The sequence below is a fragment of the Suncus etruscus genome, chromosome 17, assembly GCF_024139225.1.
Source record: "Suncus etruscus isolate mSunEtr1 chromosome 17, mSunEtr1.pri.cur, whole genome shotgun sequence".
Taxonomy (NCBI): domain Eukaryota; kingdom Metazoa; phylum Chordata; class Mammalia; order Eulipotyphla; family Soricidae; genus Suncus; species Suncus etruscus.
Genome location: NC_064864.1, coordinates 20,747,329 through 21,032,952, shown reverse-complemented (window position 1 = coordinate 21,032,952; position 285,624 = coordinate 20,747,329). Strand labels below are relative to the sequence as shown.

The 285,624-nt window shown below is 50.6% G+C and overlaps 5 protein-coding genes and 1 non-coding gene across 10 annotated transcripts; 4 read left to right on the top strand and 2 right to left on the bottom strand.

Moving 5' to 3' along the window:
• Positions 1-29,087: 29,087 nt before the first annotated feature.
• On the top strand, positions 29,088-29,194 carry LOC125995306 (U6 spliceosomal RNA). The gene has a single exon (XR_007490851.1). It is a non-coding gene; the product is annotated as a U6 spliceosomal RNA (small nuclear RNA).
• Positions 29,195-60,926: 31,732 nt separating this feature from the next.
• On the top strand, positions 60,927-65,472 carry SEPTIN5 (septin 5). Its single transcript, XM_049764641.1, has 11 exons — positions 60,927-61,339; positions 61,859-61,955; positions 62,043-62,129; positions 62,270-62,393; positions 62,478-62,612; positions 62,771-62,888; positions 63,017-63,118; positions 63,808-63,904; positions 63,987-64,122; positions 64,238-64,340; positions 64,459-65,472. The coding sequence occupies exons 1-11, from the start codon at positions 61,184-61,186 to the stop codon at positions 64,513-64,515; spliced, it is 1,212 nt and encodes a 403-aa protein (XP_049620598.1). The 5' UTR covers positions 60,927-61,183; the 3' UTR covers positions 64,516-65,472.
• A 118-nt stretch (positions 65,473-65,590) lies between these two features.
• GP1BB (glycoprotein Ib platelet subunit beta) lies at positions 65,591-284,108 on the top strand. Of its 2 annotated transcripts, XR_007490716.1 has the most exons (3): positions 65,591-65,713; positions 65,852-66,514; positions 284,099-284,108. XR_007490716.1 is itself a non-coding variant. In XM_049764662.1 (2 exons), exons 1-2 carry the CDS (start codon positions 65,704-65,706, stop codon positions 66,454-66,456), a joined length of 615 nt encoding a protein of 204 aa, XP_049620619.1. In that variant the 5' UTR covers positions 65,591-65,703; the 3' UTR covers positions 66,457-66,629. The 2 variants fall into 2 exon arrangements, 1 of the variants encoding a protein (XP_049620619.1); XM_049764662.1 differs by lacking the exon at positions 284,099-284,108 and having other exon boundaries at positions 65,852-66,629.
• On the top strand, positions 99,843-107,272 carry TBX1 (T-box transcription factor 1). Of its 2 annotated transcripts, XM_049764630.1 has the most exons (8): positions 99,843-99,876; positions 101,227-101,608; positions 103,580-103,681; positions 104,570-104,741; positions 105,279-105,434; positions 106,010-106,077; positions 106,158-106,258; positions 106,764-107,272. In XM_049764630.1, the coding sequence occupies exons 1-8, from the start codon at positions 99,843-99,845 to the stop codon at positions 107,270-107,272; spliced, it is 1,524 nt and encodes a 507-aa protein (XP_049620587.1). The 2 variants fall into 2 exon arrangements, with proteins under 2 accessions (XP_049620587.1, XP_049620584.1); XM_049764627.1 differs by lacking the exon at positions 99,843-99,876 and having other exon boundaries at positions 101,166-101,608.
• Positions 133,263-203,813, bottom strand: GNB1L (G protein subunit beta 1 like). Of its 2 annotated transcripts, XM_049764653.1 has the most exons (7): positions 203,747-203,813; positions 161,225-161,360; positions 160,791-160,916; positions 156,323-156,485; positions 150,961-151,059; positions 146,473-146,688; positions 133,263-133,798 (listed from the first exon to the last, which is right to left on the bottom strand). In XM_049764653.1, the coding sequence occupies exons 2-7, from the start codon at positions 161,341-161,343 to the stop codon at positions 133,547-133,549; spliced, it is 975 nt and encodes a 324-aa protein (XP_049620610.1). In that variant the 5' UTR covers positions 161,344-161,360; positions 203,747-203,813; the 3' UTR covers positions 133,263-133,546. The 2 variants fall into 2 exon arrangements, with proteins under 2 accessions (XP_049620610.1, XP_049620611.1); XM_049764654.1 differs by lacking the exon at positions 160,791-160,916.
• TXNRD2 (thioredoxin reductase 2) lies at positions 217,250-276,213 on the bottom strand. 2 transcript variants are annotated; one of them, XM_049764640.1, is made up of 18 exons: positions 276,117-276,213; positions 270,791-270,859; positions 260,257-260,313; positions 259,167-259,311; positions 258,652-258,726; positions 256,785-256,863; positions 256,443-256,505; positions 248,071-248,141; positions 238,665-238,684; positions 237,472-237,563; positions 235,044-235,218; positions 226,551-226,687; positions 223,795-223,890; positions 223,545-223,637; positions 221,603-221,674; positions 221,368-221,465; positions 218,574-218,777; positions 217,250-217,490 (listed from the first exon to the last, which is right to left on the bottom strand). In XM_049764640.1, the coding sequence occupies exons 4-17, from the start codon at positions 259,250-259,252 to the stop codon at positions 218,654-218,656; spliced, it is 1,281 nt and encodes a 426-aa protein (XP_049620597.1). In that variant the 5' UTR covers positions 259,253-259,311; positions 260,257-260,313; positions 270,791-270,859; positions 276,117-276,213; the 3' UTR covers positions 217,250-217,490; positions 218,574-218,653. The 2 variants fall into 2 exon arrangements, with proteins under 2 accessions (XP_049620597.1, XP_049620596.1); XM_049764639.1 differs by lacking the exons at positions 256,443-256,505; positions 270,791-270,859; positions 276,117-276,213 and having other exon boundaries at positions 260,257-260,318.
• Positions 284,109-285,624: the final 1,516 nt, after the last annotated feature.

Here is a 285,624-nt window from a genome sequence, read left to right as displayed (position 1 = left end):
CTGAGGGCCGCTAGGTGTGACCTAGAAACCAATCAATCAGTAAAGTTAAAAAAAAGTAATAATAGCTAAGAGAAAGAAATAACACTATGTCCTTCAGTGACATGCATATGAATAAAATTTAACATTTCTAATAATGGAATAATTTTATTTATTTATTTTTTTGGGCCACATCCGTTTGACACTCAGGGGTTACTCCTGGCTATGCACTCAGAAATTGCCCCTGGCTTGTGGGGACCATATGGGACACCGGGGGATCAAACCATGGTCTGTCCTACGCTAGCGCTTGCAGGGCAGACACCTTACGTCTAGCGCCACCTTCCCGGCCCCTAATGGAATAATTTTCTTTATAAAAATGATTTAAGTCCTGGGTCAAAGAGATAGGCAGGTAGGGCCAACCCCAGTTTGATCCCCTGGCACCATATATAGTTCACAAAACACTACCAAGGACCATTGCTAAGCACAGTCAGGCACCACTGGGTGTAACACACACACACACACACACAAAAAAAAAAAACACACACACACAAATATAGAATCAAGTCCTGAATCTAGTCAGGCTACCACATAAATAAAGATTAGAAGCAGGTGGAAGAAACTATAAATAACTATGGATCATGTAAAATAATTGCACTGAATGCATTAAATAGGCGAAGTTATAGAGACAGAGAAGTGGCCTCTGGTTTCTGGAGTCTAGAGCAGGAAAGAAGAGAGAGTCATTGCTGATGGACATGAAACTATGAAGTTGTGATGCAGAATATTCCAGAATTAGTTTATATTGTTGCACAACTCCTCCTTTCCTTCCTTTCCGATGTCTGTTTCCTCATAGGCAAAGTATGAGGCAAGTCTTCTAGTTTAAGTGAAAATATCTTCATAACTTCCCTCTTTTACTATATGCTTGGGGGTAAAAATAAAATCCACAATTTCGTCAGCTTGTTTATATACACACAGGTCATACCCAGTAGGGCTGGGGATCTGGGGTCATTCTGAGTTGGGCTGCAGAACTATGGGCCTGGAGGTTTGATATTCATTCTGGGGATAAGGGGCTCAGACCTCAAACAGATGAGGCACATGCCCTATCATTTGAGCTATGCCTCCAGTCCTTCAGTGTTCATTTTTATTTAGTTAGTTTTAATTTTGTTTTTTAATTTTGGGGTCATATCAGTGATGCCAAAGGGGCACCAGGGATTGAATTCAGGACCATGCACATTCTTTACCACTTAAGTCATCTCCCTGCCCTCAGGATTCACTCCTTTAAAGGACACCATTTCAAATTCCAGTATTTGAAAAGTTTTTTGAGGCAAGATGACAGGTCGACAATATACTTTCTTGGACTATTTTTTTTTTAAAGAAACAATTTTTTGTATTTTAATTAATTTCTTTTAAAGGGGAGTGCACATCTGGCAGTGTTCAGATTATTTTTGACTCTGCACTCAGGAATCACTCTTAGTGGGGTCAGGGGACCATGTAAGATGCCTGAAAAATGAACCCAGGTCATTGGTGAGTAAGACAAGTGCTCCACCCACTGTGCTCTCTCTGGTCCCTCCTCCTCAGATTTTCAACAGTGCGCTAGATGTGAGAGCCTCTAGTACCCGAACAAGACACAGGTGATGGAGCAGCTATGTCCTGCAGGCAGTGGTCTTGGGGTATGATGGGATGGGAGGGAAGTCCAGAGCATAGTTTAACCCGGCATTCTTGGGGTGTTGGTTGGCTGCCCAGACTCAAGAGAAGAGGGAGGCTATTACATAGAACTTTCCTTTGAAGATGGAAAGGCTTGTGTCCAAATAGAGGACTCTGCATGTCATCAGGGGCTCCTCAATGAAGGGTACACACTACAATGGAGAAAGCAGAGAGGTTTCCCACTGGAGAGCAGTGGAGCACTGGGGAGCACAGAACCCTAACTGAGAATGGGGTTCACAGATCCAGTGGGGGCAAAGTGAATATTGAATGGCCTAGAAACTAAGAAGTTAGGGTGCAAAGGAGACATGTTGTGGAGGACAGGTTGCTGAGGATGCCATGGATGATTCTTAGGGCTGCCAGGACTGAGGGTGATAGAAAACCTGAGCTCACAGCAAACCTGTGAGTCTTTGGGCAGGCAGCTGCACTTGGGAAGAATGGGGTGTCCATTCAATTCTACTTATGGTCCTCATAAAGCCAAATTCCTTCTACCATCTGCCATCTCTAAGCTGGGGCCATAGCTAGGACTGTTCAGCAGTGTTGATCCCACATCTAGGTACAGTCTACTGATATCCAAACCAAAAAGGATCTGAACAGAAGACAATGTTTCACTGAAGGCATCTAGAATCTTATAGATACACCCTTAGAAAGATTCAAATTGGAATCAGGGAGATAGTTCATGAGGTAAGGCTCTTGGCTTGTATGTAGCCAATTTTGGTAAGATCCCATGTATCATACATGCTTACCAACCCCTGCCAGGAATAACCCTGAAAATAGAGTTAGGAGTAAACCATGAATACCACTAGATGTGGTATTCAACTACCCCCACATCAGTACCACCACTCAAAGACTTCAAACTGCTAAAGCATCCTGAGAGGGAAAAGAAGAAAATAGAAATATGTTTCCTGACTTAAAACAGTATGACACAGGACTGGAGCGATATCATAGTATGTAAGGCATTTACTTTGTACGCGGCTGACCTGGGTTCAATCCTCAGTATCCCATATGGTTCCCCAAGCCTGCCAGGAGCAATTTCTGAGCATAGAGTCAGGAGTAACCCCTGAGCACTGATGGATGTGACCAAAAAAAAAAAAAAAAGATTACTTAACGGTGTGTTTGAAGGTTGGAGCAATAGCAGTAGGGCATTTGCCTTGCATGCGGCATGCCTTGCATGAGACAAACCAGGGTTCTATCCCAGGCATCCCATATGGTCCCCCAAGTCTGCCAGGAGTGATTTATGATCCCAGAGTAACCCCGGAGTGCTGCCAGGTGTGACCCAAAAACAAACAAACAAAAAAAAGTGTGGCTGTTTTTTTCCCTTGGGGGTAAGGTTTTTTTTTTTTTTTTTAAAGGATGCAAAGGGATGGGGATTTGACTCAATTGGTAGAGCACAGGTCTTGTATGAGGATGGCCTCCCAGTACTACCCGGTGTGACCCCTACAATAGTAAAATAAAAGAAACACGGGGGTTGGGGGAGCTGAGCAATAACATAGCGGTAGGGCATTTGCCTTCCATGCGGCCAACCTGGGATGGACCCAAGTTCAATTCCCAGCATCCCACATTTCCTTCAAGCGTGCTAGGAGTGATTTCTGAGCACAGAGCCAAGAGTAACCCCTGAGCACCACCGAGTGTGACCCAAAACCATAAATAAATAAATAAATAAATAAATAAATAAATAAATAAATAAATGTTTAAAAATAAGAAGAAGCACACAGGACTCCTAAATTCATTGTTTAAAAATAAACATTGTTCTTTTGCGGGGCTACACCTGAGATGTCCAGATGTTACTCCTGGCTTTGCACTCAGGGATCACTCTTAGCAGTGCATGGGATGCCAGAGATGGAACCTAGGTTGCCATGTGCAAGGCTAATGCCAATAACCGACCCTCTATTCTATTGCTTAATGCCCATCCCCTTTCTAACCCTCATTCTTTAACATCCTTTCAAAGGCTTGAATAATTATTATAAGGATGGGGAAAATGCATTTTCCTAAATATTAGAAAGTGGACTGGACTGGGATGTGGCTTGGTGACATAAAAATAAACATTGATGTCAGAGCAACAGTACAGTAGGAAGGGCATTTATTTGCCTTGCATGCGGTTCAATCTCAATATCCCATATTGCCCTCCTAGAACCACCAGGAGTAATTCCTGAGTACAGAGTCAGGAGTAACCCTGGAGCATCATGGATATGACCCCAAAATTAAAAAACAAAATTAAAACTAACTAAATAATGATGCCAGGATACCGAGCACTGCTGACTGGCTGAACTCCAGATGGGAGTGACCTTGTGTGGGTGTGGCCCCATAGAAATAGTAAGTAGGTGCCGGGAAGGTGGCACTAGAGGTAAGGTGTCTGCCTTGCAAGCGCTAGCATAGGACGGACCGCGGTTCGATACCCTGGCGTCCCATATGGTCCCCCCCAAGCCAGGGGCGATTTCTGAGCGCACAGCCAGGAGTAACCCCTGAGCGTCAAATTGGTGTGGCACAAAAAAAAAAAAAGAAGAAAGAAAGAAAGAAAAGAAAAGAAAAGAAAGAAATAGTAAGTTGGGCCCAGAGAGATAGCACAGCGGCGTTTGCCTTGCAAGCAGCCGATCCAGGACCAAAGGTGGTTGGTTCGAATCCCGGTGTCCCAGGAGCTATTTCTGATCAGACAGCCAAGAGTAACCCCTGAGCAACACCGGGTGTGGCCCAAAAACCAAAAAACAAAAAAAAAAAAAAAAAAAAAAAAGAAATAGTAAGTAGATGAGGGGGTGAATCTTTTGTATATAGATTACTATATAAAACATTAAACTGGGCCAGAGAGATAGTACAGAGTTGAGGCAATTCCCAGAACCACATATAGTCCCCTGAGCCTCGCCAGAAGTGATTCCTGAGCACAGCCAGGGGAACATTTTTCCTTGGATTAAAAAAAAAAATTAGGGGCCGGGCGGTGGCGCTAAAGGTAAGGTGCCTGCCTTGCCTGTGCTAACCTTGGATGGACCGCGGTTCGATCCCCCGGCGTCCCATATGGTCCCCCAAACCAGGAGCAACTTCTGAGCACATAGCCAGGAGTAACCCCTGAGCGTTACCGGGTGTGGCCCAAAAACAAACAACAAAAAAAAAAATTTAAGGAGCCAGAGTGATAGCACAGCAGTAGGGTGTTTGCCTTGCATGCGGCCAATCCAGGACAGACCTTGGCTTGATCCCCAGCGTCCCATATGGTCCCCCAAGCCAGGAGCGATTTCTGAATGCATAGCCAGGAAAACCCCTGAGTGTCACAGGGTGTGCCCCCCCAAATTTAATTTAGTCACCATGAAATTACAAAGTTATTTATGATTGGGTTTTGTTGTTGTTGTTGTTGTTGTTGTTGTTTGGGCCATACCCGGTGACACTCAGAGGTTACTCCTGGCTATGGGCTCAGAAATCGCTCTTGGCTTGGGGGACCATATGGGATGCCAGGGGATCTAACCACGGCTCTTCCTAGACTAGATCAGGCAAGGCAGATGCCCTACTGCTTGCACCACTGCTCTGGCCCTATAATTGGATTTTAGGCATAAATGTTTCAATACCAATATTGTCAGCAATGTCCACTTCCCTTCACCAGTGCTTATCCCCATCTCCATCTACTTCCCATCTACCAGTATTTCCTTCTACATGAGGCACTAGATAGATAGATGATAGATAGATAGATAGATAGATAGATAGATAGATAGATAGATAGATAGATAGACAGACAGACAGACAGACAGACAGACGGATAGATGATAGTTTTCACTGTGGTTCACAGCACTGTTGCTAGTAGGGTTCCTTATAACACTTTATCACCTCTCAGCACCATCCCTCTTTCTGGTTGAGTACTTCGCTCCATCATAAACATTATCCCCTTCCTGTCCTCTTACCCCTGCCCCCACAAGTGGCATGTTTCCTACTGAACACCAGTTCTAATGTTCTTTTTTTCCATTGTCTTGGGCCATTCGTTATTCCACCATTATGCTTCTTTATGTCCCACATGTAAGAGATCATTCTATGTTGGTCTCTTTCCCTCGGACTTACTTCGCTCAGGAGGACACTCTCCAGGTCTCTCAATGCAGCAGCAAATTGCATTACTTTATCTTATCTTATGGCCTAGTAATATTCCATGTGCATGTACCATAGTTTCTTTTCCACTCATTTATTCTTGGACACTTGGATTATTTCCACATTTGGGCTATTAAGGCCAGTGCTGCAAGAAACAGATTTATTTTCTCCATTTTGTTTTTGGACTCAAAAGACATATTCCAAGAAGTGGAGTGACTGGGTCAAATGGAGGTTTAATTCTTAGAGTTTTTTTAGGAAAGCTCATATTTTCCCAAAAGGCTGGACCAGTTGACATTCCCACCAGCAGTGAACGAGAGTCCCTTTCTCTCCACATCACACAACACTGGTTGTTCTTGTACTTTGTGATGTGTGCCTTGGTGTCTTGGTGGTGTGAAATGAAAGCTCATTATTGCTTTGATTTGCATCTCCCAGATGATTAGCGATGCAAAGAATTTTTCATGTGCCTTTTGGTCACTTGTATTTATTTGAAGAAGATTCTATTCATCTCTTCTCTCTACTTTTTTAAAAAAAATTTCTATTGAGACCACTGAGAATTACAAGTTCTTCATACTGACATATGGTGACAGTGAAGTAGGACCATTCCACTACCAGTGTTGACCTCCTTCCACCAAAGTTCCCAGTATGCATTCTATATCTTCCCCGTTAGTCCCCTGGCGTACTAGTGTAACAGGTCAATTTCAAGTTTAGATTGTTATAGTTTGGATCTCTTGATTCTACTATCGTTGACTTTGGCTTGGGTATTTAGTTCTGACATTTTTCCACCAATGCATCTGAGACCACTTGGCCCCTAGGCCCCATCCATTTTTTATTTTCTTCTCTCAATTTGTAAAAAGATGCAGAAATATAAAGTAAAAGAAAGTAATTTAAGTCCCAAGGTTCTATTAAAAAAAGGTGAGAGATCCTATTAGAAGATACAAATAAAATTAAAATAATAAATAAAAGGGGGTGGCTGTTTTTTCTTCTCCCATTTTTCAAATAATGTTGCATTTATTTTTGTAAAGTTCTACCAGTGTCTGATATATCTTTGGTATTAACTCCCTTTTATTTTTTGATAATTGGTTGGAATGCCTTGTTCTTTATACATTTTCTTCTATATCCCTTTTGGATTTAGGCCTGATATCAAGATCTTTAACTCATTTTTATTTGACTTCTGTGCATAAAGTTTGAAAGAGATATGAGTTCATTTGTTTTCTTTGTGCATGTAGCTGCCAGTTTTCCAAGCACCATTTGTTGAAAAGGCTTTCTTTGCTCCACTTCATACTTTTTGCTCCTTTGTTAAAGATTAACTGATCATATGCTTGAGGGTCTGAAAACTAGTGAACTTCAAGGAAACATGAAAATTCAAGGGGCCGGGCGGTGGGCGCTGGAGGTAAGGTGCCTGCCTTGCCTGCGCTAGCCTAGGACGGACCGCGGTTCGATCCCCCGGCGTCCCATATGGTCCCCCAAGAAGCCTGGAGCAACTTCTGAGCGCATAGCCAGGAGTAACCCCTGAGCGTCACAGGGTGTGGCCCAAAAACCAAAAAAAAAAAAAAAAAAAAAGAAAAGAAAATTCAAACCAAAAGAGACAGTGTTTGATTCTGCCACTAGAGGGATCATTGGTTGGGGGATTCAGCTGGGAAATAATGGGAACCTTCTTTACCAGGGAGTCCTATTAAGATGTGCCTTTCCAAGGGGAGGGTGCTGATGAGTGAGTGGGAACCATTGGCCTTATTTATAACCTATCAGTGACCTAAACCCCACTTCTAGTAAAAACTTGTAATCTCTTTCTAACCTCCTTTTCTCAAAGTTTTGGCTATGAGTAGGTTTGTGGAATGTATTTGCACCTGGTAGGGCAATGATCACCCATCTTTCTGCTCCCATTTTTTTTTAAATTTTTTTATTTTATTTTATTTATTTATTTATTTTTGGTTTTTGGGCCACACCCAGCAGTGCTCAGGGGTTACTCCTGGCCGTCTGCTCAGAAATAGCTCCTGGCAGGCACGGGGGACCACATGGGACACCGGGATTCAAACCAACCACCTTAGGTCCTGGATCAGCTGCTTGCAAGGCAAATGCTGCTGTGCTATCTCTTCGGGCCCTTTTTTTTTTAATTTTTTATTTTTGATTATGAGAACAATGATGCAAAGAGGAGAGGAGAAGGTAAAGTTACAGTGGAAGGACAATCACCCATAAACAGAGTGCTCAAAAGAAATCCCCTTGCTGATGCCTAAATATTAAACTTACAGTCAAAGAACATTAAGAAAAATAAGGCAGAACCCATGTACACTTACTTTGTCCACAAGTTTCCCGATTGTAGTACATTATAACATTTCTTAGCAGTACACAAAGCAATCTAAAGCCATGAGATTTATGTGACTCCTTAAACATTGAAGGCATAGCATTTTTTTTATATTTTCATGCACATTAGTTTAAGTTAACATCAAAAGTTTAAGGCTTTTTTTAAGGGTTAGAGTCAAAAGAACACAGTAAAAACGGTGTTAGAGTGACAAATATTGTTTGCATAGGCCCACCAAAATATGGGGGACATGAAAAGGAAAAGCCTTGGTCTAAATACAAGGAGACCCTACCCCTGAAGTTTCCTGGCATAAGACCAATTCTAGGCTCCAGGCAGACTAGTTTATTCAATCCAAGTCATTGTCTGTAGTGCCAATATAGTTTTATTTTTCACGCAGTCTCTATTGTTGGCATCAGGTTTCTGTATTAAAGATCCTGGAATCTGCACATCCTACATTGAAGTCAGGCTGGTGTGGAGTATCCTCTAGTTTCACCTCACAATTAAGGGGCAATACAGAAAGCCCTGCCCTGTAAGCAGGTCATTGTTGTTGTTAAGTCTTCTCAGTGTTAAGGAAAATCTCTTTTGAGTAGGTTGATGTCAGAGCAGCAGTAGGGTCTTCCCTGGTAGAGGATTGCCTCCAGGTGATGTTATAGACAACTGTGGATGTTTCGTAGATGTCTTCCCTAGATCGGGGTGGCTGGAGAATGCCCATTCTTCTGAGGCCTGTGCCAGGTCTTTATGTCAATGTTCAGGGTGTAAGGTTCCATTGCACTACAAGATTTGTGTGTTCCCATTTCTATTAGATAAGAATTTATTTGTATGTATAGTATTTTCACATTTTAATGTGCCCATGCAAACAAGAAATAAAGCCACGTGGCATATCAGAGTATATGGGGGCGTAAGAACACATCCAACAATACCCATGACTTGGTTCAAACATAAGCATTAAATTGAAGGATTCTTTCACAAAATTCCCTATTGAACAATTCACAAAGAGAAGAAAAGATTAAAAAAAAAAGGAGGGGGGAATCATCACTGTATAAGAAAATATTCAGCAAGAGTTATAGCCATAAAAAAAGCACACATAAAATGCTGAAAAGACATACGTGTCCTTTTTTATACCTTTTGGAATAGTTGGGGGGGGGGTGTTAAATCCAGGGAACCACTTTGGTCTGTGACTTAGGACTCTACAGTACTTAAGTTAAAAAGGGTAAATGTGGAGTAATGATGATAGGGGGTGAGAGAGTTAAAGAGAAAAATGATTTCTGTAGGTGTGTTCGAAAGAGCAGAGTACAAAATGAACATTCTGCATACATAAAAACATAATTCAATGATAGTGAGAACTATTAATGGATACTGTGCGCCCCCGAGCGGTTTTGAAAATATAGACTGGTAAGAGATCATCAGTGACTGCTTCAAGAACCTGAGAAGTTCAGGAAGTTCAGGGCCCCCACCCAGCTCCTCCCTAAGGAACCGAGTGGGGAATGGGGGAAAGCCTAGGGTACCTTCAAGCTCCGCCAAAGGACCCACCTCGCTGGCTTATCCAGGCTTGTGTCCCAGGAAAGCCCTGGAGATCTGGAGCAAGGCGGTAGAGGAGTGCTGGGGTCACCCAAGTCCCGCACCACCCCCCCAGGCCTGGTTAAGAAGGCCTCCGGCATGGCGGAAGCCTGCTGAACCCCATGCTGCTAGAGACTCCCGACTCCCAGGAAGGAAAGAGTCTGCTCCCATTCTTAGTGGCAAAGGGTGCCACATGGGGGCAGTTTCTGTCCCTGCTGAGGATTGGAGAAGGTCCTGGGCCCAGAGCAAGATGGAGACACAGACTGTAACACATGGGGCCCTGTTAGATGACTGAAAGAAACTGTGTTTCACTTCTCATTTGGTCAGATATGACCAGGGTATTAGGATAATATTTATTTATCTATCTATCATCACACCCATCAGTGCTCAGGGGTTACTGTTGACTCTGTACTCCTGGACCATATGGATGTCGGGGAACAGAACTGGTCGGATAGTGTGCAAGGTAAACACCCTATCCTCTGTACTATTGCTCCAGCCCTATGATAATATTTTAAAAATACTGATCTTTCCTTAAAATATTTGTCAATATTGGAGTGTGTCTGAATCATAATTGGCTGATGCTTTAGAAAGGGAAAGCAATAAAGCAGACATGAAAAATGTGAAAAATTTAAACATCTATTGGATAGGCATAAGTTTCAGGGGCATGACCAAGTTTTCTACTTCTAAAAATTGTCTTCATATCCCATACTCTCACCCCCCCCACACACACACCTCTCAAATAACACCTGGCTGAGTCAAAGTGCACATTCAGTGCGGGCACCCTCTTCTGTGTCTTCTTCCTTCTTCCGGGAAAGCCTGACAAGGTGCAACCACGCCCACAAATGCAATCACCATGTTCCAAGGGGCCAGCTCTATAAACTTCTCAAGCCTAGCTGTGAAAGATTACGGATATACCGGCACACAAAGCAGAAAGCTGGCCATCTCAGGAGGATGGGCCCCAACCCTTCCAAAGCCACTCTTTTTTTTTTTTTGGGCCACACCCTGTGACGCTCAGGGGTTACTCCTGGCTATGTGCTCAGAAGTTGCTCCTGGCTTCTTGGGGGACCATATGGGATGCCGGGGGATCGAAACGCGGTCCGTCCTAGGCTACCTAGGCTAGCGCAGGCAAGGCAGGCACCTTACCTCCAGCGCCACCGCCCGGCCCCCCAAAGCCACTCTTGTTGCCCCCATCACCCAGAATCACAATTTCCCCAATGGCCCTGTCTCATCACTGACACTCTACAATTCCCTGTGGTGACACAGATCTGACCACACTTAATATAGTCTAGTTGTTGGGCTAATAACACCAGGGCTTTTTTCTCCTTCCTTCCTTCCTTCCTTCCTTCCTTCCTTCCTTCCTTCCTTCCTTCCTTCCTTCCTTCCTTCCTTCCTTCCTTCCTTCCTTCCTTCCTTCCTTCCTTCCTTCCTTCCTTCCTTCCTTCCTCCCTCCCTCCCTCCCTCTCTCCCTCTTTTATTTTGGGGGTGCCACACCCGATGACACTCAGGGGTTACTCCTGGCTATGTGCTCAGAAATTACTCCTGGCTTGGAGGACCATATGGATGCTGGGGGAATTGAACCGTGGTCTGTCCTAGGCTAGCTAGCACGGGCAAGGCAGATGCCTTACCCCTTGCACCACTGCTCCAGCCCCCTTTCTTCCTTTTTTTTTTTTAAGAAATGTAGAGATCTTGCTGAAGAGCCAAAGTTATCTAATACCATAACAAACAGCCCTTCAGAAAGACATCACCCAGTAGAATTTTTACTACTCTACAAATGGTGCTCTTCACCCTTTTTCTCCCTGTCTTCCAGTCCAGAAATTTTTTTGTATGTTTTTTGGGGGTCTGGAGGCTATACCTGGTTGGTACTCAGGAGTTACACCTAGTTTTGTGCTCAGGGGTTATTCCTGTTAGTGCTTTCCTGGAGGTCATATGAGAAGCTTGGAATCAAACCTGAGTTGGCCACATGCAAGGCAAATGCCCTTCCTACTATGCTATTGCTCTGGTCCCATAGTCTAGGATTTTTGTATGAGAGATTATAACAGGAAGGGAGAAAGAAGAAAAAAATCACAGTTGCTAACCAGTTGGGAAAAAAACATAGAAGGGTAGGAATGTAAAAGTCTGTGTGTCATATATGTAAAACACCAAATATGTCCTGATATTTATTTTTTTTTTGGTTTTTTGGGTCACACCCGGCGGTGCTCAGGGGTTACTCCTGGCTGTCTGCTCAGAAATAGCTCCTGGCAGGCTCAGGGGACCATATGGGACACCGGGATTCGAACCAACCACCTTTGGTCCTGGATCGGCTGCTTGCAAGGCAAACACCGCTGTGCTATCTCTCCGGGCCCCTGTCCTGATATTTTAAAACCAAATGAGGGACTGAGAGAGAGAGAGAGAGAGAGAGAGAGACAGAGGTTAAGGCACTTGAATTCATGTGCCTGACTAGGATTTGATCCCCAGAACCCTTTGGGAGTTAGCTGATCCCTGAGCACAGAGCCAAGAGTCAGCTCATAGCTGACTCATAGCTGGATGTGGCCCCAAAACAAAAATAAATAAATAAATGTCAAGGTAAGCATGGGAGAAATATCATAGTAAGGCACTTGCATGAACTTGATTCCAGTTCCAACTGGGATCATGTCTCTTATGACCCCGTCCCCCAGTCACCACCAAGAGCATCACCCCAGGCCATAAGCACTGCTCCAGGGTGACCCAGAGACTTTGCAACCCTAAAGAGATCAAGAAGCACCTCAACTTCACATTTTTGTATTTGACTATTTTGGACTTCTGAGCAATGTTTGGTTGAGTCCCCCCCCCAATCTTTGTTAATTAATTCAATAAATAAATTCAAACTACAAAGAAACTGCATATTCAATTTATTTTTGGGCCTGGGGTTCTGGGCTCAGTGGAACAATGCTGCCTTGTAGGTATGAGGTTATAAGTTTGATCCCTACCTCTGCCCCACAAGCCACATGCAGTCCTGACAACAGTGCTATTTGGGATCGCTGGTGCCACAACAAGGAACACAGCCACTCATGAGCACTGCAATTAAAGGCCTGAAATTCCTCTCTTTACTCTCTTCCCTGCAGGGTGGAGGGTGGGAGAAGTGTTTTCAACTTCACTTCCTTGCAAAGATGTTATCCTCTGTGAACAGAAACAAAAGATACTACACTCATTGCTTTAAAAATGAAACAGAAGGGCCCTGAGAGATAGCACAGTGGCGTTTGCTTTGCAAGCAGCTGATCCAGGACCAAAGGTGGTTGGTTCGAATCCCGGTGTCCCATATGGTCCCCCGTGCCTGCCAGGAGCTATTTCTGAGCAGACAGCCAGGAGTAACCCCTGAGCACCGCCGGGGGTGACCCAAAAACCAAAAAGAAAAAGGAAAAGAAACAGAAATGTTTTTGGGGCCACACTCCGCAGTGCCCAATAGTTACTCCTGTCTTTGTGCTCAGAAATTACTTCTGGCAGGCTTATGGGACCAAATGGGATGCTGGGGATTGCACTCAGGTCAGCTGAGTGCAAGGAAAATGCCCTACCTGCTGTGCAATATCTCTGGCCCCAGAAGATTGATCTTTTGAGGATACTAGGGTATTAAGACAAATGTGACCCAAATTACGGTTTTGTCCAAGACTAGCCTGAGTGGGTAACCTGACTGAGGGCATTCACTGTGAGATCATCTATCCTGGCCAAATCTTGTAATCCGATGGGCACTTCTCAGAAGGGGCCTGATGAATGCCAGGGTGGCTGTGTCCCCACTGAAAGCTTGCTGCAGCCTAGGGAACAGGAAGCACCTGTTTGGGTGGGTAAAAATCAAGCAGTACCAGGGCAGCTGAGTCAGTTAATATGTGATTCTGCACAGCTTGAATTGAGGAATATGTTCAGAGTAATATCAGCTGCTGCAGGTCCTGCCCTTCTTCCACCCACCCCTCCCTCCTCTGCCCTCCAGAACTTTCCCTTCCCCTGGCTCCCTCAGATAGGGGCTCCACAGCACACCACAGTTGTTCTAAGGACTGGCTAGGTATTCAGTGGGACCAACTCCCCAAAATGCAAATGGGTCCTGCAGGATCTTGGGTGCCTGGGCCTGGAGCAAGTCTGTGGGAAACGTGCTGCTTCATTTGCTAATTATATGAAGGATCCGGAAACCGCTTGTGATTTTTGTTTTAGTCTCTCTATTTTCCTTTGGGCTTTTAAGTTTCCTACAAAGAGAGTTGATACCAAAAAAGAACAAACGTTGCTTTGAAAAGGAAATGTCTCGGGCGCAAGGAACTCGCATTTATTGCTAGTGGGAATGCGAGGACTCTGGAGAGAGATTGACTGTTTCTAACCAAACTGAGCGCGTTTCTCCCCAGCGGTCACACTCCTTACTAGGATCCCCTTGCCCTTCTCTTGGAGCAACTGGCTTTGGACATACTGCTCCAGTGCATAAAAGAGACCACTTGAAGTTGGGGCTGATTGTCACAAAGGAGAAACAGGAAGGTCCCTGTGTCTTCACTGTTGGCTGTATTGGGAGGGGGCAGTCACTGTCACTGAGGCCACACCCTCAAACCCAGACCCACTTGTGAGGGGTAGAGAGCAGCAGAGTTCAGAGTGCACTGACAGGAACCTGAGTGGTGGAAAAAGCGGTAGGGTGTTTGCCTTGCACGCGCTAACCTAGGATGGACCTTGGTTTAATCCCCAGATCCTATATGGTCCCCCAAGCCAGGAGAGATTTCTGAGCGCATAGCCAGGAGTAACCCCTGAGTGTCACTGGGTGTGGCCCCAAAACAAAACAAAACAAAGCAAAACAAAAAAACAAAAACAGAGTGCATTGACGGGGTGAAGGCAGGAGCTGTGGTCAGCAAGAGGGCAGGGCGGATATGGGGGGACGGTCCTGCACCGAGTCTGCAGCCCCAGACCTGTGGTCTCTATCAGAGGATTGGGCTCAGCACCTACACCAAAGTCCAGTGCTCAGGCCATTCCTGTCACCTGGGACATTCTGCCTCCCTCTGTCACTTGCCTGTAACCACCAGGCCTTGTGCCTCACCTGGATGAGACACCCACTGAGGACCCAGGGACTTGTTCCCTTCTCTAGGGTAGAGCTGAGGAAGCATCATGGGCTCTGGATTCAGACCAGGAAGGTCTCTCCAGCCTGTGAGGGCAGGAGTTTAGGGGCTGTAGGATCCAGGTCTTAGAGACATCCTGAGGTGCCAGGGCAGCCGAGCTGGTGCCCAAGAAGAGGCAGTGCCAGTGCGAAGAAAGCAGCGCTATCTGGGTGCAGAACTCAGCGTGGCGGGGAGGGCAGCTGCACGATCCTGTGCTTAAGTGGAAATCCCTCTCTTTCAGCCTTACATTGTGTGTGACCCGGGGGTGTTTTTCTTGGCTTTGCCCAACAGGATTAGTTACATGCTTTGTAATTTTTGGAATTGAAGGTATTTTTAACAAATACAGCCAGTATCGTGGGAACATCCTGAAGTCGCTGGCGTGTCTGTAGTCTACAGCCAGCGCTGTCCACCCCCTCCACCTTCCTCCCTCAGGAGTCACTCACTAGCTGTGTCTATTTTTGTTCATTTACGCTGCAAACTGAAGCATGGACAGAGTCGAGGAAACCGGCATCTCCCGCCTCCATGAAAAATCTCTTCTTTCTCCAGCACTAAGTCTGGGAAGGCCAAGTAGAAGATAGAGTGAGCAAGACTTGCCAGCTTGTAATGGAACAGGTAGGAGTAGGGGCCACTTGGTCCCTGTCTGTAAACTACCAGCTCAGTCAAGAAGGAGCCCCTGAAGTCCTGCAGTGAGACACTCCAGCAGCCATTGCCTCAGGGAGGCACATTAGCCCTTCCTGCTGCAAAACAAGAGACCAAGCACACTGAGCTTAGGAGACACACATTTCGATGTCAGGCTCCAAGCCTAGCTGGGTCCACTGTTCAGGGTCCCTGAAGAGGCTGCACACAATTCTCTGTGTCTATGGTCTCCACTCCAAACTCACTCCTGAGCTTGCTGTCAGGATCTAGTTCCCATGAGTTCAAGATCTGGGCACACTCAATATCAGCATCTTTTGGGGAGGAGGGTTGGGCCACCACCAGTGATGCTCAGGGGTTACTCCTGGCTATACACTTAGAAATCGCTCCTGGCTTGGGGAACCATATGAGACTCAGGAGGATCGAACCACGGTCCTTCCTAGGTCAGCCATGTACAAGATAAACACCCTAATCACTGTGCCACCGCTCCGGCCCCAATACTTGGCATCTTGATTCATTAAAGTCAAAATAACCCTTCCTCTTGAGATTCAACTATGGAAGACTTTGTTGATCACAATGGTTTCAATAAAATAAAAATAAAAATAACCCTACCCCCCAGGGTGACAGTCCTTTAAAACTGCATTTAGCTGGTTAGAAGGTTTCTCAGGGGTCAGGGGCCACACAGCCGTGCAGCCCATGGGAGGATGCCAAAGGATGTAAATGTGATCAAGCCTGGTGTGTGAGTGGAAAGTGGGACAACCTTAGGTTAACTGAGGTTTATGCTGCGGAGGAGAAGCAGGAGAGAGGCTGCACTCAAGACCCAAGTCTAGCAGCCATTGAACCACTCTCAACTATCTGTCTCCTCCTCTTTCCAATGTGGGTCACAGAAGCCATTTTCAGATGAGATGCAATCAGTGGCAGCGATCTGATAAGGCGCCCCCTCGTGGGAGACACTCATTTAGTCTTCCAATTCACAGCATGGGTGATTTCGCTGGCCCGAAATACTGGATTCCCTGAGAATGTTTGCCTTCTTCCGGAAAAGAAACCAGTCCAGTCCCTGGGGAGGAGGGGATGAGGAGCCAACACCTTGCCTGGACACAGACCCTCTGTGTCAGGGTACAGGGTCACTGCCCTATCTACAGAAGGGACATACCCAGATAAGGGAGAAATACAGCTGTTCTTCCCTTCCTTATTTCTTCCTTCTTTCCAACTTTCCATCCTTCCTTTCCTTCTCTCTATTTCTCTGTGGTTTGGAGGCCACACCCGGCGATGCTCAGGGTTTATTACTAGCTTTGTGATGTACTATCTCTCTGGCCCAAAACATAAACTTTTCCCTAGCTAGAAAAGAAAACACACTTTTCTGAATTCCCTCTCCTTTTTTCCTCTTCATTTTCTTTTTTTTTTTTTTTTTTTTGGTTTTTCGGGCCACACCTGTTTGATGCTCAGGGTTACTCCTGGCTAAGCGCTCAGAAATTGCCCCTGGCTTGGGGGACCATATGGGATGCCAGGGGATCGAACTGCAGTTCTTCCTTGGCTAGCACTTGCAAGGCAGACACCTTACCTCTAGCGCCACCTTGCCATCCCCTTCTCTTCTTTTTTCATGCTTGCTAACTCCAGAGCTCTCAGTTCTCTAGTCTGAGACAGTTTGAGCTTCTTTAGCTCTGCACTGTACCATCAGCTCCAGGAGGCTGGTGAACATGTTTAGGAGAGTCCTGAAAAGAAGCAACTTCCTTTATAGGGAGAGGGATATCACACCCAGCAATGTACAGGGGTTACTCCTGGCTCTACACTCATGAATTATTCCTGGTGGTGCTCAAGGGACCATATGGATGCCAGGGATTGGATTTAGGTCAGCCACATGCAAGGCAAATTCCCTATCTGTTGTACTATCACTTGGGCCCTGGAAGTGACACCTTATGTCTTCCAGAACCACTGTACTGTGACAGGTTGCTGGGGGAGGTGCTCTGTCTAATAGGGATCTTGTTGCCTAGCAGGTGTTCACAGCACACACCTCTGTCTGGCATCTGAGGTCAGCATTTGCCCTCTGTGGACCACTGCTGCATCTGACAACACACCACACACACACACACCCAAGTGTTCTTCCTGCCAGTGTTCCCAGACATTCTTGGGCCTAGCTGGAGAGAAAATACCTAAAACAAGGCTGGAAGTTTCCTGCAATTCACAAAATCTTGGGGAGGAGGATTTCTAGAAAACACCACCCCTAGCTCCTTACACATCTCCCCAGTATTGGCTCCAAATACAGAAACAGTACCACCAGCCCTGTCTCGGACCAGAAAGGCTCTGCCACCAGGGGACAGAGTGGCTGCTAAGGCCAGTCTTCTCCAGGTCTGGACCTATCTAGCCCCTTGATGGACCGGATAGATTCTTCAGACCCTTGGAGTCTCTGAGCAAGGAGACAAGTGGGATCCTGAAGCAGCTCTCCAGAGTCAGACCTAACACACCTCTCATGACCTGCTTCTGGGGAGACAGACAGGGCCATAGATGCACAGTCCCAAGCCCACCCAGACCTTGCAGACTTGGCATGAGGGAGCAGGGGAGGAAAGCAGTTTCTGCTTTGTTTTTTTTGTTTTTGTTTGTTTGTTTGTTTTGGTTTTTGGGTCATACCTGGCAGTGCTCAGGGATTACTCCTGGGTTCACGCTCAGAAATCGCTCCTGGCAGGCTCCGGGGACCATATGGGATGCCGGGATTCGAACCACCGACCTTCTGCATGAAAGGCAAATGCCTTACCTCCATGCTATCTCTCCAGCCCCTCTGCTGGTGTTTTTAATGCAGAGAGTTTGCTTCCCATCGCATGAAGGTGACATATATGCCCCTGTTCCTCCATGAAGTACAACTGCAAACCCTGGACATTACCCTTGGAACAATCTCAAGCAGCCTCTAAAGGTAGACAGGGCAGGAATAGAGTTTTTTTTTTTTTTTTATTTATTTTTTGGATCCTGGGAAGCCTCTGGGTCTACTTAACTGTGTATATATCATCCCTGAAGCCAGGGAACTAGGAACTCAGCAGTGCTCATGAATCTTACAGACCTTTTGCCCCAAGGAATTGTTGCTTTTTCATTTGGTTCAAAAGAAGACCTTGACCACACGATTCCTCTAACATGCTGCAGACGCTAATAGGCCTCTCAACCTTTCTACCAATGGGAGGCCAAAGGGGGCCCAAAACCAGGCTGTGACAAGTCCTGCACAGTTGTCAATGGGAACCACATGGGGTTATCTGAATTAATAACCCCCAACTCCTCCCTGCTGAGTGGTGTCAGAAGAGAAAGTGGGAGCCTCTCCAACCACTGTCATGATGAACTCACCCCATAGGACCAGACCCCGTGATGACACCAACCACCAATGAGACCAACCCCCATGAGACCATGCCCCTTGATGTGACTACCCACCAATGAGACCAATGAGACCATCCTCATGGTGCCAGTAGAAGAAGGTGGGGAGACAAAGACCTTCCCAGAATAAAGGAGTGGCTCCTGCCTTGGGATGACACAGTGGAGACAAAGGCACACTTTGAAAAGAAAATGTGAAGGAAAGGAGCAGGATGAAACTTTCTGAGGGTGAGGATGTGTGATGTGGTGATAGTGACCCCATATGTGTGAACATGTGTCAAAATTTATCAGAGAGGGCCAGAGCCATAGAATAGTGAATAGCGGGGCTGGGTGGTGGCACTAGAGGTAAAGTGCCTGCCTTGCCTGCGCTAGCCTTGGACGAACCGTGGTTCGATTCCCCCGGCATCCCATATGGTCCCCCAAGCCAGGAGCGACTTCTGAGCACATAACCAGGAGTAACCCCTGAGCATCACCGGGTGTGGCCCAAAAACCAAAACAAAACAAAACAAAACAAAAGAATAGTGAATAGGGTCATGGCCAGCCTAGTTAGATTCTCAGCACCCCATAAGGTCCCCTGAATCCATCAGGAGTGATGGATCCCTAAGTACAAAGCCAGGAGTAAACTCTGAGCACCACTGGGTGTGGCCCACAAAAAATCATGAGAAATTTTCTATATTTTTTTAAAATGTGAGGGCTATCTCTCCCTCACAACCCAGAGCTAGCTCACTGGGCTGGAGGCTTGCTTTGTATATAGTAAGCAATGGTTTCCTGCTCCCCATATGGTTCCCTGATCCCTGCCAGGAGAGACTGCACAGAGATAATAGATTTTTTGTTTGTTTTTTTGGGTCACACCCAATGGCACTCAGGGGTTACTCCAGCGTTTAGAATTGTTCCTGGCAGACTCGGGGGACTACATGGGATAGCAGGATCCATCTGTCCTGGATAGGCTACATGCAAGGCAAATGCCCTAATGCTGTGCTATCTCTCTGGTCTCGATAATAGATTTTCTTAAATAAAATAAATTGGGCCTCAAGGACATTGTGAGACTACGAATATCTGGTATTGGTGTCATGAAAGTTTTTAAGTAGAGAAAAAAGAATGAGAAAGGAAAAAAAAGATGGGGCCGGAGAGGTGGCGCTAGAGGTAAGGTGTCTGCCTTGCAAGCGCTAGAGTAGGACGGACTGCGGTTCCATCCCCTGGCATCCCATATGGTCCCCCCAAGCCAGGAGCAATTTCTGAGTGCATAGCCAGGAGTAACCCCTGAGAGTCAAATGGGTGTGGCCTAAAAACAAAACAAAACAAAACAAAACAAAACAAAAAACAAACGAGAGAGAGAGAGAGAGAGAGAGAGAGAGAGAGAGAAAGGAAAAAAAAATGAATGAGGGCAGGATAGATAATGTCCTCAAAGACTTCCTAATTTTGGCAAGGGGCATGAATGTACAGATCAAGAAACTGATCGAGTCCCAAAGAATTCTTTTTCAAGTCACGTCATGGTTCAACATCTAAGTACTAAAGGCCAAATATTAAAAAGATAAAAATCATCTGGAGAAAACTACACCATTCCCATAGTGAGCAACTGAATTATAGCAGTTTCTCATCAGTAATTATGAAAGTGAAAGGGAGAGGTACAGTGTTTCAACAAGAGTTGGAAGAAAAAAATCTGTCAACATACAAGAAGCTTAAGAGGGAGTGAAAATACCTGTCAGGAATGAAAGGAAAATTAACATATTCTTGTATGAAGAAAAACAAGGAGAATGTGTTGCCAAAATAATTGCCCCAAAAGAAGGACATTATCTAAGAAAAGTAACAATAAAAACAGGATCTTTGGGGCCGGAGAGATATCATGGAGGTAAGGTGTTTGCCTTTCATGCAGGAGGTCATCTGTTCGAATCCCAGCGTCCCATATGGTCCTCCATGCCTGCCAGGAGCAATTTCTGAGCGTGGAGCCAGGAATAACTGCCGGGTGTGACCCAAAAACCACAAAAAAAAAAAAAAAAAAAAAAAAAGGATCTTTGGGATATAAGGAAGGATGAAAAAATTCAACAAAATAAAGATGTGTAAACCAGGAACTGGGAGGGAGGCGAAAGGCAAGATGTCTGACATGCAAAAGGAAAAGGAAGGCCCACGTTCAATCCCTGGTAGCACATGGCCACTTAAGTGCCACTGAGTGGTTCCCAGTACCACTGAGAAAGCATACCAGAAAACACATGTGGTTAATTATAATCCTTTCCTCCTTGACTTTTCTAAGTTATTATAAGTTGATGGTCAGAGCAAAATTTATAGCACTGCCTAATATGGTTCTAAATGTAGGCAAGGAAGGGGCCGGAGAGATAGCCTAGAGGTAAGGCATTTGCCTTTCATGCAGAAGGACAGTGGTTCGAATCCTGGCATCCCATATGCCATATCCCGGTGCCTGCCAGGGGCGATTTCTGAGCCTAGAGCCATGAGTAACCCCTGAGTGCTGCCAGGTGTGACCCATAAACCCACACACACACAAAAAAAAAATGTAGGCAAGGAAAGGATTTAAGAAAATGTGCCAGGGGCTGATAGCACAGTGGTAGGGTGTTTGCCTTGCATGTGGCCAAACTGGAATGGACCCAGGTTCAATCTCTGGCATTCCAGATAGTCCCCCCAAGCTTGCCAGGAGTGATTTCTGAGTGCAAAGCCAGGAGTATCCCCTGAGTGTTGCCAGGTGTGACCCAAAATAAACAAAAACAAACAAAAAGAAAATAAAGAAAATGTGCCAGCTGAGGCCTAAGCAATGGTATAGTGGGCAGTGCATTTGCATTGCGCACGGCTCACCCAGGTTTGATCCCCAGCATCCCATATGTTCCCACAAGCATGCCAGGAGCAATTTCTGAGTGCAGAACCAGGAGTAGCCCCTGAGCACTGCTTGATGTGGCCCAAAAACCAAAATAAAAATGTTATTATAAGTGGAGGAGAGGAAAAGGGTATAAAGAGGGGCATTATTTCTGAGTCTGGCATGATAGTACAGTAGATAAGGTGCTTGCCTTACACCCTATATAGTCCCCTGGGGTCTGTCAGGAATGATCCCTGAATGCAGAGGCAGGAGTAAACCCAGAGCACAGCAGGTATGGGCCTCCTCCCCCCCAAAAAAGAGGGATATGATTTCTAAATTTCACTAAATTGATAAATGATAAAATTACTAGACTATAATAACTAATATATAAATGCAAAGTAACACTAAAATAGCTATAGAAGTGGGATCATGCAGCGTTTGCCTTATAGGCAGCCAATCCAGGACCAAAGGTGGTCCCGTGCCTGCCAGGAGCTATTTCTGAGCAGACAACCAGGAGTAGCCCCTGAGCAACGCCGGGTGTGACTCAAAAACAAAAAACAAACAAACAAAAAGAAGTGGGAACATTCTTTAAAAAATACTAAAAATCAATCAAAATGGAATTCTAGAATACTGGGTTTAAACAATCACAAGGTGGCAGGGGCAAAAATGCAGAAACAAAAAACAAAGAGAAGCAGAGAGGACTTTGCACCAGGCCTTGCGAATTTGCCCTTCTCTCCTTCCCAATGTGAGGTCTTTGCCACAATTATGCTCTGCCAGATCTTCAGCCAGGCTGAGAAGCAACTGAGCCTGATGCCCTCTTCATCTCTATTAGAACTGAAGTATTGGGGCAGCATTTTATGTCACCTATGTGGTATTGTTCAGTCCAGATGTCAGTTGAGACAGAAAGAATAACCCAGAGAGACTAGACTGTAAACAATATGCCCAATGTAAGTTACAAAACATTCCTTATAGAAAAATATGAGCATATTCATAAAAAAGGAAAGTTACCAGGTTAGAGACTGACATAATCTGTCAAGAATACAAAACAGTACTCAATATGTACGCATCAAACAACAGAGTTGCAAAATATGTCAAACAAAAAACAAAAGCACCAAATGGAAACTTCGACAGTCCTCTGTCAACACCTGATAGAACTCTACAGGCACTGACAGCTGTGGCTAATTGGCTTTTATTAAATGAATTATCCCAACAATGTCAAAAGATGTTCTTCCCAGAGTTCATGGTAGATACATCCACATAGACCATATTACGAGAGCCATGAAGAAAACCTCCACAACTTACTAAAAGTAAAATCATACAAAAAGAGCAGCTAAATTCTCTCAGGTGAGATCAGACTGCAAAGTTAAAACTCCAGGAGTTTTCTTTTCTTTTCTTTTTAGTGTTTGTTTGGGTCACACCCGGCAGCGCTCAGGGGCTACTCCTGGCTCCACGCTCGGAAATCACTCCTGGCAGGCTGGGAGGGGGGGGGGGCATATGGGATGCCAGGATTCAAACCACCGACCTTCTGCATGCAAGGCAAATGCCCTACCTCCATGCTATCTCTCCCGCCCCTAGGAGTTTTCTTTTAGAAGAGGATAGGGCTGAGTTCCCACCCTACCTGAAAACCCAGCACCCCTTCCCATAGCCGCCATCTGCCTGTAGAAAAAAAAATGGCCCAGCTGCTCCACCAAGCTCCAAAATAATAATAATAATAATAATAATAATAATAATAATAATAATAGCCACCACCTAAATGTCCCAGATAGCCTGGTTCTGGTATCTGGTATCTGGCTGATACCTCTGTGGCATTCTCAGAGAGGGGAGGCAGATTCCTCTTTCCACATGAACCGCAACAGCCTAATACCACACCTGATATCATCCAACAGAAACAACACAGCTCTGAGACTTAACCTTATCAAACTTCCAAACCACCAAATTTGTTGCCTCTCTATAAATTCTGAACCACATGGCTGCAGGCGGCTGCATGATATCTCAATTTTTTATATAGTGTCAACTCAGCATCATGACCTACCATGCTCCGTGAGTTTAAGCAGGAACACAGAAGGCTCCTCTAGCACCAACCACTAAATCCTTAATCGCCAACTTTAGTAACACCATGGAGAGATGTAACAATCATTTCAATTGACCTGTGTTGATCTAAGTTTTGATAGTTGCATTTGCCTTAGTGCTGTAACCAACAACATAAAGTAAACTTGTTTGTGTCTTCAAAGGAGCAGGCTAAGGAGGTGGGTGGGAAATTGGGCCAGTAGTGAAGAGATGGTCACACTGATGATGGGACTGGTGTTTGAACAGTTAATGCTTGAAAGGACTGTATTATGAACAACCTGTTGAATCATAACATTATAATAAAAATTAAGAAAAAAAATAGGGCCCGGAGAGATAGCACAACGGCGTTTGCCTTGCAAGCAGCCGATCCAGGACCAAAGGTGGTTGGTTCAAATCCCGGTGTCCCATATGGTCCCCCGTGCCTGCCAGGAGCTATTTCTGAGCAGACAGCCAGGAGTAACCTCTGAGCAACGCCGGGTGTGGCCCAAAAACCATAAAAAAATAATAATAATACTGGGTTGGAGAGATAGCACAGTGGTAGGGCGCTTGCCTTGTAAGCAGCCAAGCCAGTAAGGACAGTGGTTCGAATCCGGGCATCTGATATGGTCCCCTGAGCCTGCAAGGGGTGATTTCTGAGCACAGAGCCTGGAGCATCTAAATGACCTAAAAACGAAAAAAAAAAAAAAATACTGGATGGGTTCTCTAAATCACAATGGATTTGTGGGGCAAATGGGCCAAACCCAAACATGCTCAGGGAACCATATTCAGTATTGGGAATCCAATGAGAATTAACTGAATGCAAGGCAAGTACCTTAACCACTGGTACTCTTTCCAGTCCCCATAATGATCTTGAACTAGAAATAAATAACAGATAAAAAGAAAATATCTCAACACGTAGAATTGAGATGATACTGATAAATAACCCATGGGGGGGGTGAGAAGCCTCAAGACAAGTTTTTAAATACAATGAACTGGAGATGGGGAGACAGCCCAAAGGATTAGAGATGCTTGTATGTGAGAAACTTCAAGGTTTGAATCCTGGCATCACAGTAGTCCCTGAGCACGGTCAGGTATAGTCCAGATGAGCCCAGCACCTCTGAATCCAAGAGTCCCTTATTACAGACCAAGCATTGAACAATCAGACCTGCATAGCTGGATCAAGGGCAGTCAGAAATGGCTGCCATGTCCCCTGATCACTGCTTGGGGACAAAGCTACCCTAAAGAAAAGTGCATTAGGGGCCGGGCGGTGGCGCTGGAGGTAAGGTGCCTGCCTTACCTGCGCTAGCCTAGGAGACGGACCGCGGTTCGATCCCCCGGCGTCCCATATGGTCCCCCAAGCCAGGAGCGACTTCTGAGTGCATAGCCAGGAGTAACCCCTGCGCGTTACCGGGTGTGGCCCAAAAACCAAAAAAAAAAAAAAAAAAGAAAAGTGCATTAAGGAGCCAGAGTGATGGCACAGTGGGTAGGTCATTTGCCTTACACACAGCTGACCCAGGTTTGATCCCCAACATCCCATATGGTCCCCCAAGCCTGCCAGGAGTAATTTCTGAGTTAAGAGTCAGGAGTAACCCCTGAGCACCACTGGGTGCAGCCCAGAAAAAGAAAAGTACATTGAACCAAATGAAATTAAAATAGTGAAAAAAAATGAAATAGTGCAAGACAAAACTGCTAATAAAGCAAGGTCCTAAGAGAAATTTTAATATATGCTCATAAATGAGAAAAATTCTCAAATCAACCATCAGAGTTCAAATCTTGAGATGCTAGGGATAGGAGAACAAAACAGACTCAATACAAACTGAAGGAAAGAAAATAATGATGTAACACCAAATCCAAAGCCAACTATACAACAGAACTGATACCCAATCTACAACAAGCTACACACAGAAGGGACCACTTATACTAGCAGCCCGGGGGGGGGGGGGGGGGGCCAAAGGAGGGGTGATATGGGATGCATGCTGGGAGCATGGGTGGAGGGAGGACAACATTGGTGGTGGAAATGCCCCTGATTCAATGTCACTATGTACCTAAAATACTATTGTGAATGATTTGTAATCCACTTTGGTCAAAATAAAAATTAATAAAAAAAAAGAAACATTGAGTAGAAATAAAAAAGGATCAGACTTAAACACCAAAGCCAACAGGACAACAGGATCGATAGCCAATCTTCAACAAGCTATACACAGAGGGGACTCCCCATTTACCTTAGCAGTCTGGGTGGGCAAAGGAGGGGGATGCTAGGAACTGGGGTGGAGGGAGGACAATACTGTGGTGGAAATACTCCTGATTCAATGCCACTATGTACCTCAAATATTACTGTGAAAGATTTGTAATTCACGATGGTCACACAAAAAAAAAAAAACCCACGATGGTCACAATAAAAAAAATTTTTTTTAAAAGCCAAAAAAAATAGAGCAAAAATCAATGAAGTTGCAAATAAGATTAAAGTAGAAAACTGATTAAAGCATGCTGTTTCTTTGGAAAGCTGCATAAAATTGGCTAAGTACTAATAACAAGAAAATAAAATTACCAATATCAAAAATGAAATGAAGAATTCTTAAAACAGGGACTCTTGAGGCACCTAAAGTGTATTAGTAGGAAACAGAAAACATATACATATAATTGACAATTTAGCGGAAACTATTCTTTGTAACCATGTCTAATATGAAATAACTTTAAAAAATATTTAGGAAGGGCCCAGAGAGATAGCACAGCGGCATTTGCCTTGCAAGCAGCCGATCCCGGTGTCCCATATGGTCCCCTGTGCCTGCCAGGAGCTATTTCTGAGCAGACAGCCAGGAGTAACCCCTGAGCACCGCCGGGTGTGGCCCAAAAACAAACAAACAAAAAAATATTTAGGAAACTGGATTTATAAGTGAAAACTCACCCTAAAGAAATTTTCAGGCCCAAGTACCGGAGCAATAATCTATTGGGATATGGCTGACCTGAGTTAAATTTCTGGCATCCAATATGATCCCCAAACACTGCCAAAATTAATTCCTGAGTATAAAACCAGGAATAAGTCCTGACCACCACAGGCTTGACCCAAAAAGTAAAAAAGCAAAACAAACAAACAAAAAAAAACCTCTAGGGCCATTCAGTTTCAATGAAGAAACAAACAAAAAAACTTTAAAAAATAAAATGTGATACCACTTGTATACAACTTCTTTTTTTTTTTTTTTTTTTTTTTTTTTTTTTGGTTTTTGGGCCACACCCGGCGGTGCTCAGGGGTTACTCCTGGCTGTCTGCTCAGAAATAGCTCCTGGCAGGCATGGGGGACCATATGGGACACCGGGATTTGAACCAACCACCTTAGGTCCTGGATCAGCTGCTTGCAAGGCAAATGCCGCTGTGCTATCTCTCCGGGCCCTGTACACAACTTTTTACCAAAAATAATAAGGTTACACTTCTCAGTTTACTAGCTAAGAGTACTCTGATATCAAAACCAAACAAAGACAAAAGAGACTCAAATCCTTAGCAAAATAATAAATAGAATCATTACTATCTAAAAATAAGTATGAACCATGGCAAAATGGCATTTATTACTGGATTACCAGACTGGTCCAGCATTCAGAAAGCAAAGTAATCTAATATATTAAGAAACTAAGGGGCTGGAGAGATAGCATGGAGGTAAGGCGTTTGCCTTTCATGCAGAAGGTTGGTGGTTCAAATCCTGGCATCCCATATGGTCCCCTGAGCCTGCCAGGAGCGATTTCTGAGCATAGAGCCAGGAGTAACCCCTGAGCGCGGCTAGGTGTGACCCAAAAACCAAAAAAGAAAAAAAAAACTAAAAAAGGAAAAGAAAAATTTTATAACTCTACCAATTGATTAAAAAAAAAAAAGCATTTAGGGGCCAGAGCAGTGGCACCGAGCGGTAAGGCGTCTGCCTTGCCGGCACTAGCCTAGGATGGACTGCCGTTCTATCCCCCGGCGTCCCATATGGTCCCCCAAGCCAGGAGCAATTTCTGGATTTCTGAGCACATAGCCAGGAGTAACCCCTGAGCATCACCAGGTGTGGTTCAAAAAATAAACAAAAAAACAAAAACAAAAACAAAAACAACATATGTTAATAACAAAATTTCAAATAAAGTAAAAATTGGAAACTTGATTGAGTATATCTACAAACTACATTCAGCTGATATATTTAATGTTTAAAGGATAAATATTGTCACTCATGTTCAGGAACAAAGCAGCAAGAATGTCTCTTCACACCGCCCACATTCACACATTGTACCATAGTCAACTAAAAGTTCTAGCTAGTGTAGTAAGAGATTAAAAGCATAGACAGGAAAGGAAAAAATGAAACTGCCCTTTCTTGCAAACAGCATGGAGATCTTTTTGGGTTTTTTTTTTGTTTATCTTTTTGGCTTTTTTGTTTGTTTGTTTTTGTTTGTTTGGGGGCCACACCTTTCAATGCTCAGGAGTTATGCATGCAAGGCAAACAACTTCCCCATTGTATTATCTTTCTTGCTCACAGTACATTGTTTTGATATTTTTAAGTAGAAATTTTTTAAAATAGTCAAAATACTCTCCTGGAACTAAAAAGTAAATTTGTCAGTCATAACATCCAAAATATGCATTTAAACACATTCAAAAAATAATTGTAGGCCAGAGCAATAGTACAGGGGGTAAAGCATTTGGCTTGCAAATGGATGACCTGGGTTCCATTCCTGACATCCCACATGTGGTTCCCTTGACCACTGCCTGGAATGATTCCTAAGTGCACATTCCTGGGCACAGTCAGTTATGAACCAAAAACAAAAACAAAATTGTATTTCTGTAGTGTAGCAATAAGCACATAGACACAAACCATTTTACGTACAAAACTACTAAAAGTTGCTCAGAGGGGTTGTAGCGATAGTCCAGTGGGCAGGGCACTTGCCTTACATGCAACTGTCCTGGGTTCAATTCCACAACACCCTATATAATACCCTGAGTCCCAGGAGTGACCCCCGAATGCTGAGCCAGAAGTAGTCTCGAACATATTTAGGCTTGTGGCACCATCCCCCCTCAAAAAAAGGTTGTTCAGGGCCAGAGCAATAGCACAGTGCTAAGGCATTCGCCTTGCATGCAGCCAACACAGGACAGATCCTGGTTCAAATCCCAACATCCATATGGTCCCCCGAGCCAAACCTGCCAGGAGTGATTTCTGAGCACAGTGTTAGGAGTAACTCCTGAGCGCTACCAGGTATGGCAAAAAAAAAAAAAAAAAGATTGTTCAGAAGATGAGATACTGATGCTGGCACAATATTGTGAGTAAGGCAGATTTGATCTCAATACCATTTATGGTCCTCAGAACCCTTCAGGAGTAGTCCCTGAGTGAAAAGCCAGGAGTAAGTACTGTTGCGTGTGGCCCCAAAACTAAACATCAAAAAAGAAAATGTAGGGCCCGGAGAGATAGCACAGCGGCGTTTGCCTTGCAAGCAGCCGATCCAGGACTAAAGGTGGTTGGTTCGAATCCCGGTGTCCCATATGGTCCCCCGTGCCTGCCAGGAGCTATTTCTGAGCAGACAGCCAGGAGTAACCCCTGAGCACCACCGGGTGTGGCCCAAAAACCAAAAAAAAAAAAAAAAGAAAAGAAAATGTAGTGCTCACTTCGGCAGCACATATACTAAAATTGGAGCAATACAGAGAAGATTAGCATGGCCCCTGTGTAAGGATGACCCGCAAATTCGTGAAGCGTTCCATTTTTTTGAGAGAAAAGAAAAAAAAAATGTAATACATAGATGTTAAGCTAAAAGTAAAAATGCAGAATTTGGACATAGAAAATAATGCCGGGCCCGGAGAGATAGCACAGCGGCGTTTGCCTTGCAAGCAGCCGATCCAGGACCAAAGGTGATTGGTTCGAATCCCGGTGTCCCATATGGTCCCCCGAGCCTGACAGGAGCTATTTCTGAGCAGACAGCCAGGAGTAACCCCTGGGCACCGCCGGGTGTGGCCCAAAAAAAAAAAAAAAAGAAGAAGAAAAAAAAAAGAAAAGAAAATAATGCCATGCCTGGAGCCAAGGTTGTGGCTCAGGTGGTAAAGCACATGCCTTGCCTGTGTGAGTCCCTGGGTTCAATCCCTGGTACCATGTGTTCCTGCAACACAGCAGGGACAGGCCCTGGTGATCTCAATCCCTAAACATGTAGAAAGTAATCCTGACTCCCCAGACACTGCTAGGTTCAGCAATTGACAAAAAGAAAAGAGGGAAAGGACTGAACAGATGGTGCAAAGGCTACAGGCTAAAGGCCTGACCTAGCATGTATCGCACCCTCTTGACCCTGTTTGAGTCCTGTCATTGCTTCTGGTCCCTAAGCATGCCAGACATGACTTTTCCTGAATACATGACCAGCTGTGGCTCCTGAGCATTGCTAGATGTAGACACTCTCCACTTCCCTAATTTGGGGGGTTGGGTTTTTTTTTGGGGGGGGTCACACCCAGCAGTGCTTAGGGGTTACTCCTGGCTCGACGCTCAGAAATAGCTCCTGGCAGTCTCAGAGGACTCTCTGGCCCTTCACTTCCCTAATTTTTAAGTGGGAAAAAATTTAAATAAACCATGTTGATAGTAGTAAAAGGATTGCGCTATTGATGTACTGAGTAAAAAAAATACAGCCCACTAAATTTACATAATATTTTCACACACCTAACATTGTTGAAATGACAAAATTATAAAAATGGAGAACGAGGGGCCGAAGAGATAGCCTGGAGGTAAAGCATTTGCCTTGCATGCAGAAGGTCGGTGGTTCGAATCCCTATATCCCATATGGTCCCCTGAGCCTGCCAGGAGCAATTTCTGAGCATAGAGCCAGGATTAACCCCCGAGTGTGCTGGGTGTGATGCCCCCAAAAAAATGAAGAACGAGAGGCTGAAGCAATAGCACAGCGGTGGGGCATTTGCCTTTCATGTGGCCAACCTGGAACAGACCCAGGTTTAATTCCCAGCATCCCCGAGGCTGCAAGGAGCAATTTCTGAGAACAGAGTCAGGAGTAACCCCTGAGGATCACCGGGTGTACCCCCCCCTCCAAAAAAAAGAGAACTAATCAGTAGTAGCCAGGAGCAAAAAGGGAAGTGTGCTTGGCGCTGCAAGTGCAACAGTAGAGGTCCTTGTGGAGCCGGAAATGTCCCATGTCCTGACTGTACTTATGTTGAAACTGGGTTGTGAAGGTGTACTTTGATTTTGCAAGATGTCAGCTGGGGCTGTGACTCAGTGGTAGAGCACATACCTTATATGGATGAGGTGCTGGGTTTGATAGAAAAGGAAAGGAAGAAAAGAAATGAAAGAAGAAAGAAAGAAAGAAAGAAAGAAAGAAAGAAAGAAAGAAAGAAAGAAAGAAAGAAAGAAAGAAAGAAAGAAAGAAAGAAAGAAAGAAAGAAAGAAAGAAAGAAAGAAAGAAAGAAAGAAAGAAAGAAAGAAAGAAAGAAAGAAAGAAAGAAAGAAAGAAAGAAAGAAAAAGAAAGAGAAGGAAGGAAGGAAGGAAGAAAGAAAGAAAGAAAGAAAGAAAGAAAGAAAGAAAGAAAGAAAGAAAGAAAGAGAGAGAGAGAGAGAGAGAGAGAGAAAGAAAGAAAGAAAGAAAGAAAGAAAGAAAGAAAGAAAGAAAGAAAGAAAGAAAGAGAGAAAGAAAGAAAGAAAGAAAGAAAGAAAGGAAGAAAGAAAGAAAGAGAAAGAAAGAGAAAAAGAAAGAGAAAAAGAAAGAAAGAGAAAAAGAAGGAAAGAAAAAGAAAAAGAAAGAAAGAAAAGAAAAAGTTTTTAAGTCAGGGCATAGCTCAATGGTTGAGTACATTTCCCACATGTATGGGGCCCTAAGTTTGATTCCTAGCATTATACATAAACACATCATTCTAATTCTCATTTTCTCTCTTCCTTTTTCTCTTTCTTTCTATCACACACACAGAATTTGAAGTACATAGCAGGTAGTAAAATGCAATTTGAATCATGCAAAACAATTGCAAATTATTCAGGCTGTGAAACTGGTGATCACACCACTCTGTCTATCTAGTAATAAACCAGTAATCGGCAGCAAAAAAAAAAAAAAAGAAAGAAGAGAAAAGAAAAGAAATCTAATCTGCATTATCAGGGACCTCATCAGGAGCACCAATGCTGAATCCAGATGTTTTTATATTAATTTTATTTATGTGTTTGCCTTTTGGGCCACACCAGGCAGTGCTCAGGGTTCCTCCTGCTCTATGCTCACTCCTGGTGGGCTCTGGGGACCATCTGGGATTCCAGTGATTGAACCTAGGTTGAACACAGGCAAGGCACATGACCTACCTTCTGTGCTATGGCTCCTGCCCCTGATGTTGTATTTTTACAGCTCTTACACTTTGGGCCAGAATAATAGTACAATGGAGAGTGAATGATAGTACAGTGAAGAGTCAAAAGAAAAGCCAAAAAGAAACCTAACCTCTTATACTTTTAAACCATGCTTTGGGGAATAGCCTTGGTTTTGTATTCCACTTTTCTTGTCCTGCCCCCAACCCAGGACCCCCTCTGGCCTCTGCTCATGACTATTGCTATCTTCCTTCTATGTCCTCACAAAGCTCCCCTGTCCACCCTCGGTCTCTTCACAGGACTGAGCTATGTGTGGCCCCCTGAACCCTGAATATGGATGGGGTGCACAGACTTTTCACAGGGGCTCCTTGCTGGCACCTGAAGCTGGACTAATCTCTCTCGCTGTCACAGGGACAGGTTCTCAAGTCAGGTCCAACTCCCTCCTGGTCACAGTTGCCAAAGAAGGGGATTACAACACCGCGATGCGTGTTTCCACACATCTGGGGAGTGGGGCTGGCACTAAGCCCCAGGAACCTGTTGGGGAGGCTGAGAGCTGTTCCACTGCACCCAGGCTGCAGAGCAACCTCGCCCGTTGCCGCCCATCCACCCAGCATGTGCACAGGAGAGGCACCATCTGAGAGCTGCTTGGGGAGGAGTGCCCTGGCCATAGAGCCCTGACCTTGGGAGCTGTCATTGCGTAGGGCATAGTCCCGCCCTGGGTGTGGGGAGAGGCTGCATAGCACCTGCTTCCGCCTTACACTTCTCTCCCCCTAACCTGGCCCCTTGGCATTAGCTGGCAGCAACCTCCTAGAGTCCTGCAAGGCCACTGAAAACTAGGAATTTGGGTGTGACTGCTGAAATGGCATGAATCCCCCAAAACAAGTAAGACACGGGTCCTGAGTATGCTCAAGCCACTTCCCCCCACCAATCTCATACCAGAAATGCTGTCAAGGCCAGAAGTATCCCCCATCTCAGTCCAGCAAGTACCAGTAGCTTTGGGGGCTGACCCTGCCTCCATGACTATTTCTGGAACATTCTCCTCATATATGCACATGGTAGACAGAACTTCAGTGCTCACAGCACTGCTTGCATACACTTGGTCTCCAGCCCACAGGCAGGTCTGTCTGCTGGCCCTCTGGGACCTGTCCTGGTGGAACTGTACTAGCTGGGGTCTCCCCTACACAGAAGGTCGGTGTAGGCTGACATATGTGCTAGGAGAAGAGTCAGGGGTCACAGTGGCAGGACATAAGGGCAGGTGGGGAGGCGACCCACTGACCCAAGTGCCTTGACAGGGCTGTTGACATTTTGGTGACAAAGAGGGGACGTCTGTCTAGGAAAATGGATTCTCTTTTCACTAATGGCTGTCTGTCCATCTGTCAGATATCCTAAAGTGACATCTGCATTTGAATATTGAATTTTCTTCAGATTCTCTAGCCTCCAAAGGGCGTCATCATCACTTCTTTGGAATTTTTCCGAAATGTAAAAAATAAAAATAGAAGCCGGTAATAAACCTTATTTTTGCTCCTCAGTTACGTAAGAGGCTGCTTTCTTGAGTCTCTGAGATGTGATTTCTGAATAAAAGAAACTGTGTTTTTCCTTTTTTTTCTTTTCTGTTTTCTTGGGCCACACCCAGCAGTGCTCAGGGGCTGCTTCAGGCTCTGTGCTTGGGGCAACTTGTAATGCAAGAGTCATACCCGGCCTGCTATCTGAAAAACGTGTCCATGACACATTTCTATCCCATCTGCACTAACATCCCTGACTTACCCGACATTTTTTTAATGGCCTTTGCACAAACCTTCGCCTTTTCCCGTTTTTCCCATTTCATTCTTGCTACCCAGGGTTCCCCCACTGCTGCAGGTTTCTGGCCCAGCTGGGCTCCTGCCGAGGTTTGGTTTTTGCCCCGGGAGTTGTGCCTGGGTTTGAGCATCCCTGCCGGGAACGCCTGAGTTCTTCCTGCCCTGCCTTTCTGCTCAGAATTCCACAGTCTAAGCAAATATGTTTGGTCTCTTTGGTCTAGCCACTGGGGCTAGGCTGACCACACTGCTGGAGTCCAGAGCAGAGGAAGTAGGAGGCCCGCAGGGGCGGGAATAAACAAAGCGGCCTCCTTCCCCTCAGACTGGCCTGATCTGGGGACTCAGCTGAGAGCCCTGTGCTGCCCTTTTCCTCAAACAAGTAAGACACAGGTCCTGAGGTAAGGGAGGCAAGAGGTCGCGTGGCCTCAGCTGAGCTCTTTGGCTCTTTTCCTCAGCAGGGCCTTCTGCAGCAAGTTATTTTCTAACTTTTTCCAGTAGGTAATAGAATCCTGAAGGTCCAGGATCCAAAACATGAAAGACGCTTCTGTTGAACACCCAGCCTGCTGCTTCTGCACGCCCTTCCCTCAACCTCCCAGGCCCACAGAGAGGCAGCTTCTTGCTCTCCTTCCAGGGTATTTGGTTTTTTGTTTGTTTGTTTCTGTTTTGAGAACACCTCTAGTGGTGCTTAGGACTTTTCGAGCTTTGTGATCAGGGACAAAACAGAGTGTCAGGATTGAACCTAGGTTAGCCTCATGCAAGCCTTACTGGCTGTTATAGCTCTCCAGCCCTGTACCAGAATTCTTTAAGCATGTTCCAGATCCTATATCAATATGTTTTCTTAGTAGAGCATGGTAGCATGCTCTACTCATTAATCTGTGACCTTTTGTGGGTGAAGAGGACTTACCATGGACTTGAGAGGTAGAATAAGGGTTAAGGCATTTGCCTTGCATGCAGCCAACTCAGGTTCAACCCTGACAACAGGAGTAACCTCAAAACCTAAATAAGGGCCCGGAGAGATAGCACAGCGGCGTTTGCCTTGGAAGCAGCCGATCCAGGACCAAAGGTGGTTGGTTCGAATCCCGGTGTCCCATATGGTCCCCCGTGCCTGCCAGGAGCTATTTCTGAGCAGACAGCCAGGAGTAACCCCTGAGCACCGTCGGGTGTGGCCCAAAAACCAAAAAAAAAAAAAACCTAAATAAAATAAAAAGAGCACCTAAGACCAACACTCTGAGCATATTTTTGACATTTTTAAATAAGGGACACCGTATCTTATTTATTTACTTATTTATTTATTTATTTATTGGTCTGTTTGCTTTGGGGCCACATCCAGTGGTGCTCAGGACTTACTCCTGGCTCTGCATTCAGGGATCACTTCTGCAGGATTGTGAGATAATCTGGAGTATAAGGGATAGAATCCTGGTTAGGCCTGTGTAAAGCAAACACTTTACTCGCTGTCCTATCTCTCTAGCCATGAGGGATACAATAATGCATGGAAGAGCTTTAGAACTTAGCCACACGGTCCAACTGAAACTTGATCCCTGTGGATTGCTGTTCATGCATTTTGAATGCTAGGTAAAGTCACATTACAGAAAGTTTGCTATTCCAACCACTTTTACGCGAATGACTCAGTGGCATTCAGTACATGTTTGCATGGTTACACAACCATCACCACCGTCCACCTCCAGAATTCTTCCATCACCCCAAGTGAAATTCAGTTTCGACTAAGTAACTCCCCTTCTTTGAGAGCCATGCTACTTCCTGTCATCATGAATCTGACCACTCAGGAGACTTCATAGAAGTGATTGTGCTTTTGTGACTCACTTATATCATATCATTCTTTCTAAGATTTTCTATTATTATGATTTACCAAGTTGTTCATAATACAGTCATTTCCGGCATTAAATGTTCCAACACCAATCCCACCACCAGCATAACCATACCTTCACCAGTGTCCCTAGTCTCCCATCCACCACCATAGCCTCACTCTATGCAAACACAAACGAATTGACTTCATTTTGCTTGTTACACAAAAATCACCGGAATGATCAAATCTTAGATCAACAGGACAATTTGAAATGCTTGTTGTCTCTCTCCATGATGTTACTAAAGTCAGAGTTTAAGGATTTACTGGGCTGGAGTTGGTGCTAGTGAAACCTTCTGTGCGACTATTTAGGCTCACTGAACTGGGTAGATTACTATGTAACTTTCCCATCAGATTCCTGTGATACTACTGGGCTAACACTACAAGATATTATCTAAAACAAGTTAGGTGGCTTGGAAGTTTGATAAGGTCAAGTTGTGTAGCTGGGGCCTTTGTGTAGGAGGGTGTCGAGGGTGGCATTGAGATGCTGTGGTTCATGCCAAAAAGGGACTCTGCCCACTCTTTTCTGAGAGTATAATAAAGGTATCAGCCCAGACAGATGACCTGGAAAGTAAAAGTAGCCATTATTTTCTTCTGAAACTTGGTGGCAGAGACACCAAGTGTTATTTATCACAGTCTTCATGCTGCAACCTAGGACAAACATACTTTCATCTTTCAGATTGGTTACAACTCCTGCAGTTTTGTTTTGTTTTGTTTTTCTTTTTTTGGTTTTTGGTTTTGGGGCCACACCCGGCAGTGCTCAGGGGTTACTCCTGGCTATCTGCTCAGAAATAGCTCCTGGCAGGCACGAGGGACCATATGGGACACAGGGATTCGAACCAACCACGTTAGGTCCTGAATCGGCTGCTTGCAAGGCAAACACCGCTGTGCTATCTCTCCGGCCCCAGTTTTTTTTGTTTGTTTGTTTGTTTGTTTGTTTTTAACTCAGAGCAGGGGCTGGAGAGATAGCAGAGCAGTAGGGCATTTGCTTTGCATGTGGCTGAACCAGTAGGTACCCAGTTGAATCCCAACATCCCATATGGTCCTCCAGCCTGCCAGGGGCGATTTTTGAGTGCAAAGCCAGGAGAAACCCCTGAGCACTGCTGAGTGTGGCCCCAAAACCAATTAATTAATTAATTAAGAAGAAAACTAAGGGCCTGGAGAGATAGCACAATGGCGTTTGACTTGCAAGCAGCCGATTCAGAACCAAAGGTGGTTGGTTCGAATCCCGGTGTACTATATGGTCCCCCGTGCCTGCCAGGAGCTATTTCTGAGCAGACAGCCAGGAGTCACCCCTGAGCACCGCCGGGTGTGGCCCAAAAACGAAAGAAAGAAAGAAAGAAAGAAAGAAAGAAAGAAAGAAAGAAAGAAAGAAAGAAAGAAAGAAAGAAAGAAAGAAAGAAAGAAAGAAAGAAAGAAAGAAAGAAAGAAAGAAAGAAAGAAAGAAAGAAAGAAAGAAAGAAAGAAAGAAAGAAAGAAAGAAAGAAAGAAAGAAAGAAAGAAAGAAAGAAAGAAAGAAAGAAAGAAAGAAAGAAAGAAAGAAAGAAAGAAAGAAAGAAAGAAGAAAGAAAAAGAAACTAAGAGCATGGCCAGAGATATAGCACAGCACTAGGGCATTTGCCTTGCATGCAGAAGGGTGGTGGTTCGAATCCCCACATCCCATATGGACCCCCGAGCCTGCTGGAGGCAATTTCTGAGTGTAGAGTCAGGAGTAGCCCCTGATCACTGCTGAGTGTGACCCCCCCAAAAAAAAACCTAAGAGCACAGCAGTAGGGAGTTTGCCTTGCATGCAGCTGATCCAGAACAGACAGTGGTTTGAATCCCGGCATCCCGTATGGTCCCCTGTGCCTGCCAGGAGCAATTTCTGAGCACAGAGCCAGGAGTAACCCCTGAGCGCTGCCAGGTGTGACCCAAAAACAAAAACAAAAAAAAAGACTAAGAACACATTCCCTCTCTCTCCTCAATCTGCTCTAATTCCCAGTCAGCACTAAATCTGGCATCCTCACCTCTCTCAGAAGCCCCAAAAGCATCTATTCCCACCTCTGAGCTGCAGGGCATTACCCAGCCTCCTCTCTGCCTTGCTTCCCATAGTTCTGCTCCTTCCTTCCAGGCTGCAGAACATGCTGCCTTTATATGCATAATCCTAGACCATTAGCTCTCTGTACTTACATAACTACCATAACTAAGGTATTCCCTCCAAGGAAGGTGGAAGGCAGAGCTTTCCTTTGAGTGTGCCCCGGATGTACATATTGTGCCTCCATGACTGTGAGAAAATCTCTTTCCATTATTTATTTATTTATTTATTTATTTATTTATTTATTTATTTATTTATTTTGGATTTTGGGCCACACCCAGCGGTGCTCAGGGGTACTCCTGGCTGTCTGCTCAGAAATAGTTCCTGTCTGCTGTACTATCTGGTGACATTTTGTTTTTGTTTTTGTTTTTTTAGGGGGGGGGTCACACCCAGCAGTGCTCAGGGGTTACTCCTGGCTTTACACTCAGAAATCGCTCCTGGCAGGCTCGGGGGACCATATGGGATGCTGGGATTCGAACCACCATCCTTCTGCATGCAAGGCAAACACCCTACCTCCATGCTATCTCTCCGGCCCCTATCTGGTGACATTTTGAAAGTAAAATTGGCAGGGCCTGCTGGCAACTGAAGGAGGAGGAGGAAGAGGAGGAGGAAAGGAGGGAAGGATGGACAGTGTGGTTTGCAGTTTTTTTTTTTTCTTTTGAACCACAAGTGGGAGGTGATGCACATGGGACAGGGAGGTCTAGGTACCCAGTAAGGTGCCCAGGAGACTACCTTGAGCAGCTGTGCAGTGCCAAAGCAGGGGCTAGAATTGTGGTATCAGAACTCTTTCCACCATTACCAGGCCCAGGAGCCTCTTGCCCCAGCATACCTGGTTTGCTTCTTCTGTGGGGAACACTCCACATTGGAGATTAGTCACCTCCCAGGCTGGACAAATCAAAATCAAGACCAAGAGACAGCCAAGGGCAGGGTCTGATGTAGAGGCTCTTTCCCTCCCACCACAGTTTTGCCCTGAATTCTAATCTGTCCTCAAGAAGTTTCAGTGGCAGGAAGGCCAGACTCTACTCTTTGGTGTCACATTCCCATGAAGTCCAGAAAAAGACAAGGAGATGTGCTGAGCTAGTTGCAGAGATGGGACAGAGGCTGGACTTGCTGGTGATTTGGAGTGAGCAGAGAGGGGCTTGCAGAGGGGTTGGGTGCTGCTTGTGGTAGGTAGGGACTTCCGAGGGTGTCAGCAGAGCTGAAGCCTAGGAGGCTGAGAGAAGCAAGGGCTAGGGTTGGGTGTAGGTCAGCAAGAGAAAGGTTGAGCTGGAGAGATAGCACAGCAGTAGGGAGTTTGCCTTGCATGCAGCCAATCTAGGACTGGCGGTGGTTAGATCCCTGGCATCCTGTATGATCCTCTGAGCCTCCCAGAAGCAACTTCTGAGCGCAGAGCCAGGAGTAACCCCTGAGCGCTGCCAGGTGTGACTCCTCTCCCCCCCCCCCAAAAAAAAAAGAAAAAAGAAAAGAAAAGGGAGGAAGATGTACAAGGAGATGTCTGAAGCAGAGGGAGGAAATGGTGCTCCTGGAGTAATTTCCCACCCTTAAGATGGACAATATTGCGGGGAGGACTCTGGCAGAGTAGACAGAGCAGCTGCATGTACATGGACTTGTTGTCCTATAGAGACAAAGACACTCTATAGGCCTAAGGTGTTGAGACCTTCAGAGAATTAGAGAACTGCCCACACTGCCTCCCTGGCCAGCTTGGACAGTGCCAGGTCTGTGCTTGGTGGCTATTGGAGCAGGTGGTGGCCACCATGAAATGTGTGCCCCCCAACACCTCCCCTGGCGTCTGATGAGCCCCCACATGAACCCCAGTCAATTCAAACATGTGACACTGCTTCCTAAATCAGACCATGGACCTGGCTCCGGGTTTTAGCAGCCCTCACCACTCTGCTTTCCTCCCCTCCCCTCTACCCAGCCACCCCACAACTAGGCCCACTATTATCCTCCCTTCTAAAACACTTCAGGCCCAGTCTCAAGCACCCACCAAGTCTCAGAAGTTGGGGTCAATAGGTCCACACAGGAGCTCCACAACCCCATCCTCCCACACACACACACACACCCATTTCCCAGGTCCTGTGTGTTTCTCTTTCACACACTCTTTGGTGCTCAGACCCTTTCACTGCCTATCTCTGTCAGATTCAATTATTTGAGCCTGGACTGCAGCAGACTGTGGACAGACCCCATAGAAAGTCAATCACTTAGGTGGGGGAGCTGGCCAGCCACAACTCCAGTACACCCCCATAGCTGACCAGACACAGCTCAGTGTAGAACATTCAGCTTGCGGAACAGATAGAAGATTTCCTCCCAAAAGGATGAGATTGTACAGGCTTAATTTTTCCAGTGTGACCAATACATGCCTCCATCACAAACATGTTTCTAGAACCCGTATTCTTGTCCTCAAGTTCAGATGAACTTGCACTGTGTCAGGTGCATTGATAGGGAAGAGAAACTTCATGACTTCTGAGGCCGCCCCACAACAATAATACAGTGGTTACTGTGGGTGCTGCTGAGCCCTTGAGCTTAGAATCATGAGGCCACTGGGCTTCCAGGATGACAGGTTAATACCTCTGCAGAGATAATTTCCAGGTTGCACCATCATGGAGACAATGGCTGGACTAATCCACTGAAGAAATAATATGAAGATGTTTTGAACCTTTATGAAAAGGAGAGTGTACAGCCGGCTTCTCTACCTCCAGACATTGTCATACTGAAATTACCACATGAACTACCACAAGGACCCACAGCAGCCATGACAGATGATAAATGTCTAAGTGAACTTTTTAGTCACTCAGCTTTAAATAGTTGTGTAGCACATAATTGTTTCAACAGAGTTCAAAAGAGATCCACAATTTATAGCCAAAATCTTGATATTTCATCATAGGCACCACAGCAATTCAGTGGGGAAAGTTGTTTTTTTTTTCCATCAAAAGGTGGGAGAGGGGTCAGAGAGATAGCACAGTGGTAGGGTTTGCCTTGCACGTGGCCGACCTGGGACAGACATGAGTTCAATTCCCGGTATCCCATATGGTTGGTTCCCCAAGCCTGCCAAGGGCAATTTCTGAGCACAGAGCCAGGAGTAACTGGAGAGCTGCTGGGTGTGGCCCAAAAACAAACAAAAAAAAGTTGTAGAACTACTGGATAAGCTAAAAGAGAAGAGCAAAGGTACTTCAACCTTTACCTATGACTAGGTTTCAAATATAATACAAGATGAATCATAGATCTGAAAACAGGTCTAAAGTTATAAAGCTTCTAGAGGAAACAGCAGAGTATGTTCAGGACTTTTCAGTGAGGGATCAGTTATTTTGGGAGAGGACAAAAAAGCATGAAATATAAAACTAAAAATTGGTAAGTTGGAGGACCAGAGAGATAGTACAGGAAGGAGTTAAGTAAGGCACTTGTCTTGTCTGTTGCTGATCCTGCTTCTATACCCAGAAATGCATGTTCCTCCAAGCACAGCCAGAAGTAATCTCTGAGCACAGAGCCAGGAGCACCACTAAAGGTGGCCCCATTCCTCCCAAAATAAGTTGAAATTGATACGTTAAAATTGATCAGAATGGGGCCCGGAGAGGTAGCACAGCGGTGTTTGCCTTGCAAGCAATGGATCCAGAACCTAAGGTGGTTGGTTCGAATCCCGGTGTCCCATATGGTCCCCCGTGCCTGCCAGGAGCTATTTCTGAGCAGACAGCCAGGAGTAACCCCTGAGCACCACCGGGTGTGACCCAAAAACCAAAAAAAAAAAAAAAAAAAAAAAAAATTGATCAGAATGGTAAGTATCCATTTCTCAAAAGATTCCAGGAAGAAATAAAAAATCATTGCCTGGGCCCGGAGAGATAGCACAGTGGCGTTTGCCTTGCAAGCAGCTGATCCAGGACCAAAGGTGGTTGGTTCGAATCCCGGTGTCCCATATGGTCCCCCGTGCCTGCCAGGAGCTATTTCTGAGCAGACAGCCAGGAGTAACCCCTGAGCACTGCCGGGTGTGGCCCCCCCCCAAAAAAAAAAAAAAAAAAAAAAATCATTGCCTGAGATAAAATTTGCAATGAACATACATACCCAGAATATGTATTAAAACAAAACTCCTGGGGCTGGAGAGATAGCACAGCAGTAAGGCATTTCCCTTAGGCGCAGAAGGACAGCGGTTCAAATCCCGGCATCCCACATGGTCCCCCAAGCCTGCCAGAAGCAATTTCTGAGCATAAAGCCAGGAGGAACCTCTGAGCGTTGCTTGGTGTGACCCAAAAACAAAAACAAAAAAATTAATTAATTAAAAAAAACTTCTGTTCATAATAATATGTTTAAATTTTTTGATGGTGGGGCCAGGCAGTGGCGCTAGAGGAAAGGTGTCTGCCTTGCCTGTGTTAGCCTAGGACAGACCGTGGTTTGATCCCCATATGGTCCCCCAAGCCAGTAGCGACTTCTGAGCGCATAGCCAGGAGTAACCCCTGAGCGTCACCGGGTGTGGCCCAAAAACCAAAATAAATGAATAAATAAATAAAATTTTGATCGACAGAAGATTACCATAAACGTTTACAAAAGATATACAAATGCCCAATAAACAGTGAAGAGATATTCAGTATCATTGTCACCAGGGAAAAACAAATAAAAACTGTCAACACCCATTAGAACAGCTCAAATAAAATATATGATTAATAAATCTTGATGAAAACACAGAACATCTGGAATTTTTCTGCATTCCTAGTGATGGTACAGTCACTATGAGAACAGTTTTTCAATATATTTATTTTGGGGGTAGGGGTAGGGACTTGGGTCACACCTGAACAGACTCCTGGCTCTGTGCTCAGGAGAACCCCTCACAGGTTTCAGGGGATCATATGTCATACAGGAGATTGAACTGGGCCCACAGGAAGTACGTAAGCACCTTAACCTCTGTACTATTGTTTCAGTCCTGGCAAATTACTATGTATTTATACACTAATTGATCCAGATATTCTACTTGTAAATAAGTATCCAAATATTTACACACACAAAGTCATAACTGCCTTATTTGTAATAGCCCAAAACTAAAAATAAACCAAATGTCCATTAAAAGTAAATGGGTAGAGAGGCCAGAGAGATAGCAGAGTGGTAGAATGTTTGCCTTGTACTCAACCAATCTGGGAAGGACCTGTGTTCGATTCCCGGCATCTCATATGGTGCCCCGAGCCTGCCAGGAGTGATTTCTGAGCACAGAGCCAGGAGTAACCCTGACCTGTCAGGTGTGGCCCAAAAAACATAAACAAAAGTAAATGGATAAGTAAATTGTAATATATTTACAGTAAAATGTTATACCTCAATTAAAAAGGAATGAGGTATTGTTCTACCTGACAATGTGGATAAATCTCATATAATTATCTTTGCTAAAGGAGTCAGATTCTAAAAATACTTATGTAATCCCCTTTCTCTGATGTTCTAAATGGGCATGGTGTGTTCATCAGGTACCTGGGGCTGAGGAATTATTGGGATGAATTGGCTGGGAAAAGGCTTGGGAAACTTTATGGAGGAACTAAATGGGATTCTTTACTTTTTAAAGTTAAGATTCTCTGATTTATGGACCGGAGAGGTAGCGTGGAGGTAGGGCGTTTGCCTTGCATGCAGAAGGATGATGGTTCAAATCCCGGCATCCCATATGGTCCCCCGAGCCTGCCAGGAGCGATTTCTTTTCTTTTCTTTTTTTTTTTTTTCCAGGAGCGATTTTTGAGCATAGAGCCAGGAATAGCCCTTGAACGCTGCCGTGTGACACACACACACACACACACACACACACACACACACACACACACACACAAGATTCTTTGATTTACAATACTGTTGATGATGATCTCTCATGTACATAATTATAACAACATACCCATTACCAATACTCTCAAAAACACCTTTCAGGGCTGGAGAGATAGCTCAGCAATAGGATATTTGCCTTGAACTCAGCCCACCCAGGACAGACCTGGGTTTGATTTTCAGTATCTCATTTGGTCCCCCAAATCTGCCAGGAGTAACCCCTGAGCACAGCAGGTGTGGCTCAAAAATCATAAATAAATAAATAAATAAATAAATAAATAAATAAATAAATAAATAGACCTTCCTCAATATGGGCTCTTGATTGAGGTCTGGTTACTTGAATCTACAAGTTTATCAAAATTCACCCCCCAAAATGGCAACAATGAAGAATTTTGACCATGCAACAACCGAAATTTCACTGAAAATAAATTTAGAGAAGCTTCTGAGTTAAATTAGGCTTAAAATATAGTTGCTGCTTTAGGAAAAGAAAAGAAGACTGGGGCCAGAGAGATAGCATGGAGGTAAGGTGTTTGCCTTGCATGCAGAAGGATGGTGGTTCGAATCCTAGCATCCCATATGGTCCCCGAGCCTGTCAGGAACTATTTCTGAGCATAGACCCAGGAGTAACCCCTGAGTGCTGCCGGGTGTGACCCCCCCCCCAAAAAAAAAAGAAAAGAAAAGAAGAGGCTGGAGGCTGGAGTGATAGTACAGCAGGTTAGGGCACTTAACTTGCACACCTCCCACCCAGGTTCAATCTCTAACATCCCATATGTTTCCCTGAGTTTACCAGGACTGATTCTTGAGGACAGAGCTAGAAGTAATCCTTGAGCACTGCTTGGTGTGGCCCTAAGCCCAAAAAATAAGAAGTAAATAAACTGGGGCCGGAGAGATAGCATGGAGGTAAGGCGTTTGCCTCTCATGCAAAAGGTCATCGGTTCGAATCCCGGCGTCCCATATGGTCCCCTGTGCTTGCCAGGAGTGACTTCTGAGCATGGAGCCAGGAGTAACTCCTGAGCACTGCCGGGTGAGACCCAAAAAAAAACCAAAAAAAAAAAGAAGTAAATAAACAAGAAGCAATGTAAAATACCCCAGGCTCAGGCCATCAGCTGTGCAAGCAGGTTCAATCCTGGTGTCCCACAAGCATGAGTGATGCTTCAGCATGCCAGTCGTCCCCACCACCTCACAGCTAGTGTGTGCAAACTCCACAATAAAGGGAAATAAAAGGGCATTGTAGGGGCCAAAGAGATAGCTCAATGTTTGCCTTGCTCTGGGACGAACCTGGGTTCCATCCCCGGTATCCCATATGGTCCCCCGAGCCTGACAGGAGCAATTTCTGAGTGCAGAACCAGGAGTAACACCTGAATATCGCCGAGTGCACACCCCCTAAAGAAAAATAATAAATAAACAAGCAAAAATGGACATTGTAGCATCATACCTAGAGTAGTTCCATTGCTTTATTTGTGGAATCAAGAGTTTAACAGAGGTCTCAAACTCAATTTACCTGGGGGCCGCAGGAGGCAAAGTCGGGGTGATCCTTGAGTGCAAAGTCAGTAGTAAGCCTTGAACATTGGGGGGTGTGACCCAAACAACTAAAACAAAACAAAACAAACAAAAAAAAGATTCCTCTAGGACAGGGCCAAAAAATGTTGTACAGAGGGCCGCAAAGGGCCGCGAGTTTGAGACCCCTGTAAGAAGCATCATTTGTTGCTACTTAGGTGATGGATAATCATTTCCTAACACCCCATGGGGAAAACCTGGGGTGCAAACCTAGGTGAATACTACAGCTACACAGATGTGTGATATCTGGAGAGCAATAATAAGTGAGCACCACAACCAACCCTACTGTGCACCACAGTTAAAAATAAGTGTGCACCCCAACTAAGAATGTGACCCCACCAGCACGTGTACAGACACAGCTCCTAAAGGAGCACAAACCTCGAGATGCCGCTTTCAGGTGTGTGAGCGCCACAATTGATGTGCCCACGATCCCCGGGCATCACGGCTGAAAATATTCAAGCACCACAATTAGGCGTGTGCTTGACAGCACTCCTTCACAGCAAGGAGGGGAAGGGAGTGGGAGTTTAGTTAATAAAAATAAACAGAACTCTGAAAACTCAAGAATGAAAATAAAAGCGTTACTATATGAGTAAAATGGTTGGACCAGAATGGTACTACAGTGGATGGGAGTTTGCTTGTTTTTTGTTTGTTTGTTTTGGTTGTTTGGTTGGGTTTTTTGGTTTGGGCCACACCTGACAGTGCTCAGGGGTTATTCCTGACTCTGCTCAGGAATTAGTCCTGGAGGGAGTTTGCCTTGCAATGGGGCCAACCCAGATTGGATTTTAGGCATCTTTTATGGCTACTAAGCCCACCAGAAGTGATTTCTGAGCAGAGTTAGGAATAATCCCTGAGCACCACCAGGTGTGGCCCAAACCAAAAACAAAACAAAACAAAAAAAACAAGCAATATGGTGGAGGGAGGTCAACACAGGTGGTGGGAATGGCCCTAATTCACTGTCACTATATGCCTGAAATACAACTGTGAAAGACTTGTCAATGACCTCAATATAAAATTTTTTTACAAACACATGAGCAAAAGGTATGAGCAGACATTTTACAGATAATGGCAAATAATAAGTGTTTGAAAAGCACATCATTAGCCATGAGGAAGTGAACATTCGAGCCAATAGCAATCTCTATCCAGCTAGTGGGGAGAGGAAAGTGGGTAAGCCTGAAAGCTAATGAAGATGTGGGAAATGGGCCCAGTCCTTGTAGCTGGTGGGAATATGAAATGGTGTCAACACTACAGAGAACTGATCAGCACTTTCTTAAAAATGCAAACACAACGGGGGCCAGAAGAATATGTGAGTGTAAGATGTTTACCTTGCATTTGACTGACTAGTTTTCTCCCTGACACCTCATGGTCCCCCTCAGTCATGGCCAGGTGGGGCACTCCAGGCCTCAGAGCACAACTTGGTATCTCTGCTGATCTTCTGGCCACACAATTGCCAGGAGGGGACCATGGATCAGCAGCACTGCTTGGGAGCTGCACCCCACCCCACCCAAACAACCAAACAACGATAGCAACAAGTATAAACACACAGCCTTCTGATGGCACAGTCCTTGCACACCCAGAGAAATGAAGTGGCAGAATTACAGAAATGGAAACTGCCAGGGAGTTCAGGAGAGGGTATGACTGGGATATTATGATAGTTTTGCAATCTGTTGTCACTGGGAGAAAGCAAGTGGATGTGAGCTCTTAGCTCTCCATCCAACTTTCATTAAAGATGCTGAGCAGGAACCTGAGAGAGGGCCCAGTAGGCGGAGGCAAGCTTTGCATGCAGGAAGCCTGGGTTAGAACCCTATCATTGTGTGGTCTCCTGAAGTAACCCCTGAGCATAATCCTGGAGCAGACCTAGAGGACTACCAGGTGTGGTTCCAAAAATAAACAAAATACTTATCAGATGTGATTTAGAGGTAGAGCACTTGCCCCACACCACACACACACACACACACACACACACACACACACACACACACACACACACACACACACATACACACCTCAATATGTAGTGGTTTACTTGTTTCTAAAAATGCAGATCAAGGGCCAGAGCGATAATACAGCAAGTCAAGCATTTGCCTTGCACATAGCTGACCCCAGAGTTCTATCTACAGCATCTAGCATGGTCCCCCAAGCACAGCCAAGAGTTACTCCTGAGTGCAGAACCAAGTATAATCCGTGAGCACCACCAGGTATGACCCCAAAAAACAAGCAAAAAAATATGCAGGTCAACCCTGATGACTGACTTAGTCAGAGCCATTAAGGACAGAAAGGGCAGATCTTGAACTGTACCGCTCCAACTGCCCCAGGCCCAGGTGTGTCTTTGGATCCTCCCAGCATGACTCCTATAACCAGTCTGTGCAAAGCTCCTGCACTCTCCAGACAGTCTAACAGGTCTCCACTATGAACTTGCAGCCTCTGGGGTACTAGCAATGTTTTCCTCAGCCTGCCCTTTCTCTGGGGCCTCCTAGAGTGGCCTTGACTCTGCCTCAGGATCAGACCAGTGCTCAATACCCATGATGGGTCAGCAGGCGTGACAGGCTCTGGCATTAGAATGACTGGGAGAAGTCCATAGAGGCCTCATTCATGCTGAGTCTGGCCATTTCTGGTCCCTATCCGCTCCCAGCTCCCAGCCCAGAACTCACCATTTGGTGAGGGTGCTGTCCCCTCCTGCTCTCACCCCTTTGCTTCCTGTTTACCCTTCTCTGCTGGGTTTGCTTTGAATCGAAAGGCCTGGAACAGTGCCCCTGGCCGTCACTCTGGCACCCCGTTACAGCTGTGGTCCTTCTCCATTCTGACTCTCCCTGTGGCACAGTGGCCCGTTCAAGGAGTTCTAAGAGTCCTTAACCACTTCCCTTCTCCAGTGAGGTTCCCATCCTCCACTCTGCTTCTTCCACCGGGCACTCACTGTGGCTATTCTGGAGGTCGGCATTCCTCAGGGTTCCCAGGCTGCTGGGGAACATGGACAGTAATCCCCGTAGGTGCATGTGGCCAAGATTGGAGTGTGGGTGCAGGTAAAAAGTGGGACAGGCTTGTGCTGAGGGATGCCCTGGGCTCTGCTGGCAGAAGGCAGGGTGACTGGGAGTGAAAGAGGGACAAAGTCTATATGACAATGACACTCAACTCTCTAGAGGTGACTAGAAGCCTCAGCTGCATATAGAGAGGCCCACCAGAGGCAGGACATGCCTGGGAGAGCTGGAATGATAGCACAGCAGTAAGACGTTTGCCTTGCATACGGCCAACACAGGATGGACCCTGGTTCGCATACCGGATCCCATATGGTTCCCCGAACCTGCCAGGAGTGGCTTCTGAACGTAGAGCCAGGAGTAACCCCTGAGCACTGCTGGGCATGACCCAAAAACAAACAAACAAACAAACAAACAACAAAAGACATGTCTGGGAGAATCAGGCAGCTGTAACTCCATATTTGTGTCGCTCTACTGGGTAGAAATATCATGTCACCGGAGATATAGCATAGTGGCATTTGCCTTGCAAGCAGCCGACCCAGGGACCTTAGGTGGTTGGTTCGAATCCTGGCATCCCATATGGTTCCCCGTGCCTGCCAGGAGCTATTTCTGAGCAGATAGCCAGGAGTAACCCCTGAGTGCCGCTTGGGTTACCCAAAAACCAAATATATATATAATTTCACTGCCTGCCCCTTTTTTTGGTTTTTGGGCCACACCTGGCCACTCTGAGCTTAGAAATCGCCCCTGGCAGGCTCAGGGGACCATATGGAATGCTGGGAATCAAACCTGGTTCAATCCTGGGTCAGCCACAAACGGTCCCAAAATTTGGTTAACTTTTGTTTGTTTTGGGGCCACATCCTGGGTCACTCAGGTGTTACTCCTGGCTCTGTGCTCAGAAATAGCTCTTGGCAAGCTTGGGGGACCATATGGAATGATGGGATCAAATTTGGTTCTGTTCTGGGTCAGCATATGCAAAGCAAACGCCCTACTACAGTGCTATAGCTCTGGGCCCTAGAGTTTGATGCTTCTAATGCCGTGTTGGGTCCTGTTCTCTGTCCTCCTCTGGCCCTCATTTGGGGGCCCTCTGGGAGTCAGTCTCTCATGAGGGTTGGGACATGCTGGCCCCCCAGAATGATAGAGGGGATAGGGTGCAGCAACAGAGTAGGGTGCCAGGCAGGTGGGAGAGAGTCACCAATGGTGCATGGGCCCCACCATCCACACTCCACCCTCCACCTCCTGTATACACAGGGATGGGACCAGCGCTCAGCTGATCTTCCTGCCAAATGAGGCCATGCACACCTGCCCCTCAGGTGGAGAGGCAGGGCCACCCCAGATGATGCTGGCAGTGCTAGGTAGTTGAGAAGAAAGAGCTGGAACAGGTGGTGGGAAGAGAAAACGAACATGAATCCTACAGAGGTGTCCCCAGACCCAACTCTCAAATACATCCCGGTGTATTTCCTTTATGTGGGCCACATGGACGCTGATTAGAGCCCTATGGGGTATAGTTCATGGCCACCATGATGTCTAGAAGCACTCACTCTTCCACCAAAGCCTTCCAGGCTTAGGAGTTCCTGCCCTTCCCCAAAGGAGAGTGGACCCAGCAGTGGTTCCCATGAGTCTCGGGACCATCCTGGGCTCCCCACTTTAATGGGACGGATCACAGGTCAGGAGCCACAGGTTGGCCAGCCCGGACTGCTCCCCTTGTCTGGCCAGACCCTTAGAACAGCAGGACACTGCTGGGTGTAGCAGGCAGTGGCTCCACAGCTCGCTCCCACGCCCTTCCTGGGTGGTGCTCTCGAGATCTCAGTGCCAGTGCACACAGTGCCCAGGGCAGGGCCCTCGCATGACAGGGCTTTGACTGAGGGGCACTGCCGAAGCCTTTGCTACATCCTGTTTATCGGCGGGCAAGGGGGATTCTGATCCATCTCAGCCCAACATTCCTGTGGCTGGGGCAGGGGGAGCAGCGCTGCAGGGAGGAGGGTCAGGGGAGGAGCGTGAGTCCCTCGTGGCCTGGCCGGCTGCCCCAGGATCTGGGTCATCAGCGCCCCAAACCACCCCGCCTTTCAGAGCAGGGCCCCTGGGGTTGCTGAGCCCGGGTGCCTCTGGGATGCTAACACCATGGCTTCTCAGCTCCGCCTTCGCCTCCTGGAGAACTCAGAACTGCAGAGGCCAGAGTCTCAGAGGCCCCAGGACCCCTGGGGGAGGGTTGTATACAGCCCCTGAGTCAACCTCCAGACCGACTTCCCCTTGGGCAGCCCTAGAGAGAGAGAGAGGAAGGATTAGCCTGTTCTGTTGAGTCATCCTGTATTCCATCCTTCACTTCTCCTTCTGCCTGCCCAGGTCACTCTTCCAGAACCTTCTGGGGCATTGTGTCCTGCTGGAGGTGACCCTCCCCAGCAGATCCTGGCCAGGGAGGTTTTGCCCATCACCACTTGAGGTCCCCAGGTTCCAGGACTGGCTTCCTGCCCTGGAGCACAGGCCTTCTTTGTCCCCCTCCTCCAGCTGGGCAGAGCATGTGGTGGGAGAAGAGAGAGACTCAGCCCCACTTGGGACCCTTCTTCTGTCCCTTTCGACACACAGGCTGCTTTAATGGAGCCCGGACAGGCTCTCCTGGCCAGGGCAGCTGCTTTGGACTCTGCTTTCAATTCACCCATCTCTAGCTGGTAACAAGGACCCTGTGTCCTAAGTGTGTACTCACTGGTTTCTTTTTTTGGGTCACACCCGGCAGTGCTCAGTGGTTCCTCCTGGCTCTATGCTCAGAAATCACTCCTGGCAGGCTCGGGAGGGCCATATGGGATGCCGAAATTTGAACCACCGTTCTTCTGCATGCAAGGCAAATACCTTACCTCCATGCTATCTCTCTGGCCCCGTTCTCACTGGTTTCTAACAGAGAAAGCCAGAAAAGCATTCTCCAGAGCTGTTCGTTGTGTGCACATTTCCCAGGGCCTGGAGAAAGCACTTCATTCCTACCCTCAGCCCTTGATATCACATACTCCACTTGGTTGGACTGTAAGGAGCCAGAGGTGGCTGCCGGCTGCTGGCTGAGGCTCAAGGGTGGGGCAGGGGGCTTGGAAGCCAGACTGCACAGAAGGGCACAGACGAGGTTTTGGGCAGGGCTGGAGACTGCATGGTCTTGCACTTAGGTTTAGCCAGGCTGCGGGCCTGAGAATTCACCTCAGGCCAAGGTGGGGCCTTAGGGGACTGTGGGCACCAGTATGATGGAGTTATGGGGAGACAGTGCTACCCAGCTGAGCTGGGAACAAACAGGTCCTGCCACCACAGCTCTGAGGTCTTAAGGGAGGGTCAGAGTTCAGCTCTCTGGTCTCCCTAGGTCTGTTGGCCCTGTGCCACCATTTCCTGCTCTGCAGCTGGCACGGTGCCCGTCCCCCACAGATGTCTGGGCTGTCCCTGAGGGTGGTGCAGTGAGGGGCTGGCAGAGTGCCGGAGGACCTGCTGCCCTCACCCTGGTGAGCTCACCTGCCTGGTGGATCTGGTGGGAAAGGGAGACTCCCTAGGCCCCTGGCTGCAGCCTTGCTTTGACACTGCCATGAACAGCAGGGATAGTGCAGAGGAGAAAGGGAGAACTGAGGTCCATTCCCTAGAGCCTAAAGCTGATGGTACACCCAGTATTCAAAATGGGAAATGGGGGGCAGAAGCAGCAAGAGGGCAAAACTGAATATGGAAACTGGGGAGGGGTGACCGTAGGGGAGGGAAAGCAGATGGGGCTGAGCCCTAGGTGGGGCTAAGATCTTCTCTGGCAGAATGGCCTTGACCTTGGGCTACTGGCATATGGCTTCACCCAGCAACAGTTCTGCAGAGCCTCCAAGTCCCCCTGGGGCCTGCTGGTTCTTTATGAAGCATAATCTGAACCTGCCTTAGGGTGTCACTTAAATTGGGCTGGTGAGGTGGGGGGTCCTCTGCCACAGTGTTTCCTGGGGGAGGCATTGAGAGCAAAAAGAGGCATTTCAGCATTCCTCATTTTGGGGATATCCAGCTCCAAAAGAAGGTAGGGGGTTTTTTTTGTTGTTGTTGTTCCACACCACTTCCAGATTGTCGGACCCAAGTGATATCACTGTCCTTGGTCTGGGTTCATGGTCCCTGATGCAGGAAATCAGGCAAAATTGTCCTTAGAGGCCAAAGGTGGTTTTATATTTTATTTATTTATTTTGTTGTTGTTGTTGTTGTGTGGGGGTCACACCCAGCAATGCTCAGGATTACTCCTGGCTCTGCACTCAAAAATTGCTCCTGGGGACCACATGAGATGTCAGGATTGAACCCAGGTTAGCCATGTGCAAGGCAAAAGCCCTACCTGCTGTACTATTGCTCCAGCCCCAAGATTATTCTCTTCCCTCACCTCCTTTCCTTTCCTCACCCAGACCTAACTGTTCCAGGCTGGTGCAAGGGCTTCTTGCATCACCCTTCTGCTACGAGGAGCATTCTTTACTTCTCTTAAGGTGGCCTGAACTCAAGGTATCTGTGCAACCTCAGTCAGCCTGACCCGGGAGACTCTTTTCCCCAAGACTCCAATGCACAAGATTCAGTCTCTGCCCTTGACCACATATGAGTGAATTTTCTGAATTATATCACCACTGACTCTTGCTTCCCTTGACATCTATTACTTGAACCAGCAGCCTCCTTCTGAGCCCAGCCCTCGGACTGGCCACAGCTGTGGTCACCCTCTCTCCTGCCCCCAGAGCTCCTTCCTTCTTCCATCACACACCCACAGCTCTGTGCCGAGCAGGAGGAAGGTGAAACAAGGCTCGATGTGGCCACTGGGGAATTCCCCAACTACAACAGTTGTGTTGGGTTGGTGGGTTTTATATACATATAATATTATTCTTTTCGGAAAACTAACTATTTTAGCTCGAGTTGGCGGAACAGATTTTTCAGAGTGTAGTTTATTTTTTTTTTCACTCATTAACTTCTTTCCCTTATGAATGGCAAAAGGGGATTTATTTTTACTTCTCTCCTTAAGCAGCTGGTGATCTCCCTCTCTGCCAATCGCCTGTAAATGCTGGGTGTGTGGGCCATGTGCAGCCCAGGATGATGCTCTGATGGACCCATGCAGTGAATCTGCTATAGTGCTTCAGTGTCTGTTCGTGTGTGAATATGTGTAGTGTGTTATGTGAGCTATATGTGTGTGCTATTCACATGTGTGAAAGTTATGTGTGCATGAGTGTGTGTGCATGGATGAGTGTATTGTGCATGTACATTGCCAGCGCTTAACCTCAGGGCCTCATACATCTTAAGACAGTTGCTCTGCTGCTGATTGTCACCTTGCCTGTCACCTCTTGGATTCTGCCATCCAATGATCTCCTAAAGAGAGAGCTTTGGGGAGGGTCTGTAGTAGGTTTGGGGCCTGTGTCACAGCCATGAATTCAGTCATGGATGACCAAAGCCCCAGGGCAAAGAGCAGACCCTTCCCTGCTGAGAGCGTCTGGTCCCACTCAGGGCTGTCACTGACCCTGAACCAGGCCTAGCTCAGACATGTCCATCAGACCTCTGTGCACAGATCACCCAGGCCTAAAATGCTGGTCTCCAGTCCAGTTACATTCCTGGATGTAATCTTTCGGAGTGAGGTAACCTGTATTTAAAAAAAGAAAGGATTGCATTTAGGCAGTGCCCTTTTATCTCCATCTCCAGAACTGTTGGAAAATCCATGATTCTGAGCCCTTGACCTGGAGTCATTTTCCCTATAGGCCAAGTTAAAACTCTGATCCAGGGCTGCCTAGAGTTTGCTTCCAAGCTGGGCAGTAGGGGCGTTCAGGGGCATGTCTCCCTGGTGAGGGAAACTTCCCCTTTCTCCTCCTCCACAAGCACTGGCCTGTACCAGTCAATCCAACACAATATGCCCAAGTGTCATATCTGCCAAGCTCTGGTTCCCCTTTAGGGTCCCCACTGAGCCATCCTCACCAAAGATAGCTCAGAAGTCTGCCTGGCACCTGGGGTGACCCTTTCCACCCTGTTCCTTTGTCCACAACCCAAATCTCTCAAAGTTCTGAAACAAAAGTTTTCCAAGCTCAGCAGCAAAGCCAGCCCTGGGCAGACACAGTTGATGATTAATTCCAGGTCGTGTGAACAGTCAGTCATGTTTCAGACCAGAACTCTGTCTTTGAGGGTGGGGAGCAGCCCCAGGCTCCAGAGGGAGAAGTGGAGGCCAAGAAGGTCTAAGCTCCAGTAGCACAGGTGTGTGTGTGTGTGTGTGTGTGTGTGTGTGTGTGTGTGTGTGTGTGTGTGTGTATGTGTGGCAGTATTGGGAGTGATGCTCTATCCTGTGCTTAAAGATTACCCTTGGTAGTGCAGGGACTCAAACCCTGGGCCTCCTGTATGTAAAACATGCACTCAGCCTTTTGAGCATTCACTCTCTCTCTCTCTCTCTCTCACCTTCCTACCCCTCTCTCTCTCCCTCTCTTTTGTGACACTCATGACTTTTCTTCTTATTGAGCAAACAGCTCCATGCTTGATGCTGGTACTTGAGGAAGCCCCTATATCCACCCCCACTTCTCAGCCAGCTGAGGAACCAAGGGACACAGGAGGAAAGATGGAAAAGGGGGGACTGTGTTTTGCCAATGAAGGAAACAAGAAACCTTCTGAGGGAGCCCTTGAATGGAGACCCAATTATCACAAGCCCTCCAGTCTCTAAGGGATGAAAGGTTCTAGAACTAGCCCCCTGGAAGCACTCTATGGAGAAGCAGGCTGAGCAAACTGGAAAATGCCAGAGTGCCAAGAACAGGCAGGAGGTATGAACCATGCTCATATGTCTGACATTCAAGGTCTGAGGCTCAGCTTCCCCATCAGTAAAAGGGGTGCATTTCTAATGCCCTGCAGACCTTCCACACAGAAAGCCGGGGTGCTAGGATGGTTTGCAGTGGCTGGGCCCTACCTATCACAGAGGTCAACTGGGTTACTCCCGCCAGGGTCAGGGCAGGAGAGTAGGAATAAGAATTCAGGGGTTGCAAGTGTGTGGCCTTAGAGACACCCCACCCTACCTCCCTCCTGACACCAGACTCTTTGACAGCCAGGAGCAGCCAAGAGCAGGCCAGCACCTCCCAACCATGGATATCAGCCAAAAGGGGGCTAATGGCTTCATTGATTTCACTGTGCTGAAGGGGTGCATGTGGCAGGCAGCAAGACCCCCATGCTTTAACCCCAAGCCACCCCCAAGAGATAGTCACAAATCCAGGAATAGCCCAGATCCCTCCGGACACCAGGCCTTTTGACAGCCAGGAGCAGCCAGGAGCAGGCCAGCACCTCCCAACCGTGGAGATAAAGAGGGGTAACCAGCTTCATTGATTTCACTGTGCTGAAGGAGTGCATGTGGCAGGCAGGGAGACCCCCATAAAGGCCGCCCCAAGAGACAGTCACAAATCCAGGAACAGCCCAGATTCCTCCTGACACCAGGCCTTTGACAGCCAGGAGCAGCCAGGAGAAGCCCAGCACCTCTCAACCGTGGAGCTAAATGGGGGTAACCGGCTTCATTGACTTCAACTGTGCTGAAGGGGTGCATGTGGCAGGCAGGGAGACCCCCATAAAGGCCACCCCAAGAGACAGTCACAAATCTAAGAACAGCCCAGATTCCTCCGGACACCAGGCCTTTGACAGCCAGGAACAGCCAGGAGAAGCCCAGCACCTCTCAACCGTGGAGCTAAATGGGGGTAACCGGCTTCATTGACTTCAACTGTGCTGAAGGGGTGCCTGTGGCAGGCAGGGAGACCCCCATAAAGACCGCCCCAAGAGACAGTCACAAATCCAAGAACAGCCCAGATTGCTCCGGACACCAGGCCTTTGACAGCCAGGAGAAGCCCAGCGCCTCCCAACCGTGGAGCTAAAGGGGGGTAACCGGCTTCATTGACTTCAACTGTGCTGAAGGGGTGCCTGTGGCAGGCAGCGAGACCCCCATAAAGAGACCCCCATAAAGACCACCCCAAGAGACAAGTCTCCAGTCCAGGATCGCCAGTCCAGGAGGGTTGCGCATCGCCTTCCCCACGGGGAGTCGGGGGGTCAGGGTCGGGTGGGCCCGGCCGGCCGGGGCGTCACCCACCCTCCCGCGGGCCGTGGGCGTTGCGGGGGGCTCGCCAGATCCCGCCCCCGCCGGGTCGCGCGTGGGCGCGGCGGGCGCCGATTGGCTGGGGCGCGCGCGGGCAGGGCGGGGCGCGGGCGGCGCGGAGGGGCCGGTCACCCCGCAGCCCGGCCCCGGCTCGGCTCGGCTCGGCTCCCCGCTCGTCGCCGCGTCGCGCCGCGCCCCGCCCGCGCGCCCGCACGTCCCCCGCCGCCGGCCACCATGAGCACAGGCCTGCGCTACAAGAGCAAGCTGGCGACCCCAGGTGAGCCCGGCGCCGCCCGCACCGCGCGCCCACGCGAGCCTTTGTCCCCGCCCGCTCTCACCGTGTCTCTCCGTCTCTCCCCGCCCGCCGGCCCGGCCCGCACTCGGACTCGCACCCGGACCCCGACCCCGACCCCGATCCCCGGCCCGCCGCCGCCCCGCAGAGGACAAGCAGGTAGGTGCGCCCTGGGCCGGCTGTCACCCTTTGTGCGACGCTCGAACCCCGCCCCTCGCCCGCCGGGGTCGGTTCCCTGGGGGGCCTGGGCTGCAGAGGCGCCAGGACGCACGGGAGTGGGGTGCCAGGCACACTGGGGCCAGGCCTGGACCCTCCCAGCAAGCCTGTGCGCCCCCTCTCCCTGGTTGGAAGAGATGGGGGTACCCCCTTCTCTCACTGGTCCAGCATCTATCCATCCATCCATCCATCCGCCTGCGTCTCCAGGCTGACCGGTTCTGCAGGCAGGCTGTGTGTGTGTGTGTGTGTGTGTGTGTGTGTGTGTGTGTGTGTGTGTGTGTGTGTGTGTGTGTGTGTGTGCAAGGCCACTGTCACAGCAGTCACACACACACACACATATATATACACACACATTGTGGTGTCTGTCCCCAAGCCACCTCTCAGGCCCTGAGCAGCCCCACCACCACCACCACCGGGACCCTTCCTCCCGCACCCCGGCATTGCTCCTAGCATCTTAGATCTGCACCCTAGAGGGAGAGGTGAGTCTGTGGCCAGGCCTTATCCCAGATCTCCAGCCTCCCTCCCTGACCTACCAGGCCTGAGTCATCCTACTACTACCCGCCAGGCTCTAGCCTAGGGGCTTCCAAGAGGCCGGTGGTCTACCAGAGGGAAACTGCGGTTCCCCGACCTCCAGGAAGGCAGGATTCCACCAAATGAGGGCTTGGACCCAGCTGAGAGGGAGGATACCCGAGGGGTGTGGAGGTATAGATAGGCTGCAGACTGGGCAGCCCAGCTTTCCTGGCTGGAGTGCAGCTGTGTTTGGGGGGGAGAATGGAAGGGCTCCTCCTCCCCCCCGACTTTGGTACCAGGTGAGTGCTGGGTGGAACCCGAGAGCCCGCCCATAAGGAGCGGCAGGTGGGCCCTGAGCAGCCTGGCAGATGGGATAGGCCTGGGAGTCTTTCTGCTCAATGCCAACCTCCTGTAGATGTCCCATTCCCTCCCTCAAACTCCACCCCCCCCCAGCCCTGGGCAGGGCAAGGCTATGTGGGGAGGGGCCCCCATCTACCTCACCCACCCTACTGCCAAGGAAATCCCCTCGGGCTCCCGAGGGATCCCGGGATGGGAGCTGTCTCCCCACGGGCCAGACAATGCCTGGGTAGCAGACACATATTGTGTGAGGGGAGGGGGCAGCCCTCACAGCTGGCTGCCTTCTCCTGGCTTGCAGGCACTCCCAGCACCAGGCCTGGCAGCTGCCTCCTCACCACCCCTCCTGGCTAGGGGGCTGACCAGACTTCCAGGGCCTCTGGAGCCTGCTTTATGTCCCAGCCCTGTTCTGAGCCAAGGGGTGAGAGCGTGGTGCAGGCAGTCAGGGGTTCACACCAACTTCCTGTGGATCTGGGGGGATCTTGAAGCTCCTGGACCCTTCACTGTTCCCATTACTGGTCCAGCTGCACCTTAGTGCCAAGGAAGTGGGGAGGCGCCCATTCTCCCCACCCACCCCAGTGTCTCTTGGCCACTAACTAACGGGGCTCTGCAGCTCTGGCGGCTCTTCTCAGCTGACGGGGATTCTAAGAATGGAAATGCCTCGAGAGTCTGAGCCATAGACTCCGGAGGAGGTGGGCGCAGCTGTGTGTGGTGCTCAGGAAGCCCAGAGGAGTGTTTGTAGTGCCTCGGAGGCAGGAGGAGAAAAGGAGGTGTGAGGGCCCTTTCTTTGGTGCCCTCCCCCAGGAAATAAATCCACAGGTCCATCCGGGCGTGGTCGGTGGTGGGGCGGAGAGCAGACTAGGGCTGTCCTGGCCGGGCCATCTGAGAGCTGCTAGGCCCACAGGCCACTGGCAACGTATGGAGGTGGAGCCTGGACCAGCTCGCGCTGTCTCCCTACAGATGCCCCAGATAGGAGCTGCTAGTCTGTGTGGGTAGGTGCCAGGCTGAGGGCCCACGTGTGGTGTGAGGAAAGCCCAATGGTGCGGCTGGTAGGCCTGAGCCCAGAGGTTTCAGCGGATCAGCAAGGCAAGAGGTTGGCACTAGCGAGTCTTTTCCAAAGCCAGGGCTAGGGAACAGACTGGAAGAGGGGGGCCCCCCGTGGCTTTCCCTTCCACACTTTCCACTAGCATGAAAGGCTCTCCTGTTCCCAGCTGCAGGCCCACCCTCTGCCCCAGGTTGCCAGCTGTCTCCAGACCCCACAGAAATACCCAAGCCTGAACAGGGGACAGAGGCCCCTCAGGCTTGGGAAGGTAGGGGGAGCGGTTTGGGGTTCTCTTGTTGCTCTGGCACACATCACCTCCGGGGGGGGGGGTGCCTCTCCTCACCTCTTCTGCAACCCTTCTGGGCCGCTGTCCCCACTCTGTGGCAGCTGGCATCTTCAGATTCCGATGAGGACCAGGAGAGTAGGAGACCCTGTGTTGGCTAGAGTGAGGTTAGATTGTGCCCAGTGGATCATCCAAGGCGGGAAGCCTGAGAGTGCCCCCAAGCCCCTCTCTGGACTGCCAGCCTGATTGGAGGGAGCATTGAGGACACATGGGTGGGAACTGAGCTGGCAGAGCTGCGAGCTGGCTACAGTCTCAGAGTTTGGACTGGGATAAGTTAGGGCCCCAATGCTCTAACCGCCCCATGTGCCACACCCCTCCACTTGCAGGCCCATGGGGGTGAAGCCAGCAGATGGATCCCCAAGCCCCAAATATCTGCTCCCCAGATGCCTTCTGCCCTTGCCCTGTTTGTTCCCCATCTTTTTTTTTTTTTTTTAGTTTTTGGGTCACACCCAGCGGTGCTCAGGGGTTACTCCTGGCTGTCTGCTCAGAAATAGCTCCTGGCAGGCACGGGAGACCATATGGGACACCAGGATTCGAACCAACCACCTTTGGTCCTGGATCGGCTGCTTGCAAGGCAAACGCCGCTGTGCCATCTCTCCGGGCCCCTGTTCCCCATCTTTAAGGGGAACACTCTGGTTAAGAATAGCCCCCAGGGGGGTCGGAGCAATAGCACAGCGTAGGGCATTGGCCTTGCGCATTTGTTGCCGACCCCAGGACTGACCGTGGTTCGATCCCCCCCAGTTGCCCTATATGGTCCCAAAACCAGGAGCGAATTCTGAGTAACTAGGAGTAACCCCTGAGTGTCACCAGGTGTGGCCCCCCCCCCCCCAAAAAAAGAATAGCCTCCAGGGACCAGAGCAATAGCACTGTGGGTAAGTCATTGCCTTGCATGCAGCATACCTGGACTCAATCCCTGCATTCCCATATGGTTTCCCAACTCTGCTAGGAGTATTTCTTTTATTTATTTATTTTTTTTGTTTGTTTGTTTGTTTTGGTGCCACACCCAGCGTTGCTCAGGGGTTACTCCTGGCTGTCTGCTCAGAAATAGCTCCTGGCAGGCACGGGGGACCATATGGGACACCGGGATTCGAACCAACCACCTTTGGTCCTGGATCGGCTGCTTGCAAGGCAAACGCCGCTGTGCTATCTCTCCAGGCCCTGCTAGGAGTATTTCTGAACTCAGAGCCAGGAGTAAGCCCTGAGTACTGCTGGGGGTAGCCAAAAACAAACAAAAAGAAAAAAAAAAAAAAGAATAACCCCAGGGACTGGAACCATAGTACAGTAAGTAGGGCCCTTGCCTTGCCTGTGGCAGACCTGGGTTTAATCCCTGACATTCCTTATGACTCCCTGAGCACCACTATGGGAGATTCCTGAATGCAGAGTCAGGAGTAACCCCTGAGCATCACCGGGTATGGCCCAAAATTAAAAAAAAAAAAAAATTCTATTATTAGTGGGGCCGGAGAGATAGCATGGGGTAAAGTATTTGCCTTGTATACAGAAAGATGGTGGTTCAAATCCTGGCATCCATGTGGTCGCCTTCCAGGAGTGGTTTCTGAGCGTAGTAGAGCCAGGAGTGACCCCAAAACAAAACAAAAATAATAATTCTGGGAGGCCAGAGAGATAGCATGGAGGTAGGGGCTGTTTGCCTTACATGCAGAAGGATGGTGGTGGTTCGAATCCTGGCATCCCATGTGGTCCCCCGAGCCTCCTGGGAGCGATTTCTGAGCGTAGAGCCAGGATTAACCCCTGAGCACTGCTGGGTGTGACCCCCCAAAAACATAGAATATAGTAATTCTCCCTACCCCACCCCGAACACACACACACACACACACACACACACACACACACACACACACACGAAGCAGGGGACAGGCTAGGAGCTAAGAGGGGTTGGGAGATGAGTGGGTAGTGCCAATAGGGGGAATTGGGCAGTTGGGGCAAAGAGCCACTGCCAGGAGGTTTGGGGGCCGAGCCTGCCAGGAGAGAAGGGGCGCTGCGTGCCTGTTTCCACGTGGGTGCTGCTCTTGGGTCCCAAGGGCGTCCTCTGGCGCCTCCTGGTGGGCAGCCGAAGCCAGGCCGCACCCCTAAAGGACAGGCCTTGCGGTGCCCAGGGACCCCTAGGGTGCAGAGAGCACGCGTGGGTCTTTTCCATGCACCACCCGGGGCTGTTGAGACTCCCGGGCCACAGTCACGGGCCTGGGTCCGAGAAGGGGACTGCCAGTCTGCGCCACATCCCACCCACGCGCGTTCGCGGCCCGGCCCCCTCGCAGCCGCTTTGCCTGTAGCTCCGCCTGCGGCCCAATTTCCCAGCGACAGTTTCCCAGCGACGGAGCTTTGAGGCGGTCCAGCTCCTCCTCCCCAAGCCGCCAGGGCCTGCTGGGGGGCTGCTGCGATCCAGCAAGCTCCACTAGGTCGGTGCGTGGAGGAGAGCCCGGTGGGGGATGGCTCTCTCGGTCTCCGGGGTCTGCGGCATCTCGGGGGCACCTGTGTCCTCTCCACGGGCCTCGGTTGTCGTGTCTGTCCAGCGGGGGCGAGGAGAGGGGATGCCAGGAGGTGAGAGCGTGTAAGCCCCTGCCGAGGCCTGCCAACACCGCCCTACATGTCAGCCTCCCCTGATCTGGGGCCCATCAGGTCAGTGGCCGCTGGCAGGGCCTTGGGGGTCACCGCTGCCGCGATGGACTCGCTGGCAGCGCCCCGAGACCGCCTGGTGGAGCAGCTGTTGTCCCCACGGACCCAGGCTCAGAGGCGGCTCAAGGTGTGTGCAGGGAACTGGTATGTGGGTCAGCATGTGTGTGTGTGTGGCGTATGTGTGACCTAATGGGGTCAGCCAGGGTTCGGGGCCAGAGTCCACTGGGAATGGACTGCAGACCCCCAGGAAAGCGGGGGAGGCCTGGTGCCTTGGGCTATAAATAGACTTACTGCCTGCAGCAGCCACCTCCGCCTAGCCTGGATGGGGGACAGACCAGATGGGGCCTCCTACCTTCTGATGCTAACACTGGAGAGGGAGAGTATTGAGGCAGGGAGGGGTCTGCAGGGGTCTTGCCCAGGATGACCCTCGGCTTGGTCACCTGAGGAAGCACTGTGCCCATTCCTGATGTCGCTCAGTGTACGGCTCCTGCCAGCTCTCTCTGCCAGGCCCTCACCCAATTCCCACACCCCCAGCCCCCAGCCCTGGGATTCTGCCTGAATCTGGCAGGTGACAAACCTGAGGGCTGCTCTCCTCACACACCAGGAATCTTTGCTGGCCTTTGACCTGTGCCACCTCTTCCCCTAGGATATCGACAAGCAGTACGTGGGCTTTGCCACCCTGCCCAACCAGGTGCATCGGAAGTCTGTGAAGAAGGGCTTCGATTTCACGCTCATGGTAGCTGGTGAGTGGGCCAGGCTCCCAGGAAGGTGAGCAGGCTGGGCTATCATGGGGGCACCTCACCTGACCCCTCCTCTTCATCCCTGAGCAGGTGAGTCGGGCCTGGGGAAGTCCACACTAGTCCACAGCCTCTTTCTGACAGACTTGTACAAGGATCGGAAGCTGCTCAGTGCAGAAGGTGAGTGATCTGGGGGTTCTCAAAAGGCCTAACAGCTGAGGCCCCTGTCCCAAGATCAGGAGGCACGACCCAAACCCCAACCACCGGGATGGAGGTGAAGGTCGGAGAAATCTCTCCAAAAAACTCCCATTCCCACCCAGAACGCATCAGCCAGACTGTGGAAATCCTGAAGCACACTGTGGACATTGAAGAGAAGGGGGTCAAGCTGAAGCTGACCATCGTGGACACCCCAGGCTTCGGGGACGCTGTCAACAACTCCGAGTGGTGAGGAGGACCCGTAGATAGAGGGTAGCCCTGCAGCCTTGGGCCTTGCTCATGTGACCTCTGACCTCTGATATCTGACCTCAGCTGGAAACCCATCACCGACTATGTGGACCAGCAGTTTGAGCAATATTTCCGTGACGAGAGCGGACTCAACCGCAAGAACATCCAGGACAACCGAGTGCATTGCTGCCTGTACTTCATCTCCCCTTTCGGGCATGGGTGCGTGGCAGGCTTTGGAGGCTACCGGAACCTGTCTCCCCAAACCCAGCCAGTGTCTGCATTCCCCAGCCCCTCTGCACCCTCTCCCTCACCATTTCCACCCTTCCCAGCCATCCCACCCCCCCCCACACACACACACACTGCTCTCCTCTCTGCAGGTTGCGGCCCGTGGATGTGGGGTTCATGAAGGCCCTGCACGAGAAAGTCAACATTGTGCCCCTAATAGCCAAAGCCGACTGCCTGGTCCCGGGAGAAATCCGCAAGCTGAAGGAGCGGGTGAGCTTGGAGAAAACCTTGGGAGAGGGGATACTCTTTGATACCCAGAACTCTGGTGTCATGGTCCCAGAATGCCAACCAACCCCTGGGGACCCACCAGCCCTCTCTCTGACCACCCTTCCCTGCAGATCCGGGAGGAGATCGACAAGTTTGGGATCCACGTTTACCAGTTCCCTGAATGCGACTCAGACGAAGATGAAGATTTCAAGCAGCAGGACCGGGAACTGAAGGTGAGCCTTCAAGGAGGCAGCCCAGGTCCCTGCTGGCTGGAGGCCCACCTGTTCTTGGATAATGACCAGGATCCAAGCTGCAGGCTGCTCCCTTCCCTAACCTGGGGGCACCCACAGGGAGTCTCAGGGGCCATCTCCCAGAATTCTGAGCTCTTGGGGCCGGAGTGATAGCAGGGAGGTAGGGTGTTTGCATTGCATGCAGAAGGACGGTGGTTCAAATCCTGGCATCCCATATGGTCCCCGGAGCCTGCAAGGAGCAATTTTTGAGTGTAGAGCCAGGAGGAACCCCTGAGCGCTACCAAGTGTGACCCAAAAACCAAAAGGAAAGAAAAAGAATTCTGAGCTCCTGGTGGTGAGTTTTGGGTGCCCCAGATGCTGATGACTAAGCCCAAGTCAGGGAACAAGTGGTCCTCAGGTTAGATCAGAGCTGAGCTGGGCCTTTGGCACAGTGGGCACACAGTCTGGGCTCTGAAAGGGCAGGAGTAGTGCTGGACAGGCAGGGGAAGCATCTGGGGCACTCTCCTGCGCAGCCAAGGGCATGAGGCAAAGAAGCTACAGGGAGGGCAGGTGCATGCAGACAGTGGGGAGAGATCACTGATGTCTGATGTGGAGCAGAGTAATTGGTCACCAAGTGCCCCTCTCCAACCCCCCCCCACACTCACTGGCCATAAGCACCTGCCCCTTCCCAGGAGAGTGCACCCTTCGCTGTGATTGGAAGCAACACGGTGGTGGAGGCCAAGGGGCAGCGGGTTCGAGGTCGCCTGTACCCCTGGGGGATCGTGGAAGGTGAGTTCAGGCAGGGATTGGGGGCCGGATGGGAAGGGCCCTCCACATCGGCCCACTTGCAATGGCTCCCACCCACCCGCAGTGGAGAACCAGGCGCACTGCGACTTTGTGAAGCTTCGCAACATGCTGATCCGCACGCACATGCATGACCTCAAGGACGTGACCTGCGACGTGCACTACGAGAACTACCGTGCACACTGCATCCAACAGATGACCAGGTGCGTCTGACCCCCATCCTACCCCGAGATGTGGGCGCTCCTGGACAGTGGGGTCCTGGTGGGATGCAGGTCAGCTGCGTCCCTCGGCAGCTTCACCTCTCTCTCGTCCCCACAGCAAACTGACCCAGGACAGCCGCATGGACAGCCCCATCCCCATCCTGCCTTTGCCCACTCCTGATGCTGAGACAGAGAAGCTCATCAGGATGAAGGACGAGGAGGTGAGCACTGCCCTGGGAGCAGAGGCGTGGGGCAAGCCGGGCCAGGGGGGGCAGTCTCCCCTCATCTGGTTCTCACCATGTCCCTCCCTTTCTCTCTTTCCATCCATCCCACCCCCAGCTAAGGCGTATGCAGGAGATGCTGCAGAAGATGAAGCAGCAGATGCAAGACCAGTGACCAGCCCCCCCTTCCTCACAGCCCCATGTGGCCACAAAGAGAACTGCCAGTCTCTGGGCTGGCCCTTCCCACCCCTGAACCCCAACTGGTCTGGCCTCTCCCCTGGACTCATCTGGACCTCCAACCGGCCCGGACATGCCCCTAACCCCGGAGTGGCTCAGATGCGGACTGTTCCCCAACCGAGCGAGAGGCAGGGGCCGTACCCCCCTGCCACCCCTAATTTATTCTCAGCGTCAACCCCTCCCATCAAAGGCATCTGCTTCCAGGGAGTCTAGACCGCAGCCCCCCACCCTGCAACAGGCCCCTCTGGTCTTGGGGAGCAGGAGCTAAAACAGAGCTGAGACCAAACCCTGGGTCTCAGCAGACTGACTCCAGCCTTACTCAGGTGGGCAGGTAAACCAAGGCACAGTGGGGAAGCAGTTCAAGGCTCCCAGGCCCATCCCAGGGACAGAGCCGCAGTGCGGACTCAGGAGCCTCCCACCAACACACACAGCATATGCTGGGACCTCACTGTGCCAAGAGGGCCCAGTTCCCCCCCCACACACACACACCCACTCACCTATTCACCGGCCCCTTGGTGGGCACGGTGCTAAGTCGGCCTGGGCAGCTGAAGCCATTAGGATCCTTTCAGACCTAAGAAGGTGGGGAGGGCAGCTGGCAGGAGCTCCAGGATTGCCGTGCTGGATCACCCATGCCCCTGACCTTGGAGCTGTGGCTGGTGGGTGATATCCACTGCCCCTGCACCCCTATACCCCTTCTGTGCTGGTGCTGAAGGTCCCTCCTTCCCAGCAGCACCTTTGCCGGTTCCAGAGCCAAAACCACCTCCCTTCATCCTTCCCTTTCACCCCGCATGGTCCCTCCCCCCCCCCAAAAAAAAATCCCTCCTCTCCTGTTTTGTCTCCCATCGTGAATGCCACCTCCTGTCCTGGTGATGGGAGAACAATATTGGTGACCATTGCAGCGGGTGTCTGAGTGATCCGTGGGCCCCCCAGAGGAAGCAGCGGGACGGAAACCCGGGGCGGCAGCAGGCCATGGAGATAGTTCCCTATCTGGGAGAAGCATAGAGGGACCCAGGGGTTATTTCTAGCAAGGAGCCAGCGCTGTGGTCTGCGGTGGGTGGACGGACAGCCTGTCCCCGCCTGTTCCTCCAGCCCGTGCCAGAGCCAGCCAGGTCACCATCCTGTCGCCATGGGCTCGGGTGAGTTCCAGATCCAGCCGGCTTGGGGGGTGGGCTCCATATTGGGGGTATCGAATTTAAAACTTGCAATGTGTTTTTTTGGGGGGGGATAAGGTGAGGGGCAGACCAGCTTGGCTCATAGCCACGGTTCCCTTGCAGGGCCACGCGGGGTACTGAGCCTGCTGCTGCTCCTGCTAGCCCAGCCGGGCTGCCCAACCCTGAACTGCCCCTCTCCATGCCGATGCGCCGGGACGCGCGTGGACTGCGGCCGGCTAGGGCTGACCTGGGCCTCGCTGCCAGCCGCCTTCCCGCTCGACACCACCGAGCTGGTGCTGGCAGGGAACAACCTGACCTCGCTGCCCCCAGGGCTGCTGGACTCGCTGCCCTGGCTCCGCACTGCCCACCTGGGTGCCAACCCCTGGCGCTGCGACTGTCACCTGTTGCCCCTGCGCGCCTGGCTGGCCGGCCGGCCGGAACGCGCGCCCTACCGCGACCTGCGCTGCGCCGATCCCCCAGCGTTGCAGGGCCGCCTGCTGGCCTACCTGGCCGAGGAGGAGCTGCGGGCCGCCTGCACGCTCGGTGCTCTCTGCTGGACCGCGCTGGCGGCGCAGCTCGTGTTGCTAGGCCTCGGGATGCTGCATGCTCTCCTGCTGCTTCTGCTGCTCTGCCGCCTGCGGAGACTGCGGGCCCAGGCCCGAGCCCGGCGTCGCCTTTCGTTCACCCAGCCGCTGGTGGCCGAGCCGGCGGGGGACGGAGGGTCCTGATGCTGCAGAGCACAACACTAGCAGCATGGACCTGCCTGAGAACTCCACCGACTCCCCCCAGGGGCCCACACCCTCCCTGGACCTGGTCCCCGCTATACACCACCATCCCCAGGTCTCCTCTCCACGAACCCCGAGACTGCCCCATTCGCGTGCTCCAGGTTGGCGGGGCCAGACCCCCCTCCGGGTGACCCCCAGGCTATCCCCAGGCTACCCTGCCATCCCAAACCGGTAATTGGGCCAAGGCTTCTCCCATCTGAACTGCTCTTCATCACCTGATTTGGAAATTCCCCCCCCCAAAACAAAGAAGAAAAATTGAAAACAAACAAAAAAAAAATGAGATACGCCCTAAAGGACCCGCTCAAGGGGACACTCACCCAAAACAGCCCCTGCAAACCATTAAATTTACCCTCATTTAGAGCTCTGGTGGGATGGGGACCGCACTGGGGAAGGGGACATAGGACAGGGAGCATTGTGGGGTGGAGAAACTCAGGGGAAGGACATGGGTTGAGGACTCGAGCGCAGGACAAGGGCTCTGTGGGGACAGTGAAGGAACAGAAGTGTGACTGGTGTGTGTGTGTAAGAGCAGGGTTTGAGATTGTTGGAGCAGAAGGTTGGGGGTCTTCAGGGGCTTAAAGTGTGGTAAGATATGCCAATAGGCTGTCTGGGGACCTGGAATGGCTAGGCCAGCATAAGCTTTCGGTATATGGGAGAGGCCCAAGCCAGGCCAGATGGAGATTGTGCCAGTCTCTGAGGGGACAGATGGGCCCTAGGGGGCCTGTAGGCCTGTGAAATTGTATTGTACATCCTGGGTAGTGAGCTGGCACTCACCATGGGCCATCTCAGGTGTCTCCAGTCCCAAGTCTCCCCCAGCCCAGGACAGAGGAACTAAGAGATCCAACATTTGGCCCAGGGAGCCCAGATAAGGAGCTACCACTTCTTCAATATAGGGGTCCTACTTGGGCTGTGACCCCGACCTGGCTGCCCCTGTACTCCAGTCTCTGTGGGTCTTGACTAGCAGCCCGAGGCGGGGGGCCTGGTCACCTGTCACAGGAAGGCCCCTGGCCCCCACTGACCGGGTCGGGGAGGCTGTCGCTGACACTCCCTTTGTCCCGGCCTTTGTAGGACAAGACTGATGGCCCTCCGATGAGGTGATGCTATCTCAGGGCTGCCGCTCAGACGTGAGGCAGGGGCCACCCCTCCTTTGTGGGCAGGTGTGGGGCATCCGGTTCATTGTGGGCTGCAGCCGACTGTCCATCCGGCCTCATCCCCACACTCCAAGCCTCTGGTGACCACTGATAATAGCCATTGTCAGAGCAGCACACACAGAAACTTGTGTCCCTAAACTTGTCCCAGCATGGTGTGTAAGGAGGTGCTCTTACTTCTCAGAGGAAATAAGCATCACACAGAGAGAGGCTCAGTGCTGAACCCCAGAATTCTCTAGGACCCAAGAAGCTCTCCTTTCTCCTTATTGTGTGTGTATGGGGGGAAAATACAGGTACTGAGTAACCCCAAACTAAGAGGAGGAGGCCACCTTTGGGTGGTCATCATAGGGCCCAGGTCACTCACCCACTGACCACAGACTTGAAGACCCAGGCTTAGATCTGGCTGAAAAGGTGAGCTTGGGGGTCACAGGCCAGCACCTCTGAAGGGCCTTGAGTTTCTTTGTGCTGGTTGTAGATGGTGGGGCTAAAGGAAATGCTTCCTAACCCCACACACACTACACACCACCTTTCCTCCTGCCTCTTGCCAGTTATAGGTGATGGAGACTTGCCCAGGTGCACACTTGCCTGGCCCCACTTACATCCTTTAACCAGGTGGCTGGGGACCCCTCCAACCTAAGTCCTGACCTTCAGCTGACCCTCAGCTACTCACCCTCGGGCCTCAGCCTCCAGAGTTTCGGGGAGTGGACGGTCCCAGTTCAGCGCCCCTGAATGCTCCTCTAAGGATAAGGGGTGTGTACACACCTCCCCCAGCTCAGGGCCTGGTCGTCCTCCTCATGGATAACATGCCTGCCCCAGGGCCTGTCCCTACCTCTGTAGGCTCCTATGGAGACTATGTCTTTCCACATGGAAACCCATTAGGGTCCATTCAAAGCTCTTGCCTGCCCCCTCCCCCAAATTCACAGCCCTGGCTGACTTGCACTTCCTTGTCCTATAGCTCAGGGGTACTCTGACCACACCATTGTCGCCAGCTTCCTTGGGCTTCCAGCATCAGGGCCCCATGGCTGAGAATTCCCCTTGAGTGGACCTCACCATGTAGGGAATCCATTTAAACATCCCCTTAGCAGGGGTTCCTGGCTACTAATGAGTCATTGAAACTTTGGGGAGCAGAGGCAGAAGAGAAAAGGAAATAAGAATTCAACAGATTGGGCCGGGCGGTGGCGCTAAAGGTAAGGTGCCTGCCTTGCCTGCGCTAGCCTCGGACGGACCGAGGTTCGATCCCCCGGCGTCCCATATGGTCCCCCAAGCCAGGAGCGACTTCTGAGCGCATAGCCAGGAGTAACCCCTGAGCATTACCGGGTGTGGCCCAAAAACCAAAAAAAAAAAAAAAAAAAAAAGAATTCAACAGATTGAGCCCAGAGGCCAGATGGCAGCCCCAGGGCAACCCATGGCCGGGAAGTCCTGCAGGAAGCATTAATGCCACCAACTTAGTGGCACGGTGCTGCGGACTCCACATGGGGTCTGGTCCTCAGGGCGCACAGAGACCCAGGGGACACTAGAGGGCGCTCAAGGCCCACGAGAAAAATTGCCTAGAAGGACATGGGTGGCAGAGGAGGGTTGCTGGGGTGCTGATGATAAGGGCCCTCCAAAAAACAGGCCCCGGAGAGTGCGGGTTTACCTGGGCTGGGAGAAAGGGTGGGCAGGTTGCGACCCTCCACTTCAAGCCTACAGAATGGAGGATCCAGTGGCTGATGTCTCCATGTCCTCCTCACTGCTAGTTGACAGCCCATCACCTAACCTAGATAAGGGACCTCTTCCTGCTGGGAGAGTCAGTCCAGGTGCACCCCGCCTGCTCCGGAAATACGTATTGAACCCCGGCTGTGTGCTGCAGGGGTGAGGTGGGAGGGAACCCCTGTCAGTGGAAAGGAGTCCCCCTGCAGCCCTCCCAACCAACCTGGAGATGTGGGGTCCTCCATGGGGCTGAGCCTCTGGGCAGCCCTGACCTTCTGGAGGCGGAGACTTGAGTGGGGCCCTCGGACCCATCCAGGGAAGGCCTGGGGGTGGAGGGGCTGAGGCCCTGGCCACGTTTAAGGGGGTGGGCACACTGCTGCCCAGACAGAGCAACAACACTGGGGTGGTGGCGGGGCCCTGGGGGCCCATAGCTCACTGCAGCGTCTGCGCCCACCCCCGGTGTTTCCGATGGAAGACAGGCAGCGGGTGATAAATCACCGGGCACCCCCACCCACCCTGCGGCATGGGGAAGGGGGGGCCCCTTGGCAGAGCCGAATTTCAGACAGGCCTAAGAGGGACCTCGCTAGCGGGGGGGCTGGACGGCTGAGCCCCCATCAAGGTCCCTCAGCTCGGGGTGTCTAGCCCCTACCCCCTGGGGAGATCCCTCTCCACCAGCCCCATCTGGAAACCAGCTGAATCACCCCACTCCAGGAGACCCTCAACAGGGAGGGCGGAGGGAGGGAGCAGGACCTCCAGCCATAGCTGGGGACCATAAATCAGCAGGGGGCTCTCCCCTTGCTCTCTCTCAAGCTAAGGGGGGGTCTTTGGGGGTCACTGAGCCTGGCCCTAGAGGTATCCCTCCCTCATTTAGCAGCCACTGGGGGGTGCTCCTGGCCCCACCTCTCTCTTCCCTGCAGAAGTGGTCAGGACTATCTACACTCCTGCTGTCTACACTAGAGGCACCGGCTCTGTACCCACCTGAGGAATGTGGCCTCCTGTCGTCTTCCCCAAGAGGGTTCATGCTTTGGGTGCTCCCCAAAGCAACCTCTGCAGTCCCCTCTGTTTCTAGAAAAAGGGTCTCCCTCTTTCCCTCCCTCTTGTCACCACCCCTGCCCCTGAGTGCTACGGGCCACCTGCTAGACAAAGGGAGCTGAGTGATGGGACAGGTGGGCCCCTGTCACAGGTGAGAGCACCCCAGGGGTCAGTGTGCTCCCAGGAGCTCCTGAGAGTACTCCCAGACCCTTTGGGGTGTGCTCAGCCAGAGCCCTGCATCCTGGTCCTTCAGCAGGTAGGATCTGTGCTATGGAATAGACTTGGGCTGATGGGTAGGAAAAGTTGCTGTCTCCAGGGAAGTCTCAGGGGTTCCCATTGTCTGGAAGCCTTTCAGGCTCAAGGAGTGGCCCCAAATGTGGATGGCTCACCACCCCAGCCTTGCTGTGGCGCTCTCCCCTGAGGGTGTCAAAAGCTCTGTCTGTGCTTGGTGGGAATAGGACTCTTGGGTGTCCAGGCTAAGGTCCAGTATGTGAGGAGCATAGCCCTGTGTGCAGCCTGGAGGCCTGAAAGGGAATAAGATTCCCAAAAAGGGCTGCAGAGACCAAGCAGCAGGTGGGGTGTTTGCCTGCACACAGCTCTGTGGGCTTCGATCCCTGAGCATCGCCAGGAGGGGTTCCTGAGTGCAGAGCCTGGAATAAGTCCAGAGCACTGCCAGGTGTGGACCTAAAACAAAACAAAGATCCCCAACAGTGCAGTGGGTTTTTATTCCCCCAGTTTGCATATACTAAAGGCTGGGGTGTAGGGCTGAGGGCTTCAGGACCCTGGGAGCCCAATTTATTTCTTTTCTTTTTGGGCCACACCCGGTGATGTTCAGGGGTTACTCCTGGCTGTGCACTCAGAAATTGCTCCTGGCTTGGGGGACCATATGGGACGCCAGGGGATCAAACCATGGTCCCTCCTAGGTTAGCGTGTGCAAGGCTAGCAGGTGAGAGCAGTGTGTTTGTGCCGCCATTCCAGCCTCAGGCCCCAATTTCTACCCAGCAGAAGCCTCATCACTCCTCCTACTCCTCTTGCTGAAGCCCCTGAGAACAAGAGGCTCTGCCTCCCACTGGCCTAAACCTTGAAGATCTGGGTTCTGGATATCTGGAACCCCTTCCAGACCCTCATGTGGTGGGGTAGGGAGGCCCACCTTAATGGGGCACAGCTACCCCCCACCAGATATTCAGGGGCTGCTTTTGGCCTCTGTTCAGACCCTGTGTTCCCTAAGAGTTAGGGACACCCCATAAGTGAAGCAGGTGGGGTACTTCACTTGCTTTGCTCAATGGAGTTTTCTAAGATGGGGGTACAGATCCCCAGAAAAATTGGAGCTCCTGGCAGCAGATACTCTTGCCACAGCTGGGGACAGGAGTCCAGGAGGTGCTTGCTGGGTGCAGGGTGGTTCTCGGTTAGTGCTGGTTGATCTGGGCCTGGCTCTGGAGGTTCTCACACTGAGGAGGACTACAGGGGTGCCTATGGGGGGACTGAAGTTAAGAGAGGGTATCTTCTGGGCATGCTGTGGTGATTCCCTGGGCTCTGCTGACTGTATATGCTCTAAGTGTTCGCAGTCAGCCTAGGAGGTGCGGGGGAGATTTATGGGTTGTGATGCCCTGTGCACCTTTCATTCAGGCTCTCCCCTCGTGAGCAGGAGGCCCTGTGAGATTACTGGGGTGACCCATCCACTGATGGATAGGAGACCCTCAATTTTCTTTAAATGAGAGGCTTTTGGGGAGGCAAGGCTCTCACTAAATGCCTCCCCTAGGTACCCCTTGCTCTGGAGGACTTTGAGTATTTCATGAGTCTCTTTGTAGGTCCTTATTCTGCAAGTCTTGTCTCTGTGGGGTCTCTGGTGTGGGGATCCCAGGTTGGGGTGGGGTGTCTCTATTCCAAGTAGCTGGACTATGAGTCCTTCATTGTGTGGGGGCACCTAGTCATAGGTGCAGGAGTCCTGTCCCCCTCATCTGGGGGCCACTATGATTCCCTGCACATCCATCTGCACCTTCTCCATGGCCTGGATTCCACCACCCCAGAATCCTCCCAGGGGCCTCATGCTGCTCCAGGTCACCTATGGGGTTCTGGAAGCACAGGTTGACCTCAGTACCCCTGCACCCTAATTCCCATGCTGCTGCTCCCCTGTGAACACATGGATCCATTGGGTCATTTCAGGAGTGTCCTCTCAGTGCTCACCCAGGGCTGCTGGATCTGCCCCAGCAGGTAACTGGGGTGTTTCCAGTCCGACCCCCAGGGTCCTGGTGGGCAAGATGAGCCAGAGGCGGTGCTGGTGGGTCCACCAGTGTGGACTCTGCTCCCTCTGCTGCTGCTGCAGAGTTGCCACAGGCCTGAGACCACAGCATCACCCACAGTCCAGCCAAAAGCAGTCTGGGCGCCACCTGCTTGGTTCCCCCCACTCCCTGACCCCACATGCCAGCCTGTGTTCTTCAGGGCAATCCTTTGCCCCGCTCCTGTGCAGCGACTCTAGGTCCTTCTCATCATGACTTTTTGTTTTTTTTTTTTTTATGGTTTTTGGGCTACACCCGGCGGTGCTCAGGGGTGACTCCTGGCTGTCTGCTCAGAAATAGCTCCTGGCAGGCACGGGGGACCATATGGGACACCAGGATTCGAACCAACCACCTTAGGTCCTGGGTCAGCTGCTTGCAAGGCAAACGCCACTGTGCTATCTCTCCAGGCCCTATGTTTTTTTGTTTGTTTTTTGGGCCACACCCGACTGTGCTCAGGGGTTACTCCTGGCTGTCTGCTCAGAAATAGCTCCTGACAGGCCCGGGGGACCATATGGGACACCGGGATTCGAACCAACCACCTTTGGTCCTGGATCGGCTGCTTGCAAGGCAAACACCACTGTGCTATCTCTCTGGGCCCTCTCATCATGACTTTCCTCAAGGAGTGTCTGAGGATAGAAGAGCCTGCACACACACTCACACACATATCACACACACTCACACACACCATACAACATGACACAAATACACACACTCACATCCGCTCATACACAGAGGCCTATATAAACAACCACGCGCGCAGCACACAGCATGTACACACCCATACTCCATGCCCCGTGTGAATAAATCCATGTGTACATAGCATGCATAAAGGCTTCATAAAGACTCACACCAATGTGTGCATCAATAAATTGCGTGCATAACAGGTGTACTCATGTTGCAACATTCATTTTTTTTTTTTTTTTGTTTTGGGGCCATAAGAGTTTCCTTTTGGATCTGCGCTCAGGGATCACCCCTGGGGTTTAGGAACCCTATAGGGTGTGAGGGATGAATCCAAGCCAGCCTTGTTCAAGTCACCTTCCCTGTCACCCCTCCAGCCCCCTCTCCACTTCCTCTGTGACTGAGTGACACCCATTGGGACGGGTCCCACAGCACGTTCCTTATAGAGAAACAGCCCTCTCTACAGTTCCTCATCCATGCTTTGGTGGTAAGTGCCTTGAGTATCCCGAAGCCTGCTTTGCCACCTCTCACCAGAAAAACACGTGGAGTGTGTGGGAGCATAGGAGGTGGACAGCCCCATCCCCGCGTGAGCTGGTCCGAGTCCCATGTGCACGTGTCTTGCTGGCCCACGGTGCCCCTGGGTGCCCAGGCAGCCGCCTGTCCCCACCCACCGAGCCAAGTGTACACAGAGGTTTGTTTTCTCTGCCTTGTGGGCCAGGGGTGTGCTCGTAAATCGTGCAGCCGATGACACATTTATCCTGCGGGCGGCTGGCGGTGTGAATTTATGGCTGCCCCTCCCTCCTAGCGGAGGCAGGACGAGGGACTGGATACCCTTCACACAGGCACCTACAGGCCACTCAGCTGGTGGGCTGCAAAGGGGCACTGGGCCAGAGACAGGCCTGGAGTGGCTCAGGACCTCTCCCAACCTTCCCTTGCTCAGAGAGCTACCAAGGCAAGGTCCTGGGGCAAATGGGATGGAGGTTGAAGCCTAGCTGCCTTTTCTAAAGAGTGCTGGGTGTAGAGACTTCCTGCCGGCCTGAGGTATGGTGGTCAACCACAGGCTGACCTGCCAACCTCATCACTGCAGGTTGGCACTGGTCACTGCATTTTGTTTTTCCTATCTATGAAATGGGCCAACAGAGCAACTGTGCCGGAAACAGTGGGACTGAGAGACTGCGTCCCTTCCCCTCAACAGCTACTAGGTCTTTTAGGGGTTGTCATCTTTGTAGGGAGGATGATCAGGAAGGGGGCTGCACACGGGGCAGGCAGGAGGGGTGGTGGTCAGTGCTCAGAGAGCCCCTCAGCACACCCACCTACCTCTGCTTGTAAAGATGGGAACATGGAGGGACAGTTCCAAGGTTACACGGGCCAAAAGCAGAACATCTCAGATGTCACTGCTGCTCCCCTGCGCTCTGTGGGACTCCCCAACTCAGCCCACTCCCCAGACAGTCTCCATACTGCAGTCTGTGAGAGGCAGGCTGGCCACTGAGATGCACGAACCACAGCTGGGAATGGGAACCAGTGGGGGTGGGGGGAACAGGCTACCTCTCCTCTGTCCATCAGTCTGTCCGCCTGTGTGCAGGGTCAGGCCTCTAGGGGACCCGCAGTCGGCTCTCATGCTCCCCCCCTCTGGGCCTCACCCCCCGGGCCCGCCTGTCAGGATGAGCGATAGCTGCGCCCCTCCCGGGCCTCGGCCCCAGGCCTGGTTCCCGCTCATTAGCTGCTGACATGTTTGCTTTCCCGCCCGGGGCTGCCCACCCGTCACAGGCCATTTCTCCTGGCGGCCCCTACTCCCGAGAGCCTGTCCAGGGGTCCAGGGTGCAGGGCAGGACCTGTGTTGGACTCCCGGAGCGAGGAGGAGAGGGTCCTGGAGGCTGGTCCCACATCACGAGAGCAGGCCCTGTGACTCTGAGCTCAGCCAAGTATTCTGACCCTCAGGGGACAGGAAGTGGGTCCCACAATTGCCCAGGCCCACCAGTAGCACGACATTCTCTCACTGCTCCCTAGTCTGTCCATCTCTCTGGGTCTCCATGCAAGTCCCACTGGGAAATCGTCCCCCTCTACACAGGCCCTGAGCACCAATGCTCAGCGTGGGTCTGTGTGAACCTCAAAGGATGAGGACCAGGAGGCCAGGAAAAGACTTGAAACACCCACTTTACACACAGGCAGGCCCTGTTTGATTCCTGGTACCATGAGGTTCCCCACCCCCAGCACCAGAGTGACCCCCCTGAGCACTAAACCAGGAGTAGCCCCTGAGCACTTCTGGGTGTGGCCCAAAAACCAAAAGCTAAACATCAGAGGATGGGGCCAGGAAGGTGGCCCAGAAGGGTGAGCACATGCTCTACTCCTCAGTCTGACACGGTCCCTCCCCACAAAGATCTGAGATGTCAGGCAGAGATAGGGGTGCTTCTTGAGTCTTCACCCCAGTTCCAAAGGGGTCCAAGCAAGAAGGCTGCAAGCTGGACAGCAGGAGGGGATGACATTGGCTTAGCCCTGGGGCAACCCTGGGGGGGGGATGTCTGGGGCATGAAGCCCTCCTCTCTTGGGCTAGCCTGCCAGGCCCCCACCTCTCCTGCCCCCCCCCAGCCCCGTGTGGCCACAGCTGGGCGGCATCAGGACCCGCAGGCCAGTGGCAGCCAGTCCTTCACTTAAAAATGTGTTTGTGATTTTGGCGTCGGGTAGATAACGGTGACGAATGGCCACCCGCCCCACGGGGCCCCTGGCCCATCTGGTTTGACTTTGGTCTGTCATAAGGTGCCCTTGGGCCCCCACCCCTGCCCTCAGGCAGTCCCATCAGAGGGATGCTGGGGGCCACATACCCACACCCCCAAAAACCTCTGCCCACTCGGGAGCCCTCTCCTGCTGGCCGCAGCCCCCTTAATCCAGCCCTGCCCTGTGGGCGGGATCCCGCAGTCCCTGCTAGCCTGCAGTACAGAGGATTGTGGGGAGAATGGCAGAGGGCTGCAGAGAAGGCAAGCGGGGTAGAGTCCGGTCCAGCGGTGCATGTGGTCATTGTCAGGAGGAATTTCTGACAAGGCTCCCAACCCTCGGAGCCATGTGGCCCCATATCATCGATTATCCGGAGAGAGAGCAGCTTCCGGGTCCAGCCCCTAGCTGGCTCGGGGAAGTGAGGTCAAGCCCTAACCCCCTGGGCCCCAGACTTCCCCCCCCCCCGTGCACTCTTCAGGGCAGGGGCAAGGAATGGGTGCTCCTTCAGATGTGGGGACCCCTGCCTCCTGTGCCCCTGGGTCTCCCACAGCCCCTCAGGAAGCACTCTGCAGGTCAGCTTCAGGCTAACAACAGCCGGGGCAGTAAAGAGTATGTGAGCCCCTGGGGGCTGCTGGGGTTCATGTAGGACCCACCCAGTCCTACCTTGTCCAAGTCACTACAGGGCCAGACCCCCCTCAGGGAGGAGATAGAGAGATGCAGGACTGGGGATCCCTCACCTTACTCAGGGACTGGGGAGACATTCAGGACCCAGATGTGGCTACAAACCCTGTAAGCCAGAATCACAAAGCTGGGGTGCAGGTCAACCTAGAGAAGTCACTGAACTACTGCTCCCCCTGTACCCTGGGGGCTGCCTGCTCCCCGCCCAAGTGGGGACAGCTGAAGAGCGGAGGAGGGAACCCTGACCTCTTGCCCCCCGCAAGGCAGGAAAATCCCTCTCCCTCAGTATCACATTGTTGAGAATTAAGTTTGTTGAAATAAAAATTGGTCTTGGTATTAACTCAGCATCAAGCATTTTCTCCGGGATCCTGAGGGGCCGCATAGGGGTCAGACACCCATTCCCAGAGCCGGCCGTCAGCTCAGTTCTCAGGGTGCCAATGACCTCAAACCCTGTTCCCCCAGCTGCACCTCTCAAGGATGCAGCACCCTCTTCTTCAAGCCCGAGGCCTCTCAGTTACTATTGACTCTGGCCATGGCTATTCTGGATCTTCGGGGTCCGCTCCTGGTCCTTCCCTCTGCCTGCAGTCATTGCTCAGAACTGCCATAAGCCCTTCGTACTCAGCCCCAGCTTTGCTCTGGGCAGGCCTCGGTATCCTCACTTCGGAACTGGCAGGACTGGAGCATGGATCTGTGCCTAAGAACCCCCATTTGACCAGTGTTGCCCACATGTGTTGAGCATGGACCCTGGGCACTGCCATGTTCCTCCCCCCACATGGCCATAGACAGCACAGTACGGCCTGGCATAAGTGACACTGAGGATCCTAAGGAGCACTACACTGTCCACAGTTTACCCCACAGTCCAGCGTCACAGTAGCCCCAGTCACGGCATGGCAGTAACAGCCACAAAGGTGAAGGTGAACATGGCCAGAAAAGCATAAAGTAGGGGCCAGAGCGATAGCACAGAGGTAGGACATTTGCCTTGCAAGTGGCCAACCCCAAACAGACCCAGGTTCAATCCCCAGCATCCCATATGCTCCACCGAGCCTACCAGGAGCAATTTCTGAGTGCAGGACCAGAAATAACTTGTGAAAGAAGCCAGGTATGACCCAAGTCTCCCCTCAAAAAGAAAAGCATTAAGTAGGATTTGTACCAGTGGAAGGGGAAACCCTGGAACCCCAGGACAGCAGGTGGTTAGACACCCAGAGGCACTGAGCAGGTACAGTGAGAGACTTTTCCTTCTGGGAGCCAGCACTCCCATGGGACTTATTTGGAAAGTCTATACTCCCCCCCCCCCATAAACACACTACAGGAATGGTACCAACCTCAGGTGGCCCCTAGGGCAAACAGGCCTTTCCTGGCCTTCTTTAGGGCACCCCAGAGACTGGTACCACTCCTGGAGTGTGGGTATCCCTGTGGGGAGCCAGGGGGAGGGATCAGAGTCTGCCCAGCTGGTGGTCCCCTCACAGCCTGTCTGACCGCATCCCCAGCAGCGCATTTGGGGGGGGGCGAGGTGCAGCCTGGGAACGGGCTGGGCTGGGGGCCTGGGAACGAAGGCGGTGGCCCCCAGGAGGACTCTCGAGTGGGACCAGCTGTTGCTGCCCGGCTCCAATTCCCGCCGCGCCCGAGGCCGGTGGTCTGCCTGGGAGAGAGTGGGCGGGCCGGTCTTGCCTTCCTCTGGGCAGGTCCCCAGGGCAGCAGGTGGTGGAGGGGCCACCTTCAAGCTGAGCGGTAGAACCAGCATCTCAGAGGGTGCCCCTGCTCCCACCAAACAGGGTCCCAAATCTGTCTTGAGCACTGGGACCTCCCACTTGACTCTTGGGCCAATCACCTGCAGTGGTCCCCCAGGGTTCCCCAAGACTCCTCTCCAGGAGCCTGGCACCAGCTGGCACCCTGGAAGGAGCCTCTCCTCAAGATAACCTGGAAACTCCATCTCACCTTGGATACCCCAAGTTCTGTCAAGTTGCTCAAATATTCCACCAGGCATGAAAATAGTGTCATCTCTTCAAGAATCCTCCCTTCGGAGGGCACAGCAGGGAAGGCACTTGTCTTGCACAGGCCAGCCGAGTTCAATTCCTGCCATAATGCCACATATGGTGCCCTGAATCCCAACTGGAGTGATTCCTGAGCACTGAATCAGAAACAAATTGTGACTCAGTGATACACCCCTAAGTGTAGCCCAGATCCCCAGAGGAAGAAACTTTCCCAATGACATGTATCTCTCCTAGCACTGGCTACTGGCAGAGGGCTGGAGGACATGGTGGTGGATGTCCAATGCTGTGTTCCCATCTGAACTGTGGGACCTTGTGAAAGCATCTACTTGTCCTCTGGAGTCTTTTTTTTTTGGGGGGGGGGGAGCACATCCGGCGATGCTCAGTTGTCACTCCTGGCTATGCAATCAGAAATCACTCCTGACTTGGGGGACCATATGGGATGTCAAGGATCAAAGCAAGTCTGTCCTGGGTCAGCCATGGGCAAGGCAAATGCCCTACTGCTGCACCATCACTCCGGCCATCACTATGGCCCCATGTCCTCTGGATTCTTATTGGAGCTGGGGGGACCGGGGTAGAGACTGAGGATGGAGCCCTCAAGGGCTCTGGGGAAGGGGTTTGAGTGGGTGGACTGGGAACTTCCCCAAATGAGAGCGTGGGGTTCTACTGGTTTTTGTAGAGGCTGTGGGCAGAGAAGAGAGTGGAGGGGAATCTTCTTACTGCTGAAATCCCTCCCGCCTGCCCCTCGGCCTCCAGGGAAGCCCTGGGGATACAGGAACCTGATATTTTAAGACTTAAAGCAAATGTTTCTGGAGCCCAAGCTGTGCTGAGGCGCCCGCCCAGGCCTCGTGGGGGCAGGGCCAGCCACTGAGAAGAGGGCCCCCCCCATCCTCCCTGCCCTCTCTGGGCCACAGTTCTGGTGACAGGAGGGGCAATGAAGGGGAACCCACCTGGAGGGCTCAGAGCCTTAGACAGCTTTAGCACTGGAGAGTTGAGGGAGGGGTCCCTGCTCTGTTGGCCCTCTTGTCTCCAGAACCATGTGGGGCCCACAGGGAGCCTGGCTCCCTAGGGCTGACCTTCCCTGACCCTGAAGCCAGGGGAGCCACAGAACTGCTTAGAGCAGGGGTCTCAAATTCGCTGCCCAAGGGCCGCAAATGGCCCTCCGTACAACATTTTGTGGCCCTGCCCTAGAGGAATCTTTCTTGGTTTGGTTTGGTTTTAGTTGTTTGGGTCACACCCCCCAATGTTCAAGGCTTACTACTGACTTTGCACTCAAGGATCACCCCGACTTTGCCTTCTGCGGCCCCCAGGTAAATTGAGTTTGAGACCCCTGGCTTAGAGCATGTCCACAGGCTGCTTTTGACCTGCTGGCAGCTCTAAACTAAGAACTTTGCAGCTTCTGGTTCAACAAGAAGTTGGGGATCTGGGCCGGAGAGATAGCACAGTGGCATTTGCCTTGCAAGCAGCTGTCCCAGGACCAAAGGTGGTTGGTTCAAATCCCGGCGTCCCATATGGTCCCCCGTGCCTGCCAGGAGCTATTTCTGAGCAGATAGCCAGGAGTAACCCCTGAGCATCGCCGGGTGTGGCCCAAAAACCAAAAAAAAAAAAAAAAGAGAAGTTGGGGATCTATTGGTCATGTCTGCCTGGGTGCTGGTGTAGGTGTAAGGATTCATAATAATGGAATAAAAAACTTGCATGCTGGGCCAGAGCGATAGCGCAGTGTTAGAGCGTTTGCCTTGCATGCGACTGACCCAGGACAGACCTTGATTCGATCCTTGGTGTCCCATATGGTCCCCCGAGCCAGGAGCGATTTCTGAGCACATAGCCAGGAGTAACCCCTGAGCATCACTGGGTGTGACCCAAAAACCAAAAAACAAAAACAAAAACAAAAAAAAAACTTGCATGATGGGACAGGAGACAGTACAGAGGTTAAGGTGTTTGCCATGTATACGGTTGACCCAAGGTTAATCACCAGCACCACATAGTCTTCTGAGCTCTGCAAGGAGTGATCACTGAGTATAGAGTGAGTCAGTAGTAATCCCTGAGCATCGCTGGGTGGGTCCAACCAACCCACATGACAAAGTTTCTTTACTTCCACATCAGAATGAACGCCAGCTGTCTGGACAATAAGCTTGGAGGCTCCGCTCAGGCAGAGCAGAGCTGGCTGTAGATCCTGCTGGAGGAACTCCACAGAGCCTCCTCCATGCTTCTGGGAGCGTCCAGGGTCTGGAGGCTGGAGTTCCACAAATGGATGAAGGTGAAGAGGTAGAGGCAGAAGGGAGAGAGACAGAGATGTGGGCAGGGAATGAGTGGGCTTAGGGCCTAACCTTTAAGCAATAATTGTGGCCCAGGTAAGAATGTGGGGGGTCAGCAGGAATAGGACTTCTAGGGATTCTTTTAGGCATTCCTTGCCAGCGGGGCTCCCAATTTCAAAGCTTCTGTCATGGGACTCCCAGTCTCAGCCAGAGAGACCTGCACCCCCACCTCCAAGTCAGAGAACCTGTCAGAGCCAAGAACCTCCTCAGGAGGGGGCATTGACTAATTTAAAGGTGGGGAAACTGAGGCACAAGGCATGTGCATCTGTCCTTACACCTTGGATCAGGCGTCACATGGAGTTATCAAATCGGCAAGGGGCCTTCCTGCCTGGTCCTGGGAGGGACATGGGGTCCACTGAGTGGAGAGAAGCAGCAGGCACCAGGGGCCAGAAGCTGGAAGGGAGGAAGGCTAACATTAAGATGTGTAGGGCCCGGAGAGATAGCACAGCGGTGTTTGCCTTGCAAGCAGCCTATCCAGGACCAAAGGTGGTTGGTTCGAACCCCGGTGTCCCATACGGTCCCCCGTGCCTGCCAGGAGCTATTTCTGAGCAGACAGCCAGGAGTAACCCCTGAGCACTGCCGGGTGTGGCGCAAAAACCAAAAAAAAAAAAAAAAAAAAAAAAGAATTGTATAGGTGGGAGCTATCCCAGGTCCCCCTCACTGTGCCTTCTGCGCTATCCAGGACTCACCAAGGAAGGTCAGGGGCCAAGAACCACAATATGTGGATAGGCAGCAAGTGAGGTCTATATGAGCTGTACCCTGGGTCCCTCAGGACCTGCCACCCAGCCAGAGGGTGGAGGCACATACACTCAAGACAAGCCTCCTCCCCATGCTCAGGTGGGACCCCACAAGGGAGGGTGCAGTTCAGCCACTTTCTGCAGTGGAGAGGAGGCATGGGCAGGGCAAGGGCAGCAAAGTGGGGCCCAAGGATTATGCTGCACACAAAACTGCCCCCTGCCCAGGCCACACTATTGCCCCACAGGGCTCTGGCCTCTTCCAGCCTCCCTGTCCCTGTTCCCAGGCCGCTGGCCTGTGTGAGCACTGAGGCTGCAAACCAGAAAAACGAGACCAAGAGCAAACAAGTGCTAAAGCCTCTAACCATCCAGCATCCAACAGGTCCTGAAGGCCACACAGAGAAGTCATGAGCAGAGCATGTGCCATGCTCTCCTGCCAGTGCTCAGCCTCTCCCAGGGCAGCCCCCTACCTGCCCGCTGCAGAGGGGAGGCAGGATTGACAGAGACTAATCAGACTGAGTGTCCTCAGGGCCAGAGCAGTAGCGCAATTGGTAGAGCATTTGCCTTGCACGAGCTAACCTAGGATGGACTGCGGTTAGATCTCCCGGCATCCCATATGGTCCCCCAAGCCAGGAGTGATTTCTGAACACAGAGCCAGGAGTAACCCCTGAGTGTCACCGGGTGTGGCCCAAAAATCAAAGAAAAAGAAATAAAAGAGGGGCCGGAAAGATAGCATGGAAGTAGGGCATTTGCCTTACATGCAGAAGGACGGTGGTTCGAATCCCGGCATCCCATATGGTCCCCTGAGCCTGCCAGGAGTGATTTCTGAGCATGGAGCCAGGAGTAACTCCTGAGCACTGCCGGGTGTGACCCAAAAACCAAAATAAATAAATAAATAAAAGTAATAAATAGTAAATAAATAAAAAAGAAATAAAAGAAAAAAAAAAGGAAATCAGACATGATTTGACCCATGATTCCCTGAGCCTGGGAGTCCCTGAGCCCAGCCTCTGGGATGGACAGGTGTCACTGGGTATGTCCCCAGCGCTCGTAAACATGATTCATAATCAACAAATGCTTCAGCCCCCATTTTCCCATAAGCCAGGCCTCCCATCCACCTGAGGGCCAAACCAAACCACTAGGCCCCTGTGATGCATCCAACAAACGGGTCTCTCTCACCCCAGCACCTGCCAATCCTGCCCCAGGGCCCTTGCACATGGCTAATCAAATCAGAGAGAAACTATGGGATTAGAGTCAATTATAGAACATAGTGGGAATCAAGGGAGGCTCCATCTCCCAGTTGCTTGACCCTTTTCAAGCTGTAAACTTGCAGTTTGGTAATCCCCACGCCATAGAATCTACACTCTACAAATTGTGACATGCTTGTGTTGTGTGGATAGGATGGACTGTGAAGACCAAGAACTCTCTGAATGCAGGGGCTAGAGGGGGGCCAGAAGTGCAGCTCTGAGAGACAGGCCAGAGCAGGACCCAGAGCCCAGGAATCAGCAGAAGGACTGGGTGGAGAATGGGAATCCAAGACCTAATGCATCCACTTATCTCCTCAGAGAACCTGACCCCTGTCCTGTGGGACTCAAGGGAACCTCACTGAGATGTTAAGCCAGGCAACTTGAAGTCAGAACAGTGGCAAGGTTCTTAGGGGACTCAGCAGACACTAGAGGGGCTGAAGAACACCGTAGGAGTCTTAGACAAGGGATGACAGCTCAGTCGGGGCCGGTGTGTCACCCTGTGTGGGCTACAGGATCAGGCTAAGGAGAGGACCTGAGGGCTGAGGGATAGGCAAAGGGCTCCATCACTACTAGTGCCAATTGGATTCCTGGGGCCTGACCACAGCCTCACTTGTGGACCAGCAGGGTCTAGGGCTGCCCTGAGTGGGCCAGGCTAGGCCAGACCGTCAGCTGTCCTGCAAGGACACACGCTGGGCCGCACCCTTGGCCTACACCATTGGACATTCACATGACCCCGCCTGGCCGCCCGCCCGCCCGGCCGGCCAGCACCCCTGCCAGTCACGCTGCCCTCCCTCCCAGTGGCACCTGCCGGCAGCTGACAGAGCTCTCTATTCCCGGGTCGGCTCCAGCTATATTTAGGCCCCAGAGGGGGGGAGTGCTGTGGAGCTGCTGACCCCCACCCCGGCTGAAGCAGGGGCAGTTGGGGTTGGGTTCCAGGTTCCACCCTTCAGCCACACACCCAGGCTCTGGCCCCGGGCACCAGGGGTCAGATCGTCTGGCCATTGGGAGGATGAGGCAGCAGGAGGGGTTCAGAGCTTCTTCCTCCCTGAGATCATCCCCAGGGGCATGGGGAGCCCCAGAGCCTTCCTGCCTGCCAGACTAGAGTCCTCTTCCCTCCTGCAGCCTGGCAGGATGTTCCCTGGGAGGAAACAGCCCCATGGAGGTCACCCTATTCCTGCTGGAGTGCAGGGTCACTTCCTGCCCCAACGTAGGTCTTAGTTCTTCCTCCCTGTTCTACCAACCCACACCAAACTCAGATTTCCTGCCCCCCAGTAATGGCTGAAGGCAGGGCATCTAGTCCTCACCCAGTCCAGCACTGTACCCCACAATCTCCAGCTCCGAGACCCTACTTGGAGCCCCTGAGTTCTTCTTTGGGACCCCTCATCTCGCACCACCTCCTGCCTCTGCCCTCGCCCCATCCCATGCTCTCCGCTGTGTATCTCTCAGGCTCTCTGAGTTCCTCCCACCACCCACAGGGGTGACCTTGATTCTGGACCCCAAGTGGCAAAGGTCACAACTGTTCCACAGGCAGCGCCCACTCCAGGGGCAAATGCTTGCCCGAACCTCCTCACCTGGTTCCTCCACACCCCATTCAGTGAGACTTCCTGTTCCCCCACCCACCCCCAAGTCAGGACAGCCCCCCCATTGCCCTCCATCCCAGGAAGCACATAGCAGGAGGTTGGTGGGGTGATGAGACTAGCTAGGTTGGAAGAGTTGAGGGCAGGCGGGGGGTGTCTGGAGGGAAGTGGGCGGCTCCAGCCCAGCCCGTTCAGAGGTTCAGGAAGTGGGGGTCTCAGGAGCTTCCTCTTGATCAGACATGTTCTAGGGGGCTGGGCAACTGGGGGGTCAGAGGCCTGGTCACAGCTGCCCCTTCCTCTCTGCCGGTCACCAGCTGGGTGGCCTTGTCTGCTGCACACCACAGGCTCATCCCCCGAGAGTTCCATGGGGCTCACAGGTGGCCAGAGTCCAGCCACAGATCTTGGAACTGGTCAGGGCTAGAGGCCTGTCACCTGGACTCAGCCTCAGACAGGCGTGGCAGGGTTCAGGCATACGTATCTGAGGCCCATGTATCTTACTGTGGATACCCCACCAACTTATGACTTGTTCTTGTATATTAGCAGGGGCTGGTCCCAGACCCCCAGGAAAGGCCGAAGCAATCTGACATGGGGAAAAGGACCCTCAAGTCTTCTTGGGAAGCAAAAAAGAGATTCAGATGTTCATATCTGAGGCCCTGGGCCAAAGCCCTGGGCATCACTGGCCTGTCCCAACCCCTCCTGCTATGCACCTCAGCTCAGGATCTAAGCTTTGGCACTCCTCGTCCACCAGGGCTCAAGCACTTACTGGGTCCCCCAAGACCATGTGCTCACCTGCAGTGCTGGAGAAGAAGCTCCCCCACTCAAATGCAGAACTAAGACAAGACTCCTAACTCCACTGATCATACCAGCACCTCCAAACCAAGTCATGATGACTTACTGCCCACCCTCAGGATCTGGGCCTAGACTCTCATCTCCACCGAACCCACAGGGATCCCAACTCAGGGATCTGATGGCCCAGGTCTGTGTGAGACTTGGGCTCAGAGGGTCTGGGGTTAGAGCAGTGTGTGCGGCTGCTGCAGAGGTTGGGCCGTGTCTGAAGCATACATGATGGGCGGTCGTCCATCAGCGCGTCCAGCCCCTCTGACGATCCATCACCAGCCGCGGCCGCAGGAGCAGAGGCCTGTTTGTTTTGCCAGCTCCATGTCACTCCCTGGGGCGGGGGCCAGAGGAAATGGCCATTTTCTGCCTGGGCGGGCGGGCCACAGAGGTGTTCGAGTGGCGGGGGCCAGGCGGGCGGAATGGGGTATGATGGGACTTCAGACTAGGCCAGCTCATGTCCCAGCCTTGCCTTGCTTCAGGCCTTCAACTCCACCTTGTTACTGGGGTAAGTGGCCTGGGGGGTTCCTGCAGTCTCCATAACCATCGGATCTGTCTGGGTCTGCCCCTTGTGACAGGTCAAGGTGGACTCAGGTGTCTGCTGTCACCAGGTCCGGGATTTCCATGTCAGAAACCCAAGGTGCTTGATGATGGTGCCCACGCTAGCTTCCAACAGTGGCTCTGAAGCTAGATCTAGAATCACTGGGGAATGGGGGTGAAATGGACTTCCCCACGTCTGGGTGCCTGCGTGATGACCAGGATATGTTCAGGCTCAGGAACCAGGTCCATAGTGCAGTGATTAATAAATTTACTTTCCTTGAATCCTGCCCACTCTTGTTTGAACCCCTAGCGCCATGTATGGACCATGTTTGATCCCCCAAGTCCCACGTGAGTACAGAGGCAGGAATAATCCCTGAGAGCCACCAGAAGCTCCTCTAAAATAAAACAAAAATGGTTGGTTCAAGGATGTGATTCAATTAGTAGAATAATTGGTAAAATATTTGACTTGGTATACAGAGGACCCTGCCCTCCTCACAAGTGTCTCATGCACCGCCCTGTCCCTGCATTGCTAGGAGTAACCTTGGTCTTCATAGCACCTCCCAATATGCCCCCAACAACAGAAGAAAAAAATAAGGCTGGGGCCAGAGAAATAGAACAGGTTTTAAGTGCTTGCTTTGCACATAGTCAATCATAGTTTAATCCACAGCATCATATAAGGTCTCCTTAGAATCATTAGGAGTGATCCCTGGGCACAAAGCCAGAAGTAAACCCTGAGCACAGCCAGGGGTGTAGCCCCAAAACAAGAAAGAATGAGAGAAAAAGGAAGCAAAGAGAAAACAAATTAATGAATGAGAGAAATAGAAATAAAAAGAAAGAATGAGGGCCCGGAGAGATAGCACAGCGGTGTTTGCCTTACAAGCAGCCGATCCAGGACCTAAGGTGGTTGGTTCGAATCCCGGTGTCCCATATGGTCCCCTGTGCCTGTCAGGAGCTATTTCTGAGCAGACAGCCAGGAGTAAGCCCTGAGCACAGCTGGGTGTGGCCCAAAAACCAAAAAAGAAAGAAAGAAAGAAAGAAAGAAAGAAAGAAAGAAAGAAAGAAAGAAAGAAAGAAAGAAAGAAAGAAAGAAAGAAAGAAAGAAAGAAAGAAAGAGAAAGGAGGGAGGGAGGGATGGGGAGAGAAAGAAAGAAAGAAAGAAAGAAAGAAAGAAAGAAAGAAGGAAGGAAGGAAGGAAGGAAGGAAGGAAGGAAGGAAGGAAGGAAGGAAGGAAGGAAGGAAGGAAGGAAGGAAGGAAGGAAGGAAGAAAGAAAGAAAGAAAGAAAGAAAGAAAGAAAGAAAGAAAGAAAGAAAGAAAGAAAGAAAGAAAGAAAGAAAGAAAGAAAGAAAGAAAGAAAGAAAGAAAGAAAGAAAGAAAGAAAGAAAGAGAAAGGACAAGAGACAGGGAGAATGAGAAAAAGAGAAATAAGAGAAAGGAAGAAAAAGAAAGTCTGAAGAGGCCATCGAGGTGGCGCTAGAGGTAAGGTGTCTGCCTTGCAAGTGCTAGCCAAGGAAGGACCGTGGATCACGGTTCAATCCCCCGGCGTTTCATATGGTCCCCCCAAGCCAGGGGCAATTTCTGAGCGCTTAACCAGGAGTAACCCCTGAGCATCAAACAGGTGTGGCCGAAAAAAAAAAAGTCTGAGGCAATAGTACAGTGGGTAGGGTGTTTGCTTGTATGTGGTCAACCCAGGTTTGATCCCAGACATCCTATGGTCCCCCTGAGCCCACCAGAAGTGACCCCTGAATGCAGGGCCAGAAGTAAACTCTGAGCAGTGCTGGGGGTGGCTCAAAAAGCATGAGAGAGCCCAGAGAGATAGCATAGTGGCGTTTGCCTTGCAAGCAGCCGATCCAGGACCAAAGGTGGTTGGTTCAAATCCCAGTGTCCCATATGGTCCCCCGTGCCTGCCAGGAGCTATTTCTGAGCAGACAGCCAGGAGTAACCGCTGAGCACCGCCGGTTGTGGCCCAAAAAACAAACAAACAAAAAAAAAAAGCATGAGAGATAAGGAAAAGAAAGAAAGAAACAAAAAAGAAAAGGGAAGGAAGGGAGGAGGGAGAAGAGAAAGAAAAGAAAAAGAAAGGAGGGGTTGGATGGATAGGGGTTGGATGGATAGCACAGAGGTAGGGTATTTGCCTTGCATGAGGCCAACAAAAGATGAACCCCGGTTTGATTTCCAGCATCCCATGTGGTCCTCTATATCTGCCAGGAGTGATTTCTAAGTGCAGGGTCAGTAGTAATCTCTAAGAGCCGCTGGGTGTGACCCCCCCACCCATAAAAAAAAGAGAGAAAGATAGGAAGGAGGAAAAATAGGAAAGGAAGGAGAGGGAGAAAAGAAGGAAGGAAGGAAGGAAAGAAGGAAGGAAGAAAGAAAAGAAAGAAAGAAAGAAAGAAAGAAAGAAAGAAAGAAAGAAAGAAAGAAAGAAAGAAAGAAAGAAAGAAAGAAAGAAAGAAAGAAAGAAAGAAAGAAAGAAAGAAAGAAAGAAAGAAAGAAAGAAAGAAAGAAAGAAAGAAAGAAGGAAGGAAGGAAGGAAGAAAGAAAGAAAGAAAGAAAGAAAGAAAGAAAGAAAGAAAGAAAGAAAGAAAGAAAGAAAGAAAGAAAGAAAGAAAGAAAGAAAGAAAGAAAGAAAGAAAGAAAGAAAAAGAAAGAAAGAAAGAAAGAAAGAAAGAAAGAAAGAAAGAAAGAAAGAAAGAAAGAAAGAAAGAAAGAAAGAAAGAAAGAAAGAAAGAAAGAAAGAAAGAAAGAAAGAAAGAAAGAAAGAAAGAAAGAAAGAAAGAAAGAAAAGAGCTGGGGGGGGGGGGAAGAAAGACAAGAGCTGGAGAAATAGTGCAGAGGTTAATGTGCTTGCCTTGCACATAATCCAGTTCAAATTCCTGGTACCATATATGGTCCCCAGCACTGCCAGGTGTTACTCCTGAGCACAGAGCTAGGAATAGCCCCTGAGCACCACCTCCTGAGAAAAAGAAGAAAAGGTTTTCAAGCCTCTAGATCAGAGCTAGGGACAGACACTTGGGCCACATGAAGAGAGACAACCCACAAACGCAGGAGGTGGCTGGCTGGAGCAAGAAAAACAGGTGAGAGCTAAGACAGCATCCAACTTCTGGAAAAACAGAGGCTTCCGTGGGCAAGAGACCCGTGAATGACACGGGGGGGGGGGGCGGGTAGGGGGTGGCACATGTCCAGCGATCATCGCTTGCTTCTTACCCGGGCATCTGCAGACATCGTCACCTCTGTCTTCTCAGACTGAGGCAAAACTAAAAAGTGCTGGATGCAAGGTCCAGCAGAGTTCAATCCTCAGCACTCCATATGGTCCCTTCAACCCTATATGATCCCCAAGAGTGACCTCTGAGTTTGCAGAACCAGGAATAAGCCCTGAATACTGTCAGGTATGGCCCCAAAGCAAAAGACATGAGTCAGGGGCCAGAGAGATAGCATGGAGGTAGGGCATTTGAAAAACGGTGGTTTGGATCCCAGCATCCCATATGATCCCCCGAGCCTGCCAGGAGCGATTTCTGAGCGTAGAGCCAGGAGTAACCACTGAGTGCTGCCGGGTGTGACCCAAAAACCAAGAAGAAAAAAACATGAGTCAGTAAAGTTAGATCCTAACTACTACAAACTAATTGACCCTTAGCCTATATTGGATGTGCAGTAGGGAAGGGTATGCGAGGAAGCTTCTCTGGGCAAATGTGGGGACTCTCCCCAGACTCAGTCCTAAAGGGGCTCTAAAGGGGTCAGTCACATGTCCCCTTCTCCCTGTTCCCAGAGTAGCTGATTCTGGTGTCCCTGCTCTGAACCAACTCAAAAAGGGTGTCTTGGGCCGGAGAGATAGCATGGAGGTAGGGTGTTTGCCTTGCATGCAGAAGGACTGTGGTTCAAACCCCGGCATCCCATATGGTCCCCCGAGCCTGCCAGGAGCGATTTCTGAGCCTAGAGCCAGGAGGAACCCCTGAGCACTGCCGGGTGTGACCCAAAAACCAAAAAAAAAAAAATTAGAGGTATTTCACTCATGTGCCCCTCCCATGTGCCACTCAGACCCTGCCTCAATGCCCACTGCCACTCTGCACATGTTGGCGAGTGCTCTTCATCTTTCCTCCCAGCTTTTCCAGCGCACAGAAGGACCTAAGTGCCCCCTGCCTAGCAGGCCAGGTAGCAAGCAGGACCCATGCAATGGAGGACAGGACAGGGCAAAATCAGTACGGCAGCCTGACACAGGTTATGGGGGCAAAGTAGGCAAAAGGTCTCCCACATAGCGAGGGAACCTCGGATTCACCAGGCTGCCCAAGGAAGCCTGGGTGCCCCCTCTAGGCTAGCTCTGCTGAGGAGTGGCCTGGGTTCCTGCAGTGGGCACCTCAGACACCACATGGGCTTGGCCATCCCCAGCCAAGCCTGAGACAGCCTGGCGCCTGCCCACACCCCGCCTAGCATGAGCAGCTCTGGTACACGAGCCTCCAGCACGCACCCTGATGAGGGGGCCCGGTTGGCTCCGGGGCACCCGTGGAAACTCACATCCGTTTGTCTGTCCATCCGGCACAGCTGGTGCCAAGTACCCACTTAGCAGGATGGGGCAGCTGGCGTCTCAGTGCCGGCCACTCCCTCTCCAGGCCCACTGCCTGGCGGCTCAAGCCAACTGTACCCACACCCTTGTCGCAACCTCAGTTTCCCCATCTTTGAGAGGACCCTCTGGGCAGAGACCACTATTTGGGTCTCCTAGACTCCTTCTGACCTAGACCCTTCCTCTGTACCTTGGCCTATGTCAGACTTGGGGGTACTAAAGCTCCTCTCGCCTCTCCCTGCCCCCATCACATTACCTCAGAAATGCTGACAACTTAGCAGGTTAATGGGGGCCCAAACAGAACTTCGGTGCAGGCAGAACAGACCTGTCAGGGCCCCTTCCCACCCCCACAGGGGTCCCAGATAGCCCCTCTCCTCAAGGAAGGCAGCCAAGATGGGGTGTCCTGGATCCGCAGCCCAGGGACTCTTCTCCATGCTGGAGAGTGGGCCCAATGGCGGGGCTCGCCTCGGGAGTGGGGTACAGGCTATCAGGCCTCCCCTCCTCGCAGCTGTCCAGGCCCCCCTCCCCCGCCCGCCCCCAGGACTCCTATTTCACTGAGGAGATTAAGACCACCTGGCGAGAACCCCCTCCAGTCTGCCCCCCACCAGCCCCATGGGCCTAGGCCGGGAGGTGCCTCTCTCCCACCACCCCCAAGTTCCCTCTGGATGCTGCAGCACCTCAGAAGGTTTCTGAGTCACCCCTCACCTCTCTCCTGATGCCTCCCCTCCTCTTACCCTCGCACCTCCTGCTCTACCTCAACAGGGTACCGTCCCCACTTTAGCTCCATCGGGTCTGGCCCATGGGCCCAGCCACCTTTTCCTCCTCCTGCCTTCCTGGCGCAAGTGAGTCTCCGTGGGAACTGGGGTCAGCCTGAGCTTGGGCCACCCCTCCCACTGGCGTCCAAGCACTGTGGGTCGGGGGGCTCCCCCGCGGCCCCCATCCAGCCTGCCGCAGGCTCAGACAGACAGGCAGGAATCTGAGCTCTGAAAACCGCAACTCAGAGATCCTCTGTTTGTTTGCTTTTGAGAAATTCCAACCTGGTTCAGCAGAGCCTCAGAGGAGGGAAGGGGTTTGTCTGGCTGAGTGGGGTGGGGCCGTGTTCGTGGGCATGGGGAGGCAGAGGCTGAGGGGGCACCTGGGCCACAGGGGAAAGCCCGCTGAAGGTACCTGAGGGGGCAGACAAGCGTCCCAGGAAGGGTAGCCTGGAGGCCTCACAGTAGCACGGAGAAAGCAGCTGCCCTGCCCACAGTCCTGGGGTACCAGCTGGGGTTGGGGTGAGCCATGAAGGACAAGGCAGCAGCAAGGTGCCGTGACCTGAATTGCTACTGGGACTCAGGTGCTCTTTGGGACCCGCTATGTGGCCGCCAGCATCTCCCCTATTTCTCAGACAAGAACACTGAATCTGGGCCAGAGCAAAAGCACAGAAGGTCGGGCGTTTGCCTTGCATGCAACCAACCCTGGACAGACCCTGGTTTGATTCCAGCATCCCATATGGTCCCCTGAGCCTGCCAGGAGCAATTTCTGAGTGCAGAGCCAGGAGTAACCCTTGAGCACCGTTGATGTGGCCCAAAAACAAAAACAAAAATAATTTAATGCAGGTGTGGTCCAAAAACAAAAACAAAACAAAACAAAAAAAAAAGAAATCTGAGTCTGATGAAGTCAAGTGTGTCCCCAGTTTCTATCTGAGAAGCTCACCTGCCTACCTCCAGACAGCAGACTGGAGTATCTGACTGCTTCCACTGGCAAGAGTGGATTCTTATTTTTTGCGGGGGGGGGGGGGGGGGAGCTCACACCTGGTGGCGCTCAGGGGTCCCTCCTGGCTCTGCAGTCAGAAATCACTGGGGACCATATGGGATGCCGGGATTCTAACCACCGTCACGCCTAGATCAGCTGCTTGCAAAGCAAAAATCCTACCACTGTGCTATCTCTCTGGCCCTGGGACCAAGATTCTTCCTGGAGGGTTCTATGGACTCTTTCTTCCTCCTGACTTCTCCACAGCTGCTCTGAGAGGGTCCAGCTTAGACTCCCACCTACCTACAGGGGTGCTGACCTTTAGAGGATCCCCCAGGTCAGACAGTGACTATCAAGCCATTCTCCCTTCACATAGCAGCATCCGCACCATCTGCCCAGGGCTGGACAGACCAATGTGCAGAGTCTAAACAACTTCGACCAATGTGGCCCTGAGCTCAGTCCGATCCCTTTTACTGAAGCCTTATTTCCACACGGACTCTCTCCCCATAGTCACGCTGCTTGCTGCAATCACAATGGACAGCCGGAATTCCACACTGCCAACGAAGCCCTTCATGACAGCCCCAAGTCTGATATATTTGAATATTTTAAATGCCCGAAGAAGGAGCTGGAGAGAATGCAGAGGGAAAGGAAATTTCCTTGCACACAGCTGACCTGGATTCAGTCCTAGGCACCACATATGGTCCCCTGAACAATGCCAGAGTGACCTCTGAGTACAGCCAGGAGTAAGACTTTACTTAGTACAGCTAGCAGTAGCACCCAAACAGATGAGACGAAGCAATAGTACAGAACTTTTCTTGCACATGGCTGACCCAGGTTCAATTCCCAGTACTTCGTATGGTCCCCTGAGCCTGCCAGGAGTGACACAGAGCCAGGAGTAATCCCTTAGCGCTGCTAGATGTGGTCCCAAAGCAAAACAAAATAAAATGTCTGAAGCAAAGGCCAGATAGATAGTTCAGAGGTTAAGGTGCTTTCTTTGCATGCCTGGACTAAGCTTCAAATCCCCAGCATTGCAAATGGCTCCCTGAGGGGCCGGAGAGATAGCACAGTGGTAAGGCATTTGCCTTGCATGCAGAAGGACGGTGGTTCGAATTCCAGCATCCCATATGGTCCCCCGAGTCTGCAGGGGTCAATTTCTGAGCATAGAGCCAGGAATAGCTCCTGAGTGCTGCCGGGTGTGACCCAAAAACCAAAAACCAACCAACCAAACAAACAAACAAATGGTTCTCTGAGCACTGCCAGGGGCCACTCATGAGCACAGATCCAGGAAGAGGCCCTGAGCACCATGGATGCACCCCCACCACTGTCAACTAAAACTGCACAAATACCCTTAAAGATTGAAATGATCATTGGGCCTCACCCTGTAGAGCTGCAAAGATGCTGATGCCAGTAGTTTAGACTTCTTGGTTTGAGCAGTGCTGGGAATCAAACCAGGCATGTGCTTTCCCACTGAACCACATCCCTACCCTGAGCTGTCATTCTTCTTGGCCTCTGGCCCTGGTATCTGACTTCTCAGGGTTCTGAGTGAAGAGTGACTCTGGCTGATTCACCCCAGCGTTCCCATTGGCTGAGCTTTAATGGGTCTCTTTCATCTCCAACTTCCAGGACCCCCATCCTGACCAATCATCCTTCCTAACTTGGGGCAGGCAAGCGATGTCCCAACCCCGAGTGCAGGAAGCAGGAGGTTGTTCCTTCATCTCACAGAGACTGAGGAGCCCTTTGGGGTATTAAGTCTGCTGGGGTGATGGACTTGCCTCCATGTTCACTGTGAAAGACATGCCTGCACACGCGTGGTGTCCTGTGGTATAAGACATGCCTACACATGAGTATTGTCCTGTGTGTGATCGACACATGCTGACAATTGGGCCCACACATGTGTCATGTGAGCCCTGGGTTTGTAGAATGTGATTGCTTACAGCATCCTGCCCATTCGCACACCCTCACATGTTCATGTGCTCATGGGTGAGTGTGGGCTGCCAGAACCGCCACCCTCAGGCTCATGTTTATGAATGGGTATGTGATGGTGTGGGGTGCCTAACCAGTCAGGGGTGCTAGTAGGGAATCAGGGTCCCCAGATGGCTAGAGGAACCCGAGGACAGAGTCTGCACGTTCATTGCTCACCCTCAGCATATCCCTGATCTTTGGAAACATGCCCCTCTCCCTGGGAAGAGTGGGTGTCGCTGGTTTATTCAGCGACGTCTCCACTTTGGCAGAGATCAGCCTCTCCGCAGACCTGAACCCAGGTGACTCTGGGTACAATCCTTGCAGCCCCTGCAGCCCGTGGACTGGGGCTAGTGTGTCCAGTAGGTGGACAGGCCCATGGCAGGCAGCACACCATGGGGTTCTTCCTCCCACCAAGTGGGCAGCTAAACCAACAGGCCCAGAAACCCGAGATGGACTGGGCCTGGCTGTCCATCAGTCTATCTGTTTGTTTGTTTGTTCTGGATCTGTGGGAACTTCCAGCCTGCAGGGGGCCCTGATGCCCCATGGGGGAATCAGGGGTGCTATCCCCAGGCCAAGCTGACAGCCCCATCCGGCCTGGCTGCCCCCTCTCACCGGCTCCCCCCATCTGTCCTCCTGGGCACAGGGCCCAGAAGACAGCACCCACCATGAGGGGGTACAGAGAAGCCCCAGCAGCCTAGAGGCTGCAGCGCAGCTGTGCGCGGCTGTGTGTGTGCACCAGGCTGTGGCCTCCAGCTCGCTCTCAGGGGGTCTGGTGTCACAGGGGGTGCACTCCTCTCTCAGTCTTGCTTCTCTTCTCCCCCCCCACCTCAGGGTCTCAGCCCCTCGGGACCGCTATGCTCCTTCCCTCCCTCCAGGCAGTAAGTTTGACGGGACCCTGAGATGTGTCAAGGCCCCTGCTCCTCCCTGCTGGAAGCAGAGGGAATTGGGATTCCTGCAGAGCTTCAGGTGCTGCCTCTGGAGGGGTGAGGAGGGACCCCCCACCCACCCCCCGCTGACCAGTACCCCCCAGCTCTAAACTATCCCTAGCTCCTGGATCCTTGCCAAGCTCCCCATCATTCCCATCCCAACCTCAGCTTCCCCAACCAGGACTCCTGTCTGCTGTGTGCTTCACCTCACATACCTCAGGGGTTAGCCTGGACGTTTGAAAAAAAGGCTGTGGTGGAGGATGTGGGGAAGTTCTCTCAGGAATGTAGAGAGGACAGGCTGGAAGCAATAGGGACCCCAAAAGAGCCTTTACTCTGTGGCATGTAGAGCCCCCACCCATGGGAGAGTAGTTGTGGCTCCTTTCCCCACCAAGATCAGTGTCAGCAAGGGGCCTGGTGCCCAATCCTTTCCTGCCTTCCTCCCCAGTCACAAGCCCCCAAGGAATGTACAGCCCTCCCTTGCCTGGAGATAGCTGATCCACTAGGTCCGAAGACAGTGCTAGCCTGGGAGAGCAAGGGATCCAAAGCATAGACCCTACAGAGCCCCCCCCCCCCACACACACACACATCCCCGGGCACTCTCTCTGCTCCTCTCCTCCAGAGCCTGTGCCTGAGGATTCATGTAGACAGTGCCCCCTCCAGTCACGGAGTCAAGGTGCTCCCTTCTGCCTCTGGAGCTGCCCACCCACAGCATTCAAGACCCCCACCACACACACACACACACACACACACACACACACACACACACACACACACACACACACACACACACAATTTAGGTGTCTTCACATTGAAGCAACTTCACTGGAAGGACAAGGTGGAGTCACCGCACCAGACAGGTGAGCAAAGGGAATGGAAGACCCCTCACAGCTCCCACAAAAAGTCGGTCCCCTTCAACCGCCCCTGTGGAGGCCCCAGAAGAAGGGCTCTTCCCGCTTGATCTGGATCGATAGTAGTGCAGAGTCACTGCAAAAAAGGACCCGCCTTAACTACTCCTAGATGGGGAAGATTCCCGGAGGAGGGAGACTCCGGGACTCGTGTCCAGGAACCACTTCGTGCCTCATCAGTCCAGAAACAAACCCTGCCTCCCTGTCTCCATTTGAGTCCTAGTTCAACCTAGTTCAGCCCCCACCGTAGCTCTGGTCCCCGGGAAGGTGGTCGGGCGGTTCCCAGTGCACCCAGATCTCATGCACCTTCTGCGGATCCTCATTGTCCTGTTTGCGCACGGGCTACTGATGGCCGAGAACCTCGCTGGGGACAGCGGCCAGCACCTCGATGCGAAGAATACTCGGTGCAATACTCGGGGTTGGTTTAGCGGGAGTGCCCGCCAGAGCGAAGCAAGAAAATACCAATTGTCCTCGGGGCGCCAGCCAGCCAGAGCCCGAAAGTGGACTCGGAGCTCTAGGCTCCAAGGCGTGGAAGGTGCGTTTAGGATGGACGGAGGTTTTGAGGCCCGGGTATCCCAATCAAAGAACCCGGGGAGGCCTGTCTCGGGTGGAGTCATCCCCAGGCAGATGTGCTTCGGGGAGGCGGAGCGGAGGTGGCCAGGACTCCAGGGGCCGCCTCCTCCCCAGTGCGTCTGGAGAGACCGCTTCGGGCCCGCGTCGGGGGCATGGCGAGTGCGGGAAGCGGTGCTAGGGCGCACGCAGCAAGGTTTGGCCGCTCGCTGTCCCCCTCCATCTCCGGCGCTCGGCCCCACCCCTACGGACGGCAATGACCTCGGCTTGTGGGGGGGCCTGTGAAATAGTCGCATGCAATCGCCTGCCCACAGCCAGTTCGCTCGGGAAGATGCGGTTCGGGGCTGCGCTCCGCGTGCCAAGCGGCGGGGCAGAGCGCGCAGGCGGCACCGTCCTGCGCCCGCCGCGCTGCGTCGGACCCGGAGCCCGAGCGGCTCCCCGGCCCCAACCGAGCCCAGCCGGGCCTCCTACCTCGTCCTGGAGGCGCGGCCGGCAGGGGGAGCGAGGCGGAAAGGAGCCCGTTCGGTCCAGGTGAGGGAGGAAGCCTTTCCGCGCGCGAGCTGTGGTGCGCGCGAGCTGGCCGGCCGGGACTTCGGGTGCGGGACCTCCCCGGCGCGCTCCTGGGGGGCTGCGGCGAGGCCCTCCGGAGTTTTGCGGGAGTTCGACCCGGTGGGAGGCGGCGATGGCGCGCGGCTGCGGGTCCCCCTTCACTCCAAGACTCCCACGAGGCCGGGGCGGTGAGTTGCATGCAGGTCAGGGCGGGGGTCTTCGATGGATTGCCACGGTAAGTACAGACAGCCGACCTTGGAGGAGCCTGTTGGACCGCCGAGGTGGCTTCCCTAAGATCTGGAGAAGCGCTCAGGGTCTGCCTACCCGGGGAGGTCAGCTTTTCTTTGCCTTGCAAAAAAAAAAAAAAAAAAAGCCCACCATCCTACACCCAATATCCACGCAGGTCCCAGCCCAGGCGTGAAGGGGTTAATTAAGGAGGGGCTGGACACTCTCTGCACCCTCCTCTACCTCCTCCCACACCCCAAGTCTGACCTAAGGACTGAGGTCCTGGACACTGACCGCTGACTGGAGTGTCCAGGAAACCTCGCTGCACTTTCACTTCTCTCGGGACACCCACGCACCCTGGAGACCAGGGTCTGGTTATCCTCTTCAACCCTCAACGGGGCTACACAAAGCTGAAAGGACTCCTTTCAGGTTCACTAGAACCCCATAAGCTGGGGGCAGAGTGAATCCCAGATGAAGAGAGGTCAGCGGTAGTTAGAGCCTCACCCACCTGTCCTCACAGGGTCCTCTACCTCACCTGCAAGATTTCTTCCCGTTTTCCTTAAGGGCAGCCCTCCAGCACTGGCATCTCTCTCTCTGCCTTCTCTCCCCTCACTTTCACCCCCTCTTCACCGGGACACTTCATCAGCTAAAGAGAGCTCCTCTGGGCCCGTGGAGGTGGGAACCATCTCATTTTGGGTAAAAGGACCAGGCCCTCAGTCTGCAGTTATCTGCCTCCCATTCTTGGCCCTGTCCCTGAGTCCCAGTGTCTCTGCTACTCTCCCAGTCCGCAATGACCGCTTAGAACCAAGAGGACATGCTCTTGGGACAGTGGCCCTTTCCAGAGCTTTAGCCACTGGGGCAGGGAGCTCAAAGTCCATTAGGTGATGCACAATGCACCCCACATTGCCATCGAGCCCCCAGTGCTCACCTGCCCCTGCTGTAAAGCACTATTTGGCACTTACCTGGACCCAGGCCCAGGCCCCAGCCTGCTCCACCAGCCTGGACACCCCTTGCCCCAGTTCGTGGGCCCTTTCCTCCTTCCAGCCAGCACTCTTGAAATATGAAGTGTTGGAATTTTGGACACCCTGGGAAAGGCTGCCCCTCTCTGATTCCATCCCAGGCAAGCTCAGGTTAGTATGCTGTCTTTGGGGAAAAGGCCTCAGAAAACCAAATTCTAGTTCTGGTGCTCTACCGAGGATTTCTTCACTGGAAGGCCATGGATACCCTGCACTGGTCAGAAGACGGCCCAGAGGCAGTAGGGAGGGAACGATGTGAGTGTCCAGGTCTTTGGATCCAAGATACCTGGGCCTAGAGGTCTGCAGGCCTTCGGCAGGCCTTGCCTCGCTCCGTAGGACTTGGTATGGCACCGAAGCAGCTGTATCTTCCCAGGCTGGCAGGCAGGCTGGCCGAGTGTGGGTCTCGAGAGGCAGCACTGCCTTCCAGGCCACCAAGGCCTGAACTCCTCCGATGTGTCCTGGGTTCCCTCGGCCACTTGAAGCCCCGCCCCCGGCCCTCCCAGCGCCAGGCCGGTGAGCGGAGAGGTCGGAGGAACGGGCACTGCCCACCCTCCGGATGTATAAGCGTCCTGGTCAGAGGCGGGCTGTGCGCGCCCCGGTGCGCGTGACGCTCTGGGCTCTGGGCTGGACAGCCAGGGCGGTGTCCCTGTGCTTGGGGTCCCTGGCCACCACGGCGAACGAACTAGCCCAAAGGGTAGTTCCATCCAGCTGCACCAAGAAACAGAAGACAACTCGGCCCTGGAGTTGGCCATCTATGCCAACCGGTGCTGGCTACTGAACTGCCCTCTCCTTACCCAGGTGCAGGGGCAGCTGGGGAAGAGGCAGCGGTGGGAGGGCAGGGACAGGGCTGGGCCCAGGCCACTCGGCAGTGCTCTCTTGGTGCCCGACTGCCTGGGGTGGGCCGGGCGCTCTGGTATGGCTGCAGCCTCTCGCCTCTCTTGGGTTATTGGAGCCCATGGCAGCTTCGCTGGACAGAGGGAACCCTGGCCTCAGCCCGAGGAGAGAATGTTCCAGGGCCGCGGGTTACAGAGGTCTCTGAGAGCACAGGCAGGGGATAGGAGCTTGGAAAAGTAGGAGGGTCTGAGAGCACGCAGGGTGCGGGTGCGCACCAACCTTTGGGGACCCGCTGTTGCCCCTTGGGGTCTGGAGTAGGGGGCCCGCTGTGACGCCATCATCCCTCCCGGCCTGGGGCTGGCGGGACTGTGAGTGGCACCGCAGGCCCCCGCCCCCGGTCCCGTGGGCTGGGCTGGCCCCGGTGAAGCTGGGTGCACGCAGTCGGAGGCGGCGCCGGCCAGGCCGCCCGGCGCCTATGGACGCGCGCAGCCCGCTGTCTCCTCGGGCCAGCGCGTTCAGCATCGCCTCTCTGGTTGCAGCCAGAGCGGAAAGCACCACTCGCCTGGGCCCCGGGTCCTCCGACCCGGCGAAGCTTCGCGGGCTGCCGGGATCCCCGGCCGGGATGCACTTCAGCACTGTCACCAGGGACATGGAAGGTGAGTTTCCCACACCACAGCTCCAGGGGCCTGCCTGGCTTCAGGGGCCCCAGGGTTGGCAGAGCTGGGGTGCCGAGGAGAGTATTGGGAGTGTCTTTGGAGGTGCGCTGCAGGCATCTATCTGCTTGGAGGATGGGGCCCCAAAGCTGCCAAGGCTCAGAGGCTGGAGAGACCCCACGGATCTGGAGACCAGCGCCCCATCAGAGCTAGGGGGAGCGGGAAGGACAGGGGAGGAGCGGCGGGGAAGGTGCGCAGAGGCGGCTCAGAGCTCCAGGGATGGAAGGGAAGCAGATAAGAGAATCCGGGAACCCAAGAAAAGGAATGAGAGAAAAAGCAGCGAAGAATAGGACTGGGGGGAAAGAAAATAGGCAATAAAGAAAAAAATAAAATAAAAGGAAGAAAACCTGCAAGGAAGGTAGGAGAAGGAGAGAAAGGAGGAAAGAAGAAAGCAGAAACACTGAAGCCAGAAAGTTTAGATTTTTTTTTTAAAGAAAAGTTAGACTTCGGGGTTTTGTTCTATTTTGTTTTTGTTTTGTTTTGTTTTGTTTTTCTTTAATGCGAGGGGCCAAATACTAGAATCACCGAAGAGGGGGGGGACAACGGAAAAATAGGAAGTGAGAAAGGCAGAGGGGAGGAAGAATGACAGCGAAGGAAAATAAAGTGGCAGGCAGGCAGGCAGGCAGGCAAGGAGAGGGACCTTGGGGGTGGAGTGGGGAAGGAGAGAAAGAGGAGTAAAGAGAGAGAGAGAGAGAGAGAGAGAGAGAGAGAGAGAGAGAGAGAGAGAGAGAGAGAGAGAGAGAGAGAGAGAGAGAGAGAGAGAGAGAGAGAGAGAGAGAGAGAGAGAGAGAGAGAGAGAGAGGTTAGGAGGGAAAATTAAAATGAGGAAGACAAAGGTAAAGAAACAAAAAAGAAATACTAAATGGGAAACCGAGAGCCAGAGAGAGACGGAGGAACGCCAACGCGGGCGGGCGGGCGGGCGGGCAGGCGGGCAGCAGAGCGAGCGAGCGCGCGCGCGAGGGGCGCACTGGGGAGCCGGTCCGGGCGGTCGGGGGGCCCCGGGCCGGCGATCGGGGGGCCGGGCGGGGGAGGGGAGAGTGGGAGGGGAGGGAGGCCATTGTCTGGGCTCGGGGGGGCGGGGGTGCACGGGGCGGGGCGGGGCGGGACGCCTCCTCGGGGCCGGCCCCGCTCGGTGTGGGGCGGCCCGGGGCGCAGCGCGGCGCGCCACGGCCCGCCACTCGGCCCGCGGCGCGGCGCGGGGCAGCGCTCACCTCCGTCGGCCCGCGCGGGTCATGATCTCCGCCGTGTCGAGCCCGTGGCTCACGCAGCTCTCGCATTTCTGCGACGTCGCAGCCTTCACGGCCAGCAGCCTGAGCAGCCTGGGGGCCGCGGGGGGCTTCCCGGGCGCCGCGTCCCCGGGCGCCGCCGACCCGTTCGGGACGCGCGAAGCCCCGCGCTACGACCCGTGCGCCGCAGCCACCGCAGCCGCTCCGGGCGGACCCCCGGGGCCCGCGGGCCCACCGTCGCACGCCTACCCGTTCGTGCCGGCCGCGGGGGCCGCCAGCAGCGCCGCCAACGAGCCCGAGGGCCCCGGGGCTAGTTGCGCGGCCGCCGCCAAGGCGCCGGTGAAGAAGAACGCCAAGGTGGCCAGCGTGAGCGTGCAGCTGGAGATGAAGGCGCTCTGGGACGAGTTCAACCAGCTGGGCACCGAGATGATCGTCACCAAGGCCGGCAGGTCAGGGCGCTCCCCTTCCCTCCAGGACCCTCCCCGAGTGGTCCCCGAAAGGCGAGGCTCGGTAACGGGGAGCCACGCGCGCGCTCGGCCCGGCCCGGCCACCTGCGGGCTCCCCCGGCGTGGCCGCACGGAGCCTTCGCTCTCTGGAGTCCCGGCTCCAGCGACAACAGCCGCCGCTCTGCTCTGCTCTGCTCTGCTCTGCGCGCTCAGCCGGGCGGGCACGGCCTGGCAAGGGTAGGAGAGAGACAGCCGGGCGCTCCAGAAGCCGGGGCTGCTCGACCCGCCGCCCCCCAGGACGCTTCTCCAGCCTGGAAGTCAGCCAGGGCACCCGTTCCGAGCTCACCACCCCTCTTTTGCCGCCTGTCTGCCTCGGACGGACGGGCCTGGCTAACCTCAGTGGCTCCCACCTCCAAGGAATTCATCCCCCCTCCCGGGGCTCCCGCTTCTTCTTCTTACTAGCCGAGCTAGAGATAGATAGGGCTGACTGACAATGGTTTGGAAACTGGTGGGCGAAAAGAAAAAGCTGACAAACACTCAGCTCTGTTTGGTGGAGGCTGCTCCCGACTTTGCTCAGGCCTACTTTCTGGGTGATTGTGGGCGCTGGCCACGCTCCCCCCCTCCTGTCGCCTTCCAACCGGCTTGTATTTGTTTTAAGGACTTAGGGAGAAAGGGAACAAGTTTTGCGATGCAGTCGGTTTGACCAGCAGACAAAGGCAGTGCCGGGTTGTGTCTAATGTACACACAGAGACAGTGTCCGCACCAGCCCAGGGGAGCTTGGGCCTGTTTGCAGAACCTTCCCCGTGCATGCTTTCTTTCTGTTTTCCTGCTGGGCCGTCCTCCCCAGGGAGCCAAGGCCTATGACGCTCCAGCACCTTTTCTATGGGCTCTTTGGTTCCTCCAGCACAGGGGACTGGCTAAGGACTGCCTTGGGCTTCCTGCAGACCTGACCAGCAATGGCTCTAGCAAGCAGCTAAGCTTCTTCCAAGAGCAGGCATTCTGCAGCAGCCTCCCACCAGAGTCAGTGGACACACCGGGGGCACTGGCAGGAGGCCTGTCCGATTGCGATTGCGGGCTCTGTGTCATGTCCCCCCCCCCAGCTTCCCAGAGAGTTCTCAGTGGGAAGACCAGGTGTGAGTGAGCTTTGTACAGCAGCCCCCGGGACGGGACAGGGCTTGTCTAGGACCCCCACTGCCCATCCAGAGTCTAGGACTGTCCTTTCAGGAGCCCTGATGGGTCACCAAAAAGGGTCCAGGGGAGGGGAGATTTAGGGAACCAGGAAAGCATTAGCCAACTCCTCAGGAGGATCAATGTCTTGCGCGGTTGCGGGCGCGGAGGGTGACAACGTGAACCCTGAAAATGGGGATGGAGGTCAGTCTGAGGAGCTAACAGAGTCGGAGCTGTGCACCCTCTGGGCTTGCCCCACAGAAGGGATTGGGGAGCAGCCGCTCCCCTGGAGGAAAAGGCGGCTGGTGCTTCTGGGAATCGCCCAGACCACCCCAGTTTCACTTTGTTCGAGCCGGGGAGCTGCTCCCATCTAGCTGAAGAGGGAGGCCCAGAAACTCTGGCTGGCCAGTCTTGGAAGTCCTGTTGTGCCCACCAGCTGAGGTCAGCTCCCCACCGGAGCTCAGGCATGGCCCTCCCCTCTGAACCGAACAGCTAGGCCTGCGCTCCGCAGGCCGAGGTGACAAGTGATAGGCCGAGCTTTGTTTGAGTGCGGAGACACTGTTAGCCGGTTTTCTTAGCTGGTTTTCTGTGCAAGCCTGTTTTAGTAAAGGGGTCAGGGCCGTCTTGCAGCGCTGCTTGCCTGCGGCTGGGCTGGTCAGGTGAGAGCCCCCTAAACGCGGGCAAGTGGCAATGGGGGAGAGGGAGGGGCAAAGGGAAAGTCCGAAAAAGGGGCTGCCAATGCCCAGGGCTGGTCAAGGGCTGCTGACCTTCCCTACCTAAGGTGACCCCAGGCTCTGCCACCCCCAGACGTATGTTCCCCACGTTCCAAGTGAAGCTCTTCGGCATGGACCCCATGGCCGATTACATGCTCCTCATGGATTTTGTGCCTGTGGATGACAAGCGCTATCGGTGAGTGAGTGTCCAGGCTCAGGGAGCAGGCCTGGGAGGTGCCCCAGATGCATAAATCCAGCTGGGTGGTGGGTGGTCTGAGAACAGCCCCTGGCACTAGTGACCAGGCAGTTTCAGGCACCTGCACCACCTGCTCCTTCCTCATCCGGGCAGCTTCCACATTCCCACCGTGACCCCTTGGGTTCTCAAGAACTTAGGTTACTTGGGTTGGTTAAACTTATCTCAACGTAAGCCCCAGACAGCTCCCATGCTTCCTGTCAAGCTCAAGCTGTTAGCCCCCCACCCTCCACTCACAGCTCCCTTTCCCAACCATGCATGTGGACACCTTTTTCCCTTCCCCCCCATCCCATGGGAATGCTGGGCCCCTGGAGCCAGGCAGGAAAGGTGGGGTGGCCTGGAGAGATTATGCAGGGCGGGCCTCAGTTGCCTGCACAATTAATAGCAATTAATAAAGACAATGTGGACCGCCCTGCACCCCAGGCGGCCTGTGGGGACACTCTGGGTCCTGGATGTAGAGTCCCAAATGCGGGCTCCCGAATGCAAGGTCCTGAATGCAGGCTCGGAAGCAACGAAACATTAAACATCGGCAGCATAGAGACCCGCCAATCCTACCAACCCGCATGCATCGAAACGCACATGCCCTGCTGCCCATCTTCTTCCTTTCCCTTACTCTCAGCAGGCTTCTTATGTCTCTGGATGGGGGAGTTTCCTGTTTCCTCCAGCCCCCTCCCCAGAAAAGCTCCCTGCCCTGTGGTCGCTGAGGGCTTGATGTCACAGCAGGGAAATCTGGCTGAGGCATTTCTGGGGGTTCACTTAGCAAAATCCTCTTGGTTTACCCCAATCTGGCCTGCTGACCTGACTCGCCTGTTTCTGGTATTGCTGCCCTAGATACGCTTTCCACAGCTCCTCCTGGCTGGTGGCTGGTAAGGCTGACCCTGCCACACCCGGCCGGGTACACTATCACCCCGACTCACCCGCCAAGGGGGCCCAGTGGATGAAGCAGATTGTGTCTTTCGACAAGCTCAAGCTGACTAACAATCTGCTGGACGACAATGGCCATGTGAGCACCCTCATGCCTGAGACCCCTCCCCACCACCAGGGCCTGTGATGATCAGGGCCCAGGGCAGAGTCTGCAGTGTGGAAGAGAGTAGAGTAAAGCTGTTAAGTGCATCCCCTGATCTGGTGGACCTGGGGAATGGGAATAAAGCCACCTCCTTTCCTTGTCCTGCTCCCCAACTTTCATCGTTGGTTTCTTAATAGAAAATGATGGGGCCCTGTGTGGGAGAGGAGCTGGTGGCTTCTAGAATCCACTGAAAACTGCATGTTCCCTCCAGTCCCCCTATCCCACCCTTCTCAGGAATATTCGAAGGCCTAAGGAACAGAATCTGAAGACCAGCATTTGACAATGATTTTACAGCATCTCTCCTGTTAAATCCCTGTCAATTGTGCCACTACTGGGGTCTTGTGGCCCGTTTCATTAGGAAGGTGGTAGGGATGGTGGCAGAGATTTTGCCCAAATCCTCTGGGAAGTTCACTGCTCTCCCTATTTCTATCTGAGGGCCTCCCTCTGCCCTGACCTTGCTACCTGTTCTTCCAGATCATTCTCAACTCCATGCACAGATACCAGCCTCGGTTCCACGTCGTCTACGTGGACCCTCGCAAAGACAGCGAGAAATATGCAGAGGAGAACTTCAAAACCTTCGTATTCGAAGAGACGAGATTTACCGCTGTCACCGCCTACCAGAACCACCGGGTAAGGCTCGGTGGGTCCAGTCTTGGAAGGGGGAGCCATTTTCAGTAGTTGGGGAGGGGGGTGGGGGGCAGGAACTTTGGCCCAGAGCAAGCAGCGGTGTCCCTGAGGAACACGTCCCACATGGAGTCCCAGAGCCTGGCAGTCCCCTCCCCAGGCTGCAGGACCGCAGCCTTCTATCAGCTTGACCTCACGGACAGCAACTGTCACTTCGGGCTCAAAGTTTGTTTTCCAAACCATTCCGGAAACTTCCCCACCGGGCAGGAGTGAGGCGAGGTCTGCCGGATTCCTGGAGTGACCCACCAGCTTGTCCCCGGATTGGGGGGGGGGGAAGTATACGGAGATGACCACGTCGGATCCAGGACAGGGGTGCAGGGGTCGCTTGGAGGAAAAGAGGGGCTCTCTGTTGAGAACAGACGCTCCCCAAGAACACCCTGCCGCTGGTCAGGGCAGAAGCAAGACTTCGGGGAGGGAGCGGGCAATGTAGACTGGGTCTATTCCTTGAAGATCGGAGGAGCCTTTCCGGACTGAGTGGGGGGTTCGTTCTGTTCGTTCACTCCCCTCTTTCCCCCCCGCAGATCACGCAGCTCAAGATCGCCAGCAACCCTTTCGCCAAAGGCTTCCGAGACTGCGACCCGGAGGACTGGTAAGTGACCTGATGATCGGGCCTTTCGATTCCTCGAATTTGTGCGCCCCTGACCCTCCTCGCCCGCTTGCTACCCGCAGGCCCCGAAATCACCGGCCCGGGGCGCTGCCCCTCATGAGCGCCTTCGCGCGCTCGCGCAACCCCGTGGCCTCCCCGACGCAGCCCAACGGAGCGGACAAAGGTAAGTTAGGACTCGGGTCGGGTGGCCGGCCGTGGGATCGGGGCTGCGCTCCCGCGCGCAATGCGCTGCGCGGAACAGCGCTCCTCCCCGGCCCCCGGCCCCCGGGCCGCGCCCCGCCTCGCCTCGCCTCGCCTCTCCTGCACCCCTGGGGCGCTCGCAGCTCTGCGCGCCGGTTGCACAACGGCCACGGACGGCGGCGGGCAAGCGCGCACTCGCCCGCCCAGCCCGACGGTCGGCTGCACCCCGCCCGCCTGCCCGCCTGCCCGCCTGCCTGGGGTGGGCCCGAGCCGCCGGCTCGCAGGTTCGCAGCACAAAGACTAGGAGCCCCCCAAGGCCTCCCCAAGGCCTCCCCAAGGCCTCTCCAAGGCCTCTCCAAGGCCTCTCCAAGGCGCGCCTCCTCTGTACAGCGCTCCAAGCGTCCACCCTGTGGCCGTTGCGCCCAGGGGCTGCGCTCCTTCTCCAGGCCCGGCTCTCTCTCTTTCTCTCTCTTCCCCTGTCCCCGCAGATGCTGCCGAAGCCCGGCGGGAATTCGAGCGCGACGCCCCGGGAGGAGGCCCGGCCTTGCTGGGGGACCCGCCGCACCACCCACCGCAGCTGCTGGCCCGCGTGCTGAGCCCCGCGCTGCCCGGAGCGCCCGGCGCCGGCGGCGGTCTGGTCCCGCTACCCGGCGCGGCTGTGGCTGCTGCAGGCCGGCCCAGTCCCCCGCACCCCGAATTGCGCCTGGAGGCACCTGGCGCGTCTGAGCCGCTGCATCACCATCCCTACAAGTACCCGGCCACCGCCTACGACCACTACCTCGGGGCCAAGAGCCGGCCGGCTCCCTATCCGCTGCCCGGCCTGCGTGGCCACGGCTACCACCCGCACGCCCATGCCCATCCGCATCACCATCACCACCCGGCCGTGAGTCCCGCAGCCGCGGCCGCTGCTGCCGCCGCTGCAGCCGCAGCTGCCGCCAACATGTACTCGTCGGCCGGAGCTCCACCGCCGGGCACCTACGACTACTGCCCGAGATAATGCGGGCCGGGCCGGGCCGCGCCTGGCCAGCCCGCCTGCCCACCCGTGCGCCCCAAGGGCCTTCTGAGAACAGAACCCCCACACCCACCCACCCACCCGGCCCCCTGGCTCTCTGCTGGCCCCCCAGCAAAGCAAAGCCATTGAGGGCCACCACCTTCCAGCCCCCAGGGCTGTCACCGGTTCCTGGCCCCACTCCCCTCGTTCCACGAGCCCCCGCGGGTCCCCTTCACCCCGTCCCCCCAAAAAATATCCCCCCCCCCGATTGCCACCGGGGATCCGCGGCCCGGCCCTGCAGTGCCAAAGCGCCGGTCAACGGCGGAAGGAAGTGATATTTATTGTTTTTCCGTGAGACCGTGTTGTCGCCCCTTCCCCTTCCTCGTCCCCTCTCCTCCCTGGCCCGGCCTGCCGGCTGTTGCAGTGTAAAAGACGACACACACACCCCCTCCCCACCCACCCAGAGCCTCCGGTCTGCAGGCGGTGTAGATAAACGTGTAGATAATGTTTGTAGATACTTGTAGATAACCGCGCCGGCGTCCACGATAAACGGTTTCGCCTCTTTTGGAAGCTGCCTGCGTGTCCGTTTTGTGTGTATGTGTGTGTGTGCGTGTGTGTGTGTGTGTGTAGGGGGAGGAGGAGCGAACTGAATGGACTTAGGTGATTCGGGGTTTCTGCCTGCGTGTCCGTTTTAAGTATGTGAGTGTGTGTGTGTGTGTGTGTGTGTGTGTGTGTGTGTGTGTGTAGGGGGAGGAGGAGCGAACTGGATGGACTTAGGTGGATTTGGGGTCTCCAGGCTCTAAATTCCACACACAGATGGGGTCCTGGGGGTGGGGAGAGGCATCCTCTGCTCTGGGCCCCGCACTGGCAGGACCTTCCTCTGGTCCCGCCCTATCCAGGTCATCTCCCTCCCCCACTTTCCTCTGGCCTGGCTGTGGGGATGGACCCCCATAATCTGCAGGCTACCACACTCGGTCCTGCCCAGGTGCTCATCCACGTCCTTTGTCGATCTATTTATTTATTTATTTATTTGTTTGTTTTTGGGGTCACACCCGGCGGCGCTCAGAGGTTACTCCTGGCTTTGCACTCAGAAATCGCTCCTGGCAGGCTTGGGGGACCATATGGGATGCCGGGATTCAGAACCACCATCCATCCTGGATCAACTGCTTGCATATCAAACGCCCCTACCGCTGTGCTATTTCTCCGGCCCCATCATCCCGGTCCTTTATTTAACATCCCTCTGATAGGGCTGGGTCGTGCTTCCTGCGGACCCAGAATACTGCTCAGCCTTGTTGGGAAGCGCAGAAAGACAAAAACAGGCAGCTATGCTCTTCTAGCATTTCCCCTGCCACCCCCCACCCGCCCAGGCCTGCCTTTCCCCCTGTTTATTGACTTTATTCGATGTGAGTGTCCCCCTGGATGACCTGGATGGGGGGCACAATGACAGTGGGTTATGAGTCATCTTGAAACCTGTGTGGGAAGCATTTTTTCCCAGGCCAGGTGGTGAGGGACCTCTCCCCATTAACTCAACACCAGAGATGGGGCCAGAGGAACTCTTTGATCCCTCCCTTCCTGAGCCCAGGCAGGAAGGGCTGACAGACGCCAACGCCAAGGCTGCAGGCTCGGGGAGCAGGACTGCAGGGCTGCCGGGAAGTGGGAAGTGCGAGGAGCAGAGGATCTGTCCCCCTTCCATGCTGGTCCCAGGGTGTTGGGGATTTTCACTGCCAAGTGGTGGTGGCAGCCTGAGTGTCACCTAACCAGAGGCTCACCCAAGCATTTCCCCTTCTGCCCTGAACTGGGTGCTTGTTTCCTTGATGGGTTAACCCTGGTGGCAAGCAGTGACCAAGGACTTAGACAACAGGATGACAGGATGATGGGCACTGTTCCTGAGATGGGTCTAGATGGATGGAGAGGCCCCAGGTGCACAGGGATGAGCCTTGGAGCCTAAGCACCCCAAAGCCAAAAGGGGTACCTTGTGCTAGGGTGTGAAGACAGCAGATTGCATGAACTCTGCATTGAGGACCCATCCTTTGGCCATCCCAGAATACTATGCACCTCTTCCACAGACCCTGACTTCTGTAGGGGAGTCACATATGTGGGGTTCACTCTTGGTCTGGCAGCCTGTCTCAGCTTTGCATCCTGGATACACCTTTAACTCCCTTTGTCCCAGGTGGCCTGCAGGAGTGACAAACTATCTACAATCTCCCTGTAGGCACTGTGTAGGTCCACTTTGGGGGGGGGTGTAATTCTGAGCCTCCCTCCAGTGGAACAGACACTGAGCAAGCACCCAACTCCCACATCATGGGGCAGGTGGGGAGCATGGGGGAGCACCACAGATGGAGAAACCTGTTTGGGTTCTGTCCACATCTTTTTTTTTTTTTTTTTTTTTGTGAGGGGACACCTGGCGGTGTTCAGGAGTTACTCCTGGCTCTGTGCTCAGAAATCGCTCCTGGCAGGCTCAAAGGACCATATGGATCAAACCCGGATCTGTCCCGGGTTGGCTGTGTGCAAGGCAAATGCCCTGCCGCTGTGCTATAGCTCCAGCCCCTCAGCCTACATCTTTTTGTTTTCTTTTTTTTTTTTTGGTTTTTGGGCCACACCTGGCGTTGCTCAGGGGTTACTCCTGGCTCTCTGCTCAGAAATAGCTCCTGGCAGGCACAGGGGACCATATGGGACACCGGGATTCGAACCAACCACCTTTGGTCCTGGATCGGCTGCTTGCAAGGCAAACGCCGCTGTGCTATCTCTCCGGGCCCTCAGCCTACATCTTTTTTTTTTTTTTTTTTTTTTGGGTCACACCTGGCAGCGCTCAGGGGTTACTCCTGGCTGTATGTATGCTCAGAAATTGCTCCTGGCGGGCTCAGGCGACCATATGGGACGCCAGGATTCGAACTACCGACCTCCTGCATGGGAAGCAAACTTCTTACCTCCATGCTATCTCTCCGGCCCCCAGCCTACATCTTAAGTGAGGACAAGTGCTTCCAAACTGAAGGAGGTGCTAGTGTCTGCAGGCGGGGGTACGCAGGTCACCTGACTTTTGATGTGTGACTCCTCAGCCTTTTCCAGCAACCTTCACCCATTGGAGGGGTGCTGAAATGCTACTGGATATGGAGATGGCACTTGACCAGGCAACTGCTATTTTGATGCACTAAAATGGAACAAGAATCAGTGCTGTCTCTCACTGGCTGCATTCTGTGTGCTGGATGGCCCCAAAGCACGGGGCTTCTTCCCTTGGCACACTACATGGGTTTACCCTACTAAGAGTTTGCAAACAGGAAGCAGCTGTTCTCGCCCTCCTCTTACTGACCAGGGAGGGGCACTCAGTTATTTTCTGATGGACACTATGATGCCCAGCGCCTCCTCTGGGGGCAGCTGCTGTGGGCAGGGCAGGCCAGGCATCACTGCTCCTGCTTTGATTCTGGTCATGGTGTAGGGCACAGGGAAGGTCTGAGGTTACCCAGCTTCTGCAGTGGAGAGAAGCAAGGTCTGCCTTTCTGAAAGCCACCAGAGTGATCTCCCTCCTTGCCACGCCAGTGCACAGAACATGCAGCGGGGCTGCTGCCTAGGCAGGCTGTCATTCCATTCCTGGGGTGTAGACACTTCTCCACTTCCTGATGACATGGATGCTTCCTTTGGACATTGTCTTTCTTCCCCGCCAGTTTCTCTGGGCAAATCTGGGAGGTGTCTGCCCTGTCCTCTCAGCCTGGGGGCAGTACAGCCCTACTCAGCTTGTTTACTCTAGGGCTCCTTCCTCTGACTGTGGGCATCCCCAGCTGCTGTCCTTGGTCCAGCAATTGGCCCAGAGGCCTGTTTCTACTCCTCTTGCTGACTCCAAGTACCCAGCTGCCAGGACAAGAGCTCTGAGGGAGGAGGAGTGGCCCAAGACTTTTCAGTTCTCAAGGCCCTTCTTGCATCAGTGGTGTGTGAAACAAGTAAACTCTGAGGTGGGTGGCAACTGTCTACTCTCCACTTGATTTCCTTGGGTCCCATGAAAGGGATCTTGGGAATCCGAGTACCAGGTAGATAACCCTTTTTGCAGAACCACTCTGATTTCCCCAGGGGTACCCCACTTTGCAAGGCCCATTATGTTTCTGAAAGTACGTGTCACAAATATCAAGGCCTCACCTGCAATTGCCCAGGTCAGGGTGAGGATTTGCCTTGAAAGCAAGAAGCCCAAGTTTTACCCTAGCACCACGTATTCTAGTAGCACCTCCAGGAGTGAGCCCTGAGCAGAGAGCTGGAGAAAGCCCTGAGCACCATCTAGTATGGCCATATATTCCCCACCCAAGAAAAGGAAAGAAAGAAAAAAGTTCAGGACAGAGGAGCTCGAAGGACAGCACAGAACATAATTCTATTTGGCATTAGGATTGTTGGCTTAGGTGGGACACCCCAAAGGGTGTGCAGGATCAGTGCCTCGTATACCCTTCTTTTTTTTTTGTTTGTTTTTGTTTTTGGGCCACACCCGGCGGTGCTCAGGGGTTACTCCTAGCTGTCTGCTCAGAAATAGCTCCTGGCAGGCACGGGGGACCATATGGGACACCGAGATTCGAACTAACCATCTTTGGTCCTAGATCGGCTGTTTGCAAGGCAAATGCCGCTGTGCTATCTCTCCGGGCCCTCTCGTATACCCTTCTGAGGACAGAGTAAAGCACCTGGAAATAGCATGCTGGATAGCATGGGGTGCAGGCCTCTGAAGAAAGGCAGTCAGTCACAGGCTGAATGAGGGGTGCCTGCTTGATCTTTCTTTTAGATTTCTAAATATTCCTTTATTTAAAGCAAAGTTGTCCATAGCACAATTGTTTTTTTTTTCCTGCTCTTACAAATACTTTAATTCATGATTGAATTTTAGTCATACAATGTACAACACCCTTCACCTGTGTGCATTTTCTGCCACCAATGTCCCCAGTTACCCTCCCTCCCCTCTCCCTGCCCTCTTGCCTGCATAATTCTGTTGCATATTTCTTCTTTTTCTGTTTTTCTCTTCTTTTGTCTTTTAGACACAGTGGTTTGCGATCTTGTTACTAAAAAAGGTACCATGCAAGTCACACTATCTCCTTTCAGCATCCAGTTCTTGTCCAGAGTGATTATTTGCAACTATTATGGTCATAGTGGTTCTTTCTCTGCCCTAACTGCACTCCCCAATATTTGTGGCAAGCTTTCTGCCATGGGCTGGTACTCTTGGCCTTTGTCTCTATTGTCTCTGAATATTATTACCATACTATCTTTTTTTAAAATATCTGTTTGGTTCTAGTTTAAGCTTGGTATGTATGGGGTTCTCTGATGGTTGTAAGGTTCCTGCTCTCCCCTTTCCCTGAGGATGGGGAGTACATGGAACCCCCTAATGATTGGCTGAATGTGTAGCACTAATATTCTGGTCAGTGATGAATTCTGCCGGCCATACCTGCAAGGATCCGTAGATGGAGGATGAGTCTGAGGTACTTCCTTTTTGTGGGATTGGGAAATTAGGGCTACACCTGGCTATGTTCAGGGCTTACCCCTGGCTCTGTGCTCAGGGATCACTCCTGGAGGCACTCAGGGGGATCATATGTGGTGCAGGGGATTAAATCTGGGTTGACTGATGCAAGTTAAATGCCGTAACTGTTGTATTATCTCTGGCCTAACATTGTTGATGTAATGGCGGTTGGACTTGGAAACGCCCTTTGGGTAACCCCCACTGTAATGACAGTTTAACCTGAGCACACCAATTGGACACTCCCCCTTCTCATGCTGGGTAGAAAAGGGAAAAACTTGAACTATTTGGGGGTAGAGGGGCAGGATAGTGACCAGGCAGTGCCTACTGGTCCATGGAATCCCAGAGAAAAAGCATTGGAGAGATGTTGCCTGCTTTGCATCTATCTCTCTACCTTTCTTTCCTTTTTTTGTTTTTGTTTTTGTTTGTTTGTTTGTTTTGGGGTCATACCCGGTGACATTTAGAGGTTACTCCTGGCTGTGTGCTCAGAAATCGCTCCTGGCTTGGGTAACCATATGGGACGCTGGGGGATCAAACCACGGTCCGTCCTAGGTCAGCTGCGTGCAAGACAAACGTCCTACTGCTGCGCTACACTCCAGCCCCTCTACCTTTCTTTCTTGAACCTGGGCCTCCCCAACCACCTCTGGCCAGAGAATTTTCATTCATTTCTTCCTTTCTCTCAGAAACCCCAGGGTGGAAGGCAGTGGCAGGCCTGAGATTCCAGGAGGAATAAAAGTATATTTGGTTTCACTTTTCTCCTCTCTCTCTCTCTCTCTCTCTCTCTCTCTCTCTCTCTCTCTCTCTCTCTCTCTCTCTCTCTCTCTCTCTCTCTCTCTCTCTCTCTCTCTCTCTCTCCACACACACACACACACACACACACACACACAGTCCTGGTCTCTACAAATTGGCATCCTTGGGTGGGCACAAGGCCCCATCTGTGAGCCTTGCAGCACCAGGCCCTGGCAGCCTTGGGCCTCTGCAGTCTTATAGCAGCCAAGCAGCAGGCAAACTTGCAGCTTATTGTAGTAACCTGCAAAAGCCCGTCAATCTTGCAGCTTACAGCAGTAATTTTTTACAAGTTTCTACAAAATAACATAAAAGAGGTGATCTCTGGGGTGGCAAGAGGTGAGCACAAGGGGGCCACAGGGAATATGAGGGAGAGCATGCCCCTATCCTAACAGGTAGCTACCTCAGTTTCCTTTGGAGCTGGGCAGCAAAGCACTCTGGGAACAACTGAGTAAGTTGTGGGGGTCCAGCCTCCCTCTCCTACGTGGGCTCCAGAAAGACTAGGAGAGACAGGTCCTGGATGGGGAGGAGCTGGCCACCGACTTAGGCTCTCTGAGCGGCACAGATGTCCCTCCTAACTTGCCTCTCCTTCGTAGTGCCCTCCGTGTCCTGACCCGGAGCGGGCATTGGGGACCACAGTCAGGAGAGGATGGGCTGTTTCCTGCTCTACCTCACACGTTTTCTGTATTTAAGAAAAACACAAGTTGTGCCTTTGATTCAATTCCCTTTCCTGCTTGTCGAGCTACTTCAAACCAGATGGTTCACGAGACGCCATCTCTGGAGTCTCGGGTCTCTACTTAAGCACTGCCAGGTCTGCGTGTGGGGGATAGCAGGCGCAAAAGTATTTGGTTAAAAGCGGCCATGTGTGAGTGTCTGTGTGTGAGCTTAGGTTTTCACAGCAGTAATTAAATTATCTTAATTATAAAGAAGACTGGCATAGACATCCTTCCTTTACCTATCAGCTTCCCACGCGGAGTAAGAACTTAATCTCTTCCTTCCAACAGCTGCCACCACCATCTTCTCAGCTTCTCACACACAGCCTGTTGCTCCAGTACTCATCTCAACATCAACCCTACGGGCCTGTAGTGGACCCGAAAGCCTTTCCCAGGTGACTTGAGCAGGGGCACGACAGCTTGTCATGCTAGGAATTGGGAACTTGGTCATTTTCTCTGCCACAGTTTTGTATGTTTCTGGGTGAAGCCCAGCAAACTCCCCTGGAATACAGAAGCACCCCTGCCAGTCCTTGGGAGACATTCACACATCTGGTCTGGGGGTTCAGGTCTCCAGTGCCTAAGCCTAGTCCTCCAGGGTGTGCCACAAACACTCCAGGATATTTTATTCCTTCCCTCAAACTTGCCTTCCTTTACTTTCTCCCCTCATCTAACCCCATCCTTGGGCTCAATATATGTTTTCTTGAGCCACATGATTTTTTTTTTTTTTTTTGGTTTTTCAGGCCACACCTGTTTGATGCTCAGGGGTTACTCCTGGCTAAGTACTCAGAAATTGCCCCTGGCTTGGGGGGACCATATGGGACGCCGGGGGATCGAACCGCGGTCCTTCCTTGGCTAGCGCTTGCAAGGCAGACACCTAACCTCTAGCACCACCTCGCCAGCCCCAATACATGTTTTCTAAGTCTTTCCCATCATGATCTTTTGTTTTGTTTTATTGTTTTTTGGGCCACACCCAGAAGTACTCAGGAACGGTTACTCCTGACTCTGCGCTCAGAAATCGCTCCTGGCTTGGGGATGCCAGGGATCAAACTCTCATCCGTCCTGGTTCAACCACATCCAAGGCAAATGTCCTACCACTGTGCTACCACTCTGAGCCCCAGCAGGACCTTTTAAGCATCCTTCAAGACAGTAAAAGGCATGGTAACCATGCCAGGACAGACAGAGGCCTTGCTACAGCCCCTCACCAACACACACTTTTGGCCCTTTCTTCCAGGTAGTGCAGGCCCCTCCTCACTGGACCCCCACCCAAGTCTTCCTTTGTGGTGAGGTCTAGCCTGGGAGACTAGTCCTAGGCTGGCACACAGGTCTCCCTGTGCCCCCAGGCTTTTCCACCTCCTCTGAAGTCTGCATAGGGGCCCACAGGAAGCCCCTTGCCTCGCTGTGCTGTGTGCGTGGGCTACTGTCATTGTTCCTCTGAAAAGTTGCCCGCCTCTTCCCTGCCAGCGTGATGGTGGGAATTTGGCACCATATGAGGGCGGCTGTCGGGTTGCAGCAAAATCCGGAAGCAACCACTTCCATGCCAGCCAGCACCGCTGATAACACTGTGAAGAACCATGGGCCCCCTAAAGGGGCAACTGGCCAGATGGCGATGCTGGGGCACTGTCTTCATCTGGGGGATCTGCAGGGTACAGGGTACCAGTCATGCTCAGTTTTGACATCTCAGGGAGCTGGCCACTGGAGCCACCGCAGCTGAGTGAGGGGTGGCATTAACACACACGGCACTGCACAAGTCACCCACAGATCTGCAAGAGTGTAGAGATGCGGGGCCAGAGCGGTGGCACAAGCGATAGGGCATTTGCCTTGCATGCACTGACCTAGGATGGACCGCGGTTCGATCCCCCGGCATCCCATTTGGCCCCCAAGTCAAGATTGATTTCTGAGCGCATAGCCAGGAGTAACCCCTGAGCATCACGTGGTGTGGCCCAAAAAGCAAAACAAAAAAAGAGAGAATGTGGAGATGGCTAAATGAGTGATGAAGTGAGTGGTGACTGGAAAGAGGCCTTGGGCCTAGTCCTACTATTGTCATCTCTACTAGGCTCCAGGATGGGACAGTGGAGCATCCCTCTGTAAGGCTGCTCTAAGCTCGCCCCCAATGATGGGTCCCTCTAACCCAGTGAGTGGTCTCAGGTGGTTCATCTTGACTCAGAGTATCTGTTGCTCTTGTTGTGAAGCTCACCACAAAGAGTGGTGAGTGGAGTTAGAGAGATGACTACACTATCATGACAATGTTAATGAGTGAGAGAAGTAGAATGCCTGTCTCGAATACAGGCAGGGGGTGGGGAAGGAGGGAGATGAGGAACATTGGTGGTGGGAAGGTTGTACAGGTGAAGGGGGATGTTCTTTTTATGACTGAAACCCAATGACAATTATGTAGTATGTAATCATGGTGCTTAAAGATAGAAGAACAAGAGTACTTGGTGAGTCGGGTGGGAGGGCCCAGGACTGGCCAGCATCCCCTACAGGGCTGCAGGAGCTATAGGAGGTCCCACCCACTGAGCTAACCAGACCACCTCAGTCTCCTCCATCCACACTACCATTTCCTTCCACCATCTGCTCCTGGGGCCAAGTCTAGCACTGCAGTTCTGGCCCTCTGAAAGGTGGGCTCCAGGCTCATGGGCATCTTGGCATGGTCCTCACCAAGAAGGAGACTAGTTTCAGGGGCCTGGGGAACTTCCTACTTCATGCCTACCCAGACCTCCTGCATCAAGTATCTGAGTTCCCTCTGCTCTTCAGTATTTGCATGTCTGTATCTTATCCCTAGTGAGAATGTAATCTCTCAGAAGATGGTGATCCAGGGCCCAGAGAGATAGCACAGCGGCGTTTGCCTTGCAAGCAGCCGATCCAGGACCAAAGGTGGTTGGTTCGAATCCCGGTGTCCCATATGGTCCCCCGTGCCTGCCAGGAGCTATTTCTGAGCAGACAGCCAGGAGTAACCCCTGAGCACTGTTGGGTGTGGCCCCCCCCCAAAAAAAAGAAGATGGTGATCCTGCCATGCACAGAGCTAAAGAGCAGGCACTCCTACATTGAACTTGAATTAAGCTGGGCTGGAGAGATAGTTCAGTGATATGGCACTTGCCTTGCATGCAGTCACACCAGATTTGTTCCTTGGCACTGCATATGGTCCCCTGAACATGGTCAGCAGTGACCTCCGAGCACAGAGGCCTCAAGATTAGCCCCTGAACACACTGTTGGACATTGTGAATTCTTTCCTCCTCTCAGAAAAAATGGCAAAGAGACAAGAATGGCTATTGTCCAAAGTGTTGGTGCAGATTGGGGAAACCAAAAGACTCGAGTATTGCTGATGAGAATGGACAAGGATTTGGAAAACTGTTACTGACATCCCTCAAAAACGAAAACATCAGCAGGAATTTGAAGGAGGCCATAATTTCTTCTTCTTCTTCTTCTTCTTCTTCTTTTTTTTTTTTTTTTGGTTTTTGGGTCACACCCGGCAGTGCTCAGGGGTTACTCCTGGCAGGCTTGGGGGACCATGTGTGATGCCAGGATTCGAACCACTGTCCTTCTGCGTCTAAGGCAAACGCCTTACCGCTGTGCTATCTCTCCGGTCCCAGAAGGCCATAATTTCAGCCAGAAGGGCATTTGCCTTTCACATAGCCAAACTGGGTTCGATCCCTGGTATCCCATATCCCCTGTGCCCACTATAAATGATTCCCTGAGCAGAGAGGCAAGAATAAACCCTGAGGACTAATAGTGGTAGGGTATTTACCTTGCACATGCTGATCCAGGATGGGGCCTGGTTCAATTCCCGGTATCTCATATGGTCCCCCAAGCCTGTCAAGAGCAATTTCTGAGCACAGAGCCAGGAGTAACCCCTGAACGCCGCCGATGTGGCCCAAAAACAAGGAAGGAAGGAAGGAAGGAAGGAAGGAAGGAAGGAAGGAAGGAAGGAAGGAAGGAAGGAAGGAAGGAAGGAAGGAAGGAAGGAAGGAAGGAAGGAAGGAAGGAAGGAAGGAAGGAAAGAAGGAAGGAAGGAAGGAAGAAAGGAAGGAAGGAAGGAAGGAAGGAAGGAAAGAAGAAAGGAAGGAAGGAAGGAAGGAAGGAAGGAAGGAAGGAAGGAAGGAAGGAAGGAAGGAAGGAAGGAAGGAAGGAAGGAAGGAAGGAAGGAAAGAAGGAAGGAAGGAGAATAAGCCCTGAGCAATGCCTGGTGTGGCTCCAAAACCAAGGAAAAAAGAGAGAAGTTATCATTGAGATAGCCCCAAAGTCCAGAGTATATGCTCCACGTACGGAAGCCCCAAGTTTTATCCCTGAGTGTGGGTCTGAGGCCCCCTCACACTGCCAGGGTGGCACTGGTGATGCCCAGAACTACTGATTCTAAGCATTACAGTGTTTCTGAGCCCAACCACCTAACAGGTCCCCCAGGTAGGCCCAGTATAGCTGAGTATATATATATATATATGTATATATATATATATATATATATATATATATATATATATATATATATATATATATATATATAGCAGGGCTGGTGAGTCTCACTCCCCCGTAAAAAAATAAAGACACTGGCATTGGAATTAAGTGGAGGCAGACATATCCACAGACGAGCACAGGGACTGGATGCCTTTATTAATCCTGTGACAGATGAAAGTGTGGAGATGGCAACTAGTGGCCACAGTGCAGCCCTGGAATGGTGTTAATAGGAGGAAATAGTCTCATCATGTCAGAGTCTTGGAACGAGAATAAACAAGGGCTGTGTTCAGAGAAATCAATTGTTTCCACATGTCCCCTCTCCGCAGCTTCTTCCCTAGGATGTAAAAATTGGATTGTGTACATTTGTTGTGGTTTGCAGGGGCCACAGCGGTGCTGTTGAGGGACCTTGACTACAGCTGTTGGTGTTTTAGGAGCCACAAAGCACTGGGGAGGAATCCAGAGCTAAACACTTGCGAAGCACGAGCTCAACCACCGAGCCACATCCTTGGCTCTTGAGTAAATATTTTTGTTTGTTTTGGGGCTACACCTGATGGTACTCAGGGCTTACTCCTGGCTCTGCATTCAGAAATTACTCCTGGCAGGCTCAGAAGACCACATGAAATGCCAGGAATCAAATCCAGGTAAGCTGTGTGCCCTACCCACTCTGCTATTGCTATAGCTCCCGAGTAAATTTTCTTACTGAACTTTTTTGTTAAATAAACTTCTGTAAGTGTAAGGACAAAAACAAAACAAACAGACATACCTGTGATGTAAGCAATTCTACTTCTACACACACACACACACACACACACACACACACACACACACACACACACACACACACATTCATTTCCAAAAGAATGAAAGCAAAAACTCTCTTGTTCCCCCATGTTCATAACTTCATTGTTCACAATAGCCAAAGGGCAGAGGCAACTCAAGTATCCGCTAGATAAGTGAATGTCCTCAGGTTCAGAAAGAAATTCTGGGGGTCAGAGAGATAGCACAGTGCTTAAAGTACCAGGAATTTTAACTGGGTTATGTGCAAGGCAAGCACATTAACCTCTGCACTATTTCTCCAGCTCTTGTCTTTCTTTTTTTCCCAGCTCCTTCCTTCCTTCCTTCCTTCCTTCCTTCCTTCCTTCCTTCCTTCCTTCCTTCCTTCCTTCCTTCCTCCCTCCCTCCCTCCCTCCCTCCCTCCCTCCCTCCTTCCCTTCCCTTCCCTTCCCTTCCCTTCCCTTCCCTTCCCTTCCCTTCCCTTCCCTTCCCTTCCCTTCCCTTCCCTTCCCTTCCCTTCCCTTCCCTTCCCTTCCCTTCCCTTCCCTTCCCTTCCCTTCCCTTCCCTTCCCTTCCCTTCCCTTCCCTTCCCTTCCCTTTTGGTTTTTAGGTCACACTCACCAGCTCTCAGGGGTTACTCCTGGCTCTGTCCTCAAGATCACTCCTGGCAGGCTCAGGGGACCATATGGGATGCGGGAATTCAAACTACCATCCGTCCTGGATCAGCCATGTGCAAGGTAAACACTCTACCGCTATGCTATCTCTCTGGCCCATTTCTGTTTTATTCCAGTTCACAGAAGAGAAAAAAATTGAGAGCGAGAGGGAGGGAGGGAGAAAGAGAGGGAGGGAGGGAGGGAGGGGAGGGAGGGAGGGAGGAAGGAAGACATCATGTTAAGTTAAATAAGTTGGTCATGTGCGACTAGAGTGATAGTACAGCAGGCAGAATGATTGCCTCGCATGTGGCTGAGCCACGTTTGATCCTGGCAACCCATATGATCCACTGAGCACCATCAGGAGTGATTCCTGATTGCAGGAATCACTCCTGAGCACCACCAAAATAATCTAAAACCAAGAAAACAAAACTGACCAGAAAAAAAAAAAAGCTGGTCACAAAAATGCAAGTTTCTGAGTCCATTTACTTGAGATGCCTGAAATAGTCAGACTTATAGAGAGGGAAGTAGAATGGCAGGGACTGGGAAAGCTTTTAAGATATTTAAGATGCTTTCAGTGTGGGAAGATGGATAACTCTGGGTATATTTACGCTGCAGTGAGGGGCCATATTTTGCGCCATGAGCCTCAATAGTAAGCTGATGTATCTCCCCTCCACCCCCGTGCTTAGATAACCAGTTGGTCCAAACAAGGGGTGTGGTCTACCATAGTATAGTATTTGGACAAGAATTTCAGAGTATAAAGTGACCCCACCCTGCTCACACCTGAGTAACAATGTCCTTCTGCCATTGCCCCTAGATCCCACTGATGGTATTTCTTGGGGAGAGAGGCCACACCAGGTGGTACTTAGGGGTTACTTCTAGCTCTGCACTCAGAAAGCACTCCTGGTGATGATTCGGGAGCCAATATGGGATGCTTGGCTGTGTTCAATGCACCATACCTGCTATGCTCTTCAGTCCCACTTTTTTCTTTTTCTTTTTTTTTTGGGGGGGTGGTCACACCCGGCAGTGCTTAGGGGTCACTCCTGGCTCTACGCTCAGAAATCCTCCTGGCAGGCATGGGGGACCATATGAGATGCCGGGATTCGAACCACCGTCCTTCTCCATGTAAGGCAAACGCCTTACCTCCATGCTATCTCGACGGCCCCCCACTTTTTTCTTTTGAATAAATATTTTGGGAATTTTTTGGTGTTGTTGCTTGTTTGTTTTGGGGGAATACCTGGTGATACTCAGGGGTTACTCCTGGCTCTTTGCCCAGGAATTACTCTTGGCAGTACTCAGGGGACTACATGTGATAATGCTAAGGGACCCAACTGTGCTGGCCTTGTACAAGGCAAGTGCCCTACCTTGCCTTACTGTACTATTGCTCCCCCCGCTTTTTTTTTTTTTTTTGGTTTTTGGGTCACACCCAGCAGCACTCAGGGGCTACTATTGGCTCTACACTCAGAAATTGCCCCCGGCAGGCTCAGGGTACCATATGGGATACTGGGATTCAAACTACCATCCTTTTGCATTCAAGGCAAATGCCTTACCGCCATGCTATCTCTCCATACCCCTGACCCCATTTTTTGAAAATAATTTTTATTGTGATCAACGTGAATTACAAGTCTTTCACAGTAATATTTAAAGTGCATAGTGACACTGAATCAGGTTCATTTCCACCACCAGGTTGTTCTCCTTCCACCCCTGTTCCCAGCATGTGTCCCATATCTCCCTCCTTTACCTCCCAAACTGCTAGTATAACTGGTCCCCTTTGTGTATAGCTTGTTGAAGATTGGTTATCGATTCTGTTGTCATTGACTTTGGGTTTGGTGTTTAAGTCTGATCTTTTTCTTTTTTTTTGGTGTTTGGGCCACACCCGGCGATGCTCAGGGGTTACTCCTGGCTGTCTGCTCAGAAATAGCTCCTGGCAGGCATGGGGGACCATATGGGACACCGGGATTCGAACCAACCACCTTTGGTCCTGGATCGGCTGCTTGCAGGGCAAACGCCACTGTGCTATCTCTCTGGGCCTAGTCTGATCATTTTTTATTTCTACTAAATGTTCATATGACTGTTTGATTCTGGTACCATCCATTTTCCCCCCTCAATTTATGAGGTGGAACGATGATTCAATTTATGTGGTTCTGTTTGAAAAAAAAAGAAAAGAAGAAAATGAAAAAAAAAATAACAAAAAAATATAAAAAACAAAATTGTTTTTGTTTTTAAACCCTGCCTGGCAGTGGTGCCAGGGATGGAACAAGAGCCAAATGCATGCTTTGCTGCTGTTATCACTCTGCTGCAAGCTTTCTCCATGGGAAAAGACCTCTCCCTCTGCTTTCACTATATACCCTTGAGTATATTAAATCAATATTTTTATATATTTTTATGGTTAAGTTACTCCCCCCCTCTTATTTTTTTTTTTTGTTACTGAGTCACACCCAGCAGTGCTCAGGGGTTACTCCTGGTTTTGCACTCAGAAATCACTCTTGGGAGGCTCAGGGAACCATATCGGATGCCAGGGATCGAACCCAGATAGGCTATGTGCAAGGCAAGCATCCTACCCACTGTGCTATCACACTAGCCCAGGGGTCTCAAATTCGCGGCCATTTGCGGCCCTCCGCACAACATTTTGTGGCCCACGGCTGGTCTTCAAATATTGCAGTATTCGCTTACCGAATAATCGCAATAAAAATCACATTAGTAAGAAAAATATCGCATTAAACATTCGCATACCCCAAGCACTTCCGTTTGGGGTATGCAAATGTTTAATGCGATTTTTGCGATTTTTTTCTTACTAATGCAATTTTCTATTGCAAATATTTGGTAAGCAAATAATTGTGAATACTTTGTGCCTAGCGCAGATGTCATTTCCACTGCTCCTGCCCACTGTCCCTTGCATTATCGGAGGCCTAAGGAAGAGAAGGGAGAGGATTTTATTACAGAATTAAGATTTTGTCATATCTTCATCATGACTTCATCAAAGCCTGCAGTGAAGAGAAAGATTGATGACAAGCACAGACAATTTCAGGAAAAGTGGGAGACGCAGTATTTTTTTGTTGAGCACAGGGGCATCCCCACATGCCTTATTTGCTCAGAGAAAGTTGCAGTGCACAAGGAATACAACTTGAAATGCCATTATTCAACTAAACATGCTGAGGAATGTGCAAAATATTAAGGAAACGAGAGAGCCAAGCGGGTTGCCAGTCTTAAAGCATGTCTAATGAGGCAACAAGATTTCTTCAAGAAAGTAACCAAAGAGAATGTTGCATCAGTCAAAGTTAGTTACATGGTTAGTGAGATGATTGCTAAGGCAGGGAAACCATTCACAGAAGGAGAGTTTGTTAAAAAAAAAATGCATGTTACAGGCTGCAAGTATTATCTGTCCAGAAAAGAAAGGTCAGTTGAGCAAAATCAGCCTTCCTGCCAACACCGTGGCAGAGCGCATTTCTGACATGTCAAGTGACATTTATCATCAACTGTGTGAGAAAGCCAAATGTTTTGATGCATACTCAGTTGCTCTTGACGAGGGCACAGATATAACAGACACTGTGCAGCTCACAATTTATGTCCATGGTGTTGATTGCAATTTTGAATTGACAGAGGAACTGCTCACAATAATTCCAATGCATGGCCAGACCACCGCTAATGAGATATTTTGGCATCTGTGTGATGCCATTGAGAATGCAGGTTTGCCATGGTAGAGGTTTGTTGGAATAATAACCGATGGAGCGCCATTGATGACAGGGAGGAAAAATGGACTGGTGGCACTTGTTCAAAAAAAAACTTGAAGAGGAGGGTGTAGAGAAGGCCACTGCTCTTCACTGCATTATCCATCAGCAGGCCCTTTGCAGTAAATGCCTGCCGTGTGACAATGTGATGTCTGTTGTTGTGAAATGCATCAACCACATCAGATCCAGGGGCTTAAAGCACAGGAGGTTCCGTGCTTTTTTTTAGAGGAAATGGAGTCAGAATATGGAGATGTGCTCTATTTCTCCGAGAAACGTTGGCTCAGCAGGGGAAATGTCCTGAAAAGATTTTTTGAGTTGAGAGAAGAAGTAAAAGCCTTCATGGAGAAGGATGAGATTGCTGTTTCTCAGTTGAGTGATTACAAATGGCTCATGGACTTAGCTTTTCTTGTTGACATCACACATAAGCTGAATGTACTAAACAAGATGTTACAAGGCCCGGGGCAGCTTATCAGTGCTGCCTATGACAACGTGAGAGCATTCTCCACTAAACTTGTGTTATGGAAATTCCAGCTCTCTCAGACAAACCTTTGCCATTTCCCAGCATGCAAGGAACTTGTGGATGCAGGCATACCATTCAGTGGTGAGAAATATGTTGATGCTATTTGTGTTTTTTTTTTGTTTGTTTTTTTGGCCATACCCATTTGATGCTCAGGGGTTACTCCTGGCTTGGGGGGACCATATGGGATGCCGGGGGATCAAACTGCGGTCCTTCCTTGGCTAGTGCTTGCAAGTCAGACACCTTACCTCTGGCGCCACCTCGCAGGCCCCTGATGCTATTTTTAAGCTAGAGAAGAAATTTGATCACAGATTTGCAGACTTTAAAAAGCACAGAGCCACTTTCCAAATTTTTGTGGACCCCTTTTCCTTTGATGTGCAAGATGCCCCTCCTGTGCTTCAAATGGAGCTCATTGACCTGCAATGCAACTCTGATCTCAAAGCCAAGTTCAGGGAGATTAGTGGAAAAGCAGACATGCAAGGGCAATTTTTGAGAGAACTGCCCCCCCCCCCCAGCTTCCCTGAGCTTTCCTGAATGTTCAAGCACACCACGTGCCTTTTTGGGAGCACATATTTGTGTGAAAAGTTATTGTCCACATTGAACTTCAATAAGTCAAAGTACAGGTCTAGACTTAATGATGATCATCTTCAAGCCATACTGAGGGTCTCAACTGCTTCCTCTCTAAAGCCAAATGTGGCTCAGATTTGTGAGAAGAAGCACTGTCAAGTCTCTGGCAGCAAGGAATAAGCAAAAGATGCCATGTTCAGAAGAACTTCATGATCTTCACTCAATGTTCTATTCATGTTCAGAAGAAATAATTAAAGATGTTAATAATGACGTTTGAAGACTTTTTTTGTGAAATTCCTTATGTGGCCCTGCCTCACCCTGAATTTGCCTCCTGCGGCCCCCAGGTAAATTGAGTTTGAGACCCCTGCTCTAGCCCAAGTCTTCCCAATGTTTAAGTTAAGGTGGCCTAACATGAGTACCAATATTACAGTTTTATGCTCTAATGGTACTACTCATATATCAGCATCAGTGACCCTCCGCCATGTCCCCTGGCCCCTTCCCACCCTGCACTCCCAATAAACTGCACTCTGCTGGCAGCAACCCAGGGTTTGTTCCCGTCAGGCATCGTCTCTTCCCTTGTTTTGTTTCCTTACACCACACTTGGACGAGATCATCCGGTGTTAGTCCTCCTCCTCCTCTGACTCACCTCAGCTGGCACGACACCCTCCTTTTTCTATCCAAGCCGAAGCAAAATGCAAGATTTTATCGGTGTGTCAGAGCTAAGTCATATTCCATTGTGTGTATATACCACAATTTATTTATCCATACACCTGTTTTTTTGGACATTTGAGTTGTTTCTAGAGCTTGGTTATTGTTAATAATGAGTGTTGAGTTGAGCATGGAGGTGTGTGTGTGCCTTTACTATTTTAATTTTTAATTTTTCTTGGTTTTGAGGTCATATCCAGCAGCGTTCAGGGGTTACTCCTGGCTTTGAGCTCAGAAGTCTCTCCTGGCAGGCTCAAGGAACCATATGGGATGCTGGGATTTGAACCGGGGTCTGCCCTGGGTTGGCCGCATGCAAGGTCCCACTATTTTAATTTTTTAAAAATGTCTCCATGAGGCTAGAGTGATAGCACAGTGGTAGGGTGTTTGCCTTGCACACTACTGATCCAGTACAAACTGGGGTTCCATCCCCGGCACCCCAAATGGTCCCCTAAGAACAGAACTAGGAGTAACCCCTGAGCATTGTCAGGTGTGGCCCCAAAATCAAATAAAAAACATGTTTTCCCTTTCTTTTTTGTTGCTGTCGCTGTTAAGGTGATGGGGATACACACAGCCACAGAGGACACTGGGGCTCACCAGATATTGAACAGCAGAAGAGATGGACTCATGCTTGGGCCTATGGAGCAGCACTGGGAATCAAATTCTTTACAGACTACCAACCTTCTACTTCTTTTTTTTTTTTTTTTTTTGGTTTTTGGGCCACACCCGGCATTGCTCAGGGATTACTCCTGGCTGTCTGCTCAGAAATAGCTCCTGGCAGGCACAGGGGACCATATGGGACACTGGGATTTGAACCAACCTTTGGTCCTGGATTGGCTGCTTGCAAGGCAAATGCCGCTGTGCTATCTCTCTGGGCCCCTCCAACCTTCTACTTCTAAAGCAGGGGCTCTGACACTACCCCACCCCATCCCTGAATATCTATTTGATTTCCCTAAAACAACTACAGCTTATGCCCAGGTATCCAAGCCCCTTAAAGTCAGGACTTGAGGTTGAATTCAGGCACTTGCCTTTATATGGCCAACCTGGGCCTGTTCAGCACTACATGGTCCCTTGAGTACTGCTGGATGAGACCCTATAGCTCCACCTGAGTAGCCCGGGTTATACCTGGCACAGTGGGACCTGAACCTGTCTGTATGACCAGTGAATACTCACCACTGAGTCTCTCATTGCAGAGACAGTGTCCCACCTGCTGGTGTGTCCAGGGGTCAGTGCCTATGGTGAAGATGATGTGGGGGAGAGGATGACAGTTGCAATTCTTACAAGCAATGCAGAGCGACAGAGAGATAGGCTTGCTGCAGCCTTGGACAGGCAGAGACAGATGCCCTATGTAAACTCTGCCCTGATCCAACAAGCCTTACTGGCTGAAGAAACTCCCTGGGGGGGGGGGGCGCTCTGTGTCCACTTGATGCCACTAATGGATAAAAATGGTGCTATGGTTCCTGTTACTCCAGAGGCCCCCTAATAGAAGCCTATTCCTCGAGGAAGTGAGTGGCCACTGGAGGAGGGCAGGAGCTGACTGGCCTCTTGGGGACCAGGAGCCCAAGGAGGAGCCTCAGTGGTGGGCTCATTGGCTTCAGCAGGTGGAGTGGAGACAGTGCCCAGACGCTCCAACTTCCTGGCCTGGACATGGAACATGTAGAAGGCCACAGCACATCTGACGTGTGGGCATTTACTAATGCGTGACCAGGGGCTGGAGAGATAGCATGGAGGTAGGGCATTGCCTTGCATGCATAAGGACGATAGTTCGAATCCTGGCATCCCATATGGTCCCCCGTGCCTGCCAGGGGCGATTTCTTCGCAGAACCAGGAGTAACCCCTGAACACTGCCGAATGTGACCCCAAAACAAAACAAAACAAAACAAAACACTAATGCAGTGACCAATAAGTGCAACAGGTCAAACCAAACGATTCTGCAGCTTAGAATCCCACGTAGTTAAAAATAACAGAATGTAAGCCTTGTCTTTTGTTCAGGGGCTACAATGAAATGCTGTAGAATGGAACAGCTCACAAGCAACAGAAACTTGTTTCTCAGTTGTGGAGGTCCAAGATCAAGGCCAAGTGTGTCTGGACAGGCTCAATGCCTGGTTTCCATGTCCTAGAGTAGGAGGGCGCTGATCCCACCCAGGAGGACCACAGCCACATGCCTGGGCATCTCCACAGGCAAATCCTCACATGACTACCACTTGGGGGGCTACATTGCCTTCTTTATTTTGAGGGACATGTGTTCAAACCACTGCGACCTCCAGGCAACCTGAGCTACTTCACTCTTTTTTCTTTCTTTTTTTGCTTCTCTTAAGTTGTGCTCAGAGTTCCTCCTGGCAGTGCTCTCAGAAGACCATATATTGCAGGGATTGAACCTGAGTCTCCTTCATGCAAAAGTGCTCCAGCCTCTTGATACCTTCTTGGTTCCACTCAACTCTCCAAATAATTTTCCTGTATACTTCATGGTAATTCTCTTGTTTGGGGACTAGCAGAATCACCTGATTGTATAGAGGATAGTGACTACCAGCTTGCTGCCGATACATCCTGGCCTCATTCCAACCAATTTCTCACATTTGCCTGTGCTGTGGTCACAGTGTGTCTAGAGTGGGGCCCAAAACTCCCCAGAAGGGTCAGGGAAAAACTCTGTGGCTCCTGAGGTGCCCAGGACAATTGTTGCAGACAGGCAGGGCCAGGTTACTCTCCCAACCTTCCTCTGAGGTTCTGAGAGCCAGGGTGCAGGAGCTGGACATATCCCAGCCTGTAGGAGAGGAAAGGATCTTGTCTGAAGGTTCCAGGCACCAGCTCTTTCCATGCAGCGCCACATGATCATGCCCTGAGGTTGTTACATGGCTTGTTATATGTACTTGTGCTTGTGACATATACATGGCTTGTACTCAGAAGCTTCCTAAGCCAGAGCTTCTGCAGAAGTGAGAATTTATGTCTGTTGGGCATCTTTTGGGGGGTTCAGCTGCACTTTCAGGTATTCCTCACCTCAGGGTCATATGGTGGGCTGCAGGAGGTAGGGGACTGGCCTGGGGCGGGATGCACAGGTGCAGGGCAAGCTCTGCTTCCAGGGCGGCGGTGGTGCCAGCCCGTTCTTAACACGGGGCTTCCCAGGAAGTTCTAGTTAGTTGAGTATCAAGCGTTCCTAAAGAACCCCCTGAAGGAATGTTTTCTCTTTGTGCAAACAGTCCTTTTGTGTTGAGGGTGTTGTGTGGCATCTTGGCAGACACACAGGTGGGAAACACCTGACTGCATATCACTCAGACGGGGAGTGTGAAGACACGCACCGCACGTCAGCACAGCGCCAGGCTGCGCCCTGCACCCACGCCAGCAGCCGCCCACCAGTTCCTGTGGCATTCGGCTGGGCACTGCACCGGCTCGTGGGAAGGCCCCACATCCCTCCCACAGGACCCACCATGTCCAGTTCCGGGACACTGGGTGACTCCATCTTATTCCTTCTAGGGAACTGAGGGGGCACAGGAAAGGTATGGATTCCCCATGGAGGAGGAATGCTTCCCAGAATTTCCCTGCCTGGCCTGTTTGTCTGAGGGGACCTGGTGGCAGTGGGGATGGGCTAGGTGGAGAGGACGGGGCCACAGATGGTGAGTAGCAGGCTCCCCTGTGGCTGGCGGAGTGTTCCACCTTCCCCAGGACTAGGGTCTGGCTGACCGTGTGAGGCCACATCCTTGCCTTGTATTAGAGGTGGCTTTGAGAGAGATCTAGCTCTATCCCGAGACTGTCTAGAACCTACAAAAGGCATGAGAGGCACTACAAAGAACACCTGAGCTGTGGTTGGGAGCTGAGATCTCAGGCTCAACCCTGGATTCTGCCAAACCACCAGAGGGCCTGAGAGGGGCCAGAGCTGACCCCTACCACAGCCAGGGGACCCTGAACAGAGGCCTGGCTGCTGTGCCTGCAGGTCCCAGAAACGTTTTGGCTGAGGGCAGATAGAAAATGCAGCTAGCAGAGCAGAGAACCACACAAGGCATTCTTGGGTTCTGAGTGCCTCAAGCCCCTTAGTGAATGAGAGAAAGCAGCCCCAGGGATGGGCACAAGTCAAGTCTCTCAGTTGGCAGGTCAGATGTTGAGGCCACCAAGAGCCAAGCTTGTCCCTAGGACTCTGGCAGGCTCTGATCCCTGACTCCACAGTTCACAGGAAGGGCTGAAGTGGAGGAACAGTCCCTGAAGCACAAAACTGTGAGGACTGACTGTCACCAAGGATGCCAAAGTGAGAACAGCTTCCAAATGGAACAGCAATGAAGCTTGAGTTCTGGAGAAAGTAGAAGCAAGAGGACTGGAGCCTGAGCTCTGCCTGCGGGAGCCCGATTTGATGGCTAGCACCACACGGTCTCCCTACACAAAATGTGGGTGTGACCCGTCTTTCCGAAAACCAGTCACCTAAGCAGTGAGGAAGGCAATCAGAATCAAGGAGAAAGGCTTGGGGTCTGATCTCTCCATGCCCCTGGATGTCATTAAGAAACATGGTTGGGCAAGTAATAACTGCATTCATGTAGGCAGATAGATGCAGGTATGGGGTAAGAGATGGCTGCACCTCCCTGTCCTTGCTCCCTGGGCTGCCCTGGGACCAGGATACTCAACCACCAAATGTACCCTCCCTGGTGTCTCCAGGTGTGTGCCTGCAGCTGTGCCTCCTGGTTCCCTTCGTGTATGCACTGGGACTGGCCTTACCCAGCCACTCTCCATGTATCTGTGACAGGCAGTGACCAAACTCCCAGACAGTACAGGTTTGCTTTTACATTCTTTATTATTTATTTTTACAATTATTTCAAAAACTGTTTCCTCTTCCCTTCTCTTCTTTGGCATAGCTGGGGTGTCAGGTACACCCTAGTTTTGGTGCCAAGCATCCCTTAGTACTTGTGCATATATTTTCCAGGGCTTGTGCTCTTTGGCTGTGGAGCTTCTGGAGGTTGGACTTCCTTGTGGAGCTCACACACCTTTCTGAGGTGCTTTCCAGGGGTGGAACCCCTGAAGTTGTACTGTGGCTGAAAACTGCTGTGGTGCCAGGGACCATGGACACTGGAAATGCCAGGGCTATATTCGGTGCATGTGGCAGTCCTGTAGGAATGGAGTTAGTGACGTTAGTGCTCCAAGTTCCTGAGCTGCTCTTGGGGACTCTAGAGCAGGTTTACTGGTATGTGACTCCTTTGTGCCCTGCTGAGCTGCTGATGGCTCTGAGAACATGGAGAGTCCTGCTTCCAAGGTGCTCCCACAAACCCTACCAGGGGTCCTCAAACTTTTTAAACAGGGGGCCAGTTCACTGTCCCTCAGACCATTAGAGGGTCTGACTATAGTAAAAACAAAACTTATGAACGAATTCTTATGCACACTACATATATCTTATTTTGCAATGAAGAAACAAAACAGATACAAATACAATATGTGGCCCTCGGGCCATAGTTTGAGGACCACTGCAGGCCCTCAGCAACTCATGTCTGGGTTCCCTAAGCTCTCTGGGGCTGTGGGCCCTTGGCAGCAGTACCCCAACAGTGCCCTCCTCGGGCTCACAGACTCCCTCTGGCACAGCTCCTCCAGATCATAGTCCACTCACTTGTCATCTATCAAAGAACACTGGGGTGCTGCTAATTCAGGGCTACTATGAATAAGGTTGCTGTGAACAAGTGACAGGTAGTTCTGTTCTATCCCCTAAGTTCATGTCAAAATGAGAAGACTCAGGCTGGAGGTAATAGCATCGCAGTAAGGCATTTGCTTTGCATGCAGCTGACCAGGGACAGACCTGGGTTCAATCCCTGGCATCCCATTTGGTCCCCAGAGTCTGCCAGGAGCAATTTCTAGGCGCAGAGCCAGGAGTAACCCCTGAGCACTGCTGGGTGTGGCCCAAATACAAACAAACAAAAAAAAGATGAGAAGACTGGTCTGTGCATTCCTGATGGGTGGCCATGCCTTGTGGAGATGGACAAGCACAGAGCAGGCCCTACAAATTCCCTTGGTAACCCCAAAGTCAGGCTGAGGAGGGTCTCACCTGGGCATATGGCAGGAGTGTCCAGGGTTTCTTAGATGAGAAGCAGCACAGCAGGTTCTGGTTCTGAGCACACCCAGGAGACCCAGAGGGGCTAGCTCTGGGCAGGCTCAGGCACCAATGCTTCTTGTATACTGGAGCTACTAGGGTTTAAGGGAGCTGGCCCTCCCACATGACAACCACAGGCCTCAGAGTACCAAACAGTCCTACAGGTCACAGTGGAGGAGGGTGTCGGGCACACAGCGGAGCTGCCCTGCTCCAGTCCAGATGTTTGTCTGGTGGCCCAGGCCCAGTGAGTCCACCACAGCCAAACCCCTCTGCCCATGTGGAGGAAGTCTGAGCCTTACTTACTAGGGTCCACTGAGGTCCCAGACTCACCCTGCTAATGCAGTTCAATTTAGCCATGAGGCCCTTTGCCCTGCACCCCTTGATCCCCCTGAATGTAGAAGTCTCAGCTCCATGCAGCCAGGCCGGGGACTTTCTGACTTGTAGAAAAGAACATGAGCTTCCCCCCCACCCCCTGCTCCCATGTGCTCCTTGGTGGAAAGAACTGTCCTCAACCCTCCACAGCCCCACATACCACCTTATCCCTCATCCCCACTACCTCTGGTAGTTATGACATTTGACTCTCAACTAGACTATCTGCTTTTGGTGCTTCAACCAGCCAAAACCCAGAGCCTTTCCTCAGTCCCTTTCATTGCCACCATAATTCAGACCCTCCATTCCAGACCAGGGCAGTGATTCAGCCATGCTGGCTCCCACAGTGCTACCCGTACTGCTCACTGCGGCTCAAGGACCCACATGCTTCCTTGGAGCAATGCAGTCTCTGACAGATCAAACTCCAGGGCCGGCCAGGATGCGAGTCTAGTGTTCAGCAGAATAGTTTGAGGGTGGCCCAGGAAAGTCATTCCAGGACCCTTGAGCCTGGCTGGCCGCAGGCAGGGCTCAGGGCTTCCTCTGGCAAAGCAGCTGTCGAGACCCAGAAGCTCAGGCCCTGCCTTTAATGGGGTCTGCCTCCAGCCCTCCCCCAATGTTTAGTCCCCATTCCTTTCCATTGTTGTTCCATTTTGTTTTGGGGCCACACCTAGTGGTGCTCAGGGATCACTCCTGGCGGAGCTCAGAGGACTATAATATGGGGCTCTAGAGATTAAACCTGAGTTGGATACGTGTAAGTCAGATGCCCAACCTGCTATACTACTGTTCTGGCCCCCCATTCTGCCCAGGCTGTGGGTGGGCAATGCACCACAGGAAGACTTGTGTGGGGAGGCTGACCTGGCACATTGCTTCTTACCCAGATGTCACCCTGGCCATTGCCTTGCTGCAGGGCAATGCGTCTTCTTGTTTGCCGGCCTGTGCACACTTGCTCTCTGCCGTCCACAGTGGTGTCCTCTTCCGGCCTCATTTGCTTTATCAGGTCGGGCAATGTGTTTTTCCAGCTACTGGCTTGGTTCTGGGCATGACAATCCCTTTCCTGAGGAGGAACATGTGGTATAGACAAGTGGGGTGGCCAACCTTGGTGCCCCCTGTGAGATGGAGGTCCCTGTCCTACCAAGGAAGACATGGGTATAACTCTTGGCTCTGATTCCAAGGGAGATGCAAAGGAGCTTCCTTAGACAACTCCTAACCTTGAGCCTGTGGGTTTGCAAGTGAAAATTTATTGTACAGAATCTCCAGCCGGGCCCTGCCCTGGGCTGTAAGTACTTGTGTCAGCCCAGCTGCCCTGTAAATTGCCACTGTCTTGCAGCTGTTGCATTTTACAATGAGAAATAGGGTGAGGACCCCAGAGCAGACTTCTGCAAGGGGAAGGCACTGTGGCAAGACTCAGGTACAAAAGGCTTCCTGAGGTGTCACTCCACTCCATCCAGGGTCAGGACAAAGGCAGATGCCCACTGCCCTGCCCTCCATGTCCCTAGGGCCGTCGAGTCACGTGTGTGAGTAGAGCGACCAGATGCTGATGCGCTGGTCCCCAGAGCCCGCAGCCAGCAATCCACTGTCTGAAAAAGCTACACAGTGGACGATTGCACTGTGGAAGGTCAGTACGGCCAATGGCTTCATCGTGCTCCAGCGAAAGATCCGGATGCGATGGTCCCAGCCTGCAGTGGCCAAGATCTTGCGGTCTGGCCGGATCTTGACATCAGCAATGCCCGGGTTGGTGATTTGCTGAGTTCCGCACACCTATGGGCCCAAGAGCACCAGAGAGCACTGTCAGTGGCTCTATGACCTGTTACAGAGGTTCCTGCCATGGGGATAGAAAAGTAATGCAGCGGGGGACACATAATCCTCTGTACCCCTCCCCCAGGGCCCAGGAATATCTGATGAGGTGGAGACCTGGCCTCTGTCCTCAGATGACCCCTCAATTCTGCAAGGACTTTCTGCCCTTCCTCTGAGAGCTACAGGCAGCTCACAGGTCTGCAGGCACCAGGCCTGCTCTCATTCATTACCATCAATCTACAATAAACAACACGGGGCAGTTGGGGCCTGGGTCCCCATCACTACAGAAATAGCATGTGACAGGTGACACTGCAGCCTGATGCAGCATAAAGTCAGCAGCCCTTCCTCCCAGAGAAACTTCACCAGATCCCAATCTCAGGAGTTGGGAAACACAAAACCCCACCTTCAGCAGAACTCAGAGTTAAGGGAAACCTCAGAAGGCGAGGGGAGTGTAGTCGAGGGGTGACAGATAGTGGGAATAAGTGGGCCATGGGTGGGATGGATGTGCAGCAGGAGCTGGACATGCCACAGGTTCTGCCCTGGCTCAGAGAGGGTGTGGGGCACAAGTAGAATGGAAAGAAGAGATCTAGTCTGTTTCCGGGGTCTTCAGGAGCATCCTGTCCTGCAGGAAGCCCCCTACCATGAAGGCAGGGTGACAGCTGTTGAAGTCATGGTGGGGTGCACAAGACTATGTCATGTACTGCGTGGCAGTTGGCATATCTGTCCCCAATGCTAAGGAGAAGCACTTTGCTATCACTGTGATAATCCCAAGCATCCTGTGTCCTACAAGTCACCTTTGTCATTCATCACATAAGCCTGTCTCTCCTAGGTCATGCCCTAATAGGCAGGCGGGGGGCTCAGCTGAAAGTCTTCCTTTATTTTTAATTTTTTTTTAAAAGGGGACATATCCAGTTGTGCTCAGAGATTACTCCTGGATCTGCACTCAGGAATCACTCCTGATGGGTTCAGGGATGGAACTTGGATCAGCAACATACAAGGCAAATACTGTCCCTGCTATACTCTCACTTCACACCCCCCTTTTGGGGGTGCCATTTTTTGTTTGTTTTATGGCTCTGCTCAGGGATCACTACTGGCAGGGCTACGGGAAAACATAGGAAGTGTTGGGGGATCCAACGTGGGTCAGCCACTTGGAAAGTAAGTATCCTACCCACTGTACAATCTCTCCAGTCCCTGAAAATCTTTTTCTATATAAGAGAGCATACAAGGGAAAAGGAGGAGGGAAGCAGGAAAAAAACCCAGACACCAAACAAATGGCAACATTTATCAGAAGCAAACAAAAATCATCACTATACTTTCTTTTTGTCATAAGTGAAACAATTACTTCTATAAAACGGGAAACCATAGCAGCAAAACCAGAGGAAATCAGAATTGGCAGAGTCCAAGGAAGAAGTGGAATAAAAATACCAAAAAAATGGAAAGAATGTCAGAAACAGAAGAGAGCCTCCTGACAAGCACAAGATGGAAGGAGGACTAGTAGTAGACAAAGGAGAGAAATGAAAAGAGGACAGATTGCAATAGACCAAAGAGGAAAGAGAGAAAGAGTGGCCACAGGAAAGAGGACGAGCACTTACTAATTCAGAGAAATCAGCTTTGATTTCTAGAAATGGAGCTATTAGGACCTAAATCCACAAAGACTACTGAATGACAAAGTTAAGAGGAGGCTTGGTAAAGTCTTTTTCTGTTATTGTTTTTTGTTTTTGTGTCACACCCAGCGGCACTCAGGGGTTACTTCTGGCTCTGTACTCAGAAATCGCTCTTGGCAGGCTTAGGGGACCATATGGGATGCCAAGAATCGAACTGGTGTCTGTCCGGAGTTGGCCTCATGCAAGGCAAATGCCCTACCGCTATGCTATCACTCCAGCCCCAGGCTTGGTCAAGTTAATGGATTTAGTATCCTAAAGAGTCTTTTCGGTAGTCCAGCAAAAAGTGCAAAACCCATCTTTAGGATACAGCAGGCTTTCCCCTGCAGGTTCTGCAGCCGTGTCAGTGCCAGCAGACAGTGGGACTGACTGCAGCGGGAGGCATATCCAATAGTTTTATATCCAGCCAAACTGTCGCTCAAGCATAGAAACAATAGACAAGCATTTTTAAACATGTAAGAACTCAAAGAATACGCTCCCATAAGCTCTTCCTGAAGGACTGGAAGATTAACTTCAGTCTCGTAGGAGATAACTGGAGAACTCTAGCAAATGGCCTGGCAGGGAGCATGGCATCTACTTACCTGTGGGGATTAGGCCTAAAACAATATAGGGATTATGGCGCTAGAACCGGTTGTGTAACTAACAGAAGCAGGGGAGGACAGCGGGGGACGGCGTGAATGCTGAGTTCACCCATTTGCTCATCTCTTGTCACTTGAGGCCAAAGATACAACAGTAAATCTTATGCTTGAGAGATTACCTGACACCCCACCAGAAAAAAAAAAAGAAGACAAACACCTCCATTTCCTTTCCCACAGCTCATAATGAGCACCTTTATGCCCTAAGTTTTGTCCTATATTTCTCTATAAAGAGATACATATTTCCCTAGTGGTTTATGACAGGGTTTCAAAACAAGATCCAAATCTGTGCTCTGTAAAAGAGGGAGTGACTTCCAAAGAGTGGCTGGCAAAGAGAGACCAGGGCAGTGTCAAGGAGAGAATCAGGATCAGAAGCAGGGCCAGATTCAGGTCGGCACCAAAGGCATCTTCGAAGACAGACTGCGCTGGCACTTAGCAATGACAAAGGACACAGCCTGAATGAGGAGGTAGGAAGGAACACTTGGCATCTAAAGTGGCATCAATGCTCATGAGGGAAGGATGGGAGACAGCTCTGCTGCAGTGACAGCTATCAGATGGACCGGCACCTTGCTGGACACCTCTGTCACATTATTAGACAAATGGACCTTTCTTTTGTATTGGGAACTGCAGGCTATCCAACACCCCAGTTGCTGTGGCAGGTACAGCTGTGAGTACCCAGATGCAGAAGTCAGCATGTACTTCAACAGGAACAACGAGACTGTGCCACAGGGCAGGGAGATGGAGAGCATGAGAGTCCCACTATGTCCCTTGGAATGTTGGACTATGCCCCTGTAGGTAACGTACAAACTTACCTGAGGGGCTGCTGCAGGGATGTGGGGCTGACAGTGGACCAACGGCCTCAGTGAGAAGACCACCACTATAGCCGGAGACTCATTGTGCCACCATGAAAGGACACTTTAAGGATGAGGATGAGGATGGGGGTGTTGCCCGAGAACCAAGCCTCCTCCAGACTGACTGTAAAAACGCAGGAGACCCAGCCCGGCATGGTGCGGAGGAAGGCAGAGTTTGGTTGTTCTGGCCCCAGTCATTAGCAGAACCTAAATGACCTTAGACTCCCTACAGACTTGCCCTTGAGTAGCAGCCAGCCAAGCCTCTTTACACGCAAGGGAAAGCCAGAACTGAGCTGCTTACAGCAGAGGAACACAAAGCAGAGCGCAACAACAGAATTCAGTCTCCATCGTGCATCACTTACAACGTCCAACACACACACAAAAACCCGATAGACATATAAAGCAAAATTCTGACTTATAAATGAAGGGGAAAGAAGGCAAACGTTCCAGGATGATACAGATATGGGAAATGTCAACTTTACTTTGGCTTTCTGATTTTGGGGCCACTCCCAACAGTGCTCAGAAGCTGCTCCCGGCTAAGTGTTTGTATTTGGGCGTGGCTCCTGGCGGCGTTCAGGGGACCTTGTGTGCTGAGGGGCTCAAACTCAGGCCTCCTGTAGGCAGAGATTGCTCTTAGCCCAGGCCAGAACCATCTCTCTGGCCTCAGGATCTAGTAGACAAAGTTTAAAGCAGTTACTCAAATATGTACAACAAATAAATGAGGAGCTTGCCACAAATAGTGGGGGAGTGCTGTTAGGACAGAGAAGGGAAATGATCACTCTGGACATGAATTGGGTGCTGAAGGAAATATGTGAAATGTATGATACCCCTTCAGTAACAGTACTGCAGGCAGGGGAGAGCAGGAGGGAAACCGGGGACATTGGTGTTGGGAAATGTGCACTGGTGAAGAGTGCTGTACATTGTGTGATTAAAATTCAATCATGAACAGCTTTGTAACTGTGTATCTCCTGGTGATTCAATTAAACTATTTGTTTAAAGTATTAAATTATTTATTATATATAAAAAGAGTACATTGAGATAATGACCAAAGTCACCTTGATGAATGAACATATAGGAAGGATGAAAAAAGAAAAAGATTGTTATTAAAATAAAAAGGCTGATGGGGCCGGAGTGGTGGCGCAAGCGGTAGGGCATTTGCCTTGCACCCACTGACCTAGGATGGACTACGGTTCGATCGCCCGGTGTCCCATATGGTCCCCCAAGCCAGGAGTTATTTCTGAGCACATAGCCAGGAGTAACCCCTGAGCATTACTGGGTGTGGCCCACCCCCCCAAAAAAAAATAAATAAAAATAAGACTGACTTGGGGCCAGAGCAATGGTACAGTGGGTAGGACATGTGTCTTGCATATGGCCAACTCGGGTTCAATCCCCGGCATCCTATATGGTACCCTGAGCCCTGCCACAAATGACCCCTTGAGTGCAGAACCAGGAGTAACCCCTGCGCACTGCCAGGTGTGGCCCAAAAACAAAAGCAAAACAAAACACAAAAGACTGACCCAGGGGCCTGAGGATGGCTTGAGTGGCTGAGCATTTGCCTTGAAAGGTAAGATGACCACTGGCACCTCCACACCACCATGAGGAGGGATACCGAGTCCCTGAGTACTGCTGGGTTTGGCGTGTGTGAAATACCAGACAGAGGAGAGCAAAACATAATGGTGAAGAGTTGGAACATCAGGGAACTGATTTCACTGGACTCCAAGGCTTATAGTTTAATTATGGTGATCAAGGCAGTGTGGTACTGGCAAAAGAGAAGACAAATAGATCAATAGAAGGGGGCCAGAGGGCCCAGAGAGATAGCACAGCGGCGTTTGCCTTGCAAGCAGCCGATCCAGGACCAAAGGTGGTTGGTTCGAATCTCGGTGTCCCATAGGGTCCCCTGTGCCTGCCAGGAGCTATTTCTGAGCAGACAGCCAGGAGTAACCCCTGAGCAACGCTGGGTGTGGTCCAAAAACCAAAAAAAAAAAAAAAAAAGAAAGGGGCCAGAGAAATACTACTGCAAGTAAGAGCACGTGTCAAGCCAACCCAAGCTTGATCTAAGACTTCCCATATGGTCTTCCGAGCTTGCCAGGAGTAATCCTGACCAATGACAGATGTGGCCCAAAATCAAAACCAACCAACAAAAACGTAGATCAAGAAATCACAAAGCCTAGAAAAAGACAAATAGAGTCAAGTGCTCTTTGATAAAAGACCAAAGGCAACACAATATAGCACAGATAATCCTTTCAAGAAATGATGCTTGGGGGTTGGAGAGATAGCACAGTGCTAAGGCATTTGCCTTACACACCCCAATCCCGGACAGACCCCAGTTCGATTTCCAGCATCCCACATGGACTCCCGAGCCTGTCAGGAGTGATTTCTCAGTGAAGAGCCAGGAGTAACCCCTGAGCACTTCTTGGTGTGACCCAAAAACCAAACCAACCAACCAAACAAACAAAAGGATGCCTGAAGAACTGGGCATCCATGCATACAAATATAAAGTTACATGACTTTACGTGCACACACACACACACACACACACACACACACACACACAATGGTTAAGACCTGAAATAAAACACTTATCGTATTTTCTGGCATATAAGACAACTGGGCGTATAAGACGACCCCTTAATTTTGCAGTTAAAACATAGGTTTAGGACTATATTTGCTGTATCAGACAGAACGTTCCTGTGCTGCAACTGTATGTACCACAGTGAGCCAATCACAACAAGCAAAGGTTCAGAGGTTATACTGTAATAGACTTCCTCTCTGACTCTGGCCGATCTGAGCAGGCTTTTGACAGTGTAGATTCGGGTCCAGAACATTGTCTAATTTGCATGCATCAAAAGCCTGCTTGGCTTGGCTGAGATAGAGAGGTGGTCCGAGCAGCCTGGCAGTGATTGGTGCAGGATCAAGTTTGAAAATTCGTTTTGTGGCAATATTCAGACAATTTTCGTTTAGCAGCATATTAAAACATTTTTCGGGATATACTCGGCGTATAGACGACCCTGGATTTTCGGTTGACTTTTTTTTGTTTCAAAAGTCATCTCATACACCAGAAAATACGGTATATATGAGATTTTAGAGAATAACAGAGGTGGGATGCACAGTTCAAAGGGCTGGAGTGCAGGCTTTACCTGCAAGAGGCCAGAGTGTATTCCTGGCATCACATGGTCGCCCAAGCACTCATGGGAGTACTTAGTGATGGAAGGAAGGAATGGAGGGAGGGAGGGAAGAAGGGAGGAAGGGAGGGAGGGAGGGAGGGAGGGAGGGGAAGTGGGAGGGAAAGAGAGAAGGAGGGGTGGAAGGAGGGAAGGAAGGAAAGAATTAGGGAGGGAGAGAAAGGGAAAGAAAAGACAAGACAATTTAAATGGCACTGAGTTTGATTTTTATCCACAGAGAAAGGAAAAGGAAAGAAAAGGCAAGACAATCTAAATCGCATTGCGTTTGATTTTTGGGAGGGAGGGGTCACATTCGGCAGCACTCAGGGGTTACTCCTGGCTCTACGCTCAGAAATCACTCCTGGCAGGCTTGGGGGACCATATGAAATGCTGGGATTCGAACCACCGTCCTTCTGCATGCAAGGCAAATGCTCTACCTCCATGCTGTCTCTCCGGCCATGAATTTGTTGATTTTTATCCACAGCAACATCCAGCTGTGCTCCGTGCTTAGTTCCTAGTGGGACTGGGGATACTTGGGGTACCTCAAGACAAGCTCCCTGCCCTCTGTGCTATTGCTCTGCACCCCACCCCAAAAATATAAAAAGACCAAGATGGAAAGAGAGGAGCCAGCAGGATCACACAGAGAGGACTGTTTAAGTTGGTTCCTCGGTCAATTTCAAGACAGAGCTTCGGCAAGAGTTAGAAAAAGAGCCTTTTATTTTAAAAAAATACTTCCAAGACATAATGAGGGGGAGATGATTAGAAAAAAGTTCAGTTCTCAGGAAGAGGACCATTCTATATATGGATTCTCCTAGTCTAGATTCGAAATGCAGAAAGAGAAAGAAAAAGAAATGTTCAGGATGCTGGATTGTTGACAGATGGATCTGGCCAGAGATGCATCTTCCAGGGTCCCCAGGTCACTGGGAGACTCAGCCCACCAGAGGCCAGGCTGCGGGCAGGTACAACTTGCGTCAAGCTGTGAGAACCACTCCCTTCGCAAGCACATGTGGAGCACTTATGAAAACTGGACTGGCCTTCACATTTCAAAGAGCTGATATCATTCAGACCTTATTCTCCAACCACAACGGAATTAAGTTTGAGATTGAAAAATAAAAAAATAACGTGGGGTGGGTGGAGGGGAGAGAGAAATCAAACATTTGGAAAGAGAAAAACACTCTAATCAGCTCAGCAGGCAGAGAACAAATAAAACTCGGGTCCGCCTGGAAGTGAGTGATGACGATGATGGTGACATCTTCCAATGTGGCACGCAGACAGACTTTGACTGCGCCTGGAGTGGCTGGGTAACATGCACGGTGCGAGGCAGCCACAGACCACACTCCCAACAGGGGAGGAAGGAAGGGAGGCAGAGGCGGAAATGGTGAGACAGAAGGAAGATGTTAGAAGATCAACAGTGCTCAGACTCATCGGGAACTGAAAGGGAAGGACAGTTCTGTAAATCCAGCAGAAATTGGGCAATCATTACCAACAACCCAATACGGTCGGCATGAATCTAGATACTTACACCTGCAGATAAATTCCTGAAAAAACTGCGGCAACCCCCCACCACGCACCCCCACCAAAGACAGGGTAAATGAGAGAGAGGAAACAAATCCCACTTCCCCACAGGCCCAGCAGCTGCACTAGAAACCAACACCACTGGTTGCCTGAGATCAAGGGTGGGGGGGTGCCCCCTTCTGATTTGGGAGCTCCAGGTGCCCTGACCGACAGCATCAGCAGAGAGAGGTGCAGTTCAATCTACCGCCAAATGCATGGCCAAGTCCCTCCCATCCCAAGCCCGAGTGCAGAAGAGGATCCACCATGAGTCAGTTTATTTGGGGATCATGTAGTCACTTCAATGTTACCAAAAGGTCAAGCCTGAGAGGCAGAACCTGAGTGTACTGGTCCATCACATAGGCCCCAGTTCTTGCCCACTGGGGGTAGGAAAGAGACACACCTGACTATGAAGCTCTGCCAGGACCCTGCAGGAACCACAGCCTGTCACCTCACTAGCTGCTGTCCCAGTGGCATGTGTTCAGCCCTGCTCTGGGTCCTTGGCCTGGCCCAAGTTCTGACTGCTATAGCCTGTGCTTGGGAGTGATCTGGACTGCAACTCTATCCAGCCACCTTCACACCTGCCCCTGCTCTTATGGTCTAGGCCTCCTCCTTCATGACCCCATCTGTCCAGCAGCCTCTCTCCAGCATCCCCATACTTTGCAGATGTGCAGAGGCAGGTACTGGCTCCTTGACTTGAACTGGGGATCACAGAGGTTAGTGTCCAGCTGCTGCCCCTCCTGCCTTGGAGAAAAATCCTTGGTCAAAACAGGCATCACAAGGGTAGTGCCAGGCTCTCGGTGGTCACTTAGAAATTGTGAATAGCAGGTCATCTCTTCTTTTTGTTTTTGTTTTGTTTTTGGGTCATACCCGGCAGCGCTCAGAAAATGCTCCTGACAGGCTCAGGGGACCATATGGGATGCCAGGACTCGAATTGCAGTCTGTCCTGTGTTAGCCACATGTAAGGCCAACACCCTACCACTGTGTTATCGCTCTGGCACCCCCATTTTATTTTTTATCTTTACAGAAATGGGTAACTCCAAGCAAAGTACAGGGACTGTGCCCAGCCCCTCTACCTCTTGTTCCTTGTGAGCCCCGGAGCTGGGTGTACACGAGAGCAGGGCCTGCACCCACTTTCGACAGAGCTCCAGCCTCTCAAGCAGCAGGACAGGTCAAGAGTAATTTAGCAAGGACTGAAGTGATAGCACTGTGGTAGGGCGTTTGCCTTGCATGCAGCCAACCTGTGACAGACCCAGGTTCTATTCCCGGCATCTCACATGGTCCCGAGCCTGCCAGAGCGATTTCTGAGTGCAGAGCCAGAAGCAACCCCTGAATGCTGCGGGGTATGGCACAAACCTCCCCACCAAAAAGAGCAACTTAGCATTGCCTCCTTTCTCTCCCCTGAACTCTGGTAGGGAGGGGTCCTGAGCACGAAACAGTGGATTCACTGGAGTCCATGTGGGCCATGCCTTGGGGTCCCACGTGATTTGTTGCTGGTTTGCTGCTAGACTGTGAGTGTTCAGGGCAAGTGCGAAAGGACTCTTGGGGGTCCTCGTGGCACTGGGTGGGAGCAGTCCCAGCTGTGATGGCCAACATGGCTCGCTGTGCTGACCAAGCCACAGCGGTCACCACCCACAGGAACTGGAGTGATGTCACCCAACCCTGGATGGCACGTGGCTGGCATCCAGCTCCGGACAGTGGTCCTTGGGCAAGCTCTAACCCTCTCTCCCCTGCACCATAGAAGCACAAGAAAGTCACAGGGGGTGTAAGTGAACGGAGACCTGCCTCTAGTCTGGCTTGTATTTAAGGAAGAGGAAGTCTCTGAGGTCCTCGTCAGGGAGACGAAACGGAGGCCAGAGTCCCATTCTATGAGGTTGGGTTTTGGTGGTTGTTTGGCTTTTAGACCACATCCAGCAGTGCTCAGGGATGACTTCGGGTGGACTGGGGGACTATATGGGATACCGGGGATTAAGCCTGGGTCTGTCATGTGCCAGGCAGGTGCCCTGCCCTCTGTATTATCACTTTGGCCCCCGAGACTGGGCTTTGCTGAGGCATTGCTTGGCTGGGTGATTCGTGGCCCTCTCCCCATGCTTCACCATCCTGTTGAGCTGTTTCAGAGGAAAGGAGGAGGGCAGGGACAGTGCAGGGAGACACCTGGCCATGGGCTGTTCTCACGCAGTGCAGGGCGAGTGGCTGGTCCCCTCTGCAGCGCAGGCTGGCTCAGAGGAGGTGCGGGGGTGGGGGGCTCATTATTACTTAAAGGCTTAACTATACAGCCGGCTGTAAATCAGGCCCTGCTTCAAGGCCTTGGGCCGGCTGAGAGTGGGAGGAAGAAACAGGTCTGCACACCACCTGTGCCCGAGGACAGCTGAAGCCCGATCCCTTAGGGGCAGGCGGGAGATCCACCTTAGGAAACAGGCGAGTGGCCCTGGGGTGCAGTGTCTCCCCTGGAGCCTGGGAGTCCTGACAGGGGTTCCCGGGGACTCTTGGTCATCACCACAGTCCTTGGCCCGGCCTGTCCTGAACCAGGACCCTCCAGGAAGGCTCCCTGGCCACCAGTGGCCCTCCCAGCGTATGACCTCAGGTGCCAGGAATGTGCACGCCGCGCAGCCGCCATCTGCTTCCCATTACCCACGCTCTGCTGCGGGAAGGAAACCTCATCTGCGGCTCCACTCCCAGCACCCGCCCGGGGAGATTGATTCGGGCTCATTAGAGACTTCAGCAGCAGGCCAAGAGGGGAGGCACGTCTGTGCCCACGTGGCTGGAGGCTGGGTGGCAGCACCCACCAGTAACTGAGCCGTCCTCGTGGAGGCCCACGCTTCACGCCCGAGTGTGTGGCTGGGTGGTGGGGTACGGCGACATGCTCGCCGGCCTGCTTTGATGTGTACTGCCAAGGCCCAGTGCGGTTGCCAGCACCAACCCTGGCCACTCCTGGTTCCCGTTCTGCTTTAACGTGAGGCTCATTACGGATGTCCCCGCTTTAACTTTCCGAGCCATCAGTACAGTAAAAGTTCATCTCTGGACTGGAACATGCCTCATAAATTTCAGCTCTAAGTTCTAGCAGCTGTTTCCAGAACCAGCCAGGAGAGACCAGGATGATGGGGTGGGGGCAGGGGTGCCTCCCCCAGGGCCGGGGCAAAGGGAGGCTGGGCTGAGTTCAAGATACTGTGGGATGAAGCCCCTGTGGGGTAGGAGGAGAGTAGTCTTGGTCCCCATAGGCTGGAGGAGGTGAAGAGGGAGGGCTGTGTAGGAGAAACCAAATCTGTGCCTGGCCAGGTCAGCAGCCACGGACCCCCAGCATTGAATGACTCCTGACCCACTTTCCAAATTCCCAAAATGACTTCTCCTCTGGCTGCTCCAACCAGATTCTAGGCCCTGGGGAGGCAGGGGACAGGCCCTAAAGATGCCTCCCCACCGAGAGGCCCAGTTTGACCCTCTGCTCTGGGGACCCCCTAGGAAGGTAGGATAGATGAGCAGACTTGGGAAGTGTCAGGCCAGAAAAGCATAAATACATCCCTGCCCTCGAATGCCGAAGATGACCCCTTATCCATGTCTGTAGGGCTCCCATGGGTCCTAGGCCCCAGCTCTGCACTTGTTGCCAGTCGTGGTTTTCCCATGATGCTGTGTTCCCCAGGGCAGCCTCCTGCCTCCAGCCATCTGCTGCCACCCCGGTGGGCCTCCTCAGCGCCTGTCTCTGCTCTTTCGACCCTGCTTCTTAGAAACCTTTCCTCCCTCCAGCCTCTCTCCAGGCCTGGGAAGTTCACCCATCCTATGCCACCCAGGGGTCCCTCTCTCAGATCACCTGCAGGCCACCAGCAGGGCTGGAGTGAATGGGTGGGTGATGTTGTTGGGTTCTGCAGCATGTTGAGATTTCCATAGTCAGTGTCTCAGAGGCTGGGGTGGAGGCACAATGCCTCTTTTCCAGCTTGGGGCCTGACTCTGTGATGGGAAGCTGGGACAACCACAAACCAGTCTCCCAGCACCAAAATTGCTACTCCAGCCAAAGCACTCCATGGGGCCTGAGGGCCCCAGATATGGCTCACAGGCTGCCTTGGCAAGGCTGCCCAGGGTCTGTCTCAGCTCTCCCAGCTGATACAAGAAAGCACCTAGGCCACCTGTTAGGGATTGATAGATACAGGACACATCCCCAAACTCAGCCTCATGGCCCACAGCCTCCCAGCAACTGCTAATCCACAAGGCCTTTCCATGAGACCTGGACAGGAGGGACGGTGGTCTGTCTCTCTGGCAGGTCCAGTGCAGATGGGGTCCCCTGTACTGAATTGCAGCCACACCTCCAGATGTTCTCACCTAGCTGCTCTGCACTCCTGCAGAATGGGAAGGTTCTCAACAGCACCCAACACACCCTGAGGCCTGCTGTTCACCCCTGGGGGGCTGCCTGCAGACCACTGCCTGGCCGTGACTGCGTGGGCTTCTCCCACTCCACAGTTTCCTTTGATTAATCAGTTCCTTGTTGCCCAAATTCCTCTGAGGGTTTGCAAATGGGCCTGCATACTCCTAGACTCTACATGCCTTTTCTCTAGATGGACAGGACGTGACTGCAGTTAACCCAGGCCTGAGGGAAACCCAAACCATGTGAACGGATCACAGACCCACACCCCCTGTCTTCCTGCACCAGCCCCGAGGACAGGCCTGCCCACAGCCGCCAAGGGTGATTGATGAGCCCGGCATGTGCTCCTCTTCATGCCTAAATATTGTTTCAGCCTATCAGACTGTTAGTGCAGAGTAGGATAAATGGCACCTCGGGTCTGGCGCCCTGACCTGTAGTGCCTGCTGCTCATCCACGCTCCAGACAGCCAGCGCCTTCTCCGCCGAGCCTGACACGCCTTTGGCCTTCTGGGAGTCGAAGTCGAGGCACATGATAGGCTCAGGGTGGCAGGTAAGGCGACTGCAAGTCTTCCGCTGGGCGATGTCCCACAGGGCTACGGATCCATCCTCATAGCCGGCCAGGAGAAGTGGGCGTGGGCTGGAGGCAGCCTGCAGGAACAACACACAGTCAGCAACGGGAGTTGGGGTGTGGTTTGGGACACGGAGGAGGCCCAGCTGAGGAGCTGTTCCTGAGTCTGCTCTCAGTCTCCCCCATTCCTGAGATGGCTGACACTCAGTACCAGCAAGGGCTATAGAGGGACACTCTGAGCCTGGATAGGGGATGCAGAACATTGGGGCGGCTGAATGCTGGCCCACTCCTTGCCAGGCTGAATCCAATTAGCCATGCACTGTGGCATCCTGGTGCTGCCCTGGCTTCCTGCCTCCCTTTCCCAGGCCATCCCTTGGTGAGGCCTGTCACCTGTCTAGAACCACTGGCCCTGCAAACATGAGCTCCACGTCCATGAAAAATGAAGTCCGGGTTGTCGGCGAGGCTGCGGATTTCCCCAGCTCTCCCCCAGGGCCTGGCGGTGTGTGCACGGTGCTGGGCCCTGAGCCACAGTGATGGATGGGGGCATGGGGCAGAGGGCACAGAGCTGTGGGCAGACACCTCGTTTATCTCGCCCGGCAACAACTCCCAAGGAGCCCTGAGGCTTCCACGTGAGCCTAGTCCCTCGACGGCCGGCCCAGCTGCTACTGCCACCAAGAGATGAAGGGGGGGGGGGTGCACACCGGGACAGACACGTGATGGCAAGAGCCTTTCACTTTTTTCTCATACCTCATAGCTGCTCACATGTCAGAGCTAACTAAGCACATGCCTCTCCCCGGAGATTCTCCACTGAGTCTCAGTGAGCTCCTCTCCCCAACTGCAAGGGAACAGAGGGTGAGGGCCTCTGGGCTTCTCACTGAGGGGTATGGTCCAGACAACCTGCAGAGGTGACCCTCAGGTCCTCACTCTGCTTCGAGTAGCAGGATCTGCCTTAGAAAAGACTCCTGTGTGTGTCCTATCCCGGTGGGTGCTGCTTCCTCAAAAGACCATGGCTGCAGGGTTTTCTCTAAGGATGGGGAGGGAAACAGGGCTGTCGAGTGCAGGGTATGTTATGGAACTCCTGTGGCATGGTAGCAGGAGGTGACACAGACCAGCCCTGATTTAAGTGCTGGACAAAGGGCAGGAGGACATGTGAAAGATGTGTCCTGGCCGGCCTGGTAATGCTGTGTTTGCATGTTCCTAAAACCATACATGTTCATACAGAAAAAATCAGAAAGCAGAGGCTGACCAGCCCAGGAGTCTAGGGTGCCTGGTGGGATAACAGAGCGAGGACAGCCTCACCTGCTCTGCACCCCAGTTCAGCTCAGCCCAACCCGAGCTCACATGGTGCTGTAGCTAGGCCTCACCGGCCACCATTCCCATCACCAATCAGAATACTGAGTGCCTCTGCACCTCTGCAGCCAGGCCCTTTGACAGTGAGTCTGCACCAGGAGGGTTGGTGGGGGCACAGCATACAGCACCTCATTGTCAGCATTTGACTAGCAAAACCCCACCCTGAGCTCAGACCCCAGCCCAGGTTAAGGGCCACTAGGTACCCTTTTTCTGGGTTTGAGGTTTGCCATCCATGGGTGCATGAGTCCCACAGTGCTGGAACCTGAGCCCATCTGGTTCTGGGGCTCTGACCGGGCTATGCTATGGGGCTTACCCCTCCACAAAGGGCACTGAAGGCTGAATCAGGTCAGTCTGCTACTGTCCCTGGGACCGTCTGGCTGAGAAGTACGTGGGTGCCCAACCCCCACCCCTACCCCCATGGTACAAGACACCTCCCACAGTCAAGCCCAGAAATCTAGTCCCTTAAGTTTGATGTCTGGAACAGGGGCCCGAAAACTATGGCCCATGTGCCACATGTGGCCTGCTGAGGACATTTATCTGGCCCCGTGGGGTGTTTTTGCCACCACTGCCTGTTCTGCTTAGTAGCGACTTCTTCTGGTCTGCAGTGCATGTGTGTGGGATATGCATCACACTCTCTGACTCCTTCTGTCTCTTGACTCCCCCTCTCAGTCTTGGGCAGGTGGGGCCGAAGACTACAGCCCATGGGCCATGATCATATATATATATATATTTTTTTTTAATTTGTATTTTACTTTTTTTTTTTTTTTGGGCCACACCCAGTGGTGTTCAGGGGTTACTCCTGGCTGTCTGCTCAGAAATAGCTCCTGGCAGGCATGGGGGACCATATGGGACACCGGGATTCAAACCAACCACCTTTGGTCCTGGATCGGCTGCTTGCAAGGCAAACACCGCTGTGCTATCTCTCCGGGCCCCGACCATATATTTTTTAAACTTTAATCCAGTCCTCCAAAGGTCTGAGGAACAGTGAACTGGGCCCCTGTTTAAAATGTTTGAGGAAGGATCCCTGCTCTGAAGGGACCCCAGTGTGGCAGGCTCTGCTCTGTTGTGAGCTCTCAAGTTGGAAAGGGCCCCTAGAGAAGCGCTGAGGCTGGCCAGCAGCCTGGCAGGGAGGTCTCTACCACTCATAGGCACGTCACGGCACCGATGTAGGCAGGTCCTGCTGAGGAGCAAACAAAACTGTCTGAACACACCAGCCACTGCCCTCTCAGACTAATAAGCTATTATGAGCCTTCAGGTTTACACAGTAAAAAAAAAAAAAAAATGAGGGGGGGAGATATTTCAAATTAATGCAGACTTCTCTTCACTGCACTGGATCTGTTTCAACTAACAAAAACACGATTTGTCCTTCTGTCAACTATATTAATTACCTTAACAAGTTTGTACATCCCATTTCTACACATTTTTCTGCTGGAATTTTTACATGATTTCGCAATGACTGTCCCCAGGGAGCAGAGCGAGCATGGATGCTGCTGTGACATTCTGGTCGAGAAAGTGCAGGCACCCCCCCCCCAACAGTGTCCCTGGCCACATGGTTATTGGCACCAGGAGCTCTGCCTGCCAGCTCTGTCCTCTCAGAGCCCCTGTCCTGTACCCCTACAGCACCCCTCCTAAAGTAGCCAGACACTAAAGCTCAGTTCCAGAGACCCAGTTCCAGCTGAATTTTCCAGAGTAAAACCAAGGAGAAAGGGCAGGCCTGTGTGGTCCCCAGAAGGCCAAAGGTCAGTATAGGCCCCAGGAAAGCCATTCTCGGGATCCTGTTGGCTATGACTGTTCTCACGTGCCCGACCCCCTGGTCTCCCATCAGAACTTTAAGAGAGGCAGAGGCCATTTCTCAGGGACACTTGCTCTGATCCCCAAACACACAAAGTACAGCAGAGGTGACAATCTCTGAGCAAACAGGAGAGGCTGAAGCCTCAGGTCCTGGTGCCAAAGCCCACCCTGTGTTCCTGCCCAGCCTGTCCCAGATGCCTCCTTCACTCTCCAGTCAGGGAGGAGGAAAACAGCATCAGATCAGCAATGAAGTGTGGCCACAGGGAAACCCATAATGTTAAGCCCATTCTTCTTCCTTCCAACAGGCAAAAAAGAAGCAATAATTAATCACCAACAAAGCAGGGGCCGGGGGGTCCCAGAGTGGAGTCAGTGCTGCCTCCTAGCACCTCCAGGCCTCAAAAAGAGAGGAGGAGAGGGGAGGAGATGAGAAGGGAGAGGAAAGGAGGGGAAGCAGAGAAGAGGGGAGGGGAGAGAAGGAGAGGAGAAAAGAAGAGGGAGGAGCCGGAGAGATAACATGGAGGTAAAAGCATTTGCCTTGCATGCAGAAGGTCAGTGGTTCAAATTCTGGTATCCCATATGGTCCCCTGAGCCTGCCAGGAGCGATTTCTGAGCATAGAGCTAGGAGGAACCCCTGAGCACTGCTGGGTGTGACCCAAAAAACAAAAAACAAAAAAAGAAAAGGAGAGGGAAGGAGGGGTAGGAAAGAGAAGAGACGGGAAGGGGGGAGGGGAAGGGAGGGAGGGAGGAAAGTAAAAGGAGGAAAGGGGAAGAAGAGAAGGGAAAGGGAGGGGAGGAAAATGGAAGAGAGGGGAGGGGAAGGGATGAGAAGAAAGGAAGGAAAAGAGGAAAGGAGGAGAAACAGGCAGTGGAGGAGAGGGAAGGGACGGGAAACCAGGAGCATAATCTCTTTGCAGGGCCATCTGGGGGTCTGTCCCTCATGCAGATGAGCATGCAGGTGAGGGGAATACCTGGAGTCTGCACAGGAGCCCCCCAGTCACCTCTGGTGCGCAAGCTTGCAGGGACAGCCCCCAGGCAGGAAGGAAACAGGGGCCAACTGGGGACGCTGAGGCTGTGGCGGGAGGTGCACAGTTTCTCCGAAGGGTCTAATTGCCCGGTCGGACTGACGATAAAAACTGAATCGTGAATGGGGCATGAATCACAGCCCAGCAGGCGTGGCTGGCAGGGCGTGGCTGGCGTGCGCTGGGCCTTACCTGCCACAGCTGCAGGCACATGGGCATGCCTGGCTTGGCATCTGCCTCCGGCTTCAGGGTGCACACGGACGTCTTGGATGGCATCTCCAGAATCTGAACCTGACAGTAGGAAAACAAGTTGATTTGGGCCGGCGCCAGGTCGAGTCTGCGCTATACAAACAAGAGACTTTTAAGGCGATTAGCCAAGGCTGCTGCGAGTTTCTGTCTGCTCCCCCGAGGAACGTGGGAGCTGAGCCTCCTAATTAGGCTGCACAGGCTCGTGGGCTCAGGCGCTGCTGAGCCCTTGTGAAACACACCGTCATTCCCGAGTGGCCGATGTGTCCCTTGGCTTGGCAGGCGACTACGCAGCCACCTCCCTCGGTCTGCCTCTCCTCAAGCAGAGAGTGAGCTGACTGCCCATGGACTCGTTCCCCATTCCCCCCCTCACTGCTTTTGACACCTGAAGGCGTCTCCACTCTCTCAGGCATATCAAATGGCACAAAGACCCACATGAGGAACACCTGGGACCCACCACCAAGTCTGGGGAAGAGCATGCTGTGCATGGCAAGATGCTTGGATCCAGCCTGCGGGGCCCATGGCCCTTGCCCTCACACCTGCACTCTGGGTGCCCATGCCACCCCCATCCTCCAGCCTAGACTGGGGGGCAGTGCCTAGCTGGCCTCCATCCATGACCAGCTCACATTTATGTCTGAGCAGCTAAGCCAAGATTCTGCCCAGTGCTGCCAAGGTGTCTGGGGTACTTGGGGGCTACAGTCCTGCAGACCAAACATGGGGTCCTCAGCATCCCTGACCCAACAGTTGGGGGGGGGCAGGGATGGCTTCTCCTGCATGGCTGTGTGACAAACTATTTGACTGGCCTTACCCCATGCCTGCCCACCAGACCCTCTGCAACCCCAGGCTCTGGGAAAGCTGCTCCTCCGTCACATCACAAGGACAGCCACCATCACCTGGGGGGCATCTGAGACCTGTAAGCCTCAAGGACGAAGAACACACACCACGAGTGACTCTGCTTTCTGCTCTGGAAAGAAGAGCCCAAGGAGATGACAGGCACATGAAGGGGCCGGTCAAGAGCCTGGCCAGAGCCCTGGTGGGCAAGCCCAAGCTTGGACTCCAGTGTGGCCATACGTGCCACAGTGGATGACCTGCCAGACTGACCCAGCCCAGCTCCAGTCAGTCCTGCCACTCAGCCGCCTATGCCCTAGGTCAGGACTTGCGGCAGTGGGGCTTGAGTCTTGCCCTGTGTGGGGCTCATACAGCCCCCCAAAAGACACCCTGTTCTTGGTACACATGCACTGCACACATGTGTACAATACACATGCATGGACATATTCATCCCCACACATGTTCATACAGGACCTCTCTCCACTGTGGACCATAGGCCTGGCATCCACAACTGCCTGCACCTTCCTAGCCCAGGAAGGAGACAGGTAAGAGCCCTGGGGAATGGTGCCAGAGACATAGCTCAGCCGGGAGGGTGCTTGCCTTACATGTAGCTCATCTGGGTTTGATCTCTGGCATCCCCTATGGTACCCTGAGTGTTTTTGGGAGGAGGGGTGTTGGGCCACAGCCAGCAATTCTTCCTGGCCATGTTCAGGGGATCATATGGGACGTCAAAGATTAAACCTGAGTCGGGCCGGGCGGTGGCGCTGGAGGTAAGGTGCCTGCCTTACCTGCGCTAGCCTAGGAGACGGACCGCGGTTCGATCCCCCGGCGTCCCATATGGTCCCCCAAGCCAGGAGCGACTTCTGAGCGCATAGCCAGGAGTAACCCCTGAGCGTTACCGGGTGTGGCCCAAAAACCAAAAAAAAAAAAAAAAAAGTTTTTGGGGCCGGGTAGGTGGCGCTGGAGGTAAGGTGTCTGCCTTGCAAGCGCTAGCCAAGGAAGGACCGCGGTTCGATCCCCCGGCGTCCCATATGGTCCCCCCAAGCCAGGGGCGATTTCTGAGCACATAGCCAGGAGTAACCCCTGAGCGTCAAACGGGTGTGGCCCAAAAACCAAAAAAAAAAAAAAAAAAAAAACCTGAGTCGGTTAAATGTAAGGCAAGTGCTAGGGCCGGCGAGGTGGCGCTAGAGGTAAGGTGTCTGCCTTGCAAGCGCTAGCCAAGGAAGGACCGCGATTGGATCCCCCGGTGTCCCATATGGTCCCTCCCAAGCCCCAGGCAATTTCTGAGCGCTTAGCCAGGAGTAACCCCTGAGCATCAAACAGGTGTGGCCGAAAAAAACAAAAAAAGTAAAATAAAATAAAATAAAGGCAAGTGCCCTACCTACTGAACTGTCTCTTCAGGCCCTACCAGGAATGATTCTGAGCAGTCAAGTGTAAATTCTGAGCACAGCTGGGTGTTGTCCAAAAACGAATAGAATAAAATTAAAAAATATAAAGAGCTCTTGGGAAATGAAAGGATTTCATCATCACAAAGTCAGCGGTGGCTGCAAAGAGAACCTGGAACACTCAGGATGTTATCAAGGTGAAGTTCAAGCAAAATAAAAATAAACATAGGAGAATGGACACACAACAACTAAAAGCAACTACAGTGCATCTGTGCGGTAACTCCAAACAGACAGAAAGTAGAGTGGAAAGTAGAATGGAAATGTCGGAAGTATTCTACTTTCTGCAGTGAGTAACAGGAACTCAGCTTCAGATTCACCCCCTGAACCCTGAATGGACTGGGGCATGGGAGGCATCCAGGGCTCTCACTAAGGAGACAAACCCTGTGCCCCCACCCTGAGCAGGCACCTAAAAGTCCATGGCCGGTAGCAGGAAAGGGCTGGACATGCTTCGACACCACTGTAGCGCATGGAGCTAGACCATGTGTGAGGTTGGACATGCCTTCTTTTACTTTCTGTTCTTCTCTATGGCAGGCCTCCTCCAAACAAGCTTTGTTCCAGGTATTCCATTTCAGCAGGAAGTGCTGATCTTCAGTGTTGATCAGTTGGGGGGGGGGGCATGGAATGAGAGGAAGCAACACTCAACTTAGGACCTCTGCCCTGGGCAGCTGAGCCAATGAAGGCAGAGTCCACCCATCCCTCCGAAGGTGCAGGAGGGCTATGGAGCAAGGAGCTGCCTCGGGACAACCTGCCTGTACTTACTTGGTGAGCTTCATGCAGGGGACAGGCAGGAGTGGTGGTTCGGGAGCCAAGGAGGAGCCTGATCCCAGAGCCTCCCACAGATACCGCTGTGTGTTCCGCCAGGCACTCAACCGCAGCGCATGTTTCCAGAAGGGAAAATGTTTGGTTTGGGCAAGTGTGGCCACCCAGATGGCCGAGCAGGGCAGGAGCATGTCATCCTGGGGCACTGTCTGGACACAGGCCAGCAAGGTTTTTTCCAGGACCCCGTCCAGGCACATTCCAGATGGGAACATGGAAAAGAAGTATTTTCCCAGGATGTGCAGGTTTCCCCGACAGGCTGCTCCCCCAAAAGCTACCATGGGGACAACAAAGTGGGAAGGAGGTTAAAAAGTGTCAGGAGGAGGCCGGAGAGATAGCAAAGCAGTAAGGCATTTGCCTTAGACGCAGAAGGACGGTGGTTCGAATCCCGGCATCCCGTATGGTCCCCCAAGCCTGCCAGGAGCAATTTCTGAGCACAGAGCCAGGAGTAAACCGAGTGCTACCGGGTGTGACCCCCCCCAAAAAAATGATACTTGTATTAGGGGCCGGAGAGATAGCACGGAGGCAGGGTGTTTGCCTTGCATGCAGAAGGGCGGTAGTTCGAATCCTGGCATCCCTTATGGTCCCCAAAGCCTGCCAGGGGCGATTTCTGAGTAAAGAGCCATGAGTAACCCCTGAGCGCTGCCAGGTGTGACCCAAAAACCAAAAAAAAAAAAAAAAAAAAAATCAGGGGGCAGGAGTGACAGCACAGTGGGGAGAGCATTTGTCTTGCATACAGCCAAACCAGGTTCAATCTATATGGTCCCCTGTGCCTACCAGAAGTAATTTCTGAGCACAGCAGGGTGGGGGTTGGCTCCTAAAAAGTACCCAGGCAGACAGACCGAGGTAGAGGTAGGCACCTCCGCCCAGTGGCACAAGGGGCTGGGCCTTCTGGCTCCACCGGTCATCAGGAAACAGACTATTCTATTCACATTAATAAAATTTTTAACAGGTTTTGGCAAATTGGCAAGAAAAGTGTATGTACTGTAGGTCCTAATTGGTGCTTTAAACACAATCATGAACAAATAAATTGTCTGTTCCTATCTTATTATTTAGGAACTGAAACTGCTTTGAGACAAATGACTCTCCCTGGGAGGGGGCCAAACCTCACTGTGTGCAGACCTGGCCCAGCAACTCTTGCTGAGGGACGTGAAGAAAGGGCAGCAAGCCTCGAACAGGAGTACACTCCCTCCCTGCCCCTCAAACCACACCAGCCTGGAGTAGCTGTGCCTTCACCTGCTGGACCTCCAGCTGGGTTTCCTCATTCTCTTCTCTCCCCAGAGCTCATCCAAGGGGCTGGGGGACAGGTACCGCCACCCTCCAACCTGGTGCTGCCCCTTCTGGTGAGTGCCTCTTCTCTTCCAAAACCATGAAAGTGACCGTCCGGCTGACTCTGGCCCAACCTCCAGGCTTTGGCCCATGCTCCATCACATAGTGACAGCTGTGGCCTTCCACCTGACCCCTACCCAGAGTTCTGTCCCTGATGCTTCCTGTTCATCTATGCCCTCTGGACTACGATCTACCAGTGTGCTGGGCTGTGGCACAGGCAGAAGGGGGATTGTGTGGCATGTGGGATGCCCTGGCTTTGATCCCATTGGTCCCCCGAAAACCAGAATAAAAATAAGATCCTGGGGCCAGAGCAGTGGTGCAGGCAGTGGGGCGTTTTTGCCTTGCAAGAGCCAACCTAGGACAGACTGCATTTTGATCCCCCGGCATCCCATATGGTCCCCCAAACCAGGAGTGATTTCTGAGCACATAGCCAGGAGTAACCCCTGAGCGTCACCGGGTGTGCCCCCCCCCAAAAAAAAGACAAAACCTTGCCCATATACTCACCTAGTCTGTGACCTCACTTTGGGGACTAGTTCTGCTCCCCAGGGGACACCTCCCCTACCTACTTCCCTGACTCCCCTGTGGATCCCACTGACCGTCATCTCCCAGCACCTCTGTGCACCCTGTGTGTTCCACCCTCATGTCCTCACAGTTCCTTACCCAGTGTCCCAATGACCTCAGGCCTTCCCTGCCCCATGTCCTGTGCCATGCTGTGCCAGGTGCCATACCTCCCAGAGACACTGGCCTACCTTTCTGGGCAGCCTCACAGATGGCCAGGCTCCAGACATAGCTAAGGCTCCTGGAGCCTGCTGGGAGTTCTGTGAGTCCTACTGAAGGTGTGACAGAGCAGTAAAGGGAGACAGTAGAGGTGGGGGTGGGAAGGTACTCACCTCACTGCTGCCTCTCCCGGGTATAGCCAGTGTCCAGCGCTGTGTGCTGTCAGCCAGGATTGTGCTCCTGCAGAAGCCCACGCTCTCCAGACGCACAGAGTCTACGACTGCATTCCGGCCCTCCGCCAGCTCCCACATGCACAGCTGCAGGTCCCGGCCCTGGCTGCCCAAACCAGGAGAGACAGGCATGAGCACTAGTGAAGAATCCTGCACTGAAGCTCAGGCTGGGATGGTCAGGAGGTGGCAGGGAAGGAAAGAACCAAGGAAGGTGTCTGGGCACTGACTGCCAGTCCTAACTGGCCTCCCACAGTTTCCCACCTTGGACCTCTCTGTCGAGACAAAGGCCCAGTGGCTATGAGCTCCGTGCCCAGCCGTGGCACGCAGCCTCAGGGAGAAGCTATAACCCACAACGGTGCTTAGCAGGAATCACGGCACATTCTACTATGGAGGGAAGCCAGACCTCAAAGGCCACGGCATTCACGGATGTCCCAGGAGAGACACAAGCCCAGCTAGGACACGTGGGATTCTCCAAGGGGCTGACTGTCGAGTAGCACTGAGGAGGGCAGGTAGGACCAGGGTGTCCATTGGGCCCACAGAACTATCACAGGAGCAGGTTTTACTGGGTTCACATGGAAAACCATCTCTACCAGCAGAAGCCCCAAGTTCAATCATCACATGGCATGACCCCCACCCTGGGGGTCCCGAGCACTGCCACCGAAGTACTAAAGCTTCAGGCTCTCAGTCAAGTATCTCTAGAAGTAGCCCACAGACCTCCCCAGACCTGCCTGGGAGCATCTTCTACTAAAAATGCACACAAGCAGGATGCTAGGCCCCCAGAATGGCCCACAGATTGTGACAAAGGGGTGGCATACTGCACCCCATGACAGCAGGCACCCTGACTTACAGGATCCTGGAAATGCTTCGACTAGATAATGGACAGGTAAAGGCAAAATGACAGCGCCTGGCCTGCTTCCAAGAGACAATCTGGGCTGCGTGTCTGGAGCCACAGGACAGCCTAAGGGCCTGAGGACATCCCCAGCCTCCCGCGCTGGGGCCTCAAGTTGCTGCCGTGCGCTGTGTGGCTCTCTCCACCACCACCACCCTGCCACCATCACACAATTCTCCCCTGCCAGGGAGGGAGTCTCCAGAAGTACCCACAGCCTAGCCAAAGCCTCTATGATCCTGCACTCTGGGTCCAGGACATACACTGTGCTTGTCCATCCTCCCTGGTCCTCTCACTGGCTCCCACATCCCTGGCACCTGAGACACAGGAGACCCTGCTACCTGGAGTGATGCTCCCATGTGATGGGAACAGCACAGGGAGGACACTTCTCCACTCCCAGTACTCTGAACCAGGGCATACAGAACTGACCCTAAGAGCTGATCAAGGTACATCCACTGAAAAACTACCATCCCTCTCTGGTCCATGTTCATGGGGGGGGGGGGCAGCTGTCTCTAATCTTCCTGCTGCCCACATCCCTGGCACTCAGCAATGCCACCTGCCTGTAAGGCCCCTCATGACCTGTATGGATGGGCCTGTCACACACACCGCCCTTTTCTGCCTTGTTCATTGGGATGCCTGCATCATTGATTCCTGTCCAATTCGATCCTATCTCTCCTGTCTCCTCTATGGTTCACCCAGAACACCCCTGGAGACAGGCCCCTTAGTGGGCTGCTCTGGACCCAGCTCAGTCACTCCTCCAAGGAACCAATGCCCACCAGAGTGGAGAGACTTAGAAACCAGAATCCAAGAACTGATGTTGTGGGGTAATAGTGATGTGGGGGTGCTAACCTCAGCAGACAGAAAACCCAGACACCCCCTGCCCCACTTGTGTCTACCTTTGTCTATCTCAAAACCCTACAAGTCTGGGCTGAAATCCCGAGGGCTCTTTAGTACTTCCTCTTCTCAGGCCCATCACCCCCTTCCCTTTCCTCAGGGTCTTTACTCAGTCATGCTCAACCTGTGTTCTGGGGCCCAGCTCCCCATAACTGGCCCCCTCAGGAATAGTCCCAGCAGGTCAGATCAGTTCCACTGTCTGGGAGCCCCTCCCTACCCCCACACCCTTGATATGGGGCACACCTGCACGGGAAATGGAGGTACAGAACCAAGCAGCCTGCACCCACACCAGCAGCCACCTCTGGACTAGTGGGGCTCTGGGAGACTGAGGCCAGGGCCTCCACACCCAGTGCCAGGACTCCTCCACCAACCAGACACAGACAGCGCCCACCATGCTGGTGCAGAGCAGAGGTGACAGTTCAAATGAATGGCTGGTGGGGCTGGAGAGAGCTCAGAAAGCACAACATCTTGGGTTCGAGCCCTGCCCTCTGAGTACCTCTGTGTGACTCTGGTGGACCTCCCCCCCAAAAATCACTGGGAATGGCCCTATGTAAATATATATAATAAAATTTTAAATTAAGCAATGAGTAAGTACTGCTCATTAGAGCCACTATCAAGAATGCAAATGCAATCCAGTGTCCTGAGGTCTCCCAGTCAACAGGCACTGGGAGTTGCATCAGAGACCCTTTTAGGGCTCATCCATAGCAGCCCAGTGGGGTCCCCCCCAGAAAGTTCAGCCTGTTTGCCTTAGGTGTTTCTCTAAAAGCTAAGTCCAGTAAGGGGCTCATCCAGAGGCTACTGCTGATGTCGCTCCACTTTTCCAAGTTAAGGGGAGTACAGCCAGCATGAGCTGGTGCTTCTGGGAGTGGCCTCTCCAGCTGGAGAAGCACAGGGGCTGCAGGGCTGCTTGCTGAGTCAAAGGTGGGAAGGAGGGGCTTCGGGGGCTAGCCTTGCTCTGCCTTCCACCTGGGAGTGGGCCTCAACACAAGAGCACAGCGGCCCACAGCCTTTTCTATGCTCTCTCTTCTAAGGAAGTCACACCGCACAATGGAAAGTGGAAAAAACAAACTCACCAGGTGCACCTCAGTGGTGGGAGGGGCTGGGTTTGCCACAGGGCCCCTGGACCCCACCAGCCCCCCTCGGCTGGATTGGGCCTCGCCTGAATGGGAAAGTGCACCTTCCCTACTCAAGAGCCACTTGAGAGAGACTCTGCTTCTAAACACAGCTGGGCCCAGCCTCTTGTGAGCCCCAAAACACCTGGGCCTCGCCAGCACCTGTGTAGTCTGTGCCCGAATCTCTGCCCCTGGCCCTGCCTGGGGCACCCTGCAGTGGGCAGCAAACATTTGCTCCCAGGCTGCCCTGAGCACTGGCTTCCCCTGTTCTTTGGACCCTGCTCACCAAGCAGGCGACTTTCAAGGGTCCAAGCCAGGAAGTTCTAGAGATCAGCTCCTGGAAGAGGAGACACTGAAAAGCCCACCCCTGGGCTATAATTTCAGGAGAGATAGACAAACTGTATATCCTACTACAAGTGGCTCTGGGTAATCAACACGCCCTACTCTGACCATCAGAGAAAAGCCAAACCCAGGGAGGCCCCAGATGGACTGGGGAGCCCTAGAAGATGTTCTTCCCTGGTGGTTTTTCCTGGGAGGTTCCTGGGTCAGTTTGGCAGGGTCAGAGCAAAGCCCTCGAGGGTGCTGCAAGCACACATGATCTGGGCCCCTGGCCTCTTGAATCTCCACTCCCTGGTCACCTGCAGGTCATGTCCAAGCTGCTGGGAGCCTCAGGGGGTTGGCACAAAGCACTTTGCAAACCAGTGGAGACCAAGCAGGCCTGGTCTCCTGTGGAGATGTTCCATGATGTCCACATGGCTAGTTTCCAAGCCCAGCACAAATCACCTGGCCCATCGCCAAGTTCTTGTTCAGGGCATTCAGCAAGGTGGCACTTGGGTTCCATAGAAGCCTGGGCCAGGGCAATGATCCCCAAACCAAGGCTGACAGCTATTTCATCCACTTAGGCACATGGTGCCTGGCCAACCTCCCCTTCTGACTGACCCTCTCACACCTGCTGATTCCAATCCTCCCACTTGGAAGGTAGATCTGTCACATCCACACAGCCACAGTGGCAGTGTCTGCCACCAGCCCCGCCTGGCCTCGGCACAGATGATTTCCTCTGCTGCCCAGTGCCCTGGAGTGACCATGGGGGGGGGGGGGAGAGTACAGCCTCCATCAACCTGGGTTCAGGCCCCGGCTCGGCCCTGATGACCAGCCTTCACTGCCCAGCAGGAACCTGGCTCCAGGGCCAGGAGAAGGAATCTTCCAGCAGTTGGCATGAGGGGTGGGGCCTATGGGAGGGGGGGAGGGTCCCTTTGAGGATCACTGGCAGGTCCCTTTGAGGATCACTGGCAGGTCCCAGGTGGGGGTGGGGCAGAGAGTAGACAGGGTCCCACATATCCTCCAGCCCAGGGCAGTGGGCAGAGGGGTGGCAGTCTGTAGCCAACAGGGCCAGAAGTGCAGGCTCAGCTCAGGTCAAGGGCAAGGTCTGCTCTGTCACCGTGTGTACACGGGGATGATGGGGAAGCAAGTGCTGGGCGCATTTGGCCCAGGGAAGCCCCTGACTATCCCAAGGACCCACCTGAGGAGTTGGTGACCTGAGGGCAGCGTCTGCAGCCAGGTCACACACTGGCCCCCATGGCCATCCAGGGTGGCGATTGGCCTCCGGGTCTGCAGGTTCCAGATGTGCACCAGCCCGCTCTGGGCCCTGCTGAGACAAGTGTGGGTGGTTCCCAGCACACTTCGGCCGCCCAAGACCCACGGGCGGAGCCGCTCAGGCTGGGAAGCTAAGAGCTGGGAGCTGAGGCTGAGGCGCCAACTCTTGGGAGATCTGAAGGTGAAGGCCCCTCCTCCTCCCCTGACTGCATAACTGGGCCGTCTAAAACCAAGGCATTTTCCCTACCTCCCCCTGGAATGGTGATGGGCAGTTGCCCCTCTCCAGGACCCCAGATGAACATCAGACTCATAGCTGCCCCTGCCCTTCACCCCAGGGCCATTCAGGGCATAGGTCCTCACCCTGAGAGGAGGAGGGGGCGCTCCTGTCCCTGTGCCCCGGAGTAGAAATGCAGCGAATGCACAGCCGTCTGGGCACCTCGGAGCACAAACTCAGGGTCCGGTGGTGGTGGGGCTGGCATGTCGGGAGCGCAGTCACCTGGGAACACAGTAAGGATGGGTGATCCTCCTGTCTGCCTGCCTCTGCAGGCACTGTCCACCTCCCATCTCACCTATGGAAGCAGCAGCACCCACACCCTCCCAATCCCCTCACCTTCCCAGCAGAGCCCTCCACTCCCTCCAGTGAGCTCAGTTCCTGGCTCCACAGAAGGGCAGGCTGAAAAGTGGAGGGAGACCTCCCAATGGCCACTGAGTCTCCTAGGTGGTCCCTAGGCAGCATTCTGTCCCTTGGGAACTGGGAAGGAGCCCACTACAACGTCCACCTCTGCCCTTTGGCCTGCTCCCTCCCTCTGCACTAGGGACCTGCCCTGGGCATCATGATCCCAAGCAGTGATGGCAACTGAATGGACGAACTCAGGGACAGATTGGAGCTTGGGGTGGAGAGTTAGCCCAGGCACTGTGATCCCTACCATGGGAAGAGGCTGAGGAGTCTAGTGATCCCCTGGCACCCCTCAGTGCTGCAGGGCTGCATGCTGACACCAGCAAAGGAGCAGGGAGAGGCAGAGGGTAGCACCCCCTTCCTCAGCCCTCCCAGCCTGTGCTGAGGCAAGCTGGGGCCCAACAAATGTAACCACCAGCCCCCCCCCCCCCAAGTATCCCCAAGTAGCGTCCATCATGTACTCCACAGCTTTTAGTTGCATGGCTGGCAACTTTCTCCTGCCATCTTGGCCACCACATCTCTGGAGAGGTCCCGAGGAGTCAAGAGCACTGTCCGGAGGGTCACCCCCACCTCCAATCCCATGCTACAGAACAGCACAGAAGCAGGAGAACAGCCATGCAAGGATAGGGGAGCCGGAAAGGCCCAGCCCAGGGCTTGAGGCGGCTCCAAGCCGAGGCAGAGGCGGACACAGGCCAAGGCAGGAGTGCTCGGGGCTGCTCATTGGTTGCCGCCTCCGCTGGCGTCTCACCTAGCAGCCTGCACCTCCTCTCCACAGAATATCTCCCACTGTCTGTCTCCCTGTCTGTCCCTCCCACATCCTACCCAGAGAAGCAAAGCAAGCAAGAAGAATCCTGACTGAAGCAAAACAAGTTGACACCTAAGCGATGCCCCAATGAGTAAACGGGCACCGACTGGGCCCCTCAGAGTGCCCACAAAGAGCCCACATATGGCAGGTGCCATGAGCCGCATGTGGCCACTGCCCCGTCCCCAACAGACTGTAGGCCCTGGCTGGGTAGGGGCAGCCCCATCACTGACTCCACTCCAAGGGGGTTCAAAGAGGAGTGGGGAGGGGGGGAGTGCCCTGGGAATGTGCTTGACAAACAGACGAGTCCCTGCTTGCTTGCTTGCTTCAGGCTCTCTTTCCTTTTAACCTAAAAGTCCTTTCTCCCCTTTGGCTAAAAGCCAAACGGACCCTTCCCAAGGCAAGGATAGATCCTACATGGCAAGAGGATCCAAACAGAGGATCCCCATGACCTGGCCCTGCCAAGCACGGTTCGGGACAGGCAAACGACTGGAAGTGGCCCTGCAAGTTCTGCATATGTGTGTATTACAGGTGTGCATGTATATATGGAGTGGGTACTCAGAAGAACATCTGTGGGGTCTCTACATCTTGCTCACCTGCAAGATGTCTTCTTGACGATACATAGGCCCAGCCTATGGAACTCAGGTTTGGAGAAAACCAAGCATGGAAGCCCCATGACCATCCCACCCGAGGCTGCGATAGGCTTCCCACCAGTCATCAGGCTACCCCACTCTTTCTGCAGCACAGTGCTGGCACTCACACACATGCAGCGCATAATGCTCTCATTCACACATGCACATTCGTGCATGTGCCATGCAATGCTCCCACTCACATGCACATGTGTAGGCATGGACCACGTAGCACCCCCAACTCATAGACAGGCATGCATGTGCTGACACTCACTCATCGCCATGGCAGGTACATGTGTGTGAGCAACACTCCCTAGTGTACGCACACACATCGGCAGTGAGGTGGCCAGAGCTCAGCCCACACTTGCCACCCGCCTGCGGCCTGACGGGAGTTTCCAGAACCTCACCAGCACCAGGCTCCCTCAGAGGTGATGAAATCGAGCTCACCTCCATTGTTTCCCCAGAACTGCAGGGAACAAACCCGTCACGTTGTTCCAACCACCAAGGAACGCTCTGGCCAAAATGATGCATCGGCAATTAAGGGCTCCATCATTCCAGGCAATTAAAACAAACGCTGTATTTGAAAACTAATTAATTCTAGCTGCATATTTCTCCCATGACAATATACTATGATTACTTGATTTATGACATCTAATTATTCTTTATTAATCTAATTGAGAGTAATCGCATTATCCTATCTCCCCTGGCAGCGGGCCGCCCCGAGCGGAGGCCGCAGCCCCTTGCGCAAGGTCGCAGTGTGATACCTGCCGCCTGCCCGCCGCCGTTTCCCTTCCCAGCTCTCCCACTTGCCTTTTCCTCCCAGAGGGCAAAGGAACAGGAAACTTAATCCACAGAGCACGGCTTTGCATTCTGCTGCTCTTCAAGATGTCAGTGATGAGACAGGAAGACGGTCTAGCACGTCACGCCACCCCAACAGCCGCCAAAGACCCACAGCTCTACTAGCCTTCTGCCCCCAATTCAGATGACAATGCAGCCCCCTCAAAGTAGCTGCCCAGCAGGCCTCTGGGTTCTCTCCAGGGCCCTTCTGGGCTGCGTGGTACAAGTGGGCATGATCAGATTGTCAAGGAAGCCCCTCGGGGGGGCCAGGGGAGAGTCATCAGGCAGGATCCAAGTCACTCTCCAGGATTACAGGTAGCATCAGGGAAGGGCTCTGCCCAAATACCACATATATCCCCCATTCCATGTGCTTGAGCCTGCAGGTATTCCAGAGCCTGACCCCCACACAGGTGGCAGGACTGCCTCGAGTGCCCCATTCTCCGGCTCAGAAATCCTTTCCTTTTACTCTAGCAAGATGACTACTGCTCTGGGAATGAGCCTGGAGACCAACCAAGAGCACATAGCATCAAATCAAGTGGGTCAACACCCAGTGATACCCGGAAACAGGCCCTCTCATTGGGTTCTAATTGGTCACCCATGGGTGTGAGGGTGCAGGAATAGGTCACATGAAATGCTGCCAGTACCTCCAGGTGGACCCCAGCACCTCCTGCTTCTCCTATAACCCCTGCTGGCACCTGAGGTTCCAGTGGGCATCAACCAGAAGGCAGGACTCCTAACAGGAAGCACGCTCCAGGGGTCTTCCCCGCAAAGGACTAGAAACACTGATTAAAGACCAGTCTACGTCTTAATATAGCATTGACATGGTTGAAAAAAGAAGCTTGTGGGCCGGAGAGATAGCATGGAGGTAAGGCGTTTGCCTTTCATGCAGAAGGTCATTGGTTCGAATCCCGGTGTCCCATATGGTCCCCCGTGCCTGCCAGGAGCAATTTCTGAGCATGGAGCCAGGAATAACCCCTGAGCACTGCCGGGTGTGACCCAAAAACCACAAAAAAAAAAAAAAAAAAAAAAGAAGCTTGAAGCTTGGGCCAGAGAGATAGCATGGTGGTAGGGCATTTGCCTTGCATGCAGAAGGATGGTGATTCGAATCTCGACATTCCATATAGTCCCCTGAGCCTGCCAGGAGCGATTGCTGAGCGTAGAGCCAGGAGTAACCCCTGAGCATTGCCGGGTGTGACCCAAAAACAAAAACAAAACAAAAAACAAACAAAAAGAAGCTTGAAGCTCAAGAACACAAATGCAACAGTCATATAACTGGACTGTGCTGTACAGGGCTGTGCAGCAGCTGCTCTGTGGGCTTGTGTGGTGCCCAGGATGGGATATCCAGACCTCTGGGTAAGTGAATGAGGGCACTCAGGGCCAAAGTAGATAACCTCACAGGATTAGATGCTGTGCCAGAATGAACCAGAACCAAGGCTGCAGGCAGAGGCACCAGACAAAGCCCACCCTAGGTTTCAGCTCCAGTGCACACTGTAGGGGGTCCCCTCAGTCTTGGAATGTCTTCTCACAGGAGCCCCACCCCCACTCCATCAGTGCATTTGCAGATAAAGCCCTAAGGAAGGCAGGTTCAGGATAAAAGATGTAGAACAAAGAAACCGATATGGACTGACCTGGGATAAAGCAGAGGAAGCAGAATGAGACCCCAGAGCTAATCACTCACGATTATGAACTCGGGATGAATGAAAAAGGAGGACCAGGGTCAGAATGACAGTACAGTATGTAGGGTGATTACCTTGTATGCAGCTGACCTAGGTTCAATCCCTGGTGTCCCACTTGATCTTTTGAGCCCAGCCAGGAGTGATTCCTGAGTACAGAGCAAGAAGTAACCCCATAGCATTGCCAGGAGTGGCCCCAAAACAAAAAGACCTGAAAGGCAGGGAGGTAGTTCAAAGGGCTGGGGTGCAGGTTATACATACTAGAGCCCCACTTTATTCCCCAGTATCACATGATCTTTAGAGCATTACAGTAGTGATTTCCAAGCATCAACCTGTGAATAAACCTCAAATTCTGAGGGGTATAACCTCAAAGCCAAAAACAGAAAAGAAGAAAAAGGACATGAAATTACAAAGCAGAGGGGTGGAGCAATAGCACAGCAGTAGGGCATTTGCCTTGCACATGGCTGATCCGGGACAGACCCGGGTTTGATTCCCGTCATCCCATATGGTCCCCTGAGCCACGAGTAACCCCTGAGCACCACCAGGTGTAACCCAAAAACCAAAAAAAAAAAAAAGAAGAAAAAAAGAATTACAAAGTAGAGAACCAAAGACTACAAATCCACCACACGGGTCTAAAGTAGGTAGGAACCATGGGGCTGGAATGGTAAAACAGCAGGTAGGGCTGTGTCTTGCATGTGACTGACCTGGGTTTGATCTCAGGCACCCCAAAGCCTTCGAGGTGTGTTCCCTGAAAAAAAGGCAGAAGTAGGCTCTGAGCACCTCTGGGTGTGATTCAGAAACCAAAATAAATAAAACAGGACCCAGAGGGGTAATTTTTTGCTGGGAAATGGGATGTTCTTACTGTGTGAAGGTGCAGCGGTGCAGCTCATCACCCGGGGTAACAGGACAACAGATGGAAGTGGGCACTGCCAACAGCAAACAGATAGGTATCGCTTATCTTAGGGTTGATACAAGGAGACACAGCATGCAGGGAATACATCTTCAAATGGTCCACAGGACATAGGCTACGCCATCCACGATCTGTCAAAGGCCACGCCCAAGAGAAACAAGAGCGACAAACAGGGCAACTTCTAAGCAGAGAGAGGACACTCTGTAAATGCTGTATTGAAGCCTGAATTCAAGCTAGAATCAGAAGGTGTTTGTAAAGGACATTTGGACAGCCAAGGCAATATGAACTGCAGATGATACACAACTGTTGCTGGTGTTATCAAAAAGACACTGCTGTTTGGTGGAGTTTTTCTTCTTCCTAGGCCATAACTTTGGAGAAAAAAAACACACCATACTGATCAATCTCTATCTTTCTAAAATGTCCTAGGTGAGAGATGAAGTGAATTCAGCAAAAACCATAAGGAACAGACAAGTGAAAGGGATAAGGTATTTGTTACTTTATATGTGCAACTTTTTTTTTTCAAGTTTATAGATGTAAAAGCATGTTAGCAGAGGGAGAAGAAAAACACCCACACTGGAGTCATCCAGAACATAAAAAAAATGTCACAGATCAGCATAATAACAAAGGAAATACCATGGAGCTGAAGTGATAAGGAAATACTGGCGGGGGGGGGGGGCTGGAGCGATAGTACAGTGAGTAGGGCATTTACTTTGCATAAAGTGGACTCAGGTTCAATCTCTAGCACCCCAGATGGCCCCAGAGCCCACCAGAAGTGATCCTTACATACAGAGACAGGAGTTAGCCCTGAGCAATTACAGGTGTGACTACACCCCACCCCAAAAGGAAAAAGGATCAAGAGGCTTAAACAGGTATTTGAAAGAAACAGATGTCAAATAAATATGAATATGTGTAGTGGCTAGCAAGATAGTGGCAGGGGTTTATTTAGGAACTTGCCTTGCATATGGGCGGCATGGTTTGATCCCTAGCACTGCCTATGGTCCCCAAAGCAGAGCCAGGAGTAGTCCCTGTACCATCATGTGTGGCCCGAAGCCCCCAAACAGAAAAACCATTGAAACTAATAAATTAACTCTGGAAATGCCTATCAATACCACAGTGTGATGTAACTTACACACCCAGCAGATTAGGTAGCAAATCAGTTTGTCCAATGCTGAGCTGAAGTCCGTGGAGCACCAGGGAAATGGACACACAATCAACAGCAGTACACAATGATAAAGATACCAAAAAAACCAACGGCCCCAGTGGCAAAGTGAACACGCTCAGACTAGAGCACACACAAGCCAATTAAAAAAAGAAAAAGCGGGCTGGAGTGATAGCACAGTGGTAGGGTGTTTACCTTGCACGGGGCCAATGCAGGACGACCTGGTTCGATCCCCAGTGTCCCATATGGTCCCCCAAGCCAGGAGCGAATTCTGAATGGAGTAACCTCTGAGAATCACCGAGTGTGGCCCAAAAACAAACAAGAGAGCAAAAAAGTTCCAGTCTCACATGGGTGGAGTTGGAAGTCATCAATTTCAGGAGCATGGAGCCAGAGTCCAGAGGCTTGGAGCACCTGCCACACAGTCTTGGAAGCATATGGTCACGACTCCAAACCCCAGGTGTCCCCTAGATGCCATCTGAGTATGATACTTGGTTTCTGCTGTTTGATTGTAACAGCCCAGCTGGTTGTGACCTCCCAGCAAAACATACACAAACTCACACACACAAATCACAATTCTTATCAAGAAATATTAAAGGAAGTAAAAAAAGAGGGAAAATATTCACCACACAACTGCTAAACGACTCATACTCTGATCATAAAAGCCATTAAGGGAAACCAGCGATTACGAAAGATCCAAGTTAGCGATGAAAAAGGTGTATCATAAGATATAACAATAAGATAGTAGAAGTTGGAATGCTGATATCAAAGTTGAATTCTAGCCAGAAAACATTAGATTTCACAAAGTCAGACACTTTCTAACGTAAGAGCTGCAATTACAAACAAGTATGTTCCAGGGCTGTGTTAAGGCAATTATTTACCTTGCACATGGCCAACCAGGGTTTGATACCCAGCATCCCATATGGTTCCCCAAACATAGCCAGGAGTAATTCCTGAATGCCAAGTCAGGAGTAACCAACCACTAAGCATCACTAGGTGTGGCCCCAAAATAAAAACAAAAAAGTCTATACCTCTTCACCACTAAAGTTGGTCACTATTGGTGGCCACACATCTAGATAGAAATAACATGACATGCTACCTGAACTGCAATATAAACTAAAGAAATAAAAAGAAGGGCCTGGAGAGACAGCACAGAGGTGTTTGCCTTGCAAGCAGCCGTTCCAGGACCAAAGGTGGTTGGTTCGAATCCCGGTGTCCCATATGGTCCCCCGTGCCTGCCAGGAGCTATTTCTGAGCAGACAGCCAGGAGTGACCCCTGAGCACCGCCGGGTGTGGCCCAAAAACCAAAAACCAAAAAAAAAAAAAAAAAAAGAAAGAAATAAAAAGAATAGGGGCCGGGTAGGTGGCGCTGGAGGTAAGGTGTCTGCCTTGCAAGCGCTAGCCAAGGAAGGACCTCGGTTCGATCCCCCGGCGTCCCATATGGTCCACCCAAGCCAGGGGCGATTTCTGAGCACATAGCCAGGAGTAACCCCTGAGCGTCAAACGGGTGTGGCCCAAAAACCAAAAAAAAAAAAAAAAAAAAAAAAAAAAAAGAAATAAAAAGAATAAGCTCGGGGTCAACAACAAGGGCCAACTCTAACATGATTTCCTGACAATGAGGAAAATCTGAACATCCTGACCTCAGAGCAGATTAACCTACCTTACCAGCTAACGACAAGACACAACCAGAAGTCTCGGCACCCTTTGGTAGGTCCAAAAGCCAAGATCGTGATTTATAGTTGACTGGCTGCTAGAACTACGACCAGACGGTATACATCTTGGGACCAAAAAAAAAAAAAAAAAAAAGCCCTAGTTTAGGGTTTGAACTATGACCTGCACAATAACCAGGATCCCCAGTCCCAAAGGTCCGGCAGAGAAAATTGTAACGGAACAGGGCTTTTGGAAGCACAAAGAAAGATGCTATCCTAGGTGCCACCCTAGGATCAGGGCAAAGACCAAGATCACCAACCACAGAAGATGGTTTAAAATGATACGGAGGTAACAGAACCTCTAGAACCACAAAGACTGACTTCATCATAAGTCCCACCTCAGGAGCTGTGCAGATACTGAGACCTCTAAACACAGAACAGAAGTCTTCCACACACCAAAAAAAAAAAAAAAAAAAAAACCACCACCGGGAGAGTAAAGGCTCCTGAGCAAAGTCTAGTGTTGATCCCATGACAGTATGCTCCAAGGACGGAGAAACCCCATATCTCTTAGGCCAAGTGAATTCCTTTTCGAATGACCCCACTATTTACTGTGCCAGGGCAGGAGGGAAAAAATAAAAATACAAAAAGCACAAAACCTTGGTTATTATCTATATATTTTTTACCTCCATTTATTATTGTTGTTATTATTTTTATTCACCTATCTATTTTGGTCGATTTCTCTGTTTGGGAGTGATTATTGAAACTGTCCCCAACCATACTTATATTTTCTCTTCCTTTCTTTTCTTTCGTTATGTGCTATGCCATGTTTCTCATTTCAAGACCATGGTGTGTTTTTTTTGTTTGTTTGTTTTTGCTTGTTTTGCTTTTTGTTGTTTGTTTGTTTGCCTGTTTTTTTTTTTTTTTGTGGTGCTTATCGATACAGCTCAAGCCCTCACTAGATATTTGACACTTCTTTTGATACTGGTGGAGTGTTTCACCTTCTTTTTCTCCATCTCTCAAAACGATGATGAGAGCCTCTAGAAGGATTCCGCCCAGTTTCGGGGTATTAGATCCTTACCCCAGTTTATTACTTTTCTCTTTTTCAAACAAAACCACGCAACTTGAACTAGCTAGTCCTGCCTCCAGTTAGAGGGGGAACTAAGGGAGGCATCAAGACCAAACAGGTGCAAGACTACTAAGTTGTGGGTTAGATAAAGAGGGGACCACATATTCAAGCCGACCTGGGATGAGGGAAGAGGAAATGGGAGGTAGGACAGAAATGGAGGTGTAGGGAGGACAATTTGGTGATGGGAATCCCCCCTGATTTTATGTAAATATGTACCTAAAATATTATTGTCAACACTATGTAAACCATTATGATCAAAATAAAAATTAAAAAAAAAAAAAAAAAAAAAAAAAAAAAAAAAAAAAGAATAAGCCAGAGAATGGGGCTGGGAAGGTGGCGCTAGAGGTAAGGTGTCTGCCTTACAAGCGCTACCCAAGGAACGGACCGTGGTTCGATCCCCCAGCGTCCCATATGGTCCCCCCAAGCCAGGGGCAATTTTTGAGCACATAGCCAGGAGTAACCCCTGAGCGTCAAACGGGTGTGGCCCAAAAACCAAAAAAAAAAAAAAAGAATAAGCCAGAGAAAATATGCTATAGTTATTGACATCCCTGTACTCAAAACACAAATGCCACCTTTATAAAGCAAAAACTACAGAGAAGCAAGGACTGGAGACTATGATATAGTGTTCTTACTTAATACAAGTCAGAATAAAAAAAAAATAAGGAGGCAAGATAGCGTACATACCATGGCTGTATAAGGCAACTTACATGCTGATACACAGGAAACTGCAAAACTATACACTGGGTCACAAAGAAAGTTGCAATAAACTTCATAAAGAAAGATTATTCTATATCTGCAATGCAATAAAATAAAAAATGAACAAAACAAAAACCAAAAGAATCAGGACAAGAGAAGTAGCACAGGGGTGTTTGTCTTGCATGTGGCCAACCTAGGTTCAATCCCCAGTACTGCAGATGGTCCCAGAGCTTGCCAGTACAGAACCAGGAGAAAGCCCTGAGAAAGCCCTGAAAACAGTGGGTGTAACCCAAAGACCAAAGTAAACCAACAAATCTCCAAACCAAAAAATTTTCCCCATAAAAAAGTTTAAACCACTTATTAAACGAGTTTTAGGTCAAAAGAAATTACTTAAAGCACAAATTTATAAAACAACAATGAGGGCTGGAAGGTGTTTGCTTTGCAAGCAGCCAACTCAGGACAGACAGTGGTTTGAATCCCGGCATCCCATGTGGTCCCCGTGCCTGCCAGAAGCTATTTCTGAGCACAGAGCCAGGAGTAACCCAAGTGCCGCTGAGTGTGGCCCAAAAAACAAAAACAAAACAACAACAACGATAAATACTACATACCAGAATTCATGAACTAATTGAAGTTTTGGTCAAAAAAAAATGGAGGGGGGAGAGAGATAGCATAGAGACAGGGCATTTGCCTTGCATGCAGAAAGACAGTGGTTCGAATCCCGGCATCCCATATGGTCCCCCATGCCTGCCAAGAGTGATTTCTGAGCAGAGAACCAGGAGTAACCCCTGAGCGCTGCTGGATGTGACCCCCCCAAAAAAGAGAGAGGAACTGGGGAGATAGTACATTGGGTAAGGCACTTACCTTGCAACTTGCTGACCCAGATTTGATCCCTGATACTCATATGATCCCCTGGGCACTGTCAGGAGTGATCCCTGAGCAGAAAACCTAGAGCCAACCCTGAGCACTGCTAGGTATCGCCCCAAAACAAACAATAATAAAAGAAAAGAAAGTGAGAGGAGCCAGACTGATAGTATAGCAGGTAAGGCAATTGCCTTATCTATGACTGATATTGGTTTGATCCCCAGTATTCTATAAGGTCCCCGTAACACCACTTGGAGTAACCCTGAGCATAGAGACAAGTGTAAATCTTGAGCACCACTGGGTGTGGCCTCAAAACCAAAAAAAAAAAAAAAAAAGGAAGAAAATAAAGATAGAAAACCAAGAAACGATCATCACTTATGAGTACCACATGCAAATTGTAAATAAATTGTAAATCAAACAGAATTAAGAAACCAACACATATGACCATGTAGATTTATCCCAGCAAAGCAGCATGATTGATTTAGGACTATGATCTTTGCAAGTCAGAAACCATTCACGTGAAAAAAAGGTCTCTAGAAACTTTAATATCCACGGGCTATTTTTTCTCTACTTAAGTTCTTTTAACGACTATGTTTAAATAAACAAACAAAAAACCCATGTTTATAATGTATGCAGATTACTCACAAAATACTCACATTTTGTTAGGACACTTAAGCAAACAGAAAATCATGCAGTTCTTAAAAAAATTAAAATAGGTGCACACACCTACAAAGTTCTAATACCAACAGTTATGAAGAAATGTTTTCTTCACAACTCACATCTGAATACCTATTGTCTATATTACTATTCAACATTATACAAGAGCTTAAGCTGATGCAGTCAGTCAAGAAAAAAATAATTACTGGCATAGAAATTTAAAATTAGAATGTTAAACCATCTTTGAGGTGAAATGACAGCATTTCATGGTCATTATGAAAAGTCCTAGAAAATTAATGATAAAAACAATTTTTTAATTTCAATGACAAAAGGAAATAAAACAGAACTCTACATATGCAAATGATAACTATCAGAGAAAATCCTATATGCAATACAGACAAAATTCTTGACAATTAGTAACTTTTTTTTTGGGGGGGGGTCACACCCAGCAGCGCTCAGGGGTTACTACATCTGGCTCTATGCTCAGAAATCGCTCCTGGCAGGCTCAGGGGACCATATGGGATGCCGGGATTTGAACCACCAACCTTCTGCATGCAAGGCAAATGCTTTACCTCCATGCTATCTCTCTGGCCCCAACAATTAATAACTTTTGTAAATCAAAGGAAATTGAAAAGTCTAGTATTTTTTGAAAAGTCTAGTATTTTAAAAATATATAGAATTCTTTAAATTTAAGGAAAAGTGAAAGATCAAATAGAAAAATGATCAACAGATATAAAGATAATTCATACAAACACAATGCAAACGATCACTAACCACCTAAAAATATAGCTTGTCCTTACTCATGAAGAAACTATTTTTGGGGGGTCAACCTGGTAGAGTTCAGGGGCTACTCTTGGAGCACTGTTGAGGCCTCCTACCAATTCTATGGGCACCATATGGTGCTGGGGACCAAACCCAAAGCTCCAACATGTAGCATGTGCTCCTGAGTTTCTCAATTGGGGGCCATAAGCACTGGTGGAGCTCCAGGATATTCCACGGGGGCCACAGGAAATCATGTGAACTGGGGGGACATAATATGAGATTAGGGACCAACTGATTGGATAGGAAGACACAGAAAGAAAACAAGGTCCAATGGGGCAAGAGTGGGAAAAAGGTTGAGAAAACTACTCCAGTCTCTTGAGTTCTCCCTAGCCCCAGAACTTTAATTTTAAAACTCACAGGCTTTGAGTCTTGGTCAAGAAAAAGTAACCTCATTATAGCCCCACTCAGGTTGATTATTACTGAAAATTCTGGTGCAAAAATATGAAAAGCAATTAACTGAAAACTCTGAAAAGTAAACAATTAGAAGACAGATTTGGGAGACAAGTAAAATCCTAAAGTAGCCAGTAAGAAGGTTCCGTATTTTTTATTTATTTTCTAATTTTTTGGTTTGGGGGCACACAGTTGGTGATGCTTAGTGGTTACTCTTGGCTCTGTACTCAGGAATCACTCCTGGGGTGCTTGGAGGACCATATGGGATGCCAGGACTGATTCTGAGTTGGCCACATACAAGGTAAGTGCCCTACCCCCTGTACTAGGTTCTCCAGCCCCAATCATAATTTAACATTTAAATAATTAGGGCTTTTACTTAGTTTTGGTTTGGGAACCACACCCAGTGATGCTCAGGGATTATTTCTCGCTCTATATACCGGAATTACTACTGGTGGTACTGAGGAACCATATGGGATGCCAGGGATCAAAGCCAGGTTGGCCATGAGCAAGGCAAGCAACCTAACCTGCTGTACCTCTCCACCTCACCTCATTTTTATTTTTATATACAACTTGCAAAATTGGCTAAAAGTTGAGTTAAAATACCTGCTTTCAGGAGCTAGAGAGGCAGTACAGAGGATAAGACATTCTCCTGGCATGTGACTGCAACTGTGACCCTGGTTTGAATCCTGGCATTGTATATGAGCCCATACAGTCAAGCATAGCCCCTGAACACAGATCCAGGTGTGCCCCTGAAGACTAAGGGGTGTACGCCTCCTCCCCCAACCAAGCCTACTGCATACTTTGCATGCATGACACCATGTGGTCCCCCAAACACGAAGAGAAAAACATTTGATCAGTCAGTAGTAGCTCTGAAGCAGTCCAGCTGTGACTTAACCATATCAAAATTTCATGCCACCAAATTTGTTTTAGATCTATAAATCATGGACCATGTGGCCTCATGTGACTGCACTACATATCAATAACTTATAGTAGTATCACAGGAAGTCTGATGAGAAAATTACATAGTCATCTACCCACCTCAGTGAGCCTACAGAGTATACAGAAAGTTCAAACACAGCCCAGAAATTCTTTTTTGTTTATTTGTTTTTTTTTGGGGGGGGGTCACACCCAGCAGTGCTCAGGGGTTATTCCTGACTCTACCCTAAGAAATCGCTCCTGGCAGGCTCGGAGGACCATATGAGATGCCGGGATTCGAACCACCGTCTTTCTGCATGCAAGGCAAATGCCCTACCCCCATGCTATCTCTCTGGCCCCAGCCCAGTAAACTCTTAAGACTCTGATGGAGAGATAACAATCATTTCAAATTGATCCATGTTGATCTAAATTTTGATAATTTCATTTGTCTTTGTGTTGTAATAAGCAATATGAAATGAATTTGTGCCTGCATAGAGACAGACTATGGTGGTGGATAGGAGAATGGGTGAAGGGAAGGTCACACTGGTAGTGGGTTTGGTGTTTGAAAATTTAGTGCCTTAAATGACTATATTATGAAAAACTTGGTAAATCATGGTATCATAATAAAACTTAAATAAAAAAAAAGGGATGGTGTGGCCACACTAGTATGGGAAGACAGACTTCAAGCTCAAAAAGGTTATGAGACAATGAAGGTCATTTCTCAGAGATCAAGGCCATGTATAACATGAAGAACTCACACTCCTAAATATATATGCACCCAATGAGGAACCAGCAAACTTCTTAAAACAAGAGCTAACAGGGGCCGGAGAGATAGCACAGCGGTAGGGCATTTGCCTTAGACGTTGAAGGATGGTGGTTTGAATCCCGGCATCCCATATGGTCCCCCGAGCCTGCCAGGAGCGATTTCTGAGCATAGAGCCAGGAGTAACCCCTTAGCGTTGCTGGGTGTGACCCAAAAGCCAAAACAAAAGAAAAACAAAAAATAACAGCTAACAGACCTGAAGGAAGACACTGATAGTACCACAATAGTAGCAGGAGACTTAAACGTCACTGTCACCTCTTGCTAGATCAACTAGACTAAGCAAGAAAATCTTTGCCTTTTTTTAATGAAGAATTTATTTATTTATTTATTTATTTATTTATTTATTTATTTATTTATTTATTTATTTTTGGTTCCTGGGCCACATCTGGTGATGCTCAGTGGTTACTCCTGGCTATGCACTTAGAAATCACTCCTAGCTTGGGGGACCATATGGGACGCCAGAGGATAGAACCACAGTCCATCCTAGGTCAGCTGCGTGCAAGGCAAATGCCCTATCTCTGTGCCACTGCTCCAGTTCCGAAAATACTTGCTTTAAACGAACAAATAGAAGAGAAAGGCTTAGTAAATATATTATAGGGCTTTTCATCCCCCAAAAGCCAAATACACATTCTTGTAGAGTGCACATGGGACATTCTCCAGAATACACCACATGTGGAACAAAAACCATACCTCCATAAAGCCAAGAGGATAGAAATCAAATCAACTGCATTCTCAGACCATGATACATGAAAAATAGAAATTAATCATGAACATAAACAGAGAAATAATATAAACAAAATAGCTCATTAATAAACAATCAGTGGGCCAGAGAGGAAATCAAAAAGGAAAACAAAAGATTCCTGGAAACAAATAAGAATGAAGATACAAACTACCAGAATTTGTGGGACACAGCAAAAGCTAAGTGAAGAGGAAAGTTCATAGCTTTGCAAGCACCCATCAGAAAGGAATAAATGGCCCACCATAATAACTTGACTGAATAACTGAAGAACAACTTGGAAAATTACTCACAAAAGGACCACAAAGCAGGTAGGAGGAAGGAAATAATAAAGCTTAGAGTGAAATTAACTAACTGGAATCACACACCCAGAAATATCCAAAGGATCAATGGAACCAAGAGCTGGTTCTTTGAAAAAAATAAACAAGATCGATAAGCCACTAACAAGACTCACAAAGAAAGAACCCTAATAAACCAAATCAGACAGATACACAGAAATTCAAAGGAACATCCAAAATTACTTGGAGAACCTTTATGCGATGAAACATGAGAACTTAGAAAAAAATAGATCAATTCTTAGACTCCTATAACCTCCAAGGATGAACCAAGATGAGCTGGAATACCTAAACAGACCTATCACTATTGAGGAAATTGAAATGGTCATCAATTTTTTCCAAAAACAAGAACTAAGGCCAGATGGATTCAGTATTGAATTCTTTCAAACTTTTAAAGAGGATCTACTGCCAATCTTTCTCATGGTTTTCCAAGAAACTGAAGAAACAGAAACACTCCCAGTTTCTATGAGGTTAACATCATCCTGCTATCAAAGCAGAGACACCACAAAAAAAAAAAAAAAAAAAGAGAGAGAGAAGTAAAGGCTTATATTCTTGATAAACACATATGCAAAGATCCTTAATGAAATACTAGCAAATGAATTCAACAATTCATCAAAAAGATAATACACCATGACCAAGTAGGATTCATCCTGGGCATGCAAGGATGATTTAACATATACAAGTCAATCAACATAATATAATATATCCATAAAAGAAAAAAGAAAAATCATATATCAATAGATATAGAGAAAAGTTGATAAGATCCAGCATCAATGCATGATAAAAACTCTCAACAGGGGCTGAAGAGATAGCATGGAGGTAGGCATTTGTCTTTCATGCAGAAGGACAGTGGTTCGAATCCCAGCATCTCGATATGGTCCCCAGAGCCTGCCAGGAGCGATTTCTGAGTGTAGAGCTAGGAGTAACCCCTGAGCACTGCCCGGTGTGACCCCAAAACAAAACAAAACAAAAACAAAAACAAAAAAGCCTCTCAACAAAATGAAATTGAAAGAACTTTCTTCAATATAGTCAAAGCCAGGACCAGAGCTATAGCACAGCAGTAGGGCATTTGCCTTGCACACAGCTGCCTAGGACAGACCTGGGTTCGATCCCCGGCATCCCAAATGATCCTCTGAGTCAGGAGTGATTTCTGTTCTCGTAGCCAGGAGTCATCCCTGAGCATGTTCTCGTTCTCTCTCTCTCTCTCTCTCTCTCTCTCTCTCTCTCTCTCTCTCTCTCTCTCTCTATATATATATATATATATATATATATATATATATATATATATGGTCAAAGCTGTTCACCACAAGCCCTATGGCAAAGATTATACTAAATGGGGGGAAAACCAAAGATCTTCCTTCAAAGATCAGGTGCAAGACTAGGTTGCCCACTCTTACCACTTCTATTCAATACAGTATTGGAAGAATTTGCTATAGCAGTTAGTCAAAAAAAAAAAAAAAAAAAAAAAAAGATATCAAAGGCATCCAGATAGAAAAGGAGTTAAGTCAAGTTCTCATAAATTGCAGGTGATCTGATACTATTAGAAAATCTGAAGCCAGAGAGATAGCACAGCAGTAGGGTGTTTACTTTGCATGTGGCTGACCTGGGAGGGACCCAGTTCAATTCCCCGCATCCCATATGGTCCCCCAGCCTACCGGGGGCAATTTCTGAGTGCAGAGCCAGGAATAACCCTTGAGCGCTGCTGGGTGTGGTCCAAAAACCAATCAATCAATAAAGTTTAAAAATAAAATAAAATCCTAAAGACTAAAAAAAAAAGCTTCTAGAAACAACAGATTGGGGGGGGGGCGGGGGGGGAGGAGGGTCACACCTGGCAGCCCTCAGAGGTTACTCCTGGCTCTACACTCAGAAATCGCTCCTGGCAGGCTCGGGGACCATATGGGATGCTGGGATTTGAAACATCATCCTTCTGCATACAAGGCAAACACCTTACTTTCATGCTATCTCTCCAGCCCCAAGAAATAATAGCTTTTTATAGTAAAGTGGCAGGTTACAAAACTAATACATGAAAGTCCATGACTTTCCTATATCCGAATAATGAAAGAGAAGATATAAATAAAGAGAAGACACAATGTGTCTCAGAAATTAAGTACCTTGGAATCAACTCAAAAGAGATGAAAGATCCATAGAAAGAAAACTAGAAAACAGGCCAGAGAGGCGGCACAAGCTATAGGGCATTTGCCTTGCACATGCTAGCCTAGGATGAACTACAGTTCAATCCCCTGGTATCCCATATGGTCCCCCAAGCCAGTAGCGACTTCTGAGCGCATAGCCAGGAATAATCCCTGAGTGTCACTGGATGTGGACCTAAAACCAAAACCAAAACCAAAACAAAACAAAACAAAACAAAAAACTACAAAACAAAACAAAACAAAAAAACAAAAAACTACAAAACATTGCCTCAAGAAATAAAAGAGAACATGAGAAAATGGAAACACATCCCCTACTCCTGAATTGGGAGGATTAACATTATTAAAATGCCAATACTCCCCAAAGATTTGTATATATTCTATGCAAACCCTTTAAGATATTCAGGACATTTTTCAAAGAAATAGATCAAACACTACTCAAATTCATATGAAACAATAAATCTCCACAAACAACTAAACTCGCAGGGGTCTCAAACTTGCAGCCCTTGGGCCGCAAACGGCCCTCCATACAACATTTTGTGGCCCTGCCCTAGAGGAATCTTTTTTTGTTTTGTTTTGTTTTAGTTGTTTAGGTCACACCCCCCAATGTTCAAGGCTTACTACTGACTTTGCACTCAAGGATCACCCCGACTTTGCCTCCTGCGGCCCACAGGTAAATTGAGTTTGAGACCCCTGCGAGTTAATAAAGCAATCCCTGGGAAAAAGAAGATGAAAGGCATCACTTTCCCCAATTTCAAATTGTACTATAAAGCAGTAATAAGTTAATAAAAAAGGTATGTATTGGAATAAAGACACAGCCTCAGATCAGTGGAATAGAATTGAAAATCCTAAAACAGATTCCAGGTATAAGAAATTACCTTTGATAAAAGAGCAAGCCAAAGTGGTGGTGCAGAGCTTAAGGCTCTGCCTTGTACGCGCTAGCCAAGGAAGGACTGCGTATAGTCCCCCAAAGCCAGGAGTGATTTCTGAGTGCATAGCCAGAAGTAACCCCTGAGCGTCACTGGGTGTGGCCCAAAAATAAAAAACAAACATACAAGAAAAAAAGCAAAAATATGATTTGGAGCAACTTTTTCAACAAGTAGTGCTGTGAAAACTGGTCAGCTACATGCAAGAAACTGAACCTAAACCAGGGGTCTCAAACTCGTGGGCCGCAAACGGCCCTCCATACAACATTTTGTGGCCCTGCCGGAGAGGAATCTTTTTTTGTTTTGTTTTGTTTTAGTTGTTTGGGTCACACCCACCAATGTTCAAGGCTTACTACTGACTTTACACCTAACCCATACATACAAATCAAATAAATGCAGATTAAAAACCTTGATATTAGACCTGAAACCATAAGGCACATTCCTGACATCCCATATGGTCTCCCAAACCTGCCAGAGGCCATTTCTTTTTTTTTTTTTTTTGGTTTTTGGGCCACACCCAGAAGCGGTGCTCAGGGGTTACTCCTGGCTGTCTGCTCAGAAATAGCTCCTGGCAGGCACGGGGACCATATGGGACACCAGGATTCGAACCAACCACTTTAGGTCCTGGATTGCTACTTGCAAGGCAAACTCAGGCAAACTTGGCTGTGCTATCTCTCCGAGCCCAGGGGCAATTTCTAAGAGAAGAGCCAGTAGTAATCTCTGAGCACCACTGGGTGTGGCCCAAAAAAATGAATACAAACTACAAAAAAAAAAAAATACAGTTGGCCAAAGAGCACATGAAAAAATGTTCACGTCATTAATCATCAGATACATAAAAATCAAAACAACAATGAGAAATTATCTCACAACACAGACTGGCTCATATCACAAAAAACAAGAACAACCAGTGCTGGAACTAATGTAGGGAGAAAGGGACTCTAATTCACTGCTGATGGAAATGTAGGCTGGTCCAGGCTTTTGGAAAAACAATATGAACATTCCTCAAAAATTTAGAAATTGATCTTCCATTTACTGAGCAATATGCCTGGGAATACACCCTAACTACCCACAAAACAATGAAGAAAAGATATCTGCACTCGTGTGTTCATTGCAGCACTAGTCACAATAGCCAGAATCTGGTAACAACTCAAGTGCCCAAGAACAGATGAATAGATAAAAAATACTCTTGGTAAATCAACATGGTGGAATACTATGCTACTGTTCAAAAGAAATAAAATCATAAAATCTGCTTATACATAATGGATATGGAGAGTATCATGCTGAATGAAATGATTCAGAGAGAAAGGGACAGAAATAGAATGATCATATTCATCTGTAGAATATAATTAAAAAACAGTATGAGAATAATACCCAAAGATGATAGAAATGATGGGGGAGTGTAATGAGGGCAGAGAAGGGGCCACTATGACAATGATAGTTAGAAATCATCACTCATGACAAGTACTTGGTGCTGAAAGGAAGTAAAGTGATATGCATGATGTCCCTTCGGTAACAGTATTATAAATCACAGTGCCTAAAAGGAAATGAAGAGGAGTGAAGAGAAAGAATGTCTTCCATAGAGACTGACTGGGACTGGGCACGGAATGGGGGGGAAGAGGGGGGCAGGGGAGGGTAAGCAGGGGAAATTGGTGGTGAGAAATGAACACGGTGAAGGGACAGTTATTGGAACATTGTGAGTTCCATAACATTATGGAAGTCAATTATTAGTAACTTTTTAACTCTATCTCACAGTGATTTAATTAAAAAAAAAAAAAAGAATGAGAGGGAGGGGCCAGAGCAGTAGTAGAGGATAGGGTACTTACTTGCCTTAACACATGGCCAACCCAGGTCGATCCCTAGCATCTTATATGGTACCCCCAACCCTGCCAGCAGCGAATCCTGAGCACAGAGCCAAGAGTAGCCCCTGAGCACTGTCAAAAAAGTAAAGAATGATGGGGTTGGAGAGATAGCATGGAAGCGGGGCATTTGCCTTGCATGCAGAAGGACGGTGGTTCAAATCCCAGCATCCCATAGGGTCCCCCAGCCAGCCAGGAGTGATTTCTGAGCGTAGAGCCAGGAGTGACCCCTGAGTGCTGCTGGGTGTGATCCCCCTCCCCAAATAGTAAAGAATGAGACGAACTCTATGAAGGGCTATGCGTCTTGCAGTTCTCAAGCCCCAGCAAGGATCAGTCTAAGTCTAAGACATGGAGATTGGTGGAGAATGTGGCCCTGGGAGATATACCATCTTTCTGGCCAGAAGAAACATGGAAAGGGGATCCTGTATGAAGAATAGTATCTGTGAAAGAAAGGGGAAATGCAGAGAGAACTAAGAAAAAGGTGTGCCCCAAAGACAAAAAAGGGGAAGGTTGCTGAGGAGATAGCTCTAAGGGCTGGAGCAAATGCCTGGCATGCACAGACACCAGGATCAGACACCAGGCAGTCACCTGAAGCATTGTGATGCTGGGCCGAGCATTAAGCTCTCTGGCCTGGTTGGCCACTGGGCTTCTCACCACTATTTTAGAGGGCCCCATGTAATAAAAATAAATGAATTTTTAAAAAAGTAACATAAATCTTGAATTGGTTGATACCTAGTCCAACGACCAAAGAAATGACAATAACATGGGCCGAAGTGATAGTAGTGAGCTTGCCTTGCACGTATCCAACCCAGGTTTGATCCCTGGCATCCCATATGGTCTCTGAGCCCTGTCAGGAGTTATCCCTGAACACAGAACTAGGAGTAAGATCTGAGCCCTGCCAGTGTGGCCCCAAAATAAACAAAAAGGATATTAAGGACCGGAGCGGTGGCAAGGAGCGGTAAGGTTATCTGCCTCGCCAGCGCTAGCCTACGACGGACTGCAGTTCTATCCCCTGTTGTCCCATATGGTCCCCGAAGCCAAGAGCGATTTCTAATTGTACAGCCAAGAGTAACCCCTGAGCATCACCGGCCCAAAACAAACAAATAAACAAAAAGCAAACCCCAAAAAAGACAATAAAAAAGAAGGGCTAAGAAATATCCCAGGCACCACAAATACTAAAAGAATAAAAGGGGAGCAGGAGAGCTAGTACAGTGGGTAGGGTGCTTGCTAACCTGCATTTGATCCCAGGCAGCTCATATAATCCCCTGATCACTTCAAGACTGATTCCTGAGTGCAGTGCCAGGAGTTACCCTTGAGCATTGCCAGCTGTGTTCCCTCCTACCAAAAAAAAAAGGATAAAAGGGAAGTGATAAATAACCCATGCACACTGATGAAATGGAAACTAAGACCTCAGACTTGATGACTTTATCTTAGATCGCCTAGAAATGACCCCCTTTGCCCTATCTGGATGAAAGGAATGACAGTTTTGGGTTGTAGAGATAGCTCAGCAGGCTGGAGCAAATACTCTGTATGCTGGCAGCCAGCTTCAATCCCCAGCAGCATCCAATCTCCCCAATACCACCAGGAGTAACCCCCAAGTACTGCTGGCTATGTGCCCTCCCCAGGCCTCCAAAATGAAAATGCGTTTTTTGTTACAATTCTTCATAAAAACAGAAATATCTTGATCATAGAACTTCTTTTGTAAATTATACCAAATACTCAGAAAGCAAACAGCAGCAGTTCTACACAATTTCTTCTAGAAAACAAGGGCAAACCTCCCAACTCGTTAAGCAGCCATTCGACCTAAATACCAAAACAAGGCAAGATAGAACAAGAAAAGAAAACCACACACTAATATCCGTAATGAATAAATATGTAAAAATCCTCAAAAGACACTGTAAATCCAATCCAGTAGTGTATAAAATAAATATATTGAGCATATGCATTGCGCACAGGAGGCCCAGGTTTGGACTCTAGTATTGCAGTTTCTAAGCACTATTGGAAGAAACCCCTGAGCACTGCTAGTCAATAGTCAATAAATATAAATAAAAAAAATCCACAGAATCTTAACAGAAAATGTACTTGGTGATATTCAATATCCCTATGTAATTTCATTATTATTTTATTTGAGGAGAGTTTGGCCATGCCTGCTATTGCTCAGGGGCTGCTTCTGGTTCTGTGCTCAAGGATCACGCCTGGAAGTGTCCAGGGGATCATATGCTACTTGGGACCCAAATGGAGGTAGTCACATGCAAATTGAGCACTTTAACTTCTGTACTATCTCTCTGACTCCTAAACATATTTTCGTAAGTTTACTGGACATTTATGTTTCATATATATATATTTTTTGTTTTGTTTTGTTTTGGGGTCATACCCAGCGGTGTTCAGGAGTTCCTCCTGGTTCTACGCTCAGAAATCGCTCCTGACCTGATACCAACAACAGCTAAAATGTGAAAAAGTTCCACTGGGACCACGGAGAATGACTCGGGTTGGACAGACTGATACGCCTGGAGCCAGAGTCGATCTTATGCCAATAAACTTCTGGGGTGAGGCCTTCTTGTAATTAGGCCAAGGATATTTTTCCCCATTTTTCCCATATTTTTTCTGGGCCTATGCAAACAACGGCGATTGCCATTGTCACACCTTTACTATTGTTTTTTTTTTTTTTTTTTTTGGTTTTTTTTTGGGGGGCCACACCCGTTTGACGCTCAGGGGTTACTCCTGGCTATGTGCTCAGAAATCGCCCCTGGCTTGGGGGGACCATATGGGATGCCGGGGGATCGAACCGCGGTCCGTTCCTTGACTAGCGCTTGTAAGGCAGACACCTTACCTCTAGCGCCACCTTCCCGGCCCCTACTATTGTTTTTTGTTTTTTTTTTTAACACTTATCCTTTAAGGAAAAAAAAAAAACAGTTTACTGAACTTAAAAACAAATAACTGTAGTAGAATGCCTGTCTTGAATACAGGCAGGGGATGGGAAGGGGGAAGGGGCCATTGGGAAGGGGGAATGTTACACTGGTGAAGGGGGATGTTCTGTTTGTGACTGTAACCCAACTATAATCATGTTTGTAATCATGTGCTTTAATATAAAAAAAAAAAAAAGAAAAAGAAATTGCTTCTGTCAAGTGCCAGGATTTGAATCACCATCCTTCTGAATGCAACACAAACGCACTACCTTCATGCTACCTCTCCGGCCCCTTATGTTTATATTTTTTTCAGTTTCGTTTTGAATTGGGGGTGGGGGTGGGGGAATCACACCCAGCAGCTCTCAGGGATTACTCCAGGCTCTATACTCAGAAATCGCTCCTGGCAGGCTCAGGGGACCAAATGAGATGATGGGATTCAAACCACCGTCCTTCCGCATGCAAGGCAAATTCCCTACCTCCATGCTATCTCTCCAGCCCATTATGTTTATATATATATATATATTTTTTTTTGGTGTTTTGGGCCACACCCATTTGATGCTCAGGGGTTACTCCTGGCTAAGCGCTCGGAAATTGCTCCTGGCTTGGGGGACCATATGGGACGCCGGGGAATCGAACCAACCACGGTCCTTCCTTGGCTAGCGCTTGCAAGGCAGACACCTTACCTCTAACGCCACCTCACCAGCCCTATGTTTATATTTTTTTCAGTTTGGTTTTGAGGCCACATCTAGCACTGTTTGGGGCTTATTCTTGGATCTGCACTGGCAGGACCAAATAGGGTGTCAAGGATCAAATCTGAGTCAACCACATGCTAAGCAAGTGCTCTACGGGCTGTACTACTCAGCTCTGTTTATCTTTTTAAAAGACCTATTTCTCTTCTGTTTCAGTATTTGCATACAGAAACGCCATATATTTCCATGGGTTGATTTTTGTAGCCTGACTTGTTACTGTACATGTTTATTATTTCTAAGAGCTTTTGTTTAAAGTCTTTAGAATTTTCTAAGAATAATCTGACTCCCCTCCCCCCCAACCTGGACATCCTTAAATCTCTTTCTTGCCTAATTGCTGTGGCAAAGACTTCCAATACCATATTGAATAGTAGTAGTGAGTGGGTAACCTTGTCTCAGGCCAGATCTTAGAAGGAAGGCTTTCAGTTTTTTTACCAGTGAATTGTGTTGGCTACTGGTTCATGGTAGATGGCTTTAAATATATTGAGAAAATTTCCTTCTATGCCCCTTTTAAGAGATTTTTTTTTATCATGAATGAATGTTGGATCTTATTAAATGGTTTTTTGTGTCTCTTGATATAATCACATAGTCTTTATCTTTCTTTGTATTGATATGGTGTATTACATTGAATGAATTACGTATATTAAGTTATCCTTGGATCCCTAGAATAAATCCTACTTGATCATGATGTATGATCTTTTTGATATATTGTTGAATTCAGTTTGCTAATATTTTGTTAAGCAAAAAAAAAAATTCCATTCACAACTGCACCTCAAAAGAAAAAAATCAAATACCTGGGAATCAGTTTAACAAAAGAAGCTATAGACTTATATAATAAAAACTATAAATCACTGCTAAAATAAATAGAAGAATACACAAGGAAATGGGAACACATTCCCTGTTCATGGATTAGAAAAGTTGATATAGTCGAAATGATAATATTGCTCAAAGTGCTAGACAGATTTAAATAAGTCCCTATATAAATATCCATGACCTTTTTTGAAAACATAGAACCAGTGCTGCTAAATAATAACACCCACCCTCAACCTGAATAGCCAGAGCAATTGCAGGAAAAAGAGAAGCTCCTCTTTCCCCAACTTTAAATTATACTATGAAGCAACATAATCAAGACAATGTGGTAATGGAATATGACAGACATACATGCAACAGAATTAGAATCCAGGGATAGACCCTCGGGTATGTGGACAGATAATCTTTGACATAGAAGCTAAGTACATAGTGGAACAAAGGAAAGATTCTTCAACAAACGGTGTTTGAAAACAAATAAATAAATGTGAACTCAGCTCCTGGTTTCACACTTTGCATAAATGTTAATTTTGGGGGGGTATTTTTGAGGCCACATCAGGTGTTGCTCGGGGGTTCCTCCTGACTCTGCTCTCAGAAGTCACTCCTGGCAGGCTCAGGGAACTATATGGGATGAGTGAAAGGCAAATGCCCTACTGCTGTGTTATTGCTCCAGCCCACAAGTCAATTTAAAATGGATTAAAGACCTCAATATCAAACCTAAATTCAGAAATTACATTGAGGAAAACATAGGCTGTACCCTATATGACACAGAACCTAGATGTATCCTCAATGATTCAATGCCATTGGTCAAGGAAATGGAAGAAAAGCTATATAAATGGGACTATATAAATCAAGATGCTTCTTCACTGCATAAAAGAGAAGAAATGGACAGAAACTTCCTCAAAGACAGAGGTTATGAATATGTATATGGAAAAATGTTTCTTTATCCCTTATCAAGGAATTAAAAATCAAAACAATGAGAGTTATCAGCTCACATTGATTGGCATACTTCAAAAGGAACAAAAACAACTTCAGTGTCAGAGAGATAGTACAGCAGGTAAGGAGCTTCCTTGCATGAAAACGACCTGGGTTCATTCCTGGCACTCTATCTAGTTCCCCAAGTCTTACAGGAGTGACAACAGAGTCAGGAGTAAGCCCTGAATGCCACCAGGTATGGCCCAAAAACCTAATTTAAAAAATATCCAGTGTTGGCATGGATGTGGGGAAAAGGAACCCTCATTCACTGCTAATGGGAACATCAATAGATTCAACATTTTAGAAAACAAAATGAATACACTAAAAAAAAACTAAGAATTGAGATCCCCCGTGACCCAGCAATTCCACTTCTTGGCATCTACCATAAGGGTCCAAAAAACTCTATTCAGAAAAATTTATCTGTGCTTCTATATTCATTGCAGCACTAGTCGTGATAGCTAAAAATCTGAAACAACCCAAGTATCCCAGGACAGATGACTGCCTAAAGAAACCATGTGCAATATTACTCAGCTATAAAAGAAAAAAGGTGGGGCCGGAACGGTGGTGCAAGCAGTATGGGTGGTGTTTGCCTTGCACGCCACTAATCTAGGACAAACCTAGTTTGATCCCTCGGTGTCCCATATGGTCCCCCAGCAAGGAGCGATTTCTGAGTGCATAGGCAGGAGTAACTCCTGAGCCCCAAAAGCAAAACAAATAAAATAAAATAAAATAAAATGAAGCCATGCAATTTGCTGCTATATAAAGGGATCTGGAGAATATCACGCTGAGTAAGATCAGCCAGAAGGAGAGACACACAGAATGATCTCCCTCATTCTGAGTCATAAAAACCCAGAGTTGGAGTCAAAGAGATAGTACAGCGGGTAGAGTATATGGCTTGCATACAGCTGATCTAAATTCAATCGATGGCATCCCAAATGGTCCCTTGAGCACCACAAAAATGATAGAGTGCATAGCAGAAGTAACCCTTGATCACCACCAGGTATTGCCCAAAAACCAAAAAAAAAAACAAAAAAAAAACACCATAGTTAAGGGAATAAGACACAGGGCTGAAGGGGCTGGAACAACAGTGCAGCAGTAGGGCATTTGCCTTGCATGAAGCTGATCCAGGATGGACCTCGGTTTGATACCCTGCGTCCTATATGGTCCCCAAGCCAGGAGCGATTTCTGAGCACATAGCTAGGAGTAATCCCTGAGTGTCACCCTGTGTATTTCCCACCCCACCCCACCGCAAAAAAAGAAGGGGCTGGAACAATAGCACAACAGGCAGGGCACTTGCTTGGCATCCCATACAGCTTCCTGAGTTCCACCAGGACTGATCCCTGAGTGCAGAGTCTACAGTCAGATCTGAACAAAGCCAGCCCAAAAACTGAAAGAAGATCAGGGACAATAGTGATGAGGGCCGAAAGAACTGGCTCACAATATGAGGCTCACCATAAAGAGTAGTGGTGCAGTTAGGGGAATAACTACACCAACAACTATCATGACAATCTTAGTGAGTGAGAGAAGTAGAATGCCTGTCTCAAATACAGGCAGGGGTGAGGGAGGGGGGCATTGATGGTGGGAATGTTGCACTGATGAAGGGGGGGTATTCTGTTTATGACTGAAACCCAACACAAACATGCTTGTAATCATGGTACTTAAATAAATATTTTATTATTTTATATTTTTACTTTCTGAGCCACACTCAATCACACTCAGGAGTTACTCCTGGCTATGCACTCAGAAATCATTGCTCCTGGCTTGGGGGACTATATGGGACACTGGGAGATTGAACCAAGGTATGTCCTAGGTTAATGCATGCAAGGCAAACGCCCTACTGCTTGCACCACCACTCTGGCCCCTAAATAAAGATTTTATATATATCTTAAAAAAAAAAACAAAGAAAACAAGAAATGTCCAAAGGCAATAGAAGCTGAGATGATATAGAGACAGAACTGGGCTTACCAGGGTAAGGAGATGGGGTGGGGGTGGGCAGACATGCAACGGGGGGGGGGGGGGTCACGGGGGAGCAGCACAACACTCTGGTGGAGAGTGTGGGGTTGGAATGTTGTCTGCATGAAACCGTATCATCATCAGTATTGTAAATCATGGTGACTAAAATAAAATATTTTTAGGGGCCGGGCGGTGGCACTAGAGGTAAGGTGTTTGCCTTGCAAGTGCTAGCCAAGGAAGGACCACGGTTCGATCCCCCGGCATCCCATATGGTCCCCCCAAGCCAGGGGCAATTTCTGAGCACTTAGCCAGGAGTAACCTGTAAGCATCAAATGGGTGTGGCCCAAAAAAGCAAAAAAAAAAGAAAAAAAAATTTTAATGTACATTTAAATCTTTGCTCATTTTCCTTTTTTGTATTTCCACTGTATTATATCTCTGGTTCCGTATGTGACTTTTAAACAGTATAAACATGTTCAAAAAAGCAAAAAAAAAAAAAAAAAAAAAAAAAACACCTAAGAAATGTATCCAACCAAACTAGAATTATCTAATATTTGAAGACAGTATTAAGAAAATTAAAAAAAAAAAAAAAGCTAGACTGGGAGAAACTATTTGCAAATCATATGGCCAGCTGAGTTTATATACAAAATATATTAATAATTCTCCAAATTCAGTAAAAAAAAAAAACAAAATATTAAATTGGGGCAAAATACGTTTGAACATTTCAGAAAAAGAAAGATGCAAATGAAAAATAAGGACTGAGAATACACTTACCATTTCTGGTTAATAGAGAAATATAAATAAAATGCAAAATAAAATTCACTAGCTACATATGAGAATTATTATAATTAGAAACCAATTATCCAGAGGCCAGAGCAATAGTTAAACATGTAGGTACTTGCTTTGCACTCCACCAACCAGGTTGAATCCCTGGCATCCCATATGGTCCCCAAGCCCCGCCACAAGTGATTTCTGAGCAGTCAGGAGTCAGCCCTGAGTATTGGAGTAAGCCCGGTACCTATGCCCCTCAAAAGATGCAAAGTACATGTACACACTTCCACACTGAATGACTCTCAAAATAATTTTGCTGTACAAAAAAAGAAAAAAAAAAAAAAAAAAAAAAAGAAAAGAAAGAAACAAAGTAAGTTCTGTCCTCCTACTTCTGTAAACTAGAAATCATAAACTAATGAAGTGGCAGGAAGTAGAAGAATGGGAACCTGGGGAGAGGGAAAAAGTGTGGGGAAACAGGCATTACAAAAGTTTAGGAGAAAATTTTAGGTTTCAGGTTTTTTTGTTTGTTTATTTATTTATTTTTGGTTTGGGGGCCATACCCAGTGGTGCTTAGGGGTTGGTTATTCCTGGCTCTTCCCTCAGTAGTTCCTAGCAGGGTTGGGAGACCCATATGGTATGCCAGGAATTGAACCAGGGTCCGTCCTGTGTTGGCCTTGTGCAAGGCAAACAACCTACCACATTGCTCTGGCCCCCTAGGGTTCTGTATTTTGAGCAATGATGGGTAATGAAGCTTAACAAATTATTGACTTTAAATATATGCACTTTATGAACTATCAGTTATTCTTCACATAACAAAATCACAACAGCAAATTAAACAATTCTTCCTGACTTTACACTCAGGAATCACTCCTGGTGGTGCTCGGGGGACCATATGGGACACCAGGGATCGAACTCAGATCAGCTGTGTGCAAGGCAAATAAATGTCTTACCTAATGTAATATCTCTCTGGCCCCCTCAAAACCTAATTTTTAAAGGCGGGGCAGGAGAGAAGTAAAAGAGAAGTTTTTGATTCTAGATTTTGTGGTGGGCAGTGTGAGGTCTTACTCCAACACATGTCATCATAATCATAATCACAAATGTCAAGAGTTCATACTGTTGTAAAGACTGAATAAATGAGTAGATGGAACTGTGAGTAAACCAATCTCAGCAGAATCTAAGAAACTGTTCTCTCCTGGGTGGAAGTGAAGCTCACAACCCAGCATGGGGCTGGGCACACTGGTTACCTATTCCAAAGGCCCCTTTCTCAAAGGAGAAAAAGAGCTACAGTGAGTGAAGATCCCCAAAGGCCACAAGCTTGGCCAGGTGATCAGGCCAACAGGGAACACCTTCCAGTCCACACAGTGTCCCCCAAACTGTTCAGGCCAGAAAAGGGAGGGCAGTCTAAGAAATGCTTAGATATCTCTGCAGAGAGGAGAAGGCAAGAAAACAGGTGACCAAATGCTGACCTAGCCAGTATGTGGGCATAGCAAAGAGCCACTGGGTAAGCAACAAAGAATCAGGCTGGGGTCAGCAAAACAGCTGGGTATCACGTCCTGCTGTAGCTACGCACCTCTCTCCTACAGGACAATGATATTTAGTACAGTAGCAGGGCAGAAACCTCCTGACCAGTCAAAGTGACCTTTGGTCACTTTCTTTTTCTTTCTTTTTTTTTTTTTTGAGGAGGGGGGCACACTAAGCAATGTTCAGGCATTACTTTGGGCTCTGCACCCAGGAATCACTCCTGGTGGGCTAGAAGGACCATATGGGATACTGGGGTTTGAACCTAGGTCAGTCATTTGCAAGGCAAGCGTCCTACCTGCTAGACCATCTCTCTGCCCTCTTGGTCCCTTTCTGAATCAACTACACTGCCCAGTGTTTCTGTGTCCCATTTTTCGTAAGCAACACTTTTTTTTTAGGTCACACCAGTGATCTTCAGGGATTCCTCCTGGCTCTGCACTCAGAAATCATTCCTGGCAAGAATGGGAACCATATGGGATGCCGGGATTTGAACCACTGTCCTTCTGCATGTGAGGCAAATGCCCTACCTCCATGCTATCTCTCCCTGGCCCCTCATGAGCAACACTTAATGCTACCATTAATATGGATTCACCACTGGTGAAGGGGGGTGTTCTTTACATGACTGTAATCATACAAGTACAATTATATTTGTAATCACGGTGTTTAAATAAAGATAATTAAAAAATAATATGGATTCACCACGAACACAATATAATAACTTAGTTTCCTATTTAGATTTATTTCTTTCTGGCTTCAGAGCTGCTTCTTATGCTACTCTAAGTAACTTCCAAGATTTTTTAATGGCTTGGGGTCAGAGAAACAGCACAGCAGTAGGGCGTTTGCCTTGTATGTGGCCAACCCAGGACAAACAGTGGTTTGATTTCTGGCATCCCATATTGATCCCCGAGCCTGCCAGGAGTGATTTCTGAGCGCAGAGCCAGTAGTAACCCCAGAGCACCACTGGGTGTGACTCTCCCCCCAAAAAAGGGGGGAAAAAGTTTTTAATGGAAATGTTTAAGCATTTCTCCCATTTAATTAAAACAATGCCTCCCAACTCATTGGCTGTGCTCCCCCCAGATAGTTATTATCTGCTCAAGTCAATTAACTACTGATCTGGTCACAGTATGGACAGCCTAGTGACACTTGGCCCCGAAGAGGTCATCCTGCCACCAATAAGGCCAAGGACATGGCCCCTCTTAGAAGGTCAGACCTACCGCTAATGGCTATAGACACCCAGAAGGGTCAAGGGGTACAATCACTATCCCAATGCCTGCAGTTCATAGCCACAAAGCACTAGACACAGCCTGATCCAAAGAGAAGGTGCCAGTTCCCTGTGAAAACCTGTGGGCCACCAGAGAGCGCTGGGGGACAGGGCTGGCCCCAGACTGGGTGGGTCTGGCTTCGGCACCAGCCCTGCCCTCACCCACTGCAGCCCCTCCCCAGCCCTGGGCCCAAGAGGCAGCTCTGCCCAGGGTAACTCAAACTGCACAAAGAGACCATTCCTGGTCCGGGCTCTGCTGGGCCGCGCAGAGTCAAAGGCGCACTTCATAGCTCCTTCCCGCGCCCAGCGATTGTCAGGGCCCTTTGAAGCCTCGGTGAGTGATGGAAGCGTCTCCTTTCTGAGGGGCAGATAGCAGCGGGCCGGTAATCTGACTCTAAGCCCCGGGATAAAGGTAGTTTGTTTCCTCTCAGCTCGTCTGTCAACACCTCCTCAGTAATTAGCCCTAATTATTACCAAGGGCCAGCCTCCCATTCGGTTATTAAATCAGAAATAGTATCGTGGCCGGGCATCTGTCAGCGCCCAAAGGGCGACCTTGGATTCATTGAATCCTCTGTCAGTATCCCTGGCTTCAAAGATGTAGATTGTGGGGAGGGGTCTCGGGATGCGGCCAGCCAGGACGGGGCAGGGAGGAAGGCTCCCTAACCAGGAGCCCCCTGCTTTGGGGGAGCTGGGCACTGTCCTGCACCGCCTTCCCCCTTGGGCAGCAAGTGCTTATCCCAATGAGGCCCCTTCCCAGCAGGGGGACTGCCTGGGTGTGTGCAGGGGTGGCAAGAGGCAGCTTTCCGGGCAACCTGTGCCTCAAAGGATAAGCAGTTGCCCCAGGCATGGCAGGCCCTGGACCCCAGCTCCAGCTAAGCCAGACCTCAGGCTCAGTAAGGCCTATGCGGGCTGATGTGTGGGTGCACATGGCAGACACCCGAGTGTGCCTGCCAGGAGCCCAAGACTGAGCTGCCAGACAGGTCACGCCCGAGGGCAAGTCCTCGCTCACTGAAGGAGGTCTATACAGTTGAAACAGGGTGGAAGGCAAAGCATCCAGAGTAGCAGCAAGAGGTGTGTGTGTGTGTGTGTGTGTGTGTGTGTGTGTGTGTGTGTGTGTGTGTGTGTGTGTGTGTGTGTGTGTCCAAGAGGTGTGTGTGTGTGTGTGCGCGCACGCGCGCGCAGAGTAGCAGCAAGAGGGGTGTGTGTGTGTGTGTGTGTGTGTGTGTGTGTCCGTGTGTCCATGTAGCAAAACCTGGGGTGGGAGGCACCCAGAGTAGCAGGTATGGAGTGGATGACTGGCAGGCAGTGAGCATGGCCTTCCTGTTGCACCAGCCATGTCCTGCTGGGGGCGCCACAACAGCCAGGTCTCCCAGGCAGGAGAGGGGAGGTGTCAGAGGCCAGTCTTCTCATAGTGGGAAGGAAAGTTGCAAGGGGACAAGGGCAAAGTCAGGGGTGGCCTGAGGAACTGTAAGTGTGAGGGGCTGCTAGGTAGCAGGATGAGCAAGGAGGCCTTTGCATGAAGAGGTACCTCCAGCTTCTACAAAGGGCACCTGACCCCCACCATGCGGGGTGCCATGTGGGGAGCCCTTCAGAGACGGCAGGAAGGAAGGCCGGCCAGCGAGGGTATTCTCAGCCAGCCTGACCCCACACTTACAGGTAGGACTGGGAAAGCTGCCAGCTCCAGCTCTTTGTCCCTGTGTACACACAGAAAGCTCCGCTCTAGAAGAGGGGCCCATTCCTGAGCGCCACTGCTAGCCTGGGGGCTTCTTCTACCAGGCATCTGCCACGAATGACAAGTGGGAATACAGGCTCGGATGTCCAGAACTGGCCAAACTGCAAAGGCTGGTGCCCTGAGCTCGGAGCTGGTGTTACTCTCTGATAGAGGTCAGGTCTTCAATTGGGACCCACTGCCACTTTGTCCTTGCAGCCTATCATACTCCCTTACCTACCAGCCCCATGGGTCCAGATATAAGGACACTGTACAATGGATCCCTTTGCTCACAGCCACATGTAAGCTTGGCTGAAAGGGGGCTCAGACTGAGTATAGCCCAGAAACTGTGCCTTTCATTCATTAGTGACAGTGAGAAATGAACTTCTGTTTCTGGACTGAAGGGGAGGACAGCCACCAGGAACCAAGGCAGGTAAGGTGAAACACCTGGACCAGGTGGGGCAGCGACACCTCGCCCAGCCTTGGGTTACTTGCCCTGCCACTGCCCCTCCCCTCAACTCCATGTGCCCTGAGGAACCAGGGGATTCAGAGTGACAAAGCTGCCGACCTCAGAAGGCAGCACAGGGTGGTGGCAGCCAACTCCTGTGAATTGAGTCCCCGACCCTCAAGGCTACCACCCTACTGAGGAAACCTCTATTCCAGTGCTAAGGCATCAAGAGGTCCCAGAGCTGCAGCCCTGCCAACGGCCAGCAGGTGTCCTGAGAAGAGCCCCTGTATGAAGAACTCAGCTTCCTACAGACAGGAGCCAGGCAGAGCAGCACAGTGGGCTCCCAACCAAGTACCTAGAGCCTGGCCCACTGGCCCCAGCTCTGGGAAAGCACCACCACAGCTGGGAGGGAAGAGCAAGCTGATGAAGGCTCTCTACATCAATCTGTGCATGAGGACACTGTTGTCCAGAGAGACACAAGGCGTCGTCCAGAGGGGCACTGGGCAGGCAATCCTGAGATACCAGAAAGGAGAGGTTGTTGGTCACAGTTCACATCACTCCAAGTTAGCGAAAAGATGCATACGCAAGCCAGTCAGGGATATAGTACAGTTCACTGGCAGACACTTGCCTTGCAGGTGAGGCCCTGGGTTCAACTCTTAGCCCCACAAAGGAAAAATAAATAATTTGAAGAGCTTTGTGGGGGAGAGGGCCACTTCCCTACCTGATAATGAAGTCACTTATAAAGCCAGAGCACTGAGAGAGGCAGGATAGACCCAACATGTCCCTGGCACCTGATGCTGGAGGTCTAGCCCCACGGGAAAGGTTCCCACATCAGTGAGCCCACAGCCGGCCACATGTGCAAATGAACCCACACAACGCTGCATGCGTCCTTTTATTTCTCACTCCCGTCTCACAGCCAGGATACTGGGTCAGGGATTCAATCTTTACTTGCCCATCTGGTAACAGCAGAGCCTCTTCCAAAGTGCACTGTATGTGACCCAAGGGCTAAGCAAAATGGTCACAGCTGGAAAAATAGCCTGTCCCCTAGGCAGACAGCACCACACACTTCCTAACTCAGAGCCAAGACAGGCGCTGCACTTGGGCACCAGTCACTTATGGCAGCTCAGAGCAGCCATTGACATGGACAAGACCCATCCTGGGCATTTTAGAGACAAACTGTCTCACTAAGTTCCCATGCTGAAGCCCCAACCCCAACATCCCAGAATGACTCCACGGGGAGAGAAGACCTTCAAAGAGGGAGGCAGGCTGCTCAATGGACTTGAGCATATGCTTTGCGTGCAGGAGGCCCAAGCTGGATCCTTGGCACCTTTGAGGGTACCACGAGAGCCCCCTGAACAGAGTCAGAATAACCTCAGAGCTCCAACAAATGCTGCCTCAACAAAACATTTGTCATTGTTTTTTTAAAGGCAATAAAAAACACAGAAGAGTTGCGTAAATTTAAATGAGATTACAGGCGAGCTCTTACACATGTACAGTGTCTATATAAGGTACAGAAAGAGACACAGAGGCCAACCCTGTGAGGACATGGTAAGAAGCCAGAGGTTTCAGAAAAATCAGGGATATGACCAAAGGGCTGGAGCACCAGGTTCAACGTGGTCTCCCAAGTAAGGCCAGGAGCAGTCCCAAAACGCAGCTGCTTTTGGCTGCAGGAACAGATGAAAAGTGACATGTACTCTTTCCTCTACCTTCATGGACATGGAGAAATATGTCTGTGAAGCTCCTGTTGGTACAGGTCCCTGAAGAAGAAATACTGGGTAAAGGTGTGTGACAGTGAGCAAGAACTAAGCAGAGTTGACGGAAGTGTTTGTTACTGCAGCAAAACCTGGCTTGTTCTGACCGTGACAATTGGGTAAATGCGGAGGCAGTTCTGGTCATCTCATTGCACACTGCTGGAGGTTTGGGTCACCCCCAGCATTGCTGTTAATAATGCAATGATGCCCACCTGGCAGTCATCAGGGCTCAGGTCACTGCACAGGCATTCTCTCTTCCAGCCCTCTATTGATCTTTTCTGGGAGGACACACTGCCTTGACAATGCAGAGAGTTCAAGTGACAACAAGAAATGGCAGCTTGCAAGTGGGGGAAACCAGGTGTGACCAAGCTCAAGTCCACCACGCTAGACCCCCACCCCATCACAGAATGAGCAATGCTCATCTGCACACAGGAAAGTGATCAGCATCTGTGTCCAGAAATGTCACTGGAGCCAAGAGAAGTACTGGGTGTTCCCACCAAGGCAATGGAGAGCCTATTTCTCCAGAACACTGAGGATCTAAACTGGCCATTCTTGGATCACAGGCAGAAAGAAATTTCACTCATATTTCACTGTAGTACCAGTAAATTTATAAAATGTTGAATCCTTCGGGGCTGGAGTGATAGCACAGGGTAGGGTGTTTGCCTTGCACGCAGCTAACACAGGATGGACCCCAGTTCAAATCCCAGCATCTCATATGGTCCCCCGAGCCTGCCAGGAGTGACTTCTGAGTGCTGAGTCAGGAGTAACTCCTGAGTGCTGCCAGGTGTGAACTCCCCCCCAATGTTGAATCTTTTATCCATTTGGAATATAGGTGAACAGTGATGCAGATAAATTCCTGTATGTATTTGGCTCTAAATGAAAGTTCTCTTCACTCTGTTCACCAGTCCACATCAATTTTTTTTTTTATTTGTTTGTTTTGTTGTTTTGGGTCACACGCTCAGCGGTTATTCCTGGCTCTGAGTTCAGAAATCACCCCTGGCAGGCTTGGGGGACCCTATGGGATGCTAGGAATTGAGCCAGGGTCCATCTTGGGTTGGTCACATACAAGGCACTACCACTTTGCTATCTCTCCAGCCAGTCCACATCTATTAGCATTTCACAGGAACACCTCATCAATGCTTCCTTTCTGAGAACTGTGCCTGGGTCATAGTATTTCTCAAAAGTACTTCTACCCAAACCTGCTATGTCTTTGCCTTAGGAAATAAAATCTCTGGATATCTCTCATGGAAGTGGAGGGACAGGGGACAGACGTGGTGGTCCCAAGCATACTCAGTACGCCCTGCCAGGCGGCTGCTCAAAGGCACACCTTTCTCCAGTCGACCATGTGTGGTGTGCTGGTTGTGGCATATGACAGGAGGACCTTCATCCCATAGCACAGAGCAGGGTCTCACCTCCTGGCTCTTTGTACTCTTCCCCTGAGGAGTGAAAAAACCAACCAACTACCAACCAGGCAGAGCATTGCTGCCCGCAGGAAGCCAGCCAGGCAGCCTGTTTGCCCCATCACACATGTTGCCTGTCGGGAAATCCAGACTGGAGCTCTCCCAGCTGCTCCTCTCCTCCCAAGAACAGAAGCTGGGTCTTAGCTGCTGGGGACCACCACTTGCCTTCCCAGAGGCAAGAGCCTAAGAGAATAAAGAGGATCCACTTTCCACTTTCCAAAGAATTTTTTTTTGTTTGTTTGTTTTTGGGCCATACCGGGTGACGCTCATAGATCACTCCTGCTATGCCCTCAGAAATAGCTCCTGGCTTGGGAGACCATATGGAATGCTGTGGGATCGAACTGTGGTCCGTCCTAATCTAGTTCACGCAAGGCAGACACCTTACCGCTTGCACCACCAATCCAGCCCTCCAAAGAATCTTGAGCCAAAGGGATCCACTTCAGGCCCCATTTGCAGAGACAAGGCAGTAGCAACACAACAGGAGAGCTAACTGGCTCAGGGGAACTAGTTCCAGATCATGGCTTGAGGAGCTATGTTCTTGTCAGCTTTGATACAGTCACTGACACCGGCCTACTAGAAGGCCAGTTCAAAGGGAATGGGGTGGTAGGGAGCAGTGTGTCCCAGACATCGAGAGGAGTGACCACACAACAAGGCAGTGGAGGGATCCCTATCCTCCACAGAGTACTGAATAAGACATCCTGAACTCTCCACTTCAGGCCAGAATCAAAACAGCACCTAAGGACCAGAGAGAGACACAGTAGGAAAGTTAGGGTGCTTACTGGCATACAACTACTCCCATTTCAAATTCTGGTCCACACATGGTCCCCCCCACACAGCACAGAACAGGTATAGTCTCTGAGGACTGCTGGGTATAGGCCCTCCAAAACCAAAAAGGAAAAAAAAAAAAAAACACAAAATTTCCTATCAGCATACTTGTGTTGTTTTGGGAATTATGTCATTTACCACCTATTTCCGAGATTTGCAACTGTTTACCTATCTTTAAACAAAATAAATAAAACATAAATTGGGGCCAGAGCAACATAGTACAGCAGGTAATGTGTTTAACTTGCATGTGGCCAGCCTAAGTTCAATGACATCCATATGGTCTCACAAGTTATGCCAGAAGTAATTCCTGAGTACAGAGCCACGAATAAGCCCTGAGTATAGCTGGAAATGGCCCCAAACCAAAACCGAAACAAAATCATAGTATAGATGAAGCAACAGTATAAAAGTTAAAGCATTTGCTTTGCATGCAGCTGACCTGATTCCGATCCCTGGCACCACATATGGTCCCCCAATCCTCTACAGGAGTGATCCGTGAGCACAGAGCCAGGGGTGACTACCCCCCAAAATTCCAATATCTCCTTTTCTTAAAAAGTTATTTACCATTAGTATTTTTGGTCTTAGTATTTACTTTTAGGTATTTCTTATAGCTAACTTTTTGTCCTGCTTTTCAGGAAGGTGCAGATTTTTGTTTACATAATTATAAAATCTAAAAGGGCTCTTGACCCTCCGCCCCTCTGAGTAGAATCTTATACCTCTCCTATGTTCAACTTGGCTGGAGGGAGTCTGAAAACCCATCTGTGTATAGAACAGGTCTTACTTCATTCCAGTCCCCTGGCCTCTGGGGCCTCCAGGCACCCCGTTTCACTGGGAAGTTAGCCTGCAGGCCCACACTCACCTGCTGAGCCTCCTTCTCTCCCTCCTCACCCCCAACCCCTCTACCAGACTCTTGCTCCCTTGCTAGAGGAGGCAGCAGCACCACCACTTGGGCACCAGTCACCGGAGGCCTGGGGCTGAGACTCTGCCAGTGCTCAGGTTCCCAGGGTAGTTAAGGGTTATGCTGGTCTGCAACCTTCACATCACAGGTTCTACCACGAATCTGATGAGCACAGCTGTATCAGGCATCTAAAGCCAGCTACAATGGAATCCCTCCTGGTTGTCTTCTACCCAGAAACACAACCACTCCAGGACAGGGCTTCAGTGCTCAGAAGGCTCCTTGCAAGCCTGGGCAGGGCCAACTGAAGAGTAGAAAGTGGGAGGAAAGCATGGGCAGTTGGAAGTGATTGAAAAATGGGCCAATTTCTGAAGAAAATTAGGCACCAGAATGTGAACAGACAATAGGAGAAAACACCCTGAATGGAGCTGACTGGAGAGAGGGCCTGCACCCTCCTTTGAGTACTCAAGGCATCCCTGAGAGCCAGAGCTATTGAGGCAGAAAAGCACTTCTCTCAGCCAAGATATCACCCTACTCCAACAGGGTGATGCAAGAGGTCACTTTTTGCAGGCAGGGAGCAGATCCCAACAGGGATGGCATGACAGATCCAGCCTAGTCTTGCAGGGCTGAGGAAGTGCCTAGCCTCTTCGGGGTGACAGTGATGGCACAAATATGACGGAGCTTGACTTTGAGCGGTCTGTCCATAAGAGGATACTACAAGATATAGGACTACATGAGGTCAGAGAGATAGTACAGTAGGTAAGGTTCTTGTCCTGCATGGGGCCAACCTTGGTTTGATCCTCAGCACCCTATATGGCCCCCAAGTACCAGAGTGATTCCTGAAATGCAGACCCAGTAGTAACCCTTGAGCATCACCAAGTGAGATACCCCCCTACCCCCCATTAAAAGATTTAGGCATACTGGGGCCAGAGATAGCACAGCGGTAGGGAGTTTCCTTGAATGTAACCAACCAGGACAGACCTAGGTTCAATTCCAGACATCCCATATGGTTCCCCAAGCCTGCCAGGAGCGATTTCTGAGCACAGAGCCAGGAGTAACCCCTGAGTGATGTTGGGTGTGGCTCAAAAACAAAAACAAAAACAAAAAATAAAAGATTCAGGCCTGGGGCCCGGAGAGATAGCTCAGCGGCGTTTGCCTTGCAAGCAGCCGATCCAGGACCAAAGGTGGTTGGTTCGAATCCCGGTGTCCCATATGGTCCCCCGTGCCTGCCAGGAGCTATTTCAGAGCAGACAGCCAGGAGTAACCCCTGAGCACCGCCGGGTGTGGCCCAAAAACCAAAAAAAAAAAAAAAAAAAAAAAAAGATTCAGGCCTATAGCTGAAGCCCAGTGGAGGCAGAGGCGGGGCGAGTGAGAACTTGTCAGAGACACGAGACAGAGGCCACCGTTCTGCCAGAGATGAGGATGCAGGGGAGCAATTCATTCTTACTGAGCAGAGGTTTTTGATCAACATAGCTCTGCACCCAGAAACAGGGTGGGTGGACTGGGCAACTCCTGGCAGCACTATACAGAGGGCTACCGGGGTCACCTCACCAGGAAGAGTGCTGCTACACCTGCGCCATCATGCTTGAAATCCATGGCTGCAGGTGGGTCCCCAAGAGTGTCCATGAACACCTGTCAAAAATCCAAGGATGACTTTGGCTTTCCATGGTCTCAGAAACCTCTTCTTATAGGTGGGGTTCTGCACTCCGAGGGCAAGCTGGGTCTGGTTTCTGGAGAGAAAGGCCAGCAGATTCTCAAGCAGAGGCAGGTTGGAAGTTCATCCACCCTGGCTAAGAGACTGGCCCCACAGCACGGATCATGGCAGAAGATTCTCTCTAGTCAGCTGCTGCTCAAGTAAAGCATTTCTAGGTGCAGAGTCAGAAGCAGAGGAGGTGAACAGACCAGCTATTACAGGTCGGGGGACAGTAGCCATATGAGTTCTAGGGTCCCCAGAACCTAGGTAAGTTCTCAACAGTAAATGCATCTGGAACTGTCAAATGCCTGCTTGATGTCCAGGGCAGGAGGCAGGACATAGGAGCATAGGCCTCAGAAAAATAGTCTGGGTCTTGAATAGTTTCCTCAAGATCCTGGCAAAAGATCTCAGAATCCTTTGGCAGAGGCAGGGCTCTGGTGAGGTTGGAGCTGTTGTAGCCTGGATTCAGGCTGTCAAATGTCCAAGAATCTCATGGATGTGGCTGGAATTATACTGGAAGCACTTGAAGCACAAGGGTATCAAATTGCCCACAGGATCAAAAATTGGTCCAGCAGCCATGGAGAGGCAGCAGAGGTGCACAAGTGAAAGTTGACTGAGGGGTCAGGGCCAGGCATGCTCAGACAGGGAACCCCTTCTGGTTGGCTACCACATGAGCACTGGTGTCAGTGATCCTCAGCTTCAAGTGGAACACACATGCAAGCACTAATATACACTCACAGGATTCTCACAGCTCAAGGCAAGCCCAGGAGAGGCCAATTTTCCTGTTGCCGATGGTGTGCACTGGGGTAATGAGCTGTCACCCACTATCACCAGACAGTGGGATTCGAGTTCCTTCAGTAATAACAAGAAGCAGAAGAGAGAACAAGATGATAAAGGGTATGGAATGAGCAAAACACAACAGGACAAAGGTGGGCTGAAGTGATGTGGTAAACTGGGTGTCCCAGGGAGCAGACAACCACGACCTTAGGAGAACTGAGTCAAGCTGATGGGACTGTCAGATTATGGGTCACCATGCAAGGCAACCTATGCCAAACAAAACAGAGAAGAGCAGGAAAGAGCCTCCCATCACCTGGGGGCTAGAGGAGGCAACAGAGGAAACCCAACCTGAGGAGGACCTGTGGAGTAGGCCCAGAAGAAGGGCACCTCTGATACATGGGAGACAGACGCTGTCACTCCCAGGAAAGAAAAATGTGTCCAGATCAGACACCCTGGGCTTTCCTAGATGGTCTGGTTCTAGAAGCATGTCAAAAGAGTTACAGCAACCTTCATTGGGCACTCCATTCCACAAGCTTAGACAATGACCCTGTGCCTTACACTTTACACCCAGGGGCGCCAAGAGGGGGGGATTGGAAGCAAGATTTGTTACTACACATAGCCAATGAGTAGCAGAGGCCACTGAATCTGCTCTAGAGACATGTTTAACTACCAGATGTCACGACACCAGTTATGAATTATAGCCAGACAGCCTGCTGGAGACAAATTGCCAGCTGCCCAGAATGCTAACCATTAAGCACACAACTAAACCACGTCATTTATATGTCAGAGAATGAGGAGCACAGTGGGTGCACCCAAGAGCCCTATATATGCTCTCTAGCCTCAGGCCTTCCAGACTCTGCTCATAACTCCAAATGCTCCAGGTAGGCACTGCCACTTCCACCCCAATGCATTTCCCTGCGTAAACACCCCATCGGCCACTGGCCCCTGAAACTCCACTAAACTGTCTAATCCCACAAGTCATATCTTTTCCTCATTTCTTCAAAGTCACCCCCTCTGCAAAAGGACCTTAAAGGTAGTACTTGGCACACTGGAATCAGCACAGAAGGCTGTAACCAAATGTAGGACACCATTTAAACATTCTAGAATCTCTCTAGTAGAGATTCTCCTCCAGGAGGGCATGTCTTCCACCTTAAAGCTTTCTGCTGCTGAAAGCCAAGCCAGCAGGATTGGCCCAAGGGTCAGCACACGAATGCAATTCCCAAAATGATCCCAATCAGTCCTTGGAGCAAGCACGAATCAGGAGCCACACACACACATACCCCAGCCACCACTACTAAATCAATCACAGGTCAGATGGCAGACGCTGCTCTCAAGAGACCCAAATGCATCCCATGCCCTATATCCACTGCCCAGATCTCTCACCTCACCTGGACTAGGAAGGCTGAGGCCCAACTTCCCACCCCCTACTCAGGATGCCAGCTGTTACCTACTTGGTCATCTGCGTGCCAGTGGGTGCCCTGCTGCACTTCAGGGAGAAGGCTGCATGGCCTGACTCTAAGCACCCTCGACAGCCGTGGCAGGATCATCTCTACTCTGCTTGGCTTCTCTCCCCATCCCACCTAAGCACAGAGAAATCCAGGATCTTGCTGGACCATACAGCGCTTTTGACCCAGGCGGGCAGCAGCAATGCGCATGCGCAAACCACCACGACCGAGCATGCGCACACGCCCCCACCGCGCCAGTGACTGCACCTGAAGACAAGTAGCCCGCGCCTTCCTCACTCCGGAGAAACCCAGAAAGAACCCACTTACCTGTGGCGACGCGAGGCGCCAGCCGAGGTTCACGCGTCTCCCTCCGAAAGCGAGTCTAAGAGCATTATCTAGAAAGCGGGGCGACAAGAACGGCCTCCCTGAGGCAAAGCTCACTCCGGGTCTCCCCAGCCTCAGCGGAGACCGGGACTCAGGACCGCCGGGCCACGCCCCTTACGTACGGATCACGCCCCCTTGTGGACAGGACACGCCCCTTACGTAGCGCACACTCCGCCCACTCTGGTCTCCCAGCGTCTGCGCCTGCGCCAAGTACCTAAAGCGGTCCAACGCAGCGCGGCGCGGGGGATGATGGGAAGGAGGTCGACGACATCCCTCTTTGAGTCTCCCACCCACCCACGCTGTGCTGGGTACCACGGAAACTGACAAGTCTGTGTGCGCAGGCGCTGGACCGGCTGCGTTGGCTGGAGGTGTGTGGGCCTAGCGGGCTGGGAAATGAGCTGGCTGCAGGCTGTTGAGGCACCCCCGCCTGGGGAAGGATGAAGGAGGCGCTGATGCTGCGGCACAGGTGATTTACTGCCTCTCAGTGGCTGTGCATTGGGGAAAAGTGTGAATGCAACTGAAAGGCTAGAGGAGTCGAGGACAACAGGGAGTTTGGGGGATATTGTGCATGCAGCAAAATGTTTCACCACCCCCATAGTTAGGGCCAGATTCTGCACATCTCCATTCTAGGATCCAAAAGCAACAGGGTCCCCCAAGAAGATGAACCGTTTGACAGGGGCCTTTGAGATTTCTTTGCGGGTGAATTTATACCCACCTACCCAGCCCAGAATATGGGCGGGCTGCCAGTGGAGCGAGTAACCAGAAGTTGGGGACAGAGTATGAGATTGATGATATCCACTCCTGCTCTGCCCACTCTCCTCCCTGCACCTAGGCGCTGCCTGGACCCTGGGGAAGAGTGCCAGCCCCACTGCCCAAGGCCGTACTGCCCCATGGGCCAAGGACATGGTTGCAGACCAGGCGTCTCTGGGGCCACCGGCTGCTGCATCCCCTGGAAAAGGATTGTTTCTCAAGGAGAACATACGTAACACACCAGTTCCCTTTCTGCTTTGGTCTAGTGACTCCTTTCATGAAAGGCTCTCTGAAATGTTATCTGCATTTACACCCAAACTCGTTGTCTTTGATCTCTGAAACGCGAATCAAAGATCACATTGTACCTTCAGCTGGGCTGTGGGGCTTTCAGCCATCTCCGCCAAAAATAATAAAAATGGCACCCAGCCAGGAAACACCTCCTTGAAGTGTGAATGAAACTTGTATTTTTCGGTTGTATCTTTCCTAATTGACCTGATAATTTAAACTTCCTGTCTCAAAGGAGAGTGGGAGTTCCTGACAATTTGGCTTACCTCAGGCGCTAGGCAGCTCAGGCCAACTCAACCAGGTCTGTCTGCAAGGAGCCCATTTCAGCTTGGTACAAAAAGACAGATTCATCAGGCCAGACTGTCAGAGAAGGCCTTTAAGGTCCTTTTTTTCCCCTTTTCTCTCTAAGGAAATCTATGTATGCATATATTTAAATTGTGATGAAATATATGTGACAAACCCCACCATTTTAAGATGCGTGATTCGGGGCCTGCGAGGTGGCACTAGAGGTAAGGTGTCTGCCTTGCAAGCGCTAGCCAGGGAAAGATTGCGACTGCGGTTCGATCCCCGGCGTCCCATAGGTCCATAGCCAGGAGTAGCCCCTGAGCATCACTGAGTGTGCCCCCCCCCCAAATCAAGTTTGCATGGCTGGGATGACACAGTGGTAGGGTGTTTGCCTTGCATGCATCTGAACCAGGATAGATGGTGGTTCAAATCTCAGCATCCCATATGGTCCCCCATGCCTGCCAGGAATGACTTCTAAGCACAGAGCCAGGAGCACCAGTGGTTGTGACCCCCCCCCCAAAATCAAGTTTGGTATTTGGAGGGGACTCCCAAAGCAAGTACTCAAGGGGCCTTGGTGTCATGCTTGCTAACTAGGCTCAGTACAGTGCTCAGACCTAGCAGTGCTGAGAGGGGACATGTAATAGCCAGGACTAAACTTGGCTTTAATCCTCTGAATTATCTTTCCACACCCTACAATAAAGCAGTGCTTCTCAATTATTTTCTGCATGGCCCCTTAGGAAGAAGAAAACATTTTTCACGCTCCCCAAGTGACTGTAAATAGTATATTTAACAAAGAAACTTTAACCTGCAAAACAAAAATATATAAAATAATTTGAGCTGATTTGTTTGTTTGTTGTTGTTGGTTTTTTTTTTTTTTTTTTTTTTTTTTTTTTTTTTGGCTACACCCGGTGGTGCTCAGGGGTTAATCCTGGCTGTCTGCTCAGAAATAGCTCCTGGCAGGCACGGGGGACCATATGGGACACAGGATTCGAACCAACCACCTTAGGTCCTGGATCGGCTGCTTGCAAGGCAAACACCGCTTTGCTATATCTCCGGGCCTGAGCTGATTTTTTTAATCAGAGGTGAAGTCTGGATGAATGGCTACAATAAGCATGTTTTGCCATTCATAGCTTTTCGAAGCAGGGTTGTAAGCAGGACACAGCAACTCTCAGCTCGAGACATACAGAGACATAAACATGGGGCTTAGCTTGTTATGACAGTGTTTGTCGAGGTCAAATGCACCCCCTTTTATGGAGCCTTATGCCCCCCTCCCGGGGGACATGCCCCACTATTTGAGAACCACTGCTTTAAAGGTTCACCATGTTGAGCAAATACCAGGACTTCCATGCCTTTTTAAGGCTGAATACTATTCCATTATATGGATATACCACATTGTGCTTATCCACTTACCTTTTGATAGATATTTGATGCTCCTATCTTTTGGAAATAATAGTATGCTACATTATGACTATTGAGGCTATAAACCTGGGTATACAAATATCAGTTTTGGATTTCCCCTACTATCTTGTTTTGTTTGGGGGTCACCCTAGTGGTGCTCAGGGGTGTGACTCCTCGCTCTGTACTAAGGAATCATTCCATGTCCTCCCTGCTATCTTTTTTATTGTGGTAAAGTATACACAAAAAAATTTACCATCGTAGGGGCCAGATGTACTGGTTTTATTCAAGGAATGCTGTTTTTCTTGGTCCCTTTTATCCATTTTACTTACTTCCCATTCATTTCCCTTCTGCAACCACCACTTCGCTTTGTTCTCTGTATACTTGGTGTGCATTGTTTTTGAATCGTATACAAGATTAATCATCTAATTGATAAAAGACTATTTGGTAAGCATGAATTTGAGTTTCTGCTCTGTTCATTTAGGTATATTTAGGAGTGAATTGCTGACACGTGTGCTGATTCCATGTTTAATTTGCTGAGGAGCTTCCAACCTTTCCCACAGTGGTCAGACCCTTTTTTGTTCCCATCAGTAACAGTTCCACTGTCTCTCTGTTCTCTCACTCAGATGTGTTCTTCTCTGCTTGTGATGGTGACAGTGTCAGGGATGAAGACTGGGGGACCCTGATTTCTCTCATACCTGTTGCTGCCCTTGAGGTACTGACTAGACCAGGGATCAAACCCAAGGTCTGACCCAGGCAAGGCACGTGCTCCACTGGTTGAACCCAGCCCCTGTCCTCTGTGAGTTTTTTGGTCAAAGTCATCCTAAAAGGTGTGAAGAACTATGTCCTTGTTTGTTTGTTTGGTTGGTTGGTTTGGTTTAACTTTTAGGTCACACAATACACTGTTCAAGGCTTATTTCTGAATCTGCTCTTGGAGATTACTCGCAGTGATGCTCTGGAGAGCATATGGGGTGCCAAGAATCAAACGAGTTGGCAGAGTAAACAGCAAAAGCTGTACCCACTGGTTTATTGCTCCAGCCCCAAACTATGTCCTCATTTTGATTTGCTTTTTTTGTTTTGTTTTGTTTTTTGGGCCACACCCACCATTGCTCAGGGGTTACTCCTGGCTGTCTGCTCAGAAATAGCTCCTGGCAGGCACAGGGGACCATATGGGACACCGGGATTCAAACCAACCACCTTTGGTCCTGGATCGGCTGCTTGCAAGGCAAACGCTGCTGTGCTATCTCTCCGGGCCCTGCATTTCTTTAATGATTACTAAGTAATTCTTCTGTGCTTCTTTGTCATAGTATGTCTGTTTTGGAGAAATGTCTATTCAAATTCTTTGCCCATTTTAAAAATTTTATTTTTAAGTCGTTTCATTAGCATTGTTTTCGGATCACAATTGGCAGTGCTCAGATCTTTCTCCTGATTCTACACTCAAGGATCAGTCCTGGTGGAATTTGAGGAACCGTATGGGGTGCTGAGGATAGAGCTCATGTCACCTCATGCAAGGCAAGAAAATTCTAGCTTATTTATTTGTTTTATTTAAGATAAGTTCTATTATTTGCCTAGTTTAAATTGTTTTGTTTTGTTTTGTTTTTGTTTTTTGTTTTTTTTTTGGTTTCTGGGTCACACCCGGCAGTACTCAGGGGTTACTCCTGGCTCTGCGCTCAGAAATCACTCCTGGCAGGCTCGGGGGACCATATGGGATGCCAGGATTCGAACCACCGTCCTTCTGCATGCAAGGCAAACACCCTACCTCCATGCTATCTCTCTGGCCCCAAATTGTTTTTTTTTTGTTTGTTTGTTTTTTGGGCCACACCCGGCGGTGCTCAGGGGTTACTCCTGGCTGTCTGCTCAGAAATAGCTCCTGGCAGGCACGGGGGACCATATGGGACACCGGGATTCAAACCAACCACCTTTGGTCCTGGATCGGCTGCTTGCAAGGCAAACACTGCTGTGCTATCTCTCTGGGCCCCCCAAATTGTTTTTTTAATTGTTGAATTGTAGGAGTTCTTTGTATGTTTTTGGATAGCTTACAAAATGTATTGCTTGCAAATATGTTCCCTGATGTGGGTTGTCACTATATTTTTTATTAATGCACAGCACATTTAATTATAATTAAAGCTATTACTCCTTTGGATGTTTTATTGTTTTATCCAAGAAACCACTGCCAAATGTAATACTGTGATGATTTTCTCATTTGGGGATGGGGTGGGTGTGATTTGGACCATAACTGGAGGTACTCAAGATTTACCTCCAAATTTGTGCTCAAAAAATATATATGTGGTGCCAGGAGTTGAAGTGGTGTCAGCCATGTGGAAAGCAAGAACCTTAATCCTTGTACTCTCTGACCAGTCCTAGTTCTCATTCTCTTGTAAGAATTTTAATTTTATCACTTTAGGGTTTTTTGGATCCACTTTTAAAATAACTCAATTTAGGACCCGGAGAGATAGCACAGCGGCGTTTGCCTTGCAAGCAGCCGATCCAGGACCAAAGGTGGTTGGTTCGAATCCCGGTGTCCCATTTGGTCCCCCGTGCCTGCCAGGAGCTGTTTCTGAGCAGACAGCCAGGAGTAACCCCTGAGCATCGCTGGGTGTGGCCCAAAAACCAAAATAAATAAATAACTCAATTTAAGATGAACATCTAAGGGGGCGGAGGTATAGTAGGTAGGACACTTACCATACATATTACATGACCAAGCTGGGTTTGATCTCCAGCACCCCATATGGTCCTTCAAGCACCAAGAATGATCCCTGAGTGCAGAGTCAGGAGTAAGCCTTGAGCACCACCAGGTGTGACCCAAAACCAAACAAAAATCAAACATCATTCTCTTGTTTGTGGATATCCAGCATCAGATATCTTTTCTCCGTTAGATGGTCTCAACACCTTTGTCAAAAGTAGCCTATATGGAACCAGAGGGATAGCATAGCAGCGAGGATGCCTTGCGTACAAATCCAGGTTTGATTCCCAGCATCCCATATGGTTCTCTGAGCTTGCCAGGAGTAATTTCTGACCTCAGGTCTGAGCACAGCCCCTGAGCATGCTGGGTGTGGCCCCTCAAAATAATTAATCTATGTTTGTTAGATTTTATTTCTGGAATCTCTATTATATTCCACTGGTCTTTGTCCTTCTATCAGTACCTCACAGTCTGGGTTATAAATAAGTATTGTGGGGCCGGGCGGTGGCGCTAGAGGTAAGGTGCTTGCCTTGCCTGCGCTAGCCTTGGACGGACTGCAGTTCGATCCCCCGGCGTCCCATATGGTCCCCCAAGCCAGGAGCAACTTCTGAGCGCATAGCCAGGAGTAACCCCTGAGCGTCACCGGGTGTGGCCCAAAAACAAAAAAAAACCAAATAAGTATTGTAACTTATATACATATACATATTACAGATAGATAGATAGATAGATAGATAGATAGATAGATAGATAGATAGATAGATATTTTTTGTCACACCCAGCAGTGCTCAGGGTCTACTCCTGGCTCTATGCTCAGAAATCACACCCGGCAGGCTTAGGGGACCATATGGGATGCCGGATTCAAACCACCATCCTTCCGCATGCAAGGCAAATGCCCTACCACTGTGCTATCTCTCCAGTCCCAACTTATTATATTTTATTGTATTTATTTTTTGGTTTTTGAGCCACACTGGGCGATGCTCAGTGGTTACTCATAGCTCTGCACTCAAGAATTCCTCCTGGTGGTGCTTGGGGGGACCACATAGGATGCTGGGAATAAAATCCAGGCTGGCTGCAAGTTTCTACTCACTGTACTGTTGCTCTATCCTGTAATTTATTTTAAATAAAATAAATAAGCTACAATTTTATGAAATCAGAAAATGTAAATCTAACTTTGGTTATTTTTTTAATATTATTTTGTCTATTTTAAGTGCCTATTTTAAGTGACTCCACATAAATTTTAGAATGGGTTTTCTATTTCATAAACTATTAGTTAACACACCATTGGGAGTTCGTTAGGGATTACTTTGATTATGTAGATCACTTTGTGAAAAATGGTAATTTTAACAAAATTAAGTCTTTTGATTCATGAATATGGAATATTTTTCCATTTATTTAGGTTTTCTGATTTCTTTCAATGACTTCTTATGATTTTCACTGTATAAGCCTTTTGCCTCTTTGGTTAAGTGTGGTTCAACATATTTTATTCTTTTTGCTATTATTGCAAGTGGAATTGTTTTCTTAATATCCTTCGTGGGCTATTCATTGTCAGAGATGCAGCTGATTTGTGTGTGTTGATTTTGTATCTCGCAACCCCGCTGAATGTATTTATTACCTCAGTGTTTTTGTGGAGTCTTGAGGATTTTCTACATAAAAGAAAATGTCATCTGTGAACAAAGATCATTTTACTTCTTTCTAGTTTTAATGCCTTTATTTATTTTTCTTGCCGATTTTCTGCAAGGACTTCCAGTACCATATTGCATAGAAGTGGCAAAAGTGGACATTCTTGCCTTATTTCTGATCTTGGAGAAAAGCTTTCCATTTTTCACTCTTGAGTATGATGATGGCTGTGAATTTTTTTTAATATATGGGCTTTATATATGCTATTTCTATTTTATTAAGTGTTAAAGCATTTATTTTCAAACCCAGGACTCCTGCATGCAAAGCATGGTCTTCACACTCCTGAACAAATGGACTTTTTTTCAAACCCTTTTATAATATCAATAAAGATAAACTTGTTTTTCCCCTTTTTGCTACTGATATAGTAAATTACATTGTTTTTGATACATACATTTTAATTATTATTGTCATTGTTATTATTATTATTATTATTTTGGGTTGTTTTGGCTTTTGGTCACACCTGGTGGCTCTCAGAGGTTACCCCTGGCTCTGCACTCAAAAATCGCTCCTGGCAGGCTCAAGGGACTATATGGGATTCAGGGGATCAAACCTGGGTGCGTCCCAGGTAGGCTGCATGCAAGTCAAATGCCCTACCACTGTACTATTACTCTAGGTCTGGTGGAGGATATTTGAACTAAGGTAACCAGAGTTGGTAGTTGAGCAAAACACACTGGAGTAAGGACTTCTGCTCTCAAGTATCCAAACCCAAGCCAGCTCTATAACTCCACTGAACCGGTAGCTTAGAGACAGCACTAGCTGCATAAGGCCTTTAGCTCCTTGAGTTGGCTTGTGCTCCCTGTTCTTTATTGTTGTTTTGTTGGGCCACATGCAGCATGCTCAGAGGTTATTCCTGATGGGCTGAGGGGGCCACATAGGATACAGAGAATCAAACCGGGTTGGCCACATGCAAGGCAAGCACCCTGCCCACTATACTATCTCTCTGATCCTGTAATCAAAATTTTACTGTCGGGGCACAGCAGTAGGGTGTTTGCCTTGCACACGGCCTACTTGGGAAAGACCCAGGTTTGATCTCTGGCATCCTATTTGGCTCTCAAGCCTGCCAGGAATAATTTCTTTTGTTTTTTGGGGCCACACCCATTTGATGCTCAGGGGTTATTCCTGGCTAAGCGCTCAAAAATTGCCCCTGGCTTGGGGGGACCATATGGGACGCTGGGGATCGAACCTCGGTCCTTCCTTGGCTAGCGCTTACAAGGCTGACACCTTACCTCTAGTGCCACCTCGCCGGCCTCTAGGAGTAATTTCTGAGTAGAAAGCCAGGAGTAGCCCCTAAACACCACTGCTAGGTGTGCACCCCCCCCCCCGAAAAAAAAAAAGATTTTTACTGTGGAGCCTTTTGAATGTTTGCACTTGAACAAAGAAGTTTGTTCTAGTTTGACTATAAGTTTCCCTAAAAATGTGAATGTGGGGCCGGATCCATGGATGAGACTGAGTGAGGGACCGGCTGCTTTGACCACTGTCTCCCATCTTATAAAACACATCGTTGGCACTTCTGGCTTGGCCCACACTGTTCCTGCAGCCCAACTGGGCATCTACCCTCTCTGCCTGGCCAGCACCCCTTCCTTGGGTAAAATTCATTGTAGAACCAGTGTCTGTTCCCTCCACCAATGTCCTAATGCCTCCCCTCTCCAACATGGTGAGCTTCCTACTGATTAGCAGTTCTCCATTTCTGTTGTTTGGGCATTTCTTTCCCTATTCTGTTTCTTTATATTCCACATATGAGAGCTCAGTTGGTTCTTCTCCTTCAGACTAACTTCACTCAGCATGATTCTCTTCAAATCCTTTATGATTCTATTCAGGAGTTTTCTTGAAGCTGTGTTCTTTAGTCCCTGAAGCCAGTAAGTTTGCAACTCTGTGCTCACACTTCAGCCAGACCTGCCATGGCCTCCAGAGGGAGAAATGACAAAACATGAATTCCATCCAGTGTGATTCTGTCCTCTCAGTGGCTAGATTCCCTCTGGTCCTGGGTAGCTTTCCTTTAGTGTCAGAGCTCTGGACTGGAGTTGTTCAAATGTCACCTGCAATAAAGGGTGGCTTATACCAGCCGCTCCTCTGTCCATTTGCTTTATTACAAGCATCAACCCAGCTTGCTTGCCTTTGTGGTCAGGGCACATGGGATGTATGACAGAAGACCTTGCACCTCTGGGTTCCTGCTCAGTCTCTGCAGCCTCAGAGTACTGTACGGGTCTAATGTTAATTCATGCCCTTTCTAGACTTACAATATGTATGAAACCCATGTGCTGGGACCTTGCAGCTGAGATCATTATGGGCATTCTGGGTAAACAAAACAACAACATAAGATCATGCCAGCATCACCTTGTAGCTTTGCTTTGAGCTTCTTTTACATGCCAGTACCATCTGGAGTACAGAGACATGAAGAAGGAAAGCTCCTTTAATGCAAGAATCTCGGAACAAGGTTCCCTTGGCAGGTATCAGGGAAGGGTTTCTGGAGGGGAACCTCAACACTGAATCTTTCTTGGTTTTGGGATCACACTGAGCAGTACTCAAGGCTTTCTCCTGGCTCTGTACAGGGTTCACTCCTGTCAGTGCTCAGAGGACTGTAATGTGGTATTGAACATGGGGTGGGCAGGTACCAGGCAAGCACCCTATCTGTTGTACTATCTCTCTGGTTCTACAATGAATCTTACCCAAGGAAGGGGTGCTGGCCAGAGAGGGTAGATGCCCAGTTGGGCTGCAGGAACAGTGTGGGCCAAGCCAGAAGTGCCAAGGGTGTGCTTATCAGATGGGAGACAGTGGTCAAAGCAGCTGGCCCCCACTCAATTTCATCCATGGCAGGTATCTGATCCCCACAGAAACCATCAGAAAGGGGCAGGGGACGAGGGGCCAGAGCTTGTCTGAGCAGATGAAGGCAGGACTCGTTCATGCTGTGCCTTGGCCTCCTGGCAGCTCCCCGTCCCAACATGCTGGGGCACTGGGAGCCGGCAGGTTGAGTGCAGGGGAGAGAGTGAAGGCACTGGATGGGACACAGACTCTGACAGGAAGGGCTGCTATGAACAACACACTCCATTTACATGCCATCTCCGCTGGCTGAGACTGAACATTAAATACTCCCCTAGCTAGAGAAACTAACCACTGGCTGGTCATTAGGACTTTATTATTATAATCAGAGGCCCAGTGCCAGCCCCCCATGGCAGAACAATGAACCATTGAGTTGGGTGAGGTCTCACCTCCCACTCATCCACCGGCTCCCACACTAAGGAACTAAAGCTTTGTTGGGGCATGGGGTGTGTGGGGCTGCATCCCAGACCCTGGTTGCACCATCCCACCTATCCCATGGGGTCTCCTGGGGGGTCTGGGCATTGTTCTCCTCACTCATCAAGTAGGAAATATTCCCAGACCTGACTTTGATCTCCTCCCGCTCTGTACCATATCTTGACCTTGAAATCTGGGAGCTCATTATGGTTCAGAATGAAAACTTTTCAAAGATGCTAAAGACCACGATGCAGTATATGACTTTCTCACCGTGCCAGGGCCTGTGGACTGTGTTACTTGACTCATGGGAAGGGAGTCCATGAGGTGCCTGATGTGGCCATGCTCCCCCCAGTGGGAACTGCTGCCCTGTGGCCTCGAAGACCCAGTGTAAGTCAGTGGCCAGAGGTCAGGGCATGAAGCCAGGCCCAGCTGACTCCTAACCCAGCTGCTTTGAAACCAGGTTGTGCTCTCTCGGTTACAGCCCTGCATCATTCCCAAGCCACTGCTGTTATTTGATCATCAGTTATAAGCCCCCAAAGATCCCGATTTTATTAGGAATTAAAAAAAAAAAAAAGCATTTCATGGAACCACAAGGCCAGACTGCTGTCCCATGAAACCCTAGAAGCCGGGTTGTCTGCAGGGCTGAGCTGGGCTGCCTCACCAAGGTCCTGCTGACACACAGGGGAAGAAGCTGGGCAGGGCCCTTGGTTGCCAAGACCTGGCTGGCACCTGAACCCCCGGGACCCTCCAGGGTTGCTCTTTCTGTGCATGGGTGCCTTTTCCTGGTAGGGGAACACTCCAAATACAACAGGCACATGGGAGGGGACCCTCTGGCTGCCTGCTTGGATGATGCAGGGAGGCTGCTGGGACCCCAGCTTGGGTTTCGGGATTAGGGTAACCCGAGCCCCATAAACCACATTGGGGCTGGGATTAGGTGCGCGCAACTCTGAGAGGCTTTGCTGGGCCTCTCTGAGCTGCCCTCAAAGGCACAGGTTCTGCAGGGCTCCTGGAGGCCTCAGTGCAGGACCAGAAACCTGAGAGCTGGTGGGGAGCCTGCTGAGGGCTGTTCTAGAGAATGCATGGGAGGTGGTTGTGTCCAGACCCCAGAGTTAGGGGCCAAGGATAGTGAGGCTGTACCAATCTGCTTGTCACAGCAGAATTCTGTTGGCAGTGGTCACTGGCTTGCTCGGGCCATGCTGCTCAGAGACAGCACAGCCAAGGCATTAGAGGTTCAGGGTCCCACTAGCCACGAGCATGCTATGAGGATCCTCTAAGGCTGGGTGGCGCCATGGTGGGGGGGTATCCTTTTGGGGGCTTGGAGGTAGACTGTAGGCTGAACACTGCACCTCCCATCACTTCCAGATCACCATCTTAGGAGGTTCACATCAGCCTGGGATAACTACTTGTCACCCCTCCTCTTGGGGGACCCAGAGATCTGGGGGAACACTACCCCAAGAGATGAGACAGAAAGGATGTCATCTGCCTGTTCTACTTCAGATTCAGAGACCACCCCTACACATACACACACACACACACACACACACACACACACACACACACACACACACACACACACAAACACACACAAACTCTCTCTCATTGTGAAATCTGGAGCCATCAGCATTAGTGTGTGGGACATCGCCGGGGGTAATTGTAGGTTACATGGAACAATCTAAAAGAATTAAAATCATATTTTCATTGCACCATAAAAACATGTAAAGGCATGGGAAGGCGGCCCCTGGAGCACCTGGTCTGTGGTGCTCGGGCCCACCCTGTGCTCCAGGGGAAACAGGGCATGAGTGGGCTCCCAAGAAAAAGGTTTTGGGGTGACACAGCGAGGCCTGGCCGAAGGGGCAGGACCCACTAGGGCTGGGCTGCTGCTCCCTATCCAGGTTCTTCCTCACACTCCAGGCCTTAGCCACAGGCAGCCCCACTCTGCTGATAGAAATTTCTCTGCCATTCTACAGGGGGATCCCAGGGTCTCTTAGCCATCTGAGAATGTCCAAGCACCCAAACGACTATATGGTGCCATCTTGCTCTTGTCTAGGGGTTGGCCAGGTGACTAGGGCACCAGCCAGGGTAGGTGTGTTAGAACAAGGCCTGTTCTGGGAGAACTCTCATCAAGGACCCACAGAACCCAAATACATGACTGATGGCAAGGCCCTCACCCTGAGGACCCCACACAGACTTGGTTGTTGCATCACTACTAGAGGCCAAGGCCCTGGCAAGTTCCTCTTCGCCCCATGTCAAGGGCAGCTCTCAGTTCTGAGGCATTTGCAGACCCTGAATGGATCCCCCAGGCCCCAGAACCTCTCATGGCTGTGAGCTTCACCCCTTGCCTCCAGGTCAGTGGAATGCAGGGGTGTAGCCTCAGCCTTCCCTGCAGGATGCACAGGGCGCACAGCCAGACAAGCTCCGTGGGACACGGCTGATGTCATGCTGCACTTGAAGAGGGCCCAGCCCAGCCCAGCCTGCCACTTGGCGTCTTAATTGGGCGTCTGAGAGCTCCTGCGCACGCTTCACACCAAGTGAGCGAGCGTCTGGGGCTCCCTAGACCCATTAGGGTGCAAAGACATTCCTTTGTTTGCTGACAAGCAGGGTCCCATCCAGGGCTCCTGGGCCGGCAGACTAAGTGATGTTTTCTTAAGGAAGACACGAGATTAACCGCCTCTAAAGCCCCAGCACAATGCAGAGCCCTTCCCATCACTGTCAGCGCGGCCTCTCTGTGCGGTGACTGACAGGTGACGGACAGGTGTGGCGGTGCCGCCTCCACGCGAGGATTAGCCTGAACACGCGGCCGAGCACCAGGGAGGCCACAGTGGAGAGGAGAAACCTCTGACCTCCTCTGTCCACTCCCAGATTCGTCCACCCCTCCCTCACAGGTCCCCAACACCTTGTCTGTTTACCTGCCTCCCCCACCTTCGGGATGGTGGATGACAGGCCTCAGCCAGGGTCTCTTACTTGGGGTGGTTTGGCTCCCTGCACCAGGGAAAAATGGGGTTTTCTGAGGCCCAGAGACTGAGGATTCCATGATAGCAAACCCTGGGTCCCCAAATGATGGTGCAAAAAACTGGGCACTGACAGGCTGACCAGCCCTCCCCCACCCTTGGGGGATGGTCTGGGACACCAGAGCAAGACTCGAATCAGGGAAACACCCTCTTTATTTTACTCCGTAGATGCCAGGTTGGGGTTCAGGCCTGGACAGCCTGCAGGGCAGGTTTCTGACCAGGTCGTCATACTCTGACATGGGGGTTGCCCAGGTAGGAAAGGATGTGGGGTACAGTGTGAGGATTCAGAGCCATCCCTGCAGGCCACATGGGCACTGGGTCCAGACACGCCTCCCGATCAGATGGGCTCAGGGCTCTCCCAGGCCTGGTTTCCAGTGTCCTGTCAGAAATGGGGGTGGGTCACGGAGGGGGTCATGCTTCCCAACCCCATACATGGGGCTCTTGGGACATGTGAGTAGGCCCCGAGAACCCCTGCCCAGCCAGATGTAGGGTCACAGGCATCATGGCTCTGCTGGAGACTGCTGAGAGATGAGACAGGCTGTATACACACTAGAAGCCAAATTCAAATCCCAACACCCAAGTTATGCCCTAAAGGCTCCTCAGGCCTAACATTGAAGAGCTCAGTCTGGTTAACTGAGAGTTACTGCAAGAGGCCCCCCAGACCCCTGCGCTGCTTGGGAGCTACCCAAAAAAAAGCACATTTGAAGTTCTTTCTCAGTGATAAGGATTTATAGTAGGCCCTTAATGAAGCAGCTATGTGTTGTGCTGAACGGTGAATGTGGCCCTAAAGTGCCTCTGCCTGAGAGACCAGTGGCCCTGGGGGCACAAGCACCCACCAGACTCTCTGGAGTGGCCTGCCACCTCATGTCTATGGCCTGGGGGAAGTCAGGCACAGCAAGCTCCAGCTGTGGGAGGGGCACAATATCAGGATCACTCCCCAGGGCAGGTTGGGGGGGGTGGAGGGAGGGTCTCATAAGTGTCAAGCACTTCCCTCTGGTGCAAAGGGGGACAAAAGGAAAGTCACAGGAGTCTCCCTGGGACTAAGGAGCCCAGAGGTCTCTCTCCTGACCCTGCCCAGCCCAGCTCTGCACAGCTTGAATAAGCAGGGCAGCATCTCCACCTTCTGGTGAGAGAAAAACAGGCCAAGCCGCTGCCACATGTGTGGGAAAACAAGGCAGTGTAGGAGAGGTTCCTTTGGGCCCCTCCACACCCATGACCTGATGGGACGTGATGTGAAAGGTTTGAGTCCAGGCCCCACAAACCCATGTGGGGGGATAGCAGTAGCCAGGCTAGGGTCTGGGGGTGCAGAGTGGAGGGTGGGGCATCAGAGTCTTTCCTCCCAGCCCTGTTTCTCTGAATCCACGAACCTGGAGAAGGCAATGCCAGGGAGAGGGGTGCCCTTCCACCACACCTGCCCTCCAGCTGGGGTCCAGCCCTGCCCAGCCCCACCATACCTGAGTCTGAGCCTCTGTGGAGCCTGGTGGGGGGTGGGAGTGGCGGTGCACCGTGGCCTGGCCTGGCAGGGATGGCGGCTTAACCTCAGCAACCTGTCACTGTGGGGTCCAGGCCTGAGCGCTTGGAAATGTGCAGTTTGGCCACCTCTTCAGCGCAGGTGGGGTGGATACCCACCGTCTGCATCACCTGCGCATAGGAGGCCCCACACCTGCGTGCAATGGGAGGGCGTTGCCTCAAGTGATGTTCAAGGAGGCCTGTCACAGCCCCATCCTGGAAGCCTTGCTGTCCCACAGCACCCTTTCCCCAAACCCAGCCCCTTCTGGTGAGCTGTCCTCCTTCCCACATGCAATACTGCAGCCACCCACCCTGCCCCACACACTCAACTGTTGGCCTTCATTGGCTCCAACCCATCTTCAGCAGTTCTTGGCACCCTAGGTTTGGGTCCACTGGACCTAGCTGACCCTTCCCCAGGTTTGCTCACCGAGCTGCCCCCCTGGCATTCACTGAACTTTTGGATTGAAACTTCCCCCCCATCTGAAGTTAGATATCCCATGTCTGTACATGCCCTTCGATGATGGGCTCTGGGGGTAAGTTTGCAACAGGAATGACATGTGCATTTCAGAGGTGGAGGCCCCACGCAGGGGTGTCCCCTGGCGACCCTCAGCCTTCCATTGATGTCTGCCCCTTAGACATCAGTGTCCATTCTGGGCACAGATTGTACAGAAAGCACCAGCTCTCAAACCGTCCAGTCAATTAGGCTGGGGGGAGGCATGTTGAATTGCCTTTTAAAGTTCCAAACAAGGACTAAAGCGATAGTGCAGGGGGTAGGCTGATTGCCTCCCAGGCGTCTGACCCAGGTTCAATCTTCTGCATCTCATATGATCTCCAAACTACCACCAGGAGTGCTTCTTGAGTACAGAGCCAGAAGTAACACCTGAGGATTGCCAGGTGTGGTTCCAAACTGCTCCCTCAAAAAATACCTATGGTGAGGTACATCTCCTTTTGGGGGTGGCCTACATCTCAACTAGGGTGTGTAATTCCTTTCTGCTACTTTATAGGGTGCCCTGGGCTCTCTCCCCTCTGTTCTCACTTCAATACCTTACTCTCTTTCTCCCCTCAGAGTCCCTAAATGAAATGGCTTTATCTTAGCTATTTGCTATTTGTGTGTTTCTGTCAATTGCTTCTTCAACTTTTCTATTTAATTCACTCTGTGCTCACACATGCTTTATAAAAACTTTAAAGGCATTGGCCCTTCACAGTTATTTTTTGGGGGGGGGTCACACCCGACAGTACTCAAGGGTTACTCTTGGCTCTACGCTTAGAAATCGCTCCTGGCAGGCTCAGAAGACCATATGGAGTGCCGGGATTCAAACCACCGACATTCTGTGTGAAAAGCAAATGCCTTACCTCTATGCTATCTCTCCGGCCCCCACAGTTATTTTTTTTATTGTTGTTTATGGGCTACAGCGGTTCCTCCTGGCTCTATGCTCAGAATTCACTCCTGGCAGGCACGGGGACCATATGGGACACCGGGATTCGAACCAACCACCTTTGGTCCTGGATCGGCTGCTTGCAAGGCAAACGCCGCTGTGCTATCTCCCCGGCTAGTTATTTTTTTTATTTTATTTTATTTTATTTTTTGGTTTTGGGGCCACTCCCGGTGGTGCTCAGGGGTTACTCCTGGCTGTCTGCTCAGAAATAGCTCCTGGCAGGCACGGGGGACCATATGGGACACCGGGATTCCAACCAACCACCTTTGGTCCTGGATCGGCTGCTTGCAAGGCAAACGCCGCTGTGCTATCTATTTTTTTTAAAGGGGAAATTTTTATAGATTATTTCCAGAAACTGTCCCAGCTGAGTACAACCTAGGGAAGTGTCTTATGTCTTATGTCAGAGTAAGGATGAAGATGAAATTGTGCGAGAAGTATGGCATGGTCCTGACGCCCCAGGCGCCTCATGGGCAAGAGATCGCAGAGCAGGAGGTCAGTGTCCCCACACCTGCCCCTCAGAGGTGCTAGTAGGACTAAGCAGAGCCTGAGCAGGTCTGTGACCTTTCTAGATGGAATTTACAGCCTGGACCTGCTATAGCTACCCCATGACTAGGTTCAGAGGATTCAGGATTGCCACCAGGCCTTAGCCCACCAGGGACCCATATGTATGAAGAGCTTAGAGGGCAGGAGGAGGGCCATGAAGCTTGGTACCCTGCGACAGGGACCCTCTCTGAGATTCAGACTGCCTATAGCAGAAGTTGGGGCACCCCGGGGCAGAATTCTCAGTCTTCCACTTTCAGGCCAACTCTTGGTCCCTAGCACACACCATCCATCCAGACAGCCGTGTGCCTTACAGCTCAGTCCTGCCGGGCCCTGCCTCTCACAGCATGCTCCCCAGCTGCCTAAGCCCCTCGCTGTCTTGGATCATCCACAGGCAGACCCTGGGCCCCACAACACACAGCAGGGTCTCCAGGAGACACAGGTCCACTGGCAGGGGGGCCTCTCCCAGTCCAACAGGCAGAAATCTTGCTCATTACCACCAAGGGATCCAATATGTGAGCAAAGGCCTGGCTTAGCATATCCTGGGTGGAAAGACCCACGAGGGGCTCTGGATCCTCTGTCCTCACTCCACCCTAGGGCCTGTGGGCAGCTGGCAGGAACAGCACTGGCTGCAGGAGGTTCTTCTGGACGGCCCAGCTAAGGAGACACTGGCCTGCACACATGAGACGCCTTCACAGCCAGGCCCCTGCAGCGCCCCAAGACACCAGGGGGAGCTTCGGTTAACGGCCCACATTCCTCTGGACTTACTTGATCCCCAGAGCAAATCCTTGAGTCACTTCGCCTGCGTTGGGGCCGAGGAAGTGCAGGCCAAGAACCAGCTGCGGGGGCTCCCGCAGACACACCATCTGAAAGCCACATGGTCAGTGCCAGCCCTCAGATGGGACCCTGGGCCTGCTAGTTCCCGGGCACCCCCCCCCCAATACCCCAGCATTCTGAGGAGCTAGAAAGGCTTCCCCCCCACTGCTGTGGATGTAGCACTCACCTTGATGTAGCACTGGGCGGCATCCCGCTGGGCCACTGTGAACTCCAGCGGCTTGTAATGTGCATGGTAAACCTGGGGACACAGCGGGGCACTGGTCAGCGGCTGCAGAGCTAGCACTGAGCACTCCACAACTGTGGGTGGGTAGGGATCTAGCACTCCCAGCATCATCCTTGAGGAGCTCCTGGCTCCTTATTCGCACAGACAGTGCCCCACTATCCAGGGATGGATCCTCTTCCGTTAGAGCTGACACTCCAGTGAATGGTCTCAGCAGGGCGGGTACCAGACTATGCCCACTGTGATGGTGCCCTTGCTCTCTGGCGTCCCATAGGCACTCTGGGGCTTTCTGGTCCCGTGTGGGAGCCAGGAGGAGGGGCACATGCAGGGCCGTCCCTGGCCCACACCCAAACTGCCGGACAAAGGTTTTCAGCACTTGGGAAGAGCCCGACAGCACACTCAGGGCTGCGGCCGTGTAAAAAATGAGCCGGGCCCTCACATGTGCTGCACAGCCACTATTAATTAATGGAGCTTCAGAGAATATTGTTCTAACGAAGTCAGAATTGAAAAGAAAACAAACAAAGGGTATTTGGCCATTCAACATTGTGAAACATAAAACAACATCATAAAATGCCATGACCATGTGTCCCAGTGTACTTGTGATGAATCAAACAAAAATAGCAAATAAAGTGCTGGGGAATGGCCAGCTTGTCAGGCCGGGCCTGTTGATAGAAGGGACTGGGGCGCTGGGGCCAGAGGCAGGCCCTGGAGCCCATGGCTCATTCCCACTGGGCCCCAGGCCCCGTCATGATGACCACAGGGGTTCTGGTTTCTCCTGGGCCACCTGCAAGCTTCTGCTGCACCCAGATAAAGCCATGCTGAAGGCTGCCAGCCTCCACAGCAGGGTACGCTTCAATACCCCACAGGTCCCATAGAGGAACTGGGTCCAAGTGCAGCCATGTCTGAGGAAACCCCTTCCCCCAGGACGTCTGGGGCTGGCGTGGATTGAGACACTGGAAAGGGGAGCAAAGGTGGGGCTGGGTGGAGGGTGGGGTCATACAGGCTGGAGTCAACAAAGAATTTGCAGGAGCAGGAAAGGGGCCTGGGGACAGAAGTAGGCTGGAACAGTTGAGTCGGGGACAATGGGGCAGAGAGTACACATGTCCCTGAGAGGCAAGCTAAACCCCAAAATGTCCTCCTTTGCCGGGGCTGCCCCCCCCCCACTAGTCTCTGGGCTCTTTCCACCATGCTGCAACCCCATGCTCTGTACTGCCACTCATCCACCAGGACCTCGTCACGATTTCCTCTACTTACGTTAATGTCATTGTTTTGGTTTGGTGGCTATAACCAGTGGTGCTTAGAGGCCATGCTGAGGCTCTGTAGTGCTGGAGATGGACCCTGGTCTCCTGTGTGCACTCAGCCCCATTGCACTTTTCTCTCTGGCCCTGAATTATTCTATATTTATTTATTGTACTGTGTGTGTGTCCCTGTAGTGTTAGAGATGGTGGCCTCCTGTGTGTGCACTCAACCTGCTGCATCTTTTTCTCTGGCCCCAAATTATTCTATATTTATTGATGTGTGTGTGTGTGTGTGTGTGTGTGTGTGTGTGTGTGTGTGTGTGTGTGTGTGTGTGTGGTGTGTGATGTGTGTGGTGTGCTGGAAGCTGAACCCATGCAAGACATTCCCTTTGCCACCAGGCCACCTCCCTGGCCCTTTTTCTCTGGCTGGGCAGAGCAAGCCTGAGAGTCTGGTGTTGGGGACCACTAGAGCTACACCCGGTGGTGTGTCTGGGGCACTAGGGAGTACCATGCAGTTGGTAAGACTCAAACTCAGGCTTCACACATGACAGGCAGGTACTGCCTAAAGACTCCAGTGGTGCTCTGCCAAAGAGGAGGCCTTCATGGGCCATGTGTGTGAGTGACACAGGCCCACCCCGGTGCTGACTCACCTCCACACCTTCCTGGCCATGGTGGGCCACAGCGGCCTCCTCTGACAGCCCCACACAGCCATACTCCAGTGGGGTGAAGATGGTCGTGGGCACCTGGAGGGCAGATCCCGAGTAAGGACTCTTCTTGGGGAACCCAGGATCAAAGACAGACACCCTCCCACCTCACTCTGGGATGCAGAGAGCAGGTGGGCTTTTCCTTCCTGCTGCACCACAGTCCAGAGCAACACCTCACACAGGCACCTCCACTCACGTTGTCATAGTCCATCAGTGCCGAGGACTGGCCACAGAGTCGCTGCGCCAAGAGCTTCCCAGCCATGATGGCCGTGGGGGTCAGTTCGGGCCGGCCCTGGTGGAAGAAAGGACATGGGGGGGTCACATCGGAACCATGTTGGTGCCACCCCTTGCCGTTTGGAGACTCTCTCCAGGTGTGCTCAAGGTCTGGGCCAGTTCCTCGCTCTCTTGTCTGCTCCTCTCAGCAAAGCAAGATGCTTGCAGCTGCACCCCGCAAGCCCCCAAGAACTGAGCTGCTCCTGAGCTCCCATCCATGCCCACTGGGCTTCACTCCAAGCCCTCCTTCATGTCAGCAGCCTGGGAGAGCTTGAGCTGCCCCGGACAAAATGGCAGAGGCCCCGCTGCCGTCCGACTGCCCAGGGAGCGGCCAAGGAAAAGAGCCACGCTTCCCCTCTCATTCATCTTGTACCCCACAGCCCCAGACCAGAAGGCAGTTGTGTTGGGGCCCCCCCTCAGTCTATCCCAGGGTGCCTCCTGCTTGGGGGGTGGGGAGGTGTGTGTCCCCCAGGGCTCTGCACGCGTCAGCCTGGGACCAGCTGCCAATCACCTCTGCAGCAGCAGGAAATGCAGATGTTGTTTGACATTCCAGAAATGAATGGAGATCTGCCGAGATAAACTCATAGAGGCAGCCTGTGCATTCCACCGGGCCTGGCTAACGGAGGAAACAGCCAGGGCGTGCACACAATGGCTTATTAGCCAGGGCTGCCCCATCCTGCCTGGATTCTTCTTGGCTGCCCACTGCAAGACTCTTCTGAGTGCTCTGAGCACAAGCATGATGTCAGCAGGGCTCACTATGAGCAGATACTGCTCATCTGTATGGACTGTTTCTCTCTTTCTCTCTCTCTCTCTCTCTCTCTCTCTCTCTCTCTCTCTCTCTCTCTCTCTCTCTCTCTCTCTCTCTCTCTCTCTCTCTCTTTTTGGTTTTTGGGTCACACCCAGTGGCACTCAGGAGTTACTCTTGGCTCTATGCTCAGCAGTTGCTCCTGGCAGGCTCAAGAGACCATATGGGACTTCGGGAATTGAACTAGAGTCTGCCCGGAGTTGGCCTCCTGCAAGGCAGACACCTTACCTACCACTGTGCTATCACTCTGGCCCCATGGACTGTGTGCTTCTACCAACAGCTGAAAACCTCATGGTCTCCTGCACAAGCCTGGCAGCTGACCCCCTCCTACTTGTTTGGCTCTGAGTGTACCCAGAGCATGCACATAGCATGCACCCATGCTCTTGGCCAGTGCCTGCCTGCAGTATTACCTGGGGCACAACACACATGTGAGGCACATGGGGGCCAAGTTATCTCAGATCATGCCCCGCTGCATGGGTGGCTTGGCTGGACCACCAGAGTCTGTGAAGCCGCTTCATTCCCACCAGACTGTGAGAGGCAACCTGGCCATGGGAGAGGAAGGAAGTGACATACACAGCTGCTTTTCCCTGCAGTTCTGTCATAGCTTGGTGATAGGCACCCATTATTTTTCCTCGTTTAGTACAGTAATGGGGACTAGACTTGGGCCTCACCTGTACAAAGCAGGAAATGTACTGCTAAACTGAATCCCCAATCCTTATGCACAATCTCATGAGCCTGGATTCATGGGGGGGATAGGAGGGCTTAAAGACAACAATTTGTCTTTAATCTAGTGAGTAATCCCTCAGGACCCCTAGGGCCAGGCATCTGGCAGGACAGACCCACACTAGATGGACAGGTTGGACTTTTAGGAGTCAATACCCTTAGGGTATATTCCCTGCCCTGGTGTCTTGAGCATATGCCAAGTGTTCCCCAGGTGCTTCAAGAGCGCAGCAAAGACCAGTAAGAGATGAGGTGGATTGGCCCCCAGTAGTAGTGACTGGTGCTACTGGCACCCTCTCACCCAGGAATGCCCACTGTACACATGAGCCCCCTGGCATGCAGGCTGCTTCCCTGGTGCATTCTGGCACTAAAGAGCAGGCGGTGGCTGCTGTTCATGGATGTGAGTCATCACAGCTCCCTGTTCTCCAGCCTGCAGGCTCCTCTCAACATTAGCACAGAACCTGAAACTGTGGACTTGTCATCTGCCATCCTTATCTACAGGTCACTTCTGTGGGGCTGCAACTGCTGTCAGTTCTTACAGTGGACTCAGGACCCAGAAAAGTGGTCAATACACGAATGAGTACAGATGAACACAACAGGATGAGGTGTGAAGAGCATCCCCATTCACGTCTGCCTGGAGGTCAGAATACAGTTGATGTCATCCAGGAAGAGGATCCCAAAAGCACAGCAAGAGGCGCCAGAAAGATGGCACAAGGGTGTGGCTCATGCAAGATGACCGTGGTTAGATCCCTGGCCCCACGTGCCCCCCCCCCAAATACCACTAGGTGTAGGCCTGCTTGTCCCCAGCACTTTAGAATTTGAGCATTGAACTGGGTGGCCAAGAGTCACTAGGAGTGGCCCTGGCATCCCCGAGGACAGTTAGGGAATCCCCACCCCTCTGAAAAAGGAGAGAAGCAAGAACAACTTGACCCCCACAGTCAGTGTGTGACAGGACTTTGCTAACCACACTTCCAGCCTTTCTCTACTCCCCACACCATTCCCTCCACAGGAAGCATTCCAGAGAGCAGGCGTGGGCCCGGCTCTCCCCCAAAGGCCTGTCTCGAGCATGGATCAGGCCCAGTCTTCTGTGAGCCTGACAGAGGTGATGACAGGTGTGGTGGGGGTGGGAGTCCAGCAAAGACAGTGGACTATACCTCTGCCACATCTCCGATGGCAAAGATGTGGGGGACAGAGGTGGCTTCTGTGGCATCGACCAAGATCTTCTGGCTGTCAGGGTTGGTTTTCACACCAGCCTTCTCCAAATTCAGGCTTCTGGTCTCTGGAACTCGACCTGTAAGAAGCAGAGAAGAGACAGAAAGGTCTTTTTTAGTGCTTCTCACCAGAAATCCTTGGTTGGAAACTTTTCTTGGAAAGTCACTAGTTGGGGTTGAGGGAGATCCACACCTGATCGTGCTCAGAGGAGAGAATCAATGTCTTTGTTTTGACCACTCACCTTGAGTTAGTAAAACACAGCACAAATAGCTTGTAAGCTGTCAAGAGCGTAAACACACACACACACACACACACACACACACACACACACACACCCCAATGGTTCATATACTCACACATACACATGTGCACACAAACAGATATGCCACACTCACACATTCACACACAGAGGTCCCACAGTGAAGGGACTAAGAGGGCTATACAGAGCTACAGGACAGAGGCTTCTCCAAACCTATCACTGAATAATTTTATCTTTGTTTTGTTTTGGGGCTATACCTGGCAGGGCTCAGGACATACCCCTGACTGCACTCAGTGCTTGGGGATCATATAGGACGCTGGGGATCTAACTCAGGTCAGCTGTATACAAAGCAAATGCTCTACCTGCTGTACTATCTCTCTAACCACCCCCGTATATTTTTGCAGTTTTATTTTTTAGGATATATGTGAAAGAAATAAAATATAATAAAAAAATTTTTTTTTGGTTTTTGGGTCACACCTGGCAGCGCTAAGGGGTTACTCCTGGCTCTATGCTCAGAAATTGCTCCTGGCAGGCTCAGAGGACCATATGGTATGCTGGGATTCGAACCACTGCCCTTCTGCATGCAAGGCAAATGCCCTAACTCCATGCTCTATCTCTCTGGCCCCTAAAATGAAAATTTTTAAAAGGAAAGCAATCTCTAACAGAGGTAAGCCCTCTGGAATAGACCTGAACTCTATGAGCCCATAACAGCATACACAAAGAATCTGCCTTAGACTGCAGGAACCTGTGTCTACTGTGCCTCCTCAGAGAACTCAAGCAACATCAGTGGAGTGCTTCAGAGGCCACCACAACTTATATGGCCTTGGAGTATTCAGTGGACACTCAGGGTGCTGAGGCCAGGAGAATCAGGCTCTCCCCAAAACCTTGGTGATTTGGGGCTCTGTGAAAAAGTCCTCCAAGTTTACCAGTCAGGGGCAATTCTCAAGTTTCTGAGCACCCCTGGGTGTGGTCCAAATGGTCTCTGCCCCCTATAAAAACAAGTTCTGTGGACCATGCCTCTCTCCAGAATTCCTACTTCCCCAATTTTGAGAAACACCATCACCCAAAGCTGATAAGACCAGGCCTAAGGGCAGTGCCTGACAGAAACCCCACACCAACAGGCAGCCAGCTTGGGGCCCTCTTCAGGAATGGCATCCTTAGGGGTGGCAGCTGCTCATTTCACCCACAAGTCCTGGGGCCCTGCCACAATGTACATCAGAGTCCTTTGCTCCCCTGGCTCAGACAAGGCTCCCTCACTCAGCCAGGGTGTAGCTGAGGCTGCTTGAGTCAGCCCACTCTGGGTGGCCCCCTGTTCCCAAGACCCCCACAGGGGCAGGGTGATCCCTGACAACCAAGATGAAAGGTTTCCGGCTGGAGCAGCTGACCAGGGCTCACTCCTCAGTACCACATACATATGACTGCTGATTTCTGTCAGGAGTGATTCCTGAGCACGGCCAGGTGTGGCCCCCAAACCAAAAACAAACAAACTAACAAACAAACAAAACCTAAAGCGTTTTTCTCAGATCCCACAGCTCATGGGCTTACAGGCAGTGGGCGGTACCCATCTGAGCACCGCAGACTAAGGCCCTGGAACGGAAACCCTAAGTCTCCAGCTGTTCTCCCAGAGACAGAAGTCAAAACAGAGATTCAGCTAAGCCTTGCTTCTCAAGTCTGTGGGGGCGCTGGCTCCAGTCTCTTGACTCTGCTGACCACAAGATCCAGGAGCTGGGTGGGCTGGCACCACCTCAGATCCCACGGGACATGGACAACCAAGGCCCAGAAGGGAGGCCCTTACCTTCTGATGAGGCGAGTCATGAGGACCGGGGGTGTGACTCAGTGTCAGAGCCTTTGTCTTGCACATATGCAGCCGTGGGCACAATCCCTAGCACAAGATTCACACAAGTGTAGAAACCATGAGTATGCGGGATGGAAGGACTTTGGCTCGGTGAGAGGCAAAAAAAAAAAAAAAAATCCTGTTCAGGATTTTTTGTTTGTTTGTGTGGAGAAAGGAGCAAAACACAGCAGGAGCCCTGGCTTGTATAGGGAAAGACACATATGTGCTGTGCCTCAGGAGAGCCAGGCATCCCTTTCTGTAGGGCCATGGCATGCTCAGAGGAGCCTTTGAAGTTTCAATGCTCTGTGCTGGGACAAGGCCAGTGCCCAGTCACACGGCAAGGAGCCCCACAGGAAGCAGAGAACAGGATGCTGGACAGTGTGGGCCACACAGACAATGCCCAATCCAGACTCAGGCCAGACCGGACTGGCCCAAAGCAAGGCACCGGTGACTTTCTGAGTCACTCCCAGACCATTTTCTTTTGATCTACGTGAAAAATAAGGTAGGGTGAGTGGGGCACCCCTGCCAGACCCTACATGACCCTGGATGTTGTGTTCACCCCTTTCCCAGCACTACTCTCTGCTCTGCACAGCCTCTTGTGCTTGGGCCGCCATGGTTTGCACGAAGGAGCGGGGGTCCACTGAGTGCTTTTGGGTGCTGGACACCTCACTTCTAGGACAGGGAGTAGTGCCTGCTGCAGGCTGTCCCGAAGGTGGCTGAGGCTCAGGGTGTCTCAGCTGCTGCTTCAATTCGCTCTTCCTGAATTACCAGTTAAAGGAAAGCCTTCCTTCGGTTAAAGGAAAGACATCCAAGGATTGCCATGATATTTTGCCATAAGACAACTTCTTAAAGAAGTTGTAAGGCTCTGCCATATCACAACAGGCACTAAAATCTGGATACCAGAAGATGCTTTCTCTTCCCCTAAAGTTGCATTTGTGTACCAGCATGACTTCTGCACTTAGAACTGTCTCGCCCCAGGTCCAACCTCTGGGGTGCTATGGGACACCTCATGTCACTAGGGAGGACACTTCCTCTTGGTGTCCGCCACCTAGGAACCTCCAAGTGGAGGTAAAACAGTAAACAGTCCACAAGATCTTAGAACCACCTCTGGGTCCCAAGTGCACCCCACAATAAGAGATGGGAGCCACCCACTGGGAGACTCTGAGCATAACTACCTGCTCTGCTGGCATAGGGGTACAAAGACCACTGCAGGCAGCTTCATGTGTCCCTTCCATACTGCTCTGGGAAAACGGACATTCCCTCCAATTTCACGGCTGCCTAGAGCACATGTTGGACAAGTGAAGGGCAATCCATGTAATGAGGTAAGATTTAAGTGCCAGCAGGAGGATGACAGGGGAAGGAGGGGCTGGATCTGCTAGAAGCACAGGGAACCAAGCAAAGGTTGGACCAGGCGATGCAGGCCAAGGCTGCAGCATAGCTTCACACACAGTCTCGAAGGAGTCACTTCAGTGAACTTCTGAGGGGCATGAACCACTCTGTGCTAGGTCTGTGAAGAACCTGGGGCCAGGGCCAGAGTCAGAGGACAGTGGGTAGGGCGCTTGCCTTGGATGCAGCTAGCTGACCCACGTTTTATACCCAGCATCCCAAATTGTGCCCTGAGCACCACCAAGAGTAATTCCCGAGCACAGGACCAGACCCCAAATAAAGGGGAGCTCATTCTGGGGAAGCGCTGGTGAACTCAGAGGACTTTTGTAAAGAGCCCCAAATCCCCAAGGTTTTAGGGGGAGCTCCAATCCTCCTGACTTCAGCACACTGAGTGCCTACTGAACACTCCCAAGGCTGTGTATGGTAAGTTGCGATGGCCTCTGAGCCCTCCACTGTTGTGTCAGGGGTCCTCAGGATGGGGTCTCTTGTGTGAGAGCTCCCTGATACAGGTCTGAGCTCACTACTGGGCACTTAGGCCTTCATCCAAATCTGAATGCAAGCACCAAGGTGGGAACCCTGACAATGACTCTTGAACTCAGTAAGCCCTGAACAAAGACTGATTGATAGGTACATAGATAGACAAATACAAACAGACAGACAGACAGTATAAAAAGCTCCGGTCGCCCTGAACTCTAAGAAGCCCCTTGCCCAGGTCCATCTGCAGCCTGGCAAAGGAGAAGTCCCAGGAAGGCACGTGCAATGCGGCAGGTAATTACTGCTTTAAGTGGCAGCTTTGATTACAATCCCCTTGCCTGCTGAGGGGCACTTGCAGAATTTAGAAGGTGCAGCTGAGAGAGGGAATGTCAACAGTGCCCATTTAGCATCAAAAGAATTTCCCCCAAGTTCTTTAAAATCAGTTCCCACTCAGTCTGAACTTTAAACACGAAATTGGATTGGGGTGGGCTGACATGTGAGGGGAGCCCTAGGTGGGCTGGTCAAAAAGGCTGTAGGACCCATGTGGCCCTGAGTATGGACAGCTCTCAGTGAGTTAAGGTGCATGATGACGGCACCAGACCGGGTTGTGAGCACTGAACTGCCACTACGGCCACTACGGCCTGTGCACAGGGCAGAAGTGACCAAGATGCTGAGCCTAAAACCATGACACTTTGCAGGCGCACTGTAGCTCTGTCTGGGGCCCAAGTAGGGTGCTGTAGGTCACCTCCCTAATTCCTGCTTCCCTGGACCGGGAAGAGATGCCCAAGAAAGGCTCCAATGTCAGTTCCTCTTCCCAGAACACAAGCAGATAGTGGGCTTCTGAGTGACCACTGCCTACACACTGAACCCTGAAATCAAGGGCTCCCAGCAGAGCTTAATGGGTTGGGTGGTGGCTTCTCCCCTCAGGGTATGGCCACAACCAGTCCCTACCAGTTCATTACTGCCCCTTCCTTACCCTGTGCTCCCACCCAAGGTCTTAGCCCTGGGGCACTGTACCTCCCACCCTCTCCAACCATTTGCCACCTGCTGGGAGACTCTCACAGGGCTTGCAGGAGTCCTGAATGAACTCCACTGAACAAGGGCAGTGCCCAAGGGGTGAGGGGAGCTCCAGACTGTATGTCCCCCACAATACTCAATATAGATTAGGAGTGGGGGGGGGTTCTCCACATGATGAGAGACGTGGGTTAGATTGTTGGGCCTCTAGCCCTGATAGGGCTCGCAGGTCTTTCTGGCACCTGGTCACCCTTTTAGGGGCTCGAAGGGACCCTGCGCATGAGGCGGCCATAGAGCAGGACAATGACAAACAGCTCTTCTGAGACAGAGCCTGCAGGCATCACTTTAGCTTCTCCCTAGCCAGACTGAGGGGAGACAGAGGCAGGCAGGGTCGCCCGAGACCCTAGAAGCCAAGGCCTTGTTCCTTTGAAGGCCAGAGGACCTTCGAGGGTGGCCAGGGGTGAAAAAGCCCATGAGACTCCTGAGCCTCCCAGGTCTTCTCCCCACAGGCGACGATGCTAGGGCTCTGCAGGATTCAGACGCCACCGAGCCTCACCACGGAGGTGGAGCGCGTGTAGACACCCCAGACAGCTTACCGCTGTGATTCAGGCCACAACTGGTTAACTGCGCGGGGTGAATTCGAGCCCGCGGCAGAGCACAGGCTGAGTGTCTTCACTCAGCACCATAATCGGCACATCTGCAGACAGGAAATCCTCCTCGCTGCAAGTTCCCAGTCTATTATCTGAGACACCTGGTGTGGGTGGGTGATTCAGAGACAAACAATGAGCGGGCCCCCTGCACAGCAATTAACTGCTTTAACTGCTAATGTGTTTAATCCACCACGTGGAGATCAAGGCTGCACCGAGGAAGAGGCTCTGAGTCCTGGCTGGCTTCGACCCCGGAGCCAACTTGGCCGTCCCTCCTGGTGCGGTCCGGCGCGGGCTGGGGCCGAGGGGCCTTGCCTGCGGGGCCTGGGAAGCACAGAGATGATGCACTGGGCACTAGCCTCTCTCTGGCCTTGGAGCCCGCCCGGATGAGACGGTGCTAGGGAGCCAGGCTCGCTGCTGCGCCAGCTGTGCCGGCCCCCGGGGCGTTTTATGCTCACCTCCGGGATTGGCTCGTCCTCACTGCAAGTAGAAATAAAGCTGGCTTGCTGGCTTATTGGGGGGAAATTGGCAGAAAACATTCCCCCAGTTGTTAGACTGGGAAGTGGCTCCTGACTGTTTACAAAACCTGGCCCGGGAGCGAGCGGCACAGCCAGCACATGCCCGCACAGCCCCAGCAGGCGTGCCAGAAACCGCCGCCACCACAGCGCCGCCTGGGGAAGCGAGGGCAAAGGCCAAGGGCTGTGAAAAGCCTCCACCCCCAGCATCAATCACACCGGGCAGACTGTCTGGGGGATGCTCTTTCGGAAAACACACAAAATAAAACGGACTCCTAGCGAGGGAAGGGAGGGCGAGGATGTGCGGGGTGTGGGGGCTCCTGGTCGCCCACAGGAGCCGTCCAGGAGCTGGGGAGACCTGGGGCTTTCCGAGGGCATGACCCTTCACCCTCTGAGCATCTGCCATCCGTGTGATCGCAGCTGAAGGCAGCTGGGTGCACGTCCCAGCCTCAGCCCCATGGCCACCGGAGGGATGTTTGTGCAGGAGGGGACACAGAGCACAGGGGTGGGACGCTGATGGAGAGGAGCTAAGTCCCACTTCACCACCTAGAACAGTTTAAAATTCTCTGCATCAGCGGAGACATACACTTTGGGCCTAACGACTCAAGCAGTCTCCCAGGGACCATGGGACCCCACCTACTTAGAGCACACTTTTACGGGTTTGGGGAGTAGTACAGAAGTCAGGGCACGTGACCTGGGTTTAATCCCCGGCACCACAAGGCTCCCGAGCATCACTAGATTAGACCCTGGATTCTCCCCAACAGAGCTGGGTTGGCCCAAGTGGTCCCCAATAACGCAGAGCCCGAGCAGCACCACATTCTGAATAATGATGGGCCTGGCTGGGTGTGGCCACTGTGGGGACCCTTCACCTCGGAAGCACCCTTGCAATTTTATTACCAATGTACTATAGGGTGAGCAGGCACCCTTGGAACCCATGGCTCGGTTCCTGGCACAGCATTGTCTCCCAAGTATCATTGGTGTGACTCAAAAATCAAAATAAGGGTCAGGAATAGAGCTCAGTGGTAGGGCACTTGCCCGGCATGTGTGAGATCCAGGGTTCACCCCTCATACCAAAAAAATACTATGATATAATTTGGGAAAGAACTGGTGGTGCTCAGAGCTTACTCCTAACTTGGCACTTTTCATACAAGGCAAGAGATTTTTACCCATTGTACTACAACTCTAGCCTCCAATTTTTTTTTTTTTTCATTTAAAAGAACATTGCCATTTTTTTTTCCTTCAGTTATTTGTGGTCAGGAGACATTAAGGTTGCTCTGGGGCACTTCACATCTTTTGGAGTCCCTCAAATCTGTGAGTGTTGGTATGTAAGTGAAAAAAAAAATCTGCTCCCCCAGAGCTCACCTCATTTTTTAATTTCCAGTGGTTTCTGAGGGACTCAGTGGAGCCCCAGGTCAGTACCCACCTGCCAACTCTTGGTCAATGTGCATTGATTCAGGACAGTTGAGATGACAGCTCAGACAGATACACAGACTCGGGCTGCTTTGACAGACGCACGGACTCAGGACTGTTCCGATAGTCACATTCCATATGCCCCCCGAGCCTGCTAGGAATGATTCCTGAGTATAGAGCCAAGAGTAACCATTGAACGCTGCCAGGTAAGCGGGCCCCAAAACGAAAAACAAGACATACAGAGTCAGGTTGATCTGACAGACATGCAGAATCAGGACTAACTCACAGAAGATGCATCACCATTGGTCCCAACAATTAGGTTGAGAGCCCAGTTTAACTGTTCCACCAGGAAAGCACTAGCTAATGTGGCACTTATGAAAATGAGAAATACCCCCAAGATCTGTAGGTAGGATGTTCAAGCAGATGACGGACCTCGAAGCACCCCAGCAGTTAGCAGGTTTGGTACTAGCTGGGGACAAGGCTCTGCTCTCAAACCTATTCCAGACCAGGGTATCTGAAAGGCCATGTCCCTTCCAACTAGGTCAGGTCTTACATCTGCTCACTCCTCTGTCCCCTCAAGAGGAACAACTGGGGGGAGCAGGAGGCAGAGAGGCTAGCAGGAGGCTGGTTCTGCATGGACCCACCCTCGCTGGGAGAGCCTGAGGCCTCAGCCCCTTCACAGCCCCCATCCCGGGGAACCCGTCAAGTGATGACCTGCAGAGCTCAAGGCAGCCACAAGTGTCAGGTACTACTGCCGGGCTTCGAGGAGTCTGAGACGGGTGCAGGGTAGAAACTGTAGAAGGGAAAGGCTTGCATGCATTAATATGTGTGTATGTGTATACACATGTGAGTATGCGAGCATATGCAGCAGTGTGCATGTACATTCATGCCCTTACCGATGGCCCAGAGGACAGTGTCAAAGGTGCCCGTGTCCTTCTTGCCAGTTGCTTTGTCCTCCCAGGTGACTTCCAGATGGTTGTTGGGGAGTCTCCTCACTCTGGAGGGGGTGCAGCCTCTCAGGAAATGGGTGCCATGATACTCCATGTACTCCGTAACCAAGGAAGACATTTGCTGCCCAGCACAAGAAGACAGACACACTGTGAGTCCCCGGGCAGCAGAGACCCATGCTCTCAGTGACACAGGAGGGACTTAGTCTCTTGAGAGGGCTGTCGAGTGGTTGTCTAGTACATATACCTCCCAACTCTGGGACACTCCCAACTCTGGGTACCTGCTCTCTCTGTGGAACTGAGGGTAGAGGTCTCCTGGTCCCAGATCTGGAGATTCTGGGTCTTTTCCTCAGGACACACTTGGCCTTTGGGCTGTTCTCTAGCTGCTGATTAAGTTTTAACTGCAAGTAGTTTTATTCTCTCTTTTTTTTTCTTTTGGGTTTTTGGGTCATACCCAGTGATGCACAGGGGTTACTCCTGGCTCTGCACTCTGAAGTAGCTCCTGGCAGACTTGGGTCGGACCACATGGGATGCCTGGGATTAAACCTGGGTCTATCCTGGGTAGGCTGCATGCAAGGCAAAGCCCCTACCACTGTGCTATCTGCAAGTAGTTTTAGAGAAGCACCTCCTCGTGGGGGTCCCCCATCCCATCTAAAGGACAACCCCCCTGCCATTAAGATACAAGGATAGGGCTGGAGAGATAGCACAAGCAGTAGGGGGTTTGCCTTGCGTGCAGCCTATCCAGGACAGTCAATAGTTCGAATTTCGGCATCCCATATGATCCCCCGTGCCTGCCAGGGGCGATTTCTGAGCACAGAGCCAGGAGTAACCTCTGAGCGTCGCTGGGTGTAACCCAAAAACTAAAAAAAAAAACAAACAAACACAAGGATAGCAGTTGGCATTGGCAACCCAATGGAGGGGCAGCAGGCATGGCTAAGGGATATGAGAGGATCTAGGTGCCTGCAGGGTGCTCCTCCTCCCTACCAGCCAGGGGACCCTGCACCCCTGGGTTACTAATAGAGGCCTTAGCTCCCATGACCTCTGTGAGGAGCATGGCTGGACAGAGTACAGCTGGCCATAGCTTCTTTCTGAAGGAAATACAGTCCTTTGACAACCACTCAATGTCTGCTAGAAGCGGGAATTGCTCTGGGCTCTTCTGGGCCCTCTGCTTGCCTGGTAAGCTTTGATGTCTCACATCCCAGTCTGATAGGGCATAGATAGCTAGAGCTACTCAGAGCCATCAGGCTGATCTAAGTCTGGCTTGGCATCCCTCTCCAGGGCTCATGTGGTGGCCCTCTCCCCCACAGTCTGAGGCTCATAAACCCTGCCACATGTGCTGAGTGTCATGCGGACACTCAACATGCAGAGAGAGGCAGAGGGAGCCAGGGCTGGAGAGTGCAGCAGGACTGAGTCTGCAGGGCTGACAGTAAGACAGCAACTATGACAGCTGAGTTTTGGAGGTAATTCTTTTTTTTTTAATTAATTTATTTATTTTTGGTTTTTTTGGGCCACACCCAGTGACACTTAGGGGTTACTACTGGCTATGTGCTCAGAAATCGCTCCTGGCTTGGGATATGAGATGCTGGGGTCTAGAACTGCAGTCTGTCCTAGGCTAGTGCCAGCAAGGCAGACACCTTACTGCTCTGTGCCACTGCTCTGGCCCCACTTCTTTTTAATTTTTTTAATAAGTAATTTTATTTTATTTTAGGCTTTTGGGCCACGCCCAGCAGTGCTCAGGAGTTACTCCTGGCTCTGCACTCAGAAATCACTCCTGGCAGGCGCAGGGACCATATGGGATACTGGGAATGTAACCCATGTCTGTCTCAAATTGGCCACGTGCAAGGCAAACCACTCCAGCCTGGGGATGATTTTTAATTAAAGGTCCCCTCCATGTTTGTGTGCACCACGAGCAGGGGTTCGGGTAGCAGAGGGGTCAGGAGTACCCCAACCCCCCAAGGCCTGCTCCAAGCTAAGTGGTACCACTGGTGTAGGAAGATGCTCAGAGGTGGCACTGGTGTTCTGAGCAGGCTACACACCCTGAGACCTGATTCTCATGGGGCTCACCAGGGCCCCCAGACTTGCCACCTGCTCCCCCAACCTCAGCAAGGGAGACTAGGGTCAGGGCTTCTGCAGAGTCACAGCTTGCTGGAAGGAGGTTCCAACTGCACAGCCCTCAGTTTTGCCCGGTGTGGCCTCAGGCACCCCAACAGTTGTGGGGGAGAAGCTGCCTACGGTCTGCATCCAACCTCGTTTACACATTCTGGCAGGTGCTGACTAACTGAGGAACAATCTCCTCAGTCAACAACCAACGGTAAAGGCCATGAGGCACGCACGGTCCGCACCTGCCTGGGCCAGGGGTGGGGAGCACAGGCTCTACCTGGTCGAAGCCTCGGAGGGGCACACTGCGTATCATGACCGTGGTGTCCAGTCCGATCCCGGTGAGGAAGCCGGCACACTCCAGGGCCACGTCTGCCAGGGCAGCTAAGGATGCAGTAGGGCCACAGCAGGACCGGGATGACCCCCAACCTAGCCAACCAATTCACCTTTCTCCTGACCCAACTTCCTGGGAGAACCCCTGTGGATGCCTATCTGTCAAAGCAGGCCCAGCACATGGGGAGAGACTCTTAGCAACTATAGACAATGGGGTCTGCCACCACGTCTGTCTCCGTTCCTAGAGTTAAACACTTAAAAAAAAAAAAAAAGTGGGTGGGCCTGAGTGATAGCACAGTGGTACGGTGTTTTCCTTGCATGCAGCCAACCTGGGACAGACCCGGGTTTGATTCCTGGCATCCCCCAAGCCTGCCAGGAATGATTTCTGAACGCAGAGCCAGGAGTAACCCCTGCGCATGGCCAGGTGTGCCCCGCTCCCCCCCAAAAAAAGTGGGCTGGGGTGGGGGATTGGGTCAAAACCAACAGTACTCAGGGCTTACTTCCTGTTCTGGGCTCAGGAGTACATACTGGGGCTTAAGGGACCTTATGCAATGTTTTAGATCTAATCAGGGTCTCCCATATGCTAAACAAGAGATTCACCCCATACTGTCTCTTGGTCCTGAGCACTTTAACGAGAGTGCTGGAGAATGAACTTCGGAATAGCAAGTGATTTAGCAATGAGCCACCTGGGCTCCCTCGAGTGTCATCTTGACATTGGGATAGTCCCAAACGCAATCAAGAGGAAGAGCCTTCTCCTGCAACTGGAGTTCTCCGTCAACGCCCAGCCTTTCCGCTTCCGGCAGACATCCCCTCTCCTGACCTCTGCCTTCCAGCAGCTTCTCTATGGAAGCCCCCAGAAGGGATGGTCTGAGCGGAGCTGCCCTCCCACCTCGTGGCTGTGTCCAGCTGCCCTGGGGACTCAGCTGCTTCATGTATGGCTCAGAAAAAACCTGTCCAGGAAGTCCTGGTCACAACAGGTCAATCTCAAATTGTCCCCAGAGCACAGGGTACCCGACCCCAGAGGCAGTGCGCTGAGTGCCTGGTTCCAGGTGGCTGTTTGTGGTCCCTCAGGGGGAAGGTGCTGGGGACGCCCAGGATGCTGAGCGCTGCTACTGGTCACTGCAAACTGGCCAAGGATACAGCTGGCTCCAACCACCAATCTGCCAAGAAAGGGATGTGGAGAGAAAGAAGTGAGTTCCACATGTGATGCCTGTAAGGCCCAGTAGATCCCAGCAGGTCCTGCGGGAGGAGGGTGCAGGGCCCTTCGGCCTCAAGATGAGCTGCCCAGTGTGCAGATGTATCCCCATTGATGAGTCCGAGGTGGGGGGGGGGCGCGACAGGGTGTGTGTAACTGTTCAAATATGCCACCCTCAGGGACAACAAAACACTTCCCAGAAGCGTTAGCTGAGAAACAGCCTGACAGTGCTGCTGAGTCGGAAATTGCCTAGTGGTGAAGGACATGAGCGCCAGTGACAACAGCACACGTGTCCCACAAAAGCCCTGTAAACAGGACCCACATGGTATCCATGAACGAGATAAGGGTGTCCACACAGAGCAAAAAATGTCCTCCTGTCCTCGGGTGACTCTGTGGTGGGCTTGCTGTGGAAAGCATCAGCTGAGGAACCTGCCTACGCAGCCTCCATTCATCAGGCCCAGAGCCAAGAAGGCAACTGAGGAACGGACAGCAAAGGCCGGGCCTCGGCGCTTGTGAAAAACCCCTACCCTCACAGTGTACGCCCCACCAAAACAACACATTCACCCACACACGTGCACACAGGCACAGCCAGCTGCTTGGGACCCGACACAGGGCGGAAACTCCCAGCCCGGGCAGCAGCATGTGGGTGGGCTTGTCAGAGCACCCTTAGGTCTTTGAACAAGGGGAGATGATGTAAGGGCGGATAAGCCCGATGTCAGCGCTAATCCTGGCAGGTACTAATGATATAATTCCAGTTCAGAAGGCAGCAGATCCCCTGGCCTCGTTCTGCAGACAACCCTTCAGGAAACAACTGCCCGGTGGCTTTTTCTCTGCGGTGGGGGACAGAAAGAGGTAGGGGTCACCTCTAGGGTGAATACACTGAGCTCAGAGCGAGCAGAGATCAGGGAGGAAGCTGGGCCTCCCAGCTGAAAAGGAGTGCAAAAAACCAGCAGGGCCCATTCTGGGCTGGCAGCATCTGAGCCACAGACCCAGAGGTACACGAGTGTGCGAATGAACATGTGGTGTAACACAGACTCGATGCAAAGAATTGTCTTCAAAATGACAAAACCTGAGCCAGGAGTTGGTAGAACACAGCCAGTTGATTTAGGACACAGCCAGCATGCATGGGTTCACTTCTTTGTTTGTTTTTGTTTTTGTTTTTGGGCCACACCCGGTGGTGCTCAGGGTTTACTCCTAGCTGTCTGCTTAGAAATAGCTTCTGGCAGGCACGGGGGACCATATGGGACACCGGGATTCGAACCAACCACCTTTGGTCCTGGATCGGCTGCTTGCAAGGCAAACGCCGCTGTGCTATCTCTCCAGGCCCGGGTTCACTTCTTGATACCATTTGGTACCCTGAACACCACCAGGCACAGTCTCAGAAGTCCCCCCAGAACTAGTGAGATAGCTTAGGTATCCCAGCTCCATAAGGACCAAGCAGCACACATCCCGGACCACTAGCCTGATTGGCCACAAAATGCCTCCTGAGCACTGCTTGGGAGGGTTCCCCTGCAAAATAATAATAGCAAACCTTATTTTTGGACTGGATGTGTCTAGTGAGAAGTATATGACTTTCTTTAAGGTGCAAATTATAAGTTAGTAAAAATAAAAAGAATCAGAATTGAGCTGCTTTGAAAATCTTGTACTAAATACAAGAGCATATTTGAGTGAGAACATCCCAAGAAAATGCAGTGGCCCCATGTCCACGCTTCCACGGTCACTGCAGCACGGGTGAAGCATCTCCTGTCCCCTCTACGCTTGGAGCCTTCCCGTCTCTGCCATCGCCAAACTCCAGAGGCTGCAGAGGGTAACCCAGGGCCTCTCATCCTTAGGAGCAAGGATTAGCCAAAGTGTTGGCTTTCTCTTTGGCTTTCTCTCTGACTCTCCCCCTACTTATCAAATAATTAGGGCTCTTTGAAGGTGGCAGAAACTGAGAATTCAAGAGAGAATTCCCTTCATGTAGGCTAATGCGAGGAAATCCTGGAGCTCCAGAAGCCTGAGGATAGAGTCCCAAAAGACAATGCAACCCTGGCTTGTTTTTTTTGTTTGTTTGTTTGTTTGGATTTTGGGTCACACCCGGCAGTGTTCAGGGGTTATTCCTGCCTCTATGCTCAGAAATTGCTCCTGGCAGGCTCAGGGGACTGTATAGGATGCCGGGATTCGAACCACCGTCGTTCTACATGCAAGGTAAATGCCTTACCTCCATACTCTCTCTCCAGCCCGGTTTTTTGTTTTTTTGTTTTTTTTTTTTCACGGACCTAAAACTTTGATCCATTTCAGCAGGCCACTCAGCATGAACAGAAGCCCTAGTGGGGGGAACCAAGGTGGGTGCCCAAAGTGTGGCAGTGAGCATGGTAGCAGACATCAGGGGATCAGCCTGAGTGACCCAGATAAGGGGGCACAGGGGATCGTTAGAGATGGAGAATACTCAACTCATCTCTATGCTGAGACCCAGGTCCAGGGAATCGGTCCAGGCCTCGGTCCAGCTGCGGTCCCACCCACAGCAGCACACTCAGTCACGTGTGCCCTGGGTGGCTCCTCTCTCTGCTTTGGGTGTGCAAACATTTCATTTGAAGGTATAACTACCGTGGATTAGCCTAATCACAGGGCAGGCTTTCTTGTTCAAAATCTGAGTGGGGGGAGGAAAAAGAAACAAAAACCTTAATTCGGGCCCATGAAGCCGGGCTTAAAGAGCTCTCCATCTGCCTCTCGAGTTTGAAGGCCCCTGATCCGCTCCCCAAGGGGAACACCCACACAAAGCGAGGCCTCGCGGCAGGCACCTGGCCCCTTGGCAGTCCTGCTGGCACAGGAAATGCCAAACTGGATGCAGAGTTTGTCCCAACCCCACCCCTCTGGGGAAGCCTTGGGGGCCTGAGGCAGCCTCCACAGTGGGGGTGAGCACTGCACTTGCCTGGGACCACTGCCCATCAGACCCTTCAAAGTCTGGCATTGGCCCCGCTCTGCCTGGCACGAGCATGGACATCTAGGCCCCGTATGGGATGCCACTCTATATGTAGGTGACACCATTCTGTGGCAGTGACTGCCTCAGCCTCCAAACCTCAGCCGCTGTGGGCACAGGAACACTGGGAGGAGGGTGGGAAACAGGCCCAGGCAGGCTGTTCCCTTTCGCTGGGCAGATGACCCAGAGGAATAATCCTGCGGCAGATAAGCAGGACCTGGGGAAGTCCGCAGCAGGGAGTTCTCTGAGAGATAAAATTTATACTCTTCCCTTCCAAGCCTGGCTGGAGAGAAGGAGGGTGGTTCCTGGACTCAATAATGAAGGTCAAGCGAAATCCTCTCTCCGTGACCAACCCTGACAGGCAGCATTAAATCAGTCTGAGTTACAAAAACACCCGCCTGCTTCCCAGAGCCCAGCACGTCAAGGACAGAGGCTCAGGCTGGTGCCGACACAGGAGAGTGACTATCGCCTCGGACCCCCAAGGGGACTGGGTAGGGGCTACAGTGGAGACTGGCTGCTCTCTGCAAAGTGGGAACTTGCTGCCTGCATGGTCACCTCTAGTTCCTTTGAGGGTTCCTTGTCATCAGAGTAGACAGCTGCCCAGAGCCCCCTACTCTGCAAAGACGGATTGAGACTCAGGAACGGTCCCAGGTCCCAGAAGGAGAATTGACCATTGGGCCAGTGAGTGGAGAGGTCTGGATTCTATGAGATACCTCCACAAGGGCAGGAGGAAAGATGGAAGGTGGAGGGCTCCTCGAAGGAAGCAGCCCACCAGATGAGGGAGATGGAAGCTGAGGTGGAGCCGGGCTGCCTGGGCCCCATGTGGCCCCACCTTCTTCCAGAGACAGATAGACTGGGCCATAGCACAGAAATTATGTGCAGCCAACCTGCCACCATTGTGCAGTCCCTGAGCATCAGTGGGAACAGACACCAAGTACCAGGCATGGCCTAGAAGCCCCAACTTCCCCTGCCCCCCAAAATAAACCATGGCACAGTGAGTCCACGTTCTCTCTGTTCACATTCCCTGAACGGCTGGACCACAGAGGGCATGTGGCACCGGCACACGGCCCAGTCCCTGCCTCTCTGGATGGGTGTGCAGCTTACTCACGTGGCCTGCTTTCCCCTGACCTGCCCATCCTCCAAGCACACTCCCTCACTTCTTCCATCTGTTCTGGGTTTCCACAAGGGGGTGCGAAGAAAAGAATGATAAAAAAAAAAAGGCAAATAAGGGGCCGGAGAGATAGCATGGAGGTAAGGAGTTTGCCTTTCATGCAGAAGGTCATCGGTTCGAATCCCGGCATCCCATATGGTCCCCTGTGCCTGCCAGGAGCAATTTCTGAGCATGGAGCCAGGAGTAACCCCTGAGCACTGCCGGGTGTGACCCAAAAACCACAAAAAAAAAAAAAAAAAGGCAAATAAGCCAGACCAAAGAGTTGGCATCTGGGCCTGACAGAGTAGATTCCAATCCGCTGGGCTCACCTCAGACCCTGCGATCACTGCCTGAGCCAGACCTGTTCCGAGGGTGCACATGCCTCACCCCTAGTCCCAGAAGGTCCTGCTCACCTGTGTTTCGGGAGCTCCGGCTACACTTGCTGGCATTTTGCACCCAGGATCATCATTCATAAAGGTTCTGAATGAGGCGCCCATGTAGGAGGAGCATCTTAGAGCGGTCATCCCGCTCAGTCTGGCCCTCATCCACCTGGATCTGAATGCAGGCAAAGGAGAGACTCGCAGAGGAGTGGGGGTGTCTTCCAGGGACCACAATGCTGAGGGGGAGGACGGGGGTACAAAATGCCTGCAGCGTCATAGCCCTCACTGAACCCCAAACTCCAGACCCCGCCAGACAGTGGGGAGGGAAGGACTGGAGAGCTCTGTGGGTGCCATAGAACCCAGGAGGCCCAGGGCCCATGGCCCCACACAGGCCACAAGCAGCCACCAGCAGACACAGCAACCACCGCAGACAGAGGCCAGGCACACGGGGACCCCTCGGCCACCAGTTGGGCCTCCCGGACGGGGCCACGACGAAATGTCCCTGCGGGCTCCAAGAGGCAGGCCAGGGCCAGGGGGCAGCCCTCGGGCCCATATTAATTTCAGCTCCATTTTAAAGGCGAGTTAAAATAAACACGAGGAATATTTATAAGGCAAATAAATCTGGCAGAAACAGCCCCTCCAAGTGTGAGCAGAGGCCTCCCCCTCAGCCCGGGCCCAAGCTGATAAAATACAGAAATGCTACTGTAGGCCCTGCGGGCTTATTTTGACTGCGCCGAGGAATGTAACATGTAAACACTGCCTCCCATATCACACTGTTACAACTTGCATTAACAGCACGGACAAAAGCCGCATTTTCACAGAAGCATCGTACAGGGATATATCTCCAGCTTAATTTTTTAAAAAACCATTTCCTCACATAAATCATGCTCAGAACGAAACGGGTGACTGGTACATTGCAAACAGGTTTTTTTTTTTCCTTAAACAATAACATACCTAGATTCCTTCTAAATGCAAAAGCTTTTTTTTTTCTCTGTAAATCCTCTAAATGTTTTTTTTCTGAAGAAAATAAATAGTGCTGTTTCATTATTGACCAAAAATATCCACACAAGCCTTGTCTTCCCATGGCACAGATAGATGCCACCAACACAGGCCCAGAGAAACTTGCACCTCGGCTGTCCCGTTCCCCCCCCCAGCCTCCCCCCCCCCCCCCTGCAGCCAGCCTCTCCCAACACCTGGTCTGGAGTCACAGGTAGGGAACAAGGCCGTGCATCCCTTCCCTTCCCAGAGGTCAGCCAGCTTCCATAGAGGCTGGGAAGGAGCAAACTTAAAAATAAATGCAAAGCCACACAGAAGCAAGTAGGTGGAAGATGGAAGATGTGACTCAGAAAAGGTGGAGAGTGGGGAGCTTATGGGATGACTCATGCAGGACCACACCCCAAAGGGAAGCTAGCAAGGGGCTCTCCATTCCACCTAAGAAAGCCACATGGGAAAAGTCAGGCAGAATCTGAGGGGCTCTGGGTGCCGGACAAGCAGCCTTGAAGCCGAAGTGATAAGCCACAGCAGGAGGTTGCCTAGGTACTAAGCTTTTAGTCTGGTGTGAAGGATCTCCATAGATTCCACTGAGACCCCAGAAGTTCCATCACCCTGGCTCTCCAGACAGACAAACAAATATCCAGGGACACTCAGTGAGGGAACTCAAGAAAAACACGAGACTTTTCTTCCCAAACAGCATTGGGGTGGAGCAGGCCATTCTGAACAAGCAATAAATCTAAAAGCCATTAAATGTAAAAAGAGGCCTACATGAAAGAAAAAAAACCCAACATACATTTGTATATCACACAAGTTCACAAAAAGTGACAAGCTAAGTAAATCTACAATATAAATGACACAGGATCACAGGCTTCATGCAAAGCAAATGGAAGATAAGAAAAAGATAAGAGAAGGAAAAGCCAGACTGACAGCACACACACACACACACACACACACACACACACACACACACACACACAGCGTCCGCACACTCACACATGCACTTGTGTGTACACACTCAATATTCTAAATGGTGAAACAAGACATGAAAAGATGGAGAATTATGGCAAACACAACTGGAACCAAGTCATGTTTGACCTTCCAGAATGACAAAGATAAAAGAACAAACCAGAAGCTGAAGAGATAGAACAGTGGGTAGGGAACAGTGGGTAGGGTGCTTGCCTTGCACATGGCCAGTTTGATCCCTGACATGCCCTATGGTTCTCTGATCCCCCGAGAACAGAGCATAGAGTCAGGAGCAAGCTCTGAGTGCCATCCAGTGTGACCCCAAAACTGAGACAAACCAAAACAAAATAAACAAATTACCTAGAAATAAAAAAAGGATGGGCCAGAGAAATAGCACAGTGGCGTTTGCCTTGCAAGCAGCCGATCCAGGACCTAAGGTGGTTGGTTCAAATCCCGGTGTCCCATATGGTTCCCTGTGCCTGCCAGGAGCTATTTCTGAGCAGATAGCCAGAAGTAACCCTGAGTACCGCCGGATGTGCCTCCCCCCAAAAAAAATAAATAAAAAAAGGAGGTGGGGCCAGAGCGGTGGTGCAGTAGTAGGGTATTTGCATACTTCTGAACTAGGGCAGACTGTAGTTAGATCCCCCAGCATCCCATATGATCCCCTGAGCCAGGAGTAATCCCTGAGCATCACCGGATGTGGCCCCCCTCAAAAAAAAAAAAGAGGGGCTGGTGAGATAGCATAGCAGTAGGGCATTTATTCTACATGCAGCCAATTCAGGAGGGACAGTGGTTCGAATCCCAGTACCCCAAGTAATCCCCCGTGCCTGCCAAGAGCAACTTCTGAGCGCAGAGCCAGGACTAACCCCTGACCACCGCTAGGTGTGACCCAAAAGTCAAAAGAGAGAGAGAGAGAGAGAGAGAGAGAGAGAGAGAGAGAGAGAGAGAGAGAGAGAGAGAGAGAGAGAGAGAGAAGGAAAAATTATGAAGGTAGCAACATAGAAATAAAAGTCTTTTGTATAAAAAAGTCACCTGTCGGCCTGAAGCAATGACACTTTACAGAGAGTACCTGCCCACACTTTTTACAAGTTCAAATCCCTGGTGTCCCACATGTTCAGGCAGTCTTCACAACTCTGCTATCTGCAATTCCCATTGCCACAGACATTTTCTAGTGGCATCATCAGCAGTTCTGTGAGAGCTAGGAGAGGGCAGTGAGCCCCTGCCGAGCACCGTGACTCAGAGAGCACCACAGCTAAGTGTGTGCGAGCATCACAAACCTTGCGTGTGAGCCCAGGAGTTCCCAGGCCAGATGTGTGCATGGCCCCGCAATCACAGGATCAACAGCAACCAAGGGGATCAGGGACACATAATAAAAAGAAGAGAAACTGTCAACACTCAAGAGATGAACCACTGACAGAAGGAGGGAGGAAGGCAGCGGGCAGAGTTGCTGGGGGGGCACCAGGGCAGGCAGTTCCTCCCCTTCTCTGCCCTGGAAAGCTGCAGCGGGCAAGAGGGGGGAGAGGTAAAGTACACATTAATGGGGTGTAGCCCGCGGGAGGGCACATGAACCAGATGGATGAAGATGTGAAGGGCACCAGCCCTGCCGCTCTGCATCTCTAGACAAAGCCCTGGTACAGGGGAAGCGATCATTAAGGGGCCTGTGAGATGCTCACCAGAAGTTTTCTTTCTTTTTTGGTTTTTTTGGGGTTTTTTTTTGGGGGGGGCACATGTGTGACGCTCAGGGGATACTCCTAGCTATGTGCTCAGAAATCATCCCTGACTTGGGGGACCATATGGGACGTTGGGGTATTAAATCGCAGTCAGTCCTAGGTTAGCGTGTGCAAGGCAAATGCCCTACCGCCTGCGCCATGGCTCCGACCCCATCACCAGAAGTTTTCAAGGCAGCATTTCAGGATGACAAAAATACAGATGCCATTGAGCCACTAGCTCAGGGATAGTTGGAAGATAAACCACACCACAGGCACTGGTGGGGATGGGAGACAGGGCTCGCCCAACCCTAACCAAGAGGCTCAGAAGTGGAGACACACCCACGCCCCCATACTTGCGTCACCCACACCAGTTCCCTGAGCAGGCCTCTGCTGCCCTCTGGTGTCTTTCCCAGTCCTGTGTATATGAGGCAAACGGGCACCCAATTTGCTGAAGCCTCTGGACCTTCACAGCCTGCTCAGCATGCTGTCTCCTGCTCAGGGGGTGAGCACCCCTCCCAACACATCTCCCACAGTTGTGTCCAGAGACTGCTGGGGCCTGTGTGGGAGCTGAGGAAGACACATGGTGCAAAGCTGATGACAAGGGGCAGGAGGGAGACCAGGAGGGCAGGAGGTCTTCTCCAATGTCCTCAGTTGCTTTCCCTCCTAGAACAACTTTCTCCCTCTGATGTCCATGACAAGCCCTCAGGAACTGGGGTTCCTGGAAATACTTGGTTTAGTGTTTGTTTTTTGTTTCTTTTTGTTTTGGTTTGGTTTGGTTCGGTTTGGTTTTTGGCCCACTCCCGGTGATGCTCAGGGGTTACTTCTAGCATTGCATTCAGAAATCGCTCCTGGAAGGCTCAGGGGACTATATGCAATGCCGGGATTTGAACCCAAATCTATCCTGAGTCAGCTGTGTGCAAGGCAAATGCCCTTCTGCTGTGCTATCATTTTGGCTCCACCTGGAAACATTTGGAAACCACTGTCCAAGACGCTAAGTGGCCAAGTCACCCAGGGACATGTTGGCAAATCCCGATGGGATCAGGATCCATGAGTCCACCCCCGTGTGCATCCTCACCCCTGCTGTGTGTCCTGGGCTCTTTTTCTTCCCGACTTCTGGGGTGGGGGCACCAACTCGGTGCTCGACACAACACTGATGTTTCTATTCCTGGGGTACAAAAAGAGGCACCCATGACTTACGTTTTCCCGGGAGACTCCTTCAGCCAGAAGATGTCGTCGCTCGTGATTCCATATTCCAGGGCCCCTTCGACCTGTCCGGAAGCAACACGAGAGGCATCACTGGGCCAGGCTCTCCCTCCAACGGGACATACAAGCTTTACAGACATGGATACTAGAACTACCCAGGCCCACATGTGAGTGCACTTCCTGCTCCAGAGTCATCCTCTTTCACCTGTGAACTCTGGGGACAGGTGGCTGTGCCCAGCACTTAGAAACACTGAGTATTCCTCAGCTTTCCAAGGTGGCCAGGGAAACCAGGCAAGGCTTGTGTTCCTTCCTCACTTGTTCCCCTTGACAGACCCAAGGCTGTGGGTTGGTGGTGGGGAGGGGAATGAGGTTGAAGGCACAAGCAGGTACTATGCCAGAGCTGTGTGATCTGATCACACATTCATAAGGCAGAGCCTGCAGAGGAGTCTTAGTGGTAGGGAGAAATGGGGGACGTGCGCCCCCCTGTGGTCTCTGAGAATAATATCTGCAGGAGAGGAAATGGGCTTATTTCTGATTCCAATCAACAAAGTATATAATATCACTTTCCTCAACTTTATAATGTATTATAAAGTAGTAGCCATTAAAACTACATGGTATTGGGGCCCGGAGAGATAGCACAGCGGCGTTTGTCTTGCAAGCAGCCGATCCAGGACCAAAGGTGGTTGGTTCGAATTCCGGTATCCCATATGTCCCCCCGTGCCTGCCAGGAGCTATTTCTGAGCAGACAGCCAGGAGAAACCCCTGAGCAATGCCAGGTGTGGCTCAAAAACCAAAAAAAAAAAAAAAACCAAAAAAACAAACTACATGGTATTGGAATAAATACAGACCCTTAGATTAGTGGAATAGATTTGAATATCCAAGATGAACCCATAGGTTTATAAACAATTTTGGATAAAGGGAAAGAAAATACAAAGTGGAGGAAACAAGGAAAGCTTCTTCAACAAGTGGTGCTGGAAAAACTGGTCAACTACATGCAAAAAAACATGAACTCAGAACTCCCCTTAACACCACGCACAAAGGTCAAATCAAAACGGATTAAAGACCTTGATATCAGACCTGAAACCATAAGGTACATAGAGGAAAACGTAGGCAGAACACTCCCTGACACTGAATCTAAAGCCATCTTCAAGGATGAAACACCACTGGTCAAGTAAATGGAAGCAAAATAAACAAACGTTGGGGCCAGAGAGATAGCATAGCAGTAGGGTGTTTGCCTTGCATGCCAGGAGGGACCCAGTTTGATTCCCAAAAACCCATATGGTCCCCCAGCCTGCTGGGAGCAATTTATGAGTGCAGAATCTAGAAGTAGCCCCTGAACACCATTGGGTGTGGCCCAAAAACCAAACAATCAATAAAGTTTTAAAATTAAAAATAAATGGAGGGCCAGAGTGGTGGTGCAAGCAGTAAGGCGTCTGCCTTGCCCACACTAGCCTAGGACAGACCACGATTCGATCCCCCAGCATCCCATGTGGTCCCCCAAGCCAGGAGTGATTTCTTAGCGCATAGCCAAGAGTAACCCCTGAGCATCATCTGATGTGGCCCAAAAACTAAAATAAATAAATAAATAAACAAGCAAACAAATGGCACATTAAATTCAGAAGCTTCTGCACCTCAAAGGAAATATTAAGTAGAATACCAAACCTACCCACAGAATGAGAGAAACTTTTCACCCATTACTTGTTAGATAAGGATTTAGTATCTAAGATATACAAGGCACTGATTGAACTTTACAAGAACAAAACAGCTAACCCCATCTAAAAATGGGGAGAAGAAATGAATAAACACTTCCTCAAACAAGAAATACAGATGGGAGGCCGGAGCGGTGGCACAGCCGTAAGGCGTTTGCCTTGCATGCACTTGACCTAGGACAGACCTCGGTTCGATCACCCAGTGTCCCATATGGTTCCCCCAATCCAGGAGCGATTTCTGAGTGCACAGCCAGGAGTAACCCATGTCTATGTAACCACCTGTCACCAGGTGTAGCCCAAAAATCAAATAAATAAATAAATAACAAGAAATACAGATGGCCAAAGGCACATAAGAAATGTTCCTTTTTGGGCCCGGAGAGATAGCACAGTGGCATTTGCCTTGCAAGCAGCCGATCCAGAACCAAAGGTGGTTGGTTCGAATCCCGGTGTCCCATAAGGTCCCCCGTGCGTGCCAGGAGCTATTTCTGAGCAGATAGCCAGGAGTAACCCCTGAGCACTGCCGGGTGTGGCTCAAAACCCAAAAAAAACAAAAACAAAACAAAACAAAAAATGTTCCATGTCAGGGCCGGAGAGATAGCATGGAGGTAAGGCATTTGCCTTTCATGCAGATGGTCGGTGGTTTGAATCCCGGCATCCCATATGGTCCCCTGAGCCTGCCAGGAGCGATTTTTGAGCATAGAGCCAGGAGTAACCCCTGAGCGCTGCCAGGTGTGACCAAAAACCAAAAAAAAAGAGAGAAATGTTCTTTGTCACTAATCATCAGGGAGATACAAATCCAAATAACAATGAAATAACATCTTACACCACACAGACTAGTACACAACACAAAAATATAAGAACAACCAGTGCTGGCGTGGATGTGGGGAGAAAGAACTCTCATATTCACTGCTGGTGGGAATTCTAGCCTTTTTTGAAAACAATATGGACATTCCTCCAAAAGCTAAAATAGAGTTTCAATCTGACCCAGCAATACCATTCCTAGGGATATACCCTAGGAACACAAAAAAACACAATACAAAAATGCCTTCTGCACTCCTATGTTCAGAGCTACAATAGCCAAAATCTGGAAACAATCCAGATGCCCAACAACAGATGAGTGGTTAAAGAAACTGTACTACATCTACACAATGAAATACTATGCAGCCATTAGAAAAACAAAGTCATAAAATTTGCTTATACATGAATGGAGACTATTATGTTGAGTAAAATGAGCCAGAGGAAAAGGGACATAGAATAATCTCACTCACTTGTGGGATATAAGAAAAACAAGAGATAATATGGCAATAATAATCAGAGACAATAGAGGCAAAGGTCAGAAGGTCCAGCACAGGGTAGAAATCTCACCACAAAGAGCAGGGAGTGTGGCTGGAGTACAGAAGGGTCCACGAGGACAATGATAGTTGAAACTGATGGCTCTGAACAAGAACTAGGAACTGGGGCCAGAGAGATAGCACAGCAGTAGGGCATCTCTGCCTTACATGCAACCGATCCAGGATAGATGGCAGTTCAATCTAAGCATCCCATATGGTCCCCCATGCCAGCCAGGAGCGACTTCTGAGTGAAGAGTCAGGAGTAACCCCAGAGGGCCACAATGTGACACCCCACCCAAAACAAAACAAAACAAAACAAAACAAAAAAGAACTAGGAGCTGGGGCCGGCAAGGTGGCGCTAGAGGTAAGGTGTCTGCTTTGCAAGCGCTAGCCAAGGAAGGACCGAGGTTCGATCCCCGGCATCCCATATGGTCCCCACCAAGCCAGGGGCAATTTCTGAGCGCTTAGCCAGGAGTAACCCCTGAGCATCAAATGGGTGTGATCCAAAAAAAAAAAAAAAAAAAAGAACTAGGAGCTGAGAGTGGAGAAACTAACAGGCAAGGCAGCCCTCCATTAACAAAAGTACAAATCACAGTGTTAAAATGTAGAGAGAGAAGCAATTTGCCTGCCATAGAGCAAGGCAGGGGTGGGGGAGTGAGGGTAGAGGGAAACAGGAAACATCGGTGACAGGAAGGGTGCACTAGTGAAGGATAGTGTACGTTGTATGAGTGAAACCCAACAATGAACAATTTTGTAACCAAGGTGCTTAAACAAAGCAATTAAAATATGCTAATTTGTTAAACATCAACTTAAATTTGAAAAGGGCTCCACAGAATATGTGGTGATGTCATTTTATCCCTCCAAATTCAATTCTCATAGGTAAAGATATGAATTTTTATTTTGGTTTTGGGGCCACACCTGGCAGTGCTCTGGGGTTACTCCTGGCAAGCCTGGAGGATCATATGAGATGCCAGGGATCAAACTCATGTCAGTCCCGGGTCAGCGCATGCAAGGCAAACGCTCTACCATTGTGCTATCACTCTTGCCCCAAAGATATAATTTTTTATTTTATTTTTCCCCAAAGATATAAATTTTTTTTTTTTTTTTTTGTTTTTGGGTCACACCCAGCAGTGCTCAGAGGCTACTCCTGGCTTTATGTTCAGAAATCGCTCCTGGCAGGCTCGGGGAACCATATGGGTTGCCGGGATTAAAACCACCATTCTGGGGCCGGAGAGATAGCATGGAGTTAAGGCATTTGCCCTTCATGCAGGAGGTCATTGGTTCGAATCCCGGCACCCCATATGATCCCCCGTGCCTGCCAGGAGCAATTTCTGAGTGTGGAGCCAGGAGTAACCCCTGAGCACTGCCGGGTGTGACCCAAAAACCACAAAAAAAAAAAAAAAAAAAAAAACCACCATCCTTCTGCAGGCAAGGCAAATGCCCTATCACTGTGCTATCTTTCCGGCCCCTCAAAGATATGAGTTTTTAAATAAAAAAAAAAATCTATATAATAGGGCCCGGAGAGATAGCACAGCGGTGTTTGCCTTGCAAGCAGTCGATCCAGAACCAAAGGTGGTTGGTTCGAATCCCGGTGTCCCATATGGTCCTCCGTGCCTGCCAGGAGCTATTTCTGAGCAGACAGCCAGGAGTAACCCCTGAGCACCGCCGGGTGTGGCCCCAAAAACCAAAAAAAAAAAAAAAAATCTATATAATATGCCAGAACAATAGCACAGCGGCAGGGCATTTGCCTTGCACACAGCCGACACAGGACTGACAGTGGTTCAAATCCCGCCATCCCATATGGTCTCCCAAGCCTACCAGGAGCGATTTCTAAGTGTAGAGCCAGGAGTAACCCTAAGTGCCACCAGGCAGCCCAAAAACAAACAAAAATAAATGTATACAGAGTCAAAGTATATTTCTGAAGTATACACAGACACATTTTTGTGTTGTTAGACACATTTTGTTGTTGTTAGACCACACACAGCAGCATTCAGGGATTACTCCCGATTCTGCACTCAGAAATTGCTCCTGGCAAGGCTCAGGAGACATATGGGATGCTGCAGATTGAATCCAAGTGGGCAACACACAAGGCAAATGCTCTCCCCATTGTGGTATTGCTTTGACCCCTGTATGCACATACTTTCTTGGGTTTGAACAAAGAAAACCCAAAGATCTTAAAATCAAAGGGCCTAATACACCAATAGTTCTGGTAAGATATACCAGCAACTTCCCAGTCGAGGTCCAGCAGGGCAGGGCCGGGTCAGAATTCCCTGATGGGACATAGCAGAAGCACTGCTCAGAGCTCAGGGGAACCAAAAGGAGCCACCTGGAACCTGAGAACTCTTCCCGAGGATTCAGCAGCTGTAGCAACACAAACCCGCCGGCATGCACCACCAGTCATCCACTCTGCCCCATCTGCAGTAACTGTCCTAACCACCAGCTCCTCAGCCTGCTCAAGGCTCCGTAAGCAAGTTCTAGGCTTCCTGGCAGGATCCCTAAGGAGATACAAGCTTCCAGCTGCCTTTTCTGCTCCCCATTTTCAGAGAAAACACAAAAGTTGGGTGGAAGTTCCAGATTCAAAGAAATATCCGAGAAAAAGAAGCAGTTTGTCCTTCTCCATCCCAGTGCTCCTTCTGCCTAAGTCAGAAGCAGGCTCCTGGGGACAGAGACAGGGCTCAGAGAGCTGAAATGCTTTTTTTTTTTTTTTTTTTTTTTGGTTTTTTGGGTCACACCCGGCAGTGCTCAGGTGTTACTCCTGGCTGTCTGCTCAGAAATAGCTCCTGGCAGGCACGGGGGACCACATGGGACACCGGGATTCGAACCAACCACCTTTGGTTCTGGATCGACTGCTTGCAAGGCAAATGCCGCTGTGCTATCTCTCCAGGCCCTGGATTGCTTCTTTGCCAGCAAAAAACTCAAGATCCTTGGGGCCATAGCTGTGGCACAGGTGGTTAAGGCATTTGCCTTGCATGCACTAACCTAGGATGGATCGCTGTTCGATCCCCCAGCATCTCATATGGCCCCCCAAGCCAGGAATGTTTCCTGAGTGCATAGCCAGGAGTAACCCCTGAGTGTCACCAGGTGTAGCCCCCAAAAACCAAAAGACTCAGGATCCATCTCTAGAACCATGATGGGGCTTCCCAAAGACTGCTGGGAGTGGCCTCCAGCATTGAATTGGGAGTACGTCCAGAGCACAGTCAGTGTGGCCCCCAGAGAGAAGTCTCCTGCTTGGGCTCAGGACCTATAGGCCTCAGTGGCCTCTGTGTGACCTGCATGGAGGTGAATGTTTTGTGGCAGCAGACACTTCCCACAGCACCAGGAGACCGGTGATAAAGTGAGAAAATTCAGCCAAATCCTTCTGCTCCCTGTTTCTACTCAACAACCCTCTCCCCCAACACTCTTCCTCAAGGGAAGGCCACAGAAGCTCCAGGCTATGTCCAATGGAACTGCAGGTGATGACAAAAATGGTGGAGCAAAGTTCTACAAAATTCCCTTCCTCAACCAAAAGGGGTGGGGGGAAAGCCCAAAAGGTCAAATTCAACCTTTTCCAAACTCTGGAAATGAACTGAAGGCTTACAACCACACAGGAAAACGTTTAGTCAAGAAAAATGGTGGAAACTTGGTCAGCCCAGTCAGTCTGTGGCTTTTTTACTAAGTGTTGTCCCATCCCCCAGCGCTGCAGCAACCTTGAAAAATGAGTGTTCCGGAGAGAGCAGACCAGAGCCGGCGCCCTTTCAAAGCCTCCTTCCCTGGAACAGTCATCGTGTGACCTGCCTGCTGGTTTCCTGGAAGACCCCACTCAATAGGCTTGTCTTAGCTGACCTCGCTCGAACCCGCCCGTGCTGACAGCCTCTCCCTGGAGAACAAGGGCCCAGCGACTCAGCATCATGGCCGCACAGAGTGATGGATAACAGGAGAAGCGAACAACAGACGTACCAAACGCTTAAAAGGAACAACTGAGAAATGAGATGTCCACGGGGGATGTGAAAAACTCCACGCTGTTCGGAGGCTGATACAGGCCTGGTGCAGGCAGGAAACCACGTTTCCCCAGATGGGCTGCGGGCGCCCAGACCTCAGTGCTCAAGGCCCTGCAGGCACAGGAAGTGAGGGTTAAGGCAAGGTTGTGCTTGCCAGGCTGAGGGATGAAGGTGCGGCCAGATCCCAGAATGCGCCATGCAGAGACTGGAAAACTCCTTGGTTCCTGGGACTTATAGAAACCTCTGGCCAGTCTTCAATGGGTAACGATAGTCCCTTGACACAATGACTGAGACTGATGATGTCACTGGCCTCGCATGACATGGAACAGCCCTCACTGAGGCAGTTCAGGAAAATCCCAAACAGGCAACACAAACAGGATCCTACTGTGACGGGAGAACCTTATTTCCGGAGTGGACACATTCTACTATTTGAAATGTGCCATTTCCAATAAAGATCACAAGAATGCAGAGAGCATGGGAGGCTGGCCCTCAGACACCACAGGCGGGAAGAAGAAATGGTGCAACTTCTGTGGGAAACACTGGCACTTCCTCAGAAAGTGAGATATAATGACCCCATATCACCCTAGTCACCTCATGCCCCACCAACTTTGTTCCCTGGTACAGAGCCAACAGAAGTACATGCGTAGGTCCGTGGCACACCCTTGCAGATGGCAGTGTACATTAACAGCCAACATCCACCAACAGAGAGTGGACTAAATGTGGTCCACCCATACACTATGATACTCTTCAGCCAAAAAAGAGGATGAAGCTATGACAACTGACACAACACAAACCAACCCTGAAACCACACTAGGAGAAGTCAATCCCAAAGCTTTATGCCATACAGTTCCATTGATGTGACAAGAAGGCAATTCTCAGAGAAAGAAAGCAGATTTGTGGCTCCCAGGGACTGGATGGCTCATGCTAAAAAGTGTAAGGTTTTGGAGGCCTTGCCAGGAATGTGGCTCAGTAGCAGTGATGCCTCCTATGTGTGAGGTCTTGGGCTGAATCTCTGGTACCACACACACAAAAAAGAGCGAGAGTTAGAGGGATGAAAATGTTCCGGAATTATATAATGGTGCTGACAAGTGTGCCACTCTGTAGAATACACTAAGTGGGACTTTTAAGAGGGTGAATTTTAGGGAGCCTGAAAGAGTATAGCAGGATAGAGCATTTGTCTTCCAAACACCACCAGAAGTGATCCTAGAGTGCAGAACCAGAAATAGGTCCTAAGCACCATGATGTGTGGGCCATGCTCTGCCCCCAATAAAAAATGGGCATATTTCCGGAAGCAGAAAACTTGAGGACAGCAAGCTACAGGAAATAAAGAAGGTGCAGGAAATACTCACTTGCTCAGGATACCTTGGCCGCCCTCCGGTGGCAATGACAATGTGATTGGCAGTGAGCAGGGTCTGAAAGGGGAGGAAGGGAGTCAGGCAGGTACACTAAGGCTCAGGGCCCCCACCCACCCCACCCACCCCCCACTTCAATGGCTTCACCACTAGTCTCCCAGCTGGGAGCTCAGAGTCCCGCCAGGAACTCCCAATTAGAGGGCAAGAGATATGCTTCCTCTGAGCACAAGCTTTAGCTGATAAAGCTCCTCTGAAGGTCTTCCTCAGGACCCTGAGATTAAGTCAGACTTGGGATACCACAGTTGTGGGGGGGTCAGGATGGCCAAACGGGGTACTCACCTCTTTACCACCTTTGGTAGCCCCGCAGACGGTGTGCTTGTCGATAAATCTGGCTTTGAGGTTAAAGTACTTGACATTTCTGCAAGAAAAAAATAGGATGGTCAATTCCAGGGTAGGGCAGAGAAGGGACCACTATGACATTGATAGTTTAAAATGATCCCTCTGGACAAGAACTGGGTGCTGAAAGGAGACAAAGTGATATATAGGGTATACCTTCAGTACAATATTGCAAACCACAGTGTCTAAAAGGAAGAGAGAGAGAGATTGAGGGAGAAAGAGAGATTGAGAGAGAGAAAGAGAAAGAGAGAAAGAGAAGGAATATGTCTGCCACAGAGGCAAACAAGGGAGAGGATAGAGGGGAGAACAAGGGGGCAAGTGGGAGGGAAACTAGGGACATTGGTGGCAGGAAATATGTACTGGTGAAGGGTATTGTACACTGTATTTTTGAAACTTAATCATGAATGACTTTGTAACTGGAAAAAATAAACCAACTGTATATGTGTTTACCTTGTAACCATAGTGTTTAATCTTTTGTTTTGTTTTTGTTTTTGTTTTTTTGGGTCATACCCGGCCGAGCTCAGGGGTTACTACTGGCTCTATGCTCAGAAATTGCTCCTGGCAAGCTCAGGGGACCATATGGGATGCCGGGATTCGAACCACCAACCTTCTGCATGAAAGGCAAACGCCTTACCTCCATGCTATTTCTCCGGCCCCATTAAAGTAATCTTTTTTTTTTTTTTTTTTTTTTTTTTTTTGTGGTTTTTGGGTCACACCCGGCAGTGCTCAGGGGTTACTCCTGGCTCCATGCTCAGAAATTGCTCCTGGCAGGCACGGGGACCATATGGGACGCTGGGATTCGAACCGATGACCTCTTGCATGAAAGGCAAACGCCTTACCTCCATGCTATCTCTCCAGCCCCTAAAGTAATCTTTTAAATAAAATAAAATACGATGGCCAGCACTAGAGAGAGCACTGTGGATAAGAGCTGAATGCCACCCTTTTTTTTTTTTTTTTTGGTTTTTGGGCCACACCCGGCGATGCTCAGGGGTTACTCCTGGCTGTCTGCTCAGAAATAGCTCCTGGCAGGCACAGGGGACCATATGGGACACCAGGATTCGAACCAACCACCTTTGGTCCTGGATCGGCTGCTTGCAAGGCAAACACCGCTGTGCTATCTCTCCGGGCCCCCTGGATGCCACCCTTGCATCCTGTGATTCCCAAATACCTATGGGCGGAACCCCCAGGCACAGAGCCTGGAGTAACCACTGCACTGCCTGCTGTGGTTCACCCTAAAGCAAACCTATTTTCAAAAATGAGATTTTACACATTTTTTTCTACAATTTAAGTGGGGGATAGGCCAGAGGGAGCAGTAGAGTTTATGGAGAAGGAAATGAGGTGAACCATGGGGTTCATAGCATGAGAGCCTGGGATGAGGGGTGGGTTTGCTGAGCAATATCTAGGTCTCTGGGGCCGGAGAGATAGCACAATGGCGTTTGCCTTGCAAGCACCCATCCCAGGACCAAAGGTGGTTGGTTGCCCGTGCCTGCCAGGAGCTATTCCTGAGCAGTTAGCCAGGAGTAACCCCTGAGCACTGCTGGTGTGGCCCAAAAACAAAAAGAAAAATATCTAGGTCTCTCTGCAGCAGCCATCAGGGGCCCCAGGGTTTCCTCCGTGTAACCAGGGTGGGTCCTAGCAGGAACAAGGCTACCCATATAGAACTGGAAGGTGCGGAGAGGCCCCATCATGTTCAGAGTCCCACTCCCTGAGCCCCACACTCTGGGAACACCCACTGAACTACTGCAGAGTCCCATTGAGGAAGCACTTGCTGAGGGGTAGAGGTTCCAAGGAAGCCCAGAGTCTTGAGTACCTGTCCTGCAGCTGAACACGGTGTCCCCAATTCAGGGACTTTATGTGGTTCTGAACAGCTTCGGCCAATTTCCTCCTGTTGGTTCACAAAACAAATCATGAAAGTTTACACAGCAGAGATGCTGACTATAGAGGCCACACAGCCTACTAGAAACCATGAACACATTCACAGATGTTCCAATAAATGCAGAAGCATCTAAAGGTGGAAAAACAGGACCCCTGTCTGTTCCCGGGGCCACCAACTTAGTCCCTAGGGTGAAGCTATGGCCCTTTGGACTTGAGAAAAGCGTGTGGGGGAATGCCAGAGCATTAAGTAGTGGGTCTGGGACTTAAGCCTTTGTGGGGGCTTTCTGTGCACTGCAGATGTTCAGCGGCATCTCAGGGCACTACAGAGTAGATCGAACAGCCCCCTAAAACTCCACTGGTGACCCCCAGAATAAGTCCAGATATCATGAAAGGGGCTGCAGGTCATACAGAAGCCACCTGTAGGCAAGTAGGGGACCCAACACTCCTCACCAGTCATGCTGAACCGAGGGGGCCACCTCCCAGCCATAATGGGGGGCATCTTGAAGCAAACCCCCAAGCAGTGCCGCCTGGTGCATCAGCTTCTTGGGGATGCAGCCGACATTCACACAGGTGCCACCAAGTCCCCAGCGGGTACCTGGTATATCAGGAAGAGCAATTTTATAGTGAAAAGACAAAATGAAATGAAATGAAATGACAGGGTAGAAGCGATAATACAGTAAGCAGGCCTTGGATGTAGCCAACCCAGGTTCAATACCTGGCATCCTATATGGTCCCTTGAGCCTATCAGGAGTGATTCCTGAGTGCAGGGACAGAAGAACCACTAGGAATGGCCTCAGAACCAAAAATTAATTAATTAAATTAAATACTGAGGGCCAGGAATACCAGGGCATGCCTACAGGGCTGGGGATGCCTTTGAGGATAATACTGTGAGGAACTCATATGCAGCCCCGTGAACCCTGCCTTGCTCTAAAGGTGTCCAGGGTCACTTAAAAATGAGAGCAATATGCTGCTATGAAGTGCTTAGGCCCTCAGCTGCATCAACAAGTTCAAGTTTACTTAGACTTGAGGTGAAATGAGGAAAGGACAGAAGCTCTGAGACCATCCATCATTCCCTTTGTATTTTTTTGTTTGTTTGTTTGTTTGTTTTTGGGTCACACCCAGCAGCACTCAGGGGTTACTCCTGGCTCTATATTCAGAAATCGCTCCTAGCAGGCTCGGGGGGGGGGGGGGGGGCATATGGCCTCTGCATCTAAGGCAAACGTCTTACCACTGTGCTATCTCTCCAGCCCCCATCACTCCCTTTCTTTATTTTTGTTTTGTTTTGTTTTGTTTTTGGGCCACACCTGGCGATGCTCAGGGGTTACTCCTAGCTGTCTGCTGAGAAATAGCTCCTGGCAGGCACGGGGGACCATATGGGACACCGGGATTTGAACCAACCATCTTTGGTCCTGGATCGGCTGCTTGCAAGGCAAACGCCGCTGTGCTATCTCTCCGGACCCCCATCACTCCCTTTCAATAGACAGTGGGGTCCCCCTCTTTTGCCCTCTCCCAGGACACACGCTGAGCATGGGACACCTACCTCGGGGGGAAGGATCCACGTAGTCCAGCACCGCCACCTTCTTTCCCAGCTGAGCAGCTGCCATGACAAGAAATAGGTGAGTGTCAGGAAGGCTGAGGACCTCAGGAGTCAGGGGGTATGGGGAGAGGATGAGTTTCCAGAAGAGGGCGGTAGAGGACTCTGGCAAGCATCGGCAGCAAAATATATACCTCCCACATACATATATATACCTGCACACACATCCCCGAATTGAATACACCACACACCTCCCCGTGGTGAGCACTTACACCTCCCCTTTGCATGCACACAACTCCCCACAGGGAGCTGATGCAGCTGGGAGGTCTCCAGTCACCCTATAATCTCCAGAGTAACTTCGCAGGCCAGGCCTCCCGGCTACGATTCATGAACTACATTCTGCATACTCGGCACCCACACAGTGTGCACACCTCCACCCCAGAAAGTCCTAAAACTTAGCACACCCCTCGCCCACCTCACTTCCTGTCTGTGCCTGTTTGATGGGAGCTCACCAGAGTTGCCTTGCTCTGAGGAGGAGGCAACCCAAGCTTAGCCCAAGGGGCAGGTTGCAGGTCCGTAAGATTCCCAGGAAGAGAGCAGACCCAGACTCCAAACCACACATCCTGCCTGAGTCTCCCAGTTTCCCCTCTAATTCCAGGAAAGTCACCACCACCATCATGAGCCACAGGTTCTGAGGCTAACTCTGAACACAGCTGGCAGGGCTCATCACAGAGCTTTCTCTGGGGCACTGCATTACTCTGGACCTACCAAAGGATATGCCAAAAGGAAGCATAATGGGCCACGAGTGCTTGAAATAATATGCCACAGGCCTGAGAAGTATATAGTGCAGGGGCTGAGAACACCTGCCTTATAAGCAACATGGTCACAAGTTCAAATTCCTAGCATTACACAATGCTAACATATCTGCTGTTGGGGTCAGCCCTGCTCTGTGCAGGCTCCAGCACTGCAAACAATGTCCAGTCACACTCTAGCTATTTTATATGGTGTGTGAGCACCATATAAAGAGTCCCCCCACAGGGGCCGGAGAGATAGCACGGAGGTAAAGCATTTGCCTTGCATGCAGAAAGTCAGTGGTTCAAATCCCGGCATCCCATATGGTCCCCTGAGGCTCCCAGGAGCAATTTCTGAGCATAGAGCCAGGAGTAACCCCTGAGCACTGACAGGTGTGACCCAAAAACAAAGAGTCCCCCCACCAGCAAGCACTGTGACTAGAGAGATGAGCATATCTCATGGCCAGGGCACACGAGCCCTAGCAAGCACATGTGCCAGCACTACCACATGTTTCCTCAGCGAGGAACACAGCCCCCTACATCATGTGTGCAAGCACTGCAGCTCAAGAGTGCAGGCCTCATGAGCACTGTGATGGATGAGAGAGCACCACCAACCTGAGATGTGACCCAGAGCAAGCACCATAGCCAGGTAAAGGTGCAGACTCCCGTCACTGTGATGAACAATGAACACAGTCAACAAGGGGGTGAAAAAAGAAAAATAATAATAATAATAGGGCTGGGAGAGTCTCAAAGAGATGGAGAGGTTTTGCATGTGGAACTCAGGGTTTGGTTCCCGACACTGCAGAGTCCCACAAGCACTGCTGGAAATAGCCAGAAAAAAAAAAAAAAAAAGATGATGATAATATTCATGGTTATCCAGAGCTAAAATTAGAACCAAGTTGTAAAGAGCTAGTTTAAATCCCACTGTGCTCAGTTGACTGCAAATGAGATTCTGGGCAGAACTGAAAGGTATCCTCCATAGGAGGGGGTGTCTGGCCCCCATATCTGAGCATGAGAGTGAACAGGGACTGATTTTATACCTTCACCCAAAACAGCCAAAATCCAGGCACAGTACATGAAACATAGTTGCAAGAAACTGAACCCCAGAAAAGCAAGGCCAGAGCATGCCGAGGCAGGGAAGGCCGAGGTGGGGCCCACAAATGGAGAGTCTCAGGGACACTGCCGAGAGAGGGGTCAGGGCAGAGTAGGGATGCTGCGCTAGGAGATGAGATGCCCAGAGTTTAAGACACAGGGGCCAGGGCCCGGAGAAATAGCACAGCGGTGTTTGCCTTGCAAGCAGCCGATCCAGGACCCAAGGTGGTTGGTTCGAATCCCAGTGTCCCATATGGTCCCCCGTGCCTGCCAGGAGCTATTTCTGAACAGACAGCCAGGAGTAACCCCTGAGCATCGCCGGGTGTGGCCCAAAAACCAAAAAAAAAAAAAAAAAAGACACAGGGGCCGGAGAGATAGCACAGCGGTCGGGCATTTCCCTTAGTCGAAGAAGGACGGTGGTTCAAATCCCGGCATCCCATATGGTCCCCCAAGCCTGCCAGGAGCGATTTCTGAGCGTAGAGCCAGGAGAAGCCCCTGAGCACTGCCGGGGTTCAAAAAAGACATAGGAGAGCAGGGAGGAGACATGTGCAGCAGCATGGGAAATCCCTGGGGCCCACCGGCAACCTGATCAGAGGCTGAGGGGACAGTGCCCATACCGAAGGGCAGAGTATCTCTTCCAGGAAGCCAGCCTGGAAAAAATACAGTCCCGGGGATGGGTCTGTAAAAGTATTAAGATATGCCACACCCTGGGTTGAGAATAACAAGCCTGAGACTAGGCACACCTCCAGACCTAACAGACCTTAGTGAAAGACTAAGAAGAATTTAATTACCTCTTTATAGTGCACTACAATTTGGAACATGCAAGGGAAAAGATTTATGGGCCAGAAAGTAAAGAGCTTGCCTTGTACAGTCAACCTAGGTTTGATCCCCAGCATCCTACTTGGTCCTCAGAACCTGCCACGAGTGATTCCTGAGTGCAGAGCCAGGAGTATCCCCAAAGTGCTGCCAGGTGTGCCCCCCCCCCAAAGCAAAAACCAAAAAAAAAAAATTCTAGAAATACAAATATATCTAGAAACCAATAAAGTTCAAAGTTTCTAGCAAAAAATACTAGGCATGGAGCCATGAGCAGGCTAAACACATAGTATATGCAAGGTCCTGAGGTAAGTAACCTGCACTGCAGGAAGCCCAGAGTACCACCAAGTGTGGTCCTGGTGGTCCCCAAATATCACCAACCCATGCCCCACACTGTGAAGTCTGAGCCCTGAGGCAGAAGCCTCACCCTCACCCTGCTCCCAACCAAACACTCCCAGCAGTGGTCTGGACATACGTGATCTAGCTAGCGCCACTGGGCATGACCCATAATTTTTTTTAAATGGCCAGGGCTCAGAGCAATAGTACAGTTGTAGGAGTTTCCACTGCATGCCAAAGAACCTGAGTTTAATGCCTGGCATCCCATATGGTTGTTTAAACCAGCCAAGAGTAATCCTTGAGTCCAGAGTGAGGAGAACACCCTATGCACCACAAAGTATGACACACCCAAAAAAATAGAAGAAAGAAATCATCCTAAAATGAGTTCCAATGATCTCTACCCTCCAAAAGTTGAGGTGACATATAATTAAAGTCATCAAAAGTGGGGGTGGCAGAGAAAGAGAGATTTATCTTAAATTGAAAAGCCTCAGAACTTGCTAAAATCTATAAATCCATAGACCCAAGAAGCTCAATGAACTCTGACAGAAAAATTATTTAAGAACTACATTAAGGGGCCGGGAAGGTGGTGCTAGAGGTAAGGTGTCTGCCTTGCAAGCGCTAGCATAGGACGGACCGTGGTTCGATTCCCTGGCGTCCCATATGGTCCCCCCAAGCCAGGAGTGATTTCTGAGCTCATAGCCAGGAGTAAACCCTGAGCGTCAAATGGGTATGGCCCAAAAACAAAAAACAAAAAAGAACTACACCAAGATATCACATCATTCAAAGGCTTATACCTCGTCAAAGAGAAAATCCAGAAAGCAACCAGAGGAAGAGTCCCATGATCAAGGAACAAAAACAAGCCACAGATTTCCCACCCCATCAGACACAGGTGGGACACACAAATGATGCCTGAGCAGAAGATAGCAGGAAGGACACAGGAATGATATTTGAACACAGAAACAGGAATAAGCCCGGAGCATAGCCTTAAAATCAGTAAACCCAGCAAAACAAAGAGAACAGATAAACTGAACTTCATCAGAATGTAAAACTTTTGTGCAATAAAGGGCATTAACAAGTCAAAAGATCATCTACTAACTAGGACAAAATATTTGCAAATCAGGGGCCAGCAGAAGCAGTGGTACAAGCGGTAGGGCATCTGCCTTGTGCCTTGCACGTGCTAACCTAGGGCAGGACGGACCATGGTTCAATTACCCGGTGTCTCATATGGTCCCCCAAGCCAGGAGCGATTTCTGAGCATAACCTCTGAGCGTCACCGGATGTGGCCGAAAAACAAACAAAAAAAATTGCAAATTATAAAACTGGTAAAAGACTAGTATTCACATACAAATAGAACTCAAGTAATTTGTTGAGTGCGTAAAATCTTTTCTTTTCTTTTTGTTTGTTTGTTTTGGGGCCACACTGGGTAGTGCTCAAGGGTTACTCCTGACTCTACTCAGAAATTGATTCTGGCAGCATTGGGAACCATATGGAATGCCGGGGATTAAACCTGAATCCATCCCAAGTGGGTTGCATGCAAGGCACAAATACCACTGAGTTATCAAAACAGCCCCAAAATTATTTTATTTAAAGAAATTTACTTAGAAATGTGTGTATGAGGGCCCGGAGAGATAGCACAGTGGCGTTTGCCTTGCAAGCAGCCGATCCAGGACCAAAGGTGGTTGGTTCGAATCCCGGTGTCCAATATGGTCCCCCGTGCCTGCCAGGAGCTATTTCTGAGCAGACAGCCAGGAGTAACCCCTGAGCACCGCCGGGTGTGGCCCAAAAACCAAAAAAAAAAAAGAAAAAAAAAAAAAAGAAATGTGTGTGTGTGAGAAAAACAGCAAGCAAGAAGAGATGTTCAAAAGAACATAGGATTCTCCAAACAGAAAAAGCCTGAACTCACATACATCTTCCCCATTACTAACTAACTAAATATATATATAATATATGTATGTAAAATGTAACTCAGTAATAAAAGACAGCCTAATTAAAAAATTAAAAGGATCTGAGCCAGAATGATAGTACATCAGATTAGACACATGGATGCTACCAACCCAGGTTGATCCTGGCATCCCATATGGTCCCCGAATTCTGCCAGGAGTGATTCCTGATTATAAAATCAGGAATAAGCCCTAAGCACCACCAACACACACACACACACACACACACACACACACACACACACACACACACACATTTTAAAAATAAAACGTTCTGGGCCCGGAGAGATAGCACAGCGGTGTTTGCCTTGCAAGCAGCCAATCCAGGACCAAAGGTGGTTGGTTCAAATCCTGGTGTCCCATATGGTCCCCCGTGCCTGCCAGGAGCTATTTCTGAGCAGACAGCCAGGAGTAACCCCTGAGCACTGCTGGGTGTGGCCCAAAAACCAAAAAAAAAAAAAAATAAATAAAAAATAAATAAATAAATAAAACATTCTAGGGCCCAGAGAGATAGCACAGCGGCGTTTGCCTTGCAAGCAGCCGATCCAGGACCAAAGGTGGTTGGTTCGAATCCCGGTGTCCCATACGGTCCCCCGTGCCTGCCAGGAGCTATTTCTGAGCAGACAGCCAGGAGTAACCCCTGAGCAACGCCGGGTGTGACCCAAAAACCAAAATAAATAAATAAATAAAAAATAAAACGTTCTAAATAGCTTTCTCCAAAGCCATACAAATGGCCCATAGATATATAAAAAAAAGTGGGGCTGGAGCAATAGCACAGTGCCTTGCATGCAGCCCACCATGGTTTGATCTCCAGCATTCCATATGTTCCTCTAAGCCTTCCAGGAGTGACTCCTGAGTGCAGAGCCAGAAATAACCCCTGAGTACCACTAGTTGTGGCCCCAAAACAAAACAAAACAAATATATAAATATATATAATAAAATTATAAAATTATATATATGAAAAAATGCTTTGTGTTGCTGATTCGGAAAGCACATGTTAACAAACTGAACTACACTTCCCACCTACTCTGACAACTGTCAGAGACAGAACAGACAACAGCCATTGTCTAAAGCCATTCAAGGCCTTCTGCTGCTGAAGAGAACACAAACTGCTAGAGCCACTTCAGAAAACAGTCTGGGTGTTTCTCCCAAGTGAATGGAGTTCTCATGCCTAGCATTTCCACTTCTCAGTAGAAGGCAAAGAAAATAAAATCCACACAAAAGCTGCACAGTGTCCACAGAAGCCATGTCTACAGCAGGTGTTGAGAATCCATGAATCTATCAACAAGTGGATAACAAAATAGGGGCTAACAATACAACAAAATATTCTTCATAAAGTCATAAAAAAAGATCAAGTACTGACAGATGCTTTACCACAGATAAACACTGAAAGCATCATGACAAGGGGACAAGGTAGCTCAGTGGTAGATGCTTTGTACATGGGAGGCCATCCTGGGTTTGGTCCCTGGCATTACCACCAATAGCAGTAACAAAAATAAAAAATAAAAAAAAGGAATAAACAAAGACCACCAATCTTTATCAAATTTCTAGAATAGACAAATTCAAAAAAAGACTGACGGTGAATTGGGGGCTACTAGGAGCCAAGGAGTGGAAGAAATTGGGGAATCTTTGCATCCCAAGGACTGAAGTGGGGGTGATGGAAACATTCTGCAACTTATTGTGGTTGTACAAGCAGTTATACAAGTGAGGTGAGGTGGTGCTAGAGGTAAGGTGTCTGCCTTGCAAGTGCTAGCCAAGGAAGGACCGCGGTTCGATCCCCCGGCATCCCATATGGTCCCCCCAAGCCAGGGGCAATTTCTGAGCATTTAACCAGGAGTAACCCCTGAGCATCAAACAGTGTGGCCCCAAAACAAAACAAAACAAAGCAGTTATACAAGTGAGACTATAGTATAGATTAGTTAATAAATGAGTCACTTTATTTATTTGGTTTTGGACCCACACCTGCCTGTGCTACACCTCCTGGCTCTACATTCAGAGGTCACTCCTGGCAGGGTTCAGGGAACTATATGGAACACCCCGGATTGACACCAGTTCAGTGGCATGCAAGGTGAAAGCCTTTTCTACTGTACTACTGCTCCAGGCCCTAAATGGATGATTTCTGCAAAGCACTACTTATAACTCAATAAAACTATTATTTAAAAAATGTGAAACACTTAGGAATTATTCTGACAAATGATGTGAAAGACTTGAAAGAAGGGACTGAAAATGATTAAATGCTGCTAAAATAAATGAAAGAATAGGTTTGGGTGTGTGGCTTAGCAGTATAGCAAATGCCTTATGCATGAGGCTCTGGGTTCAGTCCCTGGGAACACAAAAGAGAAAGAAATGGGGAAAGCAAAACAAAACGAAAGCAAAAAAACAACTAAATATACCATATAATTCAGCATTTTCACTTTTCAGCATCTACCCAAAAGTTTGGTTTTTTGTTTTTGTTTTTTGTTTTGTTTTTGGGTCATACCTGGCAGCGCTCAGGGGTTACTCCTGGCTCTAGGCTCAGAAATCGCTCCTGGCAGGCTCGGGGGACCATATGGGATGCCGGGATTCAAATCACCATCCTTCTGCGTCTAAGGCAAACGCCCTACCACTATGCTATCTCTCCCCTACCACTATGCTATCTCTCCGACCCAAAAGACTTTAAAACATTTACCAAATGGGGCATTGGGACATTGGTGGTGGGAATGTTGCACTGGTGAAGGGGGGCTGCTCTTTACATGACTGAAATCATACAACTACAATCATATTTGTAATCACGGTGTTTAAATAAAGATAATTAAAAAAAACATTTACCAAATACACACACACACACACACACACACACACACACACACACACACACACACACAAATGTTCCAAGCAGCACAGTTTATAATGGCTTTCTGGAAACCCACAAATGTGCAGATCTCGGTGAATGAACATACAAAAGATTTTTAAACAAGAATAAAGTCTGGGTGCACATGTCATCCGAGATGGAACTCAAGAATATCGCAGGGGCTGAAGCGGTGGCGCAGCAGTAGGGTGTTTGCCTTGCACGAGCTAACCTAGGACGGATGGCGGTTCAATCCCCTGGAGTCCCATATGGTCCCCCAAGCCAGAAGCGATTTCTGAGTGCATAGCCAGGAGTAACCCTTGAGGGTCACCGAGTGTGGCCCAAAAAATAAATAAATAAATAAATAAATAAATAAATAAATAAGAGCACTGCACTATGTGGAAGTTAAAAAGAATGCACACAGCATGATTCCAAGTAAAAAGACTTCTAGAAGATGCAACCCAGACAGAGAGTGCCAGAGGGTATGGAGCCAGAAGGGATTCTATGTTTGACAAAACTTGAGGACTGGTATCCTCCCTCAATTCCCATGCTGCAGCTCTAACCCTGCAGTACCTGTAGATGTGACCTCACAGGTGGCGTCAGAGGACAGACCCTAAGCCAGTCTGATCAGTGCCTTAAATCAAAACTAAAAACAGATAGAGGGGGCCCGGAGAGATAGCACAGTGGCATTTGCCTTGCAAGCAGCCTATCCAGCACCAAAGGTGGTTGGTTCGAATCCCAGTGTCCCATATGGTCCCCCGTGCCTGCCAAGAGCTATTTCTGAGCAGACGGCCAGGAGTAACCCCTGAGCTTCGCCGGGTGTGGCCCAAAAACCAAAAAAAAAAAAAAAAAAAAACAGATAGAGGGAGACCCTATCTGGGTTTCTAGGGAGGAGCCTCAAGAGAAACAGTCCAGCAGGACCCTCACATGGGACTTCCAGTCCCAGAGCTGTGACAAAATATGACTCTGATGTTTGAGTGTAGGGACCTGTGACAGCACCCTGTATACACACTCATACAGTCCGTGGGGCTGAGATGGGGTTGGCTTCCTGGTGCACTGTGGACCCATCTCAGACCTTAGGACATAATCTGATTAATGTATAGTTTATAGTAAGTCAATTACATGTACATTAAACTAAGAAAATAAACGAGATTGGGGCTGGGGAGATAACTCAAAGCCTAGTACGCATGCTCTGCAAAGTACGAATCCCTGGTTCATTCCCCCAGAACTGTGTCTCCAGTATATTTCTCTTAATACTATCAGGAGTGACAAGTACGGCTAGGTATGGTCCCCAAAACATTTTGGTGATTGAAACCCAACTACAGTTATGTTTGTAATCACAGTGTTTAAATAAAAAACCAGAACCCAAGATCATCTACGGGAGAAACAACAATGTTACAAGTGGCAAAGCCAACAGGAACGCTGCAGGTAGCAAAGAGTCTCTAGAAAGATGATGCCAGCGGGACACAGTGCCCAGAACATTCTGCTAAAATGAGCAGCATGGAGGCAGATGGCTCACAGGATGGCCTCCTTCCTGTGTGGTTCAGAAGGATAAGGAGTTCATGGGGGACCGAAGAGATAGCACAGAAGTAGGGCACTTGCCTTGCACACAGCAAAATAGAGCAGACAGTGGTTCGAATCCCGGCATCCCATATGGTCCCCAAGCCTGCCAGGAGCTATTTCTGAGTGCAAAGCCAGGAGCAACCCCTAGCACGACCAGGTGTGACCCAAAAACCAAAAACCAAAAAAAGAAAAAGGAGTTCATGGCCCTTTGGGGTCCCCAGATCAGCTAGAAGACTTCTCAAGCTCCTGCCTCCCGCTGCAGGAACCCACACTCCCCACACCTCTTGGGACAAAGCTCTAGACAGTGAACTTCCTTTACATCATATGTGGTTCTAGAACCCAGCATCGGCTGTCAAAGAGCCAGCCCTGCTCTGTCCTTGGTCTCCTCCTCACCCCTTGCCCACATCTGCCTGCTTCCAGGGTACAGGGCCCCACTGAAGACACACCATCTGTTTGCCACCAGACTGGCAACAAAATATGAAACGTGACACTAAGAATCTCTGGATCCCACTGGGTCCAGCTCCTTCATGCAACACAGCTAAACCGAGCAGCACCTGTAGGTAGCCACAAGAGGGAGACACAGCTGGCAAACTAAATGGGGGTCTTTGCAGAACAGTGTCAGCATGAGGAGCAAATGGGACCAGTGGTGGAAAGGAGACAGGTTACCAGACAAGCTGCAGGAATGGGGTGATTCTAAACAGCTCCTCAGCAGCGGAGACCAGGGAGATGCAGGAGCCGCAGGGATCCCTGAAGTGGCAAAGCGCTAGTAGACAGGCAGGGCAGGCTGCCATGGCAAGACATCAGGCTAGACAGACTCCAGGGTCAGATGCAGAATAGCAAGGAGGCTATGAGCAGCACCGGCAATGTTGGATAGGTGGGCAGGGCATGGAGGCTTGGGGGCCTGGAGGTGCAGCCCAGGATAAAGGGGTGTCACAGAGCCCTCCCTGGGCTAATAGGTGCTGTAGAAACATCTGGAGCACCGCAGGCAGTGGGTACTTTGATTGGACTGCTGGGGTGGCCCTGGAAGGCTAATGAGGTGTTGCAGAACTGTGGCTCCTCTTCCAGACCACTCAGGGGGCACAAACACCCACTCACCAGAGCAGCACGGCCCTCTCTGTGCCCGCCTCCCAAAGACTGCACAACTGCCATGCCAGAGGGTCACAGACATGAACACATACCTTCCTTTGCGCAGGCGAGGCCACCAGACCCTCCTCCAATCACCAGGAGATCAAAGTCCTGCTTTCCTGCTGGGGTGAGAGGTGAGAGTGAGCTAAAAGACATAACAGGAGTAAGACCCTTGCACACAGATAACCCAGGTTCACTCCTGGCACCACGTATAAGCTGATCCCCAGCAGGAGTGATCTCTGAGTACTACCAAGCCGTACCTACCTCCCAGGCCCCCAACTTAGGAGGTGAGAAGTGAAAAAGGAAGGGGCAAGCACAAGTCTGGGGCACAGATGAGCAAAGATCTCATCACTATGGAAAGCAAGCTGCTCTGTGACCGACCGACTCTGCTGGGCCAGAGAGCTCAATGCTGGGACAGGCCGAGACATAGGCATCATCGGTACATGTTTAAGAGACTGAGCAACATCAAGGGGAGGCTGGGTTAGCAGGGAACAGCTTCTGCGAAATCCACCATAGCAAGGAGGTCATGGAAATTTGGCTTCAGGCCCAGGTGATGGCACTTTCCAGAGTACCAGGGTCTTGGGGGCAGGGACGGAGAGAGAGTAGAGAGAGGAGAGAGAAATAACAGTCACCTGATTCCTCCCTGGAAGCCTCCCACACATACCCCAGCCCCAGCAACTGGAAGGTTTTATCTGTCTCTCATCTGCCAAGTCCCACATGAAAGGTAGACAAGAGACAGGGAGAGAGGGGGACAGTAAAAAGGGAGTGGAGAGGCAGGTTCGGAGCACCTCATGAGAGCTCTGATCTAGGGCCCTTCAGGGCCACTGAGGCTGGCACCAACTGCTCCCAGCAGAGGAAGGCAAACAGGTTTGAAACGACCACAACATAAAGAGCTGCCTCTGCTTCTTAAAATCCCCAGGCCTCCTCATCAAAGCAAGATTGCCCTGAGGCAGCACCAGTATGTGGGCACATCCGTTCAAGGATGCATGACGCATGCATCTTTGCCTCATCTCCCACAGGCAAGGCTGTGGAGAATAGGCCAGGAGTCTAGGGCATCTCTTAGGGTCCCAGATGTGTAGGCACCCCAGGGCCCTGAACCCATCCATGTGCCTGCAGGGAACAGGGTTCCAGAGCATACCTAACTTTTAGGGGGGCTCAGCCCACCAGATGTATCCTCAGATTTTCCTGGTGGGGAGAACTAAATTAACCCCCATGAGGTTCCTCAAAAGGCCCTCGGTAGACGCCTTTTTCCCCTGCATGGATGGTTAAGATGAGAAATTTCCAAAGAGATGCTTGGCATTACTTTTTTTTTTTTTTTTTTTTTTTTGGTTTTTCAGACCACACCCGTTTGATGCTCAGGGGTTACTCCTGGCTAAACGCTCAGAAATTGCCCCTGGTTTGGGGGGACCATATGGGACACCAGGGGATCGAACCAAGGTCATGATCTTTCCTTGGCTAGGGCTTGCAAGGCAGACACCTTACCTCTAGCGCCACCTCGCCGGCCTCGGCATTACATTTTCAATCAGTATTTGACTATCTCTCCTTTGTAAATATCAGGCAAAATTATGGCCTCTATCAAATAATTTGGCTCAGAAATTCCAGCACCAAGTTTATTTGAAATCCCTTTTCTGGATAATAGCCAGCCCTAAAAGCAAAGACAATACTTTTTCTCTCTTTTTCAAATATGTCCTTGCAGCTGCATTTTCTGGTAATCAAGGGCATAACCAGAATGCAGAGCCTGGCTATTGACTATTGACCCTCCTTTAGAAATAAGGAAACTCATTTTTGGGGGATTTGGCTCCTCCCTTTACTTAACCTCTAAAACAACAGAGTCCAGTCCAGTAAAGATCAAGTTCCTAGATATTTTCTACTCCTTCCTAATCCTAATTTTGCGTTTAAAGTAAACTTGCAAAGAGTTGCCTTGAGTTGTATGTAACCTTTTCCTTTGTAACCTAGAATTTTTACAGTCACACCCATCGCTTTATGTATGGCTAATTTTACCCCTATAAATTCCCCTGCTTAAAAAATTAAACTTGCCGCACTCCTGCCAGAAAACCGTGTTGACCCCACATTCTCTGTGTGTGGTTTCATTATTTTATATTTCATATTTTGCCTTCCATGCAGCCCACTCTCCCTAAAGTGGATTCACCGAAATCTCACTGATGGCTATAGGACAGAAGCCGCCCACAGCAACAGGGGAACCGGCAAAGAGAAGGCAGAGCCAATTACGGTGCCCACAGAGCTACTCACCCACCACATAGCTCCAGCCCTTGTTCAAGGGCAATTTTGTCATGCATGTATATGCATATGTGGAGGTTCATGCCACACATCAGCCAAAGTGGACCCAGTCCCAAAGGCAATGCAGGAGGCCCAAGAGAAGGTTCAACTGGTAAGGTCCTTGCCTTGTATGTGCCAAATTGGCTTCAATCCCCTACATCCCATATGGTCCCCTGAGCCTGCCAGGAGTGATCCCTGAGCAGAGAGCCAGGAGTAAGCCCTGAACATCACCTGGTGTGGAAAAAAACACACAAACAAACATGAGGATTCAGAAGAGGATTCGACTGATGTTATCATTCATCTGACAGCCCTGTCTGGATGATCCCAGGAGCCAAGAACTGCCTGACTACTAGAGAGAGCAAAACTGCCTCATCCCCAAGATGAGAGGACCACAGAGGGGTCTCTCTTCCCCAGCTGTCCCATGTGGGAGTGACACAAGGCTCTGCCCAAGAACATCCTACCTTCCATTGCAGGCTTGTCCTTCAGTGGCCTCACTGGGTGTCCTGCCTTGCAGCCTCACACTGTCCCCAGGGCCACCTATTGGGGCACGGCACATTGAGGGGCTGAATCTGTGACCATGGCCTTATCTTTGACCGTTTACTCTCCCAAGTGTACACCCAGGAGTGCTTTTGACTGATAAAGCATTGAAGAGCCTGCTGACCTCTATTGACCTTGTGTCAGTAGAGGAAATTTGTTCCCTGGAGGTGGGGGTCTCCCAGGTGCTCAGAGGCCACCAAGAACAATGCTGATGCTCCAGGATCCTGCAGTGCCTAAGACTGACCTGGAGTCCCATGTAATGATGGACCCTAACCTGACCTACCTCCTTGGTCCCAGATTTGCCTTTTTTGAGGGAGGGCTACTCAGGGCTTATTTCTGGCACTCAAGAATCATTCCTGGTATACTATCAATCAATCAATCCCACTGTACTATACTCTTTTTAATATTGGGATCATATCTACCGTGGTGCTTAGGGGACCATATGAGGTGCTTGGGATTAAACCAGGGTCTGCTGTGTGCAAAGCAAGCACCCTACCCACTGTACTGCCCTAAATTTGCCTTTATTTTTTATTTTGCTTTTAGTTTTTGGGTCACACCTGACAGTGCTCAGGGGCTACTCCTGGCTCTGCACTCAGAAATCACTCCTGGCAGGCATGGGGGACCATATGGGATGCTAAGATTCAAACGACCATCCATCCTGGATGGCTGCATGCAAGGCACATGCCCTGCCACTGTGCTATCTTTCTGGCCCCTAAATTTGCCTTTTATATCTTATTTATTTATTTATTTATTTATTTATTGGTTTTTGGGTCACATTCGGCAGCGCTCAGGGGCTACTCCTGGCTCTACACTCAGAAATCGCTTCTGGCAGGCTCAGGGGACCATATGGGATGCCAGGATTCAAACCACTGACCTTCTGCGTGCAAGTCAAACGCCCTACCTCCATGCTATCTCTCAGGCTCATTAATTTGCCTTTAAATGCATGGAGGAGGAGCCCAGGGAGACAGCTCATATGATAGAATACATACCTGGATACTCAAGACTATGAGTTAGATCCCTGATATTACAGGACACCCCAAATAATGCTGGATATGGTCCTAGGCACCTCCTAAGTACCAGTCGAGAGGAGCTGCACCATGGGCAAGTATGGCCAGGAGCAGCTAACTCCTGGCTCTGCTGGCAATGGGCCCTACAAATAAATGTGTAGGATTCACAGAGGCTGGAATGACAGGAGACTCAAATTGGCCCTGAGTCGAAGTGGGCAGTGTCCCCAGGCCCTCTCATTACCAGCTTCACATGGGGATTTTCCCTCAAAACCCACCTGAGTCCTGAAGACCCTAGAGGCATCTGAACTCCGGAGGGCAGGCCTCTTGGAACGGGGCAGGGGATTCTGCCATGGTCCCAGCACACAGAAGTTCCTGGTAGTGGAGACTCATATTCCCACCTGGCGGGCTGAGGTCTCCACTGTTCATGATGATGTGTTTAATCATCATGAGTGTCCCATTGGACACAAACTATGAGGTCGGGGAAACCTGAAAATAGCCGTGCATTCCCCCTTCCATACTGGTAGTGGTTATCACCAGCCAACAAGGCCATCCAAAACCTCAGCACCCCAAGGCTATGACTCAATCAGCCCTGCCACAGCCTCCCAGGCAGCCTTCACCTAGGTCAGCTCAAGGTTTGGGGGCTGATCAATGTAGGTCATTGATCGGGAGTGTATAGTCTCTGTGTAGGCATTAGCCATGCACCAAGACCAGTTCTTTTATTTATTTATTTTGGTTTTGGGGCCACACCCAGTGACCCTCAGAGGTTACTCCTGGCTATGTGATCAGAAATTGCTCCTAGCTTTAAGGACCATATAGGACACTGGGGATCCAACCAAGGTCTGTCCTAGGTCAGCATGTGCAAGGCAAACGCCCTACTATTTGTGCCACTGCTCTGGCCCTCAGTTCCTTTTGTTTTTGGGAGGGGGGCAGTTCTAAACCACACAGACCAACCCGCACAGACCTGTCCGGATCCCTCTGAACCCAGAGCCTAGTTAGTGCCTGAGATCAGCTCAGTTACTCATGATTCAGTCAGTGTCTCTTGCAGCGTCCAGCAGAAGTCTTGAAGAGTGTCCCCAACCGCAGCACTCACCCCCACCCAGGAGAAGCCTTGTAGAGTCTCCTTCACCCCAACATCCACCCATCTACCCACCCAGGAGAAGCCTTGTGTCTCCCACACCCCAACACACGCCCACCCACTGTCTTCCTGGCACCCATCCAGGAATTCCTGCATCAGCATAGAAACACCTGCTGCAATGGCCGCTAGGATCCTGGGCAAGACCGTTACCTTCTGGGGGAGGAGGGTACCCCAAAAGCTCAAGGGGAAAAAGAGTTTGCTGTAAGCAAGCACAGGTCCCACTCCCCAACAGGTCCCACTTCCCAAGAGAATGCCTCTGGCGCGGTCTCCCCAAGTGCGAAGGCGATGACCCCCGACCCCTGACCCCTGACCCCGGGGACGGACACGCGCCGCCTCGCCAGGGAACCCGGGGCCATCGCGGCCAGCTCCCCCCACGGCCCACCCCGAGCCTCGGCTCTCCGGGGACCCCGAGCCCCGCCCTACCTGCCGCGGCCCTCGCCGCCCCCCGCACGCCGGCGCCCAGCGCCCGCAGCCGCAGCCGGGCCCCGAAGCAGCCGCGCGGCGCCCACAGAGCGGCGCCCAGGGCGGCCATCGCGAGGGGCCTTCGGGCGGGGCGGGCCGGCCGGGTCGGGGCTGCCCGCCGCACTGCCTGCCGCCTGCCCGCCCGCCTGCCCGCTGCCTCTGCCTGCGCCGCCCGGGCCCAGCGGTGGTGAGTCGCCGGCCGGCCGCGGGCTGGGCCGGGCCGGGAGGGAGCCGGCGTGCAACGTGCGGGGAATGAGCGTTGAGCCGCCCCACTGGGCTTGGTGGGGGACACGGGGTGGGGTGTGTGTGTGTGTGTGTTTGTAATTGTGTGTGTGTGTGTCTGTGTGTGTGTACAGAAATCCCTCTTGGTACTGGGGAGTTTGTGTGTGTGTGTTTGTGTTTGTGTGTGTGTACAGAGTTCTCTCCTAGTACTGAGGAAGGTGTGTGTGTGTGTGTGTGTGTGTGTCTGTGTGTGTGTGTGTGTGTGTGCAGAATGCCAATGGGACCCAGGTCTGAGTTTAGCTTACCCTGTGTGTCTCCAGATGTGTGTGTGTGTGTGTGCAGAATGCCAATGGGACCCTGTGTGTCTCCAGATGTGTGTGTGTGTGTGTGTGTGTGTGTGTGTGTGTGTGTGCACAATGCCAATGGGACCCAGGTCTGAGTTTAGCTTACCCTGTGTGTCTCTAGATCTGGGGCACAGGATCGTTGAGCCCCAGGCTCAGTAGGGGGACACGGGGTGGGGTGTGTGTGTGTGTGTGTGTGTGTGAACAGAAATCCCTCTTGGTACTGGGGAGGATTTGTGTGTGTCTGTGTGTGTTCAGAAATCACACCTGGTACTAAGGAGGGTGTGTGTGTGTGTCTGTTTGTGTTTGTGTGTGTGTGTACAGAGTTCTCTCCTGGTACTGGGGAAGGGGTGTGTGTGTGTGTGTGTGTGCGCGCGCGCGCGCAGAATGCCAATGGGACCCAGGTCTGAGTTTAGCTTACCCTGTGTGTCTTCAGATCTGGTGCACAGGATTGTTGAGCCCCAGGCTCAGTGGGGGAATATGGGGTGGTGTGTGTGTGTGTGTGTGTGTGTGTGTGTGTGTGTGTGTGTGTGTGTGTGTGCAAAATACCAACGGGATTTAGGTCTGAGTTTAGCTGACTCAGTGTGTCTCCAGATCTGGGGTACAGGGTGTGTTCTAAATTGGGGAACCTGTGGCAGGTACCCTCCCAGGAGCTCGGGAGCTCGGGAGGGGGGAATTGATTGACCCGATGAGGGTACAGCCAGACTGGAGTTGGGGCGAAGTTGTGGGATGACCCGGAGATGGATGGACAGACACGAGGGATCCGTATATGGGTCGACAGCAGGGTGGAGGTCAGTTTCTGGCCTGAATCGGACCGGCCGGAAGATGCCACAGACTTTTCTGTCTTGGATCAGAGACTGGCTGGATAGGAATGGGAGAGTTCCTGGAGAGCTCCGGGAATCGGGAATCACTTCCATGGGGGTCCCCTTAGGCTGGAGAGGGGACTCGGTGAGCTATTGGACAGGCTCTGCTTGTAAGAACCCCGGGTCAGTCCCTGGCACCATGTGATCCCCCCCCCCCCCAACATCGCCAGGAGCGGAAAAATGAGCTGCCGGTTTGCTGGGAATATTGCAGGGGTGTGGTTCCCCAGTAAAGGTTCTCTCCCCTTTCTGGAGAACGGTTGAAAAGACTTCCACAAATAAAAGAAGGAAAACAAAACAGAACAAAATAAACCTCTGGCATCACCCAGAATCCCAACAAAAAAACTCTCTGGAAAGTGTAAAGAGGTCCCAGAATGTGTAAAGTTCATAATTCATTTGCACATTAAAACCCCCCAAGGTGAGAACCATAAACTTCCCAGGGACCGTTTTCCCAACCCCTGCATGTCACCTTTCCACCAATCAGAACTTATGTCCAACCCCTGCGTGTCACCTTTCCACCAATCAGAACTTACAGCTGGAAAGTTCATTTGCATAAATGCACCTACTTGGGGACTCAGCCTTTCCCGGTACAAACGCTCCTTTTGCTCTGGGCTGCTCTGCAGAAGATTCAAGAAGTGGTGAGTTGTGAGCTTCAAGCTGTAGCTGCTTTATAACTTGCCCAGTCTCTGCCAATAGGTCAACAGGCTGGAACACCCAAACCCTGCAAGGCTGGGATCAAGGTGATGTGGTTTTATATCTATTTAAGAATCAAGAGACCGGGGAAGTTTTGTAGCCTGACCAGCTAGCCGACTAATTTTCTGTTTTTTAAAGGGACTCTGTCCTTTTTTGGTTTGGTTGTTTTGTTTTGTTTTCTTTTGTTTTGTTTTGTTTTGTTTTGTTTTGGGGGAGCCACATCCAGCGGTACTCTGGGCTTATTTGACTCTGTTGCTCAGGGATCACTCCTGACAGGTTCAGGAACCCTGTTATGGGGTGCCAAGAATCAAGTCCCCGTCAACTGTTTTGCAAGGCAAGCTTCCTATCCTGAAGCTGTAGTGTAGCTCCAGCACTCTTTTATGTCCTTTTGCCCCAGACTTGGGTCTCTAAGAGGCTCTGCAGGAGCCAGTGAGAGGGGCGTATCACGTGTTACTTCAGATGAGCTTCAAGTAAGGGCAGATTTTATTTTAGCTATTGTTAGGAGCTGAAGTCTGTTCTGGTTTGCTCAAAGGGCTTGCGTGGTACAAAGGGAGGAGGGAATAAAGAGTGGGAACAGCAGAGAGCTGGAGAGAGTCTCGGAGGAGCAAAATTTTGCAAAAAGGAGACCTGGGAATTTGGCCCTGTGATGTCCTTCTGGGTTTGTTCATTGGCACTTGTGGGGGCTGGGCCTATCCCCTGGATCTTAGCAGGGATGTGGGCACCTAGCCATGGGTGTTGGCTGAATGGTGTTGGCTGAATAGTTCAGTCTTCTGGTTGTTTAATATGTTTTGGTTACTTGGGTAACAGGGTCACAGTAGTGTTCCTGGCAAGATTTTTGGTGTTCAATTTAATTGCACTGCCACCACCACCAGCAAAGTATCCTTTGCCCTCCACCTCTGTACTGGGTCACCTCTGGTCCACCTCATTTTTTTTGGCCACATCGGCAGCACTTGGGTTACTCCTGGTTCTAGGCTCAGAAGTTATTCCTGGCAGGCTTGGGGGACTACATGGGATGCCAGGGATCGAACTGGGGTCCATTGTGTGCAAGGCTAATAATGCCCTGCCTGCTGTGCTATTGCTCTGACCCTCCACCTCTTTCTTCCCCATCCCCTAACGCCCACTTCATCTCTGGAATCTCAGTTTTAGTATGAAAGGGTTTATGTGCATTTGATACTGTCTATTCCCTTCCTTGCTTTATATACCACATACAAATGGGCTCACCTAATTTTTGTCCCACTCCATAAGCTTTACTTTGCTTGACACCCTTTAGTTCCCTCCTAGGATGCAAGGCTGCAAGTTTAAGGAAGATTTAATTTATATAAGCACTTCTCTCTAAACAGATTAGGATGAGACTCCATTAAGGATGTTTATAAGCCAATTTGGTTCTATCTTCTGGAAGTAGGGAAATATATTACGATAGTTTACATATCATACTTTATTATATATTTTATTTTTATCAACTTTCCTATGCAAATAGAGATCTTAGGGCTTTCATTTCAACATTTTAGCTGTGTGTCATCCCTGAGTGCGGTGACATAAAGCTCATATAAGCTTATATAAGATTTGGACCTGGGACCTGGAGTGATAGCACAGCGATAGGGCACTTGCCTTGCACGCAGCTGACCCAGGATGGACCTGGGTTCCATTCCCAGTATCCCATATGGCCTCCTGAGCCTGCCAGGAGCAATTTCTGAGCACAGAACAAGGAGTAACCCCTGAGCACAGTCAGGTGTGGTCCAAAAAAAAAAAAAATGAGCAGGAATGAGCTAAAGTTTTCTCTCGTTTGAGGAGGCAGTCTTTAAGATTTTCATCTATTCGCACCCCACATTACCTTAGGGAGATGTGAGCTAAATGCTTCAGCTTATTTAATTCTCCCTTTTCCTGGCTTCAGGTCATTGCGTCAAGGCCTTGAAAGCACCCAGTGGTGGTGGTGGGGAACCCCAATGTGACAGAGAGGGGAGGGAGGAAAAAGAGAAGGGTGGGGGGGCACTGACATAGGGAATGGTTGACAGGATGCTAGAGAGTTGGAGGTACAGTTGTGGTGAGCACAAAAGGTCAGGGCAGAGTCACATTGAGTCCGTCTTCTATTCCTCGTTGAAGCCATAGAAACACTAAGCCCTTCTCAGTAAAATTGAAACCCAAACAGGAGGGGACAGGATTAGCACTGTGGGGAGAGTCAGCAAAGCTACAGGAAGCTGGTGACAGTTGATGAAAAACTCCCAAGGAAGGAGCCGGATCAACTGGAATAAGAACTGCTAAAGAGGTGGGTAGAGTGGGGAGAGAAAGGAAACTTGGGGTAATTGGTAGAGGGAAACTGACACTGGTAATGGGTTTGGAGTTAGAATATTGAATGCCCAAATAGTTATCAACAGCTTTGTAACTCCCAGGGTTTTTTTGGTGTTTTTGGGTCACACCTGCTGGCATTCAGGGGTTACTCCTCAGCTCAGAAATGGCTCCTGGCAGGCACAGGGAACCATATGAGATGCTAGGAATCGAACCATCATCTGTTCTGGATAGGCTGCATGCAAGGCAAACGTCCTACAGCTGTGCTATCTCTCCAGCTCCCAAAATAATATTTTTTTTTAAATAAGGTTTTTGGGACTGGAACAATAGCACAGCAGTAAGGCATTTGCCTTGCATGCAGCTGACCCAGGACAGACCTGGGTTCAATCCTCAGTATCCCATATTGTCCCCCAAGCCTACCAGGAGAGATTTCTGAGCAGAGAGCCAGGAGGAACCCCTGAGCATCGCCAGATGTGGCCCAAAAAGCCAAAAAAATAAGTTCTTGATGGGCTAGAGTAATAGTACAGTAGGCAGGGCACTTGTCTTGCAGGTGGCTCACCCATATTCAATCCTGGTACCCATATGATCCCCTGAGCAATGCCATGAATGATCCCTGAGTGTAGAGCCAGGAGTAAACCCTGAGCACCATCTGGTAGAGTCCAAAAACAAAGCAAAACAACAACAACAACAAAAAAAATGAAAGATTGTAAAATAAATAAAGGTCGGGGTGGAGAGATAGCTTGGAGGTAAGGCATTTGTCTTTTTGCAGAAGGACGGTGATTCAAATCCCAGCATCCCATATGGTCCCTTGTGCCTGCCAGGGGCGATTTCTGAGCATAGAGCCAGGCATAACCCCTGAGCACTGCCGGGTGTGACCCAAAAACCAAAATAAATAAATAAAGGTCTTGAGGCCAGAAAAATAGTACAGCAGGGAAGAAGGTGCTTACCTTGCATGTAGCTTATATAGGTTCAACCCCTAGGACCTCATATGTCCCTTCCTGAGCCCTCCAGAAGGAATTCCCTGAGCACTGCTCTGTGTAGCCCTAAAACTGAGAACACCTTAGTTTGGGTTATCAGGAAAAAATGTTTTTATGGCATGCAATGGCAATAAATAAACACTTAGAAGGAAGAAAATTTATTTGAACAGAAAAGAAGGGCAGGGAGGCCCTCTCAGGAGCAGGAAGGACTTCAAGATTAGGAAAAACCTTCCAGTAGAAGCCTGACCTCTCTCCCAGCTTTAGAAAGTTTGCTCAGTCAAAATGTGTCCCCACCCTAGGGCACAAGGAGACACAACAGAAGAGAGGAACGAAGCCTCTGCCACTCTTAGGTCACGTTCAGTCCCTGGGCAGGGCTGGAAATGGACAGCTGCTGGGCATGGCTTGCAGAGACTCCGCTGGCCAGAGCCTTCCTGCTTCCTGGGTTTAAGGGCAGATGGCCAGCGCCCATCCTCTCAGGATGCCATGTCCAGCCCACCTGCTTCTGTTCCACAGTTCTCTGCCCTCCATGCAGTGCTCTGAACACTTAGGGAGGGACTTTTTGCTGTCCTTTAAGCACTGGTATCCTGTTTTTTAAAGGGCTTCCTGGAGTGCAGGTGAGACCACAGTGTCCGCTGCACTTTGCTGCCAGCTGAAGAGACAATAGCAGCTTCAGAACTTGACAACATGGCTGCAAAGTTCCTAGTGTCCTTTTGTGCACATTTTTACGATTTGTTTGCTTGCTTTTAGATTTTTGGGCCACACCTAGAAGTGTTCAGGGGATCATATATGGTGCCAGGGATCAAAGCCAGGTCAGCAGAATGCAACACAAGTGCCTTCACCCCTGGACCATCTTTCCCACCCCTCTTTTATGGATATTTTTTTCTTTATGGATATTAAAATGAGTCTAGGAACATATTGTCAAGTTAGTCCGTCTTTTTTTTTTTTTTTTGGCTTTTGGGTCACACCTGGCGGCTCTCCGGTGGCTCCTGGCTCTGTGCTCAAAAGTCACTCCTGGCAGGCTCAGGCCACCATATGAGATACCGGGGATCCTACTAGTGTTCCTCCAGGGTTGGCCATGTGCAAGGCAAATGCCCTACCGATGTGCTATTGCTCCGTCTCAAGTTAGTCCATTTTTTGAAAGATTGTTGCCTCTTCCTTACTGTGGTTGGTTGTGTTGCGCTAATTGGTGGGGGCACATATAGTTGTGGTCCCCTCTAGGAGCCCTACCTCAGGTTTGTGGTGTCTTTTCTCTAAGATATGGTGCTCCTGGGGCCATTCCACGATAGTTGCAGAGCTGTACATGTGCTCAACAAGGATTGTACCTTTTTATTCCCTCTGGGCTCCCAAATGGTGCTCAAGGGGTCCAGGGCCACTCTCGGCAATACTCAACCAACCTGGCTGAGCCAGCTGTTGCTTAGCACTCGAGGATGCAGACTTTTGATGGTCTGCTGAGGACCACCAGGGCTATTTTGGCTGTGCCTGGAGGCATGGACAGGATTGGACTGCAGGTTGTATTTGAGTTAAAACTGGTGGTCTTAGGTAAAAAGATAGCTCAACAGGCTGGAGCATGTGATTTTCATGTTAGAGACCCCGGTTTGATTTATAATACTGCATGGCCCACCCCAAACTTGCCTAATATGAACTATTGAAACATGAGTTATCTCCCTGGGTCCTGCATTTGTAGCATTTGTGGGGACTCCTGGTTGTAATGTTGTAATGTCTTTTTCGTTTTCATGTACAAACACACCTGGCTTTAGTGTGGCCAGGAAAACAGATAACATAATTGGCCATGTTGCCAGGAGGACATGACATGCAGTGCCAGGAATCAAACTCACAGCTTTATTCTTACAGAGCAAGCACGTTAATCACAGAACCATTGCTGGCTCCTTAAGGACTTGACACATCTGCTGATGTTTATTTACAGTGCATGCGTGAAAACATTGCCATTTCCACAAAGCCAGAGAAATAGATAGTACATTGGTACAAGGGCACTGCCTTGCATGTGACCTTTCGGGTTTAATCACCATCATTGCATATGGTCCCCCTAGTCCACCAAGAGTGATCCCCGAATGCAGAGCCAGGAGTGAGCACCAATGGGTATGGCCCAATAAAAGAAAGAAAAACTTCCATTTCCTTTGAATGAAGATGAATGCATGTCAATGTGAAAATAATACGATGAGCTACCAAACAAGACCAAGGATCTCTTCTGTTTTGTTTTGTTTTGTTTTTGTTTTTCGGCCACACCCGGTGACTCTCAGAGGTTACTCCTGGCTATGCACTCAGAAATTACTCCTGGCTTGGGGGACCATATGGGACGCTAGGGAATCGAACCGAGGTCCGTCCTAGGCTAGCATGTGCAAGGCAGATACCTTATGCCCTGCACCACCGCTCCGGCCCCAGGATCTTTTTTGAATAGTGATTTGGGGCCTTTGATTTAGGCTACAAGAGGTAGAATTGCTGAGGGTGTGGAAGTTAATCCTAGCAGGGTTAGTTGGGTTTTTTTTGTTTGGTTTGGTCTTGTCCTATATTAAGTATTACCCTAACAGAAGCACAGCCCCAGCCATAAAAGGAGTCCACCCCTTTAAGAAACACTTTAATTATTATTGGCTGGCTGGGGATATAAAAGTCCCCCCAGTGATGATGGGGGTGGAAAGTAAGATGTTGGAGAGTATATAGTAGCTGGAAGAGGCAGTTGAAGCAGCAATTTGAATTAACTTTTTCTACTCCTGGCTACAGCTTTTCTCCTTGATTTTGACAGACCTTTAGTTGTATCATTTTGGAGTATTTATCCTTTACATTATATACCTGTTTCTTTTACCTGGCCCTCAATCTGACCTTACATTGTTCCCAAACCCAGCTCTCTCTCTCCTTTCTCCCTCTTTCGGCTAGGGGTTTGTCATAGGCCCCTAGACTCCTCTATTAAAAAGGCTTGAAGTAGGGGCCAGAGCAGACCTCGGTTCGATCCCCTGACATCCCAAGCCAGGAATGATTTCTGAGCACAGGAGTAACCCCTGAGCATCGCTGGGTGTGGCCCCAAAACAAAACAAAAAAACAAACAAAAGTAAAAGGTTTGAAGTATTTTGCCAGAGTCTGGCCTTCAAGGCCCCCATGACCTCAGTGGCAGCATAGGCTTACCTCCAGCAGGTTGACTCTCTGCCAGGTGGCTCACCGAAAAGTTAGGACAGTTGACAAACCGAACAGTTTGACATTGTCTGACTATTATAATTGATTTTGCAGTATGTTTAGGCAGTGACACCATCTGATCCTAGATAAAATCAATTTGGTCTCTTGGATTTAAAAAAATTTAGATCTGAAAGCATTAATGACCTATTCAATTCTAGTAAGGATATGCTGGAATATATGTCTCCAGTTTATGTTGAAGAAAATAACTGATAACTAATAATAAATGATAACTGATTTAATGAGAAGCATCACTTCTTCAGCCCCTCTCGAGCCCACTCCACTGGTAAAGGAGACCAAATAAAAGTTTATAGCTGGGCCCGGAGAGATTAGCACAGCGGTGTTTGCCTTGCAAGCAGCCGATCCAGGACCAAAGGTGGTTGGTTCGAATCCCGGTGTCCCATATGGTCCCCCCGTGCCTGCCAGGAGCTATTTCTGAGCAGACAGCCAGGAGTAACCCCTGAGCACAGCCGGGTGTGGCCCAAAAACCAAAAAAAAAAAAAAAAAAAAAAAAAAAGTTTATAGCTGGGGCCAGAGAGATAGCATGGAGGTAGGATGTTTGCCATATATGCTAAAGGATGGTGGTTCAAATCCTGGCATCCTATATGGTCCCTCGAGCCTGCCAGGGGCGATTTCTTAGGATAGAACCAGGAGTGGCCCCTGAGCACTGATGGGTGTGACCCCAAAACAAAAAGAAATAATTTTATAGCTAATGCCACTCTTACACGACCTATTCCCAAACTCAAGATAAAGATACTCATCTACGGGGCCGGAGAGATAGCATGGAGGTAAAGCGTTTGCCTTTCATGCAGGAGGTCATCGGTTCGAATCCCGGCATCCCATATGGTCCCCCGTGCCTGCCAGGAGCAATTTCTGAGCCTGGAGCCAGGAATAATCCCTGAGCACTGCCGGG

Coding starts and splice junctions, on each gene's coding strand:
- TXNRD2 (XM_049764640.1), bottom strand. CDS start 259,252: ATGCACCAGGCGGCACTGCTTGGGGGTTTGCTTCAAGATGCCCCCCAT. Junction 248,142..256,442: donor GGCCAAGGTATCCTGAGCAA/GTGAGTATTTCC, acceptor GCTTCCGGACAG/GTCGAAGGGGCCCTGGAATA. Junction 235,219..237,471: donor CCCTCCGAGGCTTCGACCAG/GTAGAGCCTGTG, acceptor TGTGCTGGGCAG/CAAATGTCTTCCTTGGTTAC.
- GNB1L (XM_049764653.1), bottom strand. CDS start 161,343: ATGCCAGCCCCACCACCACCGGACCCTGAGTTTGTGCTCCGAGGTGCC. Junction 151,060..156,322: donor CCGGGAGAGGCAGCAGTGAG/GTGAGTACCTTC, acceptor TCCTACTGTCAG/GTTCAGATTCTGGAGATGCC. Junction 133,799..146,472: donor ATGAGCAGCAGGCACTACAG/GTCAGGGCGCCA, acceptor TTGGGCCCATAG/GTGTGCGGAACTCAGCAAAT.
- SEPTIN5 (XM_049764641.1), top strand. CDS start 61,184: ATGTCAGCCTCCCCTGATCTGGGGCCCATCAGGTCAGTGGCCGCTGGC. Junction 61,956..62,042: donor TTTCACGCTCATGGTAGCTG/GTGAGTGGGCCA, acceptor ATCCCTGAGCAG/GTGAGTCGGGCCTGGGGAAG. Junction 63,119..63,807: donor AGCAGGACCGGGAACTGAAG/GTGAGCCTTCAA, acceptor GCCCCTTCCCAG/GAGAGTGCACCCTTCGCTGT.
- TBX1 (XM_049764627.1), top strand. CDS start 101,166: ATGATCTCCGCCGTGTCGAGCCCGTGGCTCACGCAGCTCTCGCATTTC. Junction 101,609..103,579: donor ATCGTCACCAAGGCCGGCAG/GTCAGGGCGCTC, acceptor TGCCACCCCCAG/ACGTATGTTCCCCACGTTCC. Junction 103,682..104,569: donor GTGGATGACAAGCGCTATCG/GTGAGTGAGTGT, acceptor TTGCTGCCCTAG/ATACGCTTTCCACAGCTCCT.